The sequence below is a fragment of the Chelonia mydas genome, chromosome 3 (assembly GCF_015237465.2).
Source record: "Chelonia mydas isolate rCheMyd1 chromosome 3, rCheMyd1.pri.v2, whole genome shotgun sequence".
Classification (NCBI taxonomy): Eukaryota; Metazoa; Chordata; order Testudines; family Cheloniidae; genus Chelonia; species Chelonia mydas.
The window spans coordinates 48,515,404-48,803,761 of NC_057851.1; the positions used below are offsets into that span (position 1 = coordinate 48,515,404).

The window sequence follows — 288,358 nt, forward strand, 5'->3', positions numbered from 1 at the left end:
CCTTCCTCTATGCTATGAATATGCATGAAATGCACTTCCCAAACTGTCTTCTAATTCAAATCCCTCCAGATCTACCTCTTCTGCAACTTCAACAAGAAAGTACAGGCTCAGGCAAAGCTGGTTATAGCGGAGATGTTTTTATTTCATTATTTTTTTAAAAGCCTTTAGATGCTTCCTAGGTGAGAGGAAGGGGTTTTCACCTCACTATAGATAATCCACCTCCAGGCCTGGAAGTAGGTAGGTTGACAGAAGCATTCCTAGGCCATGTCTGTACTGGGGGTTAGGTCAGCGTAGCTACAGCTCTCATGAATGTGAATTTTTCAAGCGCCTGAGCACTGTATCTATGCCAACCTTTTAAATGTAGACTAGACCTCAGATTGTACTTGGAACATGGATTGTAGCTGTCTATTTATGTAGTGCATAATACACCAGAAACCCCATCCTGACTGAGGCCTTAAGTGCTACTCTACACAAATAATACATAAATAATAATGCATTTTAAAAATAGCACAACCCATCTTTTGCCAAAATGCTAAAATCTAGGGGCTGTCTTTTGGTTCTGTGTTTGTACAGCATCTAGCACAATGGGGTCCTGGTCCATGACTGGGGCTCCCCAGCACTATAACAAAAATAATACATAATAATAGTTCCAACAGTAGATGTTTGTGTGGATTAACCCCTTCCTAGTTTGGAAATTAGGGATTTTCAGAGGAATAGCCAGTGACCCTTACCTATTGTATAAGCTGCTATAATACCATAAGGGTGCTGCAACATACTAAGGAAGAAAGTAACTTGATCCCTAAAGCCCTGATCAGTCTAATGTGCAGTGAAAACAGTAAACAAAAGCCTGTACTGTTAGAGGAAAAACAGCATAGGTTAAAGCAGGTAAAGGGCCTGTTTAATCCTTCCCAGGACTCTACCCTGAATTCCTCAGACTTTTACCCAAGATATAGAGTGTCTGTGTCTACTCCAATCTTTCCCCCCCTAAAATTTCCTACTGTTACTACCACCAATAGAGTGGCAACAGTGGGAGAGCGCTTCATGTGAACGCTGGCCTTTTAATCAGCACATTGTCTAACCCTGCTCTGAACAGGTCTAAATGACACAGTTGTTAAAGTGCCATGGGCCACCAAAGCCTCTGTACTAATGCCCTCACTGGTAGTGCGTCACAGGTTATAATACAACATAGGGAAACCCTGGCAAAACAAGTTGTTGAATAATGCAGTGGAAAATACTGAGTTTTAAACACAAATCTGAGCAGTCTGGTTTCTTAGTCCAAAATGAAGCCTCATATATGCTGGGAACTAATCTATGCAGGTCACTTCATATTACGGATGAGGGAGGGCTGAACTAGTTTAATCTGGAACAGTATGAGAAGCAACCATGAAGCTAAAATAGGCAATTTTGTATAAAGGTGGGGTTGGCACACATAAAGGTATGTTGAGGTGTTTTCCCTGCTTGGGGGTATTTAGCTAGGGATTGTGCTACACATTCCTCTATCAGTAACATGATTTAATGATGCCAAAGTTGGTCGATTAAAAGATATGAATTTACCCACGTTGTCTCTCTAAAAGTATTTCCCACAATATCACTAGAGAGATGGCAGCTTTTCAGTGCTCCACGAAGCCATCTCTCTGTATAGTTCATTAGTTCATTAGCAGTTTGGGGGTTCCTTCGGGAGTAACGGGGCTAGAGAAATGCAGGATGTTCACTTCACACCTGCCGATCCGTGGTTCTTTACCTACGTTATCAGCACAGGCTTATTCAAAAAATCAGGACTCTGGCACCCAGTGGGCTGCGCAGGGACTGTAACTACCCCCTTTGTTGTCTAAAAGGCACCAAAGTAAAACGAACTTTCTGTCCCCCAGCCCCCGGCCACCCCCCTGCTCAGTGTCGCCCTCCCGGCCCTTCCACTGACCCCTGGCTGAGCTGCCTCCGCACCCAGTCAGCCCCAATTCACCCTCCGCCACGCGTGCATGAGACGGGCTGGGGCAGGGCTGGGGATATTTTTGGACGGGCGCCAAAAGACCACCACTGACGAGTGTGAGTGAAGCGCAGCCCCCCATCGTGGGCGGGTCAGGCCAGTAGAGGCTTCACCGCACTTTCCCCTGGATCAGGCGGGGCTGGCCAGTCGGAGGGAGACACAAGGCACTGCAGTGACCACTTCTCCTCTGACCCTGCTGCGAGGGCAAATCCTGGTCTCCCTGCTCCCGCCCCTCGGAAGCCCCCACCCTCGCAACCCGGCCAGCGCCGGTTCATTCACTAACCGGTTCTCACCGGCTGCCTCCGCCTCTCGACACCCTCCCGCCCCTCCACTTTAGGCCCCGCCCCTCCCCCCAAGCGACAGCTCTGATTGGTGGGGCGCGACGCCCGTTACGGAGCAGTGTGTGTGTGTGTCACGAAACGCCTGTGCGGGAGGAAGGCGGCGCTGGCGGGTCCCCTCCCTCCTGTGCCGCTTCGTCCGCGTTGGCACCGCGCTCTGCAGAGCTGCCCGCTTGCTGCCGCCGTCGCAGCAGCTGTATGGTCCAGCGCCGCTCCGCCGCCGCACCCCCTCCGCCAGCTCCCCGGCCTCCAGCGCCTCCAGCTCCTCCTGGTTCTGCTCTTCCTGCCCCCGGCGGTGGCGCCCGCACCCCGGCTGTATGATCAGGCTACAGTCTTCAATGAGTAACCATATTCCTGTGAGTACCGGCCCCGCCACCCCTGCCCCGGCCGGTCTTGCCTCCCGCCGCCCCGTGTGCCCGGCTCTCGCCTCCGGGGCCGCCCGCGCTTCGCCTCCTCCCGGCTCCTCCATGTTGGCTCTTTGTTCTGGCGACTCCTTGAGTCCCTTCCGCGCCGGGCGGCGGCTCCTCCCCGGCGGGGAGCCGCGGACGGGGCCGGGCCGGCAGCAGAGGACGGGGACGGCGGAGTTCTGGGTCTTCGCCCGCGCTCTCTTCCTGGGCAAGGCGGCGGCTCGACACAAAGCCGCTTTGTGAGCGTGGCTGCAGCCGGCCCCATCCGCCTCCCCTCGGTGCGTGTCTCGCCGCTGCTCTCCCTCCGTGCCCCCAACGGCCGAGCCCAACGCCCCGCAGCCCCGGGAGGCGGCCGGTCCCCGGTGGCAAAATGGCTTCGTGTCAGGAGCCTGCCTGAAGCGCGATTCAAGACCGGGATCGACCTAGCTCGTCCCCGGGACGCCTCGTGCGGCCCGGCTGGGCAGGAGCCTCAGCCTCCCAGCGAGTGCGCTTCGCCCGCCGGGGGCGAGAGCCGCCCCGCTGCCCGTCCCGTGATGGCCGGGCAGCCCCGGTGGAGGCGCGGGCTAACACCCAGCGGGGGCCGGCACCACGGCGGGGTGAATGGCCGGGGTTTCACACTGACCCGGCCTGGGAAAGCGCCGAGACAAGCCGAGGCTTGTCCGAGGGCGGTGCGTGGGCGTCCGCCGGCCGGGCGGTGTCGCAGGGAGCCGAGGGCTGGAAAGTGACTCACTACGCGCGGGAGGGGGAGCCCCGCTGGAAAGTCACGATTGAGCCGTGACGCGGGCCACTCGTGGCTGTATGCAACTTACTGCCAGGCCCCCGGATAGCCCCGCTCAGACCCGACGAGTAACTTCCTTTGTTCGAGACATACCTGCGTCAGGCTGGGAAACCAAAGCCACTGGCACCTCGTGTAACTCTCTTTTGTCCGAGAAATATGAGGCCTGTTTCTCTGTTGAAGTGTCTAGCTAGTTTACTTCTGACCAGATTTTTGGAACCCCTTTGTTGTTTGTATTCTTTTGCTTTTGAGAGGGGACGTCAATCCAGATACCTATATTAATACGTTTTAAAACAAGGCTATTTTCATAAATGTATTGTCAACTTCCAGTAGCTTTTTTGCAGACTCAAAAATACCTGACTTGCTTAATGTTGGTTAGACATCTACTGTGAATATATCTGGTAACTTGACAGAGACTGTCTGTTGTAGTTGTATCTGGTATCAAGAGATCTCAAGGTTGGTTGGTTGTCTTGTGGGTCAATCACAAGACTGTGTCAGGAGCTTTGTCTGTCTTTACTGTGACTGTGTCCATTAATCTTTCTGCTTCCATTTCCTTATCAGTAATACCCTTGTAAAGTAGCGAATATTAAAATATTATCCAGTATTAATTAAGATTTCTGATGAGAGACTAAGTATCCTCACTAGTAAAGAGGCTAAGTGTGTGAAGGGGGAGAGAGGGAGTGCTTGGAAGAGGGCAAAGCTAAGCAACTAGCAGATGGTAATCTTTGAAAGTCAGAGCAGTGACATTTTGTGCACACTGCACTCGTCAATTGATAGCGAACCAGCTGTATATTTATTTATTACAAACAATAGAGGTAGTCAAATATCAGACTTGTGACATATTAGGATTCTAACTTTTTTTTTTTTTTTAAATGTTTTTACCTCTCCGGGCTCCAGAGGGAGCCTTCAAGTGTTATGTCTACTTGAATCTGCACATTGTCAGAAACAATGACTCAGCAGTCTTAATTTCACCTATTTCATCTACTAATCTCATTGGGCTGTCAACTTAGAAGCCCAAAGATGACATTTAAGTGTCCAACATTAAATATTCCATTCCTGATTCCTTTAGCAAATGGAATGGCAAAAGGGTTGGGAGGGAAGGAAATTTAGAGAGAAGGATGTAAAAGATGAAGACACCAAGGGCAGAAATAGCAGCAATCCAGAGGAGAGCATATTTTTCTCAGTGAGTGATCCTGAATGTGTCAGTAAAATACTAAATAGATAAGTTTAGTTGTACAACAAAAGCTCCCTTCTCTTTGGTCTCTGTGCTATCTCATTCTGACGTCAATAGGAGATCTGCTGTGGATGGGGGCGTGTAGGGAGTACTGAATTAATATTTTGACCCACAGACCACAACTAAACAAAATCCGTTCTTCTCTTCAAAGTGAGCCCCAGCTACAGGCTCTTCGCTAAAAGTGCACTGCTTTGAATATCTGGAAATTTGTTTTTTCTGGTTATTACCGAGTTCTAAATTAGTGTGGCATATTATCCTGTTATATCAGCAATACAAATTTTAGTTAAGGTTTAGTTAATTACACATTACATATGCAACCCAGGTTGCTAAGGGGCTATGTTTATAAATTCTCTTCAGGGGTGTGTGTGTGTGTGTGTTCAAATGTACAGATCTATTAATTTAACAGTAATGAAATAATACAGTACTTGATAGGCAAAAATTCTGTTTTTTTAATCTTGAGGAACAGAATCTTGCTATTACAAAAATTTACAGTTCATGAATCTACAAATATATATATCACCATGTCTTTGTAATATGTTTCTATTTCAAAAGGATGGAAGATGCTTAATTAAGATAACAGGATGCTAGTGGCTTGCTGTTTAACTACTACTAATATGCCTAGATGATTCTGTACAAGACCAAAAAACAGTCCTTGCCCTGAATAATTTTACAATGGGAGACGCGGAGAGGAAGCATTGGACAACTAAGAAGAAGGAGTAATTTAGAACTAGGGCTTGACTACATGGGGGCTTTCAGGAAAGTTAATCTAAATTAACTGAAGGTGTGAATTTAAAGTGGATTAGTTAAATCATATTTAAAATCAGTGTAGACACTTATTCCGAATTAACATGACCTTAATTTGCTTTGGAAATGAATTAAGTGAAATCGAATTAAGTCTGCTTTAATTCTGAATAAGAGCATTCTCACAAGAGTTAAATGGGGTTTATTTAATCCACTTTAAATTCACATCTTCAGTTAATTTGGACTAACTTCCATGAGTGTGTCTGAGTAGACACATGTCTTGTAGGCGTTGGGGAATGAATGACTGTTAGCATATATGGGGTTTTTTTTTTTTTTTGGGGGGGGGGGGGGGGGGGAGATTGCATGTTAATAAATTAAGCTTCCTTTACCTGTGAAGTAGGAAGATACTGTACATATAATGGAACAGAGGACATGTGAGGTTACATGACTTGTCTTGGTCAGTCATATAGGAAGTCTGGCAATCTCCCAGCTCAGTCCTATGCTTTAACCGCAAGAACATCATTCCTCCTTGAAGTATTTCCAGTATATAGTGTGTTGTGTTCCAGACACTGGGAACCTTCTGCCTGAAGTGATATATGGACAAGTTTTCTTCCAAGGAATCGGTCGATTTTGTGACTGAAAAGCATGGACAGTATCTGTACATCAGTATGGATTACACTCTTTGGTTACATGCACGAGAAGATTGAAATCTTTTGAACAGCAGTGTCTGGGAATGGTCATGCAGGTTGCAGGCTTAGTCCCCTATGCCTCTTCCTAAGGGCATGGTGGCCATAACCGTTCTTCAGTTCCCTCTTACTGTCTATGTCAGCATGAACGCATAACCAGCCTTGTTCACCTGGAAGTGATTTGTCTGGCTAGCAAATTAGAACTAAATTAGCTTCCTGTTCCTTGTTACAGTTGCAGAAAACATTCACTAAAGGGTACTCTTGTCTACCCTTCCTTCAGGATGACACTGATTAGACATGACATCTCCAGTTTAAAGGTACTTCAGGCTAGGGGGGACTTGCATGCAAATCCAACATTTAGGGTCTACTGGTATTCATAAAATCACTGTTTAGCTGCTTCCTAACCCTGTAGGTGCATACATTTCCACTGCTAAAGTTCCCTAGGTGTCTAAATTTCTGCTGGTGGGCAGGTGCACTGCCACTTAACTCATGCCTGAACTCTGGCAGGATTTACAAACTAGGCATTCACTTGCTTATCTTGTCTGTGGGGCATGATCCAGTAAGCATGCTCAGAGTCAGCATAAAAGTATGTCTACTGTATTGAGTACCCCCAGAATTCAGCCAGTGGAAGTGGTGATTTGCCCTTTTACGTAGTAGCTCAGTGGTTAGAGCATTCACCCAGCACCTGAGAGACCTGAGTTCAGTTTCTCCCTGCCTGTCTGAAGCAGGGATTTGAACCCAGGTCTCTCATCTCCCAGGTGAGTGCCTAACTGTTGGTATATGTGGTATTCTGGAGTGGGTTTTGGAGCCCCTCCTGTGGAAACCGTATAAAATACTTAAGCATTTACTGAAGTGGGGGCTGGAACCTGGGTCTCCCAGGTGACTGCTAACTAGCGCTGTCAAGCTATTAAAAAAAATAGAATACATTTATTTAAATAGTTGTGGTGGTTTTCTACATTTTTAAGTAGATTGATTTCTATTACAATGCAGAATACAAAGTGTTCAGTACTCACTTTATATTTATTTTTTATTACAAATATCTGCTCTGTAAAAAAACAAGAGATAGTATTTTTCAATTCACCTAATAGAAGTACTGTAGTACAATTTATCATAAAAGTTAAACTTACAAATGTAGAATTATGTACAAAAAAACCCTGCATTCAAAAATAAAACAATGTAAAACTTTAGAGCCTACAAGTCCAATCAGTCCTACTTCTTGTTAAGCCAATCGCTCAGACAGACAATTTTGCATACCTTTGCAGAAGATCATGCTGCCCGCTTCTTGTTTACAATGTCACCTGAAAGTGAGAACAGGCATTTGCATGGCACTGTTGTAGCTGGCATTGCAAGATATTTATGTGCCAAATGCGCCAGCTGGGCCAGCTACAACAGTGCCATGTGAATGCCTGTTCTCACTTTCAGGTGACATTGAAAATTAGGAGGAGGGCAGCATTATCTCTTGCAAATGTAAACAAACTTGTTTGAGCAATTGGCTGAACAAGAAGTAGGACTAATTGGACTTGTAGGCTCTAAAATTGTACATTTTTATTACATAACTGCATTTAAAAAAAAAAACCCTATATTTGTAAGCTGCACTTTCATGATGGAGATTGCACTGCAGTAGTTGTATGAGGTGAACTCAAAATTACTGTTTCTTTTGTTTATCATTTTTACAGTGCAAATATTTATAATAAAAAATAATATAAATTGAGCACTGTATACTTTGTGTTCTGTGTTGTAATTGCAATCAATATATTTGAAAATTTAGAAGAACATCCAAAAGTTTAATAAATTTCCATTGGTATTCTATTGTTTAACAGTGCGATTAATTGCAATTAATTTTTTAATCGCAATTAATGTGAATTAATCGTGTGAGTTAACTGCCATTAATTGACAGTCCTACTGTTAACCACTGGGCTATAGTCATTCTTTCTGGTCCAGCAGTTATTTAAGTATTTCTTACAAAGTGGACCAACTTCAACAAAAGGGACTGAGACTCTCACCCAGATTACCCTACATCCCAGTATTTAGGAGGTGGGAGCCCTGTATTCAAGTTCCTGTTCTACATCAGCCAGAGTGGGGATTTGATCCTGGGTCTTCTATATCCTGGGTGAGTGCACTAACCGCTGGGATAGAGGGCAAGTATAAGGACTGACTTGATTCAGGCACCTAGCTCCAGGAGAAGGTTCATGGCTGTGAATCCTGAGTGGTAAGGAGGTGGAGGTTGGGTCACACCCTTCTTTGCATTTCCTGCTGGCTAGTTTTGATGGCTCCCTTCTTAGCATGCAGGCTTCTGTGAACCTTTTAAGGTGCCTAACTTTCCCCAGGTATTCTGTTGGGTGCTTGGGTGCCTAGCTTAGGGTTGTGAGTTCCATTAAGCGGTAGGGTACCTAAAAGTTTAGCATTACAGTGCATAATTCCCTCTTCTGAATCTAGCCCTTCTCTCAAAAGGACTTTTGACTCTCAACACTTATGCCCTGGAACTACAAACATTCCAGCCCATGCTAAAAATTCAGTACGACAGAGCTTGAAAACACATTTGCAATGTATTACATGAACAAGTAGGGAGGAACTCGTTCATCAACCCTGTGTCAAGAACCATCAAGCTATGGACATGGTGTCAGCAATGTGGGATAATCCTCATAGTTCTCTACCTCCCCAGGTCAGCAACAGTCTCAGACTTCCTTAAGCAGGTAGTCAATCACCAATCATGAATGGTCACCATAGAAGTCCATCCACAGATCTGACATTCCACCATGGTGGGGGGCGCATCCTGTGATAGGCCTGTTGGCCACCAAGGGCAATGCTAAATGCTTAATCTTTTGTTCCAAGGGAAGCATGAGCCTGGATTTGTTATAAGATGCCTTCCTTATATCATGGTCTTGTGTGTTTTCCGTCTGATTCCTCTAATTCCCAGAGCGATATGCAGGATCAGAAGGGACAAAGTCACATTTAATCATGATAGCCCTTTAACAGTTCTCCAGAGGGGTCAGTTAAGCCTCTCGTCTGACTTCAGGATTGTTTAGACATAATATCAAAGTACCAAGGTCAGATGCTTCATCCATACCTGAAGTCAGTGCATCTGTCACCTTGGATGTTGGCTAGTTGAGTACTGCTGATAGAGACTGCTTCCTACAAGTGAAAGAGATCCTTCTACAAACTATAAGACTTCCACAAGGAAAATTTATTCCTTGAAATGGAAGATAGTCAGTTTGGGCAGCCAAGCATGATCTTGACATATTGGAGGCTTCTATACTAAAGATCCTTGAGTATATCCTGCATTTCAATCAGTTCCATCAAAGTATACCTTGCAGTAATCTCTGCATGTCATTCATGTGTTCACTCATTATCTATCTTTCACCATCTACTCTATCCAGATTTCTGATGTGATTATTATATGCTTACCTGCCAGTCGAGAATCCCCCACCCCCTGCATGAGATCTTAATGTTGTCCTTACAAACTTCATGAATCCCTCTTTCAGATAACTCAGTGCAATCTATACACCACCTTCCTCAGGACTTAGTAACCATCACATCAGCTACGAGGGCTTGAAAACTCCCATGTTCTTTTGGCTTCCTCCATCCCTCACCAAGTATACACAATTTCACAGAGACAAAGTCATGTTAAATTTCGGATAAAGTTTCATCCCAAAAGTGGTTTTGGAAATTCATTTGCACCAGTCCATTAGTTTACCTGTATTCTTCCCTAAACGTCATTCTGTTCCAGGAGAGGCGAAACTTAACACTTCAGATATTTATGGGGCTTTTGTATACTACCTTGACAGGAGAGAACCTTTCAGATGATGGTCTTGTCTCTTCATCACCATCTTTTTTCTTTAAAAGATCAAGCCATCTTCTCCCAGAAGATGTCAGAATGGATGAGGCAGTGCATATCTATCTGCTCCCAAATGCCTGTTGAACCTTTGCTTCCAGATTCACAGCAGAAACTACGTCCTCTGTCTGTTTTTTAGGAGTATTGTCATATCTAAAATGTGTAAAGCAGCTACATGTAGTGACCCCTGACTTTTGTCAAGGATTGTGTCCTTGACTTAGCAGCAGTACTTAATGTTTAGTTCAGAAGGGCAGTGCTACAATCACTGTTTTAGTTATTAACTATCAACGCGACTCAGTCCCACCTTTCAGATGGATGCTGTTTCAATCAGTCCTCTTCATCTGAGATACTGGTTTTAATAAGGGAATTGAGGGGCTCTGCCCTCTATGCCTTGGGGAAGAGAGGTACCAACTTCGTTATGCAGGCTGCTATTGCAGCCCCAGCAGACACTGCTGTTCACAAGATTCTAATCTTGTGGAGCCTACCTGAGGTTCGTATGTACACAATTTCTATACTATGAGTTACTGTTGCATTAAGATAGAATGGTTACTCTTTTTCTGTAGAGTACTGATTAGCAATGTATATATGAACAGTATAAAACTGCCTGGACATTAAAAGCAGTGCATGTTATGCATTTTCCTCATGCGCTTTGAGCTGTGCCTAGTGTATCCAGTCATAAAATGGTACAAAATATATTGGCACATTAGTCATTCATATGATTACTAGTTTACATATCTGGTAATGGGAACCATTACCATTTTATATATTACCCAAATTTAAATCAAACAGACAATTAGAATACAAATTAGGTCTTTTCAGCATCTAAGAACATTCCATTTCTAATTCAGTAATAGAGGATTCAAGAAAAAGAAATGGCATTGTCAAGATTGGAGCACTAGAGATGAGCTATTTGGTGGTCTAGCTGAAGAATACAGAGATTAACTTGTTCCATACATCCAAGGGTTAAGTAACCAAATCAAGTAAATTGGTGGAAACCTGTGTGAGGTGTTACAGATAATTAACCACTTCATTGCTGTTTAATGTACCAGATATATAAGCCAGCTCTTCAGATGCACTTTGTACGCTAACCTGATACAACTGCTGTTGCCAAATGTAGAGCTTGTGAAATTGAGCCAAATAGGCTTAATGTGGTAGGAGCTTACTTTGGGTTACAAACTGGCTGCTATCAACTGCAAAAACAGAAGGTGACTTAAAGCTTGTGTAAAGCTAGTCAATGACCTGACTCTAGTCATAGAAAATCTCAGGGTTCAAAACCAGCTGTAGATCCTGTGTGATTAGTAGTAAGTGTTAGGACTAGGAAATATTTAAGGTAGAGGATAGGGGTTGATAATATGAATGTTTCCCAAATGACTAATACAAATCAAGTGGTTCCAAAATGCTTTCGGTGTCCACTTTAGAAGTCAAATGTAACCCATCTAAAGCTAAAATAGGCTGGCAAAATAATTTAATGGTAATACAGTGCCATTTAAAGGAATTAGTTTCCATATTGAGCTCCTCTGGCTAGCAGCGATGAGAAGAGATTGCATTCGCATTAACATGAGCTTCACTCCTTCCTTTAACATAGTTGGCTTCTCCCACTGTAGCCAGGAGAGCAGCCTGTCTGGCTCCAGTTCTCAGAAGAGCAGCAGTAGAAGCCATGCTAGTATTAAATAGCTATGTTTAAGGACTTTCCATTTTGGGGGGTGGGAGTACTGGGTGCTTTCTGTTCGCCCACTAGCAACATATGGTATAGATTTGACCCAGCATTAACTAGCCTGATATCACTCACTCAGTGTTTATCTGAAAACTCATGTATGGCATTGGTGTGTATAATCACTGAAGACAAGGCTCAGTTTAAACCATAGAGCGTGTCTATTCTGTCAAGTTTTCAAATCTGTTGACAGTAGACAATATTACTTATGCCATCAATTTCCGCAATACACAAGCTTTCATTAAATCGTGAGTTCCTGGCTATTGTGGTTGAGGAGATTATATTCAGCTGTATCTCAGAAGGTTAACTAATGCTTTGTAGTCCTGCTGAATCTGCAGATGGCTTTAGGACCTCTATTGCTATAAGTTTTGCTAGCCAGAAATTATATTGCTGAAACACTCCTATTGTGTGTCACTTTTGATATTCAGTATCCAGTTTACAACAGTAAAACTCGTAATCATGTCAGTTTTCATGCTGCTTATGTTTGGGAAGGCCATGAGGGTAGTGGTCTTACAGCAAGATAGCTAATGCATTAGTTACCTTGCTCTCTGTGTGAGTGGATGGGGCGGAGTTTGTTTTGTTTTTTTTAAGGAGCCATCTTTTTGGCAATGAAGAACACAGAGACCATCACGTCATCAAGGAGACTTTGGATAGGGTGAAGAAACAAAGCCCCTATGTTCCACTGAATAGGGTGGAACTTTATTCACGTTGTTTATTCTTAATAGTCTGGTTGATACGTAGCTTGAAGGATCCAGGGTTAGACTTTGATTGAAATCCCTGGATCCTCCCCATGCCCAGTAATTTGGAGATGGCTGGATTTCTTCCTGAGGCATTGTCTCTGGATGTTGTTGGTGGAAACCGCACTTTTGTATCCACCTCTAGATAATATAGTCGTCTGGTAGTAGGTGGCTGGCTCTGCACACCATTATTTTTTGAGCTAAACAACTTTCTTGCCTCCCCCTCTGTTCTTCCTTTCTCCTTTTTCTCTTTTATGTATCGGTAGAACAGAGAACTGCAAAGCATTACGTTCATTGTTAATGTTGTAGTTTGGGCACAAAGCGGATCCCTGCAATGAGACTCCACAGTAAACTAAGTATGAAATAACTGAAGTTTTTAAAATGACATTTCTACATCTTTCAATATCCCTGCTTGAGTATGAATGCTCATTTGCTTCAAAGCAGCATTCATGGTATCCTTACACCCCTTTTTGCTGCCCAACCATGCAATATATTCCATGAGGTATCTTCACTTGGAAGCATAAAGCAAGTGTAGCGGCTAGGAATAATACTACTTTAGTAGACCTGTTGTTCATTGTTATAATTAGTAACACCAGTGGGTTTTGTTTAATGATTTGGTGGTGAAGAAAGTTTTGGTGGTTAGACTAATAAAACTGGCTAACGCAGGCATAAGTTCAGCAGGTACCCACAAAACTGATAGTGTACATCCATTGTAATAGGTGAACTTCTCGCTTCAGTTTTAGACCTCTCTTCAGTGGACTCCCAATATGGCTGACTTCCATCTTTAATGTTGAAATGCATCTGTTCGTCTTGCAACATTACTCTTCATTAGACAACTTTAATCCTCCTATCTTTTAAAATGCTATATTTTTTCTGGAAACATTAATTGGTCAGATGTCTTAAATATGGAAGCGCATGTGGAAGTTTTGAATTTATGTAATAGGCACTGTTTCACAGTGGCTCTGCTGAATGGGAATTAGCGATGCTTGCACTCAAAGCACATATGTTATGGTAGCAAGTCTTCTGGTTTTGCCTTATCCTTTCAAAGGGTGTGAATTCCATTTAGGGGGTTGGGCGTTCTGTGTAAACTGGAAAGTATATACAGCAGATACTGGAAGTATTGTGCATGAGATAAAGTTAATATGACTTCAAAGATGCACTAATCTCCAATGAATATAATTTCAGTGTCTGCTTTCTGATATTCTTGTCTTGATTTGAAAGCTTATCTTCAGATTGTTCTGGGTGCTCTTAAATGTAGACTTTTTATAGAAATACAACTGTTGAATAAAAGTTTGGTTAGAACTCTCTCATTTATGCAACTTTTAAAATGTTGGTATATTAACTAATTTAGAAATACCGTTTTTGTCCTGCCATGAGTTCAGGGGACTGGAGTAAATGATCTTTCCTTCCAGTTGTATGATTCGATACCTGATCTTTGCAAATATAATTCTGAAGTCCAAATATTACTCATTTGTATTACTGTGATATCTAGGTTTTTTTTTTTTTTTTTTTTAAATAAAAGGTAATTTCTTTGAGGACAGCTTTAGCTGTATGAGATTGTAAGATATATTCCAAGTGAGACTACTTTTTTGTATAGATATTAAAGTGTCTTCAAGTAACTTGTACTTTAAAACAGTGACAGAAGTAACTTCTTGTTTTTGTTTGTTTCCTTCCCCTCTTTACAGCAGTTCTGTGGTGTTCTTGGTCACACATTTATGGAGTTTCTGAAGGGCAGTGGAGACTACTGCCAGGCACAGCACGACCTCTATGCAGACAAGTGAACTGTAGAAATTCATTACTACTCCACCAAGAAGCCCCCGTAAGAGCAATTAACCAGGATAAGAAGTGTTCAATTGAAATTGGCAGAGCATTTGACAAAGGAGTTCAGACCTGGATGGGGTAAACCTCAGCGCACTGCCTTCTTGCCTCAGTATTACTGGATTGAAGAATTGCTGCTTCTTGTTAGGAGGTTCATTTCATTTTCCATTGCTCCCAATTTCATACTTGCCAGCACTGAAAGTTTTCAAGTGGAGTATATTGAAGTAGACTTCAGTTTCACTACATCATTTCTGTATTAGAATTTTTTTAATCCTTTCACAATCTTGTTGCATGTTTTTTAACTAAATTAATATGGCACGAATGAACCGCCCAGCTCCTGTGGAAATCACCTACAAGAACATGAGATTTCTTATCACACACAATCCAACCAATGCAACCTTAAACAAATTTATAGAGGTAAGGTCTGTTGGACGGAATGCTTATTTACAATACATGTAATGCTTAGACTAGTTCATATTTAATAGTAATCTATTTTAACCAATCAAACTCAACTCTTGATTACTGTTCATTTTGCTTCAAGACTTAATTAATATAGACCAGTTTTCAACCTGGGGTATGCAGACTACGTCTACAAAATTTTGGGGGGTCCTCCAATGAAAAAAGGTTGAAAAACCACTGATATAGAAACTTTTCAAGGAATGAGGCATGCTTTACAGAGTTCCAAATTTATAAATATGGAGATCATTCCTCATCCATTTTTTAAGTGAAACATAGTGATGCTATCACCAACAAACAGTTGCAGAACAGGCAGGAAGCAGAGAATGTGTGATCTAACTGAAGCAATGCAGAACCCTGATGGTGTCTTAGTTATCTTCTCCTTACATGAAAAAGTTGTTAATGAGTGGTCAGTAAGGGCATTAGCTTTGTCTCATTTTAAGCAACATAGTTCTTCACTGCCACTGATTCAATAATGACATTAAAGGAGAAGTGCCACATACCAAGTTACTTCAGAAGCTGTGCTAGTATATGAGTTTTCCAGTGGAAGTCTGGCCCTCCATAAGTAACAGTGCAGCTAAGGACAATATGGTTGCAAGGTGTACTGTATATGCACTTTCTTGACAATTAATGGTGTCTTCCTTCCAAAGGGTCAAAGTCACATGGTTTCAGTTCACTTCAGAGTGTGGTAGGTGTTTGTCTCCACTTTACATTTGTGGGAAAGAGGAAGCAGTTTGTCTTGCTGATCATGCAAGAAACTTTTGGCAGACATATGTAACAGAGATTGGATTCCCATTTCTGTGCTTTAATCGCTAGATAAGATCCTAAGTATATAAGAGGAACAATCTTAACAGGCAAGCAACATCATTCATATCTACTATGAAGCTAAAGCTCTCTTACTAATTTGCTCATTATCTTAGTTTTCATCATGGAATACTTGTTCAGGATTATTCATGAGTCCATTACTTTTGTAGTACAGCAGTGTTCAGAAGTCCCAGTCATAGTAGGCACTATACGAACAAAGGAATAGCAATTTTTTTTTTAAAGTACTTGAACTTGTCTATCTCCACAACTATCTAAAATCCTGTTTCTGGGAGACCAGTAGGCTCATAAAGGGATTCATACTCTCCACTGTTATCAAGAAACATGGATAGGTTCCTGTAGATCACTGTTCCATGTCTGAAGATGCAGCTAGTTATAGCCCATTAACTTAATCTCCCCCTACCACCAGCAGCACCACCACCACCACCTCTTTTGAGTTTCTGTAACCAACGTGGATATTGCTTCTCTTCCTTACACCTAGGCAATTTAGCAGTTTCTCAGAGAGAGGGGAGAATTCATGTTGAAGCTAGTTAGATGAAGACTATTTTCCTATTTGCAGTTGTAGTTTTTGCTACCCAGGGAGTGGTTTATAGAACAGAGTCAGCTGAAGATGTATTACAGTGAAACTTAACAAAGAAAAAGCTATCATAAAGCAATACAAGATAAAGCTTCCATAACAACCAGTTATAAACAGAAGCCTGCTTTAGTTAAAGACAACTAAAATGCTGAAGGCTGAAAGGCTAACTTCAGCTTCCTGAGTAATAAAAACCCAGAGATGCAGGTGCTTGCGTTTGATTAAAACATTAAGGTGGGGAACCCTAAACTTATTTCAAAATAATAACAACAATTCTCATTCAGTGGCATCATATAGATTTATTTTTGCATCTGTTTTTAGCTTAGCTTTTTTAATATGCCATAAAAAATAAATATGACTAGAGTAATTTAACTCTTCACCTTCTGACAGTCTGGAAGCAGTCACTGTTGATTTATTACTGACTTGATATTCAGTGAAAACTAACTTTACACTGAATGCTTCTGGCAGTAGGTAAGCAGCATTCCTGTAGTGGCCAGCTGGAAGTAACAATTAATGTCATTGTTCATTCTCTTATGCTAAAATAATCGGTTCTGCAGTAATATGCTCACTTTACAGACTGAATACTGAGTCACAAAAATTAAGTGATTTGCCCAAAGGGTCACAGGAAAAAGCATATCAGTGTGTCCCGTAGTGTCTTAAAACTAACTATGGAAATGCCAGTTGAGATTTTAAGTATGTGTTGCTTAAAATTTCAATTAATCTGGTTTAGACTGTAAACTCTTCACAGGAGGGGATATTTTTTAATCTGACCAGTGTCTAGCATAATAGGGTCCTAATCCTGTTTGGAGCCTCTTGTTATTACTGTAATACACAATACATTGTTTAGAACTCTCAGTGTTACTCTCAGAGCCAATTTAAGAAACTCTCAAACTTTGTATCTTGAGAATTTTTTTTGAGGATCAGCATCTGATGCTGATTTACAATGAAGTAAACAAAATAACAAGAGCTACACTTTAAACATTGTTTACCAAATGGAAGACAATTGGTGGGTGGGGTGGAGGGGAATCGTATTGAAACTTACGAAAGATGTTCATACTATTAAAGTACAAAAAATACTTGTCTTTGCCTTGCTGAGAGAGTCACGTCAGCTGTTTATAAAACAAGGTAATTTTTTCCTTCTTAGGAACTTAAGAAGTACGGCGTTACCACGGTAGTAAGAGTATGTGAAGCCACGTATGACACTGCACCAGTGGAAAAAGAAGGCATTCAGGTTTTGGTGAGTGGCTTAAAAAGACTCACCTTTAAGGCTTTATCAGACCTGTAACATTCACAAGCTGTTAATGTCTACTGCACGTTCATGAATGACCTAAACTCTTTTTAATTTTAAGATTTCTCCTGGATCTTCCTTACTTTAACTTTTTTGGCAGGGGGGAAAAGGAGAGCCTAGCACTTAATTTAAGAGTTGAAAGGTGAGACTTATCACTTCAAAGCCCAAATCATCCTGCAAGCATGCTTCCTGAGTAGCTGGACTTGGTAGGTGGAGATGGCACTTAATAAACAGAACAATATAACGTGCCTATGCTAAGGAATTTATAATCTGCAGGCTATGCTAGGGAAACTCTGGAATAATTATCCACTTGGTAACACTATTTCAGTTAAGTTGGTGAGAGCAATGTTAAGCACTTAGGGTGGGCAGATAACCAGTGTGCACTGCAGTATAGTGCTCTATCCCTTCCCAAAAGTTGGCTTTTAAACACAGGAAATTCAGGGCTTGTTTAGCTTTTTTTTTTTTTTTTTTTTTTTTTTTTTTTGCATTAAAAGCTTATTAATAGGACTGTCATACTTTATTTAGGGGCTAAATTTGGTCTCATGTCTTTGGGGCAAAGGTAAATGGAAGTAGAGGGTTCCCTAATGTTGGAACTGATATGGGTCTGCTATGAAAACAGGAGAGGGCAGAATTTGGGGAGGCACACACAGCCAAAATTTCCCACAATTGCTCACACTGGTTCAGCTGTTTAGCAGTTCAGTGGTGGGAAGTGCTAATGTAAATAGGCACTGGCCTCAGTGCCTAGTACAGGACTGTTAAGACCTGTCGGCATGGTTAGATGATAGTGTTGAACTTTGGTGACTTCCTGAAGTCTTTTCTACACTAATCCTTCCACTGTTGTGTGGGTTCTTAATGTGGTGACATGAACAGATGTTGGGGACAAAGTGGTCCAGACCTTCCATATGGCTAAATGGGAGATGAGTTCTGTTGGATATTAGTTACAAAGGTGGCAAGGGTCTATCTCTATGTAAAAAGTTAAAAGCCACTGCACCATTGTTGCCACTGCAGGAACTGAACTGACTGTAGCAATGATGCAAATTTGAGACCAGAAAGATTAGTACAGATGTCTGCTCCAGGAGTGCAAAGGTGCCAGCAGGCAGCCTAATCTTCATATTGAGAATTCCCCTAGTGTGGAGCAGTCCTTGGATTTCTAGGCAGTGGAAACACTGAATATTTGGCCACACATCCCTCTTACCCTCTGTTCAGAATGCTACAATACTCTGCCTATTCTCAGCTGGTGAGTGGGGGGCTGTTACCGGCTGGTGTAGTTCAGAGCAACCCCACATGTTGCTCTAAATTGCTTCAGTGTGAGTTTTGGGCACAGTAGAGAATGGCTCAGTACAGTGATGGGCCATATGAAGCATTGCTGTGCAAACAATAGTACTGTAGACTTCAAAATAGGGTGTGTCTTATTACATAGGTATGCATATTGAAAAGTCTGTTTTTCTTTATATTGCTTAGGCTAGCAGCACAGTTTTATCCCTCTTTGCATCTGATTTTGTACACTCTTGAAATTGTACAAATCTCAAAAATTGGAGAGCGGGGTAGCTAGTCAGCTACTTTAATTTTGAAAAGTGAATATACACTTTAGTTATTAAAAGCAGATAGTTCAGAAAACTTTAAATACGTATCCACTGAAGCTAGGTTGCTGTTGCTATTGTATTGCCAACTTGTCAAGAATTGACCCTGGGGTATTTGCCACTAAAATGAGATTTCCCAAAAGGAGGGGGATATGGTGTACCTCACAAGAGAATGAAAATAATGTATTTAACGTGCATGAAACTTTTTTATTGTATTCCAGTAACCAACATAGGTAAACATAGAATGAAGCTACTTGGGTTTTGATAGAGAGATGTCAGTCTTTAATTGAATGAACTACCTCTGAATACAAATCATACCTTTCAGCTATAATTCATTATCTGATGACAGGAACTTTAGTCTAAGGGGTTAAGTTGAGGGATGGATTATCAATTGAGGAAGTCGCTTTACTTTCTCATAGTGGTTAATGTTCCCAGCTATAGTAGAATCTGATTCTTTATGTGGAAGAAATTTGCCTTTCATTCTAGGATTGGCCCTTTGATGATGGTGCTCCACCATCCAACCAGATTGTTGATGATTGGCTAAACCTCCTGAAAGTTAAATTCCGTGAAGAACCTGGTTGTTGTATTGCTGTACACTGTGTTGCTGGTCTTGGGAGGTAAGTGAAACTCTAAAATAATCAGAACCCTTTGGAACAGAGATAGTGAAGGCTTTTTCAATTTTTAGGCATAAATGTTTCTTTGTAGAAATATAAGAAGTTTCTTTCTAGAAATATAAGAAGTGCCCGGCAGTCAAGCCTCAGAGTTTACCTGGAATTTATAGGCTGGGAGATGGAGATTAGTTCTCATGTTTACACAAACCCTTATTCTGGATTAAGGTAGGGTGTGAATTTTAAAGCAGAATAGCTATTCTAGAATAACACCATGGTAGGCAAGCCCTAAACCTAGTAGATAATGTGAAAATACCTGTGCTGTCATTCCTTTTCACAACTGTTTCTTGCTACTTAAAGGAATAAAACAGCAGTGTGCTCTAACTTTAACCTTGTTAATCAACTTTTTTTTAATATATATATATAAAAACTTGCTACTAGAGCTGGTCAAATAGCAGAAAATTTTAAAATTGTATTTAGTCTATTTGCTGAATAGTACTTGACCAGCGTATAGAACTGGTCAAGTAGTACAGAAAAGCTTGTTGAATAATTTATTCAGAAAATACCAGTGAAAATTGTTGAATATATTTGTTGAATATATTCGTAGTATTATTTGACTTGTTCAACTAGCTACATCCCTTTCTCTTCTTGTCATTTCCTTTCTGGCTCTTTAATCCTTAAAATATCTTGAGTTGTTCTCAGTGTCACACCTTTTTCTGTTACCTTTTTCCATTCCTCCTGTTTGGAAATATTGCCAGACTCCTAGTAGCTAGAGGACTTATAACTATAGCCACAGATGGATGTGGGATAGTGAGAAGGAAGAAGGAGGATCCTGGGAACTACAGGCCAGTCAGCCTCACTTCAGTCCCTGGAAAAATCATGGAGCAGGTCCTCAAGGAATCAATTCTGAAGCACTTAGAGGAGAGGAAAGTGATCAGGAACAGTCAGCATGGATTCACCAAGGGCAAGTCATGCCTGACTAATCTAATTGCCTTCTATGACGAGATAACTGGCTCTGTGGATGAGGGGAAAGAAGTGGACGTGTTCCTTGACAGTGTCAAAAACTTTGATAAAATCTCCCGCAGTATTCTTGCCATCAAGTTAAAGAAGTATGGGCTGGATGAATGGACTATAAGGTGGATAGAAAGCTGGCTCGATTGTTGGGCTCAACGGGTAGTGATCAATGGCTCCATGTCTAGTTGGCAGCCGGTATCAAGCGGAGTACCCCAAGGATCGGTCCTCGGGCCGGTTTTGTTCAATGTCTTCATAAATGATCTGGAGGATGGTGTGGATTGCACCCTCAGCAAGTTTGCAGGTGACACTAAACTGGGAGGAGAGGTAGATACACTGGAGGGTAGGGATAGGATAGAGAGGGCCCTAGACAAATTGGAGGATTGGGCCAAAAGAAATCTGATGAGGTTCAACAAGGACAAGTGCAGAGTCCTGCACTTAGGAGTGAAGAATCCCATGCACTGCTACAGACTGGGGACCAAATGGCTCGGCAGCAGTTCTGCAGAAAAAGACCTAGGGGTTACAGTGGACGAGAAGCTGGATATGAGTCAACAGTGTGCCCTTGTTGCCAAGAAGGCCAATGGCATTTTGGGATGTATATGTAGGGGCATTGCCAGCAAATGGAAGGACGTGATCATTCCCCTCTATTCGACATTAGTGAGGCCTCATCTGGAGTCCTGTGTCCAGTTTTGGGCCCCACACTACAAGAAGGATGTGGAAAAATTGGAAAGCGTCCAGCGGAGGGCAACAAAAATGATTAGGGGACTGGAACATATGACTTATGAGGAGAGGCTGAGGGAACTGGGATTGTTTAGTCTGCAGAAGAGAAGAATAAGGGGGGATTTGATAGATGCTTTCAACTACCTGAAAGGGGGTTCCAAAGAGGATGGATCTAGACTGTTCTCAGTGGTAGCTGATGACAGAATAAGGAGTAATGGTCTCAAGTTGCAGTGGGGGAGGTTTAGGTAGGATATTAGGAAAAACTTTTTCACTAGGAGGGTGGTGAAACACTGGAATGCGTTACCTAGGGAGGTGGTGGAATCTCCTTCCTTAGAAGTTTTTAAGGTCAGGCTTGAGAAAGCCCTGGCTGGGATGATTTAGTTGGGGATTGGTCCTGCTTTGAGCAGGGGGTTGTACTAGATGACTTCCTGAGGTCCCTTCCAACCCTGATATTCTGTGATTCTAAGGAGGGTGGTGGCACTGTTCAGAGATAACATTTGGTGAGAATCAAGCACCTGCCTACTGGTAGCTGGGAAAGAGTGTAAGTGAGATTTTTTTTTGAGAGAGAGCTCAGTCCCTAGATCCTTTTTGGGGGACTCCATCTTATTTCTACTAGTCATAGGCTATCATATGAATTATTAAATTTCAAGACTTTCTTCTCTGGCCTGCTGGAAGGGATACCTTTTTTTCCCCTTCCTTTCGCACCCCAGAGCTTCCTGGTCGTGTGTGTCTACTACTCAAGTTTTCTGACTGCTGTGAGGGGGTGTCTCTGGTGCTCTGCTCCCTCCTGTGTAGGCCTCTGGGTTTTAAGTCTTTTCAGGTGACTAGCTCCAATGTATGTTTGCTGCTTCTAGCTTCCCAAACAATAGCAGAGTGAAATGGACCTAATTCTTGTCAGTTTCAGTTACTGCCTAATCTTATTGAATAACACTGAAAAATAAGACTAGTCAGTTTTTCTTTCTGCTGCCCAGGATAGTATCCAGCATCAGCAGGCATTGGAGCTGTCTGCAGTGTGGAGAATTATATTACTCTTTGAAGACTTATTTCAGTTGTAAGTTAGACGTTCTTTTTTAATTGAGCTCATATTCTGCAGAAGTTGACAGCAGTTGCTCATAAAGCTTTGACATGGAAGTGGACTTTCAAGCCTTGACAGCAATACCAAATATTAATTGCTTGACTTCACTACTTAAGATTCAAATTCTTGGATATGAAAGTGACTTCTCAGCCATAATTACATCTTCCAATATAAATGTGTATTTTTGAGTGTTTAACTCTCAAAACATTTCACTTTGAACTGAAATATTTCATACTTATCAATCTGAAGAACACTTTGGCAAGTCGGGAAAAATTGTCTCTTGTTTAAATATAGTCAGGCATAAATAATTTGACTTTCACCAATTAAGACTTTTCAGGTATTCTCTGTAATCCACCTTGCAGTTGCTTTTAAAAATTTGCTTTAGAGCATAGATTTCATTGAGAAGAATTGCTTCTAACTAAATTTGAAGTTTTGTTTCTAAATAGCTGTGATCGTTACAACTGTTAAACAAAACTGAGTTGGGAAATGGGTTGAAAGTGTCAGTTAGTCAGTGAAGACTCACATGAGGAAAACACGGTCTCCAAAGAGATTTCTTGCAAAAATTGCAGTCTGAAAATGAACATCTAAAGAATGTAGCCACTTTACTCATGCCATAGTCCTTCATCTCCTGAAATGTCACTTTTGGTCAATCTCATTAACATATTGCTTCTCCTAATTTCCTAGAGTTGTTTCAAAAACAATTTGTATACTGTGTCAGAATCAAGAAGATATAAATGACTTAAATCCATATAGAAGAGCCATTTTATATGCTTTGAAAAGAATCTGCTGAGGTTTAAAATTTGACTCTTTTGCCATGTACATTCTAAAGATTTCTCTTGTTCTTCCAGAGCTCCAGTATTGGTTGCCCTTGCACTTATTGAATGTGGAATGAAGTATGAAGATGCAGTGCAGTTTATAAGGCAGTACGTATTAAACTTGCGTCTGTTTATTCTTTTTAAGGCTAAAGTAGATAGTGAGGGGAGACTCATCTATCAAACATAACCACTATACACAAGGGCATTGTGTAGGAATCTGGATAATAAAGATAATATGTTGCTATGAAACTTGTTCTTCAGATTTAAACATACAGTAAATTTATTTCCTAAGTAATATTGAAAAACCAGTTAAAGGTTTTAAGTCTGAGACATTAAACCACCGGCCCATAGGCCAGATCACACCCACTTGATGTATTTACATGAGCCATATGAAATGTTAATGTGCGCTTCAGGCTCTGTTTTTAAACTTTTTAGCTTTCATAATTGAAAGATAAGTTTCCAAACAGAACACCATTAATACATCCTTTTCGTTAGTCATATCTGCAGAGTGGTAGGTATGCAAGAGAATTAATACACTTGGAACTCAGCTTGAATCTGTAGTACTGATAGCTGGAAACAATTCCTCTTGAATTGTAAATCTCATTTTCATAACCGTGTTCAAGAGTAAATATGGATACATGATTTCACTTACCAATTATCTGATCTTAACTACACTTGAGAGATGCCGCAGTTCAGACTAGTTTTGAATTGGTTTTGCTTAACACTCTGACAGCTTAATGTTTGTAAGTTTGATTTGAGTCTGTCTTGTGTCCATTTTCCCAACTCCCTGGTTTGTACTCACCAGCCTGATGGCATTTCCTAAAACAAAACAGAATACTACTGGTATACCACCACCACCTCAAGCAACAAGCTGTATAGGTCAGCCTTAAACCATGCTATGAAGGTTGACAAAGTTGGGTTCTAATATGACCATATGTTCAAAATTCTTAAAAAGGCCACATTTGTGGCAACTTTTTTTGTAGGGTTGCATAAACGGAGTGTGCTCTTATCACTGCCACCAGCTTCTGATTCAAATGCAATACATTTTTTCCAAAGTAGAGGATTTTTTCCAATAACTTAGTGTTTTGAATGAATTTATCAATGAGGTACTAAGCAAGTGTAGTTAACGTTCTTTTAGCACAAAAGAACAGCTTTTTCATGTGGTTGTAGGCACTGCCACTTTCCTCCTGAGGGTTTCCCGAGATCCAGGAGAATGCTCAGTGTGCAGAAGCCTTGCCTTAGAGTACATCTGCTGAAGCACCAAATTCTGAATGCCATCTGAAAAGGAGATTACAGTATGATTAAATAAGATAAAAGAAAAAAAAAACTACAGTGACTGTAACTTGGTGCTACATCTTTTTTTAAAAAAAAAAAATCCCTTGCTCTGGTTACCATGCCATTAACTATTGTTTGCCCTCAACGATCTTAAAGAATGGGGGTTTTTTTCATGATTTTTTTCCCATGAACGTTGTTATTTCAGGAACTATATTTTATTTCAGAAAGTGATCTTTTGTTTCTAAAGATGATTTTCTAATAACTATCTCTGTTTAGGAAGCGACGCGGAGCCTTTAATAGCAAGCAACTTCTGTATTTGGAGAAATATCGTCCCAAAATGCGCCTGCGTTTTAAAGACTCCAATGGTCACCGAAACAACTGTTGTATTCAGTAAAGCCAGGATGCCTTTGGAGCTGCTGCTTTGGAGCTAGAGGATGGAAACTAGAATTAGGCAAACTACCTGCAGAAAGACATGTAGGGCTGATAAATAGGCTAAATGAAGCTTCCTTAGGAGTCTTTATAGGTTAAAAATATGGCAGAAATGCAACTTGTCTGTGTAAGTTAATATCCACCTGTTTGGAGAACTAGTAAATGTTTTGCTGTATGCTGTCTTTGAAACGTCTCCTTGGTCATAATTTGTATCAACTGAATTATCTTTGAATCATGTAGTTGATTCTTATTCATCTATTTCCCAGTAATAAAATCTGTCACAGTATGAAGTGTAGAGAGTTTAGGTGCCAAAAACCCAGCACAATATCTATATTTTTTCTGTAAATTACAGTGTAGTTCTTGTGATGCATGAACTACAACTATCTGGACCTTACATTTGTCCTTTTTCCTATGATCATTTCAATATTGAGGATAGGGCCTATATGGTAATCTGTCTACTCTCACTGTATGTTTGTCTCCCGCAATCGCACTAGAATATCAGGATTTGCACAATCTTTGATTTTTACTAAGACTTACAGTGACTTTTTTGGTGTCTTTCGGTAACCCTTTCCTTCCATTATCTAAACCTCTGCATTTTACAAATACATCAATTCTCTCTTTACTCATGTAGAAAATAATTCTTTACATTGTACAGAAGCACACAGTCTTTAATGTCTCCTGACAAAAAGCCTTACATTTAAATTAATCTTGGCACTTCATGTGCAACTTAACAGAGGGCCTGAAAAGGATGGGAGGGGCTATTTAATATTTCTAGTAAAATGTTGCCTTTGTCTTGTGCAGGAAGTATAGAATATGCCCTTTACTTTAGTAAATATTTTTTTAAAATGTAGAAATGCTTAGTTATTGTAGCTAAAACAATTCTTAATCATAAAATTTCTGAAGATCTTATAATTTCTTTTACTGTACCTGTTGAAAGTTGTTTACCAACTATTGCTTTGTTGTGTGATTATTTTTGTTTTGGGTTTTTTTTCCCCTTGAGTTTCTGCTATCAACTGGGAAGACCTGTAATATTTTGTATGCCTTTTGAGCTGCGTAACTTAATATTTGGATACTTGATAATTTGTTTTATTATGTAATTGATAAAGTGGTGTGTACTAATGTTAGTTCAACCATATATTTATACTGTCTTGGGAACGTGTGGTTATAGTTCTGTGGGAAAAATAATTTTGCCAGTGTTCACCAGCTTGTAAAATCTAGTGCGAGAGCTTAAACATCTAAATAAATACTGAAATGCACGTAGTGAGTCTGGTGAAATATTTATAGAGGCTTTTAAGACTTTACTGTGTACTCAATCAGAAATCCTAAATATGGATTTAGGAGCTTAACTTTAGGCACCCATTTGTTATCTTGGCCCAAGTGTTCTCACTTCTGTAAGAAGGTAAAAAAAAAAAAAAAAATGTATACCACACATTTGTACAAAATAGCTGCCACTGACACTCAATTAAAATACTTGCCATTAGGAAGCAATCAAGTTTGAAGTAGCATCCTTAATATTAAATTAGAGCTCATGTCGCGAAGATGACTGCACATGTAAAGAAACACTACACGGCTGTATATAAAAACACTTACACCTTTTTCCAGTCTCAGGGGAACTATCAAAGAATTGTAAAGGAATAATCTGAAACAATTCTACATTATCAAGGTTGACAGTGTGCCCCAAATAGAATGTACCCCCAAAATATTTGAGAACTGAAACCTGCTTAAATGTAGGTTTCCAAATGAGTGTGGTGATGTAGATAGCATCCTGATGAGAAGCTGGAGGCTCTTACCAGTAACACATTTTGGGCACCTGAGTTAGTCTCTGACAATAGCCTTGGGTGTATATCCCCATTTCTCCCTGTTGTTGGCTTTTTTTAAAAAAAAAATTAAGGGCATAATTTATTTTTGCTTGCATTATTTCTGCTGCACAATTAAAGCACTGATCAAACTTGGTATGTATTCTGCATTTTAAGAAAAGGAAGAAAATCAGAACATATAGCTGTACATAAAAATGGGTGTCTCAGCAATTTCTTACTTATTCTTGCCACGCTACAGAGACCTCTGAAAGATTTTATTGAGGAAGGGGTTAGTCCCTATATAACCAGAGTAGTTAACACAGAATAACTTTAAGAAAATTTAAAATTAACTGAGTTCTAAAGAATAAGTGATTTTAATTAATGCTTAGTGGTGTATATTTTAATATGGCATTGTCAGGAAAGACGAGATGCTTTCAAGAACAAAGCATTACACAAATATACAGATGAGGCACCTGTGTGTTTTGAAGAGGAATGAGATGATTTGAGCATACGAACACTATTACAGAAAACTAAATTATAAAGTTCAGTAGGAATAGGTCATATAAAGGAGTAGGAAGTATATCTTAAAACTCTGACCCTCCCCACCCCCTCACCTAGGACAAAAACCACTCAAAATACTATGTAATCTGACTTTTGGGAAATCTGAAAATTGCCAGCTAGTTTTCATACCACTTACCGGTTTCAGGGTTGCGAAATTCTGAGAGGTTTGAGAGAGATTGGTTGGTAACTTTCTTCCTTACCCCTTCTGTTCTCTGCTCCCTCTGAACTGACTATCCTCATTGCCTACTCCAACTTCCTCACCTGTCTCTGATGCTTTGGTGGTGTGGAAAGGCTGCACACCTGCAAAGTTCTGGCTGACATCAACAGGCAAGGCGTGGCCCATTCCTCAGCCCTCTGCCAGGAAGCCCTCAGACCGTGGGACTTCTGTATAGCCCACAATAATTACCTGGAAGTCCACCACTTACTGGGCGTCTAGAACTCTCAGGTGGATCAGCTGAGCCAGGACTTCTCCTCTCAGCACAATTGGTTGCTGCACCCAGAGGTGGTGCACAGGATTTTTCAAACTTGGGGCGCTCCCCAAGTAGACCTCTTCGCAACCCGGCAGAACTACTGGTGTACCCGCTTCTGCTCCAGGGGAGGGTTGGGCATGGGTGCGATCTCCAACGTCGTCTTACTATCCTGGTCGGGCCAACTTTTCTATGCCTTTCCCCCGATTCCACTGATCGGCAAGGTCTTGGAAAAGATAAAGACGGACAGGGCCTGGTCCTCCTGATCGCCCCGACATGGCCCAGGCAACATTGGTACAGGACTCTCACGAGGCTGGCAGTCACCACGCCGTGGCTGTTGCCATCGTGCCCAGACCTGCTCTCCCAGGACCAAGATAGCCTCCTCCACCCCAACCTAGCAGCACTCAACATCACGGCATGGCTGCTCAATGGTTAGGCCGGGAGGAGAGGACTTGCTTGGAAGGGGTTCAGCACGTCCTTCTGGAGAGCAGGAGGCCCTCCGCGCATCAGGCCTACCTGGCAAAATGGTCTCTGTTCTTCCGGTTGGCCACTGATCGGGGCGTCTTGCCTGTGGCTGCTCCAATCCAGCTTATACTAGACTACCTCCTTCATCTTAGAGCCCAGGGCCTAGCACCCTCATCTGTCAAGGTGCACTTGGCAGCTCTATGGGCCTTCCACCTGCCAGTGCAGGGTCACATGATATTCTCTCATGTCCTGACTGGCTGATTCCTTAAAGGTTTGGATCGCCTCTTCCCATAAGTTAGGCCCCCAGTCCCGTAGTGGGACCTGAACTTGGTGCTGGCCAGGTTAACTGGCCCTCCATTTGAACCGCTAGCTACATGCTCCTGGTCACACCTCTTGTGGAAGGTGGCCTTCCTGGTGGCGATCACGTCCACTAGACAAGTCTCGGAGCCCCAGGCCCTGACCGCTGAATCCCCATACACAGTGTTCCATAAGGGTAAGGTCCAGTTCTGACCACATCCTTCATTCCTCCCATCTACCATATGGGCCAGGACATTTTCCTGCCGGTGCTCTGTCCCAAATTCCATGTGTCCAGCGAGGAGCACCGCCTCCCCATGCTGGATTTGAGACAGGCTCTGGCCTTTTACCTGGAATGTACAAAACCGTTCAGGAAGTCTTCGCAACTGTTCATCACCTCAGCCGAACACATGAGAGGCCGGCCAATCTCCACTCAGCGGCTCTCCAACTGGATCACCTTGTGTATCCGTACTTGTTACGACCTGGCGGGAGTTCCCCCTGCCACCGATTGTGAGGGCACACTCAACTAGGGCGCAAGCCTCGTCAGCTGCCTTTCTGGCCCATGTCCCTATTCAGGACATCTGTAGGGCTGCCACATGGTCATCAGTTCTCACATTCATCTCGCATTATGCGACCGTCTCCCAAACCAGGGATGACGCCGGGTTCGGCAGGGCTGTGCTCCTTCCCGAGTGTCTGTGAATTCCTACCCACCTCCCACGGATACAGTTTGGAATTACCTATTGTGGACTGCACATGAGCAATCACTCAAAGAAGACAAGACAGTTAGCTTTTCCGTTACTGGTGTTCTTCGAGATGTGTTGCTCATGTCCATTCCACATCCCACCCTCCTTCCACACTGTCCGAGTTGTCTGTAAAGAAAGAACTGAGGGTGGGGGGAGCGCGCGGTGCCCCTTATACTGTGCCATGGCAGCCCCACTCCAGGGGTCGCTAGGGGCGCTCCGCTACCGGTACTGCTAAGGGAAAAACTTCTGGCACCAATGCACACGGTGAGCATGCACACCTATTGTGGAATGGACATGAGCAACGTGAGCATCTCGGAGAACACCAGTTATGGAAAAGGTAACTGTCTTTTTCTGCAAGTGAAGCAGATTTATAAGAGGGGGTTGTGCTGCTGTTAATGATAAAGGCTGTTAATGATAAAGTGGCATGTAGAGTACATATTGCATGACCCCTAGCATAGATACAAAAAGCAGTGTAGCTGGTGAGGCATTATGTAGGAAAGTAGGGTACAGGCATGCCAGAATGTTAGATTGTATACCCTACATAGCTCTTTTATGTGCCCAAGTAGTGCCTCCCATGTCTACATTGTTATTTTTAGCAGTCTAGTGCCTGCTGCAAGAGCCTTTCCCCACCATAGGCCTCTGGTAGCAGGGAAAGCCTCTGGCAGCTCCCTGGTGCTGCCAGAGCCCTTCTTTCCCCACACGAGAGCCTTTCACAGCCACGCGTAGCTACACGTTGCAGTGTAGATGCAACCTGCTTTTCACTGTGGTTATGTAGCTGTGAGTACCATACGCTCTGCTGCCAATGTAGACAGAGCTGTAGATGCAAATTTCCTTAATATGTAGACCAGGTCAGAATAAGGAACATATCCCTGCAGATATGGAGCATGCTCTGCTTTTTCCGTTTCAGAAGAAAGACAGATTGAAAACAACATTCATGACCTGAAGGAAGAGAGAAGAGAGAGGGAGAAGGAAAAATTCCAAATGTAGGATACTTGCACTTTAGCCTATACTCCTCCGTAGAAATGAATAAATGCGAAGAGAGCATTGTTTCTCTTGCCTTCTCAGTAAAAATTATACCTTAGAAGGGAGATCTTTAATTCAAACAGATCCATGCAATAAAAGTAGACTAAACCCTATGTCATAATAGGTAAGTGTCCAAAAGACTTTTGATTTTTACTTAAGTGAAATAAACATAATGAAAGTATGAACCCTTCCTGGCTGCTGTTTCCTCCCTCTAGTGCTGTGCAGAAGTCCTGAATCGCTAACAGCGAGCCTACAAGCATGCACGTCACAATCCTGCCTGCCACTGCTCAGTAACTTTTTGCAGGGTAACCTTAACACCCTGCCCCACCCAATCCCAAATTTCACCAAACTTCTGCCCTGTGATGTCCAGCTCTCTCAGGGAACACTCACAGAAGTTGTTTGCTCCTTTAAAGGGTCAGTAAACAGCAGCTCATTAATTTAACTGGGTTTTGATAAATACTTTTATTTCAGTCAAAGCACTCAATTGGTTTATAGTAGAAGAAACAAGTTTAGTAAATGAAAGGTCATAGGCTTAAGTGATACCAAGTATAAAAATAGACATGGTAGACATGGTTACATGCAACAAAAATAACACGCTTCTAAGACAAATTTAATTTCAGCAAATTACAATCTTTGCCTCACTATATTCAGTTCCCAGAGACCTCAACTTCCTTGGTTGAAAGATCCAACATGCTGTGATTTCCGGAGCACTGGCCCCTTTAACCCCTCAAGTGATGGATGCTAAAATAGCTTTTTCTTCTTTTATCTTCCAAAAGTTCATTGACTTTGCTTCAAGAGGCAAGAAGCCTGCCTGTGGGCTCAGTTTGCTGTGTCACAAGGGAGCTGTGCTGTTCATTTTTGCAGTCTGCCCCGACCCTGTCTTGACAGTTAACTAGCCCCACTAGCTAGTTGGATGGCTTAGTTTACCTTTTATGTAAATATACCTTCATTGTCTCTGTTTGATGACCAGGCTGGTGAGATAAGCTAATATACCTTCCTTTATGTAAGGCAGACTGTTCTTATGAACTGCTTGCCAAACACTTTTTAAGAACATAATTCTAGCATATATTTATAACTCTTTGTACATATCCCATACAAACATCACATGGGGATATTAATGATCAGTGAGTTGTTAGTTTTCCAGTGATATATTGCGTGCCACCGTTTGGGTCTATATAATGAAAACAGAATGGGAGGTGTAATGAGTATGTCCGGCCTCACAAATTGCTGACAGAATAGTGAGCTATCATTGGGCCTCTCTGTCACACTCTTCCACTTCCTGGGCTGAACCAGCTTGCTGTGAGACTCCAGCAGCATAACTGTGGGCAGTTTATGCCACTGTTCCACCTCCCCCCAACACACACACACATACTTTTTCTAGGCCCACTTCACCACCAAAGGCCTACAGCTTGCATTCCATAAGCAATAAACATGTCTATAGCATTTTAAGTGCCATTCTCCTAATTCCAAGTCCTTAGATGCCAAGAGTACTTTGAAAGCAGCATACTCTCCCCTTTGAGTTGTGGAGTAAAGGGCAGTGTTTCTGCCAACATAGGAAGGATAGGACACAGGTATAATAAATACAAAGAGAATTCTATATTTCTTATGCCTGGCCATGATTTAGCAGCTCCCTGCCTTTTCAGCTTACAGAATGAGGAGCACAGCCAGTGCTGAACAGTGTTACTGTAAGTCCTGCCTCTGATAGAGCAGTTATGGAATAGATTGCAGAACACATATATGCATATATATTTCTAAGCAGTGATTGACCAGTTTTAGTGGGCTGCCGCTGTGCCACCCGAGAACCACACTCAGCTTTGGTAATTATCAAGGGTTGGGAGTGTTTTACTAACCTGTTGTGGACGTGTGTATAAGTGCTTGAGACTAAGTAAAGTTTAGCTTTAAGTGAAAGCACTCTTGTGTTGTCCTGTTCGTACCAGCCATCTATCAGTCGGAGGGCCATGTCTCCCCTGATTTATTTCCTGACAGCACCTCGCACAGAGTAAAAGTTACCAAGAGCTTTGGGTTGAAAGAACCCCGGGTAACAGAGGATTGGTGGAGAGAAAGGAGATGGATGGTACAAACAGTTTGTAGTTTGTCCACTGCAATAGGAGGTAAAAGATGGCAGGGTGGGGTCGCTCCCTACAAATTCCCGTGTCACAGTTTGCAAGTTAATTTACAGATACATTCCGTTACTGGTACTCAGAACTCAGGCTGATTGCCTGCTTGAGTGGAGAAATTATGTCCAGAGACAACTCCAGGACACAGCCCCAAAGATCAGAGCTGCCAGACCTTAACACTCTGCCAATGACACCATGCAGAAAATGGAGTCCCCCAGATGGACCTGATTCTGACTGGCCATCAGGAAAAGTCCATCTGTCTTATTGGGAGTGGTGAACACTGTATGTGTGTGCATTCTGTTATGGTGATTGTTAAGAAATGGAGGTTATGTAGTATATTACTGTGTAAGGCTCTTTCACTGGTAAAAGACCCCATAAACCCGCAAAAGATTAAGCCCTGAGTCCACAGGGAATGGGTACTTGCCCGGAGCCCATGGAGGAGTAGAGACCAGAGCCCACGGAGGGGTAAAGTTAGCTTTTTGCCTGGAGCCCTAGGAACTGGGTAAAGATGGGTGCCCTTGAATGTGTGAGTAACAGAGAGAATTTTGTGCTGGTAACAAATTCAATGAAGACACTGCAGGCAGCCTAAGGGCTTTTGGACTGAACTGATAGAGTCTAACACAGTAAACAATAGCAAAGTACCTGTGCCTTCTGGCGGAATGACCACCCCAGAGCAACAAGAGAGAAAGGGAACAAAGAAAAGGGACCAGGAGGGGTGGAGGCTAGTTGAGGAGCCCACCCTCCTTGCTAAATGGTTAGTGGGACAAAGCTTGTGCCCATGGGAGGGGGTGGTTCAGGGAGGAAAGCAGGATCAGGATCAGGACCAGACAAGCAGGCAGGTAACAGATACAGAGTGAGAAATTAACTGTGCAGAGGCTGAAGGGAATTAAGCAGTTGAACCTTGTACAAATGTTAACAGAAAAAGTGTTATAGAAAAAGAATTCTTAGTTTCTTTGCAGCCATTCTGAAGGAAAAATGGGCCCTTTTCCAAAGGAATGTTTGTAAATAAGCCAGGCAAAAAGACAATCTGCTTTGAATCATTTGACTGAACAATTTAGTCAATTTGCCAAAAGAACATAAAGGGGTTTCTACTGGAACTTACCTGACCCCAGATATATACCAATGTAATCTATGTACAGCTGTGTAAAAATTAAAGCAGTGTAAGGGATGTGAAGCAGAAGAGTATGCTTGTATCTGTGTGTGTGTATAGATATATTGTGTAAGTGTGTGGAGTGTTTGGGACCAAGGCCAGTGCTTCTGGCTTGTGAAACTCTGTTTTGTGGGTTTAAGATAAATTGGTTTTTGGTTTGGTTTGCTTTTAAATAGCACCACTAAAAAGCCATCTGAATCTTTCTTTCAAAGTTGCAAAACTGAGAAACACTTTTTTGCCAGACAAAGGTGACTAGTGTTGTTTGGCTTTGGTATTTAGCATTTAACCCTTAAGGTACCTCAATGCTTTATACAGTTCAATATTTTTTTTAAAGACCAAAGCCCTGGCTGCAACAGGGCTGTCAAACCCAGGAGAATGGGGAGAAATTCTGGATCCTTTTTTTGGGGTAACAAAATAGCAGATAAGAGCTGTAGTATAAGAAGTTAAAAAAGACACTGCTCCTCTGGAGCAACAGCAGGGGTGAGATGTACACAAAAAAGAAGCAACATTAGAAACACTGAGCCTTAAGGTGGCTCTGAGTAATCAGACTGTCATTTTGATAAAGGTACATGAAAACTCTGTGTGAGCAAAAAAGAAACTGTTACACCTTATGTAAAAATTGATATGGCTAATATAATGTTATAGAAGTTAAACTATGAAAGGAATGTGCATTTTTCCCAGGACATGTGCAGTGTATATTGTAGAAGGGGTAAAAGAAATGCAAACAAAACATGCTACTTAACTAAAATCCTATTAAGGCTCTAAAGGGAGCCACAGTAGGTTGTGTTTTCTTTTTCAGATCACTGTGTATTTTGGAAGCAGAAGTTGAAAGTGAAAAGAAATCAAAACTCAGGTGGAAGTTGATTGTGTCCCCTTTTAAGAGAGGGTCTCTGAGCTGCTGATGGCTTTGGATCCAAAAGCAAGCCAGAAAGAGTCTGTGAAAATGCAAATTACCTTACTGATAGAGGAAGGTGGAAAAAGAAGTCAAACCTAAAAATAAGAGAGGGATAGGTTAACCCTAAGTAGGAAAAATATTCTTTTTGTGTGTGTGTGCAGTGCTGAAATATGAAGTTTTAAATAGATTTGATGTTAATATTAAAGTCTTTAAACCATGATTTGAGAACTTCAATAGATCAGACATAGGTTAGGGGTTTGTTACAGGAGTGGGTGGGTGTGATTCTGTGGCCTGCGTTGTGCAAGAGTTCAGACTAGATGATCATAATGGTCCCTTAAAGTCTATGATTCAGTCAGCAAGGATATTTGTGAAAGAAATGGATATTTTAAGCAATAATCTGTCACCCCAAAAGGGGAAGAAACATGTTCTTTTTGTCTTTCAGAGAATCAGGAAAAGCTGGTACCAGCTAAAGAGCAATCCAGAATACCATGGATCTACTGTCGCGACAAAGATTGTGTTTTGTGTTTTAAGTTTTGTGTTGTGTTGTTTGTCTTGTTGCTAGCATTGTTGTGTATTGTGTTACAAAAAGGGAAATACTACATTACGCAGAAAAGGATTAACAAGCATTTTAACTGTATTTCAGAAATGCCAGTCTGTTAACAGGGAAACATCCTTAGGTGGTAAAGGCACATTTAAAAGCAAAATATGCATGAGACACAAGGTGTATCTGTTGCTGGGAATAAAATGATGGACATAAAAAGTTTTTAAAGCACAAAGTGAAATTACCAAGGGAAAAAAGGGTATGTAAAAACATTGGTTACTAAAAGAATAAGACTTGCCAATTATTATTTCTTAAAAAGAAAAGGAGTACTTGTGGCACCTTAGAGACTAACCAATTTATTTGAGCATAAGCTTGCGTGAGCTACAGTTCAGCTCACGAAAGCTTATGCTCAAATAAATTGGTTAGTCTCTAAGGTGCCACAAGTACTCCTTTTCTTTTTGCGAATACAGACTAACACAGCTGTTACTCTGAAACCTGTTATTATTTCTTAGTCAGCTTCCAGCATGCGAGCCCAGGTGAATGCACCTGGGTGTTGTATGACATTGGATATAAGGAAAGAAAGGCCCAGTGATGTTATAGCTGCCCTAATACTATCTCAATGTGAACTACTGAAGGCTATTGGATTTTGCCTGGCAGCCAGGAGGGGTGGGTAACCTAAAGAAAAGGCTCCCAAGAAATGTATTGAACTGCTTTGGGTGGAACTGGATTAGAAGCTGGTATGCTGGATGCTACTAACATAGAGGTATTGGCAGACAAATGAAGTTATGTTATAAATGTTTCTGTCATATTATAGCAATTAGGGTTGTGATTTCAAATTTCATGTATCCAAATTTAAATATCGTCAGTTAAAAGTGTCTTATACTTTGTATTCTATTGTAAAACCTGTGCCCCTTGGAATGGATTTAACTGCTTTACAAACATTGCTTATACACCCTGATTTACAGAACCAGTTACATACTGCAAAACAGGAAGGGCACAGAGTCATGGTTACTGTGCATCATAATGCCAATGAAATTAAATGAGTATTTGCAAGAATTGGCCAGGACCTGCCACACCACTGGTGGGAAGTGTTATTGGGATGGTTCCCCACTGGCACAGGCATCCTGAATTTGGCCCTACACCCCATCATAGTAATCTTAGGGTGCCAAATAGTAGTGGTTTTTGTTACCAGCCTGATGACATGCTGGATATGGCGCAAAATTTGGCAATTGCAAGTCCCCCGACAGATGAGTCAGAGGTTACTGCCACCGGCACTCGTACCCCCGGGTAAGGAACATATCAAGCTTGTCGCCCCTCCCTCAACTGGGAAAGGAGGCTAAGGCGATCGCTTGTCAATTGCTATGCTAGTGTGCCAAGTATGGGATGCCAAGAAGAAGATAATTTGCTCGGTCTTGGCTGAGAGCCTTGAGCTTTTGTTGGATCTCAACTCAGGTGCATCCAGAAATGGTGTGACAGCGATCATGTAAGGGCCTTCTTGTGTGAAAGGTGACCTTTAAGGAGGGGAAACTGTACAGGGAGACTTTGGCAAACCAGTAAAGTGCCTGAAACCACTATGGCTTATTGCTAAAAGCAGCCAAGTCAGCAGGCTGTAAATTGGCCATTCAACAGTCTCAGTATAACCAAGGCGGGGGGCGGGGGGTGTTGGGTGCCACAGAAGGGGCAGCTTGACCCCGCGTCCTTCCTGATAAGAATTGTGTTGAAGTTGCTGATACATGCGTTTTAGAAGAGCAGGATATGCCCCAGGAATGTCTATTGGGGCCTCAAGGCTGCAAACTCTGGAAAAACCCACTCCTGGTTAATCGATAATCAGAAGGAACCTCTTGCTTGATCATTGAAACTGCTTACTTAACAAGTCTGCTTTAAGAGACCTGTCATTTTATTACTAATGTATAAATAAGGGGGAAAAGTTTGAGCTGGTGGGACTCTTCAGAACTGAACTCTCCCTCTGGATGCATCTTGTGTTCCCCACCGGCAGATGGGCTGCTGCTGTGCCACCCGAGAACCACACTCAGCTTTGGTAATTATCAAGGGTTGGGGGTGTTTTACTAACCTGTTGCGGACGTGTGTATAAGTGCTTGAGACTAATTAAAGTTTAGCTTTAAGTGAAAGCACTCTTGTGTTGTCCTGTTTGTGCCAGCCATCTATCGGTTGGAGGGCCGTGTCTCCCCATATTTATTTCCTGACACCACCTCGCACAGAGTAAAAGTTACCAAGAGCTTTGGGTTGAAAGAACCCCGGGTAACAGTAGTACTTCCAAGGAGACTCATTCATTTTCCCTCACCAGGAAGATTTAGTGGCCATTGTGTAACATCTCAAGAGGATACCTGGAAAGTGGACAAAAATTGTGAGGGTCTGATAAATGAAAATAGTTTAGGAATCCAAGTTCTGATTTTCCATGAGCCTTTTAAGAACTTTAGAATACAAGTTTACTGCATATGGTGTCTACTGCATGGTACCTCTTTGTTTGCAGGAGTGTCTAATAGCAGGGATGGACTAGATCAGTGGTTCCCAAACTTGTTCCGCAGCTTGTGCAGGGAAAGCCCCTGCCAGGCCGGTTTGTTTCCCTGCCGCGTCCACAGGTTCAGCCGATCGCAGCTCCCAGTGGCCACTGTTCACTGCTCCAGGCCAATGGGAGCTACTGGAAGTGGCGGCCAGTATGTCCCTTGGCCCCCACCGCTTCCAGCAGCTCCTACTGGCCTGGAGCAGCGAACCGCTGGGAGCCGCAATCGGCCAAACCTGCGGACGCGGCAGGTAAACAAACCGGCCCAGCCTGGCAGGGGCTTTCCCTGCACAAACAGCAGAACAAGTTTGGGAACCACTGGACTAGATGAATTACTTACACAGTCCTGTTCCTTCTAGCCTAATTGGTCTATTATTTTAGTTTAGCCAGCTGAATAGGCAAACTGAAAAATTCATTTCAAGACAAATTGTGAATAAAACACTGACTAATAAAGATACCCACGGAGCACCATCAAACTAGAATGCGAAGCTAGCAAAGACAGAGTGGTCAGGCTTGCCTGGCTGAAAAACTAAGATGGCGGCCAGGTGAACCTATATCGACAAGAATGACAAACCCTGTTGTTTTGACTCTAGCAAGTAGTCCAAGATAAAGGGAATTGAACACTACGTCAGAGGGATATGGCTCTGCGACCACCAGCTCGAGAATCTCTTCCACTTGGCTAAGTAAGTAGCCCTGGTCAGTGGTTTTCTACTACCAAGAAGAACCTCTCTAACAGGATCTGAGCATGTGAGCTCTAGCATATTCAACCATGCAGTTTCGAAGCTGTGAGGTGGAGAGACTCGAGACTGGGGTACTGGAGCCAGCCCTGATGATGAGCAAATGAGGTCTGGAACTAACGGTAGGGTGAGTGGGGTATCCACCGATAACTTCAGCAGCATGGTGTACCAGTTCTGTCGTGGTCAGGCTGGTGTCACCAGGATCACTGAGGCCCATCCCTCCAGATCTTGAGGAGGACCTTGTGAATGAGCAGAACAGGAGGAAACACATAGAAGAGGTGGTCCTTCCATGGAAGAAGAAATGCATCTGCCAGCAAGCCTGGGCTGTGATTCAGGAAACAGCAGAATTTAAGGCACTTCCTGTTGCCCTTTATGGCAAACAAGTAGATCTGGGGAACTCCCAACCGTTGGAAGATATTGTTTATCACATCTGGGCGAATGAACAACTCGTGATTGTGAAAACACCTGCTGAGATGGTCCGCTAGCTCTTTCTGATATCCGGGTAGGTAGGAGACCTCCAGGAATATTGAGTGTGCTATGCAGAAATCCCAGAGCTTGAGGGCTTACTGACATAGGGGAGAAGAGCATGCTTCACCCTGTCTGTTGATATAAAATATCACTGTTGTGTTGTCCGTCAGGACTGATACGCATCTGCCCTCCAGATGAGGGCAGAAGGTCTGACATGCCAGACGAACTGCTCTCAGCTCCCTGATGTTGATGTGAAGCAACAGCTCTGCTGGAGACCAAAGGCCCTGAGTTCTGAGCTCTCTGAGGTGCGCTCCCTACCTCATTGCTGACGCATCGGTGACCAGACACAATGAGGGGCACGGCTTGAAGAATGTGACCCCCTACACATCAAGCCACCACTGAAGCAACTTGAGAACCCATGGTGGAAGTGTGATTACATTGTCTAGGTCGTCTCTGCTCAGTCGGTACACAGACACTAGCCAGGCCTGGAGAGGTCTGAGTCTGAGCCTCGCATGTTGCATCATGAACAGGAGTTTTAAGCAATTCCTTGCCGTGGTTATGGGGTACCATCTGAGGTCTTGTATGATGTAGTGCATAGCCTGGAAGAGGGACTGAGGTAGGAATGTTCTGGCTTGCCTTGAGTCTAACACTGCCCCTATGAACTCTATTCTCTGAATGGGGATGAGCGTTGACTTTTGTGTGTTTAACAGGAGACCCAGTCTGTCAAATGTGGATCTTATCAAGCTGACCTGTTGATCCACTTGTGTCCTGGAATGGCCCTTTACTAACCAGTCGTCGAGGTATGGCAATACCTGAACTTGCCTCTTCCGCAGGAAGGGGGCCATGACTGACATGCATTTGGTGAATACCCAAGATGCCGATGATGGGCCAAATGGAAGTACTGTGAATTGGTAGTGAGTGCCCCCCCACTACAAATTTTAGGAAGCGCCTGTGAGGCGGGATTATGGAAATACGGGTCCTTCAAGTCGAGGGCAGCATACCAATCTCCTGGATCCAGGGATGGGATAACGGTGGCCAAAGAGAGTATCTGAAACTTTAGCTTCTTCATGAACCTGTTGAGGTTGTGCAGGTCCAAGATGGGTCCGAGGCCCCCCTTTGCTTTCAGTATTAGGAAATACTGGGAGTAGAACCCCTTGCCCCCTGAGCTCCAGCAGAACCTCCTCCACAGCTCCTACTAATAGGAGGGTTCGTACCTACTGCACAAGGATCCAATCCTTGGGTTGGTATGTTGCCCCCAGGCACATCTTCAAAAGGCCTGCCTGGGGCCTGGTGGTTGTCTCAATGATCCAGACTCCTGGTGGTTCAGGGGTTGAGGCTGGTGACACCGGTTCTGGTTTCTGCCCCATCTGCAGTTGTGATCCTGTGGAAGCTGACCTTGATACAGCCAGGGCATAGGCTGAGGCCTAAAGTGTCTACGTTGGGTGGTGGGCGTGTGATCTCAGAGTGGCTCGAGAGTCTTTTAAGCTATGCAGATTTGAGTCCGTTTTCTCTGAGAACAGAGTGGCTCCGTCGAAAGGGAGATCTTGTATCATTTGTTGGACCTCCCCAGGGAGGCTCAAGGCCTGCAGCCAGGAGCAACATCGCATCACGTTGCCGAGTCTGCTGAATCCAGTGTGACCTGCAGCGATGTCCTGGCCATAGCCTTGCCCTCATCCACAAAGGCTGAGAATTTGGACTTGGAGTCCGCCAGGACAAGGTCCGAAAATTTGGACATCGTGTCCCATGATTTAAAATTGTAGTGGCTAAGGATCAACGCAAAGCTGGAGCCCTCTGGTGGAGTATATCTTCCTTCTGAAGAGATCCAACACCTTAGCTCAAGGAGTAGGCCCCTGCTGTCCATGCCTTTCCCACTCATTGTCCGCTGCCACCACCACCGAGTCCAGTGGAGTGTGTGTAAAAATGTACTCATAACCCTTGGAGGGCATGAAATATTTTCTCTTGACTCCCTTCGCTGTGGGGATCTCAGAGAGGCTGGAGTTTGCCACCAGGTCTTAGTGTTCTCCTGAATAGTCTTAATCAGGGGAAGTGCCACCCTGGTGGGGTTCACCGGGGCTAAAATGTCCACCACTGGGTCTGACACCTTGGTGAGCTCCTCCATCTGGATGCCCAGATTCTGTGTCACCCATGTCAGGAGTTCCAGGTAGCCTCTGCTGTCCAGTGGGGGAGGCCCCGAGAGGTTCCTGCCACTGCCTCATTGGGTAAAGATGATGATGATGCCAGGGAGGGTTCCTCCTGACCTTCCGACAAGTCAAAGTATCCCGGGTTGCCTGTAGTCGCACCCAACTTGGTGCCAGCCACCCTCTGTGGCACTGGCCATGGATGCCATTGCCGATGCCAGACACTGTGTCAGTACCAGACGTGGCACTGGTGGCGGTGTCAGATGCGGTAGCCAAGGCAGATGCACTGCAGAAAAGGACCTAGGGGTTACAGATGAGATGCTGGATATGAGTCAACAGTGTGCAATTGTTGCCAAGAAGGCCAATTGCATTTTGGGCTGTATAAGATGGGGCATTGCAGCAAATTGAGGGACATGATCATTTCCCTCTATTCGACATTAGTGAGACCTCATCTAGAGTACTGTGTCCAGTTTTGGGCTCCACGCTACAAGAAGGATGTGGAAAAACTGGAAAGCGTCCAGCGGAGGGCAACAAAAATAATTAGGGGACTGGAACACATGACTTATGAGGAGAGGCTGAGGGAACTGGGGATGTTTAGTCTACGGAAGAGAAGAATGAGGGGGGATTTGATAGCTGCTTTCAACTACCTGAAAGGGGGTTCCAAAGAGGATGGATCTAGACTGTTCTCAGTGGTGGCAGATGAAAGAACACGGAGTAATGGTCTCAAGTTGCAGTGGGGGAGGTTTGGGTTGGATATTAGGAAAAACTTTTTCACTAGAAGGGTGGTGAAACACTGGAATGCGTTACCTAGGAAGGTGGTGGAATCTCCTTCCTTAGAAGTTTTTAAGGTCAGGCTTGAGAAAGCCCTGGCTGGGATGATTTAGTTGGGGATTGGTCCTGCTTTGAGCAGGGGGTTGTACTAGATGACCTCCTGAGGTCCCTTCCAACCCTGATATTCTATGATTCTATGATTCTAAGGAGGGTCCCTAGTCCTGGACGCAGCCCTTCCCTTGGATGCGACCAAGAGGGAGCGCCCGGACACAGACTCCTGGGACTGCTGGTACACCCAAGGGGTCCAGAAGGGCCATTTGCACCAGCACCTGCCATTGCGTTGGCCATGGCACCATACCAAACTGACATTCTGAGCTTGCCGCTGACCCCAGTGCTGGCTCCTTCGCAACACATAGGAGTCCACCTCAGAATCGGACTCCAAGAAGTCCACACATGGTGGTCAAGGCGGTGCCATGCCCGATGGTGCTGGGGATTGGTGCCGGGGAGATGGAGAGTGATGCCGCGTCATAGCTGGTTTCCCCTTGGACTGGACCAGTGGTCTCTGCGGCGCCTCAGGCTTCGGGGCCAGTGCCGTCTCACGCTGGTCGGGACAGTGCAGACCAGTCCGGGCTATGAGATCGCTGGCCACCTTCTCTGGTGTGGAGGGAAGGTCTAAGTTCTCCACTTGGCCCTCCTCCAGTTGCGCTAGACTCGACAGGTCCCACTGTGAGCCCGGGGCTGACTGCTGTACAGGTGGGGAAGAGTGCCTCGGCATAGGTCACATTTCCTTAGGTGGCTCACGCTCTGGTGCTTGAGAATGGGAGCACCCCCGTCTGTCTTCCTGTGCTTTTTGCATGGCACAGACAACTGAGAACGGTGCTGCAATTCCGCCCGTGAAGCAGTCTTCGGTGCCAAGGAGTGCCAGTGCTGAGGGTCTCTGAACCCAGAATCCTTCTTTGGCGCCACATTCCAGATTGAAGCCAGTGCACTGTGCACAGATGCCGAGGAGCCCGGTGCCGCATCCATGGGGCTCAATTCTGACTGTGGCCGAAGAGCTGCTTCCATCAGCAGCAGCTTCAACCTGTGGTCCCTTTCCTTTTTGGTGCAGTGGTGGAATCCTCTACAAATTTTGCACCTGTCCGCTTGGTGGGACTCAGCCAGACACTTCAGACAAGCCGTGTGTGGGTCGCCCTTTGAGATCAGCTTCCAGCAGACCCCACACGATTTAAACCCTGGGACCGAGGCATGCCCTGGCCCCAGGAGAGGGAAGGGAAATTGAGGAGAAAACCTCTGGTAACAAGGGTTCAAACTACTCTAATACTAAAAAACTATTCTTAACTATTTACAGGAGATAAAGAAGGAACTGGAGAGGCGGCGACTCCAGGGGGCTCCACAGCCGAGCTCATGGGTACATGGAAAAACCTTCCAGTGACTGTGCACACATTGTGCACACACCTAATTGGAATGGACATGAGCAAGCACTCGAAGAAGAACTGCTGATTTGGGGGGAAGGTCTTCAGATACTTGCTATCTCAGCAGCAGCAAGCTGGCAAGCTGAAGGGATCTCTAATCTTATGTGTACCTCAAAAATTACCCATTGCTGACATGAGCATCAGCAATGGGTGCAACTGAACTGCTGATTAACACAATTTAACTACAAATGATGTGCAGCACTATTTCAGAAACTGGTTAAAACTTGCTCAGACATAACTTGTCAGCAGTTGATATTTCCTAAACTCTAGTCTACACTATAGAGATTTTCTCAAAAATTCAAGTTGGTTTTAAAACCTGCTTGGAGCACTACTGTAGTGGTACCATTTTTATAGCCAATTTAGTTAAACCTACTGAAAGCAGATGTAATGTAACCAGCTATAAAAACAGTTCTTTTTTTTGCCAGAGCTAAGTCTACACTAGTGCTCCAATTGTTTTTTTTAAATTTTGGTGGAAATATTCCCAGAGTAGACAAGGCTTTTAGATAGCTGCTAGGGTAACTCCAGGCAGTGAACACAGCAAGCAGAAACCTGCATCAGTTAACATGAGCTTTAGAGAGACAAGGTGGATGAGGTAATATCTTTTATTGGACCAACTTGTGTTAGAAAAAGAGACAAGCTTTTGATCACATAGAGCTCTTCTACAGATCTGGGCTTCTGTGTAACTCAAAAGCTTATCTCTTTCACCAACACAGGTTGGTCAAATAAAAGATATTACGTCACGCAACTTGTCTCTCTGATGTCCTGGGACCAAAACATCTACAACACTGCATTAACACTGACTTGGCAGTCATACAAAGTCTCTGGGTTATGCAAGGTGCGGCACTATTCCTAGACATACAGATTACCACAGTATCAAGGAATGCTTTCCTCCATCTTCAACTAGCCAGAAACTGCACCCTTTTCCTCTTGGATGAGGATCTAAGCCACCATGATCCATGCTTCCATCTCCTACAGATTAAAGTATCATACCTCACTGTATCTGGGACTGAATGCAACCGCTTTAAGGCTATGGCTACGCTGCAACTTAAGTTGACATAAGTTATGTTGCTCAGGGGTGTGAATTAGCCAGCCGTGAATGACATAACATGCCGATTTAAATGCAGGTGTGGACAGTGTTATTGCCGACATGCCTATCGTTGCTTGCAGGGCTGGAGTAATTAAGCTGATGGGAGCGTTTACAGCGATGCAGCTGCATCAATGCACATATAGACATGCCCTTAGGTTATTAGATGCTGGGGGCACAGCACTTTCAGCAGCTTGACCCCAGCTTTGGAGATCTATGCTAGAAAAGACTAGACTGAACTTGACTGAATTTGAACTGAAATGTAAGACACATCTTTTCAAAAAAGCCTTTCCCCAACCAGAACAACCATTGAAAAACAAACAAGCCTCTGAACTGTTAAGCACGTTCCTGGGGAATGGAAAGAGTAAATTTTTCTTTTCTTTTGTTGCCTTTATCCTTCATAATTTTGTTCAACTTTTAGATAAAAAGGTGATAATAGGAGTTAGGCATCTAAATGCCTTTGAAAATCTGGGCCTTAGTGTTTTTCACCATCAAGGAATTGCTTTCAGTGTCACAGAGCTGACAATGGAGATGAAATAGACACTAGACAGAGGGAGTTAGACCAGATAAAGAGCGACTTCCTGGTTTTATGTAGCAACTAGGGCTGTCAATCGATTAAAAAAATTAATCGTGATTAGTCGCACTGTTAAACAATAATAGCATACCATTTACTTAAATATTTTGGATGTTTTCTACATTTTCAAATATATTGATTTCAATTACAAAACAGAATACAAAGTGTATTTTTTATTACAAATATTTGTGCTGTAAAAACAAGGAAATACTATTTTTCAGTTCACCTCATACAAGTACTATAATGCAATCTCTTTATCATGAAAGTTGAACTTACAAATGTAGAAGTACGTACAAAAATAACTGCATTTAAAAATAAAACAAGTCTACTCAGTCCTACTTCTTGTTCAGCCAGTCACTCAGACAAACGAGTTTGTTTACATTTACAGGAGATAATGCTGCCTGCTTCTTGTTTACAATGTCACCTGAAAGTGAGAACAGGCATTCACATGTAATTATTATAGTCGGCGTTGCAAGATATTTACGTGCCAGATGTGCTAAAGATTCATATGTCCCTTCATGCTTCAACCACCATTCCAGAGGACATGCGTCCATGCTGATGACAGGTTCTGCCCAATAACAATCCAAAGCAGTGCAGATCAATGCATGTTCACTTTCAACATCTGAGTCAGATGCCACCGGTAGAAGATTGATTTTCTTTTTTGGTGGTTCAGATTTTGTAGTTTCCGCATCGGAGTGTTGCTCTTTTAAGACTTCTGAAAGCATGCTCCACACCTCCTCTCTCTCAGATTTTGGAAGGCACTTCAGATTCTTAAACCTAGGGTCAAGTGCTCTAGATATCTATAGAAATCTCACATTGGTACTGTCAAGGTTCCCTCCCCACTCTAAACTCTAGGGTACAGATGTGGGGACCCGCATGAAAGACCCCCTAAGCTTATTTCTATAGCTTAGGTTAAAAACTTCCCCAAGGCACAAATCCTTCCTTGTATTTGGATGGGTACTGCTGCCACCACCAAGTGAGTTAGACAAAGATTCAGGAAAAGGACCACTTGTAGTTCCTGTTCCCTAAAATATCCCCCCAAGCCCCCTCACCCCCTTTCCTGGATAGGCTTAAAAATAATATACCAACCAAATAGGTAAACCAGATTCTTAAAAAACAGAACTTTATGATAAAGAAAAAAAAAGTAAAAGAAGTACCTCTGTAAAATCAGGATGGAAGGTAACTTTACAGGGTAATCAGATTCAAAACACAAAGGATTCCCCTTTAGGCAAAACTTTAAAGTTACAAAAAACAGGGATAAACCTCCCTCTAAGCATAGGGAAAATTCACGAGCTAAAAACAAAAGATAATCTAATGCACCTTGCCTTATTTACTTACTCTTTTTGCAATATTGAGACTCATTTTAGGATGATTTTAGGAGAAGTTTTCTGACCTGATGCTTCTCTGCTTCCCCAGAGAACCCACAACACAGAGCACAAACAAAGCCTTCCCTGGCCCCAGATTTGAAAGTATCTTCTTTCCCCATTGGTGCTTTTGATCAGGTGCCAACCAGGTTATTTGAGCTTCTTAACCCCTTACAGATAAGGAGGAATTCTAGGCTACCCTTAGCTGTATGTTTATGACAGGTACCTTCTTTGCATTTTGTCAAATCTGCAGTGAAAGTGTTCTTAAAACAATGTTCTGGTCATCATCTGAGACTGCTGTAACGTGAAATACATGGCAGAATGCTGGTAAAACAGAGCAGAAGACATACTATTCTCCCCCAAGGAGTTCAGTCAAAATTTAATTAACGCATTATTTTTTTAACGCACATCATCAGCATGGAAGCATGTCCTTTGGAATGGTGGCCGAAGCATGAAGGAGCATAAGAATGTTTAGCATATCCGGTATGTAAATACTTTGCAATGTTGGCTACAAAAGTGCCATGCAAATCCCTGTTCTCAATTTCAGGTGACATTGTAAATGAGAAGAGGGCAGCATTATCTCCTGTAAATGTAAACAAACTTGTTTATCTTAGCGATTGGCTGAATAAGAATTAGGACTGAGTGGACTTTGTAGGCTCTAAAGTTTTACATTATTTTGTTTTTGAGTGCAGTTATGTAACAGAAAAAAATCGACATTTGTAAGTTGCACTTTCATGATAAAGAGATTGCATTACAGTACTTGTATGAAGTGAATTGAAAAATACTATTTCTTTTGTTTATCATTTTTACAGTGCAAATATTTGTAATAAAAATAATAATATAAAGTGAGCAGTATACACTTTGTATTCTGTGTTGTAATTGAAATCAACATGTTTGAAAGTGTAGAAAAGCATCCAAAAATATTTATAAATTTCAATTGGTATTGTTTAACAATGTGATTAAAACTGTGATTAGTCGCAATTAATTTTTTAATCGTGATTAATTTTTTTGAGTTAATCACGAGTTAACTGTGATTAATCGACAGCTCTGCAAGCAACATAACATGCGATCACAGTAAGCTTGCAATTTTCTTCATTTTTAATCTTCATTTTCATTTGAAACTTTTGGTGTTAGAAGTTTGTAGAATTATGAGATTTTTATACAACAATGCCTGTTTCAGAAAATCAGAAATACAGAAATCAGCCAGGTTCCCACTGTAGAGATTGATGTTGAGTGTGTGTAATGTGGGAGAAAGTAAGAGTGAGAAATTAAAGGGGGTGGGGGGAGAGAGCGTGTAAGAGAATACAAATCATCATATAGATGGGGCTGGTAGGATCACCTATTATTAAAGATGCCCAATACTTCCCACTATTATAAGGTCTGAGGCCTTTTTCTGCAGCCATATTAGGAGAGCAACAGCCATGAGCCAAGAAGCAGAAAGTCACATCTTCACTTTCCTTCTAATTATATAAAAACAATGTAATATCGAGCTGTTAAGAAGGTGCCCCTCCTAATAGTACCCACCATCACCAGATAAAAAATCAGATCTTAAGATGTTTAAAGAAAACTTTTTTTGACAGCATTCCATCTGGCAAGTAACGACTTATCAACAGTTGTGGGTGTGAAATCTCTATTTCTTTATTGTTTTACCTTTATGGTCCCTACTTCTCTATTGTTTTTCTGTATGGTTTCTGTCTGATTCTTTGATTGTTTCTGTCTGTTGCATAATTAATTTTACAATATTTAAATCAACTAAGGTGATTGGGTAAAGAATTATTTTTGCAGTATGTTAGGATTGGTCAAAGAATTATTTTGTAATTTCTTAGTAAAATGATTGATCAAGGTATAGCTAGGCAGGACTCAAGTTTCACTATATAAACTAAGGTCAAGAAGGAGACCAGCTGGGAAGGAAAAAGAAAGGGAAAGGAAAAAGAAGAAGAAGAAGGAAAGACCTGAAGGAAGAAGAACTCACCCGCCCAAGACACAGCCTAAAATCAGAGCTGCTTTAAGAATCCTCTGCACAACCGCGATGTGCAGCAACCAGAACCCAGATGAGAACAACCTTGCCTGGACAACAGGGAAAGTCTGCTTACGTGATCAGGATTAATGAGCATAGCATTGTATTTTGCTTGGTAATTGTTAATAAATAGAGGATAATGATATTACTGTATAAAGCTCTTTCACTGGTAAAAAGATCCTGCAAACCTGCAGAAGAGTACGCCCTGAGCCCTAGGAACTGGGTAAGGGTGAGTACTTAAATTAATCAGATTATGCCCTGAGCCCGAGGAACTGGGTAAGGGTAGGTGCCTTTCTTCCGGAGTCCTAGGAACTAGGAAAGGGTGTGGGTGCCTAAATCAACCGGGTTACCGCTTGAGCCCTAGGAACTTGGTAATGGGGGGTGCCCTGGAGTGTGCAGGTAACTATAAAACCCACTATTCAGTTGCTTATCATGGCTTGGGCTAGATTTTTCCACTCCAGGTGTCTGCCTTACGCTGAATTTTTGTGTGTGGAAAGCTTTACCCAAAACAGTTCAGCCATTTCTGAAAATGAGGCAAGGAAAAAAAGTATTGTTTTGCTCATATTAAAAAATTCTTGAGACTTTTTTTTAATTTTTGAGATAGTCTAGCTCCCCTGTGCTTTGGAGCAGAGACTTGAAATTTGCCAAGAGAGTGTCTTAGTTTCAGCGATGTGTCTGTGAAAATTCACCCAATTTTGCCCAGGTAACAAGCCTTTGAAAAATCACAGTTTACACATGCTCAATGGAGATTTCCTAGAGTTCAGCCACTTAAAATATCTGAAGATTCCATCCTCACTGGGTATGCCAAGCAGGGTAACTGGAATCGGTGGGGGGATGAGGGGGAAGGAGCCATGGTCCTCCCACTTTTGAAAGTGAACAGGCCTGGAGCATTCACTTTTTGCCACAGGCTTGGCCCCCTGCCCCTCTTTCTCCCAAAGCTCCACCCGTGCACCCTCCACCTGCCTAGGATGGGGGAGTCCGAGACAGCCCCCAGCCTGTGTCCCCAACCCCCTGGTCCCTGCCCAGGGCAGATGGAGGGTCTGTGGCTCCCCACAGCTGCCCGGACGGCTCTTAGCCACAGCCGGGTCATGGGTTTTTGACTCCTGAGCCCCCACCCCTAGTCCAGGCCAGAAGCTGGAACTGGGTCAGGGTAAGAGGCGTGTGGGCAGTTGTGAGGACCCGGGGAGCCTCCACCTGCCATGGGCAGAGGGCCCAGGGGCAGGGACATGGGCTGGGGGCTGTTCTTGGGTCCCCCAGCCCAGGTAGATGGAGTGGCTCTGGCTTCTAGCGTAGCCAGGGGGCAGGGCCTCGGGGGCAAAAGGAGGGGCAAGGGAGGGCCACAGAGGGGACAGAACCTTGGTCCCCCCCCTTTTAGGATGAATCTGTCGCCCATGATGTCAAGTCAGTGCTAACTTAGGCACGTCTCTGTTTGCCGTATTGACTGCCTGGAGTTAGTCTAACAGCTACATAAAAGCCTTGTCTACACAGTGGCCTTGTCTACCCTGGGAAAGTCCTTCTGAGCCAGTGTAGCCTTGGGCTGGAGCATTCACAATCTCTCACAGCTCCTAATGCTGACTAGATTGTTCATACTCTAGTCCAGGGCTACTGGGGCTCAGAAGGACTTTTCCTGTAATGGCTGCCATGGTGAGGCTGGGCACCAGAACACAGAGCAATAAAGTGTGCTCCTGTGCTTAAAGGGGCTGGAACTAGATGTGCTGGGGGTGTTGCCTCACCCCTGGCTTGAAGTAGTTTCCATCATATACAGGGTTTACAGTTTCAGTGGCTCTCAGAACTCCACTATACAATTTGTTCCAGCATTCCTGCCTTTGCCTCTCCCCTCCCTCGCTGGTGGCCAGGCAGTGTGGAGGAGGAATCAAAGTGATTTGAATAGAGGGGAACAAGACCTGAACTGGGACAAAAAGAAAAGAGTAGATTGGGACAAGCACCCTTGTATGACTGGCACTGGGAGCTGTGAGGGAAGACTGGGATTGGCTGAGCAATGAATCTGGGAGTGGGAACCTAGGACAGGAAGAGGGGCTGTGACTGGCTGGACAAGGCTTGGGACCTGGCTGTCGTGGGGAAGGAGAGCCTGGGACTGGTTGGGAAAGAGGACTGGGAAGGCTGGAACTGGTTGGGCAAGAAGACTAGGACTGGGAGTCAGTGGGAAGACTGGGAGTTGGATTGTGGGGGAAAGACACTGTAGTGAGACAAGGAGCTAGGCTGGGGAAGGGGGAAGACTGGGAAGCAGTAGGGATGAGCGGGGGATATGGAGACAGATCTGACTAGGAGCTGGGGTGTGAGGGGACAACAGAGAGACCATCTGGGCAAAGAGACTAATGACAAGGGGCCATGGAAGAGAGGTAATGGGGGGGGGGTGACTGGAGGTTGGGGTGGGGAGGGGAGAGACAGATCAAATGAGCACAGGGGAGCTGGCTGTGGAAGGAGTCAATGTGGGTAGGGAACTGGGACTTGAAGGGAGAGCCCAGACTGGTAGACAAGGGCTGGTTGGGCAAGAAGACTGGGACTGGTATGAGAAGCTTGAGGAGTGCACTCTGGGACTGGTCAGGAGAGGAGAATGGAAATGGAACATGGAGCCAGTTGTGGGTAAGAGACAGGACTAGGAGAAGGACAGGTTGGAGGGGCCATGCTTGCAGGGATCAGGTAGAAATGATCTGTGACTGCTAGAGAACATCCCCTCCAGAACCAGGAATGGAACCCAAGCTTCCTGAGGGTTTGTCTACAATGGCCCACTAAATCAGTACTGCTGCAATTGATGCAGCAGCATCAATTTAGGGGGTCTGGTAAAGACCCGATAAGTCAATGGGAGAGCGCTCTCCTGTCAACTTTAGTACTCCACCTCCCCAAGAGGCAAAAGCTAAGTTGGCAGGAGAGCGTCTCCCGCTGACATACCACAGGGTTGATATCGTGTTAGGTCGATGTAAGCTACGTTGATCAGGATGTGTGTGATTTTTTTCACACCCCTGAGTGATGTAACTTACATCGACTTAAGCAGCAGTGTAGACCAGACCTGAGTTTCACCATTCCTCTGCTGTCAGGAACTATCTGTGAAACCCATGGGAGAAATATGTGTGTCATCCCCCTCTAATGCTGGTCCACACAGATGATGATTAAGACTACGTTTTAGTCACGGGTATTTTTAGTATCCATGACTAAAACTTGTGGGGGTGCTTCCCAAGGCCCCCACAGGTGCTGGAAGAGGGTGGATGGTGGTGCGTGGCCCGGGATCCCTGCTGGTGCTGGAGTGGGGGTGGCAGCAGCAGCACACAGCCTAGGACCCCTGCTGGTGTTGGCAGGGGAGGCAGCGGCAAGTAGCCCAGGACCCCGGCTGGTGCGGGGGGGCAGGGCAGAGGGGCTGGCAGGCTCCCTACCTGCCTCTGTGCCTCCCCATCCCTGCACCAGAATTTGGGTGTGGGAGGTGAGGGGATGAGGTGGGATCTGGGTGGCATTTAGCTGGCTGGGGTGCTCTCCGGAAGTGACAACATCGCTCTTGTCCAGCTCTGTCCAAGATGGAGGCATGGTCAAGCAGCTCTGCACTCTGCCTCCGCCTTTAGGTACCACCCCCGCGAAGGTTCCCGGCCAATGGGAGCTGCGAAGCCAGCGCTCTGGGCGGAGGCAGCTTGCAGAGCTGCCTGGCCACGCCTCTGCCTAGCAGCTGAGCAAGGGGGATGTCTCCACTTCTGGGGAGCCACCCAGAGCCCGACTCACCCCATCCTATGCCCCAACCCCCTCCCTCACCTGCTGCTGGGGGTGCAGTGGCCCAAGACTGCCCCTGAGCCAGGTGCACCGGCCACTGCAGAAGTCACAGAAAGTCACAGAATCTGTGACTTCCATGACCTCCGTGACAAACTCACAGCCTTAATGATGACAAGCTACATTTACTCTGTGACAGGTTTCAGAGTGGTAGCCGTGTTAGTCTGTATCAGCAAAAACAACGAGGAATCCTTGTGGCACCTTTGAGACTAACAAATTTATTTGGGCATAAGCTTTCATGGGCTAGAACCCACTTCATCAGATGCATGGAGTGGAAAATACAAGCGCAGGTAAAGTCTGTTTTTGAAGTGTTTTTGTTGAAGAATTGCCACTTTTAGGTCTGTTATTGAGTGACCAGGGAGATTGAAGTGTTCTCCTACTGGTTTTCGAATGTTATAATTCCTGATGTCAGATTTGTGTCCATTTATTCTTTTGCATAGAGACTGTCCGGTTTGGCCAACGTGAAACTGCAGAACTGGAATTAAATTGCAAACTGGACACCATCAAATTAGGCCTGAATAAAGACTGAGCGTGGTTGGGTCATTACAAAACCTAAACCTAATTTCCCCCATACTAATTTCTCCCTACTGTTACTCACACCTTCTTGTCAACTGTTTGAAATGGGCCACTCTGATTACCACTATAAAAGTTATTTTTCCTCTCTTGGTATCCTGCTGTTAATTGAATTGTTAGATGCAATTTGGATGAAACCTCATCGAAGTTGGTGGGCATGACAGCTGCCCTTCATTCAGGATAAATGTCAGAAGCAGTTGAGCTGATTCTTGGAGTAAGATAGGTTAAACAGTAGAAACCACCACCCAAGCCACAGGCCACATGCAAGGCTGGTCAAACACAGAGCTATGTGGTTTTGATGAAGGGTTTGCGTGTGAGCAGAAACAGCCAAGAAACAGAGAAGGCAGAGAGCCAAGGAGACTTCCCCCAGAGTCATTTCTCTGACTCAGCTAGGTTTATGGGGGAAGGATAGTACCCAGAGAGTGGAAGCCCTGCAGAAATTCAGAGAATGGATTATTCTTTAGACTTCACATCTCAGAACTTGTAACAATGCAGCAACAGACAAGACTCAGACCAGACAAACTAAGAGCAAATCCTTCTCTGGCTCACTACAAAAGCAATTTCCCCTCTCTTGGTATTGACACCCCCTCATCAATTATTGGGAGTGGACCACATCCACCCTGATTGAACTGGCCCTGTCAACACTTGTTTGCCACTTGTAAGGTAACTCCCTTCTCTTTATGTGTCAGTATATTTATGCCTGCATCTGTCATTTTCATTCCATGCATCTGAAGAAGTGGTTTTTTTACCCATGAAAGCTTATGCCCAAATAAAACTGTTAGTCTTTAAGGTGCCACCGGACTCCTCATTGTTTTTGTGGATACAGACTAACACGGCTACCCCTCTGATACTTGACTTCTTTGCAGATGAGTTTCTGGTGGCTTAAATGATTCACAAACCAGCTTTTCTGTAGTTTAAAAGGCAGAATCTTCTGGGCTACTAGCTAAGATTGCAGACTTACTTACACATGCTATCTACTTGGGGAATAACTTGTCTCTGGAGAAGATTAATATGGGAAGAAGAATGCATGCTACAACAAAAGTGTAAATATCCTGCTGAAACTACACGTGCAATGCAGATGTTAAGCGTTGCCAACTCTTGCAACTTAGATCACAAGTCTTATGATACTTGGTGTTTTTTCGGTTTAAATATCCAGGTCCTAGTCTGATGTGATCATGTGAGAATTTCAGCTTTAATTTACTTATAAAGCACACTTTTAGCTCATAGGGTGGCAGAGAAAAGCTTGGGGAATATGAATCCTCAAAACTCCACCACCAGAAGAACGAGAACCCCAAAATTACTTCAAAAAATGTCATGATTTTGATCACTTGGATTTGAAAACATTGTTTGGTGAATACACAGAGTGTAAAAGTCTGTATTGACAGGATTACACTTTGGCAGGTAATTTTAAATGCCAAATCGTTATTTATAAAAGAGCTTTCCAGATGAATCTTAAACTGTTTAAAATCTCTTGTATTAAATATGAATCTGTTTATCAAGTCACTGTGTGGTGCTTCTTTTTTTTTGACAGTGTCTGGCAGCTGAATAATACCTAAATTTATGCTTTAAAGAGGCCCTCAGTTTGACTGCATAATGATGTCTGGGCTCTTGTAAAACATGGGGCCCTGCCTACATAAGAGAAACTTGCACAAGTGTAATTATCTCAGCGTCAGTCCCTGATGGCATTGTATAACCTGGCCCAGTACCACTCCATACATATACCAGTCTGCTGTGAGGAGATTCAACCACTAATCACCTTATAAGCCATCTGGCTAGGTAGAGGCCAGTCAGTAACTTGCTCTGGGTCGATAGGGCACACTCACTGGCTCAGCCCTTCTGTGGGATGCTATTGCAGTAGGAAAAAGAAAAGGAGTACTTGTGGCACCTTAGAGACTAACCAATTTATTTGAGCATAAGCTTTCGTGAGCTACAGCTCACTTCATTGGATGCATACTCTGAAATATTGCCCTAGGAAGAAATCTGTGCCACTGAGATCTCCTGTGCCTCCCAGCTGCTTGCATGCACTGTGCAGAACTCCACCTAGGCTGTTCTGGGTTGCTAGTTTAACCCCTTTGGGGCTAACATGGCAGGAGAGCAGAAGACAGAAGCTTAGCGAAGGAGTTTCTTAACCACAGCTACTTTCATGTTAAAACACTCAAACGTTTAAAGTTCTTTGCAACCAAAAGGCTGAAGCGACACCCCCCTCCGGCCCCCAGACGGAGTTTGCAGCTGTTGTGATTGATCCGTGTGTCCAGGCTGGCAAGGGTCGCCAGGCCCTGGGCAGAGCTACCCCCTCCCCCAGTTATTAAACAGGGTCTCAGTGCAGCGGGCTCAGGGCCTCCCCAGAAGTATGTGTCCCCCCTCCCCCGTGGGCCTCTGCGCGGAAAGCCCGCGGCTCCATGGGGAGAGCCTGGAGCTGAGTCCTTCAGCGCCAACGGCCCGCCAATGCCCCCGCTGACAGTCGCAAGCGGCCGAGCACCTTGCCCGGCAGGACTGCCCGGCTCCCGCACCAGGATCCGGCTACGTTGTGCGGCGGGAGCCGGAGGGTAACGCGTGAAGCTACACGCCGCCCGGCCGGGGCTGCAGCGAAGTAGGCGCCGAGACAGGGCAAGTCAGCACCTCCGCCCTCGCGCGCCGTGCGAAGCAGCCCCGCGGTGCCCGAGGCGTTGCCTTCGGCGCTCTGCCCTTAAGGCTGTTACGCATGCGCCCCATGCCCTGCCTCCAGTAAACACAGCGGTCACGTGAGCTGGGCTGCGCGGCTCCGCTCGCCTCACGCACGCGGCGGGGGGCGCGTACACGGGCACGCGGCGGTCGGCAGCGAGCGCCAGGCCGAGCGGGCGGGACCACCTGAGGCAAGGGGCAACGCGGGGGGTGGGCAGCTGAGCGCACCCCCCCAACAAGGAGCGAGCCGCGCGCGCGCGCTGCCGCCGCCTCCTCCTCCTCCTCCTCCTCCTGCGCGGCCGCCGCCGCCGCCGTCCTCCTCCCGGACCTTGGCCGCGGGGCAGCGCTGGGCGGCGGAGTAAGGGTGAGTTGCCGCCCCCGGGCACAGCGGCGAAGGGCCGGTTGTGCGGCCGCGTCGGGCCTTCTCCACGTTCACCCTCCGGGCCGGCTGGACCCGAAGCAGCGGCGGGAAGGCGGCGCGGCCTGGCGCAGGGGCCTCTGCGGTGGCTGCCGTGGGCCTCCCTCCGCTCCGGCGAGGCCGCCACCACGGTGGCTCTGGCCGGGGGGGAGCCCGGGGCCGCCGAGCTAGAGTCGCCCCTGCCCCTTTCTCGGGGTCGGCCCCGGGATATGCTGGCCGCCCCCACAGCAAGCAGGAGCCGGCGCACCCGGCCCTGGCTACCCTCGGCCTTCTCCTGCCTTGTGGCTCTCCTACCTTCTCCCCACCCCCACCCCGGGCCTTCTCCTGCCCTGTGGTCCTCCCCCCTGTCCCGGGCCTGCTGCCTTTCCCCCTCCGGGCCTTCCCTTGCCCTGGGCCTGCTACCTTTCCCACTCCCCCGCCACTGACTGCTCTCACCCTTGTCCCCTGGGGCCTACTGCACACACTTCCCCCGGGGCCTGTTGCTGATCTGGGCCTCCTATCCTTCCCTCACTCCTCCTTGCCCCGCCTCCTACTCTCCTCCCCATTCCTCCCCCCCCCCCCCACTACTGACCTGGGCCTACTTTACACTCCTCCGTCCCCCCTCCCTGGGGGCAAGCTAGTGACTTGGGCCTGCTGGACCCAGGCCTATATCCCTTGCTGTACCTCCCCCTCCCAATACAAACACACTCACACACTTCACCAGCACCCATTACTGTACTTCCCCAGTACACACCATGTTGCCAATCTGGGCCCTGCTACACTGTTCCCCAGGACCAGTTACTGTACCTCCCACTCCTCCATACACACACCACCCATACCGATCTGAGTCCCTTCTCTAGCACCTGCTCCTACACCCATTGCTGATCCAAATCCTGCTGCAGTTATCGTTTGCCGCACACGTTCTTACTCCCCTCAATCCCAGATGAGTGATGATTGGACCTTCTGCAGCTCCTCTCACTCCCCTGCTCAACCATTCCATGTTATTCCCTCCCCCCATCCCTCCACAAACAACCTCCAGTGACTCAGACCCTGCTATTTGCCCCCTGACCTCCACTGATTTATTTCTCCCCACCATACTCCTAAACCTGGCATCAGAACATACAAAAATCTCTGCATTAAGCATCTTTCTACAGTATTTCTTGTGGGGGTTACAAGTAAAAGAGATGAGGGAAAATAACCCACCTTTCCTGAGGAACGGAGTTTGTCAAAATGTAATACACATGCATTATGGTAGCTATTCCCAAATTAGCATGAGTACCATGCGTCTCTTCCTCACTGTCTGCAGTCTGAAAGATGCTGCGGACCATGGAGTGGGAGATTTGGATATGGAGGTGCTCTGTTTATGGGTAACTCTCATGAAGTGTTCTGAAGAATGAAGCTGGAGCGGGTCAGCACATAATGCAATATTTATACAGAATAGAGTATTCAAAATTTAATTCTTGTACCTGCTTTCATGTATTTTATAAATAGATTATTTGATTTCTGGAGACTATAAGATTTGCTCTGTCTTTTGGTGGCTTTTAAAAATTAGTACAAATTCACCAAAACTAATAAAAATGTTTTTGGTGCAAATAGACTATAAGGAGGGTAAACAAATGTATAACTCCTTTCAATTAAAATAGTAGATTTGCACTTGAATTGGTTTAATAGATGTATTAAACATACTAATACAATTATATTACGTGGTTAAGCATTTTATGTATAGGATCAGTTTAAAATGTTAGATTTTATATTTCTTGGAATAATTATTAAACTGTCCAATAAATGGATGAGGATGTTATGTTTTACATTTACCCATAATAGTATTCCCACAGCCATTTATGTCATCTCTCCGACATCCTTTTCTTGAGAAGCTGTAACTCTGTTTTCTGTACAAATGACTTTAGATACGTTCTAAATCTGGAGTCAAAACCCGCTCTATTTCTTAACAATCATTACCATTTAGATTGGAAAAAAAACTGGATGACTTCACCTATATGAGCTGTACTGTATTGCCCAGTCAGTTAACTTCTAGAGGTAATGAGTAGTTCCAAGGTTAACCGGTGTAACCATATCAGTTCGTGTAGGATATTGGGTAGGTTTAACACAGCACAGTCACTCGCTGGACTGTAACTTGTTGAATTATTGAATTATTCAGTTATCTTAATTGAAAACTTCTGTTTCGAGATCTTTAGTTATAGCCTAGATCTATTATATCCATTACATTCCCTTCATTTCCTAATATTTTAATTCAAATTGGCGTTGGCTTTAGCACATAGACTGAAAGTGACTTAGAATGTAAATAAAGGGTAAACTGTGGAACAGTCCAGTTTGGTGCCACATGGAATTATTTTAGCCCTGTTTTTAGTTTAAGTATGTGATGATATGGAAACTAATAAAAATATTCAGTTTACAAACTATACTTAATCAAGGTGTGTCACTCACCAGTAAGGAAAGAAATATGTGCTGGAGACACAAAACATGTATTAACTTGAGTTTGTGCATCTGGGAGAATTGATCTTATGTATATGGGAAAGTTTTGGAAAGCAATAAGGTCTTAAAACATTGTGTTACAATGCAGAGCAGTTTGGATATGAGCCTACATTGTGATCTGACCACAAAACTAATAAAACAAAAAATTGGATAGCATGTAAAAGAGGTGTGGGATAATACCCCTGTTTAAATTGCATGAGCGAAACATCATCATCATGCAGGGGGACTTAGGAGCTTTTGAAAATCCCAGTAGGCTGCATCTTCAGGTGTTTAAATATTTTAAAAATCTGGCCGTAAGTATAGTTCATAGCAACTCTTTATCAGAATAGTGCGAAGTTGAAAGGAATTTCTGGGGCTGGATGGATTGACCTATTAGCACTAAAAAAAATGTACAGTTTGACATGTTATGACTAATACTTAGCATTTACAGCATGTACACTTTTTAAATGCTTTATAACAAGTTTTTGACAATTTGATGGGTGTAAAAACCAAGAAGAGAGAATAACTATTTAGTATGGTCAAGGCGTATGAGTATTATGATAAAAAAATATAGAAAACTTTAGAATGGATGTAGTTGTACCTCTTCTTGCTGCAAAAAAGGGGAAAGAGGCATATTTTATTGAGTAGGGAATGGGTGGTAGCAGGGGCTAATCTGTTCAGGGTGGAAAATTGCTGGTAGGATCTTGTAAATGGCTGTGAAAGATTTCACTTTTGTGAGTACAGTCTTTCTCCTTTCTGTTTTCCTCTCCAGATCCTTGCCATTTGTAAAAACATTATATCTCCCTTCTGAGACCTTTACCTAGTTCTGGTTTATTAACATAATTATCTTGGATCATGATTACTGGATCTTTTTGTTAGAGAAATACCCTAAAATACCTTTTTGACTGGTTAGGTGCTTCCTTTGAAGTACTGAGCAAGCTAGTGCTAAGGGGCCTGCTGTCCATCAGCAATGAAAGACTGAATGTTCAAGGTGGTCATATAAATAATTCTACCTACTTTAATTAGGCTTAATTGACTTAATTATAGAGTCATAGAATTTAAGGTCAGAAGGGACACACATCACCTAGTCTGATCTCCTGTATATCACAAGCCACCAACGCCACCCAGCTCCGCATACTAAACCCAGCACCCAACAACCAAAATTAAAGCAAAGTATAGCAGCCCAGAGAATACTAGACTATTCTGTGCTACAGGGAGAACAGTCAGGATCAAGGTGCACCAAGGCCCCTGTAATGGCATGGCGATGAGTAAGTGAGAGATACCAGGTAATCCTGGCAAGTGACCTGCACAAGCAGGCAAAACCCGTCCAAGATCACAGCCAATGTAACCTGGGGGGTTTTCCTGGGGGGAAATTCCTTCCTGACCCAACATATGGTGAACAGTTAGACCCTGAGCAGGTGAGCAAGAACCAGCCAGCAAGTACTTGATAGAGAATGCTTGGTGCCCACCTTAGATCACTGGCCCACCCCATCCAGTGCCCCAACTCCAGCTGTGACCACTTCTGATGCTTCAGAGGAAGGAGACAAAACAGACAAAATCAGAATACGCTGTGGGGGGATAGATGGGGTGTTGGAAGGAATCCCTTCATGACCCCTGCAGGTGGATGGCTGAAGCATGAGCATTTTAGGAACATAAAACTGGGACATAGACTGGAAGTGAGCCCCTGGGGCTGCTGAGTGCTGCCCCCTCCCATTACAAGCAACTGTGTCATACAATAGAACTCATAAATTTGTCCAGTTCTTTCTTAAAACTAATCAAATTGTTTGCTCCCAAAATGTCTATTGGGAAGCTGTGTCAGGTTGTTGACATTTCAACAGGTCTCTCATTAGCAAATGCTTCTGGTAGACTAATTTATAAAAAAAACTTTAAGGTAGGGGGAAGAAAGATAAGAGCAGGTTAGGAGAGTCAGAAAACAATCTGATGAAGAGTAAATTCCAGTAATACTTGATGCTAAAATAAGGATAATTTCCCAAAGCTGAAAACAATTGAGTCAAATCAGCATGGAATTTAATTAGAAAAAAGCATGAATGGTAATTGGGAATCATTTAAGAACACCTCACTAGATGCCCAGGAAGCCACAATTGAGGAAGAAGGTGCACGGGTTACAAAACTGATCTGGTTTAGAGGGAAAGTGAAGGCAGCTATAAAATAATAATATATAACAAATGGAAGAAAGGAGAAATTGATGATGATGAATATAAATCAGGTGTTAGGAGTTGTAGAAAACTGATAAGTGCAGCAAAGGGACACAAGGAGAAATCTATGGTCAGCAGAATTAAGGACAATAAGGAGTTTTCAAAATATATTGGAACACAAAGAATGCTAACAATGATATTGGTCCAGTACTAGATGGAAATGGTAAAATTATAATGATGCAGAAAAGGCAGAAGTGTTCAATAAATATTTCAGTTCTGTATTTGGGGGGAAGGAACAGAAGACGTAGTCTTATCATATGGTGATACTCTTTCCATTCCATGGTATCTCTGAAGGATGCTAAACAGAAGTTACTGAAGTTAGACATTTTAAAATCAGCAGGTCAAGATAATTTGCATCTAATAGTTTTAAAAGAGCTTGCTGAGGTGCGTGTTGGACCATTAATGTTGATTTTCAATAAGTCTTGGAGCACTGAGTTCCAGGAGACTGGAAGAAAGCTAATGTGCCGATTTTGTAATGGGATGACTAAAGTAGTTATAGGCCTATGAGCCTGACACCAATCCCCGGCAAGATAATGGAGTGGCTGATACAGGACTCACCTAAGAAAGAATTAAAGGAAGATAATGTAATGAATGGAAATCAACATGGGTTTATTTGAAATAGATCCTGTCAAACTACTTGATATCTTTTTATTTTGAGATTGCAGGTTTGGTTGATAAAAGTAATAATTTTGATGTAATTTACTTAGACTTCAGTAAGGTGTTTTACTTGGTACTGCATGACATTTTGGTTAAAAATTGTGAAACAATATGAAATTAACGCGGCATGCATTAAAGGGTTTAAAACTGGCTGGCTAACTGATAGGTATCTAACTGTAAATGGGGAATTGTCACGGAGTGGGTGTGTTTCCAGTGGGGTCCTGCAGGGATTGGCTTTTGGACCTGTACTGTTTAACATCTTTATCAATAACCTGGAAGAAAACACAAAATAGTTACTGATAAAGTTTTCAGATGACACATAACTGTGGGGTGTGGTAAATAATGAAGAGGACGGGTCACTAATTCAGAGTGATCTGGATTGCTTGGTAACATGGGCACAAGCAAACAGTATGTGTTTTTAATATGGCCAAATGTAAATGTATACATATGTAGGCAATACTTACAGGATGCGGAAGCATCTATTCTGGGAAGCAGTAGAAAAAATTTTGGTGGTGTTAGACAGTCAGCTGAACATGAGCCCCGCACTATGACGCTATGGCCAGAAGAGCTAATGTGATCCTGGGATGAATAAACGGGAATCTTGAGTAAGAAAGGAGAGGTCATTTTACCTCTGTATTTGACACTGGTGTAACTGCTGGTTGGGATAGTGTGTCCGGTTATGGTGCCCATAATTCAAGAAGCATGTTGATAAATTGGAGAGGGTTCAGTGAAGACCCATGAGACCAATTAAAGGGTTAAAAAACATGCCTTACACTGATACAGGGAACTCAGTATATTTAGCTTACCAAAGAGAAGGTTAAGGAGTGACATGATTATAGTCTAGAAGTACATACACAGGGAACAAATATTTAATAATGGGCTCTTCAGTCTAGCAGAGAAAGGAATTAACACAATCCAGCGGCTAGAAGTAGAAACTAGACAAATTCAGACTGGCATACGTTCTTAGTGGTGAGAACAATTAACTGTTGGAACAATTTACCGAGGGTCATGGTATGCTCAAGGAATTATTTTGGGGAAGTTCTATGGTCTTTATTATACAGGACTTCAGACTAGATGATCACAGTTGTCCATTCTGGCCTTGGGATCTATGAATGAAAGTAAGGGACTGAGTGCTGGGCAAGCATACAGTGCGGCCAATGTGCCTTAGACCTGACCTACAACTATACTAGTATTGATGGTACTCTTTTGAGTAGAGACTACTATTAGGCACGTCTTTTTTATGGCTTTGTGATTGGAATAAAATTGAAGAACAGCTGGAAAGAGACCAAATTCAGCCATGTTTCCACCAAGCTTTGTATCTTTTTTTTTTTAAAGACACTGCCAGGATAAATTTTATAACCTTAAAACTATTATCCTGTAGTTATGTAGGAACTCAGATGCTCAGCAGAAATTGGTGGTCATACCAGATGTTTTTTCCTCTGTGACGTGTATTAGTTGCTCTTGATTATTGGACTTGAGGCAGAGTGGTCCAGTGGATAAGGCACATTGGCCTTGGTGTCATGAGACCTGAGTGCTATTATCCGTTCTGCCACTAACATGATGTGTGACCTCAAGCAAGTCACTTCACATCTCTATACCTCTGTTCCCCTTTGGACATTTGTTTCTCTTGTTTGTTTAGATTGTAAACAGTGTGGGGCATAGACCAGAGGTGGGCAAACTACGGCCTGCGGGCCACATCTGGCCCGCAGGACCATCCTGCCCGGCCCCTGAGCTCCTGGCCGGGGAGGCTAGTCCCTGGCCCCTCCCCTGCTATTTCCCCTCTCCTGCAGCCACGCCGCCAGCACTCTGGCCCGCTGCTCCTACTGGGGAGCGCAGCTGGCTCCGGCTGGGTGGCGGGGCTGCGAGCTCCTGCTGCTCTGAACAGCATGGTAAGGGAGTGGGGAGCGGGGGGGTTAGGTAAGGGGGCAGGGGGTCCTAGGGAGCAGTCAGGGAGCAGGGGTCGGTTGGATGGGGTGGAGGTTCTGGAGGGGTGGTCAGGGGATGGGGAACAGGGCGGGTTGGTAGTGGAGTCCCGGGGGGCTTGTCAGGGGGCGGGGGTGTGGGTAGGATACAGGGAGTGGGGGTGTGTGGATAGGGGTTGGGGGGCAGTCGGGATAGGGAGCAGGGGGGGTTGCATAAGGGGGTGGGATCCTGGGTGGCAGTTAGGGGTGGGAGGTCCCGGGAGGGGGCAGTTAGGGGATGAGGAGCAGAGGGCGGTTGGATAGGGGGTGGGAGTCCTGGGGGGGCTGTCAGGGGCGGGGGTGTGGATAGGGGTCAGGGCAGTCAGGGGACAGGGAGAAGGGGGGTTGGGTTAGGGGGTGGAGTCCCGGGGGGCAGGTAGGGGTGGGGGTCCCAGGAGGGGGCGGTCAGGGGACAAGGAGTGGGGGGGTTGGATGGGTTGGCAGTTCTGAGGGGGGCAGTCAAGGGTGGGAAGTGGGAGGGGGCGGATGGGGGTGGGGGTCAGGCTGTTCCTCCCCAACCAGGCCCTCAGTACGGTTTCACAACCCCGATGTGGCCCTTGGGCCGAAAAGTTTGCCCGCCCCGGCATAGATGCTTGCTGTGTATCAGTACAGTGCCTGGTACAATTGGGCTTTCTCTCAGTTTGGGCCTCTAAGCACTACTGTAATACAAATAATAGCTTCTGGCATTAAAATACAACCCACAATAACTTGAATCAGAGGAGTGTCAAACCCATATTATATTTCTGTTTGCTTTGATTATAAAAGGACAGGTCGTTTTAAAACTTATTTATTTCTACTGTGTCTTTCTTCTCTGAAGTGAAATTCCTTGGTGGATGTGATTTAACCAAGGTCTCCCAGGTTGTCATCAATCTGTGGTGGCTCTGGGCATTTAAAATTCTGGGGAGGAGAAAGGGGAAAGGTAAACTAAATTTAATATGATGAATGCTCCTTTCACTTGGGTTATTTAAGGTACGGTATTCAGCATAAGATTAAAAAGGATTTTTCTGTTTGAATGTAGTTAATTTCATACCAGCTACGATGGAGCTTTCCTCTTTTGCCTCCCAGTCTGACATTTTATCATAGTAGGGCTATATGCCATTTGATAACATTTTCTGGCCTTTATTGTGGAATCTGCATATAGGGTCCAACTCATTTCCCATGATTGTGTACAGACGTTTTTTTAAAACTTTGGTCATTGACCAGTCTCAAAGCCAACAAAGTCCTTGTTGAAGAGGCTGCATTGTTTAGTGTATGAGACTTAGGCCCTGGTCCCGCAAATGACTACATGTGGGCACAGGGGTCTACCCCATCCAGGGATTGGGCCTTAGTACAATCATATACTCTACACAAAATATGCACACTTGTTCCAGGGGACCTCATTAACACTATTCAGAAAAATATGTAAAAAGAATGGAACTAATTATACTTTATCCTTAATACATTAGACTTCCACAGCAGCAGAAGACTTAATTGATTAGCTCAGCTAATACCATTGTCAACATTTAGCATTCTAATTAGCAGTTAGGTAAGGAACATCTTATCTTAAAACTCTGTAAATTTTGCTTTTTCCTTCAGTTTAGGTTCTGCCAGATTCCATTATTCATAGCCTCAGTTAAATTTATATTAAATTTACATTTAAAAAAGTGAACTTGATTCTCTGTCTTCATCTGAGACCACTTGACTTAAAAGTTTGATTGTGTGAGACTTGGCTAATTTAAATTTAGGAATATAAAATGAGTGTTGTGAACTAATATGTGCAGAGCAGTATCAGGTTAAAATAAAGATTTTAAGAAAGGTAAATTATAGTTAACATCAACTATAGTTGATGTTAGTTATAGTTAATTATAACAGAAAAATATGAAACCTGATTTACATAATAAGCTAACAGTAAGTGGAAGTAGACTCTTCAAAAAAAAAAAAAAGAAAAGCTGACACTTAAAGAAAAAGGCAACTAAAGAATACATTTAAGTGTATCCAAAGAAAATCCAGAATATGTAAATGGAAAGTACAATTAAAGACTAATAGTTGTAATTTGAGGTGGACTGTTCTAATCTGTAACGTTCCTTACACACAAGCACATTTAAGAAGAGTGTTTGTGGACACCACCTTCCTCTGATATTATACTTTTTTCCCCTCCTGCAAGGCTGGTTTGAAGGAGGAGACATTTGATATCTGAATTCCTTTCTCTTGGAAATCATAATCATCGTAGACCACTTTTAATATAATTCTGGATGGATATCGTGCAATATGAATCTCTGCCACACTGAATAATACCATAACAATATTTTAGTCAAGAACTCTTTGGGATGCAAAGACATCAATTATGCTTATTTAGTGGCAGAAAAAAATGAATTTTAAAAGCTGGAAAATGGGAAAGGACAGGCTAAAGCAATGAGACAGCGAGAATCTAAACAGATTTTAAGTTAGCTGAAACTGTGGAACACTGACAAGTTCCTACAATAAATATTTGTGATGTGGACTTAGAAATACATTTTTTCCTAACAATAACCTAGAAATTAAAGTTGAAAATTAAAAAAAAACAAAAAAACCCACCAGTGATGTTAAAAACAGCCATTAACCCCTAGGGGCAGAAAATTGCCTTGTTTAGAACAGACGTGAAGAACAAGCTCCTAATTTTGCTAATGCATGGAATATAATCTCATTGGAAGGATGTTAAAAGTAAAACAAAAAACTTACTCAAAGTTCATATTCCTTAGGTGCTGTGTGAAAGGTAACTTATACAGCTGATGTTTCTATATAATATTTGTACAGTATGGAATATAGATTCTGAAGGACACTGACAATGATAGATATACAGATATGACATTTGAATCCACATGCCATAACAGCAGAAACATTTTTCTGAATTTCATACAGTGCTGTATAAATTATTGCAGAAAAGTTCAAAACTTCTATTACTGGAACAAATGACAGTGGGTCAGAGTTGAATCATATTTTCATGCCTGTTTTTTTTTTTTCAAGGGTATGACCTATAATCTTAATTGTTGATCTTGCTTTTGAGGATATAGGCTTTTAAATGTTAAGAGTATTCTGTCTGTATGTTTTTGTTATAAACAGGATCTGTGGCTGAAGAACTTGATGTAGAATTGTTCTCCAAAGTAGAAGCTTTTGTTTATAAAAATTAAGAATAGCCTGGTGTTTGTGACCAGTTAGTGTCATTGGCTGTAAACATGGCTTGTGTCCACACACATAATTAGTTGTTGTGGCAGCTAATCACGTTTAAATCCTTTTAAGAGGCCTAGACTGGCGCACGGTCCTTTAGCATTATCTACACCAAGTCTTTTTTTTTTTTTTTTAAATCCCACGATTGAATTTGTAGTCTGTTCAACTACATTAGTGTTGGCAGCATTGTTAAAAAGAGATGGCTAACTGGACGCCCTACCCTAGACAATGTGCCATTTAAAACTACTCCAAGTACAGTATGTTAACAGTGGCCTGACTGTATTAGTAGTTACCATGTTGTGAACAACCATGTCACTTGACTGGTGCCAACAGCCATGGGGAAACGTAGGGTATGTCAACACTACGAAATTAGGTCAAATTTATAGAAGTCGGTTTTTTAGAAATCATTTATATATAGTCGATTGTGTGCGTCCCCACACAAAATGCTCTAAGTACATTAAGTGCATTAACTCGGCGGAGTGCTTCCACAGTCCCGAGGCGAGCGTCGACTTCCGGAGCACTGCACTATGCGTAGCTTTCCCACAGTTCCCGCAGTCTTTGCCGCCCACTGGAATTCTGGGTTGAGATCCCAATGCCTAATGGGGCAAAAACATTGTCGTGGGTGGTTCTGGGTACGCCATCAGGCCCTCCCTCCCACGCTCCCTCCATGAAAGCAATGGCAGACAATCGTTTTTCGCCTTTTTTTCTGAGTTACCTGTGCAGACGCGATACCAAGACAAAGATGGAGCCCACTCAGCTCATTGTCACCGTACGTCTCCTGGGTGCTGGCAGATGCAGTACTGCATTGCTACACAGCAGCAGCCCATCGCCTTGTGGCAGCAGACGGTGCAATAGGCCTGATAACCATCGTCATCATGTCCGAGGTGCTCTTGGCCACCTTGGTAAGGTTGATCAGGAGCGCCTGGGCAGACATGGGCACAGGGACTAAAATAGGAGTGACTCGACCAGGTCATTCTCTTTAGTCCTGCCGGCAGTCCTATTGCTCCGTCTTCTGGCGAGCAGGCAGGAGATGAGGATGGCTAATAGTCGTATTGCACCATCTTTTGCCGACCAGGCAGGAGATGAGGATGGCTAGCAGTCCTACTGTACCGTCTGCTGCCAGCCAAAGATGTAAAAGATAGATGGAGTGGATCAAAACAAGGAATACACCAGATTTGTTTTGTATTCATTCCCCCCCCCCCCCCCCCCCCCCCGGTGAAATCAATGGCCGACAATCGTTTCGGTGAAGTCTGTCAGGGGCACCTTCAAAATTTTAATGGAGATTCAGTCCTGCCTGAAATACCGGGGGGAGGGATAGCTCAGTGGGTTGAGCATTGGCCTGCTAAACCCAGGGTTTTGAGTTCAATCCTTGAGGGGGCCATTCTGTGTGACAGTTGTTTTTGTTTTTCCTTGATGTAAAGCCACCCCCTTTGTTGATTTTAATTCCCTGTAAGCCAACCCTGTAAGCCATGTTGCCAGTCGCCCCTCCCTCCGTCAGAGCAACAACAGACAATCGTTCCGCGCCTTTTTTCTGTGCAGATGCCATACCACGGCAATCATGGAGCCCGCTCAGATCACTTCAGCAGTTAGGAGCATATTAAACACCACGCGCATTGTCCAGCAGTATATGCAGCACCAGAACCTGGCAAACCAAAACCAGGCGAGTAGGCGACGTCAGCACGGTGACGAGAGTGATGAGGACATGGACACAGACTTCTCTCAAAGCACAAGCCCTGGCATTGCGGACATCATGGTGCTAATGGGGCAGGTTCATGCGGTGGAACGGTGATTCTGGGCCCGGGAAACAAGCACAGACTGGTGGGACTGCATAGTGTTGCAGGTCTGGGACGATTCCCAGTGGCTGCGAAACTTTCGCATGCGTAAGGGCACTTTATGGAACCTTGTGACTTGCTTTCCCCTGCCCTGAGGCGCAAGAATACCAAGATGAGAGCAGCCCTCACAGTTGAGAAGCGAGTGGCAATAGCCCTGTGGAAGCTTGCAACGCCAGACAGCTACCAGTCAGTCGGGAATCAGTTTGGAGTGGGCAAATCTACTGTGGGGGCTGCTGTGATGCAAGTTGCCAACACAATCAAAGATCTGCTGATATCAAGGGTAGTGACCCTGGGAAATGTGCAGGTCATAGTGGATGGCTTTGCTGCAATGGGATTCCCTAATTGTGGTGGGGCCATAGACGGAACCCATATCCCTATCTTGGCACCGGAGCACCAAGCCGGCGAGTACATAAACCGCAAGGGGTACTTTTCAATATTGGTGCAAGCACTGGTGGATCGCAAGGGACGTTTCACCAACATCAACGTGGTACATGACGCTCGCATCTTCAGGAACTCTGGTCTGTTTCAAAAGCTGCAGGAAGGGACTTTCTTCCCAGACCAGAAAATAACCTTTGGGGATGTTGAAATGCCTATAGTTACCCTTGGGGACCCAGCCTATCCCTTAATGCCAGGGCTCATGAAGCCATACACAGGCAGCCTGGACAGTAGTCAGGAGCTGTTCAACTATAGGCTGAGCAAGTGCAGAATGGTGGTAGAATGTGCATTTGGACATTTAAAAGCGCGCTGGCGCAGTTTACTGACTTGGTTAGACCTCCGCAAAACCAATATTCCCATTGTTATTACTGCTTGCTGCGTGCTCCACAATATCTGAAAGAGTAAGGGGGAGACGTTTATGGTGGGGTGGGAGGTTGAGGCAAATCGCCTGGCCGCTGGTTACGCACAGCCAGACAACAGGATGGTTAGAAGAGCACAGGAGGGCACAGTACGCATCAGAGAAGTTTTGAAAACCAGTTTCATGACTTGCCAGGCTATGGTGTGAAAATTCTGTTTGTTTCTCCTTGATGAAACGCGTCCCCCGCCCCCCTTGGTTCACTCTACTTCCCTGTAAGCTAACCACCCTTCCCTCCTCCCTTCGATCACTGCTTGCAGAGGCAATAAAGTCATGGTTGTTTCACATTCATCCATTCTTTATTTATTCATCACACAAATAGGGGGATAACTGCTAAGGTAGCCCGGGGGGAAGGGGGGGGGGGGTGGAGGAGGGAAGGACAAGGCCACAGAGCACTTTAAAAGTTTACAACTTTAAAACTTATTGAATGTCAGCCTTCTGTTGCTTGGGCAATCCTCTGGGGTGGAGTGGCTGGGTGGCTGGAGTCCCCCCACCGCGTTCTTGGGTGTCTGGGTGAGGAGGCTATGGAACTTGGGGAGGAGGACGGTTGGTTACACAGGGGTGTAGTGGCGGTCTGTGCTCCTGCTGCCTTTCTTGCAGCTCAACCATACGCTAGAGCATATTAGTTTGATCCTCCAGCAGCCTCAGCATCGAATCCTGCCTCCTCTCATCACACTGCCGCCACCTATCAGCTTAAGCCCTCAACCTCTCCTCCCGGTCATTTTGTGCTTTCCTGTACTCTGACATTGTCTGCCTCCACGCATTTGTCTGTGCTTTGTCAGTGTGGGAGGACACCATGAGCTCAGAGAAAATTTCATCACGGGTGCTTTTTTTTCACCTTCTAATCTTCGCTAGCCTTTGGGAAGGAGAAGATCCTGTGATCCTTGAAACACGTGCAGCCGGTGGAGAAAAAAAAAGGGACAGTGGTATTTAAAAAGACACATTTTATAGAACAACGAGTACACTCTTTCATGGTAAACCTTGTTGTTAACATTACATACACAGCACATGTGGTTTCGTTACAAGGTCGCATTTTGCCTCCCCCCACCACGTGCCTAACAGCGAGGAACATTTCTGTTCAGCCACAAGCAAACAGCCCAGCAGGAACGGGCACCTCTGAGTGTCCCCTGAAGAAAAGCACCCTATTTCAACCAGGTGACCATGAATGATATCACTCTCCTGAGGATAACACAGAGAGTTAAAGAACGGATGTTGTTTGAACGCCAGCAAACATACACTGCAATGCTTTGTTCTGCAATGATTCTCGACTACGTGCTACTGGCCTGCCGTGGTAAAGTGTCCTACCATGGTGGACGGAATAAGGCTGCCCTCCCCAGAAACCTTTTGCAAAGACTTTGGGAGTACATCCAGGAGAGCTTTATGGAGATGTCCCTGGAGGATTTCCGCTCCATCCCCGGGCACGTTAACAGACTTTTCCAGTAGCTGTACTGGCCGCGAATGCCAGGGAAAATTAACCATTAAACACGCTTGCTTTTAAAGCATGTATACTATTTAAAAAGGTACACTCACCAGAGGTCCCTTCTCTGCCTGGTGGGTCCGGGAGGCAGCCTTGGGTGGGTTTGGGGGGTACTGGGTCCAGGTTCAGAAACAGTTCCTGGCTGTCAGGAAAACCGGTTTCTCCGCTTGCTTGCTGTGAGCTATCTACAACCTCATCATCGTCATCTTCCTCGTCCCCAAAACCTGCTTCCGTGTTGCCTCCATCTCCATTAAAGGAGTCAAACAACACGGTTGGGGTAGTGGTGGCTGAACCCCCTAAAATGGCATGCAGCTCATCATAGAAGCGGCATGCTTTGGGCTCTGACCCGCAGCGGCCGTTCGCCTCTCTGGTTTTCTGGTAGGCTTGCCTCAGCTCCTTAAGTTTCACGTGGCACTGCTTCGGGTCCCTGTTATGGCCTCTGTCCTTCGTGCCCTGGGAGATTTTGACAAATGTTTTGGCATTTCGAAAACCGGAACGGAGTTCTGATAGCACGGATTCCTCTTCCTACACAGCGATCAGATCCCGTACCTCCAGTTCGGTCCATGCTGGAGCTCTTTTGCGATTCTGGGATTCCATCATTGTCACTCTGCTGATGAGCTCTGCACTCACCTGTAGCTTGCCACACTGGCCAAACAGGAAATGAAATTCAAAAGTTCGCGGGCCTTTTCCTGTCCACCTGGCCAGTGCATCTGAGTTGAGAGCGCTGTCCAGAGCGGTCACAATGGAGCACTCTGGGATAGCTCCCAGAGGCCAATACAGTCTGGTTGCATCCACAGTACCCCAAATTCAACCAGGCAAGGCCGATTTCAGTGCTAATCCCCTTGTTGGGGGTGGACTAAAGAAATCGATTTTAAGAGCCCTTTAAGTCGAAAAAAAGGGCTTCGTCGTGTGGACGGGTGCAGGGTTAAATCGATTTAACGCTGCTAAATTCGACCTAAACTAGTGTAGACCAGGGCTTAGAAAACTACCTTAGTGTGGAAAAGGCATAGAGGAAGGATTTCAGTGTTGTAAGTGAATTCTAAACCCTTAACACTTTTGAGCACCTTGTATCCGCACGCACACAACTGTTTGTAATAATACATGCGCATTTCTGTTGCAGTTACACCTTCAGGGCAGATTTCACAACCATTGTGTCCTGTATCTGTTGCTCTGTATCTTTTCAGTTCTAATACTATATGAAAAGGGCTGGTATTACAGGAGCAGCATATTCATTAGTCTTCCAAGCAGAGTTCCACGATGTTATACTCCCAATTATTTTCTTATTTTGAGCTGTTGGAGCTTTTTTAGTTTTATGCATACAATATTTGTTTTATAAGGTGCTGTGTGGATACAATCATAAGGCTTTTTCTTATTTTAAAAGTACTTTAATAGAATGGCTATGCTGTGTAAAGTGATAAAATATAGACTCTCTTTTCTAGACTGCAAAAGGCTTATTTAAACAGCTCACATTTTAAAAACATTTTAGTACAGCGTCTCTCCAGTTGTTTTGCTACTTCCTCAGATGCCTGTTTTGAGGCCTCTGCTGGGGAATTGGAACAGCAATAGGGAATGCTAAAAGTGGACATATTGCAGCATTGTTTAATACTAGCCAGGATGGTTAGTGCAGACACACCACTTTAACAAATCACTGTTGTGTAATTTTCTAAATAGACAAGACTTCTATATCAGGTTATAATACAGATTTTTTTTTTTTAATTGTAGGGCTGGTATTGCCTAATTCTTTCTGGGTACCTGGTTTGGCTGGTTTTTCTTATTCCCAGCTCTCTGGTCAGTAGTACATCCAGAGTGCTTTGTGTTTGTGCCTCTTTGTGTGCAGGTTCTCTGGGTTCTCCTTCCTCTGCTGAGGCACTATGAGATAACTGCCCAGATTTTCCCAGATTGCAAAGAAAAAAGCAGGGATTGTGGTAGGTATGGACTCAGCGTAGATTGACACAGTCATATTATGGGGAAAAAGCAGGTTTTTTGGACACATTCCACGTTGTATGTGTGTCAGATTAAAGTATTATGAACTTGTTACAAAAACATGGTTGAATTTGTTGTGGCGTTGATCCTTAACTGTGAATATTGCTAAGTACTGCAGTGTTGATCGTTCTAAAAGAAATGTTCAATGTGCTTAACTATTGCTGTAAGCAGGAGTAAGTACTGGGTTGAGCAGCTGCTTCCTGTCAAGGGTTGCTGGAATGGAGGGCTGGGAAAGAGCTAAGGCTCCAGATCCACACAGTCTTGTTCCCCTACCTTCATTAAAAAAAGTAATCTCTGATCCTGGCTATGAGGTGAAGAGAGGACAAGAGAGGATATGCATCTTCTTCCCTTTTCCAAAAGCCTCAACTACTTTCTAGCTGCCAAAACTTAGTCTCCGAAAACCTTATTGTGTGCCAACATGCCAACTTTCCGCTACCCAGCTATTGTTCATAGCAGCTTTCACTGTATCCCCGTCTACTTCTACAATGCAGTTATCTGTCTTTGGTCCAAAAACATGGAGCATACTGACAATATGAGGACAATATAAAAGTAAAATTATATTAACTGTTCATTTAAAATATTTAGTTAAATATTTACTCCACTTTTTTATTAATTACTAAATCTGCAACAGAATTTCCAGTTTGTCATACAGAAGTATTACAGAAACCAGGACAAGTCTTGTCACATAATATAGGTGCAGCTTATTAGTAGAGTACACTGGGGCTTGCTTATACAACATAGCAACTTAAAGTTAATAACAAATAGTGAAATCAATGACACAATTCTCATTTGACTTAAGTGGGGCCAGAATTTCAGCCGAAGAGCTTTTGTTTGTAGTATACTGTTGAATATAATAGGTGAAATATCTGAAGTAAGCTTTTTTTATATCTTAAAAATATGGCTATGTGTACACTTCCATGGTAGCTTTTTGCATGGACTAGAATGTAGTTCTTCTCCCTCCAGTTTTGAGCCCAATCTTGTTAGCTGCTGATTTCCCTCTAATCTGTTATTTTCAGTGGGAATTGAGGATAATCAGATCTTTAGTTTTCAAGGTGAAGAGATGTTTCTTCAAGACAGTTGGCCCAGATTTGGTTGGTCTTGATTTTTTCCCTTATTTGATTGAGGTCCAGCTAGACTTTCTTAAAGAGAATGTTTCAATTCACTGTATGTGCATATAAATGCCAGTACTGTACTTCAGTGCTGATAGCCTACAATAACAATCTAGTCTGTATGTGCTGATGGAGGGGAAGAAAAAAGATAAATAAATTTTTAGGTTTCCAAGGAGTCCATTCTAAGCAATAAACAGAAATTTGTTACAATTCTAAAGTATCTTAAGCATTCTTTAGAAAACACAACCACCAAAACAGCTTGTTGGTTTTTTAGGTTATTCACAATTTGTAGCTTATTTTCTTATGGTATTTTTCTTATCTTTCTATAGGGCTGAAAGACACACAGGAGTCTTCATGGATATAGTTGATACATTTAACCATTTAATTCCTACTGAACACTTAGATGATGCCCTATTTCTAGGATCCAACCTGGAGAATGAAGTCTGTGAGGATTTTAGTACAAGTCAGAATCTCTTAGAGGATTCGCTGAAGAACATGCTCAGCGATAAGGATCCTATGCTAGGATCTGCAAGTGCCCAGTTCTGTTTGCCTGTTTTGGATAGCAATGATCCCAATTTCCAGATGCCTTGTTCAACAGGTAAATCTTACAATTTTTTAAGACTACAATTTAAAATACTTAGTGCCATCCCTTTTTGCTAATGTAGAAAATGATGAGTTGGGGTTTTTCCCCTTCTATTTTATGATTTAGGCCCCAGGCATTAAAACACAGGCTGTTCTTTATTTCATATGAAGGCATCTGTAATACTTATCTAGGAAGACTTGTATTTTTTGGGGGGGATGTCCAGTCTGGATCAGGGTTTTCTTAGGCTTGTCTTCAGTATGTGTAATTTTTTCCCCGACCAAAGTACTGATTAAGCTTTACATAAGTACTATACCTAACCAGCAAAAGTAGCCAGCTGCCTTCAGAATTGCAACAATGCAGAGTTAGCAGTAGGAGTGGTTGAATGATGCAAACTGTTCCTGAGAGCTCTGAGATACTTTGATATTTCTAGGCTTTCTAGTACTCAGGTGATACCGGATCCCAAGGCATTCTGATTTGGTTGGTTTCAAACCAAACCATTGCCATCGCTAACAGTGTTCTTCGTAATAGAATATATTTAAATTTGAAACAGTTCATAGCAATGTTTAAGAGAGGAATACCATTGTTTAATGGTTATTGAAAGGTGTATTACAACGTTTTTGAAAGTTGTTAAAAGCCACTGGGCGAGTTTTTAATCTAATTTGCATTGATAGAATATTTACATTGAGTTCATTGTAAATCTGGCACACTAGTCATGCATCCTTATGATTAAAAGTTCAAAGATTTCATGGTTGATTGGTGTAGTACAAATACTCTCGAGATGGATAACATTACTGAAATTTCAGTGTTTCAGCAGTGTTTCAGCTATAGATATGATTTCTTTATATCAGCATTTTCAGATGTTCAAGTACTTTAATCAGTTTTTTCCAACCCTCCCCCCCCCCAAAAAAAAAAAAAAAAAAACAAAACAAACAAACCCCAAAACATAAAACCATTTCCTCATCACAGTGAGGAAGAAAATTATGTTACTGCAGGACCTAGAATAGACTCTCATCTTAACTTAATTTTCTGTTTTATAGCTCCAGCTAACAGATCAAGGGAAGTAACAACAAGGGCATTTCTAGAAATGAACTGTGAAGCAAAAACTAAATATTTTGACCTTTACTGCGTCTTCATGATGATTAAAGACAGCCTTAGATAATATCTTCCCTCACATCCTTCTTTTTTCTCCAATCCTCCACAGTCCCTCAACCTACAAAGCTAGCGCCCCCCCCCCCCCCAAAAAAAAAAAAAAAAAAAAACACCTCGCTGTTTTTCACATTAGACATATGAAATCCTCACTATCCTCCCTTTTTGCTCATGGACTTTGACAAAATTTGGATTATGTGAATAGTGACAATGCACAAGTCTGTTATCTGAGTTACTGTTCCATTTCCTCCAGATATTGCTGCGGATGCTGAATCTTGTCCTAAGATATGTCAATATTGCACATCTTCTTGGGTACACATGTTCTACATATAAATATGCATAATCATGTGTATATAAGTGTATACACTGTTTATACCTATCTTGTAAAGACTTGAAGAAACAGAAATGAAACATAGTCATAGAAAGATTAGAAATATGGCCAGACTTCATCAGAACTTCAGTATTCAAAATTCATTTCAGGATGGAGGGATGGGGGCTTCAATTCTTCTAATCAAAGTAGTAGTCCCCTCCTCTCTTCTGCCGCCGCGCCCCCCCCCGCCCCCACGCACAAAGTTTTCTTATGTTCATGTTTCCATGTACTCCATAGCAAAGCGGAACCTAAATTCTGCAGTAACATTCCTGGATTCTGTGGCACTGTAGTGGAAATTCTGTGACAGCTGTTTTTAGATTTATAAGTGGAGTTTTTAACGAATGAAATATGAAAATGAATACTACAATAAGGACAGAAGATCTTATTTATATTAAAATCAATTTATTTTGTGCTGTTCCTACACTTGTACTTCTCAGTATTTCAAATATTTGTGTTTTAACAACTTGTAGAAATTGTCAGGACAAAGCTGGAGGATTTGGCAGCTGCATGGAGAGGAGTTGGGGCTTTTGGCACAGTAGTTGGATGTTTTTGCTAAAATGATCAGCTATGGTAATTAACAATACTGATATTTAAACTGTCATATTTAAGTTTCAAGCTTACCATCCCACTGAAAAAAAGACTCAATTCACCCTTTTGACAGCTATTGTTTCAGGCTGTGGGCAGACTTGAATTGCATTGGTTTATACTCCGTTCACATTTTCATGGTTTTCTTTCAAACCCAAAGGCTAGAAACATACTGTTTAAAAAAGAATAAATTAAACCTTAAATTTTGGGGTGCAGTTCTGTCATGCGGTGAGGAGTCAATGGGATAATGATATGCATCTGGTCTTGCTTTTTCTTCATCGGTCTCAAGGAAGGCTTACCATATTCTAAAGGTGATCTTGCACCAGCAGTTTCTATGTGTTGCAGTTGGGAACAACCATTATCATTTCCAAGCATTGTTTTTCTACCAGTCCCCATTCAATGAGTGTTCATGTAGCTGATGGCAGATTTGGTAGTCTGTGTGAGAGGCTATGCAGCTGTACTGTAACCTGGACTAGCTATTGGAGAAAGTAAAGTCAGGCAAGTTGACAGGTCTCAATGTGCTCTACACTATCAATCTCCTGGGGAACACTTTGAGTGCATAGTGGACCATCAGAAGAGTTCCCTTATCACATCTCAGAAACACTTGCATCTGGGAGTTCTATTCAAAATTAACATGGTCTCGTAATAGTGCCTGAGGAGAAATTAAAACAAAATTTAGGCCTTTTATTGAACAATTCCTCACACCCCTTTAGGTATTGGCACACCAGTGTCTTCTGCTGCTCATTGTGATGGTGGTTTGTGTAGAACAATCTCTATGCTCCACTTCTGCCTCTTTGAGAACTTTCTGATCAGGCTTTGAAACTACCAGATACAGGATATTGGATCATATGTTGAGAATTCCTCTGAACTTTCAGAGGTACATTAGAAATGATTACCTCATCATCTCTTCAAGAGAAAACTTATTATAGATATTCCAGCAATTTCTAACATTATTGAGAGATTCCAGTCTGAACTCCCATCCCATAGCTCAGTCTCCTTTGTAGTCATTCAAATGGCGAGTGACCAGCGCACAATGGCTTATCTCAACCATCAAGACAGGAAAAAAGTGAAAGCCAGAACAGAGGGTAGAAAGATTTTCTACATTTGGGTCTGCGCCATATTGCCATATACACCTGCTGTAAGACCAACAGTCTTGCTGATTGGCTCAGCTACTATAAACTGGATGAGGGAAAATGAGAGCTAACCAAGCAAGTTTTTTGAGCGGATTGTATTGAGATGGTTCCTTCCATGTGTATGCCACTTCATAACTCAGTCTAACAGAAAGATAATTAAATTCTCCTTTTCGTATTGACAACCATAGGCATGAAGAAGACATCCTATTATTCTTTTGATTGCGTCTCCATTAATATTACCAACTTTTCTCTTTACATCCAGTATAGCCAGAAACATCAGCGCTAACTTCAGTAATCCTGATCCAACTTTACTAAGCCAGTGCCCGTCCCCATATCAGTATGTCTACCATGGATACTTCCAGTCTCTCAGGACCTCATTCACCAGGGCTCCTTGACTCACCCACATCTTAAGTGTCTAATGCTTACTTCGTGGAACCTGAATGGTCATGCTTCTTAAAACATAGTTACTCTTGAGCTGGTTGATTCCCTCCTGAAATTCAGAAAAACCTCCTCCCAAGCAAGATTTTAGGAACATGTGGAGGACCTGGTATTTATGGTACATGAAGAGGAAGACGAGAGAGAGACTACAAAAGATATTCAAGACTTCTTCTTAGATGATTTTTTTCATAAGGTCACTACTTGGAAAGTGAAAGAGTCTGTACTGAGTGCAGTACATCCAGCCCCTTCTCATTCTATCCAGCTGATTCATTCTCAATTCTAAAAGGAGGATCACTTCAAAGACTATTGAGTATAATGGAAACATAATCGAGTATTGTGGGCCCTTACTAAATCTTGTTTTGAACCACTGGATGAAATGTATTTATGGTTTCTGACTAAAGTTTGCCTTTCTTATAAGCAACACATTGGCTAGATATTTTAGCGCTATTTGGCTGTTGCCATTAAAAGCAACCTTACTTTCATGTCCCACCCCAATACGGTGGTTCTGAGACTAGTTTGGTTCTTTAGAGAAATTGAGTCCGCCAGTTAACCAATCAGTTTTCTTTCCCTAAATTTTCTCATGTCTTGGCAAAACAAAAATGCTTTACGTGTTGTCTGAAATTTGGTTTGCAACAAGTAAATGATTGAGGAAATGTCTGCTGTATTGATTTTGATTTATATTACGTCTGAGACATAGAGGATTTTGATGCTTTGCTGCACGCGTTTCTATCTCTAGTTGACCATTGACCTATTTTCCAACTTTAATTGAACCTTCCTTTGAAGGTTTAGATGCTCATTTTTTTTTTTTTTTTGGAGTACAACTTGGTGGGTGGAGAAACATGAAATATAGAAATTTCAGGGCAGTTCCTTTGATGTGTGTATCATACATTCATGAAGCACTACAACATTGACATTCTTCATTTGATGTTGCCTTGGCATATAATCTTTTGTTCTTCCTGTGGTTCTCTCATTTGAAGGCCTTCTGTTTTAAGAATAAAATATACAGTAATACATTCAGTTTCTTTGTACCATTTGGCTTAATAGCTCTACTTCTGACATTTTTAACTTTTTTACTTGAAATTGTTGGAGGATGTTCTTTATTGTTTGCTACTTCCAAACTTGACAGAACAGCAGATTACCATGACTGACAATTGTGAAGTCAGTTTCCATATTGTAGAACTGCCTTTTCTAAATGGGAATTCAGTGCTCCATCAAGTCCCATACTGGATTATTACTTTGGCTACTTCTGAATGTCTGGCTGTACAGTGATGATAATTTGATCCTTCTCTTCAGATTTTCTGGTCTGAGAGAGTAAGGAGATGGCAAATCTTTCATTTAATACTTTTTTGGGGTGAAGGAGAGGAACAGGTGTCCAACCCAATGTTTTGAGATCTAAATGGTTTGTTTCTTTTTTTAGTTTTTTTTTCTTCCTCAGTTTTGGCAATATTGACTGGGGGATATTGTTAGACACACTCAATGAACAGTGCTACAGGGTATCGACAGGCAGATCCTCTTTGATCTAAACGAATATACTTTAAAACAGTGGAGGATAAATTAATAAAATATATGGAATTTGGATTGTTGGTGTAAATTATATAAGTAGTGACTTAATTTGAAGATCTGTGGAAAACTGATTTTTTTTCTGTCAATTAATAATCTTAATTCAGATGCATCTTGGTATTGCAGGAGAACATTCTAAGAAATGGAACACTAGTATGGGAAGATCCACTTTCATTTGCATAACTTCAAGTTAATGAAAGCTTTATTCACTTGAATATGAATGGTTCCCTGCTTTACACATCTTTCATCTAAGGCTTGCACATGGTACAATAGTAGCTGCTTTCCCTATTAGATCCCCCACCTTCTATGTTGATGGCCTATTGCATCAAATCACAGTATACAACATGGTAGAAATGTTAATGTGCAGCTGCTTGTGCAGCATTTATAGCATATGTTGAAGTCAAACTTGGAGCCACTTAGGTATGTTTTTGCTCCTGCTGTTACCATGAGTTAACAGAGATGGAGGCAGCAGACAAGAACAGTATAAAGCAGCAATAATGGTGTTTTGTTCCTAATAATCAGCCAACTCCCCCCCCCCCCCCCCCCATCCCCCCAAAAACAAAAAAATCAAACTGAGATAAGAAAAAGTCAAATGTGCTATGGAGAGCTGCAGCCTTAGGAAAACTGGCTTGGAACTACAGTTTGGACTTGCCTTGTCTCATGTGTCAAAAGGTAAACCATCTCCATTTAGTCAAGGGTATGTCTTCACTCTTGGTGGGCAGTGATCGATCCAGCGGGGATCGATTTATCGCGTCTAGTCTAGACACAATAAATCAACCCCCGAGCGCTCTCCTGTCGACTCCTGTACTCCAGCGCTGCGAGAGGCACAGGCAGAGTCGACGGGGGAGCGGCAGCAGTAGACTCACCGTGGTGAAGACATCACGGTAAGTTGATCAAAGTACGTTGAGTTCAGCTACATTATTCACGTAGCTGAAGTTGCATAACTTAGATCCATCTCCCCCACGCCCCCCCAGTGTAGGCCAGGGCTAAGTAATTTTTTGTATATAATGGACAATGGAGGAGAGAATTATTTTACTGAAAATATAAACCAGTGAAGATATGTACATTTTATAGTTGAATTCAGAGTTTTGAATGTAATTCCGTCCCCCAGGATACTGTGGAAGTCTTGATTTTTGAAATATTCCATTAATTAATAATAGCTGTAATTTTTTACTTTTGTAGAAATTGATTTTTTTTAAAAGTTGTCAGTAAAAATAAATAGCAACATCTGTATGATGCAAATAACCACTAATATGAGACATTAATACACTACTGATGTAATTTTAAAAATTCTTAAAATCCTTTGGATTACTGAGATTTAAAACATTAAATTTATTGCCAGTATTACATCTTTCTGTATGTTCTATTTTACATCTTACTCAGATTTTTTCCCCTTGTCTTTCCTTTTTGTTCAAATTACCCATCCCTGTATAACCCACTTGTCTTTCAGACACGGGGAAAAAACTTTTTTTTTTAGTGTTATATTCTCTTCAGTGATTTTCATTTTCTTCCTTTTGCTTGCTTATTTTCTGTTGTTAATCTCTCCATCTTTAGTTCTTCTCTTGCCTTGCTTAGTATGAGTTTGTGTCTGTACTGTAGCCTTTTGTTTCTTTGTATATTTCCAAAGTTTATTTCTGTTACTTGTTGCTATCTTTGCCCTTTTCTCAGGTCTGTCTTTCCTTCCTTCCTTCCTTCCTTCCAATATGCATTTCTACTCTTCCACTTTTTCTCATCACTTTCCCAGCAGGAGTCTATGTTGAATGCTCCTCATCAAGTCTCAGACAGTTAAAATAGTTGTATTGCAGCTCAAGTGGCTTTTGAAATTAACAAGGTTCTATGGTGCTGATTCCCCTATAAGATGGAAATTGCAGCACAGAGTCTGTTAAGAGGTTTTAGTTCTTATGCTACAATTGGGGATCTCTACTATCTCTCAGCAGCAGCTGAAAATTTCCCCTTGCCTGTATTCAGAGTAGCAGCCGTGTTAGTCTGTATCCGCAAAAAGAAAAGGAGTACTTGTGGCACCTTAGAGACTAACAAATTTATTTGAGCATAAGCTTTTGTGACCTACAGCTCACTTCATCAGATGCATGTAGTAATAAGAAGGGCATTAAGTCTGTGAAAATGATGCATCCTGAGCACAAGTATCAGGAAACCTGGGATCTTAATGCAAGCTCTGAGAAGCACTCCAAAAGTATGTTTCAGAAGTTATTTGACTAAGCAGTTCTCATTCATCGTCTCATCTGGGGAAGGAAATGTAATTCCACGTGGGGGTGAGAGAGAATACTTTACATATAAGATTAATATGAAAGTGATTGGGTACATTATTATAAACCAAGTGCAGAAGTATTTGAATAACATTCATTAAAATGAGCAGGATGTGACTACCATTATCAGTCTTGTGGCATATATAAGCATATAAAAAAGCTTGACTGAACAGAGTCAAAATATTGTTGGGTCTGTGAATTTATAGTTGAAAGCTGACACTGATTTGCAAAAAGACATGTCTTCCAGCAGTCTTAGGCATACAATGCAATGTCAAAAGATTGTCAAAATACAAACTGAATAAAAGCCGATAGAAGTAAATTACTGTTGGTTCTAGTAACTATTAATGCTAGCTTCCTGCTTGATTATCCATTGTCCAGAATTAAGTTCCAATAGCAAATTCAAGTGTAAATCTTCTCAAGAGTCACATTTATTCTTTGCACTGTACCAGGGTTAATCTGTGTAATCAGGCTGTATAAAAACTGTCAGATATTTAGCTAAAACATTAATTTTTCTCCCTTCATGGTCGAAAAGTCGAGGGTGGGGAACTTCCTGCAGTTAAAGCTTGTTTATTGGCCATTGTTTGGTTAGCTGTATCAGTATCTTGCAGTTTATCCCTTTTACATTTGGAGTATCTTAAGAGAATACTCAACACTGAACAACTTTTGCAGACTTCATTAACAGTGTTTTTCTTGAGAATATTGCAAAAACATAGAGTTGAAAAAAGACAGTTGATACTTTCTGATGGGACAGTCTAAAAATTTTAATGGTTGTTTAAGTCCCTGTAACAACTGCTTTCTCTGATTTTTCAAGACAAATATATTGTGTTACGTCACAGTTTCAAATAACCATTTTTAACCATTTATCAGAAATTTTTTAAGATCCTATTTGTCATATAAATTAGTTTGCCTTGAAATACTTCTCTATAGCTTTCTACTGTTCAGGCAGTTGTATCAGTTGTCTGGAGTCTGTGCTGTATTTGTCAAACCCTACTACTTGTTCTGCAAAATCACTTGGATTGATCTCACAGATTTCGCATCCCACAGGGACCAGGATTCATTAATCACACATAGGATCTTGGGATAGGAGAGGCTACCATTGCAGAACCATACTTAGAGAAAGTGAGGAGAGTGGCTGGTACAGTGGCTTGACTGCCTCTTAGGAAACCTATATTCAGGAGCAACCTCTGGGATCCTTCTCAGGTTAGTGGAGGCTAGGAATGTGACAGACTATGTTCTCAGTCTCTGGCTGGAAGACTAGTGCATGCTGTGCTCAGTGCTCTTCCTAGTGGCATTAGCGACTCTCAGATGCAGATACATGTGATTGGGAATTTAAAATTTAAAAACTGTCACCCTAGAACAACAATGTGGCTTAAACTTTCTGCATTTTTGGATCAGCTCTTTCTACTGTTCTCCTTTCTTTCACTTAGGTGGGAATGGACAGCAAGGGACAGCTGATTCTGTAAGGGTTGGGTACCTTCCCATTTTTAAAAAAAAAAATAAATAAAATAAAATGAGTCCTCTGAAAGTGGCATGACTCTTTGACAAGGACCTCCTCAGAAATTATAAGCTTTGGGTTATAGCTTTTTCTACACTGAAACTGCCTCATATGAGAATTTTCTATCTCGCGTCCTCATTTTTCATTTTTGTTCGTTCTCACATGCCCGCCCCCCCCCCCCTTTTTTTTTTTTTTAAATCTGGCCTTCCCCCTTTTCTGGCCCCCACCCTTCCCAACCTCTTATAACTAGATACTTTTAAGTTTTAGGCTCTTTTTTGTTTTTATTTTTTTCAGTTATTGGTCTTGATGATATTATGGATGAAGAAGGAGTTAAAGAAAGTGGTAACGATACCATTGATGAAGATGACGTAATTTTACCCAACAGGAATTTAAGGGACCAATTGGATGACACTTCAGTCAAGTCACCAAGAAAATCACCACGTTTAATGGCACAAGGTGATCATTCAAATAATGCAAGGATTTGCATATCTGGGGACATTTGGAGGTTTTACAACTTTTTTTCTCTATTTTAAACTTTAGGTCAATGTTGTTAATCACTTGGTTATATGAAGTATAATATAAATATTTTGAAATTATTTTTCATCAGAGCAGTTTAACATCATTAATGTTATAAATATGTAATGATTTTGGAAAAATGGACCTATTGCTAAAGGTTCCAAATAACTCCGTTTTGGGGCATAATTTTAGTGAAGGAAGTGATGGTGCCATTAATCTGACTCACATAAAGAGATCAGAAAGATGTAACCTATGGCCTAGGTAAAGAGGTAAGATAGTAATTAGTGGAGCCACTTTATATACTCAAACAGCAATGAAGTAAACCACTGACTTCAAAATTGGAATTTTTTAGGCATTCTGACCAATATCATACTCTGTGTGTGTGTATAGTGCAGTATTCTGTTAAAACTTAGAATTTTTGGAAGTACATTATTTCATGTAAGTATTATCTGTGGGAGGGTGATGGAGATAAGAAAATACATCAGAGTTGAAGCACTATAGATTGAACTGCATTTTAAAACTACTTATAAGATTTGGAAATGCCTGATTTATAATATACACAAAGTAATTTTCACAATATTCTTTAAATATAAAAATTTGATTTGAAATTTAATAAGTTCTTATTTTCAATGTTTTGGCTGTTTGCTTTTGTAGATTTTAAGTAAGGTTGATAATAGTTTGATCTTGTATAAAAGTCATTCATCCAAAGATCTCAACATGCTTTACAGATGATTAATTTCTACAGTATAAGAGTTCATATCAAATATGAACTTTAATGGATGTCAGGTGATTACTTTAAGAATCCCAGAATTATATGTAAGCTTAACTACTGTGTTTTTGTTTTAGTGAAGAGGTGCCAAAACTTTATTTGTATGATACTTACTTCATACAGAAGTTAAAAGGACAATTAAATACTCTTCCTATTTCAGTGATAGTATGACCTTTCTGATTTAAGAAATTTTGGTTTCTCGCTTGCTATCCAGAATTTACGTGGCCATTTACATTTGTCCAAACAGTGTCAATGTCAAATTGAAATATCAATCTTTTGTATTCGTTTTAAATTTTAATAATGTTTCTTGAACTCAATAAAAAATTAATGATCTAACATTTTGTAAGTTAAATCTTGTTGATTCGTAAATTTATTTTCACTGTAGTCTAATCTTATGTTTGCCAGGAAAAGAATGAAATATACCTAAGAGATTCTCTTTTCTCTTTAATAGAACCAGTACGAAGTTTGCGGCAAAGTACTATAGCCAAGCGTTCAAACATTGCACCTCTTGCTAATACCAAGAAAGCAGCTGTAAAATCTGGATGTGCCCAAAAGGGAGGACCAAAACCGCAAGACAAGGGTCAACCTAAACAGGAAGAAGTTAGTACACCAGTGAAACTAGAACATCTTAAAGAGGTTAGGCGTAGTAGTAGACTATCTGGTCAGACAGAGGAAACAGAAGAAGCATCATCACCTTCTCCAAGTAGTTCAAAACAGTCTGCTTGTCATGAAAAGAATGATGAAGTAAAATCTGAAACTTTCAAGCAAGGAAAATTGGATGAAACGTTCAGTGAATTAAGAGGAGGTTCTCTTTTAACAAACACTTGTTCTTCTACTGAAGAAGCAGAAAGCAAAACAGAGACTGTTATGAAAAGTGGGCTGGGTTTTATAACCTCTGCAAATAATGAAGCTAATAAAGTAAATATTGATATATTTAAAAATAAAGTGGATGAAACTATGGTTGGTGAAATAGGTTCTGATGCATCTTCGGAAGAAAAGATTGAGTACAAAATCAAGGAAACAGAGGAGAAACCTAAAGAAAATGACCAAAGCAAGATAAGTGGAATGACTACCATTTCATCTGTTACAACAGTTTGTATGAATTCTAATGACATCCATGAGACCCCTTCAGTTCTATCCAGATCTGTAGAAGAGAAGACAAAATGTAGGTTAGATCCACCGACTGCTGTGGAATCTGCTGGTAAAAATGTTATGTCATTAAAAGACTGTAAAACAGAGCCTTTAGATGACTCTAAAGAGGCGGATAAAAATGTTAATCCTAGCAAACACTTGGACAGTACAGAATTTCATAAAACAGCCTTGAAAAGTACTATTTCTGCTGAAGCAGGAAGTAATATTTTAGAAAGCAGTATTATTCATGATTCTCCAAGCCAAAATGTACAGCAGCAGGACAGCTATATTAAAATGGAAGGCTGTGAGGCAGCAAAGCTTCAGGATGATAATAGCATTTCAACAAAAAGTCCCAAAACTGTGAAGTCCAAACACATTAAATCTATGATACAGATTAAACAAAATTTGACTGCAGGTGCAGGACGAAAATTACTCACAACTAAACAGCAAATAAGCCATTCAAAAAAAAGAGTTGGTGTTAGTGTTTCAAGTTTTCACAGTGCATCTTCAATAAGTCTGAAAAGGAGTGCAGATGAGCAAGAGAGGTGGCAACATTTTCACAAAACAGTTAAAGTTAGAAAAAAACAAACTGATAAGGATGTGAAAGCACAGAGCTTTGATATGGGGGTCACAGTGAAGAAGCAGACCCATACGTTGGTGAAAAAAGTATCACGTGTCCAAACACCTATGCAGGTGCAAAAGACATCAGTTCAGAATGTGAGTGACAAGTCTCTTAATCACCAGGGTTGTTCAAAAGAAATCCACCATCCTGTCTCAGCGTCTGTGCATTCACCATCTGGTCATTTGCTGCATCAAAATCAGAAACAAACACAGAAACATCAACTTGCAATTGCACTTAAAACAAATAGTTATGTAAAAGAAGAGAGAGAGACAAAAGATCCCACAGGATTAGAACATTTGAAGGAGGATGAAAAAGAAAAACTTAAATTGAAAAAGATTGAGAAGAATCTTCAACCTCGCCAGAGAAGAAGCAGTAAAAGCCTTTCACTTGATGAACCTCCATTGTTCATTCCAGATAACATTTCTACTGTAAAACGTGAAGGCTCAGAACATACCTCTCCAAGTGAAAGCAAATATGTATGGGTTCCCACCAAGCAGTGCGGTTTTTGCAGAAAGCCGCATGGCAACAGGTGTGTGTGGTTTGGGATGCACAGTGTTTTTGTTGGTTTCAAAAGATAAAAGTGCTCTTTTTACATTCAGGTTTCTGTTACTGTTCATGTAGTTCATCTTTGTCACATCAAAAAAAAGCAGGCACAACCTTTCTAATGGAAATCTGTATCAGTCATACTATGAATTTCCTACCTGTGTACCGCCGCACCCTTTCACTCCAACTTTTAAAACAAGCTAAATAGCACAGTAAAGGCTGTCTTGGTCAAAAGGAAATATTACTAGAAGAAATCCTTTTTTATTTTATGAATGCTCTTCTTTAGCAGGATATGTAATTCTGCTGAACTATGTTAGATAGGACAGAGACATCTTAAAACTCACCATCTTGGAAAACATCAAACTAAGGCTTAAGTGTTTCAGATTGATTTGTAATAGTTATTTTGCCTGAAAACTGGTAAAAGTGAATGTTACACTGCAAGTTAAAAGGGTTGCGGTCAACCTAAAAGTCAAATAATAGTTTTAAAGTGTTTTATTGTTATAATTAACTCTGTTTACTATGCCTAAAAGATTAGGGAGAATATTTTTTCTCCTTTTAGTTTATTTGTGTATTAGTCGATATCATTTTCTGTGAGTCTTTCATACAATAGTGAGAGAGGAAAACATTTAAAAAAACGACAAAGCCACAATTTTTTTTATGGGACTTGCATGCATGCATGAAATTATATTTAGCTCACTTCAAAAAAAATGGATGACATCTAATGCTGAGTGTCGTCCTTTCACTGAATAAAATGTTAGTTTTCAGCATGTTGTGGATGGAGTGAAACAAGGCATTATGTTCTAATGAGGCAGAAGTATTAGCTCAGTAATATGAGTCCTTTTGTCTCACTTTTTACATTTTTGCCACAATTATATTTGTGAAGAATTGTTTCTGACTTTAAAAGTAGTTTTGCCTATCTACCTTTTGAACTAGATGGAGCATGAAATGCTTTCACTACCAGTCAGATGAGTGTCTAATTAGTCCTTATCTGTTCACTTTATAGAAATTCCTATTATTCTACGAATACTGTAGAACTCCATTTTTCTGATTGAAACAAGTAACATGTAATTTTGTTGATTAAAATTTATATCATATTTAGGCATTCGAAGATCCATAATATATATAGATTCAGCATTTGCATCCAAGAAGTGTCCTTTATGTTCCAGAATTTCATGATTACTTGTCACAATATTCATGAAGTAATGTGTATTTTAATATTTACAGTGCAGCTAGAGTAATCCTGTAAATTAGTAATTCATGTGAAGAAGATACAGCATATAGAAAACTAAATAATACTGTAAGAATTTTAAGATTATTTTGGAATACTTGATTGAAAGGATACTGTCACACATTAATGTATTTTTTTTAAAAAAAACATGTTCCAATTAATGTTGTAGACTAAACATTTTTGTTTGAATAATCTGGACTCCTTTTTGCCATTTATGCTTTTTGTGTTTATCTTTATCATTTCACTCAGCTTGGACAACGAATATAGATTTTATTCAGTTTCACTTTTGCTTTATTATCAGGTTCTTATTCACTAGCACATGGTGCAAGTGTTTGGATTGCAAAAAATTCAGTGGAATGTTTAAACTTAATCAGATTGCTTTAAATACATAAATTGAAATGTTTCTGTAAAACATTTTTAATGCAAAATGTAAATTTTTGGCCTAAATTATTTTGACAGCTTCCCTTCAATTGATGCTGAATTGAAACATTTCTATGTTTCTTGTCTTTTTCGTGGATGTTTAAATTTTTTCTTCCTATTCTGAATGTCTAGTTAGTAAGAGACCTTCAAAACACTTAGTTTTAAAATTAAGATGGTGAAATTCAGTTGTGGCTAGAGAATCTGATCACTAATGGGGAGTGTGGGGGCTGGCAGTTAAAGTGGAATGAATTTGTTGCATTTCTACTTTTACTCAGATCTTTCAGTTTAAAATCAAAGTTAACAATGTTTAAAACTTAACTAGGAATAGGATGTCGTGGGGAATTGCAATGGGATAGGAAACATTTAATCTCTTTAGACAGTATGTTTATATACTGTGTGTTTGTACATTGTGTAGTGCAATGGGGAGCCATTTTTATTTGGAGGTCTCTAGGTGCTACATCATACAAATAATATATTCTCTAGTTCAGTCACCAACCAGATTGGCAGCACGCAGGAGTTGTCACCATCTGATAGTTATTCAGTGTCATGAGTTTTGTGGTGTCAGTCCATTTCTTTTGGGCAGATTTCTGTATCTCTGAACTACTACTACAGTTGGCAGAAATTGACACATTCAACAGTATTAGCAGAAAGGTCCAGGATCAAATGGGCTTTGAATTGCACCACTCTCTCCATCTCAAAGATGGTATATACAGAACAGATTGATGCACATTGGTGAATAGAAGGAAGCTTCCATTGTTGTTGCCCATGTTTGGTGGTTTTTACACACACACACATGCGCGCGCGCTATAAGTCTCTCAGTTGTTTTTACAAACTGAAAAACAAAACAGTTAGAGCATTTACGTTTTTGTTTTTTGAATTACTTTTTACTTCATTTTGGACTTGTATGTTTAACATATATCCTTAAAGTTTTCATCTCTAAAACTAGGCTGAGCATAGAATAGAAGAGGAAGAAAAACTCCTCTATAATATCTTCCCAAGCAGGGACAGTGTGTTACATTATTTGTGCTTGTTACTGCAGCAATAATTAAACCTGTTTTTAAAAGGGACAGCAGCTTAAAAACTGTACCTCTCTGAAATGTTTTTACTGAATATTGTTAAAAGTATAACACACACAAGTACTAAAACTGAGAGAGCTCCAAAAAAATTGTTTACTTTGCATTTAACGACATTTGTTTATTCAGTTTCTCCATTTCCCCTGTATAAAGCAGCTAGGTTAACCAGTTTTCCCTCTTGGTTGTGTGACTCATCGCACAGGAAAAGGGAGAAATGAAAAAACACTTCGAGTTGGGAACTTAACTCATTTTTTTAAACTGACTAGATTTTAAGTTCATGGTGTTGCTTTTTACAATTATCTAAACATTGTTAGATATTGCGTGTCAATGCTATGTTGTAGATGGTATGAAAAACAAGAAATGGAACTGAAGTGGAGTCCCAAATGAGGGAAATGTGTGCCAAGAGCTTTCTAATTTATGACTAGCAAATTTGGTTTCATGTTAATGAAATACAACTTGAATTAAGGTTGGAAAAAAAATTCATTTTAACATACTGTGCAAACTCAAATTGCCCCCCCCCTTACAATAAATGCAAAACCAAGGTTTCAGTATATAATCAGTTAAGTCAAAAAATGCCAGATGTTGAGGTTTCTCCATCAGTGTTAACTTGGGAATCTCTTTCATGTACAAGGATCACATTTTGAGGTATTGTAATAAGGGCTCTCACAATCATATGCTAAGCTGGATATGTCTGGTCAAATACAGTAGATCCTCAGAGTTACGGATACCTCAGGAATGGAGGCTGTTTGGAACTCTGAAATGACAGTAACTTTGAACAAAACGTTATGGTTCTTTCAAAAGTTTATAACTGAACATTGGCTTAATACAGCTTTGCAACTTCACTATGCAGAAGGAAAATGCTGCTTTTAACCAACTTAAACAAGCACAGAAACAGTTTCCTTACCTTGTGAAAACTATTTTTAAACTTTCCCTTTATTTTTTTAGTAATTTTCATTTAACACTGTACTGTATTTGCTTTTTTTGGTCTCTGCTGCCTCTTGATTGCATACTTCCGATTCCAAATGACGTGTGGTTGACCGGTTAGTTTGTAACTCTGGTGTTTGTAACTCTGAGGTTCTACTGTAACAGTAATAAACTAGTTAACATTGTTCATCTTCACGGTCAGTACCATATTGAGATTATTGGACAGTTCATCTTTTAGGAACAGATGCTGTCATTCTGCTACCACGTGCAAAGCTAAAATACATGTACTTTGCACAGGGGAACCTAAAAGTGGTTGATTGGAATGTAGAGCAGGAGTCCTTTCCCTCAGTGCGAATAAGCTTTATAGACATGAAAACTGTAGCAGGATCAGTAATAGCAACTGGAGCCCATGTGTTTCTCCTGCTGGGAGTTGTGCCTGTTGACTTTTTTTATTAGCAGATCTTCTGGCTAATTACTGGCACCAGAACCTCTCGGCATAGTTTCTATACATGGTGTCTCTTCCTCTTACCTCACCACCCTCAGTGGAACCAAGGTATAGCAGCATGCTTTGGATCTACTTTATCTATGAAGTGTGGAAGGGGGACAACTTTTGGCATTAGTACTATTGTTTCATTTTGTCTGCTGACTGTATTTTATTGATTCTGTTCAAAGTGATATCTTTGCAGTGTAACAGCTAGAATTTTTTTATAAATAAAAGCCGAAGTTTTTCAGGAACTGAAATGCTGGTTATGGTGTTCTGCCATGTAGTTGCCCGTTTCCACCACATATTTCCGATTTGTTTTCCTTGCTCAGTGTAAACTGTGAGGTTGGATTTCTTTTAATAATACATATCATAATATGTATATGGGGTACACCATGTGTCTGAGTTAGTTAATGAGAAACCATAACTTTGTGGATTTCCTAACTTGTTTGATTTTTGCAACAATAATCCTATATTAGTGGTAAGGTGTTCCCTCCCAGTTAATAACATATCTTTATGTATGATTGCAGCATTTATATGCGAGGAATTCTTCCTTCCACTTTATGTAAATGCTGTTGTTGAAATGGAGTAGGTTTCTGGATTTTGATCAAGTGAATATACTTTTATGGCATTGGCAGAATAGGAGGAATAATAAAGGGAGAATAGTTCCAAGTTTATTTTTTTCTGAAGGTAGTTTGTATGTCTTGCAATTGATATAAGAAACAAAGTTTTGTTTTTCTTCTTTACGTAGAGCCAGATAAATCCTGGAATCTGCACACACAAGGAATCCTGTATTCATCCCTGTGCTTGCAGAAAACATAAGACCCTACACAGCACTATTTCCTACCCTCCCCCTCATTCCCCCTTCAATTATATTGTTTCCAGTGTCCCTGGCTTTTACATCAGTGCCTAAGATCTACAGGCTTTGGGGCTTGAACTCCCTGCCTTTTTTACAGGCCGGCAAATCCTAACCATATATTACAAATCTGTGGGAAGCTTCACAAGGGAAACATTGCAAACTTTCCTCTCTTCTGGCCCCCTTGAATTTTTCCTTAATGGATCAGGGCTCACCAAATGCCTAGTTAATAAATTAAATTACCTACTGTGTGTTGTTTTTATATAAGGAAAACCTTGATTGGAAGAACTGTTATCATCATTGTAATGAAATTGCAACATCAGTGCTAGTTTTTAAAAATAATATATCTCTCAATTCTTAATTTTTTTTCTAATGACTTTCATTTCCTCTGGTTTGATTGTTATATATTTACTTTTTTTAATCTCTGTTAATGCACTTGGTATCTGATGTTGCAGCGTGTGTTTGGGCAGATTGCTGTGCCCATGCAGAGCCCTATGGAAGTAAGTGGGGTTATGTGCAGCAGTCTATCTGTGTGTAACAAATTGCAGGATCAGGGCTTTAGTTGGATTTTCCTCCCCTTCACTTCAAACTTAAAATAAGTACACATCTTAAGGTTGCACAGGAAGGCAATTTGAAAATGCAGACATTAAGGTTTAGCAAACAACCTCATCTCTGACTTCTTGTGTGTAAATAGTCTATATATGTGGTCTCATAATAGTCCTCTAATAGATTTTTTCGAAAACAGTACAGAAAGCTAGTTTTCTGTCTAGTTTACTTGTGAAGTTGGAAAAATATTTAGGCTTTTAAATTTTTCCTTATGAAGTTACACAGTTTTCATTTAAAACAATTACATCCATTACTGTGTGGAAATAATATTTAAACTATATTGATACTTTGAGGTTAGGGGATATGAGACACATAATCCATCCATACATAATAAAGAAATAGAACAGGTGGCCAAACTGCGGCTTGTGAGCTTCATGCTCTTTTACAGTTAGTGTGGCTTGCAGAGCCCCTCTCATCCCCCCATTCTCTGCCTACCATACTTTGGGAGGTGGGGGGGTGGGGGAGCTCAGGGCTTCTGCCTTATGTCAAGATGTTGAGGATAGGGGTTTCTGCGAGAGACAACTGATGCCTGCTGAGAGTGGGGAGGGGGGCACAATTAGAAGGTTCAGCCCCTGCCAACCCCAACGTCTTGAGTCATGCCTCCCTTACTCTGTGTCCTCTCCCTGCAGCTCCCAGGTGTTAGCTCCCTGTGGAGAGGCAGCAGCAAACAGCTGGGAGTTGCAGGGAGGGGCTGCTTCTTTAGCTCCATGGGGAGAGGCAGCCTCAAAAGCAGCAGCTCTCCCTGCAGATCCCAGCTGTTTGCTTCTGTGTCTCCCCATGGCCACAGCTCCAGGCTTGATGAGCCCGGCAGCATCATGTGACCAAGCGGGGCCAGCAAACCCTTTCAAAAACCGGGCGGGGGCACGGGACCCCATGTGCTCCCCCCACGTGTCTCCTCTGGCAGCGGGGTGTGTGTGTGTGTGTGTCAGGGCTTCAGCCCCAAGGGGCATAGCTGCCAGGGCTCAGACCTGAAGTCCCCAGGCCCAGTAGCTGCAGTCCTTTTCTCGAACTTCTGAAGATTGTTGTATGCAGCTCAAAGGGTCGGTAAGTTTAGCCATCCCTGAAATAGAATATTTATACACATAATGCAGCACTATAAGGGCTTTTCTCTGAGAGATCATTATGGCAGTAGATCAGAAATTAAGTTCTATGTCCCTGTAGGCAAGGAGGGAGATTAAGACCCTGCAAACACTTTTTAAAATTAAGCATATGTATAAGTTTTCAGAATTGGTGCCTAAATAGTTAAATTAATGAGTGTGGTGACCAGAACTTAAAACAAGCATATGACACAAGATATGATCTATGTTTGTTAATTGAGCTTGAGTATACAAATATTACTCATGTACAGCTATGACTGGAAAATTTATTTAAGTACTATATGATAGTATAATTTAAAAATAGCGTTGTAATCCATAATCACAAGGCGGCAGAGTTCTGTACTGTACACACTGAAGATTCTGACACTATAATTTTATTTCCTACTGATCTAAACTAGCACATACATTATATGTGCCCATACAAAAAACTAAAGGGACACTATTAAAGTTGGTATCGATAGGCCTACAAAATAAAGGAACATCAATTTGAAAATCAAATTTGTCTGAAATATTTTTTTTGCTGTTTTAGTTACATGGAACACCTAAGGCCCTGATCTTGCCATCGTAGTTCTGCTTGCAGGATTGGTGTCTAAAATTAGTATAATTGAAAAGTTAGAGAATATATTTTTTTCAGTTTCATTACTTTGTGCATTTGACTTCACTTTGTTTAGTTAGGTTCATCATTTTGTGGATGGTCCTGTCTCACACACTATACTTTTTTGTGTTTTGCTCTTGACCCTGCCCTTTCTTCCTTGCTGAAAAGCTCCTGGTAATATTAGACATTCGAAAGGAAAATTTTCTCTGATTTTTCTTTCTTAAAAAAAATAAATAAATAAAAATAAAGGTTGTTCTATTGAAACTGGGTGCAAAAAATAAATAAATAAATTGACATTGCTCTTTTGCCTTGCTATGAGTGCCATCTAGATTAAATCGGATGATACATTTTTAAAAGCCAGGTTGTTCTTGTTGCTACAAAATCCCTCCCATAGCTAGACTGGCAATAAACAAACCAATGCAGGCACACAGATGCTTTGATAACATGAGAACACATACTAATTTATTTACTGGGGGTCTCCTCGAAAGTAAACTGTCACACTTAGTTTGAATCAGAGCCCACTGAAGTCAGTAGTCTTTCCATTGACTATAGTTGCGTGTTAGAGTGGAACATGCAGACTCCTCTAAAGCTCCTGTGAATCGGATCTCTGAATGTGTGTGTGCATCAAGGTGATGGTTGACTAAGAGTGCAGTCATTCACGCTTAGTTAATTCTTCACCTAGCTAGATCTCTGTTAATTCAGGAAAAGGTAATTTAAAAATTGGTTTCCATCCTGTGTGTCCTGCTGAGCTGTGGAATGTGATATAGATATAACACAACTGAGCCAGTAGTAGACAAATTGTTTCATAAAATAAATATCCAGAAGGTGAACGAATCTTTATAATGACACTATTTTTTTTAAAATAGGACTGTTAAAATATTTCTTGAATTATGTACAAATGGAAAATAGTTATTAAAGTATGGAGTGCTTTTAAAATGTTTTTAGATTATCTAATTACACTTTACTGCTGTTTTTATTTTCCTTTTTTCTTTCCAACTAAACCCCCAATTCTGCAAACATGCATGTGCTTAATTTTATACACCTGAGTAGTACCTTGACTTGTGTAAATTTTTGAGATTGAGGCCTTGTTCCCATTCATAGAAAGTGTGCTGGAATGAAACATGGTTGCAAGATGGCAGTAGTGATATGTTGTCCATGATCTGTTGCTATATACTGCAAATACAAAATGCTAAGCAAATGACTTCCAGTGATGTACTTATTACATTTATTAACTATATCAAATGATGCTGAACACTGACCATTATTGATCTTCATTTTGACTGATTTATAGAACCCTTTCTGTTTTGTGTGTGTGTGTGTTTTGTTAATGAGTACAGTTTTCAAAGCAAATAATTTATGAATAAACTGACTTCTGGCTGATGTATTTTTAAACTCTTATTCCTCAATAATTGTCAGCCATTCAGCAATCTGCTTTTGCTTGAACACATTCCATTTGTTATAACTAGTGTTAGAAAAAATACAGCCTGGACATTTTTATCTTTGAAATGAATCATGAAGCATGGGCTTTCCTTCCTCTAAATGAATGTATATGCCAAGAGATTTGAAAAGATGTGCTAATCCTAAAGGAGATAATAGAAGGTTTTCATTACTCTCAATCTTTTCTTTGTATAATCCAATTCCTTTCTAATATCAGATACTTCAAGTGACTATCTCTTCATCTTGGTATATGGAGACAGGCAGGCATTCCTCTCTAAGGGGAATAAGACATAACTCTTTTTTATACTCAAAGGTTCTATTGAATTAAAGGAGGTCCCTTCCAGGGACATTAATATTTCTATATACCATCAACTATTTTGTGATGATTCTTATATATTACAGAACTTTTCAATTAAAATACAAGAAAGCAGTTCCGACCGTTTGGGATGGGATGATTTAGTTGGTGTTGGTCCTGCTTTGAGCAAGGGGTTGGACTAGATGACCTCCTGAGGTCTCTTCCAACCTTAATCTTCTATGATTCTTCTATGATTTACTCAATGTGTTGGTGTGAATTAATATTTTAAAACATATTTCTTTCTCTTTCAGCTTTACATCTTCCAATCCAGCCTTACAACATGGGTAAAGTCCTCACACTTCAAACTATGAAGCAGTCTACAGTCAGAATTTTTGGTGTTAATAGTCCAGGATATCAGAACATCTTCAATCACAAGTCTGTGACAGCTGTGCAAGAAGAAATCCTTGATCCTTCAAGCCAGGCCTCAACCCTCCTTGACTCCTTTATTAATCTTTGTGCATTACCTAGCTTCACCATTATCCAACCATAACTCCTATTACCTAAACTAATTTTGTTGGTGCAGATGAACACCCATAATGTGGATAAAGATTAGAAAAGGTCCCATGGAAAATCAAATTATTCCAATTCTAGTGGTCAAATAAGAACCTTTATTCCCTTTCTCTCAACCCTTGTGACCATGTGGGAAATAGCTAGATCATCTACCTGCCAGGGTTGAAATTTCTAGTGAATTTTTTTCTGGATTTGCAAATAAATACATTGAAAAATTAATTTAAAATGAGTAGCAAATTTAAGACTTTTCTACTCTAGGAAAATAAGGACCTGCAGTTTACCAGTGGTGCAGATTCACTGGTAGAAAGAGTGGAAATTATAGTGTGGGTAGAACACAAATATATTTATTACAATTCCATCTCCTCTGAGTAGGATTAGACAAAACAGTTGTAAATGTAAATTCCTGAGTTACAGCCCCATAATTGCTACTAATAGTGGAGAGTTATGAGGTACCAGATTTCCTATTCAGGATACAACCTTATAGCCTTAATTTGTTTATAGGATGCTTTTTTGTGCAATCTTAAATGCAATAAAAGTTGGGTCTTCTCATAAAGTTCCAAAAAAAGCTAATTAAGGATAACTGTGTCACCAGACAGTCATTTCTTTTGATAGTTCACTTCACTCCAGACTAGAGTGAGGTCATCTTTGCTATAACACAAGTATACAACATTCATCCTGATTTGAGAATGCTATAGGTCCTATCTCTGAAGAGAGAGAGTCTTATTTTGTCTGCACTGATCTGTAACCAATAGAAAATGTACCATTGACAGCATATATTTCTCCAATAAGCCACACATATCTGGGGCTTTGAGCAACAGTCAGTTTCTTCCTTGAAAACTACCTAGGCCCTCAGATGTACTTCATAGTTTGAAATTATCCAGATTAGATATAAAAACAACGAGGAGTCTGGTGGCACCTTAAAGACTAACAGATTTATTTGGGCATAAGCTTTCATGGGTAAAAAACCCACTTCATAAGTGGGATTTTTTCCCATGAAGGCTTATGCCCAAATAAATCTGTTAGTCTTTAAGGTGCCACTAGACTACTCGTTTTTGTGGGTACAGACTAACACAGCTACGCCTCTGATACCAGATTAGCTATAGTTAGAGAAATTAAAGATTCACTTGAAACGTCAAACTTGCCTTATTTTCAATATTATTAAAGAATGGTCTAGGTTTTTGTAGTGTAGATTTCAGACAGGCCAAATTAAAGTTACAACCCTCGTTTTACAGAATAAGCTCTTTCAGGTTAACAAAGCTTCCAGTATTCAAGGTTCTGAAAAATAAGACGACATTCTTAATCACCTAGCTCTTAGACTATTTAGAACACACCTGTCCACCATTCTACTTTTGAAAATAGGTAGCCTGTTAGAACCTCAGAGGACCAGGTCCTGAGTGTCTTAACTCCAGAGTTGAGGTTGCTCAGTACCACTTTGTTTGGGACCTCGGTATTCCTCCTGGGAAATGAAGAGTGCTGACCACATATCAGTCCAAATACTATTCAGATATCAGTCTATGGAGATCCTTTCTCCACTCTTGATCATCTTAATCTGTTCTCTTCGTCTAGAAAGTAATTAAAATGTTTGGTTATTTTCTTAGTGTATCAAAAAACTTAATGGCCATTAGTTGCAGAAAAATTCTCAAAGATAACGGCTATAGTTTCCTTGTTCCTTTAAAAAAACTGAAGTTGTCTGGTCTTGGATTGAACATACCTGCATTTCCATATCAAATTAAAAGATGAGAGTTAAATAGTATCTAAATTTAATTCCACTTCAATGGCCAATCACTGCTGCTAGAAATTACATTCCTTGTTTCCTTCAAATTTTAACCAAAATGAATTAATAGTGCCTTGGTACACCAACAATGGATATAAACATCTTTATTTAAACATGAGGAAAATTTGAAAAAATTGGCTGTTTGCTTTAAAAACTTTTTTCAACTACAGTGGAAACAGTACATTGTTTTCTTATACGTTGGGGGGAGGGGAAGAGTTTTTATATCCATTTTTGGTGTCCCAGTATTTTCTTACATTGAGGCAGACGTCTGTTGTCTAAATGGAACATATTCCTGTGGATCATTGAATTGTAAAACAGAAATTCATACTATATATACTCCCATCAGGTGTGTGCCCCATGACTGACAGTAAAGAACAATAATTTTCAGGATTTTAACTTCCCTTCAGTCTCTCTCTGATTTTGAGTATGTTCATGAATATTTTGGTGGTGGTTGTGATGAGGCTGTGAAAAGTGATTAACTCCAAACCTAACCAACTTTCTTCTGAATTTTCCATTGTGCCAGAATGTAGATCTGAAAATACTCCTATCATACTCCTAGAAAGCTTTCAGGAACTTGTAGCTTTTATGATTGGAACTGAACACATCTATGAGTGCTACTTGCTAGCATGTTTTAGGCAAAATATGTGGTCATGAAATAAGTATACACAAACAATGAAAAGATTGAAAAGATTGCTTTTCTGATTCACAAACCAGATAACTGGATTGTTTCCAACAGGAAAACAGTCATTATGTCAAGTAAAGATGGAATCTCAGAGAAATTAGCTAGCTGGAAGTGATTTTTTCCCCGAAAACTTCTGGACCGAATTCTGTTAAACCACTGTATAACTCCATTGACTTTACTGCTGATTAATACTGGTATAAGAGTGATCAGAACCAAGACAGCCTATTGACTAGCTTCCTACTTTTGGGTCTCAAGTTTCTAGTATTAGACTAATAGGCTTTCAGGTTTTTTGGTCTTTTGAGGTTCCTGTAGTTTCTTACACAGACCAACTGCCAGTGTCTCAGAGCCATCTGGAATGTTTACCTTCAGTTTCTAGGGAATGAGAACCAAAGAATATCCAAACCTCTAAGCATAATTTATGATAGAACTATATTCTTGCAAAATAGGTGAGTCATCAAGTAGCTTCAGCATCACAACTGAGAGAGTAGGCAGGTAGGTGAATAGGAATCTGGTTCCTTGGAATCTTTTGACAAAAGGGAGTTACTAGAACTCACTCTTGGGTCTTTCTGGTAAGATCAGATTAGGGTTTGCAAATCATTATATTTAACTTGCTTCTAAAGCACTTGCCATAAAACTATTTGAGCTGATGGTCAGCTTTGCACTGTGTTACTTTAAATTTAGTGTTGTCTTCTATTTAATTAGTAAGAATTCCCTGATCAAGGTGCTCAGCATTAAAGAACCTATCTACACTTATAAGGATATTCTTGTGACCAGTATGGGTTTATTTGATTCAAAATTTAACTCCATTTTTGTTTTCCAGACTCTTAAAAACAAAATGGAAAAAAGCTCAGAAGGGAAAGATGGCATCAGACATGAGAGCTCTGAAATTTCACGTCAGTTGAATAATGGTCTTTAGAGTTAGCCTGTCTCAATTTTAAGGCAAGGGGTTATTTGATATGTATATATATATATTAAAAAAAAAAAAAAGGACCGTTAACAGGAATAGTATTTCAAGAGGGATACATTCATGTATCAAGTCTCTGCAGTTTAGGGAGAGATTGTTTTCTACATTCTTCAAAAGTAATTTGACTAGAGCATTGCACCTGATGGGCAGAGAATGGAGGACTTCACAATATACCAAAATACTTGCAAAATCATAACCTTGTTAGATACCCAGGGTCTTTGCAGACATTAGAAAATGGATGTTGTTAACTTTAGTTAGTTAAAGTTATCTCTGCACACAAAATACAAAAGCAGATCTATGAGAAGACCAAATGAGATGACATGTCAATTTTTAGTCTACATTTCAGGGGTTGAAAAGTTTTCTCAAATGTCCACTGACTTGGGTGAATAAATGTACAAAGTTTTGCAATGTAGTGGAAAAACAGCATGTCCATGAAAATGATGGCCAAACCAGCCATGGTTTGAAGAATACGAGCCTGTGCCCCACAAAACTTACAGAGGAATAAAGCAAAATATAACAATTCACTGAAATCAGTCATACTCGCTATTGGTTTATTCTGTCAGATTTTTAATGGCTTGAGGTTTAAGTAGTGGGTTTAGTTGAGTTTTGTTCATTGTCAAAATTTTTGAACATTTTCTTTATGCTTTGGCAGCTTATGCTAGTTCCATATTTGGGATGTTGCCTATTGCCAGGTTGGATTCCTTGATGCCAGTGCAGAGAGTAAACTTCTTCTTGTCGGAGCATATTATCTTTTTAAGTCTTATGTTCATCAGTCTTGAGAGCCACCTTTTACTTTCCTATGACTTTTTCTCTAAACTGTATTCCTAAGGAGGACTTCTTTGTCTGTGTGGGGTTACGGGTGGGAATTCACGTTGAGGTTGTGATCTCCTGGACTATTATGCCACACTTTCTCAGTTTCACATGGGCATATATAACCATGTCGTAAGGCTGGAATAATGGATGTAAAGCTTAAAAAGAAAATAATTTATCAGGTGAGAACAAATTGCTCTATTTTGATAAATTATTTAACAAGTCGACTATAGTTGATGTGAAGTTCTACCTCCCTCTGTGCATTGATTGATGCTATTTTATTTTATTTTCAGGTTTATGGTAGGCTGTGGTAGGTGTGATGATTGGTTTCATGGTGACTGTGTTGGGTTGAGTCTTTCTCAAGCACAACGAATGGGAGAAGAAGATAAAGAATATGTGTGTGTGAAATGTTGTGCTGAAGAAGACAAAAAAACAGAATCTTGTGATCAAAATATACTGGACACCCAACTTGAAGCATATAGAGAAGATAGAACAATGGAATGTGAAAAACCTGGAATGTCAAAGCAAACTCCCACTGGTAATCCCAGTGTAACAAATGAGAAAGCTAAACAGACAGATGATACAATGAAGCACAAAGTCAAAATTTTTAGACGGGTAAGTCTTATTTAAGATGGTTAAAGTTCCTTAAAAAATATTCTTGACTATTTGAAATATTATAGTACTTATTTCTTTCAATTAAAATAATTCCCCCCAGGTTTATAACTCTTCATAAAACTTCAGTCTAGGCTAAAACTTGTCATGTAATGTTTTGCCATAGGTGTACTGTTCCAATTAGTTCCTTTAAATTGGTGTGGCTATTTTGAAAAGAGTACTATTGCAAATCTGCTGTTACCTTGTTTTTTTTTGGTATGTGTGCACACATGTAAAAATATGATTTTGCAAACCCTCCCCCGTCTTAATGGGTATTACAGGGTAATGGTTATCTTGCATGGCAGCTTCTGGAGATGAGGAAGAGCCAGCTTGCTTCCCTAAAGCAAGCTGGCTCATTAATAGAGATGAAGAGGCAGTATAGTTCTGCAGGAGGGAAAATTCCTGGAGCTGTACTCCCTCCCACAGAGGTTCAGAGCTCTGCCAGGGAATACATGTGCAAGATTTGGTGGTGGAGGGTGGTATTTCTAAAAAAAATTTCAGTTCATAATAATAAAGATCTTATTTAAATCTCCCTTCCGTTCAATTGCCAACTCCATCTGTCTAAGTACATTTAAAGCCTGTGCACCAAGGCTTTAAACACTTGATCAGAATACTTCATGATCTTTCCTTATACTTTTTGGTTTTTGTGTCTGATGTTCATGGAAATGTCTTCTAAACCAACTTCCCAGTTAACTTTTTTCTGGAGCTAATTAGGTTTAGTCACCTCTCTCAATGCAGTCATTCTTATATAGATAGCTAGAGCTCATGGATTTCATTGCCCTTTGATATAATACTCAATTAAAACGGATGTATTTTTTTTTTTTACCCAAAGATACTATTACCGTCTCCTTGCAAGTCCTGTTTGTTAAACTAGGTCAGATTCCTTACTAGGAATTTGTCTAATACCAGGTGACATTGTTTAACTGATCACCCCAGAGCTAGTCCCATACTGCTTAGGAGGATCAGTGATGGGTTTGTATGTCATGTTGTATTACTCTGGAGAATTGGGTTAGTGGTTCAGCAAGTATGTAGCCCAGTTTGTTATATTATACAATGCATAAATCTTTTAAATGTCAGTGTGACTGTGAGACCAAATGAAAGCAACACTTTAGTTTTGATTGCTTGAGCAGTTCAGGGTTTTTTCAGCATTGTGGTTTAAATCATTAATAGCAGAAGGGAAAAAAGATTTAAATGACTAATTGTCTGTTCTGCCCCTGCCCGCCACTCCGTTCTTAATTATTTATTTTCTGGATCTCATTTTGACCAATCAAAACCTAATTTTTAAAGCAATGAAATGGCCTAGTTTAATTAAGGTTATTCATGTTCTTTATTTTTAGGATATGATTAAAATTATGAATGCGATAGTTAACATTTTAGTTAAAAAAAACCCAACCCTAACTTATATTCATTGTAATCTGTATTTAGAATTCATCTGAAGATCACCAAAACCAGCATGTAAGATTAACTAAATGGAAATAAAACTGCCTCAACTTTTAATGCATGTCTCATGAATCCTTCTGTGATGCCCATTCTGAAAATATACGTTATATATTCCACAAATTACACTGATTTGGTTACACAAGGTGAGTGAGGTGATATCTTTTATATTTCCTCACCCGCCTTGTCTCTCATATTCTAGGATCAAAATGGCTGCAACACTACAAATAGCAACTGATTTGGTTTGGTCAGTTTTAAAGATTAGAAACCTTAGTTCTTTAAACAGAAGATTACAAATTCAAATTCAAGTTTTTAACTAGTCTGAATTAAAATGTTTTTAAAATGCTTTTTCCAAGTATATTTGATTTTTTTTATTCACCTTTTCTTTTCATAATGTAGCTATTGAGAAAGTTTTGTATGTTCTTTATATACCCATCTTCATTTTGTCTACAGTTCACTTGGTGGATTTAAAAAACAACAAACTTTATTCAACAAAATAATAATAATTAATAATAAACCTCTTTGAGCCCTTCTCCAGGATCTTCAATGGGAATTAGGCCTTTTAACATCCCCCTGCATTCATACTAACTGAATTGAAGTCAGTGGGAGTCTTTAAATTGAGATTTAGAGATTACTTTTGTTTTTCCTTTTGAGTAATATTTATTTCCTTTCTAACTAGATCTTGTTTGCTGTGCACATTTGCCAGGTTTATTGCATATGAGTTACTTTGGTGACAGGTGTAATCTATCTGCACATATGATATACTTTAAAAATTTTAAACAGTTAACTGAGAAAATACAGCTGCTTTCAACAAGGAACTTACTGCATGTTCTCTGGAACGCAGCTTTGGTAATACAGCACAAGACCAAAGGACCTAATTTTTGAAGTAACGGTTAAATGCTGCTTCGTGGTAAATTGTGACATCTTTTTCAATAGCTTTTTAAGGAGCATGTCTTTATATCATCTCAGTTTGGGACTTTTATTATACAACATTTTTATTTTTAAAATCTACTTTGGGAAAGATTTGTAGTGGTTTAGTTCATTTTCACATTTGTTACCAGACTAATATGTTAAAGTATTTGTTTCAGGAATCAGGTGATGCGAGGAATTTGTCAGAATGCAGAGATTCTGATATTAAAAAAGGCCAAGTTCCTATTCGGAAAATGGGACAAACAGTTACACTTCCTCGTCGATGCTCTGAAGAGAAAAGTGAAAAAATAAATAAAGATTCTCTTAGTGTTTCTTGCTCAAGTGAAAAGACTGCAAAATCAGGTAATAAGACTCCAAAAGCAACTATAGTTCATGTGTGAATACAGCAAGACATGAAAGTTCTACGTATAGCAGCGCTTCTTAAATTTGGGGGCATGGAATACTTGCTTGTAGTCTGCAGAAAGCAGGCTGCTCACATGGTGCTGAATCTTTCGTTTTTTGCTTCTTTTAATGTTCTTTACCAGTTGAAAATGCATGAAAAACTTTCCTAATGTTACTCTTCCATTTAAGCAGCTTCTATAATTGCTGCACGAGTATTATATGATTGTGAATGGAAGGAGAGGTGGTCTGTGCTAACAAGAATGGGAGAGAAATGCTCACAATCTACAAAGTTTGGTCTACACTGAAAAATATTAAGAATCGCTGCTCTAGAAAAATATGAAATACTATGTGTATGACTTTACATGTGATGGTTGTTGTAGGATATAATATTTATTTTGAATTTCTTTATTCTTCTGCATTGAAAATATCACCAGGCTCCCTTGCTCCAAATTTCATTGGAAAAAGTGGGGAGGAGGAGGAGTGTTCTTATCCAAACTTCCCATATTTAAATTACAACTTATGTGCTGAATAGCACCAGTAAAGTTTAAAAATTCTTCCTTCCTAATCCCTGAGAAATCCTTATAATTCTTGGTTTGCTAAAAATGTCAGCTTGCAGGATTCTTCGACATCCTTGATACCATGAATTGCAGGGATAAGAATGAGACTTTGTAGGTGTGATATCACTGATACATTCTGGAATACTTCCAGTGAATCAGGAAGTAGCAAGAGGATTTTAAAGTAAAGAAAGGAAAAAAATATTAAATTGTTAAATTATATTTCTAAGCTGAATTCCTCTAACATAGGAATTATTGGTGAGGTCATTTAGCACATAAATGGTTAAACAGACCTTTTTAGGTTGGCAGTTAGGCCCAGATTTTTAAAAGGTATTTTGGTGTTGCTGTGCTCAGCATTGCAGTGCCTAAGCCTCGTTTTCAGGAGGTATTTAGACACTTAGAAGCTTAAATCCCATTAGCAGTGATTTAGGCACTTAAGAGCCCTTTTGAAAAATGAGACTTAGGCTCCTAAATCAGTTGGTTTTGCAATGCTGAGCACAGCAATGCCTAAATACCTTTATAAAGCTGATCCTTAATCTTTAACTGGCCATTAATTCAGGTTTTTTTTTTCCTCCTGGATTATACAAGCTTGTAGCATTGTCTGTTCTTAAAATGGCTTGACACTTTCCATTATAGGACCGGGTTTTCAGTTCCATATTTCTCCCAAACTTCATGCAGAAATTTTCCATGGTGCCTGCCTCAGTCTGAATTTTTTAACTTTCAGCAAAAATAGTTCAGTCATATTTTGGTAAAGGAGATTAGAGGTTTTAAAAAAAGTGTGTGTGTGTGTGTGAGAAATCTTTTGACTGTTTTGCTGAAAAGCTCTAGTGCCTTCATGCTTTGGAGCTGGGACTTGAAATTTGGTAGGCAAGTTGCCATTGTGTCATGGATGTGTCAGTTTTGAAAAAATATAAAAATAAGTCTGTGATTTTCCCAGGGGTCAGGTAGCAAGTCAGGGGAGCTGAGGACACAACCACGGAGTACTCCTAATGGTTAGATCTGGGGTTGTCTCCATAATTAGCTAAAAAGGACATACTAAATATCTTATGAATATGACTCATTAATATATGTAAAATGTTTTGAAATCCTAGAAAGTGCTGCTAAAAAAAAGTATTGTAACTGTTACAAAAACACATGCAACTAGTTCTTCAGTTCTGAATTGTTGATCACTTATCTGAAAAATGAAACTGAAAACAAATAGTTTTTATTCTTTTTCTCATAAATTCTTACATAAATTCTTCTCATAAAAGACTGCCAATTTAATTTATTGCTGCTTTTTGAAATTTCATATGCTTAGAAACATAAATAACCTACGAGTTGTATAATTAAAAGGATTACAACTGAAATTTTTTCCACCATGTTGGAGGTGCAATTTAATTGAAAAATGATGTAATTTGTGACAGTAGGTTTAAAGACGCTTAGTATAAGAAAGTGTTTATAATCTTCCGTGCTTCTGTCATACAGGTTTAATAGTGGGAAGAAATTTAGGGCTAATGGGCTTAGAAATGTCAATTTCAATGGGAAAGTTTAGTTTAGATTAAAATTAAATTTTATGCACAGATAAGTGCTTTCCACTATGTTAATTTTCAGTTTACTTCACTGAACAATTAAATGTGCGTTTTTAGACAGATTCATAGAGCTGAACATCTGAATAAAGTCAAACCAATAAAAGCTGGCCTATTTTCTTTTCGGTTGGCCACATGTGGAAGAAAAAATCCATAAAACAACGGACTACAGAAGCCTGGGAATATTTTTGTTTAATCAAAAGTGACAGTAACTGGGAGCTGTTGTTCTAGAAGTCTTTAGAAAATTTTCTTGGGATTCTGATAATGTACATGGTTTCTTAAAATAATTAAATTTTAAGGACATTTTTCTTCAGTACACTTTATATATGTAAGGAATGAACATGTGTGTGTTCTATATAAAAATTAATACAATTTGTTTTTCTAGATAGTAAAGTTGATACTTTAAAATAAATAGTTTCTCGTTATTGCACACTATTCTCCTTTGAACATAAGGCAAAGGCATGTCTGATGTGGATTCACTGCTGTAAATTAATATACTTAATAACATCAGTTCTTTTTTGATCATCTTTCAAAAATACTGATAGGCATTTCAACGGTAACAATACAGAAATTGCATTATTAGAACAGACCTGCAGTAGTTGATTTAACAAATACCCAAAACACAACAGGGAACTAACTGTATTTTCTGCTCTTATTTAGTAATGTCATTAAGTCTTTGAAGGGGTGAGAAGGTTTAAAACTCTTTACAAAGACATTCTTTCTCCAAACATTTGTTGGGTGTTGGTGTTAAATAGAAGCCAACAGCTGCCCCCAGAGTTTTAAGACAGTCTGAATAAAGATCTTTCCATTAATTTGCTGGTTATCCCTAATGTTCTCGGATAGATAAGATCTGAATTTCCTGTGTTTTAAAAATAAGTAGAAACACCCCTTATCCGTCAATATTTATTTTTTGTAAAGAAACCTTTTAAGCTTTATCCATACAATTTAAAATATGGATCACAAATATATTGTCCACTCTTTTTAGGTCACCTTTATGTAGGTTTTTTTTTTTTGTTTACTGTTCAGGCCCTTGTTTGTTGGTTTTTTTATGTAAAAAAATAGATTTAAGCGACTGTAAAATTATCTTTAAGATTTTAATTTTTAGCATATTTTGATTTAGGTGTTTACGAGAAACAAGAATTCAAGAAAAAGAAAACTGAGAAAGTGGGAGCAACTGGTAATATACCTCCACCAGCTGTGCCAGCTTCCAAACCTTCTGCTGATCAGATAAGACAAAGTGTCAGACAGTCTCTTAAAGAAATTTTGATGAAAAGGTATAGGTACGTTACCAAATGAATTGTCTGTTTTCGTATATACTTATTTATTTTAAAAAATTCTATACTCTTTTTTCAGACTTACAGATTCCAGTTTGAAGATTCCTGAGGAAAGAGCAGCAAAAGTTGCCACAAGGATTGAAAAAGAACTGTTTTCTTTTTTTCGGGACACAGATTCTAAATATAAGAACAAATACAGAAGTTTGATGTTCAATCTAAAGGATCCCAAAAATAATGTATGTGTTCTTCATCTATAGTTCTTTCACAGAAAGAAATCCTTTAGCTGATTAAGTGTTTCGTATCCTGGTCTCCACCTTCTTTTCCTATCTCTTATTCTATAGAAGTCATCTCCTTCCGTTTTTCTCCATATTCTTTCCTCCTTTCCCTATTCAGTTAAGACTTTTGAGTCTCCAGTGTCCACATTTCTTCATGACTCCTTGCCCATGCTGCCATATTCCTTCCATTGTCCAACCCTTGTAGCCTGTTTCTCTCCTTTCACTGTCTGTCTTTCAGCCACTGCTTTCCACATAACTGCATTTCACACATGTCCACTTTCAGTTCTGTCCAGCAGCCTATCCTTCCATTTCACCTTTATTCCATTTATTTCAGAATTATCAATCCCCTAATCAGTCTCCACACCACTACAATAATAACATTTTTGTGTGAAGACATTCCATTAGGCTGCATCATCTCCTTTCCCTCCCACCCACCCAGTACTGGCCATCATTCTTTTTGTCCTCAAGGTCAGGATTTTTAACAAGAAAATTGTGCTGGTTCATGGAACTCTATCCATTGCTCTGTTCTTGACCATTTTCTGTTTCACCATTCTCGTATGTCCTACATAACTACGTGTCCTTGTCTTGGTACATAGATTACTATATAAGTCCAATGCAGGTTACTTGAAAGATGCAAACTTGAGCTCACTGTTCGCTGGGTAATACACAAAGTTCTACAGATCCTCCTTCTGGAGTACAAAGAACTAGTTTTTCTTATCTGTTTTACATGGCTACCCAAGTGGATCACACCCATTTAATTTAAATGATTTAAATTGGAATAAAAACTGTGTACAGACTAGCCTCTATAGTTCTTCCTCCAACCCTTTTTCTGCTGAGTACTGTATGGAATTTGCTACATTCTTTTTAAAGATCTGAAAAAATATCTTTTATGAAATCACTGATGCATTAGGTCTAAGCTAATTTTCCTTTTGAACATCATCTTATGTGTTTCCGTAATTGTAAATATGAAATGTTTAAAGAAAAAAAGTTTAACCAATTTCTGGCTTTGTTGTGGGGAAAACAATTAATGGCCTACAGAATTGTTTCCCTCTACAAAACCCATTAATGTTTTCCACAGTAATACCTCTTAAAGTCTGAAATAGCTGTAAAGTAATATGTATTCCCAGGAATAATGGGTTATAGATGAGAATGTATGGTGCTGGCATTAAGTATAGAATATATTTCCAAAGGTTATTCTGCGACTCTAGTTGTTTTAATTTGCTGCTTATTGATTTGTTGTTAGAAATCAACTTTTTTTTTTTTTACAGCACTAGTTAATGTTTATCCTTCTTCCAGATATTATTTAAGAGAGTACTGAAAGGAGAGGTTACCCCTGATCATCTCATAAGAATGAGCCCAGAAGAGCTGGCTTCTAAAGAGCTAGCTGCTTGGAGACAAAGAGAAAACAGACACGTAAGATTTGTCAACTACAGTTGTAGAGTGAGATGTGTAGAATGAGATCTTTCAACTTTATTTGGTTTTCAAGTTACCTGTACATTTTCAGAAATTCAAAATACTTATTGAAAAAAGTCCGATTGGATAGGACTTGACTTGGCTGAGGAGAGGAAGGAAGGGCAGAGACTGTACTCCCATCCGCTAAGCCCAGAGAAGTGAATGTAGTAACTATTACATTCAAAGGTGTATTTGAAAAGAAGAGTGAAGAGCTGGATTATGGGATCATTTGAGTCATTTTGTGGTGAGAAGGGTTTAAAGTAGGTGAACCAACTATTTGATACTGATTGGCAGTCCAAGAAGCCCACAGTCCCACCTAGTGAGAGTTGCAGACAGTTGCTGCTTTGAAAGGGAAGATGAGTTGCTGAGCAGGGTTCACTGAACTGTAGTGTCAGTGAAGTAAGGGGGTAGCTTCTGCATCCAAACCAGGAGTCGTATATTTTCCCCTTCCTGGTACAGATGCTTCTACTCCTCTGCTTCTGCTCTGTCTTAAGATTGATGTCTTCCTCTTCACCACTGTTCCCTCTAAGCATGTGCATGCGTGCACAGATCCTAAACCCCACATACATAACGAAACACTGCTCGCACAAAGATTTGCACAGAAGAAATTTTTTGCGCACACGGCCTGTCAAAAATTAGAGGGAACATTGCTCCTCACCCTCATACAGTAGCAAGATTCTGGAGTCACCCTCACAGTTATACAGATTTCCTCAAGAGGAGAGACACTTTTCATATCTGACAATCCTAGCCTAGCAGCTTGGGTGTCTATTATTGATATCTGACACACATCTGATATCAGAGCAGTACCCTGCACCGACAAAAATGTAAGTAGAGGCTAAAAATCTGACTTCTCAGTTTTGAGAGAATGATCTAAAGTGAAATAATTTCTTCAAATTATAGGGAGTTTGATAGTTTAGTGTGAAAAGCATTGGTAATCTCAAAATAGACATCCACATTTAAGCCTCTTGCAGCTACATTACTCTGGCCATAGGTTGAAAGTGAGATTACAGATGGTCATATTTTACTGGGAAGAAACCTAAGTTCCCTCTAAGGCGGTGCGGCTGCCTATTTAACGCCACGCAGGTGCTCAGGGCTGCGGTGGGGAGCGATGCCCCTCCCTCGGGCCGCCTGCCCAACCTCATGGCCCAGCATTCTACTTCTCTTGTGCTGCAACCCAGTGGCTGCAGCGCTGCTCCTCTCCAGGCCCTCCCCACCCTGCTCCTTTCCGCCCCCTCCCCTGCTCCTCTCAGCCAGCTGCTTGGAAGGGGGGGAAGGTGAGGAATGGAGCCCACAGCTGCTGTCTCTCCTCTGGGCCGCTGGTGAGGGCTCACCGAGGGAGCACAAAGCAGCAGACTGTCACTGGCGGCCTGGATTGCGGATGGACCTGTCACGGCCTGGGAAGTGGCGCCCCTCCCCTGGCCCCAGCCCAGCCCCCCATGGACCTGCTGTGGATGGGGAAGAGGTGCCCCTCCCCCAGTCCCAGTCCAATCCCCCCAGACCTCCATATTGGTGCACATAACAAAATTAATTCTGCACATGTGTGGGAAAAATTAGAGGGAACACTGCAAGACACTTTTTTTTTTTTTAATTTCCTAATTGAGTTTGAGGCTCTGTTTGTGTGGATACTACCTTGAAAATCTAATTGGATAAACAAAATTGTCTGCCATTGTTGGAATTACTCTTTATGCAAGGTTTTACCACTACCCAAATGTAACCATAAATTCCTTTATTAAATCCAAGACCAAATGATATTTATACGGTTGCTGTAAAAGTCACTAAATGTCTGAATAATAAACAATTTACTGCATCCAAACAGTAACAAAACATAAACATTTGATCAAGTTACTAACCAAGACTAAACCCAGGAGTGCTTAGACCTATGTTGGACAGCTCCAACTTAATCAGGCAGGTATTAGCAATGAACCTTCTAAGAGTTCATCCTTTTTTATCCTTAAACAAATGATGTCATATTCTGTTGCTGACTTAAGTAAAAATCAGATTTTGGCCAATTTGCAGTCAGGATTAGTTCAACATGCACAATCTTATTAACTATCTTTAATAATTGGGGCCTCTACTTCCTTCTATCTTATCAGTTATCTTTCTGGTCCAGTTTTTCCAAATAAGCCATTTTTTTCCCCAGGCCTTCCTACGAGTTCTAACAAACTTGAACTATAAAACAACTGGGTCTAAATAAACTGTTACCACTCAAAGAGATCTTGGAGTCATTGTGGATAGTTCTCTGAAAATATGATCTAAGTGAAGTAATTTTCACTCAATGTGCAGTGGCTGTCAAAAAACAAAACAAAACCTAACAGAATGTTGGGAATTATTAAGAAAGGGATACATAAAGAAGACAGAAAATATCATATTGTCTCTATATAAATCCGTGGTGTGCTCACATCTTGAATACAGTACGCAGATGTGTTTGCCCCATCTAAAAAAAGATATATTGGAATTAGAAAAGGTTCAGAAAAGGGCAACAAAAATGATTTAGGGTTATGGAACAGCTTCCATATGAGGAGAGATTAATAAGACTGGGACTTTTCACCTTGGAAAAGAGATGACTGAGGGGGTGGATATGATAGAGGCATACAAAATCATGACTGGTGTGGAAAAAGTAAATAAGGAAGTGTTGTTATTTACTCCTTCTCATAACACAAGAAATAGGGGTCCCAAAATGAAATTAATAGGCAGCAGGTTTAAAACAAAAAAAAGTATTTCTTCATACGACGCACTGTCAACCTGTGGAACTCTTTGCCAGAGGATATTGTGAAGGCCAAGACTATAACAGCGTTTTAAAAAAAAAAAAAAAAAAAAAACTAGCTAAGTTCATGGAGGATAGGTCCATCAATGGCTATTAGCCAGGATCGCCAGGGACGGTGTCCCTAGCCTCCGTTTGCCAGAAGCTGGGAATGGGCAGCAGGAGACAGATCACTTGATGATTACCTGTTCTGTTCATTCTCTCTGAAGCATCTGCCATTGCCTTCGGTTGGAAGACAGGATACTGGGCTAGATGGACCCAATATGGCCATTCTAAAGTTCTTATGAGCTACAGAACTATGTATTTTTTTTTCTTTTTAATTTAATATAAGTCTTTATATCGTACAGCTAAAACTACAATTTAGTCATAGAGGTTGGGGGGCTCCTGGGCGGTAAGGAAATTCCCGGGTGGCAGCGGTGGCACTCCCAAGCTTGCGGGCAGCAGTGGCACCCCCAAGCTCCCTGCTGCAGCAGGTCCCCGGAGCTGCAGGTGATGGGGGTACCCTGCAATTTCCAGCCCCCACAGGCAGCAGGGGACCCCTGGAGCTGCATGTGGCAGGTTTACCTTGCAGCCCTCAGCTGCTGCAGGGGGCTCCTAGCCCCTGCACAGCTGCCCCCCTTCAGACAGTGTAGGGATCCGCAGATCCCTAGTTTGTCCAGGATATTTTTAGTAAAAGTCAGGGGCAGGTCATGGGCAAAAAAGAAAAATTCACGGAAGTCGTGACGTGTCCCTGACTTTTACTAAAAATATCCTGGACAAAATCTTAGCCTTACCTACAGCTCCTGACAAATCTGAAGCAGTTGGAGTAACTTAGACTGCTGAGTTCAGTATCGCTACATTATTTTACACCAGCTGAAGATGTGGGTCCCCAGAGTATTTGTTGTAAAGTTGTAAAACAGTTTTGCATGTATGTGAATCCAGATAAACTTGGCCCTCATGAGTTAAATCACTAGTTGGATAATTTGTACTGTTGCTTGCATTCTAGGCACTTGTGATATGGAATGCATCTTCTTGTAATTGTGGTAACTCCTCCTGATTCTCTGGCTGGTTGGTCATGAAACTCTGATGCCTATAGTCAGTCTTTCATGACAGGGTTCACAGCTGGCAGTGGATTTATCATGAATAGTCTGTGGAGAATGCTGAGAATTTAATCTTAATACAGAGAGCAAATGTTGTGTTGAATAGGCAGTTTTGAGAGCACAAGATTTTTGTAACTGATATATGCCACCTGAGTGAACCCGTAGTAAGGTTGGCAGGTACATAAGTTAAACAGTGTAAATTGACTTGTACCCTTAGGTTAGTAGCGGTCTCAGATATAATCAAACTTTGATCACCTGACATCTCAATTTTTAAAATCTCTCTTCTTCACAGTAAACTGAATGATACTCAGGTTCCTGTGTTTGATTGTGACTGCAAAACCCATCCCCTGCTGTAGAATTGTGCACCAGAATCTAAGATTTCATTTTAAAAAAATGTTTCTGGTCTATATGATTGTGAAGAAAATGTTCCAGCTCAGAATTGGTGTAGGCCAATTAAGTGCTGTTTGGCTGAGTTTGCAGCCACAATGAAACCTTGGAGAAGTGTGAGAAGCCCTTGTTCTGCACAATGGGATGCTTACTCTGAAACTCAATGATGATTTAAATTTCAAGATTAAATATTTCAGTTTTTATTGTTTGTATTGTAGTAGTGCCTTGGAGTCCCAGTCATGGGCCGAGACCCAATTGTGCAAGGCACTGTACAAACAAAAAAAGTTCTCCGCCCCAAAGAATTAATGTACTTATCTAAAACTACTTCCTGTGCCTCTCCAATAACCAGGGATACTGTACTGATATAATTTTCTGAGGCTGCCACAGAATTTCTGATCTGCTACACTGGAGGCCTTGCTGGAAAATTTAGACTTAACTTGTTCTGCCATACACCAGAGAAACTAGGGGCTTTTGTTATAGTAGCAAATTACCTGTGCTAACAAGCTGACAGGTGTTTTTGTAATTAGGAGTGGTACTGCCTCTATAAGGGTTGGTAAAGAAATAAGTAGATATAGTGAGAAAATGGAAATTTTTATTACTTCTAGAAGTCCCGGCCCCATTGTGCTAGGTACTGTGCAGATGTAACTGGAAACACCTTAATTGTAAAGCCCTCATGTGTAAAGCTTTTCAGTCTTGCCATTATAGTTGCATTAAAAGTCTCATGCACTGGGCAAAAGAATTATCTTAGAGCAAATATAATGATTCATTCTCTTTAAAAATAGAGCTTATTGAGTTCTTTGACTCAGTAGGAAGGGCAAGGCAAGTTATCCTATTCTTGAAATATGTTCCTGGTGGAGCAATAGTAGTTGTCTACCATATGGAATGTGTTTCAGAACATGCTGATGGTTCTGTCCCTTTTGACTCTGTGATGGAACCTGTTGCAAAATTCATCAAGTGATCTTTAACAGAATTGTTTGGCAGATAGATATTTGTTCTGTAGATAATATATGAAATCCGTTAACCAGATTGGGACTATGTGATTAAGAATGAAACAATAGAAAAATGCTACATCTCTTAGTTTGTCCTCTGTCTATTTATATAGATAAACACACACATATACTCTGTGGAAAGGGGTAGCAAAATTTTCTTTAGCTATTGAAAACTTAAAATAGCATGTCCTGAAATGTGTGGAGAGGGACTTGCTTGTAATTTATTTTGATACATGGATATATGATAAGCAGTCATTGGCACGGCAGGTGAAGATTTGACACGCTGTAGTGGGTATGTATTTCATGAAACTACTTGCCTTTCACAAAAGGGCCTTCCTTAAAATTACCTGTGAGCTGGAATTTTTTGTCCTATTTCAGTATTTCATATTCCAAGCATTCACTTCCATATCACTTCTAATGTAGTGTAAATATATATATTATTACTGTTTTCTAGACAATTGAAATGATTGAGAAAGAGCAGAGGGAAGTCGAAAGGCGACCAATAACAAAAATTACTCATAAAGGAGAAATAGAAATTGAGAGTGATGCTCCAATAAAAGAACAAGAAGTAGCTATGGAAATTCAGGTAAATAAGTGGGACTTTATTTTAATTCTAAGGGAAGGCTGATTTTGTTTTTAAAAAAAAAAAGGGAAAAAAAAGCAATATTTAATTATCGTGCATAAATAATACAAATGGTTTATATATCATTTTATTTTAAAAGTATAATAAAAATAAATAACTAAATTAAATATTGTTCTTTATACACAGAGGGTTTTAGTAGTGGTTTAACTCCTAAATTTTAAGGGCTTTTTGTTGTGTTCTTTATCTTGTGATCTCTGGCAACAGTCAGGTTTTAAATTGTACCTTAATTTATTACTGTGGCGAAATCATGAAGTTTGATATCCTCGCTTTTCTTAAAGCTTTTGAAATGCTTGTGGTATGTGTGCACGTGTGTGGTGGTTTTTTTAAAAATAATAATAAACTGTAACCAAAGCAAACGTCTCACTTGAGAAGAAGAAAGTGTTGAAAGTTTCCAAGTGGTTGACTCTGAGGTAATTGAAATAATATTACAATTAAGAATTTCTGATGGAGCATAAATGTTGTTGTTGTCTTCTATTAACGGAAATTGATTGCTTGACCTTTTATAGGAACCTACTATGGTAAAGCTGGTAGAAAAGACAGAAGAGATTGAAAAAGATAAAGAAGTAGATGAATCTTCATTTCCAGACACAACAAGTCAACACAAAAATCATCTCTTTGATCTTAACTGTAAAATCTGCATAGGTAATTATAGTAAAAGCATATTAAAATTAACGCTTACCACATAAGTAATGCTTTCCAAGCATAGATCTTAAAAGTAAAAAAAAAAAAAAAAAGGATAAACCTCATTATCCCCCCAATTTGCAGATAAGGAAGGAGCATCCTCTTACTTTTCTAGTAAACTTTAAAGAGACAGAGCTGTTAATGCTGCTTTTGTGTCTGTGCTGCTCCTATGCTGTTCATGGAGCACTGGTGTTAGCTACACCAGCATAGTTTGCTGATTCAGCAGACCTTGATGTTGCTCATAAAGAAAGATCACAGGCTTGGCTTGGCAACGAAGGCTTGGCCAGGTTTATTGTCAGCAAAACACACTATTAGCACCCTGTCCAGCAGGTCACAGGGACACTTAACACGTGTGCCCTTGGCAAGGTAACGTCACAGTCAACCTAGTGTTGTCTGCTACACTGGTACAAAGCTGCTCCTCCTCATATGATTTCTCCTTTTCTACATTGATGCAAACAAATTATCTATTACATTCCATATGTTACTAGTGACCATCCTTGTATTTGTACACTATAGTTTGAACAAAACATCCGCATCAATTATCCTGTCATTCCCTCCTTATTTTATGAGGAGTCTGTGTGTTCCTTTACCATCCTTGCAGGTCAGGAATGTGCTTACTTGGTTAGCTGGTATTCTGTCAAGTCCTGCACTAGTTCACCTCCTGACTTCGGTTAGTCATGGTGCAGCAAGGCCTACAGACAGTATGAAAGTTGATAGGGCGGCATGGTCAATGAAGGAGCTCCCACAGGAACTGTGCCTGTCTCATTGCTGCTCTAGCTTTTCTTTAGCTCATCCAGCTTTGATAGTGTTTGGTATCTATTCCATATTTTCAGATAAAGACCAATTCTTCATTAGTAGAAAATAATTTTTTTAATTCACTTTCTCAAGGTCGAATGGCACCACCTACTGATGACCTTTCTGCAAAAAATGTGAAAGTGTCTGTAGGAGTTGCACGTAAACAATCAGACAATGAAGCAGAAAACATAGCAGATGCACTTTCTGCAACGTCAAATATTTTAGCCTCAGAATTATTAGAAGATGATAAACAAGAATTGTCAAAGCCAGCATTCTCATCTATCCCAAGGTAACAATAAACTTCTTGTGATATCCATATTAAAAAAAACCTTATGATTGTTCTGTCAAGCTAAGATTAATGTAAGTAATATGATAAGTAAAAACATGAAATATGATGAATTATAAATAGAGAATGCTGTGTGACTAGTGGGGCGCACTCACCTCTCACAAGCACCCCTTAGTCAAGTGTGTGGGGGCCTTTACTTTCTCTCCCTGTGGCCCTCCTTGGGCTTAGGTCTTTAATTAGTCCTGTAGTCAATGATCTCAGCTCTGGTATTGAGCCATACTGCGGGGCTTCCCCTGGGAGGCAATGTCCTCACCCTATCTGGGCGGTTCAGGCCCCAGCTCTTCAGCTGGGCCACTAAAGAGTTTCCAGTTTCCCTTTTGGGGTGCCTCAAAATCCAGGCCACTTCCCCCAGTGGCTAGTGGGAGTGGGGGAGGTCCAAGATCAGGCACCCTGTAGATAGCAGCCATCTGCTATGTCCCTTTAAGCTGTGCCACTGCTCTAATTCCCCGGGCCACTTCCCTGCAGCCCCGCACCTTCTGCATCGTTACTTCAGGGCTTTGTCCTGATGGAGTCTCAGCCACCAGCCCAGAGCTCTTTCTTGTTCTCCCTGGCTTCTGCCAGCACTGTCCTGTCCAAGGTCCTGTAGCTCCCTCAAGCAGCCACACACTATTCATGCCCATCCAGCTCCAGCAGGGAACTGAACTCACTCTGGCCCTGCAGCTCTTCTTATATGAGCCTGCTGGACCCTGATTGGCTGCTCCCTGCAGCCCCTTTCTGATTTTCCGTGTCTCACATAGCCACTCTAGGCAGCTTGGAGGACCCTGTCCACTGCCCTTCTCTGGGGTGGGGTGTGGCAGGGCCAGGAGGCCTCTAGCAGGGGGCCTCAGAGGGTCTGGTATACCCCGTCACAGTGATCAAACTGTTTAACTGCTTTTTTAAGTAACTGGCTTTTTGTACCTCTTCTAGTGTAAAGTGGCATTACTTTGACAGACCAATTGCAGTTATAAAATATTTCAAAATAATAGGAAAAATGCAATTTTCCAAAAGTGGTATTTGTTTCTTTAAGAATTTTCAATTAAATCTCCCCCTCCAGCCGTCAAAGAATCTAAACTTCAGTTTGCCATATTCTTTATCTTTATTCATTAAATTGATCCACCATACATTTTCTGATAATGGATGCGAAACGTGCCTATAAATGACATGGCAAAGTGTAAAGATGAAGCTCTTTGTTAAAGATTGCATTGGTTTTGATATATAAAGCTAAATATTGCTGGTTTCTACTTTTGATGTATAAAGCTAAATACGGGAATTCTAGCTGTCCTGGAGACAGTTCCTCCCCTCTCCTGCCCCCCCCGCCCCCTATCATGTCTGTCTCTCTCTCTCTCCTGACAGTAGTGATCAGCTGGGGACTCTCTTGTTGAAAGTCCCTAATTGAGAGGATCTGGGGGTGCCCATTGACCCTAGGATTCATATAAACCTCTCCTAATCAAATAAAGCCTAAGTGTGTTGATATTTTTGAGTGCATTCATTCAGGGCCTAATTTTCAGAAATGCTGACTCTCTGAAGCTCTAGTTGATGTTAAGGGGTTTTGAGGACGCTCAGCACCTTTGACAAGCAGGCCCTCAGGATTTTGTTTGATTGAGATTAGTTTGTGGGATTTGAGATTCTATTGTTTACAGATTTCTTCATCGTTAGCATTGTCTGATTAGTTTACTTTAACTTTATGTGGCTGTTTATAATTCATGCATTTGTGCATAGTTGAGGTTGTACATTTTTTGTTAGGCATGGACTATCTGTAAAACATGATATGCTCTTTCGTATAAATAAAACATTGCATAGATTGCAGTGATTACAAACCTTAACTCCATCCTTACATTTTCTCATTGGAAAATAATGCATTGTACAGTTCACCAGTGCAGGGATGCCTAAAAGACATGTATGTTGATGTTGCTGAGGTTGGAATTAAGATTGTGTTCTAGTGCAGTGGTGTGAATTGTGTTACTGTACGTGTTGGGCATGCATATAATTTAATGGGGGTGGAGTTGGTCAGCAAAAGTGATGAAAGTGATGTGTAGGTAGGAGAACTACAAGAGGACAGAGTCATGGAAGCTAAGGAAGGACAAGATTTCAAGAAAAAGAATATGGTCAGCTGCATCAAAAGTGGCTGACCAGGTCAAGGAGAATGAGGATGGAGTACTGGTTCTGAAATTTGGATATGAAGAGGTCATTAATAGACTTTGGTGAGAGTGGAAATCAAAGTATAGAGGATCTGGGATGAAATTGGAGGAGGAGAACTTCAGACCATGATTGTAATTAGCACATTCAGTGAACTTAGAGATAGAAGGGAGAGGGTACAGTAGTTAGGCAAATGAGGTCAAGGGTGGGCTTTTTTTAAGATGGGAGAGACTGAAGCAGGTTAGTCTTGTGAGGGGAAGGAGCCAGAGGAGAGTGACCGTTTAAGGAGAATAGAAGGGATGAGAGAGGTGGTGAGAGAGATCAGGAGATGGGTTGGTCATTGGGGCAAGTGGAGTGGTTAGAGGAGGAGAGCAAGGAAACTTGCAGCTAAGGAGTTGATGGGTTATAAATGTGGAATTTGAAGTCACTGGGGATCAGTGTAGGAAATTGTGTGGAGAGAAGGCGAGAGCCAGGAGTTGAAATCAGAATGGAAGGCTGAACAGGAGGATTTGGGCTGATACGAGTTGACAGCAACATGGAGGAGGAGAGGAGAGGAGTCAATGCTCTTCAAAAGATGAGGCCATGAGAAGTGACAGGAGGGGGTGGCGTTGGAAGTGACAGGCCTGGGAGAGGAGAAGCTAAATGCCCCCACCACCGTCAGATTCAGGGAGGAGAATGTGAGACGATAGGCTTCTGTGAGAGAGGGCAGCTGCAAAGGTAGAGTCAGATGAAGGGATCAAGGTCTCTTTGAGCCAGAAGTGGAAGGGAGCAATATATTAATAGATGGTTTTGATTGTGGATGGCTCTGATCTTTTTAAAGATGGAGCGGGCGCCCCAGAGAAAGTGAGAGAGGGAGAGTGGGGAACAAAGGGGATGTGTGTGAGGTTAGGAATGGTGACATGAGAGGGGTGGGGCTGGTTGTGGGATGCGGAGGTGGTGGGAATAAAGAGAGGCTGGAAGTTGAGCAAATGTCACCAGAAATAAAGAGGAGGGTGTGGATGTGGGATCTTTGTGTGTGTTGGGGTGGAGATTGGGATGGAGAAGGAGAAGAGCAAGTAGAGCCGATGAAAACTGTAGAGGGGAGAGGATACCAGGATGGGGACATGGAGTCAGTGGAGAGAAGGGAGGGGAGGACAGATGTTGTGATGCAGAAGAGGGGTGTGGTGTTAACAATAGGGAGTGGCAGATGGACAAGGTTTAAAAAAATAAGTTTGAAAAACCTGTGAAGGTACGCTTGTAGCTCTCTCTGCAAAATATCTTTTCAATCTGGAGAAATTGAGTAGCCTTAGAAGAGAGACTGGCAAAATAATGTACTATGTTACTTGACAGCCCTTCATGTAATTTTTAGAAACTGTGCTGGAAGCTCAGATATCTGGCTGTCTGCCCCTTTCCCTTATGATCAACTACACAAGTCCCTCAACAAAATAACTAACCGAAAATGCAATACCCCGCAATATACTTAATGACCCTTCTAACCCTATGATTCTAATGATGCTCCAGAACTTACTTCAATATAGTTACTTTTAGTGAGGTGGATTTCAAGTGTTGCACAAATTTTCCTGATCACATATATTTATAAGTCTAATCATTATTTTTTTTTTAACCCCTGTTTTCTTTAGATCAGAGACGCCTGGTACTGTTGAAAGTGAAACTCTATTTCTGGCTCGACTGAACTTCATCTGGAAAGGTTTTATCAATATGCCTTCTGTAGCAAAGTTTGTTATCAAGGCCTACCCAGTCTCTGGCTCTTTTGAGTATTTAACTGAGGTACTGTATGTTTGTTCAAATATTTATATTTACCATGAAGAATGAAAATTTAATCTATTTATTCATGTGCTTTGTCACTTATTTGGGATCAAATAAAGAGATCACAGTTGTACTGAGCTGAAAAGTGAAGTATGATCATTATGTTAAATACTGTACTAGCAGGTTGACTTAGATTAGTATTTATTTATTTAACAGTAAGTATACTTAAGCTTGCCTCAAAGGATCCCATGGTTTACCAAGATGTAAGCTTTTTTTGGAGTGTTTCAGGGCACTCCTCTCCTATTTTGTGTTTCTTGAAATACGTTTCCAAATACAGGGGTAGTCATAAAACCAACCAAAGCAAGTGAACCCAAATAATCAGAGGATTGAGGAATCAACTAGACATGTTTGCTAACCATACATTTGTTTTTCCTTAAATTTTAAACTTATGTGAACTGTCTATTAAAATGATTGCCATACGAATCTCAGCAATAACACTTCCGGGGCTGCTCTTGAGAAGATTAAACTATCCTTACCTTGCATTGTTGCCCTTTCTTCTTCTCCATAACGTTCATCACTCTCTCTGTAGAGTGCAGGAGAGAGGCAAGACAAAACTGCAAAAAGAAAAGGAGTACTTGTGACACCTTAGAGACTAACAAATTTATTTGAGCATAAGCTTTCGTGAGCTACAGCTCACTTCATCGGATGCATGCAGTGGAAAATACAGTGGGGAGATTTTATATACACAGAGAATATGAAACAATGGGTGTTACCATACACACTGTAATGAGAGTGATCAGATAAGATGAGCTATTACCAGCAGGAGAGGAAAAAAAAAAACCTTTTGTAGTGATGATCAAGGTGGGCCATTTCCAGCAGCTGACAAGACCGTCTGAGGAAGAGTTTCGAGGGGGCGGGAATAAACATGGGGAAATAGTTTTACTTTGTGTAAGGACACATCCACTCCCAGTCTTTATTCAAGCCTAAATTAATGGTGTCCAGTTTGCAAATTAATTCCAATTCAGTGGTCTCTCGTTGGAGTCTGTTTTTGAAGTTTTTTTGTTGAAGAATTGCCACTTTTAGGTCTCTAATTGAGTGACCAGAGAGATTGAAGTGTTCTCTGACTGGTTTTTGAATGTTATAATTCTTGACATCTGATTTGTGTCCATTTATTCTTTTAAGTAGAGACTGTCCAGTTTGGCCAATGTACATGGCAGAGGGGCATTGCTGGCACATGATGGCATATATCACATTGGTAGATGTGCAGGTGAATGAGCCTCTGATAGTGTGGCTGATGTGATTAGGCCCTTTGATGGTGTCCCCTGAATAGATATGTGGACACAGTTGGCAACAGGCTTTGTTGCAAGGATAGGTTCCTGGGTTAGTGTTTTTGTTGTGTGGTGTGTGGTTGCTGGTGAGTATTTGCTTCAGGTTGGGGGTTGGAGCAAATGCGGTTGTATCTTAGAGCTTGGCTGTAGATAGTGGATCGTGTGGTGTGGTCTGGAAGAAAGCTGGAGGCATGTAGGTAAGTATAGCGGTCAGTAGGTTTCCGGTGTAAGGTGGTGGTTATGTGACCATCACTTATTAGCGCTGTAGTGTCCAGGAAGTGGATCTCTTGTGTGGACTGGTCCAGGCTGAGGTTGATCATCCCACCAATGGACACAAATCAGACGTCAAGAATTATAACATTCAAAAACCGGTCGGAGAACACTTCAATCTCTCTGGTCACTCGATTAGAGACCTAAAAGTGGCAATTCTTCAACAAAAAAACGTCAAAAACAGACTCCAACGAGAGACCACTGAATTGGAATTAATTTGCAAACTGGACACCATTAATTTAGGCTTGAATAAAGACTGTGTCCTTACACAAAGTAAAACTATTTCCCCATGTTTATTCCTGCCCCCCCGAAACTCTTCCTCAGACGTTCTTGTCAACTGCTGGAAATGGCCCACCTTGATCATCACTACAAAAGGTTTTTTTTTTTTTTTCCTCTCCTGCTGGTAATAGCTCACCTTACCTGATCACTCTCGTTAGTGTGTATGGTAACACCCATTGTTTCATGTTCTCTGTGTATATAAAATTTCCCCACTGTATTTTCCAGTGCATGCATCGGATGAAGTGAGCTGTAGCTATTTGTACTGTGGTATTTGTTTTTATAATGTTAATCATGATATGCTGCATGTGTATATATTTCACTGTAAAATTGATAACAGCTTTACAAGGTCAACAATATTTTTGGTATGAATGTGGTAAAACAGATTTTCTTCACTGCTGGTTGCCTTCCCCACCACAGTGCTGAACTTTTGTATATAAGATTATAAAAAGCTTACATTCTATGTAAAAACTGTGTGTGATTATATAATTAAGACTGTAGCACCAGCACATAGTACTGCTGCACATGCACTTAGTAGTAGCATGAAGAGTAAGCATGCAACTTTAACCTTAGCATTTCCTGACTTGAGTGCTTATTTTTGCAATCTTAATGTATGGGTTTTTGTCACTTTTTGCATTGGTGATAAATAGTGACATACATTAGATCTGCAACTATAATAAAACATTAATTACAGAATCCAATCTCCAGATGATGTAACTAACATCAATCCATGGTACAAGGTAGTCACTTGTCACTATAAACACAGATAAAAGTGTTATTTATCTAATAAGTAGGGCTGTCAAGGGATTACAAAAACTGTAGAATTATGTACAAAAACTGCATTCAAAAACTAAAACAATGTAAAATTTTAGAGCCTGCAAGTTCACTCAGTCCTACTTCTTGTTCAGCTAATCGCTCAGACAAACAAGGTTGTTTACATTTTTAGGAGATAATGCTGCCTGCTTCTTGTTTACAATGTCACCTGAAACTGAGAACAGGCGTTCTCATGGCACTGTTGTAGCCAGCGTCGCAAGATATTTACTGCCAGATGTGCTGAAGATTCATATGTCTCTTCATGCTTCAACCACCATTTCAGGGAACAGGCGTCCATGCTGATGACAGGCTCTGCTCAATAACAATCCAAAGCAGTGCGGACCGACGCATGTTCATTTTCATTGTCTGAGTCAGATGCCACCAGCAGAAGGTTGATTTTCTTTTTTGGTGGTTCAGGTTCTGTAGTTTCTGCATCGGAGTGTTGCTCTTGAGACTTCTGAAAGCATGCTCCACGCTTCGTCCCTCTCATATTTTGAAAGGCACTTCAGATTCTTAAACCTTGAGTCGAGTGCTGTAGCTATCTTTAGAAATCTCACATTGGTACCTTCTTTGTGTTTTGTCAAATCTGTAGTGAAATTGTTCTTAGAATGAACAACATGTTCTGGGTCATCATTTGAGACTGCTTATAACATGCAATATATGGCAGAATGCGGGTAAAACAGCAGGGGACATACAATTCTCCCCCCAGGAGTTCAGTTACAAATTTAATGAATGCATTATTTTTTTAACGAGCGTCATCAGCATGGAAGCATGTCCTTTGGAATGGTGGCCAAAGCATGAAGGGGCATACAAATGTTTAGCATATCTGGCATGTAAATACTTTGCAATGCTGGCTACAAAAGTGCCATGCAAATGCCTGTTCTCACTTTTCTGGTGACATTGTAAATAAGAAGAGGACAGCATTATCACCTGTAAATGTAAACAAGCTTGTTTGTCTTAGCAATTGGCTGAACAAGAAGTAGTACTGAGCGGACTTGTAGGCTTTGAAGTTTTACATTGTTTTGTTTTTGAGTGCAGTTACGTAACAAAAAAAAATTCCATCTGTAAGTTGCACTTTTATGACAGAGATTGCACTACAGTACTTGTATGAGGTGAATTGAAAAATATTTTCTTTTGTTTCATTTTTACAGTGCAAATATTTATGATCAAAAATAATATACACTTTGATTTGAATTACAACACAATACAATATATATGAAAATGTAGAAAAACATCCAAAATATTTAATAAATTTTAATTGGTAGTCTATTATTTAACAGTGTGATTAAAACTGTAATTAATTTTTTCGAGTTAATCGCATGAGTTAACTGCAGTTAATCCACAGCCTTGTTGAAAATCTTTTATTTATACCTGTTAGTGATGTATAATTACAGGTGTAGAAGTGTGCAAGAGGTACTGTGCATTCTGTTACACATTATTGGTTTTATATTGAAAAACCCAACTCCATAGTTTAATCCAAACTAGTTTGTTTCCCTGAAGTGGCATAACTTCTGATGATAAACTAAATCATATGTAATATAAGCGTTGAGGAATTAAGTTCCTTTATTATTTTGAAATCTATTTCAGTAGCTACAGTGGGTTCAAATTGTATATCTGCTTTTTTGACAGGACTTGCCAGATAGTATCCAAGTAGGTGGCAGGATATCACCTCACACTGTTTGGGACTATGTAGAAAAAATAAAAGCTTCAGGGACCAAGGTAAGGAAGAAACTTATACTTTAAATTAGAAGACTTTAACTGTCTGTCTGCTGCCAATATTGTGTATATATGTTTTCAGACAGTTCTCTTTTGAAAATAGTATGACTTACGTATCAGTTTTTGCTGTGTACATAAGGCTGCTATCCTCTCATTGCCCAAATCCCTCTTGAAGACCCATTTCTACTGTGATGCTTAAATGTAAATAATCCAATTTGAGGGTAGTTGATATTTTTGTTGGGACCTGGGTTTTGGAGTTGATAGCATATTTTATCCCTCCTTCCTACTGTTCGTTTGTGGCTTGTCACTCCTCTCTTCCCCTCTCTCCAGTTTTCACCCAGCTGAAGTCAATACAGACATTAATCAGGCAGTTCTGATTTGCCCTTGTCTGTGAGAAGAGACAAGTAGTTCCTCCCTCTCCTTCCCCTTCACCATACCTGGTGTTAGGGTTCTTGCCTTTCCACTGTAGCAACTAATGATATATCTTAAACACCAAAAGCGGTGCAGAATACAGATTCCTTAGGAGTGTTGGTAGAATAAAATTTGAAATGTTCCAAATTTGGCATGCCTTCTGAAAAAGCTGGTATACAAGAATCTGCAGGCAGAGAAAATATTTTAATTTTTTGTCATGTATAGTCATTTTTTTTTTTTTCTGGAAGCTTCTCATTCTGTTTTCTCTTAATGCTTCAGAGAGACTTTCTTCTGCTGTCTCCTACTCTTCTGTCTCTCTATTTTGTCATCTCCTCCTTTTTCTAGTCAGTTATTTCCCCTTTTCTGTGGATTGTATACTTACTTGAAGACCAATCTCTATTAAAATTTACTTTAAAAAACACAATTTGTAAATACTTCGCACTACCTTTTTTCCTTTTTTAAACAGGAAATTTGTGTAGTTCGCTTCACCCCGGTAACTGAAGAGGATCAGATTTCCTATGCTTTGCTGTTTGCATACTTCAGCAGCAGGAAGCGTTATGGTGTAGCTGCCAATAACATGAAGCAAGTGAAGGATTTGTATCTTATCCCTTTAGGTGCCTCAGACAAAATTCCACATCATCTTGTACCTTTTGATGGACCTGGTAAGTACAATACACAGCTTGGAAATTTACATATAGTGGCACCTCGCCTATGAGTGAAATACAAAATGTACCTGAAAATTAAAGTTTAACGTTTAACATCAGTGTTTTTGAGCAAACTGAGTATTGCACATCCTATTCAAATAAGACATTATTGATTGTCCTGGTGTTATGAGACTCTTCTGTAACAGATTGGAAACCAGTTTCCATCCCAAACAATTATTTGGATTTATGTGTTTTAAATATTTAATCCAAAAAAGTCTTCTGATTAATGTTTAACCCACACTGCCATGTGGCAGGGGATAGAGGGAAAGGTGAGAGAAAGTCTGATATTTAGTACAGCTCAGTGAATAGAGTGGTGCAGGTGACTTCTGAAAGAGGTTTATTCACATTCACTCTGAGCCCCATGTTTGTGTTACATTTTAATATATAATTTTTAGAGCACCCAAAATGTACTTGGTATGTAACGTACTAATGACAAGACAGTCATTGCCCTCAAAACCTTACGAACTAAAAAGATAAGGGAAGATTAAAAATAGATTGGATAGAGAAGGGTTTTACAAATGCAAGATCTTGAAATTACTTAGTTTTTTCACACGCTCTCTTTGGTTCTTAAAATTTTAATTTTATTCACAAATATTTGGGAGTGACTTTTTTCTCTTTCTGGTTGATATGTGAGGCAGAAATACAGAGGAGTGAGGAAAGTGGGAGTTGGTGGCGTTTCAGAGAGTACCCGAGACAGGACGATGAGAATTAGAGGAAGTTAAACCTGAATGGTAGGAAAGGTCAAAGGGATTGAATGCGTAGATGAGAGAGAGAGAGAGAGAAAGGATGAAGACAAGGAACTGGAGGCCAGAAGCAGTATGCATAGTGTACGTTGTGACCTGCACACAAAAGTTGCTCCAGAATAACTAAACATAGTTTTTAATTACTTAAATAAACTGGTGGAAACCTCTGTATGGACAATCTTAAATCAGTTTACTCCAGGCCTATATAGGTTTAGATTAAATTAGCGTGGTTGTGGAGTTTTACGCCAATTTAACTAAGGGCTTTGTCTCCACAAGAACATCCAGGAAAAGTAATCTAAATTAACTTTGGATGTGAATTAGGCTAAACCTAATTAAGACCGCTTAAATTCTGAATGAGTGTGTTAACAGGTTTAATGTGATTTAAGTAATCTTCTTCAAATTAACATATTTTGCCAATTTAGATTTATTTTCGTGGATATTGTCATGTATATAAACCCTAAAATTGAGTCAAAAACCCTTTTTAGTTAAACCAGGGCTAGTTTCTTGTTTAGACAAAGGCTTTAGGTGAGGGAAGTGCAGCTTGAAGTGAACCCCATAATGTGTAGGCATTGTGAAGTCATGTCTCTGGTTCCTTGGTCCTGCTGGAGGCCAGCAGTAGTGAGAGTCTGGGGCAGCTTTTATAGATACTGAGGGTTCTGGATTGTGGGGAAAAAAACTCACCTATATGTGCACTTTTGGTGCCTTCGTCCACTGCAGTGGTGTCTGTTGAAAGCCTTGTTGAAAGTCCCTGGGTAAGGATAAAATGGGTAAAAACCAAGGGTGATGTCAGGGTAGAAGAAGAGGTGGATGAGGCTTTTTAAAAACAAACAAACAAAAAACCCTAACAAAATCATCCAAATTACAGGAGTTGGTGGTGATGCGGGACTTCAGCTATCCAGACATCTTTTGGGAAAATAACACAGCACGGCACAGATTATCCAATAAATTCTTGGAATATATTGGAGATATTTTTATATTTCAGAAGGCGGAGAAAGCTACTAGGGGAGAGGCTGTTCTAGATTTGATTTTGACAAATAGGGAGGAACTGGGTTGACAATTTGAAAGTGGAAGGCATCTTGGATGAAAGTGATCATGAAATGGTAGAATTCATGATCCTAAGGAATGGTAGGAGGGAAAACAGCACAATAAAGACAATGGATTTCAAGAAAGCAGCCTTCAGCAAACTCAGGAAGTTGGTAGGTAAGATCTCATGGGAAGGAGGTCTAAGGGGAAAAACAGTTCAAGAGAGTTGACAGTTGTTCAAAGAGACATTTATTAAGGGCACAAGAGCAAACTATCCCATTGCGTACGAAAGATAGGAAGTATGGCAAGAGACCACTGTGGCTTAACCAGGAGATCTTCAATGATCTGAAGCTCAATAAGAGTCCTACAAAAAGTGGAAACTAGGCTAAATTACAACGGATGAATATAAACAAAACAACACAAGCATGTAGGGACAAAATTAGAGAGGCCAAGGCACAAAATGAGATTAAATTAGCTAGAGACGTAAAGGGTAACATGAAAACATTAGAAGCAAGAGGAAGACCAAGGACAGGGTAGGCTCATTATTCAATGTGGGGGGGAAAACAATAACAGAAAATGTGGAAATGGCAGAAGTGCTAAATGACTTTTTTGTTTGTTTTCACCAAAAAGGCTAGTAGCGATTGGACATCTAATATAGTGAACGCCAGTGAAAATAAGATAGGATCTAAGGCTAAAATAGGGGAAGAACAAGTTAAAAATTACTTAGATAAGTGTCTTCAAGTTGGCAGGGCCTGATGAAATACATCTTAGACTACTCAAGTTGCTGACTGAGGAGATATGAGCCATTAGTGATTATCTTTGAAAATGTGATAGATTCCAGAGGACTGTAAAAGGGAAAATATAGTGCCAATCTATAAAAAGAGAAATAAGGACAACCCGGGAAATTACAGACTATTCAGCTTAACTTCAATACCCGGAAAGGTAATGGAGCAAATAATTAAGCATTGTGCAAACACCTAGAAGATAATAAGGTCATGGGTAACAATCAGCATGGATTTATCAAGAACAAATCGTGTCATACCGACCTAGTAGCTTTCTTTGCTAGGGTAACAAGCCTTGTGGATGGGGGAAAGCGATAGATGTGGTCTATCTTGACTTTAGTAAGGCTTTTGATACAGTCTCGCATGCCCTTCTCGTAAACAAACTAGGGAAATACAACCTAGATGGAACTACTACAAGGTGGGTGCATAGCTGGTTGGAAAACTGTTCCTAGAGAATAATCATCAGTGGTTCACAGTCCAGCTGGAAGGGCATATTGAGTGGGGTCCTGCAGAAATCAGTCCTGGGTTCAGTTCTGTTTAATAGCTTCATCAACTATTTAGATAACGGCAGAGAGAGTATGCGTATAAAGTTTGGGGATGATACCAAGCTAGGAGAGGTTGCAAGTGCTTTGAGGGATAGGATTCAAATTCAAAATGGTCTGGAGAAATGGTCTGAAGTAAATAGGATGAAATTTAGTAAGGACAAATGCAAAGTACTGCACCTAGAAAGGAACAATCAGGTGTGCACACACAAAATGGGAAATGACTGCCTAGGAAGGAGTACTGCAGAAAGTGATCCTGGGGTCATAGTGGATCACAAGCTAATTGAGAGTCAACAGTGTAACACTGTTGCAAAAAAAAGCAAACATAATTCTGGGGAGTATTAGCAGGAGTGTTGTAAGCATGATGTGATAAGTAATTCTTCTGCTCTGCTCTGTGCTGATAAGGCCTCACCGGGAGTATTGTGTCCAGTTCTGGGCACCACATTTTAGGAAAGATATGAACACATTGGAGAAAGTCCAGAGGAGAGCAACAAAAATGATTAAAGATCTAGAAAACATGACCTATGAGGAAAGATTGAAAAAAGTGGGTTTGTTTAGTCTGGAGAAGAGAAGACTGAGTGGGGATATAAATTTTCAAGTACATAAAAGGTTTTTACAAGGAGGAGGGAGAATTTTTTTTTTTTTTTGTTTAACCTCTGAGGATAGGACAAGAAGCAATGGGCTTAAATTGCAGCAAGGGAGGTTTAGGTCGGACATTAGGAAGAACTTGCTAACTATCAAGGTAGTTAAGCACGGGAATAAATTGCCTAGGGAAGTTATGGAATCACAGTCATTGGAGATTTTTAAGAGCAGGTTAGACAAACACCTGTCAGGGATGGTCTAGATCAGTGCTTCTCAAGCTATCTGATGTGGGGGACCAGCAATTTTTTTTTCCAATGTGCACACAGACTGGCAGCCGATGGCTTGCAGACTGGTACTTAGTCCTGCTGTGAGTGCAGGGCACTGAACTAAAAGACCTCTCGAGGTCCATTATAGTCCTACGATTCTCTGTTCCCTTCTGGGGCATTTGGGGAAATGATAGTTGGGTGTAGAATGTTCAGTAGAACAGTGGGCACGCTTCCCTTTAAGGTCTGTTGGTTTCATTTCTTTATTCTGGAAGTTAATATTGTGAATCCCTGCACATACAAAAATCAGAATAAACCTCAATTGAATCATTATTATTTAAGTGAAACTTGAGAAATTCTATGCTAAAAAAAATCACAGTTAGCACTTGTATACATGAATATTAGTTACAGAATGACAAGCTGTATGCTTAGATTTTGCATTCCAAGTCAGGCATTTGAAATTTTTACTTATTTACACAGTAGCAAGGTTTAGCCAACCTAAAAATACATACTGTACTTATATTCTTTATGGTAAGACTTTTTAGTGTAGATCGGTATTTTTAGGTTGAACAACCTTGACATTTGCCCTGTGAAAAATTATGTATTTGTCATGCTATTTTTACATTCAGGTTTTTTCTTAATGAAAACACTGATGCTCCAACCATACCTGCTTTTGCTTGGCCATCTTGATTATGCTGAAGCTCTGGAAAGGGGCGTTTGTGCCACCAAAGGATTACCTCTACTTTAAGTTGGGGGAAAACCCAAGTAACTAGTTAGGTGGCTTTTATATCCCCTTTCTGCTGTAGTGGTGCTGGGTATCTAGCCCAAGATATTTGAGTGTTGTTCATTTTCATTTTAAAAGCATTTCCCTGGGCTAAATTCATTTAAATATGAGGGCAGGAGATTGCCCTTGTTTGTGTTTTGATTGTGGATGGCCATTACCTATATTTAAGCCAGTCCTTCTGGATATCAAGATTACTTATGCTCATTTTAGGATATTTTAAAATGTCCTAAAGTAAACGCTTTGCTACATTTTAATATGGTGCATTGTTCTGCAGAGTTCATGGTAAGCTTGCTTTCTCATTGCCCATATGTTTGACTCAGATCGCTAAAAGGAGACCCCCATTTTTAAGGGAACCTAAGTTTTCCCAAACACACTATCTGATGGGCAGAATTTTCCTCCTATGAGGCAATGGCATGAAAATGAGGTGCACTGCTTGAGCAGCTGTCTGATTGCCTTATGCCTTTGAAACACACAGTACCTTTAGATGCTGGAGAGAGCATGCTGAGAAGCAGTCCTTGCTACGTCTTTGAAGAAGTGTAACTAATTTTTCACACAGAACAGTTCTCTTGGGTGAGGGGAGCTGATGGGGGCCCAAAGAATATTATAGACATACGATAGGTTATTCTTTTATTAAAATGATTGTCTCCAGATAAATGTATTTCATTTATTAATTGCTTTTATGATTTTATGCAGGGATTGAAATACATCGACCAAATCTGTTGTTGGGTTTGATAATTCGCCAAAAAATGAAGAGACAGATTAGTGCTAGCACTAGCCTTGTGGATGAAATTTCTGAAAGTGCCCCGAGTAACTTGCCACCAGAAAAAAAAAGCAAACCGAGCAAACCTGATGTCTCTAGTACTGAAGTAGTAGTAGAAGAGGAGGAGGAAGAAAATGATTTTTTTAATTCCTTCACAACTGTGTTACATAAGCAGAGGAATAAGCCTCAACAATCTAATACAGAAGAAATACCAGCAGTTATTGAACCTGTAGTAGAAAGCATCAAACATGAGCCACCAAAGCCACTGAGATTTCTTCCTGGAGTTCTCGTTGGATGGGAAAATCAGTCTTCTACTCTTGAGCTAGCAAATAAACCACTGCCTGTAGATGATATTCTTCAAAGTCTTTTGGGTACTACAGGACAGATATATGAGCACCATCAGTCAGTGGTGGACCAGTGTGCTAGTCAAGAAATACCTTTATTTGCTGAACAAACAAGCTTAAAAGAAGAAAAAATTAATGTTGCTGAAGTAACTGCTGATGAAGCTATAGAAACTAAGACTAGACTAGATGATTCACAAGAATCCACTGATGTTACAGTAACAGTGGATATGCCAGTTGCAGGGACCTCATGTTCTTCAGGAACTGTAGGAACTCTGATAAGTCTAAGTCTTAAGGGAAAACCACCAGATGTTTCTACAGAAGCATTTTTAGCAAACTTATCTGTTCAATCACAGAGCAAGGAAACTGAGGAGTGTAAAGAAAATGATCCAAAGTGGCAGCTGTATGACACAGAGAATGTTTTGCAAGAAAGCAAAAGGACCACAGATTCTATCTTCTCTTCTTCCTCATCAAATGCAGGTAAAGGAAGTGGTGATAACAATGTTAACATAGGTTCTGCTGAAGGTATGACTTCTAATACTTCCAAATCTCCACAGTTTATTAATCTTAAAAGGGATCCAAGACAAGCAGCTGGACGAAGCCAACAGATTAATGCTTCAGACAATAAGGAGGGGGACACTAACAGAAATGAAGAAAGACAAAATATACAATCAGACATCTCTGGAAGTGAGCAAATGGAGATGGAGAATAAACAGTCAGGAGAAAAGAGCTTAAACGTGTATCAGAGTGGTGGTCAGACATCTGAGATGCAGTGTACCTCAGCTCCAACTAAAACAGATAATGTGTGTGCTTCACAAATGGAAGAAACAAAACACTTGCAGGAAGATACACCAATGAAAAATATTGAAACAGTGCACTCATTTAGAAGAGGACCAGCAACAACCTCATCTCATTTTGAAAAAGAAAATTCTTCTCATTCTGAATTCACTTCCAAAGTCCCCAGCCCAGTTATGAGTGGAAATTTCTCACCAGTTAGACCTCAGCAGCACAATTTTCAGCATCTTAAATCTAATCTACCTGGATTTCAGTTTCAAACACTTTCACCTCCTAACTTCCCCCCACAGAACAGCCCCATGTTTGGATTTCCTCCTCATCTACCACCTCCACTTCTTCCTCCTCCAGGTTTTGGTTTCGCTCAAAATCCTATGATGCCCTGGCCACCTGTTGTTCATTTGTCAGGTCAGCCACCGCATTATGTTGGACCCATTGTTCAAGGGCCATCGCTGGCTCATAAACAATCAAGATTTCCAGGGCCAGAAAACTTTTATCAGAGTAAAGACAGTAAGAGACCAGAAAGACGCCATAGTGACCCTTGGGGCAGACAAGAACAACATTTAGAGAGAGGGTTCAGTAGGGGAAAAAGCGATCAGCATAGACAAAGGTTTTATAGTGAATCCCATCACCAAAAGAAAGACAGACATGAAAAAGAGTGGAACAGTGAAAAATACTGGGAACAGGATTCTGAAAGGAATAGACGGAAAGACCGAAACCAGGAAAAAGAGAGAGAGAAAAAAAGCAGAGAGGAAGGACATAGAGACAAAGAGAGGTTACGACTTTCACACAGTGATAGGGGATCTGATGGAAAATCCTCTAGGGAGAGTAGAAATCCAGAAAAAAAGATAGATAAACCTAAAAGTGAAGAACAGTCTCATGAAAAGGATAAAGAGAGGGAGAAAAGTAGGGAGAGACATAGAGAACGAGAAAGTGAAAAGAACAGAGACAGACATCACAAAGACAGGGACCACAATGACAGAGCTAAAAGCAAAAGGTAAAAAGAGCAGGCAATCTTTCAAAATCCTATTTAAATAACTGTTAGTTGTGTCCTAAAGTTTTGTAAAAATGCCTGCTAGGATTGTGCCATCTTTTTTTATTCATTGTTGGTGTTTTGCAAAAACAAGTCTGTGTTTTGGTACAAAGCTGTGTACCAATACTCATCTTCTTTTACATTATACCAACTAACCCTAGAAATAGGAATTTAATATTTTTCAGAATTTTACATTGCTGTATATTCAAAATTTTAAAGATTTCTTTTATTAATATGCAATAAAGGCTTAGAAATTTCTTAGTTGATGAAGTTGGCTTTAGTCAAGTATGCATTATAGTTGCTGCCTTTGGTAATTTGTGCTCTCTTCTGTTTTAAGATGCTCCAGTAAATTTTAAAAATGAATTTCACATAATAGCCTTGTTTTTAAATTGCACTGTTTTTGAGGACTGTAGCAGAGTCTTAGTATCCCTCATACATTACAACACAAAATACAACATATGTTGAGTGGTGTGAAGTTTTTTTATTGATTCAATAATACAATAAAAGAATTCAGCAGTATTTCCAGTAGTTATCAAGTATTTCCCAAGCATCCGAAGCAGTTTGTGACCAGAAATTAGAAGGCTGAGCTGTCCAAATGTTATTGCTTTAAACTGCACTTGTTTTAATAAGAAAAAAATTTAAACTATATTCTTTAAACTATGATTTACTAGTCAGTTAATTTTCCCATAATTTTTCATGCTTCAAAAACTTGAATACCTAAGCTTGTACATTATCTTGTGTTTTGCTATCCTTTTTACTGTAAAATGTAAATATTTTAAGGGATATTTTGATTCTAAAAATGATAAAACTTTCTCACATACTTTGTGTGTTTGATTTCATAGGTATGAAGCAGTAGACTAAACCAGTATAACAAACAAGATGTAGAATGACTCTTGTAGCTTTGCTTTACACTTCATGACTAGTGATTTTTTTTGGGAGGGGGAGAATCATGTCAGGGCTTTTAATAAACAGAGCAGTTCAGATTTTATGGTGACTGGCATCCACGGACACTTTTTTTAAAACCAAAATATTACTGTCTCTTATACTTTCTAAAAAAAAAAAAAAAAAAAAATACAGTATGTTGCTCATTTTGTTGAATCTGCTTTTGAAAAACAAATACTCTACCATTACATTATTCTGTCCATCACACTATTTTGCAGTATTTGGTCTAATTATTTTTACTTAAGAATATTGTGTATAAAGAAATTTGAATACATTGCCTTACCTATGAACACAGCTTTTTGCACTTTGATGTAGAATAAGCCCCTTCTTTCCAATAACAGATATGTGATTAAAAGACCATAATAATTAACTTTTTAAATTGGTCATATATTTAAAAGTAGCTTCCTATTTGCAGACATTGCACATAGCTTTACAACCAAATTAAATAAGGTTAAAATTAAAAATGTTTTATACCAAATAAAGGTGGTAGTAGCTTTTATTGTATTATTCCTAGGCCAATAGCTCTGAAGATTCACTAAAATAATTTCTCAACTAAATTAGGAACTGAAAGCCATATTTAAAACCTTAATTTAAAAATCATACATGGCCTATGGTCTACAGGACTCAAACCATTCTGTTCAAAATTGGTTTAATAATTGAAGTGGTGGTTGGGCTATTAATTCCATGGGTGGTAATAAATTGCAAGCATTGTAATGTTGCTTAGCATTTCAGCAAATTGGGTTCTCTCGGCCAAGAAATCTAAGTTTAAATATCCCTTTCCTTTGGAGGTCTATATGCATAATACCATTCCTTTTTATTCATTTTTGAAGTAGGTAATGTTTTGTGCGTGTTAGATTTATATTCTAATTTAAAGTGGTGACTTTGCTTATGGGGTTAAGATTTAAATAATTTCAGTATCTGTCCTAGACGTCTGTTGTATTGGCTTTCTTTTAATCTGCCCATTAGTAGTCTCCTTCCCAATCTGCTGGTACTAACAAGCCACCTCAGATTCTGTTTGTATCATAAAAATAACTCAGTACCAGTGAAACTGAACTGCTGCCCTTAAAAAATTAGCATGCCTGATTATGTTAAGGTGGTTTGCTTGAAAAGGTAATTTGTGGACATGATAGCTTGGCTCACGCTGCATTACATTTTCAAAAACTTGCTGAGTGGATGTAGCGTAACAGTGGTGTCCAATGTGTCACTCTCAATTGTGGCTTTCAAAGATGCCTGTGTTAACATAGGTTCATTTTCAGTTGATGGCGACTGGGAAATCTGTTTCCAGACTCCTGCCCTTCAGTTACTAAACTGAAGTGTTTGAATAAGTCTGATCACTATAGAGCAATAGTATAGGGTGCTGCCTCCCCAGTTTGTCTCTCATATTCTCCCCTGTAGCCATGGGAGTAGCTTGGAGTGCTGTGAGAAGCTGCTAACTGTCCCCCTGCTGCATCACATTGTGGGAGAAGGGGAGAGAGTAACTGGTTACTCCATTATGTGGCTAGCTGCTAGGCTGTGGGAGACTTGGGGGAAGAGAGCAGGATAGATGGCTCCCTTCCCCTCCCACCAAGAGGTAGCCTGGGAAAGGGGGAAGAGGAAAAGCTGAGAACCAATAACCTCCCTAATATACCTGTTACACTTCCCTGCTTCTTGGCCCCAGTTATTCTAGTAGGCTTCTTTAACTTGCTAAATGGCAACAGTCCATTAGGGGGGTAGCTGGAAAGCAATATTCTTCAGCTACTCTTCTCTCTATTACTGATATGTCTACTGGGAAGAGGGAGGTATAGGAACTTCTGTGCTCATTGAGGACAACCTCACACTGGACAAATCCCCAGCAAAGGACTTGTGGGCAGTTTCCGCTCCCTTTGCATTGCCTGAGCAGCATAAAGAAGTGGAACAAGCAAGTGTCTGTCCCACAGTATTGACTGTTGACCCTTAATATTTAAGAAATAGTTTGATGAATAGGTGAGACATTGCTGCTTTATATGTATCCTGAAATGGGCCTGGAAATTTGACATGTTACTGGGTACTTCAAATAGATTTAAATTATTTATATTGTCGTCTTAGCAGACATCCAGCCTTTTACTTATGATTCTTGCTGAGTGGCTGGTTTTGTATCTTGAAATAAATCCATGTAATTTCTCTTCTCTGCAGTTGAGTACACTGTATGTGTATATATGTATGTGTATATATAGTTAATTCCTAGTATGAGAAGAGAGCTTGAGCTGTAATAAAAGGGAAGAAGGTAGAAATCACCACTTTTGTTTTGATGTAAACATTTTATTTATACAGTAAATTAATAGCAATCGATTGAAATTAAAAATTTAAATGGCATTGGAGGCCATATCATAACTGAGCACATTAATATAACACAAATATCTGTTTTATTTCTTATTGATTAAAGTACTGATCATTAAAGTAATAACTAGGCATTTGCAAAATGAATTAAGCTTGTTTACTTTGCATAAAAGGGCTTTATGGTTGAGGTTTTAAGCTGACACGAGGATTGAACTTCAGTGGGAGATCTGTGGCTATATCCCCTAGACATCTTGGAAAATCTCAACCTCCACTGAAGGAAAATTCCAGTGTTTTCCTATGAAACACTATGTGCGTGAAGTTATTCCACAAAGACTGACTTTTTCATGCTTTACAGGCCATTTGTAAGAAAAACTAAGACTCGGAGAAACTTTTTGGTATTAAAATAAATGGGAAAAGTACTGGATTTTGGATGACAGTAGACGACAGATTTGTGTGTGTGCAAATAAAACTTAGGCAAATGTAGTTAATTTTTTGTATACTATTGCCAGTTGATTTTCAGGAATTCCAGGTAAAACTAGGCAACCTGTACTCTCTCACTCTCCCTGAGAACTGGTTTCTGATGTCGGCCTTTCTATTTCTGTACTAATATAGTATTCTTGAGAATGCTGGGCTAAAGAAGCTGGAAAGGAGGCCATAATTTAAACATTTCTCGGGGCTTTTATTCTTGTAAACTATCACGTTCAGAGTACAAAACTCTCAGGCAAAATAAATCTATAAAATCAAAGTTTCCTGTTTTCAAAACAGTATCTAGAAATGAGATTAGTAGCATGAGTAAATTTGACCATTTTTCATCTGTGCTATTCACCCAACCATATAAAAAGTTAGGTAGTTTATAGTAGCAAGCAAGTAGTTACAGCATGTGCGTAATACTACTAAGCATGTTACTAAAAAGGAGTCTCGTTCTAATACTACTAGCCAATAGACAGAGTGGAGCATAAGCCTACTCATCTGTTCATGTGGGTTTTTTCAGTTAATCCCATCTCCATCATAAACATTGTAGCCTTCTGCCTTAATTAATTGGATTGTTTTAGAATCTTGAAAGAGTACAACATCTTTAATTTTACCAACTAGCTGCTGAGTAAAAAGCCCTGAAGTCACTATGTTTACTTTTCTGCCAAGTTCAAACCCACCAAAATAGCAAATGCCTCCATAGTTTAGAGCAATGTATTTTCTTTGTGGATCAATATCTTCAAAGAGAACCAGATATTCATCAAGGTACACTTTAATAGAAGTCTGGTTTTGAGCTATGGTGATAAAATGCCATCTCTTGCAACAAAGGGAATGTTTACTGTGGATTAAAGGGACAGAGATTCTTTCTCCAAGATTAACCACAACTTTCAAGGTCCCATTAGTAAGACCAACTGCAAGGAAATCATTGTCTTCATCTTCAGCTTTTCCCATCCATAAAATTAAGCCTTCACTCTGACTGGTAGTAAAATTTAGAGAGACACTGGTAAATCTGAGGTCTCTCTTTCCATAATGAGGATCCATGTATTTGATGTATGAATTACCTGCAAATTGTGCAGTAGAAAATGAGATTTCATTGTCACAGTATCTACCTGACCATCCTAGTGTACATGCACAACTGTATGAAAATAAAATGGGATCAGGAATACAAAGAGCCTGGTGCAGACACATATTATGTGAACAGTAAACTGGTTGTTCACATATTTTCCCTGTCCAGGGTTGTGGACAAAAGCAAGAAAAGCCTGAGTTTTGAACTTGACATTTACCATTATTTTTGCACACTGTATAACCGCAAACAGTTCCATCACAGTCACCTACATTGGAACCATCTTTAGGGTCTGCTTCAGTGAGTTTTAGTTCTCTGTGGTTTATAATAATTTCTCGTATACACCCACTGAAACCTATGGGTTCATTCTCTATTGCCATTGAATTGACAAGATTTAAGGATGACACTCCTCCGACATAGAAATCTGTGTTTATGTCGAGGGCAGTCATTCCGGCACTGGCTTTCTGCGTAATGTTGATGCCATCCAGATCCAGGTAACCTTCATTATCTACTCTTCCAGCTTTAAGGAAATGCCATGTACTTCCATTTGTACACACGTTTTGAAGAGACTGTAAGATGACTATCTTGTCACCAAGGCTGTAGCGTAGCTGTACAAATCCATTTACTAAGGATATACATAGGAAGTCACCTGTGGAAATAGAAAAGGAGTACTTGTGGCACCTTAGAGACTAACCAGTTTATTTGAGCATAAGCTTTCGTGAGCTGCAGCTCACTTCATCGGATGCATACTGTGGAAAGTGTAGAAGATCTTTTTATACACACAAAGCATGAAAAAATACCTCCCCCCACCCCACTCTCCTGCTGGTAATAGCTTATCTAAAGTGATCACTCTCCTTACAATGTGTATGATAATCAAGGTGGGCCATTTCCAGCACAAATCCAGGGTTTAACAAGAACGTCTGAGGAGGGGGCAGGAGGGGGGGGTAGGAAAAAACAAGGGGAAATAGCTTACCTTGCATAATGACTTAGCCTAAGTTAGGCTTGAATAGAGACTGGGAGTGGGTCATATAGTTAAGGTGTCCTGACACTTCATTTTAATACCCTCTTTTCAGTTGCTTGTAACTTTACCAGACTCAAACCATTCAAGCTGAAATTTTCCATGTTGGGTGTGTGTCTCAGTATTTTTTTAAAAATATGTATTTCAGCTATTTCTCAGAACGAGATTAGGGAAAATGTATTTTTTTGCCTGTGTTAAAGTCTTACAACTGGTTGAGAAGCTCTGTTGCTGCTACACTTTGGAGCAGGGGCTTGAAATTTGGCAAGGTGGAAGGGTGGATTGGAAAGAGATTGCCCTCATATCTACTATATGTGTTGTGCAGTCCCTGTGAAAAACTGTCCAAATGTGGCCAAGTTCTAAGTCCCAGAAAAATTTCAATTTAAAAGTGCTCAGTAGAGGCTTGCTAGAATTTAGCAGCTAAATTCCCTGAAGATTCTGACTTCACTGGCTGAACATGCCTTATTCCTTCCTGTCTGCAACCAGATAGTGCATGGGCCATCCCCAGCACACCTGAGCATGCCTCGTCCAAGGACTTCCCTTACAACTCCTTCTCCCTGGGACTGCTGTGGCACCAGGCACAGGGACTGAGTAGGGAGACATTCTCTCCTGTGCTCTCCAGGTTTCTGCTACATCCAGGCAGCATGGAGGAGGAGGAAAAGGAACAGCCTGAGTTGAAAGCAGAGGGGTGAATAACAGGTATGGAGGAGGGTGAACAGATGGAGAACAGCAGGAGCCAGGACTGGGAGGACAGGGGCAGAAGACAGGAGTGGGGCATAGGAGCTAAAGTGAGGAGCTGGGGATTATGCGGGGGGTGGGGGGTGTGAGGGGAGAACATGGGCAGGAATTGAGGTGGGGGACGAGAAGAAATAACAGCACTGTTTTTATAAGTCTGCAGCAAATGAGGCAGAGTTTCATTGCCTCAGTCATGGAATAGTTCATATAGCTGGGAACGTGCAGGACGTGTCCTACAAGTTCAGTTTGAGAGAGAGGTGAATTACTTTACCTACCATGTACAAAAATAGAATGATCTGTTTAAATCTAATGGTTCTTTGTATGTTGTTTGATACCAGTCTCACCAAATCTTTCCCATGAACACACTTTATTTTAAATCAAATGTGAGAATATGGCTTTATAGTTTATTTTTATTTACTGGACCTGTTACCTTGTACAACTTGTACCATGCAAATACCCTCTCATCTTTGGGTTGAACTAAGTGGAATACACATTTTGAAAAGCCGTACATCAAAATTGCACAATAATATAGGAAACAAAAGTACAAAACCAGGATGTGCATCTATTTTACACCTGCTGTTTCCACGGTAAGCCTGGCATAATATATTGATATGACAAAACATCAGTTTTTCATGCTTTTGCATGTTAGTGTTTCAATGAAGATAACTTTGCTTCTGCAGCTCAGCATGTATAACAATTCTGGCTGTCTGGGCTACACCCCTCTATAAATTTCTCCCCTCAAAATCCTCTACTGAAGCTGCAGTTACCCCTTTATTCCTCCTTTGAGAAAGTGATTAGGGATGAATGGAGCAAGTCGGACAATGGTAAGCACTTTAACAGGAGTGTCCTCAGGCTCTGTGACATTGAAGAACCAAACGGCTTTATTGCTGAGCTATCGAAGGATACCCCGTGGGTAGAAAGATGGAGGCCACCCTCAAAAAAGGGCTTCAAAGCCTCCTCAGCCACCTTGCAAGCATCCCTGGCTGCGATCTGGGTATGGGAATGAGTGTTCCTTCAGATGAAAGTTCTCTAGGTTCCATTCCATCTTCTTCATTGTACAGAAGTGCATGGGGGGATATTAGAGCCATTTGCAATCTCAGAAGGCTCAACAAGTGGATGAAGAAAATGAAGTTTTGGAAGGAGACCCTGGTATCTAAGATGTCTTCTCTGTCCTGGAGTTACTTCATTACTTCAGTGGATTTAGCAGATGCATATCTCCTTATCCCTATCAGACTGTGCCACCGCAGACTTCTGAGGTTCACGTACAGCCAAATACCTTATTAGTACCCAACACTCCCATTTGGCCTGTCTTTGACCCCCAGGGTATTTACTAAAATGCTGGTGGCGATAATACTCATGGTACCCTGTAGTAACTAAAGAATGCACGTTACCCTGTCTATTGATCTGTGGGGAAAGTGCTTAAGTACTGGAGATTTTCTGGCCTGTATTTGCTGGCCTTCAAAATTTTTAATTACTTGTATTATAAAAAAAAGTACAGGTAGAAGTTGATCTACTTGTTGTTCAAGTTGCAGTGGGGGAGGTTTAGGTTGGATATTGGGAAAAACTTTCTCACTAAGAGGGTGGTGAAACACTGGAATGCGTTAACTAGGGAGGTGGTGGAATCTCCTTCCTTAAAAGTTTTTAAGGTCAGGCTTGACAAAGCCCTGGCTGGGATGAGTTAGTTGCGGATTGGTCCTGCTTTGAGCAGGGGGTTGGACTAGATGACCTCCTGAAGTCCTTTCCAACCCTGATATTTTATGATTCTATGAACACTTAACGGTTGCTACTCTAACACAATCTTTAAAATTAGCTTTCCTAAATCTTTTAAAACTGCAAAGGCTCTAGCAAAAATTCAGCTGTGACTTAATTTTTCTTTAAACTTTAAACAATAGCATAAATAATGGGTGTGGGTGGTAGCTGAGATTGTCAAATTGAACTACACTGAACTAGAGGCAAGCATATTTAGGCGAATATAAAATTTATATTTGACCTGCCACCAGTTTTCATTTGGCCATTTGTTCTTTTACTGGGATTCAAGTATTTGGGGGATGGTGTAGGGACTGAAAAAAGTGAAGCAAAGAGTGCATTCCGAGAGCTAAAAGTGTTTCCTCTCCCTACCCTCATTCATGGGTCTTAAGCCTGATAAGACTACTTCTAAGGGTGTCTCTGTTGCAAGCTGGGTTGTGATTCCCAGCACAAGGAGACATACTTGCATGTAATGGGGACAGGCTAGCTGTCCCCAGTATGTGACTAGGGTCTCAATGGCCATGTACTTGAGGCGGCTAGCTTGTTCCTCATCTTGCACTTCCACAGCTGCATTCTATTTTTAGCTTGTTAACTTGAGAGCTAGCACAAGTATGACTGTGCAAGGTGGGAATCACCTCACCCAACTCAAAGCGTACATACCCTAAGGCTACAAAGGTAGGACTGTCTCCACGTGCCCACTCAATCTTTGCCCTCTGCTGACCGCTTATCTGTAATGTACATTCAAAGAAAATCAGAATAACAAAACTTTATTTCATGCTATCATGGGGCAATGACATTTATCCCTTAGACTGGATTCAAACGAGTGGCCTACAAGAGACAAACTGTACACTGGTATTTTTAACTATTGAATGAACAGCCCACCCAGAGCAATGATAAGTTTTAGCGTAGGCTGTTGTGAAAATATAAGTCCATCAGGGAGGCAGTGGACACTTATGGAAGGACTTTATTTATAGTTTTAGTGCACCCTAGTGAAGCGTAATAGTGTGTTCTGGGTGTATACAAAAGCACATAGAGCTAATGCTCAGTTTCTAAAAATCCTTAAAATAAAGTAAGAATATCCCACGGTCTGATTGTGAATAGTCCCGTGCCACATGGAGACCTTCCCCCAGAAGGATCTGTGCAGGGGCGGGAAGGCTGGACCAATGGTGCAGTAAAGAAGGATATCTTCCTATCAGCTTTCCCCTACCATGACAGTTCAGCTCCTCATGCTGTATTAAATATCTACTGCCAGGTGTGGCGGAATGGGGAGGGACAGTGGGGGCTAGCATCCCTGCACTGAAAATATTGTGTGGGCTGATCTATATTTTTGCCCCCCTAGTTGTTCCACTATACATGCTGGGACCCAATGTTATCTGTATGGGGAGACAGAAGCAAGAGCATTATCCAGAGGGGCTGAAGTGGCGTCACAGGGCTGGCCTTGGTTTACAGAGCAAGTAGGAACCAGGGTGATTTGGGTAGGGCTGGGACCAGCTACCCCTGCAGCTGGTGAGAGAGAAACAAACTGCCAGGCCCCCTACCTTCCAGTTTCAAGCTGGCACTTACTCTCCTCCAGCTGAGTCTCAGTAACAGCCTCTGCAGAGCACCCACCCTGCTGTTCCTCTAGTTCCTCCCCATTACAAGTGAGCTTCGATCAACTATGGCTGCAGCCCAGCATCTCCTGCACTTCTCCACATGAGCTGTCCTCTTCTCTCTGCTTTTTCTGGAAGCAGTTCACCATTGCAGCATGGAGTCAGTACTTGACCACGCCCTCTCATGGAGTCTGCCAGAACATCTGGCTTTGTGGTGCAGGTCAGTGGCAGTTTGCTTTGCTTCCAACAGCTTTCTTGCCCACCTTGATTTTGTAAAAGCCTTTCAGAGAGCAGCAAGCTCTACCCTCCTTTTCCCCTGAGTTGGCAGCATGTTGGTTTCAACGATCTGGATCTGCTGCTGCAATGCCTCCCCTGGGGGACTCTTCTGTTCCCTCTCAGGTATAGCACAGCAGACCTGCAAATGCTAGACTAAATCACAGTTGTGCTCTACCTATGAGGCAGCTTTTGCAGGCTCAAAAAAGGATGAACTATCTGCTGTCATGAGGCATGGGGTTCAAGGTCAGACCAGCATCTCAGGGCATCCCTTCTCCCATGTAGCCACTGCAGAAAGGTGTGCTCTGAGAGCCTCAGGGAGAAGGTCTGGGGGGATGCTATTCAACCAAATTCCTGGGGGGTAAGTTCTGCAGCAACCCAAATCAGCAAGGAAAAGCCTCTTAAAGTCCCCTTTGCTTCCCACCACTCTTACATAGTTTCTTAGCACCCTGGGGAAAGAAACAGGACTCCTGCCAACCTCTCCTTCTTCCCAAGATGAGATAGGGATTCTTATGAAAAGATGCCCACACAAAATGTAGGCTTTAGATCCAGAGGAGGAGGCCGCAGAAGGAAATATAGCCAAGGAGATTAAGGCTCTTGGTATAAAGGCGAAAAGAGACCCTGCTCTGGCCACAGCCATACAGGAACTTTTTGAAAAAGGGGAAAAAAAGCCCACAACTCTTGGAAACAAACAAAGGGAAAGAACATATTCAAAGGCTGAGCAATACTTGTCCATGTATTCAGACTCCACCTTCTTTAGTGAGGGAGGACAGCTTTCTGATTTAGGCTCAGAATATGGCCAGAAAAAAAAAAAAAACAACAGGAAAGGATTCTCTCTACCGCACCCCATTTCCACTTAGCTCCCCTCAAAATTTGTTTCTGGGTGCAGGAAAATAGCGTCCACTGTTTAGCTCTAGCCTGACAATGAGGTTTTAGATGAGAAGGCAAAGGGCAAAGTCTCATCAGCTAAATCTCAGCCCAAACCAGAAATACTCCTTCACTCTTCCTTTGAAGATGTAATCAGAGATTAGAGGAAATGCCTTATAAGTAGACATGCAATCAAATTTTAAAAGATGCAAGCACCAACCCCTGCCCCCCCCTCAAATTACAGAGATACCAAAGGTAGATGCTGTGGTGGCATCACTAGAAAAGAATATGATATTTTCATTAGGAAGGGATTTTTTTCCCCCTTCACAAGGACACAACAGACAGGAAGGTGGAAGACTCAGGAGGGATTTTAAGTCTTATTCAGCAGCTTTAGTTGTCTGGGCCAGTACCTGCTTTACCAGTACCATGATGTCCTGGCTGGCTGACATTAAGGACCTAGACAACAGAGACCATCTTGATTACAGGTCCATCCTTAAGAAAATATCCCTGGCACAGGTGAAAGCAATGCCTCTAGGAGCTCAGTATGACAACAAAAGCCTGTGTCTGCAGCCCAGTCTGAAGCAGATTAGTAACAACCCCTGTACAACTGTGCCAATGAGACAGCCTATGTGTCACTAGCATCTCTACATTAGTTGTGAAGTCAGAGGTATTTTATTTTCAAGAACAGTCCATCGTAGTGAGAGAGGAGAATAGAAAAGAGACGCTTTTCAATTATTTTTGCGTTGTGCTTTGTACAACCAATTCATTTATTAAATCTTACATAACTAGGTAAAAAGAAAAGGCATTATATAAAGTGCTTTGTAAACTAATCTGCAAAAGAAAGCCCTTTCACATCTGTTGGCTGCTAAGAATACGTCTGAGTCTTTCATTAGTCTAATTCTGTCTGGATTTGATGGGATTACGTGAAGGCATATGTAAAGAGCTTGCAAGATTAGCTTTTTTGAAACCCTTCAAAACTTCAGTGCAACGAGAATGAGTGGTATGAAAATTGTAAAGCAATTAAATTACTCCATAGACAGCAACTTTTGTTAAGGGGAAGGGGAAGGGGAAGTATTTTGGGGGAAAAACATTTGAAATGAAATTTGTATGGCTCAGGATGATGGTTTTAAGAAATGTTCTCTCCAGAACAGACTAAACATTCTCACTAATAGCAATAGAAACAGGGCATGTTCATGCTAACCAGTTGCAGCCTAACTGAAAAAGGCTGTAGAATCTCTTTGTGCACTCCCTTTGATCCCACCAAAGGGGTGGTTAATTTCTGTCTGTACCAGCTGCTATCATGATCTTTGACTTTTTTGATTTCTTTTGAGCTAGATAAATTGTGGGTTTTTTTTTCTTTTATTCTATTTTTCTGAGATATCTTTTGCCACATGAAATTGTTTGGTTTGAATGGGAGGAAATTATTCATGTACAATCCCAGACTGCTTTTTTAATTATAAACTTACCAAAGATGCCTAACAAAGGATTCTTAGCGAAAAATATATTTGTGTTTCACATTGTGCCATCTTTTTTCTTTGAAACCTACACTGGGTTCATAATTTGAACAGGTGGTGCTGTTATTGTCTGATGCCCAGATCAATCTCACCTGGCAGTAGCCCATTAAGACATCTGTGTAGGGAATGAGAAGGTGGTAACATTTGTGCGTGTGGCTGAGCATGTTTATTGACCATTTTAAAATCATTTAGGGTTTGAACAAAGGAATCTAAAAATATGACCAACTATTTATTTATTTTCCAGTACATAAATCCCTATTTCTGCATAACTTGGTGTTTGACATCCAGCTGGAAAGTTTCACCAGTGCTTTAATGTTAATAATAGCTTATGCAGTGATACGAAATGTTTCTGTCTAAAATCATGAAAGACACTAGAGGAATGTACTATAAAGTTAAGATATATAAATAAAGTAATTTTCCATATACAATTAAAATACTAGATTTGAAAATTTATATACATGGCTTGGAAAATAAGTTTTTATGCCATACTGTTTTAAAAATGTGATTGTAACTTATCAGGGTTTTAAAATATTTTATACATAGTAAAACAGTTATACTTGGCTACTTCTAATTGTATCATTCTGTCTGTCTAGCAAGTACAGGACTCACATGTTTTACTGAGGTAAATATTTTTCTAGCAACAGCAAACTTGTCAGCATTGATCCATCTTTAGGTATAATAAATACTTAAACTCTCCATGAACTTCATGAGCTCTCTGTATTCCATTTACTTTCTCTGAGCTTCAGTTCAGCTAATTTCTGCATTTCCTTATTTTTGGTCTCTTAAAAATATGGGCCAAATCTTCAGTTGATGTAAATTGGCATAACTTCATTGTAGCCTATGGAGCTATGCAAGCGTACAACAGCTGGAAGGCTGCTCCAATGTCTATATTTAAATCCTTCAATGTATATTTGTTGGACCATCTCCATTAGGTAGCTCCCCCATACTTGTACTTTTATGACAAAAAAAAAGTACATGCTTGCTTTGGATCCACCCAAACTTTGTTATATTATGCCACTTTTTAAGAGCTTGCTTGAAAAGTTCAAAAGCCACAGCCACTCAAATGGACGCTGACCACTAATATGAAGACTGAACATTTGTACTGTTTAGATTTATGGGTTTTTTTTCTTTTTAAAGGAAGAACCCTCATGCATGATACAGACCCAGTGCTTGTGGACAGAGCCCTGAAAGTCCTTACCTGATCGAGGGCTAAGGTGCTGGGCAGTATAAAAAAGGATACCATCTGCAGAAAGAGGCTGAAATTGTAGCTGGATGTGAGTCTTGTGTCGGATATGAAAGGAAGCAAATGACATCCACGATGATTCATTACTTCTGAAAGATGCATCACTGATGGATAAGGCTGGAAAATACAGGAAGGAAAAATATCTTTAATAAAAAGGTTGGGTTTTTTTTAGTGGAAGGGAATCTGTCATGGTAGAACTGATTCTCTGTAGCCTTTTTACATCATTCATAAGTGCAATACTTTCAATTAGTCTCCTTCCACAAGACTAAACATAACCTGAGCACAGATTTGAAATCAATAGCGAGAGGATCTGTAGCGGGGTAGTCACCCACTCTGGGCCTGACAGGGTTACAGCCAGCCCTGGGAGAGCGCTGGGGCTGCAAGCCAAAGGCTAGGCTGATGTGGAAGACAGCCACAGCTGGGGCCAGGCCCCAGTCAGGCCACAGCTGGCCTTATAAAAGGCTGTGAGCCAGGTACTCAGGCAGTCTCTCTCTCTCTCTCTCGCTGTGAAGAGAGACTGGCCTGGCTGCCTGGGAGCTCACCAGGGTACCTAGAGTGTAGGGCTGGGGAAAGGCCAGAGGAGCTGGGGCACTCCAGGCTGGAAAACCCCCAGCCTTCAGGCCTTGCTGAAGGCCTAAAGCAGGTACTGGGCTTGCAAAGGGGCAGCCCAAGGTTAGGCAAAGGCAGCAGGTCCAAACCCTCCTTGTCGATGATGAGTGGTACAGACTGCAGTCTGCCCCAGTGTGCAGGGGCTAGATGAGGACTGGCAGTAGCCGCTGAGGCAAGGTGGGGGTTCCCTGGGGCGGGGGAGACCCAGAGACTGCAAGGGGACTGCAGAGGGCAGAACCCAGAGGGAAGGGGCACTGGGGTCCGAGAGGGACACAGGAGGCCTGAAGCAAGTGGGACACCGGCCTGCAGAGGGTACTCCGGAGAGCTAATTCCCAGGATGACCAGCAGGAGGTGCCGCACCAGTGAGTCAGCGCGTTGCTACAGGATCCCATGCCATTTTATTTTTTTGTACATTATTTTCAATAAGATGTCTAAGTCCGTGGTCCTCATGGTGAAATTAATACATAATGGGAACTCCGTAGAATTCAGCTTCAGTGAAATGTAGGTATAATCTAAAAATCTTTTAAAAGTTACGTATCAAGCTATTTTTTCTAGGAGTACAAATAAGCAATGCCTTCTTCCATGTGCAGAAGCAAACTTTAATACAGGAATTTTTCTGATGATTAAAAAGTACTTTTGGATAATTACACTGAACCATTCTGTAGCTCCAATTCTAAATTATACTGGCATGGAGGCCTCTCCAACAGTAAGACAGAAGATCTGATGTAGACGTATGGACTGTACACAGGTCTGTTACTCTGATTTGTTATTGTCCTTAGTAGTCCTCTTCCCTATGCCCACAGTAAACATGGCTGGATCAACTGCTTTCACCCAGTTCTGTTTATGCTGCTCTAAACTGTTTCAGCTTTTCTTCCAGCGAAAAGATAGCCATTATAAAAAACATTTGAGACATAATTAGGGTAATCACTGGACAAATCAGTATAATAACTTGAGTATCTCTGCTGTACAGATAGTAATAATGATACCTTGCCTTGGCCTTTCGCTTCATACTTAGTTTTTTATTGGTTGTAGCTCTTACCTTTGAGGAAATGCCCTCAATTTATCATTTAAATATTCACATCTTTGTAATGATACAGAATAAATGTCAGGTTCTGATCCCAGTTACGCCAGAGTTATTTTGGATTTACATTGGTATAACTGTGATCAAAATCTGACCATCTCGGTTTAATACATATAAACCTATTAAACAAATGAAAACCCCCCAACACACAGATAACATGGTGGTGGACCTAGAATAAAAATCTAGATAGACTATATGGTTAGGAATATTTTTATGTCACAAATGTTAAAGTTTCTGGCCACTATACTAGAAAGATGACACATCAATGATGAAGACGTGCTCCCAAGAGTAGCAATTATTAGTTAATAATTAGCACTAATAAAAGCTGCCAACCAGATTTAATGTAGTATATGTCATTAAAATACACCATGAAAATGGAGTACAAAAGGTAGCATAAAAGGCTATTAAAAAAATCTCCCTGTTCTGGACTTTCCAGTCCTTGGTTTTACAATATGTAATAAATAGTAATTTCCATTATCCGTTCTGTAAACAATAATCATGCTGGTTTTTGTTTAACAGTCACTCTTGTTTCTAAATATATGTTCTTTGCTTTCCCCAGGGTTTCAAAACTATTCTTCTGCTAGAAAAAATATTCACAGTCTGAATTATATGGAGAAGGACTCTGTTGTAAGAGTCAACCCAACGTTTAAATATGTTGCTTTTCAAAAGGAGACATTGGGTAAAGAGTACACAGATCAACTGTGTCTGGCTGTCAGCATGAGGGATCCAGTTTCACTTTGAGTTTAGTTCGGTCCGTTCTCCCTAGGACGTCAGCAAGGACTGTGGATGTAAACGGCTCAACTCCAGGCGGTGGAGTGTTTCACTGCTATTTAGTATCCTCTTTTGGACAATGGAGCTGCACTGAGGGGCTCTGGAAGCCGGGCACAGACAGACTATATCGAACAAAAATTGCTATGATACAGGTCCTTTGAGGAGAGAGTGTATAAGGGTGGAAAAGCAGTGATTTCAAAGGACCACACAAAGAACACAGAAGAGCCATGATTTTCTATTTTGCAAAAAAGGAATAGAATATCTCATTTTTACATACCTTATGCTGACACTTCTGAGATAAGCATTTATTTCTATTAGTGTAAAATAAATTCTTTCTAATACAGCTAATACCCAGTCTCAGAAAATAAGCCGTTCATGTCATCACAATGCAATAGGACTGACTAGCTGAACTACTGGAGTGCTTTGGGCCAACCTAAATGCTTGTACATTATCTTGTAAAATCATAGAATATCCGGGTTGGAAGGGACCTCAGAAGGTCATCTAGTCATCTGCTCAAAGCAGGACCAATCCCCAACTGAATCATCCCAGCCAGGGCTTTGTCAAGCCTGACCTTAAAAACCTCAAAAGAAGAAGATTCACCACCTCCCTAGGTAACCCATTCCAGTGCTTCACCACCCTCCTAATGAAAAAGTTTTTCCTAATATCCAACCTAAACCTCCCCCACTGCATCTTGAGACCATTACTCCTCGTTCTGTCATTTGGTACCACTGAGAACAGTCTAGATCCATCCTCTTTGAAACCCCCTTTCAGGTAGTTGAAAGCAGCTATCAAATCCCCCCTCACTCTTCTCTTCCACAGACTAAACAATCCCAGTTCCTTCAGCCTCTCCTCGTAAGTCATGTGTTCCAGTCCCCTAATCATTTTTGTTGCCCTCTTCTGGACTCTTTCCAATTTTTCCACATCCTTCTTGTAGTGTGGGGCCCAAGACTGGACACAGTACTCCAGATGAGGCCTCACCAATGTCAAATAGAGGGGAACAATCACATTCCTCGATCTGCTGGCAATGCCCCATCTTATACAGCCCAAAATGCCGTTAGCCTTCTTGGCAACAAGGGCACACTGTTGACTCATATCCAGCTTCTCGTCCACTGTAACCCCTAGGTCCTCTTCTGCAGAACTGCTGCCGAGCCATTTGATCCCTAATGAGCTACTGCATGCAGGAAAATTATGTGATTTGACAGATACATGGAAATATGAACCCATATTGCTGAGATCACATGGCTTTAAGTACATTTGAGAACAGAGATGGTCAGGATAGAGCTTGATACAATTTTTCAGACAACTCATTTACAAACTGCCAGCACACCAAAAAATCAGTTATTTGCACAGCTCTAGTTTAGAATAACATTTCAGCTTTATAATAACAGTATATTATAAAACTCTTAAATCAAAAAATAAGACAATGTAGGTTCTTAAATTTGCTCTTAGGACAGGTATATGCAAAAGTATCATCATGTCAATGCAGAACTGATTGACTGCTGTGTGCTTAGCAATGTACTTCACCTATTTTGTTTCTTGGCTTTGATGTTTGACTGGTGGGACTTAGCGGCAGCAGGATGATTTTTGTACTCGGCGTACACATTTGAGAGAGACTCTAAACCAAAACAGCTAAGAAAAATGGACTTCTGTTAGTCCTTTCAGAAGCCAAGTTTGCAGGAATAGTACTGTATCACTATATTGTTATAATTAGGCCACCAAACCTCCCATTATGCAGTTTAATTGCATTTAAAACAAGCACAGTAGATATTTAAACAAACTGTCCTGTTCCATACCAGACTATGTCTGCAGTTACCAGTAGATACCTACTTTCGGAGCTATCTAATGAAGCCAGCACATCGCTAAATGTTATAAAGACAATTAAACTCTAAATCCCTTGAGACCAATCAGAGTTCTGGGAGCACGTTGTCGCTGCAACTACTACTGCTGAAGCACATTCTTCTTTCCCTGTAGTACTCATTATTATCTGTTAGGTTCCCCGTACTGTGCCCTTTTGGCCAATCCTGCCGTGCTCAGAAGTCCTGTCCTGTCCATTGCTATCGCCAGTGAGGCAGTTCTCTGGGCAATTCTTGCAGCCCAATTCCCAGCAGGTGTAAACAGGGGGTGCTTAAGCACATTCCCAGCACACTGTCTGTGCAGTTTCATTGCAATAGCTTCCTCTGACAGCTCTTTGCCACAGACCTATTAGCAGACCTCTTTCACTGGAATCTTCTCCTGACTCTTGCAACTTTGAAGCAAGAAGTGTTGGAAGTGATATAATCATAAAAGATGGTCACACTGTGGAATGTTGTGTGAAATAAGATGAATAATTGGTAATGAGTTAGGCCTCATGCTCCAAAGACGTGAACTGGAAAAAGACAGTTACCTTTTCCTGTATCTGGTGTCCTTCGAGATGCATTTCTTATGTCCATGCAACTTAGATGTGTGTGCTTGCTACATGCCCTGGTGCCGGAAGTTTTTTCCCTCATCAGTATCCGTAGAGGACCGGCTCTGGCGCCCCCTACAGTGGCATGTGTATGCTGCAGTATTTCAGGTGCTGCCGGCTCCCCCACACCCTCAGTTCCTTGTTGCCAGAAATTCTGACAGTGGGGAAGGAGGTGTGTGGTGGAATGGACAAGCGCAACACATCTTGAACACCAGTAACAGAAAAAGGTAATTTGTCTTTTTCTTAGAGTGCTTACCCGTGTCCATTCAACGTAGCTGACTCTCAAGCAATACCCCTTGAAGGTGGGTAGGAGTTCACAGATGTGTAGATTGCAACACAGCTCTGCCGAACCCAGTGTCGTCTCTGGCCTGCTGAGTGATGGCACAGTGGGCCATGAACGCGTGCACCGAGGACCACATCATGGCTCGACAGGTGTACTGGATTGGGAAGTGAGCCAGGAAGGCCACCGAAGATGCCTGTGCTCTGGTCAAGTGGGCTCTGATGATCAGTGGTGGAAGGACTCCCGCCAACTCATAGCAGGTGTGAATGCAAGAGGTGATTCAGTTAGAAATCCTCTGGGTGGGCACCGGGATGCCCTTCATTCTATCAGCTGTAGAGTTGAAAAGCTGAGTCAACTTATGGAAAGGCTTTGTCCGATCTAGGTAGACAGCCAGGGCCCTTCTTACATCCAAAGCGTGAAGGTGCCTCTCTTCACCAGTCTCATGGTACTTGGCAAGAAGACGGTAAGGAAGTTGTCCTGGCTCATGTGGAAAGTAGACACCACCTTGGGAAGGAAGGCCGGGTGGAGCCAGAGCTGGACCTTGTCCTTATGGAAGACCGTGTATGGCAGTTCTGAGGTCAGGGATCGCAGCTCGGAGACTCACCTCACCGACGTCACCATCACCAGGAAAGCTACCTTCCATGATAGGTGAGATAGGGAGCACGAGGCCAAACGCTCAAAGGGAGGGCTCGTGAGCCTGACAGAACCAAGTTGAGATCCCACTGTGGACCAAACTTGTGGAAAAAGTCTCTCAGTACCTCTGAGGAACCTGACCATCATGTCATGGGAGAACAGTCGACCTCTGGATTGGTGGATGAAAGGAGGAAATTGCCGCCAGATTTACCTTGATAGAGGAGTGTGCCAGGCCCTGGTTCCTCAAATGAAGCAGGTAGTCTAAGATTGACTGCACCAAAGAATGTGAAAGGGAGATGCCCCGTTTGGCCATCCAGTGGGAGAACCTCATCCACTTTGCCAGGTAAGTCTGTCTCGTCGAGGGCTTTCTACTCTTGAGGAGGACCTTCTGGACCCCTTCCGAACAGGCCAGTTTCTCAGGGTTCAGCCATGCAACATCAACGCCATAAGGTGGAGGGATGAGAGATTTGGGTGCAAGAGTCGACCACGATCCTGTGACAGCAGGTCTGGTCAATTTGGCAGGGGCCATGGAGGGCTTGCTGCCAGGCTCGATAGTGTCCCAGACTAGTGCTGGTGAGGCCACACATGGGAGTGATCATGATAACCCACACCTTCTCTCTCTTGATTTTCACTAGGACCTTGCTGATGAGTGGAATCGGAGGGAATGCGTATATCAGGCTTCCTGCCCACGGAAGGCATTGGAAAGGGAGCCCTTGCCCAGACCCCATCTGGAACAAAACCTATGGCACCTCTTGTTCTGCCTGGTGGTGAACAAATCCCCTTGGGGAGTTCCCCACCTCTGGAAGATCGTGCCGGCTACCTCTGGTGGAGCGCTCACTCGTGGTGAGAGGAGAAGTCCCTACTTAGGTGATCTGCTAGCGTGTTCTTGGGACTGGAAGGTGACACTCTTCTAGATGGATTCTGTGGTCGATGCAGAAGTTGCAGAGAGGGCGCGCCTCTTGGCAGAGGGCCGAGGATCACACTTCCCCCTTGTCCGTTGATGTAGAACATTGAAGCTATGTTTTCCATCAAGACTCTGACCACTCTGCCCGACAGGTGAGGAAGGAAGGCTGCTCATGCTCTGTGCACCGCCCTGAGCTCTTTGACATTTATGTGTAATGTCGTTTCCTCTGGGGAGCACATACCCTGGGTCTGGAGAGTGCCGAGGCGTGCCCCACAGCCAAGGTCCAAGGCGTCTGAAACCAACTTGACTGAGTGAGGAGTGCTGACAAAGGGAACTCCTTCCAGGACTCTCCCGGGGTCGGTCCACCATCGCAGTGAGGTAAGTACCGTCGCGGGGATGGTAACAACCTTTTCCAGGTGATCCCTTGACTGGGAGTAGACCGTCGCCAGCCATTGCTGCAGGGGTTGCACCTGGAGCCTGGTGTGGCATACCATGTATGTGCACACTGCCATGTGACCTAGGAGGTGCAGGCAAACCTTGGCCATGGTCAGGGGAAACACGAAGGCTTCCGCGATGAGGTCCGTCAGTGCCATGAATCTCTCCAGCGGCAGGAATTCCCTGGTGCAGGTCCAATCGAGCACTGCTCCAATGAACCGGAATGAACATGGATTTTTTGTTTACCAACAGGCTGCGGTGACAGCAAGTGGCTAACAGCATTGCAACATCCCTTTGGACCGGGGACCTGGAGCTGCCTTTGACTAGCCAGTTGTTGAGGTACGGGTAGATCTGGACACCCTGATGTCTGAGGGAAGCAGCCACCCCTGACATGCACTTGGTAAATACCTGCAGTGCTGTCACTAGGCCAATTGGGAGGACCACAAACTGATAGTGGTTGGGACCTACCATAAACTGGAGGAAGTGTCTGTGTCCCTCGAAGATGGCGATGTGAAAGTACGCATCCTTCATATTGAGGTTGGTGTACCAGTCTCCTGGATCCAGGGAGGGGATGATGGAGGCCAGGGAGACCATGAGAAACTTCAGCTTCGCTAGGAAGTGGTTCAAGTTTTGCAGGTCCAGGATAGGTTGCAGACCGCGCTTGGCTTTTGGGATTAAAAAGTAATGGGAATAGAACCCCTTGTTCCTGTACTCTAAATTACTTTTGGCAGTAAGATTTTGTGAGAAAGTGTATCAGATCTCTAATGAGTTTTAGATCTTGGCAAGTTTCATTCTTAATAAACCAGTGCTGTTTGTTGTGTTTCTTGATTTTTTTTTTTCACTCAGCATTTTTTTCCATTTTGCTAGGGATAGAAGGCAGACATACAGGATACCAGTAGTCATTCAGTAGCAGTAAACAGCATATCTGAAAGCTTGATTTCCACCAGAGTCATGATTTTTTAAATAGGATGAGCCCCAATTGGGAGAACACCTCCAGAGACATTATTAATGCTTGCTGGGAAGTAAAAGAAATAATACATTTAGTGCCATGGAAAAATCATAAAGGCTCTGGTTTTGCCATGATTGCAACCATTATTGTTCCAGGTATCACTGAAGAGAAGTGCTACTTGATCAATCTTTATATAGGTGGCTATGGTCTATGTTTTACTGAAATCCCCATGCTGTTTTTCTGTGGGTCTGTATTAAATGAACCTCTATTACTCAGTGCTGAGCTGTTAGCAATTAATAGTTATGGACCAAATTCTCAGATCTTTACTAAGGCCTGGTCTACACTACACAGTTAGATTGCTGTAAAGCAGCTTACACTCACCTAATTATATCAGTGTACATACTACAGCCTTGCCCTAGGGTTGCCAGGTGTCCGGTTTTCGACTGGAATGCCCAGTCGAAAAGGGACCCTGGCAGCTTCGGTCAGCACCGCTGGCCGGGCCATTAAAATTCCACTCAGCGGTGCTGCAGGGCTAAGGCAGGCTAGTCCCTATCTGTCCTGGCACTGCCCTGCACCCTGGAAGTGGTCAGCAGGTCTGGCTCCTAGGCGGGGGGACCCCGGGGCTCTGTGCACTGACCCCGCCCCAACGGCTCCACACTCTGATTGGCCAGGAAGCACGGCCAATGGGAGCTGAGGGACCGGTTCCTGCAGGCGAGAACAGCACACAGAGCCTCCTGGCCCCTCTGTCCAGGAGCTGGACCTGTTGGCCACTTCTGGTGCACAGCATGATGCCAGGACAGGCAGGGAGCCTGTTGCACCACTGACTGGAAGCTGCCTGAGGTAAGCCCACACCCCAACCCTGAGCCCCAACCCCCTGCCCCCGCCCTGAGCCCCCTCCTGTACCCCAAACCCCACATCCCTGTCCCCAGCCCCCCCAGAGCCCATACCCCCCCTCCCGCACTCCAACATCCTGCCTCAACCCACAGTCCCCTCCTGCACACCAAATCCCTCAGCCCCACCTCCAGTCTGTAGTCTTCTCCTGCACCCCAAACCCCTCATCCCCAGCCCCATCCCAGAGCCCTCACCCCAACCCAGAGCCCCCTCCCGCACTCTGAACGCCTCATTTCTGGCCCCACACTGGAGCCCTAACCCCCGGTTAGAGCCCTCACCCCCTCCTGCACCCCAACACCCTGCCCCAGCCCAGTGAAAGTGAGTGAGGCTGGAAGAGAGCGAGCCACCGAGGGAGGGGGAATGAAATGAGCAGGGGCGGGGCCGCAGGGAAGGGCTGGGGCCACAGGGAAGGGGCTGGGCTAAGACGTTCAGTTTTGTGCGATTAGAAAGTTGGCAACCCTACCTTGCCCCACTGATGTAAGTGCCCAGCTACACCAACATTGTAACGCCACCTCCACAAGAGGTGTAGGGCTTATGTTGGTGTAGTTAGGGCGACAGAGTGTCTATGTAGACGCCAGAGCCGGCTCTAGGTGTTTTGCTGCCCCCAAGCAAAAGATTTGCCGCTCCGAGAGCACAACTCCCCAAGCAAAAAAAAGGGCGGCGGGAATGCCGCCCCTGGAATTGTGCCGCCCCAAGCACGTGCTTGCTTTGCTGGTGCCTAGAGCCGGTCCTGGTAGACACTGCCTTACCTACATCAGCTGTTGGCTCGATGCTAGAGCCATGAAATTGACAACAAAGCTGGGCAGCTGCAGTTCAGTTGCCCCTGGCTCCCCACTCTTATCTGGGCTGAGGCCTACCCTGCTTCCTTGGTTAGAGAGCTGAGAAGCCCGGGCAGCTGCTCCTGGTGGGGAACAGGGAGGTGAGAAGCCCAGGCAGCTGCCCCCTGCTCCTGGCGGGGGAACAGGGACCTCCATGAGGCCAGTCACCTCCATGAGATAAGTCATTTAATAGATTTTAATCCTAACTTAAGGTATATGGGTCAGCTGGGATAAATATGGTGCAGGGATATGTAAATTACACCTTCTGGCTCAGGGTCATTGATCCTGATGGGTCAGGTGATGGAATAATACTACCACCATCCTTCTGTGTGCATGTTAGCTGGTGACAGCTTTAATTCTCCTTGATGAGATCATTGAGAGAGGTGCTAGATCAACATGACTACATTTCTGCCGGTGCAGCTCCTCACCAATGGTCACCTAGGTATGAACGAGGTAATAACTGTTTTGCCTTTCACAAGCCTCCTGTTCACCACCAAGGAGTTAATGTATGGTATTAAACCACAACATGAATTTAGCCCAGCGACAGCACTTTATTCTACTTGGCACTATAAATTATACAGAGATTTTTTTTTTTTTTTTTTTTACAAGTGCGTGATTTTTCCACGTGTCCCCTCTGTGAATACTAAATGTACTGGGCTGGTGATGATAAATCTGAAAGTTTAGATGCTTTTTCTTTGTAGACAAAACTTAAAAGTGTGTTTTATCCTTAGAGAGAATGATTGCCATAGCAACCATGCAGAGGTATTTTTTGGCATGTTATCACCAGGTTTCAAAAATCTCCAGTGAATCACAGAGCTTGATTGGACCAGTGTCGCATGAATTACTAAGAGAAACAATACTTACTATGTCTCAAAATAGCAAGTAAATAAGTGCCTGCAGTTATATTTTTTTAAAAAAAATGATTGAAATGCATTGGAACAGCAATACAGTACTGCATTCCTCCAAGTCCAAAATAGTCTGCAGATTCAGCGCTTAGGAACAACTGTGCTATCAGATAAGCCCCCGCCCCCCATTTATATATATATATATATATATATATATATATATATATATATAGCACAGTATATGTCTAAAAAAAAGCATTTGTTAAACTAAAAATCATGGGCCATCTTCATCATAATCACACTAGGGATTAGTTTGGCCTAATATAATAATACAAGTAAGAAAATTTGGTGTGTGTTCTTTTAAATAATGCCTTTATTTTAATAAATCTAAGGATTTTAAAAGTCAAATTTTAATTTCACCAGTTAGTCTGTTCTCTCTTTTGAGTCACTCAACTTGGACAATAAAAACAGACTAGCTAGTTGACCTTTGGTTCCTAGCCATCTTTATCTTCAGGTTTTCATGCATTTTCTGTACAGCACAATTCTGTAATGTTTGGTTGCAACTGTAGGAGAATGATGAGCTAGCTTAGAACTGCATGTGAGCTGACAAACATGGCCAGTCCACCTTGTGATTACTGTCTATTTCATTTGTTTATCAGGGAATCCTTTTACTGGTTGGGGGAGTATTTGAGCATGTTAAGTCAGGTGTGCAGCAATGCAAAATACAGGTTGGCTGTCTTTTCCTCATGAGCAACACAGACAATCAGTGTTTGTAGCTGTGGAGAGTTAAGGGACTGTTACATAGATAAACAGTCTACTTGTTAGCTGAACTACTTTGATTTCCAAAATAGCATTATCCTTCCATAATGCTTCCTTGAAACCAAAGAAAACTATTTTAATTGAATTTGCAAAAGCACTTGATCAAGCCCTTTAAACACCTGTTATGGTAAATAGTAATCTTCCCATGTGCCCATTTATATTGTACAGTACATGAAAAAAATTAATATCATGTGTATGTTTATATGTGGATACGATCACCATGGCATCTGAGCATACTGACCATAACATACAGTCCAGTAATTTCCCTGTAAGGATAGCAAATTGCTGAACAAATCTGGATTAAAGTTTATATATGTTTTGTGATCTCTCTCTTTTTTTTTTTTAAAGCCATATACAATGGTTCTCCAATACTGCCATCTACAGCATCTTTTCACATATTACACCATTGTCACCCAAACAAAGTATCCGGCACAACAACCAGGTAACCTGCTAATATGTTACGAGAGTGCAGCTCCTCCGACTCTTTTAAGAATCTCCTAAACTGTGTCTAGATTATAGACTGTTTGGCTGTGTACCCAGAGGAATTCCAATGGATCAAGACCAATCCTATAGTTCAGCACTCCTATAGCTTTGTCAGAGAAGCATCATTGTGTCTTCACGCTGTTCCCACTCCTGGTTACTTTGGGCCAAGTAGCCTAAGTGGGTTAAATAACACTACTCATATGAGGAAGATGAACCAAATGTGCTCCATGCTAACCGAGAACAGGAGAGAGAAGAGGAATAAAAAGTGAAGAAGGAAAGGCTGTGTGTATAGGGCTTAGTATTGTTTAGGCTCAGGGTTCTAAAATGTGCACATTGGCTATGGAAGTTTTCTGTGTCTATATAGTTGAACTTCAGAGAGTCTTTCAGTGACCATGAAAGAAGGTAATGTTATGCTGTTTTATAAATAATGATGCGTGATAGAGCCACACATTCTTGACACAGACATTTTTAGATTATTTCTTTTTGCAGAGAAAGAGGCATCTTTGGGCCTGATCCTGCCCACTCTTCCTCACATGGGGAGTCATATGTGGGACTACTACTCACATAAGGAAGAGCTGACAAGATGGGTTCTTAGAGTTTGTCAGTCTAATTGCAAAGTGAATTAATTGGCAGAGAATAAACTGGAGGTGGGTGTTTCAAAAGTCTTAAGAACGACCATTCTGGGTCAGACCAATGGTCCATCTAGCTCAGTATCCTGTCTTCTCACAGTGGCCGGTGCCAGATGTTTCAGAGGGAATGAACAGAACAGGGCAATTTATCGGGTCATCTCTTCCCTGTTGTCCAGTCCCAGTGTCTAGCAGTTAGAGGTTTAGGGACACACAGGCATAGGGTTGTGTCCCAGACCACCTTGGCTAATAGCCACTGATGAATCTATCCTCCATTAATTTAGCTAATACTTTAAGGAATCCAATTGTAATTTTGGATTTCACAGCATCCCCTGGCAACAAGTTCCAAAGGTTGGCACTGTGTTGTGTGAAGAAGTACTTCCTTATGTTTTTTTAAAGCCTGCTATTAATTTCACTAGGTGACCACTTGTTCTTGTGTTATATGAAGGGGTAAATAACACTGTCTTACTCACTTTCTCCATATCAGTCATGATTGTATAGACTCGACCCTATCCCCCTGCCACTTGTCTTTTCTCAGCTGAACAATCCCACTCTTTTTAATCTCTTCTCCCACAGAAGCTGTTCCATACTCCTAATCATTGTTGTTGCCCTTCTCTGTACTTTTTCCAATTCTAATATATATATTTTGAGATCGGACAACCCGAACTGCACACAGTATTCAAACTGTGGGCATAGCATGGATTTATGTAGTGGCATTATGAGCTTTTTTGTCTTATCATCTCTCCCTTGCCTAAAGGTTCCTAACGTTGTTCGCTTTTTTGATATTGAGCAGATGTTTTCATAGAACTACCCACAATAATTCCAAGATCTCTTTCTTGAGTGGTGACAGCTAATTTAGACCCCATCATTTTGCATGGATAGTTGGGATTGTTTTCCAATGTGTATTTCTTTACATTTATCAGCATTGAATTTCGTGTGCCATTTTCTTGCCCAGTCTCCAAGTTTTATGAGATCCCTTTGTAACTCTTTGCAGTCTGCTTTGGATTTAACAATCTTAAGTAATTGTGCATCATCAGCAAACTTTCCCACCTCACTATTTACCCCTTTTCCAGATTGTTATGAATATATTGAACAGCACTGGTACCAGTAGATATCCTGGGAGGACCCCACTATTTACCTCTCTCCACTGTGAAAACTGAGCATTTATTCCTACCCTTTGTTTTCTTTCTTTTAACCAGTTACTGATCCATGAGAGGACCTTTCCTCTTATCCCATGGCTGCTTAAGAGCCATTGGTGAGGGAATTTCAGGAAAGTCCAGGTACATTGTATCTACTGGTTCACTCTAGTCTATGTGTTTGTTGACCCCCCCTCCAAGAATCTTGATATATTGGTGAGTCATGATTTCTGTTTACAAAAGCCATGTTGATTCTTCCTCAGCATATTGTGTTCATCTGTGTGTCTGATAATTCTGTTCTTCACTATAGTTTCAACCAGTTTTCCTGCTACTGAAGTTAGTCTTACTGGCCTGTAATTGCCAGGATTGAGTCTGGAGCCTTTTTTAAAAAAAATCATCATCACATTTGCAATATGGTACAGGCTGATTTAAGTGACAGGTTATATACCACAGTTAGTAGTTCTGCAATTTCATATTTCCATTCCTGCAAAACTCTTGGGTGAATACCATCGGATTCTGGTGTCTTATTACTGTTTCATTTATCAGTATGTTCCAAAACCACCTTTACTGACACCTCTATCTGGTACAGTTCCTCATATTTGACCCCTAAAATGAATTGCTTAGGTGTGGGAATCTCCCTCATCCTTTGCAGGGAAAACTCATGAAAACTCATTTAGCTTCTCAACAATGGCCTTGTCTTTCTTGAGTGCTCCTTTAGCACCTCAGTTGTCCACCAGCAGGCCTCCTGCTTTTGATGTACTTACAAAAACTAACAGCATTTTTTTTCTCTTTTTCTAGTTGCTCTTCAAATTCTTTTTTGCCCTGCCTAATTATACTTTACACTTGACTTGCCAGAGTTTATTTTCCTCAGTAGGATTTGACTTTTATTTTTTAAAGGATGTCTTTTTGTCCCTAACCACCTCTTTTACTGTTACAATGGAGGTTTATTGGTCCTCTTACAGGTTTTTTTTATTATTATTAGGGCTTGAGCCTCTATTATGGTGTTTTTAAAAAGTTTCCATGTAGCTTGCAGGCATTTCACTTTTGTGACTTTTCCTTTCAATTTCCATTTAACTAGCTTCTTCATTTTTGTATAATTCCCCTTTTTGAAGGTAAATGCTAATATGGTGGGTTTCTTTGGTTTTCCACCCGCTACAAGGATGTTAAATTTAATTACATTATGGTCATTATTACCAAGAAGTTCAGCTATATTCACCTCTTCACCCACATCATGTGCACCACTTAGAACTAAATCAAGAATTGCCTCTCCCCTTCCAGCTTCCAGGACTAGCTGCTCCAAGAAGCAGTCATTAATTGTGTCTAGAAGTTTTATCTCTGCATTCTGTCCTGAGATGATGTGTTCCCAGTCAATATGAGAATAGTTGAAATGCCCCATTATTACTGGGCTTTCTATTTTTCTAGCCTTGCTAATCTCTTTGAGCATCTCACGATCACCATCCTGGACAGGTGGTCAGTGGTATATTCCGACTGCTATACTCTTATTATTCAAACATGAAATTTCTATCCGTAGAGATTCTATAGCATAGTTTGGTTCATTTAAAGATTTTTACTATGTTTGACTCTATGCTTGCTTTTACATATAGTGCCACTCCCATACCCACTACCTACTCTGTCATTCCTATCTATTTTGTACCCTGATATTATTGATTATCATCATTGCACCAAATTTCTGTGATGCTTACTATATCAATATCCTCATTTAAATACCAGGCACTCAAGTCCACCACCCATCCTAGTATTTAGACTTACTGCATTTGTATATATGCATCTATAAAATTTGTTACTATTTAGATTTTGCCTTCATGTGATGTAACTGAACGGGACTCTTTCATTTTACTGTTTCTTTTCAGTTCCTACCTGTATTTTATCAACTTCTATCCTCTCCTCTTTACTAGGATATAGCATATTCTCTTTAATCAATGTATCTGTCCGAACCATGCGCCCCTCCGTCCTTAGTTTAAAAAACTCCTCTATGACCTTTTAAAATTTACGTATCAGCAATCTGGTTCCATTTTGGTTTAGGTAGAGCCCATCCTTCACACAGTTATGCAGCAGACTCCATTACGTTTCAGCTGAAGTACTGGGAATTGGAGTATTTTGTTTGTTTTGAATGCAATGGTATTGAAGTGACCAGCCTGAGTTTCTTATTATTCTGGGTTACAGTTTAAAGTTATTTTTCTCAAATTCTATATAGTTTAGTGCCGGCCATTTCCTTTATTTGCTAAGTTGTAGTTAAATGATAAAACCAAGACTTTATTAACATAAAATTCCCTTTTGGTGTTCTGTAAAACATCATTACTTTTATGAAGTTTGCTCAATTTCTTTTTTCACATTCTTAGTCCTCGAGGGTTTTGGTAACTGAGAACTGGTACAGTGCCAGCCCGTGACAATATTAGGTTGAATGCTTTTGCACTCCAGCAGCTGGGCTCAATTTCTTGTATTACTATTATAGCTGTGATCTTTAAAGCCATTGGATCAGAATGATCTGTTGACACTTGAGTCACCGTATCTAGTAAGTCCTAATGGTGATGTTAACATTAAGAAAAGATTCTAATGTTGCATGATTTGGTCCTTCCTATTTCATTATAGCAGCTCTGGTTTCTAAGCACCAAATAAATCATACTCCTTTAAATCACTTTATCATTGGATATGTAGGGCTTGATCCTGGTAAGTGCTGAGCACTCTCAGCTCCTATTAGCATTATTAAAAACTAAGGGTGTTACCATCACTGAGGACAATCTCAGTTTGTTCAAGCTTGTGAAAAGGGGGCTTGACTTAGTTTTTCCTCTTTTAAAAATATGTTTTAATTTGCTCCTTTACGCATTCTTCTAAGGGCTTTGCTCAGTATTTACACACAGTACTTATTCAGGCAATGAAGTCAGTGAGAGTTTGCCTATCTGAGTAATAAGAGCATTTTCCATGATCCTGCTTTCCCTGAGTTTATACAACTTCTGATTTAATTGTACAATAGTAAATCAGCTATGTCCTTACAACCTCAAGTTTTATCATTCTATTGTGCTGTGTCAGGTCCAAATTCCATTTGGGAAATTGTTTCACTCTTGGTAGTATTGCTGACTCATCTGTTGTACATGTAAATGTTCTGCAAAGCATTTTGAGAAGTTATGTGTTGATTTTAACACATTTTGCTCAGTTGCCTTATGCACACAATACATGGGTAACTATAGACATTTGATTCTTTCCACATCAAAACACGTATTAGTGCTTGTTAGATATGATATCTGTGTGTTTAATGACTTCAGTCAGGCTCAGTTAAACTATCTTTCACATTTGCGGTGCAAACTGTTTTCACAGATCGGGTAAAGCGCCCGCTGCAGCACACCTGCCAGCCTACTGTGAAAGATCTGAACCCTGAATCCCACCTCATCTTATCTTAACTGGGGCTATGTAGAGCTTAGGCACTGGCTTTGCCCCTCTCGGCATGCACTGTAGGTACAGACCTCGTGTCTGTTACTCCTCTTGGCAATGGGGACTCCCAAAGTCCAATTGCTTAGGCCTTGAAACCAGTGCTGTCTCCCCCTAGCCTCACCAGCAACTCTTTCATGTTGCCCAGAATCCCACCAAAGGTTCACTGTTTACCTCTCATGGGGTACATCATAAAAAGAGTCAACAGACATACAGATAGACTTTGCACAGGATTCTAAAACACCATTACTCTTTACTTGTTATCATGACAAATACACTGATCCATACAAAGTAATAAAGATACCAGTACACAACTCCCTCAGTTCCCACACTGGAGAATTTTCTGGGCACAGGCCAGAGTTCTCTAAGGAGTTCTGGATATTATCTCTCCCCTCTGCCCTCTGGCACATGACCTATCTCCATAACATCCAATCTCTGGTCTTTGCTCCCTCTGTTACCTTTTGTCTTATAACCACCAGCCTACTTTTACTTGAGACATACTGACCTGCCTTAGCAGGTGACCACAGACCCCTGCCTGATGATTTCATTGACAGGTGCCCTCTACTCTGGTAAACCAGTTCTCCTGGGTAAGGGCCTCTCTTCTGTCTCAAGGTCTTTCTTTCTGAATGGAGGACCATCAACATTTAATGACCCTTTATTGTTAGCTCTGGGCTACTACCGACTGGAGTTTCAGTCCAACGTGGAGATAGGAGGCTAACAGAGAAGGCCAACAAACCTCACATTCATAATGACGTTTGCAGCTTGATGAAGAAACAGAGTTCATAAACTCAAAATTCATAAATTGTACTTGGATGGATTGCCCAAATTATCAAAACTCTGTCACCATAAGCATAATTCTTTATGAGCCCATGCTTGTCCAGTAAGCTATCCTTGCTGACTTTGCCTGCCTTGCTCTCCTATGACCCATGTCACTGCCCTGTGTTTACTGGCCCTTGTTCACTGGCAATGTCCTGCTTGTTTTTATTGTTCTTCTGTACTGTTTTTTTGTTTTTTTTTTTGTATGCCTAATATATTTCCATTGCTCTTTTCCCTCATTCCCTCTTTCTTTCCTTTGGTGTTCATTAGTCTCCATCACTTTATCTCCCGTTGTTCTCTCTTTTTCCCCTCACCCAACACACACCATCATTCCAGGGAAGAGATATTCAATCTTGGTAAACAGCTGGTTTTTAGCAGTTTGCCATCCATTAAAAGTGAAAACTCTACTTTAAAAAATATCATAATTCACTACTCTGCCAGAGTAAGGTGAAATGCAGGTCAAAGGGTTTTGGCCAAGTATAGTAATTCCAGTTCAAACCAAAGCCGAAGAAAACCTTACTGTATAACAGATGCTTTCCTGTGTGCTTTCCAATTACAGGTTTAGGATTTATTAAGAGAATAACAAACTACGAGGAGCACAGTTTCTCTTGGGTGTTTTCTATGGCTCGGATGTGAGTACCTGCAGTACTGTACACTGAAAAACCTGTTTGAAGTCCTGGTACATTGGACTTATTACAGGCTAAATTATCTGCGTTGTGTGAAGCATATTTCCTATATTGTCTGCTGTCCTGAATCCAGATGGCATCATAATTATAAACCCCCAATGAGAAAGAAATTCAAAGCTTAGGAGCTAATACTAAGACCCCTGAAAGGCTGCAGCAGCAGAGTCAGTGCTTCAAGCAGTGTTCCTAGAGGGAATGAGGGATTTAGCGGTGACTTTTCAGAAAGTGGTTTCCCATTTGTGAGCAGAGTTTGAGCCTGCAAATTTGCACCTGAGTTGTGCAATTCAGTTTTGGACCCAAATCAGACTTCCAGATGGGAAGTGCAACTCACGTAGCGAGTGGTGTAGTCAGTTCTGTGCCCAGTTTGCTCTGTGGATTCAGCCAGGGAGGCCCGGCCCTCAGCAAGTACTGTAAAGAACAAACAAACAAAACCCTTCAAACGAGTCCTAAAGAGGGGCCTGAGGAAAAACAAGGCTGAAGACTTTTTTTTTTTTAAAGGGGGAGAAGGCAGCAGACAGATTCAAAGCCTTTCAATGAAAGGGACAATGAAATAGACATCTCCTCTGAGATTGGCAACTAATAACAGAATGTGCTCAAAAGGTTTGCCTATTTTAACATTACTCTAATCCTGAGGCCTAATCCAATGTCCATTGAAGTCCACAGGAATGTTTCCATCAATGTCAATGGGAAACATAGACTCAAACCCCAAGCGCACAGCACTCCTGGGGCTCTGAATGGGAATAAAGCCAGGTAGACCACATTGCTGCTTTCACAATGCCTAATGTTCACTCATTTTCTGACAAACTTACAAAGGGTGTGTGAATTTGGCCCAATAATTTTAAGGAACTGGAAAAATGAGGGAATTGAAAATAAGTGTCAGCACAGAGTCAGCAACCACTGGGTTAGAACCAATGGTTTTAAGAGGTTTTTTTTTAAACACAGGGCTGGGATGCCACTTAGTTTCATTTATGAAAGAAATGCTCTGACTTTGTGCATCACACTTTCCATCTAAGTGGCTAAGTGTTATCTCCACTTTACAGGTAGAGAAACTGAGTCACAGAGAGATGCTGTGACTTGTCCAAGGTCCCAGAGACAACTGACTCCATGTCCAGTCCCCTATCTACTGGACCTTTTTAAAGGTGGTTTAAAAGTAGGCTGGAGTCTGAAGTCTTTAGGAAGTGTGGCCCCTGCATTTGTGCTTGTTTGTTTGACCATTTACACTTACTGATTTTTATTTTTTATTTTATTTTTTTTACAAAGAACCAAAAGCAAAGAAAGGACAGTTTCTTCCCAAGATGAATTTTCTATAAAGGGTTTATTAGGCGCATGAGGGTGTTTTGTGATCATGCCATTTCACCTACTGTTTCATACATTCAGCTACTTGGGAAGCACTGGAACGCCACGTTTCTGAGTACTTCACAGTCCAGGAAGGGAATAACCCCGCAGGCACAGGAGTCCATTGGAGCTCTGCTATTGACTAGCCTGGGTCCAGATCAGCCAGAGGGGTAGTGAAACCAAAAAATCCAATTTCTATTTCTATTCCCCTCCTTCAGTCATTTTATTTGCTCTCTAAATGAACCATGCAAATAAAAATCAACCTTTGGAGAAAAAAACCCACAAATGGATAACAAGGAAAAGACCTACTAGCTTTGTCATACCTTGTTCACAGAAGGCGCCAGTGGTTCCTAGTGGGCAGTGGCATGCATATCCATCAGGCAGTGGCACACAGGTAGCACCTTTTCCACAGAGATGTGGTGGGTTGTGCTCAGGATCGCAAACTGAAACTGTCTCTGTGCAAAATGCTCCTTTCCATCCAGTGGGGCAGTCACAGCTACAGTGCATAAAAGAGGGGAAACAATGCAACATTATTACCTGAACAAATCAATGTTTCAGTAGCATTTGGAGTCAACATTTTCAGACTCTGATGCCTAAAGTTAGGCACCTAAATCGGAGGTTTTCAGTGGCGTTAAGTAGCCAAGTCTCTCAGTGGATTGTATTTTTAGGCAGCTTAATTTTAAACTATTAGCCCAAATTTACATCATATTTGTTTTAGTCTAACAGCCTGGGATCACTGTTTGTATTTAATGGGACATTTGAATTTTTTATTATTGGTACTGTGGTATTAGCATCCAGAAATGCCAGTCAGTCTTGGGTCTCCTTTTTGCTAGGTGCTATACAAAACACAGAAGAAGGCAAGGTCCCTACCCCAAAAAACTTACAATCTAAATTAAGACGTGGCACAATAAGTAAGTGTGATAAAGAATAAGGGGGAAAGGGAAAATAATGAAGTGGGCACAAGGGAAAAGTAGTAAGATCAGGCTCTGTGGCTGCCTCTCAGCTCACCAGTTAGTTCGCTGATTTCTTCTCCTAGGCACAGCAGAAGTGGGATCTGCTGAAGGAGATTTGCAGGGGAGAGAGGCCTGTGTCACAAGTTGCATATAGTTGCTAGCTGCAGTCATTAATGCCATCATCAAACTGAGGGAACCCAAGAAAAAGTAAGTGGCTGCTGGCCTTTCCCATCTCTGGGTTTAATTAGAGCCAGGGGAATCACTCAGCTCAAACAAGAAAAACAAACCATCCTGCTGGTTGTCCATATTAAAGTCAGTTTTAGTGTTGTACAGTTGATACAGAGATTTAAAAATGGACCTTCTCCTTGAAAGCAGAATTCTTTTTAATAGTTTGAATGCATAAATCAATTTGCATTTTATCATCCAGTGGCAGTTTTATGACATGTTGTTATAACCATAGTGCTCCCAGGATATTAGAGAGACAAGATGGGTGAGGTAATATCTTTTACTGGTCCAAAATTCTGTTGGTGAAAGAGACAAACATGAGCTACACAGACAGTGTTTAATTTGTGCCGGGGCTTGCCAGAGCTGAGTCCTGGCACCTCTAGGCTTGGCAGTTCCTAGCCCCAGCACTTCCGGGCTCCTGGCCAGCAGCCTCCATTCTCTGACGGCAGCACCTCCGCCGGCAGCAGCACAGAAGTAAGGGTGGCAATACCATATCATGCCACCCTTATTTCTGCACTGCTGCTGGCAACTGCGCTGCCTTCAGAACCGAGTCCCTGGCAAGCAGCTGCCCAACTTGAGCCCAGGCACCGCTTTCATTTCAAATTAAGCATTGTACACAGAGCTCTTCTTTAGGTCCCACTTTGTCTCAGATTTATGACATGTCAGTGTTTCTCTAAATGAACGCCTTTTAGTGGTTGCCTGTAAAATTCAAGGCCAAGAATAGAACATAGATTCTGACTGGTCCTTTTCCCAGACATTTGTTCAGACTTGCTGAGCTACATTGTCTCCTTCAATCAGCTCACAGTTTCCAGGCAAAGGACATCCAGGAATCTTTGAAACAGTGGCAAGAGCTATATCCTTATCTCAGGCATGATCTGTAACTATTTTTCATTTCCTAGACACTTTGCGAACATGGCACACAGTACTGCTATTATTGTTTCTTTAAACCTGCAGGGCAAAGGACAACAGGTAAGCAAACCACTACCTGCAACCTCTTCACAGTGATAAATGGCTACTTAAAATCAAAGGGAAAAGAGGACAAGACCTCACAGTAACAAAAGCACCTCAATTCATCAGAGTTTAGCATTAGAGTATTTTCTCTCTCATCCTTAACCATTATGCTTTGATGCATAGAAACCATTGAGGCAGGAAAGTAATTTAGTTTCCTAAGTGGCAGATAGAAATGTCTGTTTCTTGTGCTTTGATGGACTAAGGACCTGGAAGCTGTGGCTGCACTTGCTGGGACTCATAGGAGGGATTTTTTTCTCTCCCCCCCCGCCCCTCCCTTCACATCATATTTCTTTTTAACACTTGTATATCAGGACATTTTCTTGCAACCTAAAAGTGAAATACTAGATCTACTGATTTAAATGGGATTAAACCTACTTGCATGAGGGTTGAATTTGATCAGCTTCCTTCTTCCATACATGTCAAGTGCCATGAACACACACCACTCTGTGTCAATAATAATATGACAGATGTGCCTCAGTTTAGCAATTTGATTGTAGATTTGAACCCAGACTTTCCCAAAGTTCAGAGTTGTGTGGATTTTGGGTTCTGGTTCAGGCTCATACTAGAGAGAGGTCCAAGTCACAAAGTTGGGATCTGGAACCAGCTTCAAAATTGGCCACACTTTAGGGAGGCAAGTGGAGAGATTTGGGATCAGTCTGTCTCTCCTGATTAGTAATGAGCAGACCTTCAAAGAGTCAGAATTCAGCTTCAGTGCAGAGAAACAGCTACAATTTCTGATGCTTAACTACATTATGTGAATCATTGCTGGTGTCCTATCTCCCCAGACAACAGGCACCACCAATTCCTCTCACTACCTAGCTCCTCTCCATCCTGCAGACCTGGGGTTTCATCTATGTCCTGTTCTTGTTTGTTTTTGTTTTCTGGGGTAGGGAGGGAGAAATGCAGTGGCTTGCTACTTCATCACTGCCTGGATTTCTCAGGCCATTCCTTCCTCATTTCTGTTTCTTTAAGAGTTAGCCAGATGGTTGCGGGCTAGTGGACTCCTCCAATCCTGCTTCTTTAGATTTTGGGGGGAAGGGCAACTTTGTGTGCCCATTTCCCACAACTCTATCATTTTGTGGTGGCATATTCTGGAGTGCAGAAAGTCTCCCTATTTGTAGATTCTTCTCCATACAATTGAAACTTTGAAAATATGCTTCAGGGCACATTGGGTAATTTTGAAATCTCCTGTTTTGCAGGGGGCCTTCATTCTAAGAGAGGTGCTGCACAAGGCAGATGTGGGGGAGCAGGCCGACCAGAAGGAGAAAGGAGCTCTCAAACACACAACCCCCAAAGGTATGAAACAAAAAGATCACTTTGGACTGACGGATCCTGGAAGTCTCAGATACAGGTTCAAGTTTTGTAATGTTTGCACTTTGGTTCATTCAGGGTGTCATGCTTTTCTGAACCAGTTCACCCAGCCCTGCCACTTACATACCTTACAACACTCTTAGCACACAGTATAAATATCCTCATACAGTGACTTCAGAGGTTTAAGGGACCATACCAGCTACCAAATTCAGCCCTGAGGTAAGAAGCACAAGTCCTGTTTGAGTCAAGGAGAGCTGGGCCTCTGTATGTCACTGCCAAATTGGGACCCATAACTAAAGTATAATGTATCTAATCTATTCAATATCTTCCAAAATGTCTCTTTATTAATTTCATACCAAGTCTGTATCTTACATCATAGAAGCTTGTGCAATTGTGCTGCATTTCCTGGCTCCTACATGGCAGTAACCTATAAGGTGTAATATTGTGCCTTGTGCCTTATGGCTTTTTCTGTTCTTAGAACAGCTGCTTCCATTAAACACATCTTTCTGCATTAAACACACAGCATCCTTGAAAGTGTGTCTTGTTAGATAGGAACGGGAATCAAAGAAAACAAGTCATAGTTAATCACAGACAAACAAATACCCCAGGGATCCTCTCATATTTACTCAAACTCTAACAGGTAAAATGATTTAACCGGTTTAATCACTAAGAGTCATGAGATCAGTGCTTTCCTAAGTAAGAATGATTCATATATTATTGTACATTAATTCAATTTGGTTGCAGATTTCTTCTCTTTAAGATAAGAAGCTCTTAAATATTAATCGTACTTTTGTGAAAGGAATTTAGAAATATCTCAAGAAGTATGTATAATTTATTAGAAAGCAGCGCTGTACATTACTTCTTGAATAGTAGGCATACATCATCTGTGTAAGGCCAGGACACAAACTATGCAATTTGCAGTAATTAGGGATGGGAAGATTTTATAAAACCCGAGAACCTCCTTTATGAACCTCTTGTATGCTTTTTGGAATTTGGAAACAGTCTACGGAAAAGACAGACTACACAGCGTCACATCAGCAAAAATTTTGGCCATTTTGTGATAATTTTATGCTCTACCTAAACTGAGTAAGCATATTACAATCTGACCCATAGAAAGGTATTCTGGGAAATAAAAAGTTATAATCTGCAAAAAGTCAAAACTGAACTGACATAATCAGCACCTCCCCCTATTTTCAGAGAAAGACTTAAGTAAATCTCTCAGCTTTTTCTCTATCAGATCCTTCCACATTTATTCCTATTCACCGTGCATCTTCATGATGTAGGTTCACCTTATTAATACACACACACACACACTTTGTAAATATAACAACAGTTATTGTTGATAAATAGATAGTAAATATATCTATAAACATATCATAAATATATATCATATACATATATTTTGAAAATATATCAACAATAGTGTGCAGGAACCTAAGAGATTTGAAAAATCCATACTCTGGATTTACAAATTTAATGTTTAATTTTTTCAGACTGTGATCTCTGATGTGCACTTGAATGTTTTGCTGCCAAGTGTGAAGCAGCTGGGATGAGAATCAGCACCTCCAAATCAGAGGTCATGGTCTTCTCCCAGAAGAAAGTGGACTGTTCTCTCCAGGTGAGGGGGGAGCAGCTGCCTTTAGTGGAAGAGTTCAAGTATCTAGGGGTCTTGTTCCCGAATGATGGTAAGCGGAAGATCGACTGGCGGATTGGTGTGGCTGCGGCAGTGATGCAGGTGCTGTACCAATCCATGGCAGTGAAGCGGGAGCTGAGTTCTTGGACAAAGCTCTTGATTTACAGGTTGATCTATGTCCCCATCCTCACCTATGGTCATGAACTTTGGGTAATGACCGAAAGGATGAGATCACGAGTACGAGCAGTGGAAATGAGGTTTATCCACAGCGTGGCTGGACTTACTCTTCGAGACAGGGTGAGCAGCTCAGCTTTCAGGAGAGCCTTGACGTAGAGCTGCTATTCCTCCAGATTGATAGGAACCAGTCAGGATGGTTCAGACACCTGATAAGGATGACCCTTGGGAGGCTTCCTTTGGAACTCTATCAGATATGTCCCACTGGGAGGAGGCCTGGAGGCTGACCCAGGATGTGCTGGAGGGATTATATCTCCTAGCTGGCCTAGGAGAGCTGAGGAATCCCCCAAGAGGAGCTGGAACCTGTTGCAGGAATGCTGAACTAGAACACTGTGGGAAGATAGTCAACCAAAGATGGAGCATGGAGAGAGAAATGCGTTCTGAAGGAAAACATCACTATTTGTAAACAAAGAACATTCTGAAGGGCTGCAGAACTGACACTTAAAGAGAAAATAAAGGCTTCTGAAATCTCTACCTCAGCAAAGTATGTGACTTCTTTTTCTTTTCATTGTGTAAGTAAAAAAGCAGATTGATATTACTCAAATGACACACTTGGAGTAAGATACGATACAAAAAAGTGAAGCAGTTATAATGCCGGAAACAGATGCCCCATTGCCATCTAGGTTACTGATCTTCACTGATTAGAAGAAATGCTAAGTGGTGAAACAGACTCGCCTCAACCAGTGTAGGGGTATACCAACCTTGTACTGCTCTCAGTCTACATGCACAATGGTTATTCAAATGAATGGGCATTGCATAAGGGGAGTAAAGGCAACCAATGGTCCTTAATCTGGAGACCTATTAAATATACTGAATAAAAGTGAGACCTCCTACCAGATCTAATCATAATAATTACACTGAGGGATTCTATTTCACTTTTCTACCTATAAACATATAGGCCCCACTCCTGGAATCAGATCAAAAAGGGCTCTTTCTAATGATCAAAATGCAAATCCCTCATTTTACGAGTATCCCTGATGGGGCATAGAGTCTCTTGTCCTGGGCAAAGACATACTTTATTCCCTATTTCAGCAAGAATCATGCAAGGCATCATAGACTACGATGCAAATATATGATCTTCTAGTGTATACAACTTTGGCCCACAAATAGAACACTGACATGTATTAATGCCCCTTAAAAAAAAAGTCATATTTTTCAAATAGTGGGTCTTTATTTACTTAAAACACATGCGGCTGCCCTACTGCCTGGAATGTAAAGTTTAACTGAAAGATCACAGAAAATGCTGTACATTTCTGCTGCTACTTAAATCTGAAGCACCATCCCCATAGCAACTGAATCTCCAATTTAACTGCACTGCACATTCTTCCCAGGTGGAGGTGTGGGCAAAGTGCAGAAATAGCTCAAACCAGCAACAACAAAATCTCCAGAGGGAAATCATTTTCAGGAGATGCAAAATATTTGAACACAAACCAAATTTTCCAAAGGACACCCTATTCAGAGGGCCACAGATGATTTTAAAAGAGAAAGAAGCACCCACAGAGCCTGTGTAAGCTGGTACTGTCGGATATTGTACACCGACAAGAATCACACAAGAGCTATACAGCTGCCACGTTGTCAAGGTGCTGCACTTTCTGGGGCCAACGGGGATTCAGGGAGTGTAATTGTTTAGGAAACGATTGAAGTAACATTAAAAAGACACACACATGTGTACTGAGTATGTCTAAACAAACAGAAAGGCCTGTTGATATAGCTCAAGGCTTGTGTTAAGATCACACTTGGTAAACAAGAAAAGGGTGGAGTCTGAAATCACTGAACCAGAATTGGTGTGCTGGAAACTAGTCTAATTGGTGGCAAAAATAATTGGGGGTGAGGGGTGAACTATTCTACCCATCACTCCTTTTTTGGTCTTTAAAGAACATGACTTTGGGGAGAAAAATTGGCTACGGGAGTGAGCTTCACCATCATGGCTGCCATCCCCCTCACACCATCTTTTGGGTCCCCAGACCTTCTTCATCCCAATCCTGAAAGATGTCTTGAGCAGACTGGGCCAGAGAGAGGGCGCCAGAGGCCCTCACCACGTCACCAGTGTTGGTTGGATCCCAACCACCACCTGTCTCATATCCCCATCCACACAGTATATCCTTTTCTTCTCTTTTTTCCTCTCTCCTATCCCTCTCATAGACTCAAAGGCCAGAATGGACCATCATGATAATTTAGTCTGACCTCCTGCTCTCTCGCCTTCTATTTAATAAGAGTCTGGGTTGGTTGGCCAAGACTGTATATTTTGCTACACTGATTTAAGCCAGTGACCGGAAAGAGGCAGGTAAAAGCAATGCCCTGAACAGCCTGAGGCTGGTATGAGTTTGCCAGGTCTGAGAGTGGTTGTGCCTGGGTTTTTCCAGGAGTGAGACTGCAAATGGAAGTCAACACCAGAATCAGAAGCTACATTTTTTTCTTTTCTTTTCTTTCTTTGTGGTCTTGTTTTGTCTTCCAAGAAATGGGGTCGGACTGTAACAACACCAGCAGCAACAACATCTCAAGCCCATCTCAACTAAATTCTTTTTTCCCCAAAAGGAGAGTAGTTACCACCCTTAATACCACGTAAGTGATGTCAAACAAGGGATGTTTGTTTGTTCCCCTTTGAAGACTTTCCTTTTAAAGGGAAGTTAAGATTAAAACCTTACTTAATACTTTGATATGGACATAGCAGCAACATGAGCACAGACACATGCATGGAATTAAGCAGCAAGCCGCAACTTTTATTAAATTTTAACACAGGGGAGGGGTGCTACTCACCCATCACCCATACTCGCCTATACCAGGCATTTAATTGGTTCCAGTGCAGGGGTTACAAAGCAGGACCATAAACAACTAAATCATCCCAGCCAAGGCTTTGTCAAGCCGGGCCTTAAAAACCTCTAAGGATGGAGATTCCTCCACCTTCCTAGGTAACCCATTCCAGTGCTTCACCACCTTACTAGTGAAATAGTGTTTCCTAATATCCAACCTAGACCTCCCCCACTGCAACTTGAGACCATTGCTTCTTGTTCTGTCATCTGCCACCACTGAGAACAGCCGAGCTCCAGCCTCTTTGGAACCCCCCTTCAGGTAATTGAAGGCTGCTGTCAAATCCCCCCTCACTCTTCTTTTCTGCAGACTAAATAACCCCAGTTCCCTCAGCCTCTCCTCATTAGTCATGTGGCCCCAGGTCCCTAATCATTTTCGTTGCCCTCTGCTGGACTCTCTCCAATTTGTTCACATCCCTTCGGTAGTGGGGGGACCAAAACTGGACGCAGTACTCCAGGTGTGGCCTCACCAGTGCTGAATACAGGGGAATAATCACTTCCCTCGATCTGCTGGTAATGCTCCTACTAATACAGCCTAATACGCCATTTACCTTCTTGGCACACTGCTGACTCATATCCAGCTTCTCATCTACTCTAATCCCCAGGTCCTTTTCTGCAGAACTGCTGCTTAGCCAATCGGTCCCCAGCCTGTAGAGGTGCATGGGATTCTTCCTTCCTAAGTGCAGAACTCTGCACTTGTCCTTGTTGAACCTCATCAGATTTCTTTTGGCTCAATCCTCCAATTTGTCTAGGTCACTCTGGACAATATCCCTACCCTCCAGCATATCTACCTCTCCCCACAGCTTAGTGTCATCTGCGAACTTGCTGAGGGTGCAATTAATCCCATCATCCAGCTCGTTAACAAAGACATGAACAAAACTGGCCCCAGGACCGACCCCTGGGGTACTCCGCTTGATACCGGCTGCCAACTAGACATGGAGCCGTTGATCACTACCCGTTGAGCCCGACAATCTAGCCAGCTTTCTATCCACCTTATAGTCCTTTCATCCAATCCATACTTCATTAACTTGCTGGCAGGAATATTGTGGGAGATCGTACCAAAAGCTTTGCTAAAGTCAAGATATATCACATCCACCGCTTTCCCTATATCCACAGAGTCAGTTATTGCATCATAGAAGGCAATCAGGTTTGTCAGGCATGACTTGCCCTTGATGAATCCATATTGACTGTTCCTGATCACCTTCCTCTCCTCCAAGTGCTTCAAATCAAAACCCCTCCACCCCAGCCAGCCAATGGGTGCCAGAGCCTCCCAGAGGTAGGAGCTCTCTATTGTCCCTTGGCAAGTGTCTCCTTCCCATACTGCTGGGACCTCCAGCCCCATCAAGTTTCCTCGCCCATTGATGTGGGTGGATGGTATTTACACTTCAAGTGCTTTAACTGGTTTTCCTGCTTTTTCTGTATATTTAATAGAATGATTTTTAATAGTGTGTTTGTCATGGTACTAAGCAGGCTGAGGTCTCTGTCTACCAAACCCCCAACCTTGTTTAAAACTGTTTTTTGTTGGACAGTGACTGGGTGATGTTAATACTTTTGAATCTTTGGGCACATTTATTCCATCTGAATTAATACAACAGACTGGTGCTCTTTAGTAGGGACCATGATAAGTGAAAATCAATGTAACACTAGCACAAGCCATAACCTAAGCTGGAATTTCAAAAATATTAAAAGGTACATGAAATCCCCATAGTATCAAACCCTCCAATATAGCTACACCTCCCACCATCACCTTGGCTTTCTGTCCTCTCTCCAAATGTTCCCCAACTGCTGCCTCCCTCCACTCACATGCACACTTGACAGAGGCTCTCTGTTCCTCAGGAATGTTGGAGAGCGGTGTGACTCAGAACAGAGCCACAAGAGCTGCTGAGCAGAGAGATTGCAGGTGGGCAGCTTGGAGGAGGCTGCCAGCGTTTCTGGCTTTAGCCCACTTTTTTGGCCACTTGTGTCTTTCTGGCTGGCAACTGACCTCTTTTCACATATGCTTCTGCAAATGAAAATGAAGCTTTGAAATGGCTTTCTGAGGCTTTGCTCTTCAGAAAGAGCGAAACGTAGATGGTGATGAGGATTTTGTGGCTCTGGAGGGATCGGGCAAGATCCTGCACTTGTGCCAGTAGGGATGTGACACTTACTATAGGAATGTACTATGGTTGAGCAACTAGAACCAAATCACAAATAGACTGCTGCTCTGCAGGATTTTTAGGGATAAAACACCAGCACAAAATCAGCACAGGTTTTGTCACATGTGCAATCCTTTTCTCTCGAACCATACTGTTTGATTTCTGGAGCTGTATGGCTACATTTTACATACACGATGTGCATACACAGAGTTTATTGTGTAAAATGTATGTATCCTTTTTCCTGTGTCATGTTGTCTTAAGTGATTTAAATCAGTACATCTTTGTAGAAAATTATATTAGGTATCTAATAAATGAACAAAGCATCCATTTGGAAGTAAAAATTAATCATCTTCTCCCAGTAAATGCCTTTAAAACCAAGTTTCCTCATGGAGCAAAATTTTTACAGTTGAGTTATAAACTATTGCAAAACCAAGGTTCATTATAATGAAAGTGCTGACCTACAGCGGCAATAATGAAATCTAAAAAGTGGCCTGTGTCCACACAAAACAGCTCACCCCAGGCATTTTATAACATTTAATCACACTGGTTGGTTGCAACATCTGGAACAAGAGGTCTTTAATTTCCATTCAACAGGAGTTTCTTCCCAGAGTGGATAGGAAACCACAAATCATTGTACAGATAGACTCAGTTAATCTATCATAGTACTTATATAGCCCCCTATCAATACAGTATCTGAGTTCCTCACAATCGTTAATATTTTTATCCTCATAATATCCCTATGAGGTGGGGAAGCACTATTATCCCAATTTTACAGGCTCAGAGAAACAAGTGTCTTGCCTAAGGTCATGTAGGAAGTCTATGATGCATCAGGAAATAGAACCTCCATCTCCAAGATGCCATCCTCCATTACCTCTTTCAAATTTTCCTAAAATCTCACTTCTACCATCTTGCCTATGAGACCTGAGGTGAAAGAAAAGGAAAAAGTAAATCCCAATCCCATAATTAGTTGACAAAACCATCATGGCATTCATGTATATTGTTGATAGCCCAGCTGTTGCCCACATTCTCCATTCCATTTTTTGAGGTTTGTTTTTTTTGGCTGTTTATTAGCTTCACCTCTTATATGTTTGTAACAGTTTAAGGAACATGTCTGTGTTCAATTATGAATTCCTCTTTATTATAGGGCAATTATGATTGTAACCTTCAGTGTGGATTAAAATGTCTATTTTTAATAGAAACAGGCTATATTTGGGGAACTGAAACAGGGCCATCAAAGAATCATCAACACTGAATAACTCTACCCTGTACAGCCATAGCCATTGACTTTTAATGACTTTCTGTCAGCAATCCTATATGGGGTTGCAGCCTTGAAAATTCCAGCAGAAGGAAAGTCACAAACTACTTTAAAAGTGACATGCTTGCTGAGCAAAAAGAGCCATTTAATCACCAGAACCAGAAGACTCAGCAGGAGGAGTGGAGGCAGGAGGATGTGACGTCCCTTAAGAACTTGGACCAAATGTAGAGACTCACAAAAAGGGGTGAGACCATACTAAGGGGGATTGTGTTCAGGAGTTTGTTGTTTTGCCTGGATCTGTAACTCTTGTGATATCTATGAGTAAAGTGTGTGTTTAAGATGTTCCTTTGTGAAACCTATGTTTCTTACTTTAACTGCCATGAGTCCTCAAAGAGTTAAACTGTAATCCAGAGTGCCCACAAAGGTGGACTATGGGAGAACATGCACGGGTCTCATGGTCAAGGGCAGGTGGACTGTGGGGGTCTCATATCCCAAGTAGGGGTGCCAGACTGGGAGTTTGTATCTGGGAGCGTGCCCTAGAGGCCAAGAACTTTTGGACACTGCTTGGATCCAGGTGATGTGAAAGCATGGTGGAGGGTCCAATGGTTGGGTCTAGTTATAACAGCCTGGTGACCCTCTGGAAGTGGAACTCAGCCAGGGCTGTAACAGGCATATTACATTTAGAGTGCCTCTTCTTTGGGATAGCAATACATCTTTACTTGTTTTTACATGTTTGGTTATGTCAACTAATAACTAACTGTAGCTGGAATTTTCAAAATCACTGAGGGTGAGCCTAATTCTGTTTCACTGAAAGTGAATGATAAAACTCCCAATAACATTAACCAGAGCAGAGTTAGACAATGCTGACCACTTTTGAGAGTCCCATGCAACAAAAACAATATTTATTATTTTAATACTTCAGTATTAAAAATGTTGACATGCTCTGTGTACCTTAACCAGGCCCTAAACCAACCAGTCCTCCAACATATATTTTTTTCTTTATAAGTAACGTGAATTTCCATTTTTATTTTCAAGGCTAAATAAAGATGTTCACTCTATGAACATTCAGATATAGCACTTCCATGTTTTAATACACTGAAATAATACTCACTAAACGGTAGAGCCACTTTCCATGCACATTCCACCATTTCTGCATTTTATTAAACTGCATGGGGAATCTTCACATTGTCCTACACTGCGACCTGCATTGGGATGGCCTTCTGGAATACCTGGTGATTTAAATCGGTGATCCTTTCCAGTCCGAACTTCTATGTCAAAAATACACCCTGGAAAAAGAAAAGAAAAGGAAAGGGAATAAGCCTCAAAATACAAACAGAAAGTCAAAACAAAAGAAGTAGGAGTATGGTTGTGTTTGCTATGCAGGAGGTTGGGTGGCCCCAGCTGTAGGGTATTCTGGATTGTGTTTCTCTCAGTCTCCCCTGTTGAAGCTGTTCCACTATGTATAACAATTAAAAGGTCAGTAAGCCAGACAGAGTGACTTTATAGCCCAATGACTGGTGCACTCTCCTGAGATGTGGGAAAGTTATGTTCAAGTTCCAGCTCCAAATCAAGAGATTTGAAATGGGGTCTCGTGTCCCAGGTTTGTGTACTGGCTACTGGATATTTTGAGACATATTCTCACCCATGCCAGCTGTCTTTTGTGTGAGTTAGGTGTGCTCTGAGCAGGGCTATCTGATTGGGCCTCATGGGTGAGCTATGAGGAGAATGCCTAATTTTAGAATCCCCCCCAGGGTTTAGGTATGAGGAAGGTCTCTGAGAAGCTTAATTATGGAGTGGTGTCAGGACTTGAGCAGCTTTGTGCATGTCCAACAGCAGAAATGTAGGCACCTATAGGATTGGGCAGCAGCAGAGCAGTGATCTTGAGAAAGTCAGTGGTACTTTAATAAGAACGTAAGAATGCCCATACTGGGTCAGACCAAAGGTCCAGTCTTCCAAAAGTGGCCAATGCCAGGTGCTTCAGAGGGCATGAACAGAACAGGCAATCATTGACTGATCCATCCCAAGTTATCCACTCCCAGCTTCTGGCAATCAGAAGCTAAGGACATTCAGAGCATGGGCTTGCATCCCTGACCAACTTGGCTAATAGCCACTGATGGACCTATCGTCCAAGAACTTATCTAGTTCTTTATAAATTTGGCCTTCACAACATCCCCTGGCAGAGAATTCCAAAGGCTGACTGTGCATTGTAGGAAGAGGTACTTCCTTTTATTTGTTTGAAACCTGTTGTCTGTGAATTTCATTGGGTGACCACTGGTTCTTGTCTTATGTGAGGGAGAAAATAACATGTCCCTATTCACTTTCTCCACACCATTCACAACTTTATAGACCTCTATCATATCACACCTTAGTCATCTCTTTTCCAATATGAAAAATCCCAGTCTTTTAAATCTGTCCTCCTACAGAAGCTGTTCCATATCCCTAATAATTTTTGTTGCCTTTCTCTGTACCTTTCCCATTCTAATATATCTTTATTGAGATGGGGTGACCAGAACTGCATGCAGTATTCAAAGTGAGGGCCTACCATGGATTTATATAGTGGCATGATGAGCTTTTCTGTCTTATTATCTACCCCTTTCCTAATGGTTCCTAACATTCTGTTAGCTTTTTTGACTGCAACTGCACATTGAGCAACTGTTTTAGAGAACTATCCACAATGACTCCAAGCTCCCCTTCTTGAGTGGTAATAGCTAATTTAGACCCCATAATTTTGTATGTATAGTTGAGATTGTGTTTTCTAATGTGCATTACTTTGCATTTATCAACACTGAATTATATCTGCCATTTTGTTGCCCAGTCACCCAGTTTTGGCAGATCCCTTCATAACTCTTCTGTCTGCTTTGAATTTAACTATCTTGAGTAATTTTGTATCATCTGCAAATTTTGCCACTTCACTGTTTACCCTTAGATCAGTTATGAACCTGTGGAACAGTACAGGTTTCAGTATAGATCCCAGGGGGACATCACTATTTACTTCTCTCCATTCTGAAAAATGACCATTTATTCCTACCCTTTGTTTTCTGTCTTTTAATCATTTACTGATCCATGAGAGGACCTTTCCGCTTGATGTTGGATGTAGGCACCTAAGGAGACAGTTAGGTGCCTAAGTACCTTTGTGGATCTAGCTCTAAGCATCTAAGGCATGGTATTTAGGCACCTAACTACCATTGATTTCAGTGGGACTTGATCCCAGATCACAAATGTAGTTAGGTGCCTAAGTCATTTTCAAAAATGGGAATTAGCCATTTAGGCCTTGTGGTGATGATCAGAGCAACTCGTACGTATGTTTAGAAATCTGGGCCTGGGGCACTTTTGAAAATTTTACCCCTGAGCTACTCTCAAACATTCATTGGTTTAAATTACAGGTCCAATTTTAAACTGCTCTGGTTAATCGGTGTAACTTTGTGCAGGGACATACCTTTTTCAACAGGTTTGTAGCAGTTAAATTTAAGAGATACTGAATACCCACAGCACTTATTGAAATGGGAAAGGCAGGTATTCAGCACTGCAGGGATTAGGCACTACCTTAATTTTGCATGATTTGTTGAAATCATAGAGGAAGAAGACTTGCAAGTGATAGAGATGATGTATGTCAAGGGGTTTACCCAATGCCAGTATTTGTGCACTTTCAACAGTTACAGAGAACATACTAAATATTCCCACTGTCTGTCTCAGTCTGGGTATTTATCATCAACATTCTATTTATCGTATGCACCCATTCAGGCCTCCTATCCTTGCTGGGACTAAAATAGAATGTAATTTCTCTATTCTTAAAATGTATGGATGTAATTCTGATCTGGTTGCATTTATGTACCCATTCATCACTAGGACATTTGACTTTCAAATCCTTTTTACTATTTGTGGTCTTGGATTTCTTCCTTGGGCCAGATTATTTATCTACTAAGAATTGGTAGAGCAGAGGGACCTTTTCATGCTCCAGTGACGTAGGCAATTGCTGGCATTTAGTAGGTTAAAGACCTATTTTGGATATTAGGAAACATTATTTCACTAGGAGAATGGTGAAGCACTGGAATGGGTTACCTAGGGAGGTGGTGGAATCTCCATCCTGAGAGGTTTTTAAGGCCCAGCTTGACAAAGTCTTGGCTGGGATGATTTAGTTGGTGTTGGTCCTGCTTTGAGAGGGGGATTGGACTAGATGACCTCCTGAGGTCTCTTCCAACCCTAATATTCTATGATTCTATGAAAGACAGGCTACTGTAAGTTCTGCAGTTAGTTTTCTCCCTTATACAGGTGCCAGATTCCCAGATATCTACAGAAGAGTGGCATAAGCATATTATAGCAGGATTTTATTACAAGAAGGATATTATTACAAGAAGGATGTGGAAAAATTGGAAAGAGTCCAGCAGAGAGCAACAAAAATGATTAGGGGGCTGGAACACATGACTTATGAGGAGAGGCTGAGGGAACTGGGGATGTTTAGTCTACAGAAGAGAAGAATGAGGGGGGATTTGATAGCTGCTTTCAACTACCTGAAAGGGGATTCCAAAGAGGATGGATCTAGACTATACTCAGTAGTACCAGATGACAGAACAAGGAGTAATGGTCTCAAGTTGCAGTGGGGGAGGTTTAGGTTGGATATTAGGAAAAACTTTTTCATTAGGAGGGTGGTGAAGCACTGAAATGGGTTACTTAGGGAGGTGGTGGAATCTCCTTCCTTTAAGGTTTTTAAGGTCAGGCTTGACAAAGCCCTGGCTGGGATGATTTAGTTGGGGATTGGTCTTGCTTTGAGCAGGGGGTTGGACTAGATGACCTCCTGAGGTGCCTTCCAACGCTGATATTCTATGATTCTATGCTATGTTAAATATTAATGAATTACACATTGTGTAGAATTTTAACACCTAGTTCTTCACATTGTTGAGTAGTCGGGCGATGAGGGGGCCTATATAAATAAGTGTGCAGAATAGGGAGCATGTATCACCTTAGACATTTTTAAGACATTGTGCCACACTGCAAAAGCTGTGTGAATTGTGGTTATTTCTCAGGTCATAGGTGCTGGAAAGTACTGGGGGTGCTGTTGCACCCCTTAGCTTGATTCCATTATATGCAGGGTTTACAGTTTGGTTCAATGGCTGTCAGCACCCCCATTGTACAAATTGTTCCAGCACCCCATCTCAGGTTCCAAATATTAGTTAGCACAGACAGCAAACCTTTTGGTTCATAGAGTACAGGCTTTTTACTCACATATTTTCTCCCTTTACATATATTTATCTTCACTGTTTTTCCCTACTCTCTTTTGTGTCCTCCTCTTTTCTATACCACTGTCTTTCTTTCATTCACACACCACGCCAGTCTGCTCTCTTCTCCAATTCCCACCCACATCCAGACTTCTTCCTGCTCTATTGGGCCCATGTCATGTCTCTTTCCCCTCCAACTCTAGGTCTTCTGTCCTTTCCCACATGCTATAGGCCCCTCCTCATTCTGCTGGCCACTTGTCTGAGGAAGAGGGAAACCAGTGGGCAGGAGCTGAGAGCAGCACTAATCCATCTTCCCTGCACACTGCTGCAGCAGAGATGGAGGAAATGCAGCAAAATCAAGGGCCGGGCAGGATGGTCCCGCGGGCTGGATGTGGCCCGCAGGCTGTAGTTTGCCCACCTCTGGTTTATTGTCTTCTGCTAGACAATATGTTTTAAACCAGGGGTCTCAAACCCAAATGACCACGAGGGCCACATGAGGACTAGTGCATTGGCCCGAGGGCCGAATCCCTGACACTTCCACCCCTCACTGCCCCTGGCCCTGCCCCCACTCCACCCATTCCATGAGGCCCTGCCCCTGCCCCACCCCCATTCCAACCCCTTCCCCGAAGTCCCAACCCCAACTCTGCCCTCTCCCTGCCCCCAGGGTGCGGCAGGGGCTAAGGGCAAGGAGTTGAGGTGCAGGAGGTGTGCAGGGTGCGGCAGGGGGCTCAGGACAGGGAGTTGGGGTGTGGGGTGCAGGAGGGGCGTGGGGTGGGGCAGGGGGTTCAGGGCAGGGGGTTGGGGTGCAGGAGGGGTGCGGGGTGTTGCAGGGGGCTCAGGGAAGGGGGTTGAGGTGTGGGGTGCGGGAGGGGTTCGGGGTGCGGGCTCCGGCCTGGCGCCGCTTACCTAGTGTGGCTCCGTGGTGGCAGTGGCGCGCACCAGGGCCAGGGCAGGCTCCCTGCCTGCCTGCCCTGGCCCTGGCTGCGGCCCCGGCCCAGCTCTGCTCCGGGAAGCAGCCGGAACCATGTCTCTCCGGCCCAGGGTAGAAGGGGTAGAGAGCTCCGTGCGCTGCTCTTGCCACTCCTCCAGGTACCTCCCCCCAAGCTCCCATTGGCCGCGGTTCCCCATTCCCAGCCAATGGGAGCTGTGGGAGCGGGGTGGTGCCTGGATGTGAAAGCAATGCACTGAGCCCTCTTCTCCACCCTTGGCCTCAGGGACTTGCTGCTGGCTGCTTCAGGGAGTGGCACAGGGCTCGCAGCGCCCCGGGGGTAATCCCGTGGGCCGGATTCGGCCCGCGGGCTGTACTTTGCCCACCCCTAGCCTGGGGGCAGGCACGGGGAGCTTGGCAGGCTGCAGGAAATAGCTCTGCGGGCCACGTGTTTGAGACCCCCTGCTTTAAACTAACCTACAGAGAAGTCCTGATGAGTCAGTTCCTTTCTTAACATTCCTTTTACCATGGGTTGAGCTGGATCCTCCTGTTAGGACCTGATAGTCCTGTCTCCAGGTAGACATCTCCAAACTCCTCTTAGAGCTCACACACCAGTTCATAGTATCATTATCAGCTACCACTTGATATGTCACTTGATTGGATTCTTGGGGATGGTACCAGAAAAGGCAAGTGCGACAGTGGAGTTTTGGTGAAAATATCAGCCACTCTGATCTTGCTTTTCCCACTGTCATTCCAATGGGCCGAGAAATTCACAGCTGGGCCCTAAGGATTAGGGTGAGGAAATTGAGTGAGGCTGGGTGATTGCTGCTGAGGTGATCCAGCTGGATTACCTACCTACCCACCCAAGTCCCAGTGATCCAATCAGCCAGACTGCATACACACACAGCACCTTCAGCAAAGCTGGCCATTCTGATGACCAAACAAACAAACTGTGGCCAGAATGTTCAAACTTGGGTGCCTATGTTGGATCATATTAAAGAATTCTGTATTAAAATCACAAATGAGTTTGATTCCCCATAGTTTAAATTCCAGGGTATTACTAATTAAGAGGTCTCTTGGTTTTTGGTACTGTTTCTCTCCCTCTCTGTGTGAAACTTGCAAGCTGCTAATTGTGTTAGTACATTCTAAGACAGAGTCTGTTCTCAAAGCAATTCTTTGTAACAACAACTACTCACACAGAGAGAGACTCAAAGCAATACTCTGTAACAACAGAAACAGCACCCAGAGACTCCCCGCACTTTTGTTGTAGTCACCTCGCTTTGTTAACAATTGTGATTAAAATAGAGATAGAGGATGTATGTGGATGGATGCTTGGTGTGGATAATAACTGAATGATTAGGGAGCCTAAGAATCCAGTGTCCATCGGCTGAAGAAGGCGTCAAGTGGAAATAACCTGAGGACCCCCGGAGAGCAGACTGGAATCCACCCAACAGCCTCAAGGATGGGAGAACCAAAGAACAAGATAACATCTGGCAGCACGGAGCCATCAGGAATGTGCCATCTGCTGATTGATTCAGCAACAGCGTGTTGAAGCAATTCCCATAGACTGGCATAGGAATAAATTCCTATAAAAATGGACTCTAGAAAGTGAGAACTTTGGGGTCTGATTCTGCAAACCAACTTCCAGGAGCATCAGATGTGCATCTGACAAGGCCCTGCTCCCTCCTCATGTCCAGGCCACCTGGCCAGTGGCTTGGCATGAGCAACTCGAAGGCTGGTAACTATGATAACAACCTTGCAGAACCTGTGTGTGTGTGTATGAATGAATGTGTGAATAAATATTAAATTGAATGGAATGTTATAGCTATAACTAACTGCTTACTATGATTCTTTCTGTATTCACAATAAATGTGGTATTTTGCCTTTTCCCCTTTAATAAGATCCTGCTGGTTTTTATTTTATTGGTATAACACCTACAGCCGGACATATAAATAAATGACCTGATCTGAAAACATGCTGAGCATTCTCAACCCCCATTGAAATCACTGGCGTTGCAGATGTTTAGCATTTCTGAAAATCAGACTTCTTTCATTTAGGTACCGAACTTTACACCCCAAAGTAAAACCTTTTCCTTTAATTTTGGGATAATGCTGCCTCTTTAAAGATTATAACAAAAAATTGTGTCTAGTAGAAAGTATTGGTATTGAATACCATTGAATATAACCTTTGCTTAGCTTTTTGTGGAAAGATGAACTAATGATTTTTTTAAAAATATATATTTTTGTAAAAAGTGCCTTCCCCTGTTTTCTTAGACAAGATTTTTTTTGTCAGTTTTGTTTATACTTCCACCTAACATAATTTTAGAATGTACGTTAAGTAATTTAACCATAACCTAGTCTGATGACTATTTGCAATACTTTCAATCCTGTTACTATTTGTGCAACACACATTCAGCCAAGCCTAACTAATGTTTCTGCTGTTTGTCAGCAACAGATAAAGCATGTTCTGTTCCCTCAGATACTGCTAGAATACCAACTAAACCCCTCCCTGAGATGTGTGTAAACAGTAAACACTGAAGGAAAGCACAGCGAGTTCTGAAGACCTGGTAAGATCATCATGGAAAATAAGGTGGCATTGGTGGTGACGGATGGTTTAACTGTATAGTACCTGCAAAGCATCTAGTTTAGAAACAGCTTCCTGAATAAATGTAAATAAAGCTGTTACTAAGTGCCAGGGAGTCTCTTGCTTGGCCTCATAAGTTCAACTGAGTTCTCATTTACATTTTTAAAAAAATCTGTGAATGCTGATGAGGGACTAACAGTAACGATTTTAGCCTGAAACAGTGGAGGTAGGTGTTGTACAAACTCCCCGAGGGTGCTAATAAATGCACCCTCAGTTCTGACATGCATTCCCCTTGCTCTCCCAGTTCTGGGCCTCTTTTGAGCAGAGAACTGAGCTGAATTGTGGGGAGGTTTGCTGACAAGTTTGGACAGGACAAGATAAGGGCTAAAATGAAAACACATAATCCACTTCCACTCAGTTCAATTTGATCCCAGAGGTCAGATGCTGAAGTAAATCAATTGAAATAATCTTACATCAGAAGCTGGCCCGTTCTTTCACAAGGAAAGGTAGCATATAGCCTAGTGGCCACATACTCCTTTTCTATTCACTTATTTTATTTTTTCCCCAGTCTCTTCTTAGCCTCTGAATTTTCACCCCCTACTTCTGACCTTTGAGTTTAATATGTAAGCCCAGCCTTCGCACAGGGTAGAAAGCTCAGAGAGCACAAGGAGTCTTCCTGCTCCCTTTTGCCTCACACAAGGGATCAAGAAAATTGCAATGACTGTGCTCCAGAGGAGACATGTTATACCCCGAAAGGGTACTCCCCAAGCTCTTTTGGGATTAGTGTAACTGCAAAACATCCCAAACGTGGGCCTGGGCCTTAATTGTGCAACCTGCTCCCTTAATCCTTAGCTCATCTCTTCATTTGGTTTGTCACTTTCTGTCTTTTTTAAAAAAGATGCAGCTTTTGTTTGTTTGCGGCATTATTTTCTTCTTAGTCTACCTCATTTTTTGGCCTCTTTTATCTGTCTCTTTAGTCCTTTCCTTTTATCACTTCTGGGGTTGGTTGCTTTTAATGAGCAAATAGCAAAGAAAAAGTCTTCAAAACATGATTTTGTGACATTCTTAGAATTAAAGTAGATTTTTTTAACCTTTTCCCAATACACTTATTATACAAATGTTCTGTCAGAAAACTGTCACTTTTGTTTCAGCAACTGGTGAGCTCAAACAGCCTTTATCCTAATTGGAACTAAACTGACTGAAAAATACATATATTCTCAGGCAAGGGCACCCAAAACTGCCATCAGCAAAGCTGGGAAGTGTAGCCTGCATTGAGATATGCAGCTATGGCCTGCATGAATGAAGGACCACATCCCACAGTGTTTTGTGCTGTGCAGTGCTGCTTAGTTCTTTGTTGGTAATGTAATATGTGTTCTAGCATGACCAGTTGGATGGCCTCTACCCTAGCCTGTTGATCTCAGCAATACAAACATCCAGGCTGCCCAGGCATACCAGTACGCAGGAAGCAAATGTCTCACTGGGAGCAGCCACTGGTAAAAAAACTCACTCAAGTGCCACTTTGTTATCATTACTGAGCACTGTTGGAATGCTCAGTGCTATAAAAACATAGGGAAAAATATAATCCCCTGCCCCGAGGAGTTTACAGTCTACACCAACCTATTTGAAGTGTAAGCTTCAGTCACTCTGCTGTGATTGATTGATTGATTGGCGATCCCTCGTTAGACGAGGATCTCTACCATAGGAACCTGGGTGACAGTGACCATGAGATGGTCGAGTTCAGGATCCTGACATAAGGAAGAAGGGAGAGCAGCAGAATACAGACCCTAGACTTCAGAAAAGCAGACTTTGACTCCCTCAGGGAACTGATGGGCTGGATCCTCCTGGGAGAATAACATGAGGGGGAAAGGAATCCAGGAAAGCTGGCTGTATTTTAAAGAATCCTTATTGAGTTTACAGGAACAAACCATCCCGATGTGTAGAAAGAATAGTAAATATGGTAGGCGACCAGCTTGGCTTAACAGTGAAATCCTTGCTGATCTTAAACACAAAAAAGAAGCTTACAAGAAGTGGAAGCTTAGACAAATGACCAGGGAGGAGTATAAAAATATTGCTCAGGCATGCAGGAGTGAAATCAGGAAGGCCAAATCACACCTGGAGTTGCAGCTAGCAAGAGATGTTAAGAGTAACAAGAAGGGTTTCTTCAGGTATGTTAGCAACAAGAAGAAGGTCAGGGAAAGTGTGGGCCCCTTACTGAATGGGGGAGGCAACATAGTGACAGAGGATGTGGAAAAAAGCTAATGTACTCAATGCTTTTTTTGCCTCTCTGTTCACGAACAAGGCCAGACCACGGCACTGGACAGCACAGTGTGGGGAAGAGACCACCAGCCCTCTGTGGAGAAAGAAGTGGTTTGGGACTATTTAGGAAAGCTGGAAGAGCACAAGTCCATGGGGCTGGATGCGCTGCATCCGAGGGTACTAAAGGAGTTGGCGGATGTGATTGCAGAGCCATTAGCCATTATCTTTGAAAACTCATGGTGATCAGGGGGGGTCCTGGACAACTGGAAAAAGGCTAATGTAGTGCCCATCTTTAAAAAAGGGAAGGAGGAGGATCTGGGGAAATACAGGCCAGTCAGCCTCAGCTCAGTCACTGGAAAAATCATGGAGCAGGTCCTCAAGGATTCAATTCTGAAGCACTTAGAGGAGAGGAAAGTGATCAGGAACAGTCAGCATGGATTCACCAAGGGCAAGTCATGCCTGACTAATCTAATTGCCTTCTATGACGAGATAACTGGCTATGTGGATGAGGTGAAAGCAGTGGACGTGTTATTCCTTGACTTTAGCAAAGCTTTTGATATGGTCTCCCTCAGTATTCTTGCCAGCAAGTTAAAGAAGTATGGGCTGGATGAATGGACTATAAGGTGGATAGAAAGCTGGCTAGATTGTTGGGCTCAACAGGTAGTGATCAATGGCTCCATATCTAGTTGGCAGCCGGTATCAAGCGGAGTGCCCCAAGGGTCAATCCTGGGGCCGGTTTTGTTCAATATCTTCATTAATGATCTGGAGGATGGCGTGGACTGTACCCTCAGCAAGTTTGCAGATGACACTAAACTGGGATTTGTGGCACTTTAGAGACTAATGAATTTATTTGAGCCTAAGCTTTTGTGAGCTACAGCTCACTTCATCGGATGCATCTGATGAAGTGAGCTGTAGCTCACGAAAGCTTAGGCTCAAATAAATTCATTAGTCTCTAAGGTGCCACAAGTCCTCCTTTTCTTTTTACTAAACTGGGAGGAGAGGTAGATATGCTGGAGGGTAGGGATAGGATACAGGGGGACCTAGACAAATTGGAGGATTGGGCCAAAAGAAATCTGATGAGGTTCAACAAGAACAAATGCAGAGTCCTGCACTTAGGACGGAAGAATCCCAAGCACCACTACAGACTAGAGACCAAATGGCTAGACAGCAGTTCTGCAGAAAAGGACCTAGGGGTTAGTGGACAAGAAGCTGGATATGCGTCAACAGTGTGCCCTTGTTGCCAAGAAGGCTAATGGCATTTGGGGCTGTATAATGGCATTTAGGGGAAGGATAATGGCATTTAGGGGCACTGCCAGCAGATGGAGGGACATGATTGTTCCCCTCTATTCGACACTGGTGAGGCCTCATCTGGAGTACTGTGTCCAGTTTGGGCCCCACACTACAAGGATGTGGAAAAATTGGAAAGCGTCCAGCGGAGGGCAACGAAAATGATTAGGGGACTGGAACACATGACTTATGAGGAGAGGCTGGGGGAACTGGGATGTTTAGTCTGCAGAAGAGAAGAATGAGAGGGGATTTGGATAGCTGCTTTCAACTACCTGAAAGGGGGTTCCAAAAAGGATGGATCTAGACTGTTCTTAGTGGTACCAGATGACAGAACAAGGAGTAATGGTCTCAAGTTGCAGTGGGGGAGGTTTAGGTTGGATATAAGGAAAAACTTTTTCACTAGGACGGTTGTGAAGTACTGGAATGGGTTACCTAGGGAGGTGGTGGAATCTCCTTCCTTTGAGGTTTTTAAGGTCAGGCTTGACAAAGCCCTGGCTGGGATGATTTAGTTGGTGTTGATCCTGCTTTGAGCAGGGGGTTGGACTAGATTAGTGGCGATCACCCTTCCCGCAGCCCCCATTGGCCTGGAGCGGCAAACCGTAGCCAGTGGGAGCCGCGATCGGCCAAACCTGCAGACGCGGCAGGTAAACAAACCAGTCTGGCCCGGCAGGGGCTTTCCCTGAACAAGAGGCAGACCGACTTTGAGAACCACTGGACTAGATGACCTCCTGAGGTCCCTTCCAACCCTGATATTCTATGATTCTATGAAAGTAAATACACAGGGAGCACGAATGGAATGCCTGCTCGGACATTGCATGGGTCTTTCCACCAATCCAGGGAGAGCTTTACTGTGGAGGGAAGTGACAGCAGTTTGGTTAGTCTGTCCCTGTTCAGGTATAGACAGAAGTGAGCCACATCTAAAGACACATCATGAACATCTGTGCATTTGTGGTACTGAAGGTGCATGCTGCCATATAACCTAGCAGCTGCATACAGTTCCTGGCCAATGTTTAAGGGCTGGCCTGGCCTGTCTTCATGACATTCGTAAGGGTGGTGAATCTGTGTAGCAGGAGGAACACTCTCACTTGTACTGCATTGAGGTCGGCACTGATAAACTCCAGTCACCATACTGGGGACAGTGTCAATTTCTGTAAGTTGAGCATGGTTGTCTGGGTGGCTCGTATGGCATTCTGAAATGAGGGAGCCCTGAGGACACAGTCATCTAGGTAGAGGTAGATCACAATGCCCAATGTTCGCAGTTGGAGAATACCTGGAGAGGCTGAATTCAGGGAGCACCCTGTACTGATAACGGTCCTGTCCAAAGGTAAACTGTAGGAATCTCCTGTGCAACAGCCAAATCAAGATGTTGAAATTGGTTTTTGGCCCTCAGCTTAGAAGATGCCTATCTCCTTGCTCTAGAGCTGGAATAATGACTACTAGCATGACCATCTTGAATTTCTGTGCCTTCAAGTATTTGTTTAATGCCCTTAGATTTACAATGGGCCACCAACCTCCCTTCACGTTGGGGGATCAGGAAATAACAAGAGTAAACCCCCTTTCCCCTGAGTTGCACTGGGACTGGTTCTATGGGAACCTAGTCATAACATCTGACCTATTTTCTGGCAAAGTAGGTTCTTGTGAGAAGGATCCCTGAAGAGGGATGGGGAAGAAGGGTGGGAATGGGGGAGACATGTGAATTGAATGGTGTAATCCTTTGAAATAATCTTCAAGACCCATCAGTTGGAGGTGATCGTCTCCCAGCTGCTGTGAAAGAGGGCCAGGTATGAATGGTGTATAGATGGCAGCTGATGTTGCAAGGTATAGTTGTTCGGGCCCTCGAACAACCTATCAAATGTGCTTAGGAGAGGCAGTCTGAGAGGTTGGATTGGGGTGCTGACTTCTTCTGCTTCTGAACCCTGGGCCTCTTACCTTGTGGCTTGTAATAGTGCCGAGATGGTGTGTATTGAAGAGGTCATGACCTATGCTGTGGTTGAGAGATATATCTTCTCTTCTGTTCATCAGAGTAGATTCCCAGGGAGCGTAATGTGGCCTGGGAATCCTTCAAGGTATGGAGAGAAAAGAGTGTTGTTTGAGATGATCTTCTACCACCATCTGCAGCAATTTGGGCAATCCGGAAAGGTGTAGCCTCATTACCACTTCCGAGCAAGCTAGAGTATCAGCTGTGTCTGGTGCCATCTGTAGTGCTGTTCTGGCTACTAACTGATCCTCTTTGACAATGGCCTGAAACTGCTTCTTTTGTGTCTCCAGTAAATGTTCCAGAAATACATTGAGTTTCCCATATTTAATAAAATCATATCTGGCCATGACAGCTTGATAGTTTGCGACTCTAAACTGCAATGTCACCAACAAATACACCTTCCTCCCAAAGAGATCTAGCCTTTTCCAATCCCAATCATATAGGGTTAATTAGGTGTGATGTTACTTGCCTTGTGCATTAACCACATCCACTACGATGGAGTTGGGTTGTGGATGTTGAAACAGGAAGTCTGCCTCTTTGGGAGGGACGTAGTATTTTTTGTTGTCTCTCTTGCAGGTTGGTGTGATGGAGGTTGTTGTCTGTCAGATGACTTTGACAGGATCTAGAATCGCCTCATTAATTGGGAATGCAATTCTGGAGGAGGGAGAATCTGCACTCATCCGCCACCCTCTTAGTAAGGGCTTGGATGTTCTTGAAATCATCAGGAAGTAATGGACAGGGACACTACAGCCTCATCTGGTGAAGATGAGGAGAAGTTTGCTGGAGGGGTAGCTTCCCCTTTGAGTCTTTCCTCCTGTTCCTCAAAAGTTTTTTCCTACTCTCATTCAGGGGCTATGGACAGTGACGCTATAGGAGACCACCTGACAGATTCTCTCAGAGAGACACTAGATCTGGACATTGCCCAAGGATCCCAATATGCCCACTGGGGGGAAATGGAATGGGTGGTGGGTGCCCAAGTGGACCCATATCACGATCATGGGTTGGCTCAATGGAATTGAGGAGGGTCCTTGTATTGTGACATCCTCCTGGTCACTGTCAGACTCATCAGTGGTGCTGACTGGGGGTATTGATAGTACATGGCCTAGTGCTGAGGGCAATTCCGGGCGCTGGGAGGTGATCAGTAAAAGTGCCCCAGTACTGAGTAATGGGGATTGAGGTTCTTTCCCAACTGTCAGGTCTCTGGGGTACTGAAACTCTTGCGGTACTCTTGGCTCACTTGGTATTGCAGAGGAGCATCCATGGTACGTTGTTGGTACCGATGGTTGTGAAGTTGCAGAGCATTCCCTAGATGGGAGCTTTGTCACACTCAATACCAAAGATTTTCTTGGTGCCATTCCTTTAGAGGTGCTACGCTATTTGTCTTTGTCCTTAGGGGCAATACCACTGCCTCAGAGCCTGAGACCTTGGTGTCTCTACGTGGTGTGGCAGAGCATATAGCGGAGGCACCCTTATGCTTCTGGATACCACATGTGGGAGCCACCAGTGGCGCTGTTACCAAGGTGGCTGATTGCACTCTCTGGCTGGCCAACGGCTCAGTTGGGGGGCTTGAAGCCCTTTTTCTCAAGCCTTTATGGGGGGAATCTGCTGGTCTTTTCTGCAACTCTACCCCCTGTGAAGTTGAAGGCTCCCAGGATGATCTGGGGTTGGCAACGAAGCCCCCTGGAGGCTGAAGTGCCTTCTTCATAAGGAGGAGTTTTAACTTCAGCTCCCGGTTCTTGCGAGACCTTGGCTTTAGCTGGTGGCAGAGGGAGCACTTCTGAGGGATATGGGACTCTCCCAGGCATTGGACTCAGTGAGAGAGTCTGTCCATTGCAGGAATCAACTCCTTGCAGGAGAAGACCTCTTGAAGCTGGGGGAGATGGGCATGACTTGGGGGCTGGGGGCGGGCTATCACCCAGTATCAATGAGAAATGCAGAAGAAAGCTTTTCTTTTGTTTTCTTAAACTGAAAGAACTTAGTCTTTGTCTACACTACATAGTTTTGTCGGCAAAAGGCAGCTTTTGTCGACAAAACAGTGGAGGTGTACACACTACAACGCTCCTCCCACTGACAAAAGTCTCCTGCTTTGCCAACAAATAAAACCACTTTGACGAGAGGCGTAGAGCTTTTTGCATCAAAGTTAGATTGATAAACCGTCAGTGTAGACACTGTGTTCATTACGTTGCCATAACTGGCCTCTAGGGGGTAACCCACAATACCCACTGTGACCACTCTGCTCAGTGTTTTGAACTCCACTGCCCTGCATCCAGCTATACAGGCATGCACCCCTCCCCTTTCAAAGCCCTAGGAAGTTTTTGAAATTTCCCAGTGTGGAGAGCTCACATAACTATTGCCCAGCTGAGCATGGCAGTTTCTGGCCTGGTCTAGAGGGGAAGGGGTGGATCTCCTTGCTCTTTGGGGAGAGGAGAACTCGGAGGCAATCACGGAATCATGGGTGGTGGGTGAACGCACCATTGTGGGAGAGTAGGCCCCATCCCCTCCCCCTCTGCCCGAGGCCAGACCCCTCCCCTTTTACCCCCTTCCCCAGCTGGAGCCCAGAGCATACAACCTTCCCTCCCCCCCAACCCCCGCACAGCTGCTGGCCTCCCCACGTGCCCCCCAGCCCCAGAGCCCTGGGGAGAGGGGCTCCGTCCTTCCACTCTGCTGGATACGGATTTCTGAACCGCAGGGCTCTCCCGGGAACCGCAGCAGCAAAAGCAGCAGAACGTGGGGCCCCCCTCCGCAGCCCCAGCCCTTCAATGCAGTTGCGGCTCCTCTTTCCTTTCTGGGGTCTGTACAGCTCTGCCGGAGGACTGGGCTGGGGGCCGCCTGATGGCCTCAGGTTCTGCTCCTTTCGCTGCTGCGGTTCCCAGAGTAAATCCAACAGACTCACTCTGGACTGGAACTATTATAACAGCAACATTTGGCACAGTGAGGCAAAGATGACCATGAAAGAAAAAGAAAGCACAGAAAATTGAGAAGACCAGGAAAAGAAAAGGTCACAGTGTAGAGAAAAGGAACAGCAAGACATAAGGTTGGACCTCTGTTTAAAGAGTGTTTGTTTGCATAGCTGGGCCTGGGAAAATAGAGTAGAAAATACAGTAAAGTAGCCCAAACTGGAAGAAAACAGTAAATCGGTTAGATAGGAAGATGGGTGGGGGAGCTAATATTTAAGTTTTAGCAATAATTATGAACAGTCTATTTGATCTTTTCTATTATGAATTTATATTTTGACACCATATGTGTAAGTGTAGTATACTAACACTCAGAGCATGGGTCAGAACCTTTTTTAAAAAAATAAATAGTAAGAAATAACAATAAATAAATAAATACAACAATTGCAAAGCACAATTAATAATTGGTGAACTTCAACAGATTTCTGCTCTATAGGAAAAAATACCATAGATTTGGCCACCTGATTATAGTTTCTAGCAGGCAACTGTCCACATCACCATACCCATTACCCAGCTGGCACCATTCCGACTAGTGAGAGCAGCCAGAGAAGCTAAAATCTGGATGGGAGAAGAGTCTGAACTACTTCTCATACTGAAAGGTAGTCCCTTCCTGATCACGGCTGAAGTACAAGGGCAGATAATAATGTGAGGAAGAACGAATGGCACAGACTCTAGGAAAGGCTGTTTTCATGGTGTTTCCAGCCTGACCTGAAACAGCATGTACCGAAAATCTCATAATAAAGCCTCTTCTTGCGAGACTTGTCAGCATTTTTTTTAAAAGAAGAGTGGGTTAGAATAGCTTTAGAGAAGCATCTTGGGCTCGTAACTACCTGGGAATTGAACCTTCACATTTTTGGGGGAACTTTGCTTACACTAATCAAAATCAAAACAAAATAATAAATGACACATAATGCTTTCCACTTTTACAGCATTTTTCATCTCAGGGTCTCAGAATACTATACAAACATTAAAGGAACAACATTAACAAATTACATCCTCCCCTAAAGAAGAGCTTGGTTTAAGCTTGAAAGCTTGTTTCACACACTGAAGTCCAATAAAAGATATTACTTCACCCACATTGTCTCGCTAACCCCCCTAAGAGGCAGGGAAGAGTTGTGCTCTCCATTTTTAGGAGGGGAGAAACTAACAAAGAAGTTAAACGATTTCCCCAAATCACTGATATCTGGGAATAGAATTTAACTCTCCTGTGTCTTAATCTCATGCTTTAAACCCATAGAGGTATCCTTCCTATATGTGTTCCCATTCACTAAAACAAATGTAACAGCTAACCATGACAAACATAGCAATGTATACTAGCAACAGTGGGAACATTTTACAAGCACCCTGCTTCTTATTAATCAAAATGAAATATGAAAAAAATTATATAAACCCTAGCCTAAACTATTAAAATGAAGAAACTATTTTTTTTTTCGAAAAAAGACAAACTATTTTTACATAATTGTTTTATAGGCATTAAAAATATTATGATGCAAATAGTATTAGGAAGTTTTCTTTAAAATGGTCCTTACCTTGAAAGCCATTCTCAAATTTGGATCCATTTGGTAAGAGTTCAGGAGTGTATTCAATGTAACCGCCGACATAAAATTGACTGAAGACATTGAGCCCAACCAACCTTCCTGGGGATGTGACGGATTTATTCTTATGATCGTCCACCTTTCAATGAAAACATTTACACTACTTATAACAAAGGAAATGGTTCCTAATGGGCATGTTTCAGCAAGAGATTTCCCTTTGCTTCCCAATTATCTTAATAAAGAAACATATGAATAAAATAATTTTTAAAACTTTTCTTTTCCTGTAGCTATTTAACAGTTTCTTTTGATGACACATTTACAGGTATGGTAAAGATCACATAGTCCTTCAGGGAAAACCACTTTCAGTTCGATAGCTGTCTCTCAAAAAAAGGTACGATCCCTTACCTTCAGCCAGCCTGCTCGGAGAGATCTGCCAAGATGGATCACATGAATACTGAGTGTCAGATCGAGTGGCTGACTAATGAGAGTGGCCGTGCCAGAGCCCAGGTTGTAGCTGTATACAACACTGCCATTACGCAGGCCTAGCACCAGGAAATCATCTCCATTGAGACCTGCAAAGACAAGAACAGCACGGCTATATTATGCAAAGATTTTCTGAATCCTGAAGGGGGAATTTGGAATCCCTGTGATTTCTGGCTATGAAGCAGGGTTGTAATCAGTGTGCTGCAACACCAGAAATCCTTCACAACTAAAATCTTGCTTAGGAAACACAAAAAAGGCAGATGAGCTTGGCTATGATGCTCATGAATGAAGAAGCTTAAGTTACGCATATCTCATGACTGTATTATCATGACAATCATTATAATAAATACACATAGTTGTTAAATGCAGACAAAGGAACACAAAACATTTTTCTCCCAAATTAATTGAAAATATATCGTGCGAGGAAGATGTATCCAGAAAAATTGAACTTTTATTTTATTTTTTTTAAAATCATCTAATCAACTGTTAATGCTTTTTCCAGTAGTGTTTTGGCACCTTATAGCAGAAATAGCAAAGTTTCTTAAACCTCTTTAAAGCCTTTTAAAAGGAAACATTTTCCACCTTGAGGGTGGTCTGGTAAAGCCTACAAACCCTGCTAAATCTGACAGATTTAACAGTCACTGTTGCTGGTTCACTAAACCTGCAACAAAGAGTGAATTCCCCAGTTTCCTTAAACTCTAAATCAGAGATCGGCAATCTCTGGCACACGGCCCATCAGGGAACTCCAAGGCAGGCCAGGACAGTTTGTTTACCTGCAGCATCTGCAGGTTCGGCCGATCACAGCTCAGACTGGCCGCGGTTTGACAGTCCAGGCCAATGGGGGCTGCGGGAAGCGGGGTGGGCTGAGGGTTGTGCTGGCTGCCACTTCCCGCAGCCGCCATTGGCCTGGAATGGCTAACCGTGGCCAGTGGAAGCTGTGATCAGCCGAACCTGCGGATGCTGCAGGTAAACAAATTGTCCCAGCCCACCAACAGATTTCCCTGATGAGCTGTGTGCCAAAGGTTTCCGATCCCTGCTCTAAATCGTATTTGAACAAGAAGTATGAAACTTAAAGGTCTGTCTGCAGGGAGCAACAGCCCCCTGACTTGACTCAGGTGCTACTGCAGGTCTCTTAGGTGCACTTTCCCTTACAAATGAAAACAAACTAAATGCTCTACCTCTGTCTCTGATGCATTTGTTATGCGTTTTTTATATAAAGTCATAAATGCAGACAAAGTAAAATTTTGAAGGAGAAAGTAGTTAAGGACATTGAAATCAATGGTAAATGGGACAAAATACAACATGGTTTTACAAAAGGTAGATCGTGCCAAACCAACCCGATCTCCTTCTTTGAGAAAGTAACAGATTTTTTTAGACAAAGGAAACGCAGTGGATCTAATTTACCTCAATTTCAGTAAGGCATTTGATATGGTTCCACATGGAGAATTATTAGTTAAATTGGAAAAGGTGGGGATCAATATGAAAATTGAAAGGTGGATAAGGAATTGGTTAACAGGGAGACTACAACGGGTCCTACTGAAAGGTGAACTGTCAGGCTGGAGGGAGGTTACCAGTGTAGTTCCTCAGGGATCAGTTTTGGGACCAGTCTTATTTAATCTTTTTATTACTGACCTCAGCACAAAAAGTGGGAGTGTGCTAATAAAGTTTGCGGATGATACAAAGCTGGGAGATATTGCCAATTTAGAGAGAGACTGGGATATCATACAGGAAGATTTGGATGACCTTGTAAACTGGAGTAATAGGATAAAATTTAATAGTGAGAAGTGTAAGGGTATGCATTTCGGGATTAATTACAAGAATTTTAGTTATAAGCTGGGGACGCATCAGTTAGAAGTAACAGAGGAGGAGAAGGACCTTGGAGTATTGGTTGATCATAGGATGACTATGAGCAGCCAATGTGATATGGCTGTGAAAAAAGCTAATGCGGTCTTGGGATGCATCAGGCGAGGTATTTCCAGTAGAGATAAGGAGGTTTTAGTACCGTTATACAAGGCACTGGTGAGACCTTACCTGGAATATGTGTGCAGTTCTGGTCGCCCATGTTTAAGAAGGATGAATTCAAACTGGAATAGGTACAGAGAAGGGCTACTAGGACGATCTGAGGAATGGAAAACCTGTCTTATGAAAGGAGACTCAAGGAGCTTGGCTTGTTTAGCCTAACTGAAAGAAGGTTGAGGGGAGATATGATTGCTCTGTATAAATATATCTGAGGGATAAATACCAGAGAGGGAGAGGAATTAGTCAAGCTCAGTACCAATGTGGACACAAGAACAAATGGATATAAACTGGTCAATGAAAGTTTAGACTTGAAATTAGATGAAGGTTTCTAACCATCAGAGGAGTGAAGTTTTAGAATAGCCTTCCAAGGGAAGCAGTGGGGGCAAAAGACCTATCTGGCTTTAAGATTAGACTCGATAAGTTTATGGAGGAGATGGTATGATGGGATAACATGATTTTGGCAATTAATTGATCTTTAAATATTCATGGTAATGAATGGCCTAATGGCCTGTGATGGGATGTTAGATGGGGTAGGATGTGAGTTACTACAGAAAATTCTTTCCTGGGTATCTGGCTGGTGAATCTTGCCCATATGCTCAGGGTTTAGCTGATCGCCATATTTGGGGTCGGGAAGGAATTTTCCACCAGGGCAGATTGGAAGAGGCCCTGGAGGTTTTTCGCTTTCCTCTGTAGCATGGGGCACGGGTCACTTGCTGGAGGATTCTCTGCTCCTTGAAGTCTTTAAACCACGATTTGAGGACTTCGATAGCTCAGACATAGGTGAGAGGTTTTTTGCAGGAGTGGGTGGGTGAGATTCTGTGGCCTGCATTGTGCAGGAGGTCAGACTAGATGATCATAATGGTCCCTTCTGACCTTAATATCTATGAATCTAAGTATATGCTTAACATATAACTCACATAACACAAGTAGGTCTCAATAACGGCCCCAAATCTTCAGCCTAAGTAATTGGACTGTGTACTAGAGAACTGTGAGGAGGCAGGAGTGCGGCCTCCAAGGATCACAGTAGAATACATAACCAACTTGTCTCTTTCCAGCACATCCCCCCCGTACATAAACTTGCAGAAATAAACCCCTGGGGTATCCAGACAGTACAGAGGAAGGATGATCTTGTAGTTAAGGTGCTGGATTGATTCTCAGGAGGAATTGATCACAGAACTAAGAGTTAATGGTACAGCTTAGGTACAGAAGATCATGATTTGATGACATTTATAATGTGCAAACAGAATAAAGTCCAGACCAGTAACATATATAACTTGGTTCTTTAATAGAGGCAGTTTCACAAAGGAATTATGAGCCAAATCAGATGAGAGGAGAATTTAATTAAAAAAATGTGAAGGATAGTTGGAATAATTTAAGAACAGACTACTATTGCCCAAAATGTCACAATCCCACAACTGAGGAAAAAAATACAACTTGGTTTAGAGGGGAAGTGGAGGCAACTGTAAAATATAAATTAAAAGGAAAGATGGTAGTAACGACTAAAAATCAGAAATTAAGAATTGTAAAAAATGATAAAAAAAAGCCAGGGGACACAGAGTGAAATCTAAGGGAAGCAGAGTCAAGGACAATAAGAAAGAGCTTTAAAAATATAATAGGAATAAAGAAATACTGACAATGGCATTGGTCGAGTGCTAGACGGAAATGGCTAGATCAATAATAATATAGAAAGGCTAGATCAATAATAATATAGAAAGGCAGATGGGTTCAATAAATATTTCTGTTCTATACTTGAGGAAAAACAGATGAAGCAATCTCATCAAATGGTGATGATAACACTCTTTCCAGCCCACTTGTAGCTTTGGAGGATGTTAAACAGAAGCTAATAAAGTTCTCGATTTTAAAATCAGCAGGCCAAGATAACTTTGCATCCAAGAGTTTTAAAAGAGCTGGCCGAGAAGCCTGCTGGACCATTAATGCTGATTTTTCAAAAAGGGATGTTCCAGAAGACTGGAAGAAAGCTAATGTTGTGCCAATTGTTTACAAGGGTAAACAGGATGACCCAAGTAAGTATAGGCCTGAAAGTCTGACATCAATGCATGGCAAGATAATGAAGTGGCTGATAAAGGACTTAATTAATAATGAATTAAAGAAGGGTAAAATAGTTAATGCTAATAAATATGGGTTTATGGAAAATAGATCATGTCAGGCTAACTTGATAATTTTTTTTTATGAGATTAGAAGTCAATAAAGGTAATAGTATTGATGTAATATACCAAGACTCCTGTAAGGAGTTTGACTTGGTGCTGCGTGACATTTTGATTAAAAAGCTAGAATGACACAAAATTAACATGGCACATATTAAATGGATTAAAAACTGGCTAACTGATTGGTCTCAAAATGTAACTGTAAATGGGAAATTGTCATTGACCAGGCCTGTTTGCAGTGTGTTCCCGCAGCAATCGGTTCTTGGCCCTATGCTATTTAACATCTTTATCAATGACCTGAAAGAAAACATAAAATCATCATTCATAGTTTTCAGATGACAAAAAAGTTAGGGAAGTGGTAAATAATGAAGTGGACAGGTCACTGATTCAGAGTGATCTACATTGCTTGGTAAACTGGGAGCAAGCAAGCAAACAACATGCATTTTAATATGGCTAAATATAAAGATTTGGGGATTGTGCTGGATAATCAGCTGAATATGAGCTCCCAGTGTGATGCCATCACTAGAAGAGTTAATACAATCCTGGGATGCATAAACAGGGGAATCTCGAGTAGGAGTAGGGAGGTTATTTTATCTCTGTATTTGGCAAGGGTGCTGCTGAAATACCATGTCCAGTTCTGGTGCCCACAATCCAAAAAGGATGTTGATCATTTGGGTTCAGAAAAGAGCCACGAGAATGATTAAGGATTAGAAAACATGCCTTTAGTGATAGACTCAAGGAACTCAAACATTTAGTTTAACAAAGAGAAGATTAAGGGGTGACTTGATTACAGTACCCACACAGGGAACAAATATTTAATAATGGGGTCCTCAGTCTAGCAGAGGAAGGTATAACATTATCCGATGGCTGGAAGTTGAAGCTAGACAAATTCAGACTGGAAATAAGGCATACATTTTTAATGATCAGAGTTATTAACCCTTGGAACAATTTGCCAAGGATCATGGATGATTCTCCATCACTGACCATTTTTAATTCAAGATTGGATGTTTTTTCTAAATGATACGCTCTAGGAATTATTTGGGGGAAATTCTATGGCCTGTTTTATACAGGAGATCAGAGATTATCAGAATGGTCCCTTCTGGTCTTAGAATCTAGGAATCGCTGGTATCTTGTAGTCTGTAAACTTGCAGAATGTACTAATAATTAACCAGAAAACAGTGCTCTGCACTTCTTTTTGTGTGCAATGCTATCTGGACTCTTCAGCAGTGGAAGAAGAGGTTATTTTTTAAGTTTTGGGGGCTCAACCTTTGTTGAAAGATAGTTATATTTAGATTCAGTGTAACTCAAATAGTTTTGGTTCACATTGTATTGCAATGATTACATTAATGAGACATAACAGGCAAGTGTGTGTTCGGAACGTCACTAAAGATTTACCAGTGCATTTTTACTCCATAATAAATATGTTTTATAGGAACTTCTAAAAATGGTGAAGATATTTTTTTCTGGCAGGGCGAATTCATGAGAGGAAAGATGTCCTGCAGCTCAGGCACTGGCTGAGGATTCAGCGGAGGTGGGTTCATCCAAACTTCCTGTGTGATTTGTAAAAGTCACACGCTCTGTTCTCCATCTGTAAAATGGGGATAGTTCTTCCTTTCTCCCACCCTTCATCTCTGGTGGGAGGCTGGAGGAACAGAAGGAAAGTAGAACTGCGGAAAATTACATTGCTCATTGGAGAATGTTATTTCATTTGGGTAGCAGATTATAATTTATTTTCATACTTTTTTTATATAATACCTATTCAAACTGGTAGTAAAAAAGTTTAATGTTGACAGTAACTTCAAACCAATTTAACCAGATTGCCCCTGGGACTATGTACATCTCACAAATAACTCAGAATGTGGCTTAATAATAGCATTTGTCATGATTTCTGATTATGTGATGCACATAATTACTGCTTAATTGCACTTATTATGAAGAATCAGACACTATCTCATAATAGATATGACTGGTACAATTGTGAAATAAGATCCTAAGCTGGTGTTGACACTGAAACCCTACTGATGCCAATTGACCCAAATTTTTTATTCTTAATTGAAGAGGTATAATTAAGCCCAGTCTTTCACATAGCTCTCTAAAGCTAGAGTCAAACTACAAAAGATCACATGAGTTACTGATGAAATGCATCCTAGAATACGTAAGGAGCTGACTGAAGAGATATCTAAGCCATTATCAATTATCTTTGAACAGTCATGGAAGACGGGTGACATTCCAGAAGACTGGAAAAGGGCAAATATAGTTCCCATCTATAAAAAGAGGACAACCCAGGGAATTACAGACCAGTCAGCTTAACTTCTGTACCTGGAAAGATAATGGAGCAAATAATTGAGCAATCAATTTGCAAACACCTAGAAAATAATAAGGTGGCAAATAACAGTCAAAACGGATTTGTCAAGAACAAATCATGTCAAATGAACCTGATACTTTCTTTGGCAGGGTAACAAGTTTTATGGATGGGGGGAAGCAGCAGATGTTGTATACCTTGACTTTAGTAAGGCTTTTGATACTGTCTCGCAGGACCTTCTCATAAACAAACTAGGGAAATACAACCTAGATGAAGCTACTATAACATAACTTGTTGGAAAATCGTTCCCAGAGAGTAGTTATCAGTGGTTCACAGTCATGCTGGAAGGGCATAATGAGTGGTATCCTGCAGGGATCGATTCTGGGTCAGGTTCTGTTCAATACCTTCATCAATGATTTAGATAATGGCATAGACAGTACACTTATAAAGTCTGCAGATGATACCAAGCTGGGAGGGGTTGCAAGTGCTTTGGAGGATAGGATTAAAATTCAAAATGGTCTGGACAAATTGGAGAAATGGTCTGAAGTAAATAGGATCGGATTCAATAAGGACAAATGCAAAGTACTCCACTTAGGAAGGAACAATCAATTGCAGACATACAAAATGGGAAATGGCCACCTAGGAACGAGTACTGCAGAAAGGGATCTGGGGGTCATAGTGGATCACAAGCTAAATATGAGTCAACAGTGTAACACTGTTACAAAAAAAGTAAATATCATTCCGGGATATATTAGCAGCAGTATTGTAAGCAAGACATGAGAAGTAATTCTCCCACTCTACTCCACACTGATTAGGCCTCAACTGGTGTATTGTGTCCAGTTCTGGGCACCACATTTCAGGAAAGATGTAGACAAATTGGAGAAAGTCCAGCGAAGAGCAACAAAAATGATTAAAGGTCTAGAAAACATGACCTATGAGAGAAGACTGAAAAAAATGGGTTTGTTTAGTCTGGAGAAGAGCAGACTGAGTAGGGACATAACAGTTTTCAAGTACATAAAAGGTTGTTACAAGGAGGAGGAAGAAAAATTGTTCTTCTTAACCTCTGAGGATAGGACAAGAAGCAATGGGCTTAAATTGCAGCAAATTTAGGCTGGACATTAGGAAAAACTTCCTAACTGTCAGAGTGGTTAAGCACTGGAATAAATTGCCTAGGGAGGGTCTGGAATCTTCATCATTGGGGATTTTTAAGAGCAGGTTGGAGAAACACCTGTCAGGGATGGTCTAGATAATACTTAGTTCCACCTTGAGTGCAGGGGACTGGACTAGATGACCTCTCAAGGTCCATTCCAGTTCTATGATTCTATGATTCTACTTTATACAGACATAAGTGACATGTTCTTAGCCCTGGTCTACACTAGGACTTTAGGTCGAATTTAGCAGCGTTAAATCGATGTAAACCCGTACCTGTCCACACGATGAAGCCATTTATTTCGACTTAAAGGGCTCTTAAAATCGATTTCCTTACTCCACCCCTGACAAGTGGATTAGCGCTTAAATCAGCCTTGCCGGGTCGAATTTGGGGTACTGTGGACACAATTCGACGGTATTGGCCTCCGGGAGCTATCCCAGAGTGCTCCATTTTGACCGCTCTGGACAGCACTCTCAACTCAGATGCACTGGCCAGGTAGACAGGAAAAGAACCGCGAACTTTTGAATCTCATTTCGTGTTTGGCCAGCGTGGCAAGCTGCAGGTGACCATGCAGAGCTCATCAGCAGAGGTGACCATGATGGAGTCTCAGAATCGCAAAAGAGCTCCAGCATGGACTGAACGGGAGGTATGGGATCTGATCGCTGTATGGGGAGAGGAATCCGTGCTATCAGAACTCCGTTCCAGTTTTCGAAATGCCAAAACCTTTGTCAAAATCTCCCAGGGCATGAAGGACAGAGGCCATAACAGGGACCCGAAGCAGTGCCGCATGAAACTGAAGGAGCTGAGGCAAGCCTACCAGAAAACCAGAGAGGCGAACGGCCGCTCCGGGTCAGAGCCCCAAACATGCCGCTTCTATGATGAGCTGCATGCCATTTTAGGGGGTTCAGCCACCACTACCCCAGCCGTGTTGTTTGACTCCTTCAATGGAGATGGAGGCAATACGGAAGCAGGTTTTGGGGATGAAGAAGATGATGATGATGAGGAGGTTGTAGATAGCTCACAGCAAGCAAGCGGAGAAACCGGTTTTCCCGACAGCCAGGAACTGTTTCTCACCCTGGACCTGGAGCCAGTACCCCCCGAACCCACCCAAGGCTGCCTCCTGGACCCAGCAGGCGGAGAAGGGACCTCCGGTGAGTGTACCTTTTAAAATACTATACATGGTGTAAAAGCAAGCATGTGAAAGGATTACTTTGCCCTGGCATTCGCGGCTCTCCTGGATATACTCTCAAAGCCTTTGCAAAAGGTTTCTGGGGAGGGCAGACTTATTGCGTCCTTCATGGTAGGACACTTTACCACTCCAGGCCAGTAACACGTACTCGGGAATTATTGTACAACAAAGCATTGCAGTGTATGTTTGCTGGCGTTCAAGCAACATCTGTTCTTTATCTCTCTGTGTTATCCTCAGGAGAGTGAGATATAATCCATGGTCACCTGGTTGAAATAGGGTGCTTTTCTTCAGGGGACACTCAGAGGAGCCCATTCCTGCTGGGCTGTTTGCCTGCGGCTGAACAGAAATGTTCCCCGCTGTTAGCCACAGGGAGGGGGGAGGGTTGAGGGGGTAGCCACGCGGTGGGGGGAGGCAAAATGCGACCTTGTAACGAAAGCACATGTGCTATGTATGTAATGTTAACAGCAAGGTTTACCCTGAAAGAGTGTAGCCAGTGTTTTATAAAATGTGTCTTTTTAAATACCACTGTCCCTTTTTTTTTCTCCACCAGCTGCATGTGTTTCAATGATCACAGGATCTTCTCCTTCCCAGAGGCTAGTGAAGATTAGAAAGAAAAAAAAACGCACTCGAGATGAAATGTTCTCCGAGCTGATGCTGTCCTCCCACACTGACAGAGCACAGACGAATGCGTGGAGGCAAATAATGTCAGACTGCAGGAAAGCACAAAATGACCGGGAGGAGAGGTGGCGGGCTGAAGAGAGTAAGTGGCGGGCTGAAGAGAGGGCTGAAGCTCGAATGTGGCGGCAGCGTGATGAGAGGAGGCAGGATTCAATGCTGAGGCTGCTGGAGGACCAAACCAGTATGCTCCAGTGTATGGTTGAGCTGCAGCAAAGGCAGCTGGAGAACAGACTGCCACTACAGCCCCTGTGTAACCAACCGCCCTCCTCCCCAAGTTCCATAGCCTCCACACCCAGACGCCCAAGAACGCGGTGGGGGGGCCTCCGGCCAACCAGCCACTCCACCACAGAGGATTGCCCAAAAAAAAGAAGGCTGTCATTCAATAAATTTTAAAGTTGTAAACTTTTAAAGTGCTGTGTGGCATTTTCCTTCCCTCCTCCACCACCCCTCCTGGGCTACCTTGGTAGTCATCCCCCTGTTTGTGTGATGAATGAATGAAGAATGCATGAATGTGAAGCAACAATGACTTTATTGCCTCTGCAAGCGGTGATCGAAGGGAGGAGGGGAGGGTGGTTAGCTTACAGGGAAGTAGAGTGAACCAAGGGGCGGGGGGTTTCATCAAGGAGAAACAAACAGAACTTTCACACCGTAGCCTGGCCAGTCATGAAACTGGTTTTCAAAGCCTCTCTGATGCGTACCGCGCCCTCCTGTGCTCTTCTAACCGCCCTGGTGTCTGCTTGCGCGTAACCAGCAGCCAGGCGATTTGCCTCAACCTCCCACCCCGCCATAAACGTCTCCCCCTTACTCTCACAGATATTGTGGAGCACACAGCAAGCAGTAATAACAGTGGGAATATTGGTTTCGCTGAGGTCTAAGCGAGTCAGTAAACTGCGCCAGCGCGCCTTTAAACGTCCAAATGCACATTCTACCACCATTCTGCACTTGCTCAGCCTGTAGTTGAACAGCTCCTGACTACTGTCCAGGCTGCCTGTGTATGGCTTCATGAGCCATGGCATTAAGGGGTAGGCTGGGTCCCCAAGGATACATATAGGCATTTCAACATCCCCAACAGTTATTTTCTGGTCTGGGAATAAAGTCCCTTCTTGCAGCTTTTGAAACAGACCAGAGTTCCTGAAGATGCGAGCGTCATGTATCTTTCCCGGCCATCCCACGTTGATGTTGGTGAAACGTCCCTTGTGATCCACCAGAGCTTGCAGCACTATTGAAAAGTACCCCTTGCGGTTTATGTACTCGCCGGCTTGGTGCTCCGGTGCCAAGATAGGGATATGGGTTCCGTCTATGGCCCACCACAGTTAGGGAATCCCATTGCAGCAAAGCCATCCACTATGACCTGCACATTTCCCAGGGTCACTACCCTTGATATCAGCAGATCTTTGATTGCGTGGGCTACTTGCATCACAGCAGCCCCAACAGTAGATTTGCCCACTCCAAATTGATTCCCAACTGACCGGTAGCTGTCTGGTGTTGCAAGCTTCCACAGGGCTATCGCCACTCGCTTCTCAACTGTGAGGGCTGCTCTCATCTTGGTATTCATGCGCTTCAGGGCAGGGGAAAGCAAGTCACAGAGTTCCATGAAAGTGCCCTTACGCATGCGAAAGTTTCGCAGCCACTGGGAATCGTCCCAGACCTGCAACACTATGCGGTCCCACCAGTCTGTGCTTGTTTCCCGAGCCCAGAATCGGCGTTCCACAGCATGAACCTGCCCCATTAGCACCATGATGCATGCATTGGCAGGGCCCATGCTTTCAGAGAAATCTGTGTCCATGTCCTGATCACTCACGTGACCGCGCTGACGTCGCCTCCTCGCCCGGTAGCGCTTTGCCAGGTTCCGGTGCCGCATATACTGCTGGATAATGCGTGTGGTGTTTAATGTGCTCCTAATTGCCAAAGTGAGCTGAGCGGACTCCATGCTTGCCTTGGTATGGCGTCCGCACAGAAAAAAGGCGCGGAATGATTGTCTGCCGTTGCTCTGATGGAGGGAGGGGCGACTGACGACACGGCTTACAGGGTTGGCTTCAGGGAGCTAAAATCCACAAAGGGGGTGGCTTTAAATCAAGGAGTAGTTCAGGCAGGAGTTCATGGAGGGTTCCAATAAGAAATGGTGCACCTAAGTTACTGTTCTTATTGGAACAAGGAGGTTAGCCTGGCCTCTGATTGATACATGGCTAGATTTAGCTCGCTGCACCTTCTCTGTGAGTGACTGCAGTGTGACCTAGAGGAATGAGTCCCCTAGACAGGGGAAGAGGCAAATGAGTACAAAACAAATCTGGTCTATTTCTTGTTTTGATCCACTCCATCTATCTTTTACATCTTTGGCTGGCAGCAGACGGTGCAGAAGGACTACATGCTATCCACATCTCATGGCTGCTCGGCAGAAGATGGTACAGTACGACTGCTAGCCATCCTCATCTCTTGCCTGCCTGGCAGAAGATGGTGCAATATGACTGCTAGCCATCCTCATCTCTTGCCTGCCTGGCAGAAGATGGTACAATACGATTGCTAGCCATCGTCATCTCTTGCCTGCCCGGCAGAAGACGGTACAATATGACTGCTAGCAATCCGTATTGCCTGCCTGATCACCATAAGACGGTTCAATAGGACTGACTGCAGGACTAAAGAGAATGACCTGGTCAAGTCACCAAAAATTTAGTCCCTGCGCCCATGTCTGCCCAGGCGCTCCCAGCCGACGTGGCCAGGAGCACCTCGGACACGACGAGGACGGGTAACAGTCATACTGCACCGTCTGCTGCCAGAAGGCAATGGGTTGCTGCTACTGTGTAGCAATGCCGTACCGCGTCTTCCAGCACCCAGGAGACATACGGTGACGGTTAACTGAGCGGGCTCCATGCTTGCGGTGGTATGGCGTCCGCACAGGTAACTCAGGAAAAAAGGCGCGAAACGATTGTCTGCCCTTGCCTTCACGGAGGGAGGGAGGGAACGGGGGCCGGACAATATGTACCCAGAACCACCCGCGACAATGTTTTAGCCCAATCAGAGTGCTCCATTGTGACTGCTCTGGACAGCACTCTCAACTCAGATGCACGATTGTTTGCCGTTGCTCTGACGCAGGGAGGGGCGACTGAGGACACGGCTTACAGGGTTGACTTCACGGAGGGTTCCAATAAGAAATGGTGCACCTAAGTTATTATTCTTATTGGAACAAGGAGGTTAGCGTGGCCTCTGATTGATACATGGCTAGATTTAGCTCGCTGCACCTTCTCTGTGAGTGACTGCAGTGTGACCTAGAGGAATGAGTCCCCTAGACAGGGGAAGAGGCAAATGAGTACAAAACAAATCCGGTTTATTTCTTGTTTTGATCCACTCCATCTATCTTTTACATCTTTGGCTGGCAGCAGACGGTGCAGAAGGACTGCATGCCATCCACATCTCATGGCTGCTCGGCAGAAGACGGTACAATAGGACTGCTAAGCAATCCATATTGCCTGCCTGCTCACCATAAGACGGTTCAATAGGACTGACTGCCGGACTTAAGCGAATGACCTGGTCAAGTCACTAAAAATTTAGTCCCTGCGCCCATGTCTGCCCAGGCGCTCCTGATCGACCTCACACAGGCGACCAGGAGCACCTCGGACATGACGAGGACGGCTACCAGTCGTACTGTACCGTCTGCTGCCAGAAGGCAATGGGTTGCTGCTACTGTGTAGCAATGCCATACCGTGTCTTCCAGCACCCAGAAGACATATGGTGACGGCTACCTGAGCGGGCTCCATGCTTGCGGTGGTATGGCGTCCGCACAGGTAACTCAGGAAAAAAGGCGCGAAACGATTGTCTGCCCTTGCTTTCACGGAGGGAGGGAGGGAGGGAAGGGGGGACTGACGATATGTACCCAGAACCACCCGCGACAATGTTTCAGCCCCATCAGGCATTGGGATCTCAACCCAGAATTCCAATGGGCAGCGGAGACTGCGGGAACTGTGGGATAGCTACCCACAGTGCAACGCTCCGGAAGTCGACTCTAGCCTTGGTACTGTGGAAGCACTCCGCCGAGTTAATGCACTTAATGCACTTCTGTGGGGACACACACACTCGAATATATAAAACCGATTTCTAAAAAAACGACTTCTATAAATTCGACCTTATTCCGTAGTGTAGACATACCCTTACTACAAGTCTCTTAAATGATCTAGTAGCAAAGTACTTAAAGGACAAATTAACATTGAGGTCAGATATTCACTCACACCACATTGCTCTAGTCAAACACTATTTCTTTTTTTGCAATAATTTGTAATAAATGCTCTTTTAAGGCTCCTGGTCTTTTGAGCCACATTGTGTAATTACAGAAATCAGGGTGACCAACCTACAAATGGCATTTAAAGCCTTCTCTTTCTTCAGTGGAAGTGCATGGGAAAACTCACATGAACTTCAGTGGAAGAACAGTGTACTCATAAAACTGAAAATGGATGCTGTAAAAAATGGCAGGTTGACATTCAGCAGATTTGCTCCTCCTGTGTTTCCAGCCATACTGCTCATTTAATGTATTAAAAGGAAAAGCTATAATAGTGTCATTAACCTTAGCCCTGAGAACCAACTCAGCATGTGGAGGGCAAAATGGTTTATTTTATGATTCACTATCTTTGACAGACTTGTTAATGATCATCTTTTTAACCTCATTGCCTTCATTTATATCTGGGAATCCCCACTGAAAGCAATAGGGTTCCAAAACTGTCACTGAGGGAAACATTTATTATCATTAGTTACTTTAGAACTGTAGCTGAGGCCTGGCCTGACGTGAGTAATTTACACATGGAGGGAGGCCTCATCTTTTGGAAGACAGAATTAGGGAAGTAAATGAATCATCAGGTTGAAAACAGAATGTTTGTGCTAAACAAATATGTCAGCAGGCTAAGAAGACAGAATGTCTGAGACAACTAATGTAAAAGGGAGAACACCAAGGGAACTATTTACTAGATAACAAGAGACAAAATAAGTTAAGAATGTAGAGATGAGGTAAAGAAGCAGTTGAACCATGGACAGTACGTGGACCACACATGTTGCACAGGGATTGGTTCCTGCAAAGTAACCAAGCCAATCAAAAAATGTGTGATGTAATATAGTAAATGCAATAAGGTATGTAATGGATGTAAAAGGAGAGGGTTTCTGGGAAACTTTGAAGCTGTGATGTACCATGCATCCATTCCTCCTGCATTTGAGTTTGATCAACTGAGCGTAGCACTGCTGTATGCCAAATAAAGATAACTGAGTAATGAAGGCCAGAGTCAAACTGAGTTCTTGGGAAGCCGAGTTGAAAGTGGTCTCAGAGGGAATCACAACAAGCAACCACAATGCATTTGAGCTCAGATCCTCAAACGTATTTAGGCACCTAACTCACATTGATATTAAAGGGAGTTAGGCACCTATAGGCTTCCTAATCAAGATGCTTTCTGTCCAAGCCAACCTCAAAGTTTTATTATCCTACTGGTTCAGAGACATAATTCTTTTATCCAGTTAAGCTAACTGTGTCATTATGGCATTTCATATTGCAGGGATTGGCAACCTTTGGCACTCGGCCCGCCAGGTTAAGCCCCCTGACGGGCCGGTCTGGTTTGTTTACCTGCTGCATCTACAGGTTCGACCAATTGCAGCTCCCACTGGCTGCAGTTCACCGCTCCAGGACAATTGGGGCTGCAGGAAGTGGTGGCCAGCACATCCCTTGGCCCGCGCTGCTTCCTGCAGCCTCCATTGGCCTGGAGCAGCAAACCGTGGCCAGTGGGAGCTGTGATCGGCCGAACCTGTGGACGCAGCAGGTAAACAAACCAGCCTGGCCTGCCAGGGGGCTTACCCTGGTGGGCCGCATGCCAAAGGTTGCCGATCCCTGTCATATTGAATGCTACTAATCTCAATCAACAATGTGACATCTCTCTGAGTACATTAGATCTTTTTAGAAATTTCTCTCATGAACATCACCAGAAATGTGCTTTACTAGCCTGTATTTTTACGGTAGAGTTATGTCTAGCTCTAGTTTTAGCCATCCTGACAAAGGAAATGATGGATGATTTTCTTTGTTATAAGAAAATGCAGCATGGGACACAATTGCTGTTTGTGAAATGACACTATGCGATAGAATGGCTGATGGCAAAGATAATGTTTATCATATGTCTGCATAGGCCCATCTGATTTTACTGGCTGTTGTAGCACTGCCTTTATATCTTTCTTTCCCCTCCTCAAATGAAACTAAAGCAACATACATTTCCAGATACGATTCCAGGAAACCAAGCCATTTTAATTCACCTTTACGTCTGTTAGTTACTGAACAAATGTTTGTTTAAACAATATGGGTCTTATTTTACTCTTAATCCAGTTTTATGCTGGTATAATGTCACTGACTCCTTTGCAGTTACTTCTCATTTACACTGATATAAGAAAAAGGAAATCAGGCCCAAATGTTTTCACATTTAATGTTTTTAGAGTTTGTAAATGTAATTATTAGTACAGCAGATCAGAACATTGCTGGCTGCCAGACTGTTATTCAGTAGAGTACATACTGGTATTTGCACACAAGATGGATTACCAGGAAGTTGAATTTTCTGTTGCTCCGTCTAAGTGTAACACCGCCAGACCCTAGTGGTCGGTGGGTGGGATCGAACCTGGGGTCTCTAGAGCTTATTGCATGAGCCTCTACTGCATGAGTCAAAAGCCAACTGGCTGTTAGCTAAGGCTGTAGAACAGACTCATTTGATCTCTTTCTCTAAGTGGTCTTGATATCACCAGATGGGACAGAACACCACACCAGGAGGTGTGTGGGTTACATACTTCCCCTAGCTGAGGAAGTGTGTCCCGAGCTTCAGAGACTGCCCAGTTGAAATCCTGGACGAGCCCCGACTTGTAACACTGACAGACCCCAGTCGACTGTGGGCAGGATAGAACCTGGGATCTCTGGAGCTTACTGCATGAGCTAAAAGCTAACTGACTGTTTGCTAAGGCTGTAGCACAGACTCATTTTACCCTTCTCTCTAACTGGTCTTGGTGCTACTAGATGGGACAGACCACCACACCCAGAAGGTGTGTGGGTTACATGGGCACTGGCCACATATTAGCCCTTTAGTATACTTGTTAATTCAACTTATCTGGCTGGAACAGTCATATTCTTTCATTCTCTGAACATTTCTTAGGCTTTCACTTTTAAACACGCACTATGTTTTAGATTTTCTATATGTTAAGACTCTCATTACTTCATTTAAAAATTACTTTGAGAGCAAATGTTTGGCCTGAGTATATGCAAATAATCTCACGCTTGAGTTGCAAATATCACATTTTGGCACAACTCTAACTTCATTAGATGTACGTGCCTTTATACCAAGAGCTTTCCATTTTATGAGACTAATTTCTTTCTCAGGCAAATGAATAATGTAGTTTTCTCCTTCCAGACTTTAGTCATTGCACCTAGCTAATTGTGTTTACTTCCATCACCCCAAGCCTGCAAACACAGGCGTAACTCAAGTTAGTAGAATTAAATAGTAAGTAAGTGCTTATAGAACTGGGCCCTAACACTGTACTGTGTTGCAGACAGTTTGAGGATAAAATTTTTATTCCACTGCAGCTACATTTCTAGATTGCAGGTTAGGCAGGGAACATGAATTCAACCTGAGCTGATCTAAAATATTAAAGATTTTCTTGTGGTTTCAGCCAGCAAGAAGCACTGAAAAGTAGTAAGGAGAATTCATTATTCTGATTTAAAGACAATCTTAAAAGAAAGTTGTGCCCATTTGCCCCACACCGCCATCTAAAAATGTACATGGCAAAAGGCATACACTATTTTAATTTTGATTTAATAAGGCAATTACTATATGTTAAATAAGAATCAACTAATTATTTAAAGATATTTAAGGATTACTGGCAAGATAAGATAAATATATCTATGATATTGTAATCAATATGTATGCTATCCATAACCTGCTATTTAACCCACAGCTGCTTTATGAAAAAGCTGGAGGGGTCCTGTTCTGTTTGCTACAGATAGTTGAACAGGTCCCTTCCAGATGTCCCAATTTTATAGGGACAGTCCCAATTTTTTGGTCTTTTTCTTCTATAGGCTCCTATTGCTCCCTACCCCCGTCCCGATTTTTCACATTTGCTGTCTGGTCACCCTACTTCCAAACCTGTCATCTATGACCTGATGGATCTAATTAAGTACAGTAACACAACACTCCCCCTCCCCCAAGATTCATGGGAATTATATGGATAGTAATGCCTTTTTGCAGCTGATGACTTTATAATGAAAATGGCATCTCTATGTATTTCATTTGGTTTTACTTCTATACAAAATAAAAAGCACATAACCTGAGATGCAGCTGCTTCTGAAGCATGTTTTACAAAAAGTAACAAATACATCAGCCTATCCTAAACCAAGGGATTACCAACAAAATGATTAAAGCTTAACTTTGTCTGTGCTCACCAAAAGCTCCTCTCCTCACCCCTCTCCCCAAAAGCCTGGGATGATAAATGGGCTTTGTGGTCTGCCTTGAAGGTCAGCACATTTGGTCTATTTTGGACCAAGGGTGGAGTGAATTCCAAAGGTAAAGGCTCCTCAGGGAGCACAACCTGCCCATAGTCCGCCCCCCTCGCCCCCCATCCAGGACTCCCGCACAAGCGCCTCCACTGATTACAACAGCAGCAGAATCACACTGGGATGGGGAGAAAGGTGATCTCTCAAATAAGAAAGTCCCAAGCTCTGTACATTCTGTGAAAGCAAAGAACTGATAAAAAATACTGTAATTATCCACAAATGACACACTTTTTTGTTTCAGGATATATTGTACTTCACTTCTGGGAAACCTGAACACAGACAATTATCTAGGACACTGTACTGTATAAACATGGAAGACATCTCGTTTTTTGCTTGTTTCAAGAACCCCACCACACCTCCATTCAGAATAATGTCCTGAATAAAACTAGTGCCTTGTTGTTAGCAAGAGGGTTTCAACACTGGCATCCGATGTTAAATTACATTTTATAATGGTAATGAAAGGCCATTAAAGGGAAAAAAAAACCCCATACAAGGTCTGTGAAGGAGTATGAAGGGTTAATGGGCTCAATGTGATATTAAATTAAATGAGATGTTAGGACACTCTGGATGACTTTTCTGAAAGAATTGCAAAATTACTGGAAGAAGGGGAAGGGAATGGGAATTTTAGAAAAACATTGATAGTGTCTGAAAAAACGTCAGCATCAAGATTAATTCAAATTGGCCTGAGTATGAAAATTCATGTGAATTGAAAGCTGGCTCAAGGACTGTACACTAAGGATAATAATAAAAGAACTGAGAAGCAGGAGTCTGATCAGGAAATGCAGAGATCATGGATAGATTCACTCTTTATTTAATTTATTTTTAATGAAGAAGGGAGAGTGAAATTCACTGGGTAAGTACAAGGGAATGTTAACCAGGGGTCATCAGATGAACTGAATATTTAGGAAATATTCTGACAGGAAGATCTTTTAGGCTGTGGAATTGTCTCCCCAAGAAAAATGGAAGTTCTATTGCTTCGGATATTTAAAACCTTATTTGTCAAAACCATAGTACAGCTCCTCTCAGAAAGAAGTGAATTCCTCTCAGGAAGAGGTACTGGTTTTTGAGGATGAGTGTGGGCAGTTTGCCTAGTCCCTCCACCCAGTCAGTTTCAAAAGAAGATATTTAAAGCCTTACTAGAACACTATGCCCAGATCTCCATGGGCTCCCTTTATTTTCCAGTTTTGCATTTGCTCTGGTGCCCTCTGGTGCTGAAACATGAAAGTGCACCTATCTGTTTAAGTTTTTTCCCTCTAACAGTATTGATTATACCAACGTTTGCAAAATAATAAGGTCCCAGTTTTGCCTTTTTGGTCAGTTGTATAGTTAGCTTAGAATGTTAATATTCTGGTTAATAAAAAAATGAAACCATGGAACTTCACTTTAGAAGTCTCTTTTTAGATCAAGGCAGCCAAATATGTCTGCGACAATAATGACTATTACCCATATTTGTGCATATGGCTCACATCATGTACCATATAGTGTACGTGGGCATTTTAAAAACTATGTGACTGAAAAAGGGCTTACTATTCAACATGAAGGGACTGAGTAAATCCCTCTGTATAGGTATACTTTTAAAGGAATGTTGTCAAGATTAAATTCATATTACCCCCCCCCCCCCCCTTTTTATTAATAGTATCTTAGGTGATTAAATCAGGAAAATTTCTGAAATCTCATTTTCTTTTAATCATTTATGCATTTGTTTATTGTTTTCATTTCCCCCTTACTGAACAATGAAATGGAACAAGTGACTCTTAAACCAGGTTTACACTTGGATCACTTTACTGGTATACTATACTGGTATAGTATATTGGAAAAGCACACCTAGTGTGGATGCAGTTTATATTGGGGCAAAACTGAGCTTTTTCCAGTATAATTGTGTCTACACTATGGGCTTTTGCTGGTACAGCTCTATGCCAGCAAGAGCTTATAGTGTAGACCTGGACTGAAATCAGTGGATTTAAATCTGAAGACATATTGCCAAGAAAAGACCGCACATAAAACCCAAAGCACAAAAGTTAGGCCCAGCTCCAATTTCAGAAATGAGTGCCTCACCATACAGGAGGAATAAATACTGTATTTCCTTTAACCTATTAACTCTAAACTCGTCTAATCTGGCTGTGTCTACATTAATGTTCTCTGGGAATTTTCTTACCTTTTTACCACCACTGTGGCAGGTCCCCAGCTGGTAGTGAAATGGCACCAAGGCACCATCCATTTTGTTGTCTAACCCCGTTCAGAACCTAGATGTCACAGTGGCAAAAATGCTCATGCCTTGCTACTCTAACATTTTCATCACTTTGCTCTTATTAGAGGAGCTGCATTAGTGGTAATAGAACTGTAGGAGAATTCCCAAATAAGGCTAGTGTAGACAAAGCCATAAAGCTCCGAAAGCATGGCTGTTGTTCACAGAATTCCAGCAGTTTCTCTGACTAGCACTGATATACATTTTTGTTTATTATAATGGAGTTACCAAATCACACTAGTACCATTCTAATTGCAATGTGGATAGGGCCCAATGTTTTATGGAGAGTAGGTTTTAAAATTACACTACTTCAGTGTATAATCCTCTGGTGCAGAGGTGGCCAACCTGTGGCTCCGGAGCCACATGTGGCTCTTCAGAAGTTAATATGTGGCTCCTTGTATAGGCACCGACTCCAGGGCTGGAGCTACAGGTGCCAACTTTCCAATGTGCCAGGGGGTTCTCACTGCTCAACCCTTGGCTCTGCCACAGGCGCTTCCCCAACTCCATCCCTTCCTGCCCCCTCCCCTGAGCCTGCCCTGACCTCACTCCTTCCCCCCGCCTCCCAAGAGCCTCCTGCATGCCACGAAACAGCTGATTGGGAGGTGCGGGGAGGAAAGGGGAGGCGCTGATCGGCGGGGCTGCCAGTGGGTGGGAAGTTCTGGGAGCGGGCTGGGGAGCTGATGGGGGGCTGCTGACGTGTTATTGTGGCTCTTTGGCAATGTACATTGGTAAATTCTGGCTCCTTCTCAGGCTCAAGTTGGCCACACCTGTTCTGGTGGGTGCATATTACAAGGCTCCTGCTGCAGCAATCCACAGAGGATATGACTTGTTGCAGCCACCCCTTTCCAGCCAAGGTTCTTTCACTCAAACTGTAACAGCTCGTGTGTTTAGTTCAATCCCAAACATGGCTATCATGCATGGATCGATTTCCCAATGAAGAAAACAGGAATTGAAGTAGCTTTTCAGGGTGCGTTTACCCAAAATAAATAGTAAACTGTCATGAAATTTACTAGTTGAAGCAGGAATTGCTTTGCTACTATTAATCACCACTAATGGCTTTAGGTTTTCTTTATGAAATAACCATATAATTTGTTTTTAGTGGATTGATGTTTGTTTACAAAAGAATAACTCATTAAAGAGATTATTTTCCTCCAAAATACTATAAAAAATCTATTCATACTTCCCTCTTATTTGGTTCATAAGATTTGGAATTCTCCTTAACATAAATAATAATATTAAAGTAACTTTTTTCCTTTTTGCAAATTTACCTAGGAATATTCTGTAAAGAAACAAGTAACTTACCCTGGCCTTTCTGTCCCGTGAAAAATATCAGATTATCTTGTACTGCTGAGTTGTGGTTTGCCAGTTGAAATTTCAGGCGGAATTCATAGGAGAAGCTGATATTTGGAATTGCAGAAAAGGCTAGGAATGAGGTATAGCCAAATACATCTGTGCCACTGAAACTGGGCTGGCTAATATTAATAGCTGCATAAAAACAAAGAAATTAAGTGTTACAGCAAATCTGGCAAAAGATTTTTTAAAAGAATGTGTAGAAATCCATTTTAGTACTTGAACACTAATAAATACTAATAATCATTTACTCTGTTGTGCTGTACATCAGATTTATACACACACACACACACACCACCTTTCACCTGAATTCTTCTAACAACATTACCATTAAGTCTTTATAAATGGGGCTATTTTACAACTGAATTATCAGCAGTTGGTGCCATCTGCTGGTCCTGGGAAAGTATTACTTGTATCTAGGAATAAGTGACACCATTTACTTCTTAATGCTGAGAGACAAAAGAAAGGCTACAAAGGAAATTCTTCCATTAAGCAATACTCTCTCCTACACATATATGAATGAAACACACAGAAATGTATTAGAGGGCTATGATTTAATAAAAAAAAAGTAACACGAGAATAAGTTTGCAGTAAATTCAACTGAATCCAAAAGGAAACAGTTCAAGGGATTACTTTGTTCTGTTGTTTGCAGACTGAGCTGTTGAATCATCCAAACTATTTGACATACAGAGCAATGTTCCCTCTAATTTTTCCCACCCATGTGTGGACTGAATTTTGTTATGTGCTCCAATATGGAGGTGATGTATGGTGGGGGTGGGGCCAACGGGGTTTCAGAATGTGGGAGAGGGCTTAGGGATGGGGCAGAGGGTTTGGGTGTAGAGGTGTGAGGGCTCTGGCGGGGCGTGTGGTGTCTGGGTTGGGGCCAGGGATGAGGGGTTTGGGGTCTAAGCTGCCCCAGGGCTGAGGCAGGGAGAGAGGACTTCCCCCAGCTCTCTCTCCAGATAGCAGCTCCAGGGCTGGGGCAAAAGTGTCTCTCCCTGCCGGAGCAGCTCCGGGGCTGGGGCCAGGGCTGGGGGATAGGCGCTTCTCCCAGCTGGAGCCCCGGGCACAGGGAGAGGCATCTGGCCCCACCACAACCAAAGGGCCATGGGGGAGGGGCTTCTGGCCTCACCGCAGTCCCTGGTCTGGGGGTGGGGGGATGGGGAGAAGTGTCTCGCCCCACTGCATACCCAGGGCTAGGGGAGTCCTCTCTCCCCGCCGCAGCCCCGGGGCTGGGTGGGAGAGGGGTCTGGCTCCACCGCAGCCCCAGGGCTGCGTGGGGGAGAGACATCTTGCCCTGCCGCATCCCCAGGGCTAGGGGAGTCGCCACAGCCCAGCACGTCCCAAGCTCCCCCATCACCACCCCCACCTCATCCCACTGCCCCCACCTCCCCACTATTCCCGACCTCACCCCACTGCCATCTTCCAGGTCCACTTGTGGCCATGCCCCTGAATGCAGTGTGCACTCCTACGCGGCTCTGCTAATTAAGTGTGTGGCCCTTGGTGGCCTCCTGCACAGACGTGCAGGTGCACACCTTACAGGGAATGTAGGTACGGAGGCAACAAATATACCAAAAATTCTGCCATTTACAAGAGTGAGTAAATCATTTGTCTTTGGGTATTGATTTTTTATGTTTTAAAAAAAATCAGATTTGGTTTGACACAACGCTGTCTCCCCCCCCCCCGCCCAAATCAATGGTTTACTGATTTCTTCCCAAGAGTATGGCAAGGGAAACATGATTTAAAAAACAACAACAACAACAACCCTCCATCATGCATGTGACTTTCTGCAGGTAAGAATTAGGACAAGATTGTGATTTCCTGTATATGAAAGGGAGTTTCAGAATTGATTTATATTGCATTTCTCGGGAAATATGTATTAATAACCTTTCCACCCCTACTTTGTTATTTAGGGACAAACATGAGAAATAAAGTCTGGGCATTATTCATTTATTTGTGTTGCATGCCAGGCAACACAGCGTGTTGAAAGCACTCTGTATGCCTCTCACTGCACTGCATAGACTGCTCTCACTGCACAAGGCAAATATATATGTGTGTCCAGATACAATACTGAGGGACATTTTAGATATGTGTATTATACAGAGCTGGCCAAAATCTTTTGACAAAATTGTGAAATATTCTAAATTGTTTTTGGTAAATGAAATATGATTAAAATCAGTTCTGTATCGTATAATGATAACACATAGAGTTAACTGTTTATTTTATAGGATTTAATGTCATAATGATGGGTTCCCTTGGGGTGCCACCTGGAACTGGGGTACCACTGAGCCTGCCTGACCCACCAGCCTGGGCTCCCTCTCACACCATGCTGCTGTGACAAGTTGCTAAGTTCTGCAAGCTTGCTCTTTCACCAGCATACACACAGGTAGGGACATACCCAGCTGCAGCGTCACACAGGTGCTGAGATCAGCTCTGCATGGGAAGGCTCAGCTATGGAACTGCCCAGTTACTCAAGTGCACACTCCCCTTGGAAGGGCAAATCCAAAATTATACCATTTTACACTGCACAGAGAACTGTACAGTGTAAGCTCATGAAATTCGCCGCCTCCCTCAATGTGGAGGAAGATATACAATAGTTTTCTGCCCCAAGCATGATTTCCACACTCCGGTTTTAGACAAAACAAAAACAAGTTTATTAACTACAAAAGATAGATTTTAACTGATTATAAGGGATAGCAAACAGATCAAAGCAGACTACCTTAATAAATAAACAAAACTGCAAACTGAGCTTAACACCCTAGCTAGGTAGAATATGAATTAGCAAATTCTCATCCTGAGTGATAAACAGGCTGGCAGATTCTTACGGTATAATCTGCCTTGGCTTTCCCAGGTTTTCATCCCCAGGCTAGAAATCCCTCTAGTCTAGGACTATCAATTCCTATAGTTCAGTCTTTTTTCCTCAGATGTTTCCAGGTGTGTTGTTGTAGGGGGGAGTGAAGTACCATCATGATGTCATTTTACATTTTCTTCCCACTTGCTGGAAAGCTCTTTTGCTGTGACCTGGGTCAAACAGTTCCCATTGTGTCATGCTATCTGTGAAAGGTTTCTATTGTACACAGTTCCTGGGGTAATCCTTGTGCTTGTGTGCATTTCCTCAATGAGCCATTAACACTGTTTGGCCTTTTTACTTTTGTACCGGAAAGGCTGCTTGTGGGTGTTTTCAACCTCACAACATGTTTCAGTAACACACACATAGCCAAACTCCATAACTTCACATACGACAATAGGGAGGGAGGTGGTGGAATCTCCTTCCATAGAAGTTTTTAAGGTCAGGCTTGACAAAGCCCTGGCTGGGATGATTTAGTAGGGATCGGTCCTGCTTTGAGCAGGGGGTTGGACTAGATGACCTCCTGAGGTCCCTTCCAACCCTGATATTCTATGATAGCACATACAATCCAATGAGATATTAATGTCTAGCAGATCAAGACTTTTAGAATGATACCTCACAAGGCATACTTTGTACAAAACATATCCTAATTACATGACAGTGGTGAATATTGGGGTGCAGGGTGTCACACTCAGCCTTTTCTAGTGTTGCTTTAAAATTTTATATTTGGGAAGTGCTCTGGGGAAAGAGGTTTGAGAGATTTAGAAGACCAAACTGAGGGTGGAACTTCTTAACAATGCTTAAACAAATAGATGTCACAGATGGGCTAAACAGCTGCAACAAAAGTACAAAGCACCTCTAAATATAGATGGGGACATTCTGATACTGCAGGTAAGTCACATATTTTGATATCTGCTGAACATTTGAACTTGATGAACACTGTCAAGTAGTTTTAAAATCATTTGTAGAGGCATCACTCCAGAATCTTAGTGACATTAGTGTGAGAAACCCTTCAGAAATACCTTAGACAGAAGTGACATGTTTTGGAACAGAATTGTGCAAGGAAAGAAAAGCATACTGAACAATGTACTTCTGAGACTGTCAACATATTCCCCTAACTTGACAGTTGCTGTAGGCAGGACAGCTGTTTTGAGGACACCTGAAAGAACTGATTGTTCCCATGATCTTTACTTTGGGTATTTGGGTTTGTTTACATTGGCACTTCGTTGGCAAAACTTTTGTCATTCAGGGGTGTTAAAAACACCCCCCTGCCAATGACAAATGACCAGGGAGGAGTATAAAAATATTGCTCAGGCATGCAGGAGTGAAATCAGGAAGGCCAAATCACAATTGGAGTTGCAACTAGCAAGGCATGTTAAGAGTAACAAGAAGGGTTTTTACAGGTATACTAGCAACAAGAAGAAGGTCAGGGAAAGTGTGGGCCCCTTACTGAATGGGGGAGGCAACATAGTGACAGAGGATGTGAAAAAAGCTGAATTACTCAATGCTTTTTTTGCCTCAGTCTTCACAGAAAAGGTCAGCTCCCAGACTACTGGGCAGCACAAAATGGGGAGGAGGTGAGCAGCCCTCAGTGGTGAAATAACAGGTTAATGACTATTTAGAAAAGTTGGATATCCACAAGTCCATGGGACCAGATGCAATGCATCCGAGGGTGCTGAGGGAGTTGGCTGATGTGATTGCAGAGCCATTGGCCATTATCTTTGAAAACTCGTGGTGACTGGGGGAGGTCCCAGATGATTGGAAAAAGGCAAACATGGTGCCCATTTTTAAAAAAAGGGAAGAAGGAGAATCTGGGGAACTACAGATCGGTCAACCTCACTTCAGTCCCTGGAAAAATAATGGAGCAGGTCCTCAAGGAATCCACTTTGAAGCACTTGGAGGAGAGGAAGGTGATAAGGAACAGACAATATGGATTCACCAGGGGCAAGTCATGCCTGACCAACCTGATTGCCTTCTATGATGAGATAACTGGCTCTGTGGATATGGGGAAAGTGGTGCACATGATATAATTTGACTTTAGCAAAGCTTTTGATACAGTTTCCCACAATATTCTTGCCAGCAAGTTAAAAAAGGATGGATTGGATGAATGGACTATAAGGTGGATAGAAAGCTGGCTAAATCATCAGACTCAACCAGTAGTGATCAACAGCTCAGTGTCTAGTTGGCAGCTATTATCAAGCAGAATGCCCCAGGGGTCTGTCCTGGGGCCTGTTTTGTTCAACATCTTCATTAATGATCTGGATGATGGGATGGATTGCACCCTGGGCAAGTTCGCAGATGACACTAAGCTGGGGGGAGAGGTAGATACACTGGAGGGTAAGGATAGAATCATAGAATCATAGAATATCAGGGTTGGAAGGGGCCTCAGGAGGTCATCTAGTCCAACCCCATGCTCAAAGCAGGACCGATCCCCAATTAAATCATCCCAGCCAGGGCTTTGTCAAGCCTGACCTTAAAATCTTCTAAGGAAGGAGATTCCACCACCTCTCTAGGTAACCATTCCAGTAGTTCACCACCCTCGTAGTGAAAAAGTTTTTCCTAATATCCAACCTAAATCTCCCCCACTGCAACTTGAGACCATTACTCCTTGTTCTGTCATCTGCTACCACTGAGAACAGTCTAGAGCCATCCTCTTTGGAACCCCTTTTCAGGTAGTTGAAAGCAGCTATCAAATCCCCCCTCATTCTTCTCTTCCGTAGACTAAACATCCCCAGTTCCCTCATAAGTCATGTGTTCCAGTCCCCTAATCATTTTTGTTGCCCTCTGCTGGACTCTTTCCAATTTTTCCACATCCTTCTTGTAGTGTGGGGCCCAAAACTGGACACAGTACTCCAGATGAGGCCTCACCAGTGTCGAATAGAGGGGAACGATCACGTCCCTCCATCTGCTGGCAATGCCCCTACTTATACATCCCAAAATGCCATTGGCCTTCTTGGCAACAACGGGACACTGTTGACTCATATCCAGCTTCTCGTCCACTGTAACCCCTAGGTCCTTTTCTGCAGAACTGCTGCCGAGCCATTTGGTCCCGAATCTGTAGCGGTGCATGGGATTCTTCCGTCCTAGGTGCAGGACTCTGCACTTCTCCTTGTAGAACCTCATCAGATTTCTTTTGGCCCAATCCTCCAATTTGTGTAAGTCCCTCTGTATCCTATCCCTACCCTCCAGCGTATCTACCTCTCCTCCCAGTTTAGTGTCATCTGCAAACTTGCTGAAGGTGCAATCCATACCATCCTCCAGATCATTTCTGAAGATACTGAACAAAACCGGCCCCAGGACCGACCCTTGGGGCACTCCACCTGATACCGGCTGCCATCTAGACATGGAGCCATTGATCCCTACCCTTTGAGCCCGACAATCTAGCCAGCTTTCTATCCACCTTATAGTCCATTCATCCAGCCCATACTTCTTTAACTTGCTGGCAAAGTTAGGGTCCAAAGTGACCTCGAAAAGTTGGAGGATTGGGCCAAAAGAAATCTGATGAGTTTCAACAAGGACAAGTACAGAGTCCTGCACTTAGGACGGAAGAATCCCATGCACTGCTATAAGCTGGGTTCTGACTGGCTAAGCGGCAGTTCTGCAGAAAAGGACGTGGGGATTACAGTGTACAAGAAGCTGGATATGAGTCAACAGTGTGCCCTTATTGCCAAGAAGGCTAATGGCATATTGGGCTGCATTAGCAGAAGCATTGCCAGTGGATCTAGGGAAGTGATTATTTCCCTCTATTCGGCACTGGTGAGGCCACATCTGGAGTATTGTGCCCAGTTTTGGGCCCCCCACTACAGAAAGGATGTTGACAAATTGGAGAGAGTCCAGAGGAGGACAACAAAAATGATTAGGGGGCTGGGGCACATGCCTTATTAGGAGAGGCTGAGGCAACTGGGCTTATTTAGTCTGTAGAAAAGAAGAATGAGGGGGGATTTGATAGCAGCCTTCAACTACCTGAAGGGGGTTCCAAAGAGGCTGGAGCTCAGCTGTTCTCAGTGGTGGCAGATGACAGAACAAGAAGCAATGGTCTCAAGTTGTAGTGGGGGAGGTCTAGGTTGGATATTAGGAAAAACTTTTTCAGGAGGGTGGTGAAGCACCGGAATGGGATACCTAGGGAGGTGGTGGAATCTCCATCCTTAGAGGTTTTTAAGGCTCAGCTTGACAAAACCCTGGCTGGGATGATTTAGTTGGTGTTGGTCCTGCTTTGAGCAGGGGGTTGGATGGACTAGATGACCTCCTGAGGTCTCTTCTAACCCTAATATTCTATGACTCTATGATTCTATCCATCATCATCTGTGACAATGGCATAGAATTAAATCAAGTACCTTGTCACATATGTTTTGGACATTGCCCACACACACACTTTGTTTCACTTTAGTCAAACACATTTTTCCTCAGACAAATTTTTCCTTTGACTTTTTTTATTTTTTGTGGGAAACTTTTGAAATGAAACAAAACAATATTTTAATTGTTTTAATTCAAAATGAAGTAAACTGTTTCATTTAATTCAGTTTGTAAAACCTGAAACATTTCAGATTCCCCCCTGGCCCTTTTCATGGCCATGGAATGCAATAGAATGGAGGATGTGTAGGTTTTATCCCCACTTTTTTCTACTCTGTAATTTTTCAAAACTTCCTCAACTTTTGAAAATTTTTGAAAATTGAAACAAAAATTTAAATGTGAAAAACATGAAAATGTTCATTTTGTTTCATTTGAAAATTTCTCATCATTTTAAAAAAATAACTGAACACACTATTTTCCCATGACAATTTTCACCTTTGATAAAACATCATTTTTTAGAGGAAATAATATTGACCAGATCTAATATATAACTTTAAGCACATGCATAAGTGCTTTACTGAACAGGGCTAGACTACTGAATCAGGGCCTTGCTGCATATTTATACCAGTGTGACTCCAGTATAGTGCATTGCGTGGTACATTCCACACTGTATCCACTGTAGGCTTCCTGTCCCACTATAGAGCTTACTCAGGCAAGACAGGGAGCTTTTAGCTGACAAGTGGAGGCAGGAGATACTTTTGCTTCTACTCTTAGGTTTCTTGCCCTTTGTCTCCCAGGAGGAGAGAGAGGGGTCTGTAAAGCTGGAGAGGGACAGGGACCAACAATAGATTGTATATAGAGAAGGGGTGAGGAGGAAGCAGGACCTACACCTCATTCACACAATGGGACGGAGTAGAAGGGGGAAGGGAGCTGAGCTGACTTTGAGCTGCTGGACTACTATCCTCTCTGCTTAGCTCCTGTGAATAATGTCAGCCAGCACAGCTTCTTCCTATTCACCCTTCCTCTATCTAAAATCTACTGTTGGCTCCTGGACAGCTCTCTGTCTCCCGTTGCAGGCTTTTTGGAGGGGAAGGCGAGAGAAAAGCAGGGTGCCCAAAGCTGCAGGAAGGTTGGGAATACCTGGGCTCCAGGAAAGCCTTACAGCACCCAGCAGCCACCACCTTCTGTCCCCATTCAGCAGGAAGAGAGACAGGCAAGCACTAACTAAGGGAGGAAAGGAAGATGGTATCTGATGTTAATTGAGAGAGGGTCGTTGGGACAGTGAAAAATAAGCACCCTGTTTTAACTGACAGGATTATTATCTCTCCAAACCTGGATAAGGACCCCTGCAACCCATGCACTGGGGACCGAAATGACCAAAGTGTGAAGCACCTGTGTTTTTTCATAATCACACTAGAAACAATAGATGTATTGGCTTTTAGTACATATTATTATAAGATGCATATAGAATTAAGTTTTTTTTCACTATATAATGTATATAAATCATTTTTTCAGTTGGTAACACTCCTTCACATTAATCTATTACGGATTACAAAACAGATTTGATTCTTATAAACCATTATAATCTGTCATTTATAGCATGGTGCACAACAACATACAGGTGTTCCACTTTTAGGTAATTTCACATATTACAATGACTTGTGTCTCACACTGCCAATTTTCTGGTTGAGAGGTCTGAGTAACTCTATTGATGTCATTCCTAACTTTTATTTGCCTTTCCTCAATATAGCATTAATTATGTGTTCTCTTTTCTCTGTGTTGTTTCCAAAGATCTGCTTGGCTTTGGAAATGATACCACTTATATAGTGGTCTGGGTTCAGCAAATGAAGATGACAGTTAAAACTTTCAAAAGTGCCTAAGCAATTTAAGAGCCTAAGATTTATTTATGAGACTACCTATGCATTGTAATAGTAAGCCGACAGTTATGTATGGCAAGGCAAATATGAAACAAAATTTAAAGATGTACTTTTTGAATTTTTAAAAGAATAGGCTGGGACCACAATCAGTGGAATAATCATCTAAAATAATTTCACCCATCCACGCTTAAGTTCTTTCCATCACCACAAGATTTAGACAAGATTTCAGTGGAGTTATACTTACCTACTTCAGGCTGAATTTGACTGATTGACTTTATCATTTGTCTCTTTCACATGCCTGTTACAGAATATTCATCACTCCCAAACTACCATGGGCAAATTCAGTTCTCATTTATACTAATGTAACATCACTGACTTTCATGGCATATTCCTTATTTACACTAGTATAAGAGAGCTCAGAATCTGGCCCTCTGTCTTTAACTGTAGCTCAATACATTGCTTAGGCCAGGTTCTCATCTCATACTCGGAAGCAAAATGGAGGCATTAAAAAAAGGATTTTGTAAGTAATGGAAAGGAGAAATAAGAAAAGAGGAAACTGCCTCTCTGTATCTTCCTTTGGAGACCCTCTCCCTACCTGAAAAATAGTCTGTTCTTGGACCTTTATGCTAACCACTTCCTTAATAATATACCTGTTAAGATATACCTGCTTGCATTGTGTTCTGTTTACATTTTATGGAGTAGGTAGGACATTAGGAATGGACTGACAGCAAATGACCTGGAAAAATATCTCTAAATAGAAAGTACAACAAACCTGATAATCATCCAAGCAGCTCTCTCAACACTGGCCTGAAGCCTTACAATATGCAGCTTTCTACCCAAGGAAATTCCCCTTGTGCATCTACTGTCAACAAGGTGCTACATTTAGACTGTAGACCAGCACTACTCTGAAGGTGACATTGTGTAACAAACACAGCTAAATATGAGCAACTCGCTTGCAGACAGATTTTCATTCCACAAAGCTTTTGTAACTTGGAGCCTGTATTCCCATTTCAGCATTTTAAAGTTGGTTGAATACATTGGGGGGAAATATATTTCACATGAAAAATGTACTGAGCCTTCAGAATGGCAAATATTACCAGAAAATGTAGTTTAAAATATGTATCATTGTGAGTAATATATGCATAGGTGACAGTCCACTGGGAGGGATGACTCCTTTATTCCTTTTGTGTTGTAACATGTATAATAACACAATTAGGGATCCCATAAAATAGTCTCACTTTCATGTCTTTATATTGTAAAGAAGAAATATCAAACACTGAGACTTGATCTAAAACATTGTAATACATACATCTGGTCATCTCTGCAGGAATTATTCTTGCTTTTGATTACATGAGAATACCCTACCCTTCTTTGCATCTGATGAAGTGAGCTGTAGCTCACGAAAGCTTATGCTCAAATAAATTTGTTAGTCTCTAGGGTGCCTTTTCTTTTTGCGGATACAGACTAACACGGCTGCTACTCTGAAACCTACCCTTCCTGTTAGCTCTGACTCAGTGCTTCCTGGTATTCCTCCCCACTCTGCTCCTTACAATGGTATACACGTTGTGACTAACACTTTGGATCCAGTATCATATTCTTGCCTAATATGCAATTTTTAAAAATACATGTAGGAACTATATGTGTATACTTCCATTCTGGGGCTTCAATAACTAAACAGACCACTTTTGTCTCACTTTCGGGGTTTCTGAGTTCACCAGAATCTTGTAATAGAATCACAACTTTACATTTCCCTCTTGCCTCTCCCTGGCAGCCAGACAGAGAGCAGGACGGAGCCACTTCTGCCTGAGAGCCTGGCTGGGAGACAGCAGCAGCCTGCTCCCTGCCCAGGCTCGGCTGCCAGTGACAGGGTCTGAGCACGCCAGCGGGAGAAGCGGGGGCTCAGTCCCTCCTCTGTTTACGATACATAATAGTTTAATCTTCTATGGGCTGTAACACTTTGGTCTAATTCCAATGAGAGGGCGCTGGCTGGTGTTGGTGGCTTGTGATATACAGGAGATCAGACCAAATGATCTAGTGGTCCCTTCTGGCCTTAACCTCTATTACTCTATACTGAGGCCTTTGACAATTTAAGACCATTAAAAATCCGTGGGCTTGCTTTCATGTAATCCCTAGTTATCTGGCCAAATGCATATTTGAGTAATTGTATTCTGTTTATGTAAGTTTCTCTCTATTTTTAAATGGGATAAAGTATTCTTTACTTTCTGTTCCAAGCTATGGTGTAGTGTTGACATGAACTGTTAAACGGCTGTTGTTTTCTATCCTGGAGGTAGCTGCACTTTTGTTTAAGACAGCGACTACTTGTAATTCACAAAACTGTTGACATAGGTTATAATTCTGCTGTTAATTAGAAGGGTGAAACTGCCATTAAATTCTTAGAAGTTGAACTAATCTAGTGGAGGGTAAAATAGACCAAGCTGGTCGTTCTAATTATAACATACTTAGTACAGGGAGAACACTTGTTGGGCTATACTACCAAGAATCCTTAGCAGGCGGCTGTTGGGTTTGTGTCTTTTAAGAGACTAGAAAATAAAGCATGGTGAATTGCTACAACAGAATTCAGGATTTCTGTCTTCTCTTACCACCATCCCACCCCCAAATGTACACAATATCACAGATGCCAAATTTTGTGACACTCAGTGTGTGACATTTTAGGCAAATTGTTTCTTGAAATATTTAATATCATAATTTGAACTCCCTGCAATAGCTCTATACTTTCCTCAGGTTTAGAACTCTGCACCAATGATGTAATCAAAATATGTATTTATTTATCTTGTGAGATGCATTTACTGTTTAATGATCATTTTTACTGGATTAGATAATGAGTCTTATCCTGCTGTCACTGTAACCTGCAACTCTGATTGATATCATAGAGTTTTGACATGGCTAAGAATTACAGTATTGGGCCCTCTGTGACTCAGTCCAGGCTCAGTTCACTTCTATCCCTCAATAATAATTTTTTTAATCACTTGGATTGATAATAGCAGCCATAAAACCCTACAATTTAAATGATCAATTGAAGGCTTGTGTATTCCTTAAATATGATTGTAGCAGCCTGAGGCCCTTAAGGTGACTTCTCCCATCTGGCCCTTTTAAATTGCCCTGAGTTCCCCTCATGCTAGCACCAATGTCTTTCAAAACCAAACAGAATGCAAAACAAAGCCTTCTTAACAAAAGTCTTTTCCTCCCAGGCATTTCTGCTGGGGTGCAGTCTTCCCGCCTTCCTCCTCTACTTGGATCACACCACCAGTCATTTTTCCCCAGGATGGGAGAGATCAGCAGGGAAGCAATACTTTCACTGCTAATGTCTCTCCCACTATGAGGGAAGAGGCACATTATATGCTGCCCTCTTTTCCAGAATTTATCATGGTTGGTTTTGCTGAGGAAGAGGGGAGCCTTGTCCCGCCCTGCACTACAGGGATCCTTGTACTAGTCCTTTAAAGAAACTGTTGGCCGGGTTTTACTTTCTCCCAGAACTGGCTGCTGCCAGTTTCTATGCCCTTGTCTGCTCCTCCAGAATTCCAGGAATAAGGGTAGCCTGGCCTCCCAAAGTTCCCTCTCTGGCCTTAAAGGGGCAGTATATCCCTTTACAATAATGTTTGGGATCCACTGCAATATGCTAAACAGCTTTTCTTTGTAGACAATAGATAATGCTTCTTTAATGCCTAAGTCCTAAGTACAAATAGCATCTGTGTGGTCAGTGAATTGCAGGAGAAGATATTGATATAAATTTGTATGATTTAAAAAGGCAAAGATAAAGAGGAGAAACATCATCTTTATATGAATCAAGTCAACCTACTTGATTAACATTACTAATTCCCATCTGTCCTCCTGCTCCTGTCCATTGACTCATGTCAAAACACCTTGCTAAATTTTATACCATCCTTACCATCATTGCAGAGGATTCCAGCTTTTCCATAAGGACAGAGGCAAACAGCATCTTGGCTGGATTTTGGAAAACAAGTAGCACCGTTCCCACATGGATTCTCGTCACAAGTTGCGAACTGGCAAAGTTTTCCAGAGTAGAGTCCAGGGCATTCACAGAACCAGTTTTCTGTATCACTGATAGATTTAAATAAAAAACCTATAAATATCAAAATATTCTTAAAAGAAAAAGCATTTTCTTCAATTTCATAAAAATCCAAGGAATTTCAGCTTTATTATTGAAACACTTTTTCCTCTTTGCTCATGCTTCAAATGTAAGCATTTTTTCAGTTTAGGTAACTTACACTGGAAATGGATAACTGCTTTATAGGTTACTTGACTTAAAAGGCTCTACTTTCAACTACCCATGCTATATTTTTAATGTATTTCTCCTTTCATTTCACAGTATGTGACTTTTTTCAGAGCTTCTCGTTCAGTATTTGTGGTCCTGCTTTCGGAAATAAAGCTTAAAATAACTGTTAAAGAAAAAACTGCTGTTCCCTAATGTCTTAAAAGGAGAGAGAACAAGAGAGAGAAATGTAAACCCACACAGAACATCTGGATATATACTTAAGTATTTGAAATAGCACTTGAGAATACAGTAGGACCTGAAAGAAGATAGAAATTTAAATTGAACCAGAATATTGAAAAGTAACATGTCTTCCTGCATACTTCCTATGTTGTCATTTATGGAGACATTACATGAATTCAAAAGGATAAGAGAAAAATTAAGTTTTAACCAATCTTATTTTCTTTTGAATGGGGTGAGGAAAACAAATATTAGGCAGTTGTGTTAGGCCATTCATATACATTATTTTTTAAGACACATACATACCATGGTGGTGAGTGTGGTATAAACACCTAAATAGACAGAGACTTGCATGTGGCTAAAATGCTATATTAATGACTGAAATGCATGCCGTGCATCTCAGGTTATTGTGTGTTATTAGGATCACTGTCATTAAAAGCTCCTGATTTATGATAGAAATTAGGTTGACAACAAGACGGATTGTTCTGTATGGTTGGTACAGATTCTCAACATCACGAACTTGCAAACACATCTGTTCTGCACTTGATAAGGTCATACATGCCTACGGTCTGATTGCAAAAGACGTGATGTGAGCCATGTCAAACCACAGCCATTACATTTTTCCTGATAATAACATAATCCTTAGAAAGTTTAGTGATAAAAAGTCAAAGGAATGTGACTTTACAAAATATGTTCACTGCTTACAAAATGAAGATAAGACAGACAAATTAGAGGAAATAATCTAGAGCTGAGAGAACTCCAGCATTTATTAACTGAAGACAATAAATAACTCTGCTGACAGTCTTTGTTTCTAACAGTTCATTAGTGTATTTCAAAACTGACCACCCAGGTTCCAGGAGAGGGAGAATCTCAGCTGGAAAGTCTACCAGAATGAATCCTCCTGAATAGTGCCTCCCGACACCTTTAAAAAAGAAAATTGCTGTCAGCTGCAGTAATAAATTTCTGTGTATAGTCTATTCTATTTATAGAGCTGCTGCAGAGACTGGGAGAGGAATGTAAAGGAAATACTGAATTGCTTTGGTTTGTGCAGCACTGAGGAGCCTGCTTTCAACAGTTTTAATATGTTATTATGGAGTTCAGCTAATTAAAAAAGCCATAATCCTACTGTGAAATCTTCCTGGAAACTTTCAACTGAACTCGAAGATCTTCTTCTCTCTAATTAATTATCAAATATACTTATATATGTGAGTGGGAGAGTAAGGAACATCATTGGTGCTGGACAATATACAGTGAGCTTAATCTTTTTCTCTTTATAAAACCAAAGCCTTTACATTGGTGATACGCGTCATGTTCTAATTATACATTAACATTGCACATTTCTGTGTACAGTTATTTGTTGCATTTTGTGAAAGTTTGAAAATTACAATTTTGAGAAAAACAATTACTAGTATTCAGCATACATATCAAGAGGAGCAAATACATAACACAATTTTATACATATTAACCTGCCAGAGCACCATCCCCAAAAATAAAGCAAAGCAAATGATTTTTAAAATATCCCCAGAAATATAATGAATGGAAGGTATAGAGCAGGAACATATAATAACTAACCACAGAGGGAAAAATCACAACTAATTAATAAGCATTACTCAGTCAGAATACTGAAATGCAAAGTCACAGATGTCTTATTTTTGTCCTTTCCTACAGCAATCTGTGCCTGTGTCTGGTAAAAAAGAGTCAAGGACTTCCATGTTCCAGTGACAACAGAGATTAATTTAATGGAAGAAATATATAAATACTCCAAAGACACGGGGCCTCTCTCTTTTCTTCCATGTGGGGTTCTGTACTGCTTTGCAAGCTGCTGTAATTAAGATCTGTGCAAAATGGGTTCAAAGTGCTATCAAATCAGAATAGTAACATTTTCCACCCACACTGTACAATTGTGATTGACTTCAGGGTACAAATCATTGGATATTCATGTCCAGAAACTGAAAAGAGTGGACAAAAAGAAGTCCGACGTAGGGGGGACAGAAAATGCCTCAGCATCTTTATGAGGATATAAACTTAAAGAAAAATTTAAAGTGTCTTGCTGAAATAACTTTGTCCAATCGATGACCCATCAATAGAAATTCAAACTGTGGATAGCCCCTAACACAAAGAGGACCCTGATCTCCAATTGAGGACTCTAGGAGCTACAGAAATACAAATAATAGAGACCACCATATGAGTTAAGAGGAGTCACGGGGAAGGGAAAGAAAATTCTGTGGACTGGGGTGGAAGAGGGAGGCATCGTAATATTCTGCCTCCAGTCCTGTAGCGTGTGAGGAAACAGGCGAGGCTGGGAAGTACAAACGCATGGAGGGCAGCTTGGAGAGAGGGGCTGCCCTCCATGCGTTTGTACTTCCCAGCCTCACAGAGTATTAACTGGTAAATTTTTGCTGATCATTTCCCACCTTTACTCTGGAATGCCTCTAACACTGGACTCTATCAGTACTTGGATAGGAAAAAAATCCAGAATACTTAGATGGTGCAGGAAGTGGTACTGATGGTGCAGTAGATGGAATTCTTCCCCCTGAATAAGTAGCAAACCAATTCCCCAGTTCAATGCTAGAGGAGCAGTGTGGTATTGAGGTGACACCTTTAAGATGAGGTAAAGCTCTGGATGTGATCACATGTAGTCATTAAATATCCCATTGCCCTTTTTCTTAGACTAGAAAGGATGGATTATGACCAATTTCTAACACAGGTACAGTTGTTATCTACTGCAGATTCCATTGAATAAGTTATGTTACCAGATTTGCCCATTACTTCGGGGTACACTCATTTATTAGGTTTACTCTTGGGCGGGGGTGTAATTCTATCTACGTACTGCTTGTGTCACTTGTGTTCTCATATGGAGCTCTACTTCTCCCTGCTGCAAGTTCCCTCCCAATGGAGCTATCCTGGAGGACCTAGGTTCCCCAGGGCTGGGCTCTTCAAGCCCCAGAATGAGATGAACGAACATACACACAAACATGTACACACACACATATTAACAGAGCACATCTAAGAGGACCGGGTTAATAAGCACTCCCAAGCTGACCCCTTATATGTCCCAGGACTCAGTAGGCTGGATTGAGTAGCACCTCCAAGCTGTCACCCTTGTATGTCCCAGGTTCAGTACATACGTACCTAACCCCACTTTCACATTACAATTGTTCTGGTAGTAATCCACTTGATGAGCAAACCCCACAGGACTTTTGGGTGCTGCAGGGATCTTTAGCTTAGGTACAAGGATGTTGCTGCAGAGCAAACGGGGAAGCCAAAAAACACCCATGAGGGAGAGAAAGAGAGAGAAGCAACCAGCTTAACCATGAAAGTTATTTATTGCCAGGTAATGACCATACAAGGGGAGCCAAACAAACAAAACAGTGATCATATTAAATCTAGCTTAAATTTGATTATAAAAGTCAGGTTTAGAAAACTATAACTGATCACACAAGTCAGGGTCAGAAGGCTATACCTAGAGTGAGTGAGAGAAAGAGAGAGAGACAGACAGAGAGATGGGTTCTCACCACTCCATGAAGCTTGAATGGATCGGGGTTCCCAGGTGGTGGTGGTAGCTGAGGGTCTGGAGTGCTGGAGACAGGCAGAGCCCCCAGCATGATCAGTCAGGAGAAGATGAAGTCCCAATGGAACTGATGCAGATTTTGGATCATTACTTGAGCATGGGTAGGGGTTTTTGTAGGGAAAGAGCAATGGTTCAAGGGAGAACACTAGATTTGGTTATGGGTAAACTGATGGCTCAAGGGAGTATACCAGAGTTGTTTTGTTCCGGCTAGACAATAGGAGCTGATCGTTCCTGGCTATGGGCGGTGTTCCTTGGAGGGAGCTCACAATGCAATTAGGCAGCTTCTGTAATTTGGATACCAATAAAGGATTTATTACTAGAATTGGTCTGATACCTACTGAGCTAGTGTCTGCAGGCATGGTTTCATTAACATCTGGAGCAGAGATCCCCCATCATGAAGTGCTTTTTTGCTTTTCTGGTCCCATAGTTCAGTGCGGTTCTTGCTTTGGAATACTTGTTCTCCATTCTGTATGCTAATGGAGATGCCTCCCTGTCCCATCTTCAATGCAAATGAGGGTAGGGGGAGTTTCCTTAATCCTGTTACCCTTGTCTGGAGGGGTTTAGGTGTGTCTCCTTTTCATTGCTTTTCGTAAGTCTTTCATCTGATCAGCTTTTGTTCAAGCAGAGGCTAGGGGTGTGTGTGGGGGAAGGTCTTTCATGAGTCAGACAGCCTGGGTACTGCACCCTGGTTCCCCAAGAACACAGAGCTGACAGGTAACAGTTATTCCTCTTTCCTTCCTGTCATAATTGTTGTTGTGTTGTTGTGAAGTTTTACACAGACACTATTTCCACACTACCTAGTGATTTATCCTTAGTAGGTGAAGTGATTTGTTTCTTCATCTCTTACTACTGTTCAGACAATATCCCTCCTATCCCACACCACTTTTGAATCTCTTTCTAATTTCCCATTGTCCATTGTAAACCTCTCAGTGCCTTAGTTTCTCCATCTGTGCGGATATTGCTACCCACCAAACTTTCAAATTGCTCTTTGAACCTTGATGAAAGGCACTGTATAAAATTGTATTATTTGCATATCAGGCAATCCTGATACCTGATACTCAGTCCTGGTTTTCCTCTTCATGTATGTGAGAAGGTACATTAGTAAGGTGGCTAGTATGTGAGCATGATTAAAAGGTGGAGCATTAAACACACCTTAGCTATGATAAAATTAAGGTACATGAAAAATTTAGAGCCTGCAATGTGCTAGTGGGTTCCAAATTGCGCAACCCAAGTGCTTTTAGTACCATCACCACATTGCAGCTCATTGTGCATGTCAAACATGTTAACTGTGGCATGAAGAATGTAGAAGTTTGAGGGAAGAAATTTCCTGCAAAAATTTTCTGAGAATAAATTGTAGATTTACATCACTCACAGACTGCCGAAAGTTCTTCTTCTTCTTTCTTTTAAATATTAAGGGCTTAAAGTAGCTTCAGTCTTTATCAATTAAAACTTTTAATTTGTAATTACTTTTTTACACTTGGAAAGGTTAAATCTCTTCCTGGAAAGGACTGACTTGATGTAAAGATGGATTGGGTTCTTCCTTTGAAAACCTCACTCAATAGCCAACCCCCACTGCAATGCACTGTAGCGGGAAGCAACCTTATCTTATTAATGTCTTTAGAGATGTCAAAGGATAGTTTATAAAAAAGACATGTCTCCCTAGTTCACAGCAGGGTTTTTTCCAGTATATAATGTACCTGCCAATCTTATCTTGGACTATACAATTCCAAAAAAATCTAGTCAGGCTTCCTGCTGCTTTAATGCTTTCAACCATCTTTGCCTCAGCAGCGGTATCAGTTCTAGAATCAGAATGTTTTTTGTTGGATTTACTGTTTTGAGCCTTTTTTCCTATCAGGATTTATTATTTTGAGAGCTCCGGTGATTTAGTTTAAATTTCCTTTCCTTTCACTGGAAGCAGTTTCTAAATTGCTTCTCTCTCTTAAGCCAATGCTATGTCATCTATAAGCTAAACAGTTTTTGAAAATTGTACTCCTGAAAACACTTTCAAAACGGGTTTAATCCATTCACGCTACTACACCGTGAACACGGTCTCTACTCTAAACTCTGTTTCAATCAGGCACATGTCCATAGTTCTGTTATTTGTTTCTAGGATAGATTAAAAACTGCATTCTGCCAACTGTGCAACCCACTTTTAAACCACATTAGCAAGGTTCTTTAACTCAGTTTAGACATGCTAGTGTGGAAAGGCTTGAATCACAAGGTGAGAAAGCGATCCAAGTCCCTTGTGTCTCTTTTCCAATTTACAAGAAAGAACCAGAGCACCTTGCAAGAGAAATGCTTACTTTTTAAAAGCTTTTCACAAGGTCCCTCACCAAAGGCTCTAATGCAGAGTAGGCAGTCATGGGATAAGAGGGAAAGTCCTCTCATGAATCAGTAACTGGTTAAAAGGTAGGAAACAAAGGGTAAGAATAAATGGTTAGTTTTCACAATGGAGAGAGGTAAATTGTATGGTTCCCCAAGGGTCTGTACAGAGATCTGTGCTGTTCAACATATTCATAAATAATCTGGGAGCAGGGTTAAACAGTGAGGAGGCAATGTTTGCAGATGATACTAAACTGCTCAAGATAGTTAGGTCCAAAGCAGATAGTGAAGAATTACAAAGGGATCTCGCAGAACTGGGTGACTGGGCAAGAAAATGGTAGATGAAATTCAACGTTGATAAATGCAAAGTAATGCACATTGGAAAATTCAATCTATACATACAAAATTTTGGGGTCTAAATTAGCTGTTACCACTCAAGAAAGAGATTGTGGAGTTATTGTGGATAGTTCTCTGAAAACATCTGCTCAGTGTGCAGCGGCAATAAAAAAAAAATTAACAAAACATTAGGCAGCATTAGGAAACAGATAACAAGACACAAAATATCATAGTGCCAGTACATAAATCCATTGTGCACCCACACCTTGAATACTGCATGCAGTTCTGGTACTCTATTAGAACTGGAAAAAGTATAGAGAAGAGCAAGAAAAATGATTAGGGGTATGTAACAGCTTCCGTATGAGGAGAGATTAAAAAGACTGGGACTGTTCAACTAGGAGAAGAGATGACTGAAGGGAGATATGGTAGAGGTCTATAATTTCATGAATAGTGTGGAGAAAGTGAATAGGGAAGTGTTATGAATGAGGTAGTCAGCTCTGCCACTCCATTACAAAGACTAAGTATGTGTGTGTAATATCCCTTTCTTTTACCCTGTGTCTGTCTTGTCTATTTAGATTGTAAATTCTTTGGGGGCAGGTGCTGTCTACTGCTCTGTCTGTAAAGTGTCTAACACAATGTATAGCCATTTGAACACAAAAGATGCTATGAGAATGCTACGTACTAGCATTATTAATGATACTACAGGAAATCAGAAGTAAGCAATTATTGTTCTGCTTTTTTTAAAGTACATAATCTTTATTGATAACATGGGTTTGTCAGTCTTGTAGGTTGATCTTTTACTTCGATTGCTGCCTCAGTTCTGCATTTCACACATTTCTGAATGATGGCTGTATATTATGAAAGGTTTAGTGACCTAAAAAGTGTGAAATCAAACGCTACAAAACTGAGCGTTGACATTTTTCAAATATGCGAGAACTGCACCAGTGAGAGTTGTAGAGAATTAGCATAGTTGGAAGACACACTACACTGAACTAGCTGAGAATGTAACAGGGAAAAAATGGTGCGTTATGTTCGCACCTTTATAACTGGTACAAAAGATTGTTTGCTTACCATTTTCCCAAACAGAATAGACTTAAAATATCTGATGTGATTAGACTCCATTAAATCAGACATTATGGAGATCACCTAGACCAGGTAAAATGGTCTGACTCATTTACTTGTAGCTAAGTATAAGTGGCTGCCCTAGAAAAGCAGGTGTACTGAAGTATCATTTCTCATTTTAAGGGCAGACAAGTGATTGGATGACTAACAGAAGCTGACCCAAGTTTCCAGGGTTTTTTAAGGGAAAGAAGTAATTTTTCTTCCCAATGAGATAAAAATGCTGATTAATTTCTTTAAGTATGGTACAATATATAATGGTGCAATATCAATAAAATTAGACTGGCTCCATACATAATGACATCATATCAACTGAAAGGGGACTGAAAATGAAGAAACAGGCCTGGTAGCTGTGTGATTAAAATGAAAAGGCCTTGAATAAATGCTTGGGATATTATCTTTTTTAATACAATGGTTTGCTTTCAGTGACACAGGTGTGCAGAGTAGTTCTGTAGAGACACAAAGTAGATATATATGAGGTAGGAGTAGGAAAAAAATGTTTAGTAATATGCTGTAGGCTTTTAATTTGTAGCAAGAATGTTTCTTCTGTGATGTAAACCTGCTGGTTGTAACTAAACTTTTCTATTTTCTGAAGATTTTTTTTTCATTGCTGTCTTCCAGTATTTTGTTATGTACCAATTTGAAGTTTAACCATGTAAAACAGGTGGATGGATAATGAGTGACAGCGATCTGATACTACTCCACTGAATTAATTCTAGTGTTGGCATATTGTAAAGAACTGGCTGGTAGTGTGTATTGTGACGGGGCAAGGCCAGATGGCTACAGAAAACTAGTGGGAGATAGATATATTAGCTCCAGGCTAAACAAATCCCTGGTACCAGGATAAGTGAAATGGCAGCTGCTCCAGGTCAATTAAGACACCTGGGGCCAATTAAGAACTTTCCAGAAGGCAGGGAGAACACTAGGTTGATTGGAACACCTGAAGCCAATCAGGGGCTGGCTGAAACTAGTTAAAAGCCTCCCAGTTAGTCAGGTGGGTGTGGATGTCAGGAGTTGTGGGAGGAAGTTGTGCTGTTGGAGAGACTGAGCAGTACACACCATATCAGGCACAAGGAAGGAGGCCCTGTGGTAAGGGTGAAGTGGAGCTTGAGGAAGTGGGGGACTGCTATGGGGAAGTAGCCCAGGGATTTGTATGTGTCATGTTTCTAAAAGGTCAGCTACCACAGCTGATACTATTAGGGTCCCTGGGCTGGAGCCTGGAGTAGAGGGTGGGCCTGGGCTCCCCCTTTACCCCCCGATTAATCACTGAGACTGGGAGACAACAGAGACTGTGCAAGGGAGGATAGCTTCTCCTCACCTCCCTTGTTGGCTTATGATGAAAATGGCTCAGTAGACTGTGACCCTTGTCTCTAGAGAGAGAAGGATTACATGGAGGGTCACAGTGAACCTCTGAGGCTAGTGAAATCCGCCAGGAAATGCGGGACCCACGGAGACAAAGACAGAGCTTTGTCACAGTATGCATATCACTATGCACTTCTGGATGGAATTACAGCTGCTCATCTGTGTCTGAGGGCCCTATACTGCTAACAGAACAGAGGTTATCGTTAATGTGTTAGTAGTAGGGGCCTGTGCTTTCAGAGAAGGAAAATCTAGGTTCTAGCCATGCTTTCACCATAAAGTAGCCACAAAATGTGCAGCACAGCAAGTGCCAAATATTGCTCCCAGTAAGTACTGTTCCAGGAGAAGGAACTTCATTCAAAGTGGCTTCAAGTACCATTGTGGAGGTAGAAAGAATAGAAAGGTTAGAAAGGATAGTTAAATATCCAAACTATTTGTAGACAGGCAATGGTTTAATAATATATGGAGGTTCTTGAACTTCTCCAGACTCACTGGCCCATCACTAATTAGGATGATGGGCCAGATCCTTAGTTAAGGTAAGTTAGTATATCTGTATCAAAATTAATGTAGCTATGCCAATATGTACCAGCTACAGATCTAGACCAATATGAATAATCAGATGTAATTATGAATTGAAAAAAATATGTGCTGCAACTACCCTCAAAAGGTAGTAAGACCACTGACTAAGCAGCTTACATTTTAACTATTGAGAGGCAAAGTTGTGAGTAATTATTGCTCAAACAAACAGTAGGCGTGGGCAGGTTTGAAAAGGTCAGCTATGAGGATGGTAAAAATGACTTTTGTTGAATACATTATGGTGGAACTGTTGTGTCACCAAAGTTGAAGTTGAATTCTGTCTGTGATTAAAGTAGGGGAGTTCATTCTCAGTTTTATATAAAAAACACTGTAACTTCTCCAAATTTTCTGAGGAGCATCAAAAAAATTGATTAATTAGTTTCTAAGTTCTAATCAACAAAAAATTGGACCCAGAAAAAGTTTTCACTCTGAATCTCATGATTTTTGGGGTCTCTACAACTGTAGAAAATAAGCAATGTGTACATAGTGAGGGTTGGTTGGCTCTCTGGGGTTATGTAATTTTGTGTTTTAAATTAATCAGAATGATAATGTCATATGTCATAACTGAATTTTATATGCCATTGCCAGCCAATGGAGAACATTTGCTACATTTCCTACTTCCATTCTCTGTTTTGGCATGCAAAGTCTTTTTAAATGGTTTAGGAAAGGACTATAAAACTAACTTTTGACACATTCTCCATACTATTTCCAAACATCCTCAGCTGGGGCCTGGGAGTTAATGTGGTGCATGGGGAATGGATTAGACTAGTGAAGGAGAATTTGTATTCTGTTTGTGAACTGTTCAGCCAGTTCAAGAGCAAAGTTCAACAGTTTCACAGAGGTCCTGGTCTGGTACAAATAAGCAGCAGCTGTGTTAAAGATCCTGGTTGTTATAAAACTGTTAGCTGGTTCAGAATCTCCAGCATAGTAGCTGTTGACTCGCTGAAGATTACAATTTCGGTGGAACTGTCCAGCCTGCTCCTCAATCAGCTGGTTTCGTGAAGCTCACAATCTATAACACAATAGCCGTTGCTTTAATGAAGAACAGGATCTTCATGAACCCATTCAGCCATGCCAGAAGTTCCTGAGACATCTAGATTCTGTTCTTTTGAAAAAAGAGTCAATGCTTTGCTGAAGACCCTATCTGAAAAACCTGGGAAAATAATACACAAATATGTTGTGTTTTGTGACAGGTAGTGTTGCTCTGCACATAAAATACCACCCCCAACCCTGTGTGTGTGTGTAGTTGTCACCGAACTGTGCAGAAGAGACAGTAGAGGGGGCAATCTGGTTTATTTGTGGTGGAGGTGAGAAGACGGAATTTAGGGAAGGGTGAAATTGGAAGGCTGGCATCCATACTGAGAAAGAGTGAAGGTTTTGATGTGTTCTCTGTATTGTATATTGTGATAGTGCTAGGAATGAGGTGTGTTTCTGGGTGGAGTAGAGGGTATGTATTGTTGGTAGCCATAACTTAAAATGTAAGTACATTAAAAGTTTGAGTGATATCTTGGCTCTGTTGAGGTCAATGGCAAAACTCCCGTTGACTTCAATGAGGCTTGTATTTCACTAATTACATACAGTGCAACCTTAAGTGTGACACACAACTCAGTGTTCTGTATATTACTAAAACCTGTATAAGCAACTATGCCTTCCATAAAGCTTTCAAAACAACAAAGATAGGAAAAGGTGGTTGTTGACTAGTGTTTATTACCCAATTTGCCACCAGAAGTATGGAGAATATGCTCTGATAAATTCATCATTATAATTAATTAGTTTCACTCATTACATGCCGAACAGGCTCCTTCATCCTTTAAAACTGGTATTTTCTGCTCTTGCAATTTGCCCTGTCTGCTTACAATGCCTTTTCTTTTTAAGCTGCCAAAAGGTCAGTTGCTGAATTGTTTTAAATGTAGCATTACACATAGTCTTTTCATTTGTCACACAGTAATGAAATTCAAGTCATGAAGATCTTTTTGAGGGAAGTGGACACTTGGCACTGGCTTTTGCTTGTTTCTTTGTTGATTCAATTGAGCATAAAGAAAAATCTTGGCCTGGATTTTACCTGCAGTATGATGGTAAAGAAAAAATATGGAGTCCATTTCAATATTTTTCTGTTGCTGTTGAAAGGAGTCTGACTCTGTCTTCCTGGATTTTGAATTATTAAAATCATCTGCGGTAAAAGGTCCTGCAACTAGGTAAGCTACCTTTAACAACAGTACACATAAAGAGCCAAATTCTTCCCTGAGCTATACACAGGCCAGCACACTGGCTTTGTTAACCATGGCAGCTAGGCTGAAGGCATCAGAGCTTTTATCTACTGCTGCTCTTCATTTCTTTTCCTCTGGGCAATTAATGTACAGGGCACTTTCATCCCCTACACTTACAGGAAAGCTATCTCTACAATTCTGAATACACAGTTTCCTTGCTATTACTTCACTGAGGGATAGGTCCTAGCAGATTCCTGGGAGTCTTCAGAGGGCTTCTGGAGGGCCCCATGTCTCTGTTTGGTCTTCCCAGTTCTCCTCCCGTGCACCTTCCATCATAAAACTCCTGCAGAAGTCATGCTGCCTGGGGTTCCTCCTGCTGCTTGCTTCCCTGAACTCCTCCTCATTGAGGAAGTGAATAAGCCTACTCAATAAGCAGTTTATATACCAATATAAGCAACAACATACCAACAACTGGGTTTATATTTAGTCTTGAGTTGACACTGCAGTATGGGGAGAAGGGATGATGCATTTTTATAGTGTATCTACACTAATCTTTTCTGCAAAAGGATTTCATAGCATTGCTACAATGGTTAAACTCCACTGGTGGTAACAATGATGGGATTACCTGTGTAGAAAGGACACGAGGCAGTTGCTGATGTTTTAAGCAAGGTTCCACCTTACATGGCTTAGAGTAGCCCTCCGCAATCCACTTAAAATACTGGCAGACACCGGTGCTTAATTACATTGCTAGCACTGGTGGAGCTGAACCAATGGTGGTACCATAGTGGAAATATTTTTGCAGAATTGCCTAATGCAGACAGTCCTTGCAGATGTCAGTTTTTGCTTTTGTTTAAACAAAGGTCACTTGTGGCTGTCAAGTTAGAAGTTAAAGATTCTAAGACACTTTTCAAAAAGAGTGTTTGGTCTGATAAATTTATTTATCAATCAGTAATTTAAAGAAAGATCTATAATATATGTAGCTGCTACTGAAAAATGTTGTCCATACAATCCCTATACTACTATTATCCAATTCATTTCTGCCTAAACCACTTTGGTATGTCTAGAATGTAAAGATTCCTATATAAAACAAGTTGTGCAAAATTACTTTACTTTACAACTCCAAGTATATGTCATTTTGTATAAATTTGCCTGCTGTGGATCAAACCCTCATGAACCCCTGCCAAACAGCTTTTCTGACTGAACCAGCTGGTTTCCATGCTTTCAGATAAAGAGATTGCAGGTCTGGGTGTAGCACTGGGACTTTGTTCTGTGAAATGGTGCCCAGAAGAATCGGAAAAGGGTAAGGTGGATAGGTCAACAGCTGTATCAGGCTGGAGAGCCAAAACTGATGAGCTCCCGAAGGAGCTATCAATATTACTTGGGCCTTGGCTTGATGTATCTTCTTGAGTACATTGGGAATTAACAGGATGGAGGGAAAAGCATTTAGCAGCCCTCAATTCCACTACATTAGAAATGTATCTGCAAGAGAGCCCAGACTCCTGGGTAGCAGAATATGAGACACTTGTTCACATCAGTGGCTAAAAATCTACTATGGAAACTCCTCAACCCTGGAATATTTCATCTAAATCTAAGTCCTTTATCTCCTTATTGTGGTTAATGGTGCCCCTCCTGTTCAGATGATCCGCTGAACTGTTTTGTGTCCCAGATAGATAAAAGGTTACTATCTTGATTCAATGAAAAATGCACCATTCTCACAACGAACTCCTTCCCGACATAAGGGAGAAGATCTTGCATTGCCTTGTCTGTATAATACATCACTATCATCTTGTCTGACCACAGCATCAAACTTGCAGTTTCTGGCCCAACAACAAAGAAGTAGCACCTGCAGAGGTAGAAACATTTATCTTATTTTGGAAACAAAGCCTCTTCCTATAAGCATCAGGAGCCCTGGACAATATTCTAAGAAAGGGGCTTAAGAGAAAGCAGAAAGTCTACAAGGAATGGAAGATGAGAGGGATCAGCAAGGAAAGCTACCTCTTGGAGATCAGAAAGTGTAAGAATAAAGTCAGAACTGCCAAAAGCCAAGCAGAGTTGGACCTTGCAAAGGCAATAAAAAACAATAGTAAAAGATTCAATAATCATATCAATAAGATGAAAACAAGGAAAGAAGCGGGACCTCTAAGTACTGAGGATAGGGTGGAGATAAGATTATCTAGGCATGGCCCAACACCTAAACAAATACTTTGCCTCAGTTTTTAATGAGATTAATGAAGAGTTTAGGAGTAATGGCAGGGTGGCTAATGACAGTGAGATTATGGAAGTAGAAATTATCACATTCGAGGTGGAAGTCAAACTCAAACAGCTTAATGGGACTATATCGGGTGGCCAGATAATCTGCATCAAAGAATATTAAAGGAACTGGCACATGAAATTGAAAGCCCAATAGTAAGGATTTTTTCATGAATCTGAAAACTCGGGGGTCATACTCTATGACTAGAGAATTGCTAATATAGTTCCTATCTTTAAGAAAGAGGAAAAAACATTATCCAGGAAACTACAGGCCTGTAGTTTGACCTCAACTGCATGCAAAGTCTTTGAACAAATTTTGAAAGAGAAAGCAGTTAAGGACATAGAGGTGAATGGTAATTGGGATAAAATGCAACATGTTTTTACAAAAGGTAGATTGTGCCAGACCAGACTGATCTCCTTTTTTGAGAAGATAACTGATTTTTTAGACAAAGAAAATGTAGTAGATCTAATTTTCCTGGATTCCAGTAAGGCATTTGATACAGTTCCTCATGAGAAATTATTACTTAACCTGGAGAAGATGGGCATTAATATGAGAATTGAAAGATGGATAAGAAACTGGTTAAAGGGGAGACTACAATGGCTCATATTGAAAGGTGAACTGTCATGCTGGAGGGAGGTTTAGTGGAGTTCCTCAGGGATAGATCTTGGGTCCAATCTTCCTTAACGTTTTTATTACTGATCTTGGCATAAAAAGTGAGTGTGTGCTAATAAAATTTGTAGATGGCACAGAGTTTGGAGGTAAAGCCAATACAGAGGAGGACTGGAATATCATACAAGAAGATCTGGATGACCTTGTAAATTGGAGTAATAAAAATGGGATGAAATGTAATAGTTCTAAGTGCAAGGTCATGCATTTAGGAACTAATAACAAGAATTTTTGCTATAAGTTGAAAGAAAAGGAGTACTTGTGGCACCTTAGAGACTAACCAATTTATTTGAGCATAAGCTTTCGGGAGACTTATCAATTGAAAACGATAGAGGAGGAGAAAGACCTGGGTGTATTGGTTGAGCACAGGATGATTATGAGCTATAAATGTGATGTGGCCATGAAAAAGGTTAGTGCAGTCCTAGGATGCATCAGATGAGGTATTTCCAGTAAAGACAGGGAAGTGTTATTACCTTTATACAAGGCACTGGTGAGACTGCATCTGGAATACTGTGTGCAATTTTGGTCTCCTGTGTTTAAGAAAGATTATTTCAAACTGGAACAGGTGCAGAGAAGGGCTACTAAGATGATCAGAGGAATGGAAAACCTACCTTATAAGAGAAGCCGAAAGAAGGCTGACGGGAGATATGATTGCTCTCTACAAATACATCAGAGGGAAAAATACTAGGGAGGGAGATGAGTTATTTAAGTTAAGCACCAATGTGGACACAAGAATAAATGGATATAAACTTGCCATCAAGTTTAGAATTGAAATTAGGCAAAGGGTTATAATCACCACAGTAGTGAAGTTCTGGAACAGTCTTCCAACGGAAGCTATGTGGGGAAAAAATCTAAGTGGCTTCAAAACTGCGCTTGATAAGTTTATGAAAGGTATAGTATGATGGGACTGCCTATGATGGCATGTGGCCCATCGGCAACTGCCAGGAGCAAAAGTACCCAGTGGCTAGAGACAGGACACGAAATAGGGAGTGCTCTGATTATTACAGAGAATTCTTTTGCAGGAATCTGACTGGCTGTGTAACCCACCCACACACCTCCTCTGTCCCATCTAGTGGCACCACTTAGAGAGAGATTATGGAGTCTGCTCTATAGCCTTAGCTAACAGCCATATGGCTATTAGCTCATGCAGTAGCAGCTCATGCATTTAGCTCCAGAGATCCCAGGTTCAATCCTGCCCACCAACGACCAGGGTCTGTCAGTATAACAGTTGGTCTTGCCTACATGCTAAGGATCTAACTGATCACCATATTTGAGGTCAGGGAGAAATTTTTCCCAGGACAGATTGGCAGAGACTCTGAGGGATTTTCACCTTCCTCTAGAGCATGGGGCATGGTCACTTCCAGGTTTAAACTAGTGTAAATGGTGAATTCTTTGTAACTTGAGGTCTTTAAACCATGATCTGAGCAACTGCCTGGTCAGATGGTTGTACTGGTTTTGATGGTTCCTTACCAGGTCCTTGATCTGGATGAAGATGGACTGGAAACTGCAGAGATTCCATTCTAACCAGTAAGGTATGTAATGTCACAAGGTTGAAAAGTGAGGTGCCTGAGACCTCTCAGAAGTATGGTATCTATGACAAAAGGGATTTCTGCTCATGTCCCTTTCAGGAATCAGACTGGGAGAAAGTCTAGAAAAAGGGTTGTCATCATCACAAGATGATGAGAACACAGAAGAGGAAAAAATTCTCCCGGGTGGTGCATATCTCATAGGTATTACAACAAAGCTAAGAAATCTAGATTCTATCATCTGAGAAACAGGCATTTTTTGATTTCTAAGAGCAAGGATTCCAGTTCCAGAGTATTCACCATATCATCAGGAATTGTAAAAGCTGTCTGCATAGCAAAAAGAATCAGTACTCACACAGATGGTACAGAGAGTAAATGGTACCGAAGTGGTTGACTCAGAAGCATGGGTCTTTTTACATGGTACTGAAGAATCAGTGGCTGATGGAACAAAACTGTCAGTACCTATGTATCAGTGCTGATCACAGAGCTGAAGAGTCGTCTTTCACAGCCTCTGATGAGACCCAGTGCCAAATGACCTAGAATCACAGAGTCATAGAATATTAGGGTTGGAAGAGACCTCACAAGGTCATCGAGTCCATCCAACCCCCTACTCAAAGCAGGACCAGCACCAACTAAATCATCCCAGCCAAGGCTTTGTCTAGCTGGGCCTTAAAAACCTCTAAGGAAGGAGATTCCACCACCTCCCTAGGTAACCCATTCCAGTGCTTCACCACCCTCCTAGTGAAATAGTTTTTCCTAATATCCAACCTAGACCTCCCCCATTGCAACTTGAGACCATTACTCCTTGTTCTGTCATCTGCCACCGTTGAGAACAGCCTAGCTCCATCCTCTTTGGAACCCCCCCTTCAGGTAGTTGAAGGCTGCACTCTTCTCTTCTGCAGACTAAAAAAGCCGTTCCCTCAGCCTCTCCTCGTAAGTCGTATGCCCCAGCCCCCTAATCATTTCATTGCCCTCTGCTGGATTCTCTCCAATTTGTCAACATCCCTTCTGTAATCAGAACTGGACGCAATACTCCAGGTGTGGCCTCACCAGTGCCGAATAGAGGGGAATAATCACTTCCCTCAATCTGCTGGCAATGCTACTACTAATACAGCCAAATATGCCATTGGCCTTCTTTGCAACAAGGGCACACTGCTGACTCATACCCAGCTTTTCATCCACTGTAATTCCCAGGTCCTTTTCTGCAGAACTGCTGCTTAGCCAGTTGGTCCCCAGCCTGTAGTGATGCATGGGATTCTTAGAAGAGATGATTGGGAAACATCAGGATGGTGAAACTTAGCTCTACTCTTGGGCAGTACTGGGGATGGTGATTGGTGCTAGGCTGCATCAGAAAATATCTCCTACTTCCTACCCTGGGCAACAGCTGTCTCTGATTGACTGAAGGAAGACAGAAGGGAAGCTCAGCATGTTTCTGAGAAGCATGAGGTCTCTCTGCAAGTGGGCAGATTTAAAGCCCAGAGTCTGAAACTCAGCCATGACTTATACCTCTATACCAGGGGGCCAGTCAGAAAAAATAGTTCTCCTTTTGTTTGGCTGGTTTGGGGTTTTTTTGCTGGTGGACACAAATAAAAGTTATAACAACTAATTGAAAAACAGCAACACTAACTAACTAGAAAAAACTCTATCTAAGATACCACGGGAAAGCAAGGAAACATTGTGTAGCTCAGTCTCACTGCCATGGAGGGTGGGAAGGAAATCAGTGGAGGTTGGGGCTGCACCTTTAGGCCTTCTGGGGGGCCACCACCCAACCCAGGGCATACAATGTGAATGAGCAGCCTCCAGTGGACACTGCTGACTAAAAGCTCATGCACATGGGGTGCACAGACCACAGTGGGAACTGTGTGAACAAATGACTGAAAAAGAATAATATCTGTGTGTCAGGGGTGTTATATAACTAAAAACATAAATGATTTTGAAAACTCTGAACTTCTTGACATGACTTTTCTGTGTATGTATAAAACGGAAAAAAACATTTAAAAAAATAAAATATCAAAGTTGTTCCTATTGTTCAGGGGTTTGAAATAGGACAATTTTTTTTGCAAAATTTCAAAATTTTTCCAATTTGTTTCCCTCCCTTTCCCCTTTTTGTCACTGAGTGCAATAAAATGAATGATATCCAGTATTCTTTTTCCACCCACTTTTTCATGTTTCGTTTGACATTGTAACTTTTCACAACTTCTCCAAAAGTGAATGTTACAGAGTAGCAGTTACAGTTTCATTTTTCCTTTTGCTATTCTGTAATTTTTCTACCTTTAATGAAGTTTTGAAAAATTACAGAGTGTCTAAAGGACAAAAGAAAAAAAGGAAAACATCAAGACATAATTCATTGCACTGCATTCAGGGACAAAAACAAATAAAGGAAAACGGAAAAATTGATCGAAAAGGGAAAATTAAAAGAGAATTTCAAAATTTTTCACTAGAAAAATATTTAAAAAAACCAAAATTTTCATTTTTTTAACAAAAGCCATTTTTGTTCAAAAAATGTTTTGAACAAAAATTTTGACCAGCTCTGAAAAAAAACGACTATTTACATATGACACTGTTCACACTCTACAAACATTACAGTCTGACAAAGATGGTCCACTGGGTGCAACAGACATGAGTAGAGGAACTGATTTAAATTCTCTATTCCTTGTGAGTTGCACTTTTTGAAAGCCTTGAGAATGATGGCAAGTTTTTGCCCTGATCTGGTGGTGGCTGAAAGTCAGCTAGACAACTTGCGTAAATGAGAAGAAACTAAAATTTGGTCTTAATTTGGTCATGGCTGCTAACAGAGTCCATTCCAGATCCAGAGGGTCCAATCAGTAAGGCTATCCCAGATACACCTCCTGCAACAGGGACTAAGCAGGTGAGCACAGAGTTACTATGGCAGCTCTATGATACCCAGGGTTTCCCCCTGTACAAGAGGAGTCCTGAGAGGGCTGGAGCTATCTCGATTTTTATACAGTTTCCTGTCATCAGAGTATTAGAGTGTGGGATCTACTGGGTTTTCCATAGTGAACTGTTGCTGGAGTGGACCTGAGAATTAGGCCCACTATGTTTATTCAAAGTGGCCCCTCTAACAAAGTCCAAAAGGGAGTGTAAAAGATCAGGGCCTACTTAGCTTATAGATCTGTTACTGCACAAAACTGATTTGAGAATGCCAGTAAGAATTAACAGACCCAAAGAAGAGCTCTGTATAGCTTGAAAAAGTGTGTCTCTTTCACCACCAAAGCTGGTCTAATAAAATATATTACCTCACCTACCTTTCTCTATAGTAGGACTAATAAAATAACTTTAACCATTTCATTTTTAAGATATGTATTCAGGGAACCTATTTGATTATTTGCTCTCAGGTGGAAGCCCCCATCTCTCTCTAAAATCACCTGTTGCCTTTTATCTCAATTTTGCACGGAGGGGCATCTGTGCTGGAGAATGGTTTCAAGATGGTGTAAAACACAGAGATGCATATATCAAATTGAGGATATTAAAAAATTAAATCTTGCACATTCAGGCAAATTTCAAAAGAGACTCCACATTCCTTAATATATTTACTAATTTAAAAGGAAGCAGAGCAAAAAAGGAAAAAGATTCATTCCACTTACCTAAATTTTGTAGCACTTTCTTAAAATTGGTGTTTTCCTGGTTATCCTGCATCCTGTTTCCATTAAATAATTGGTTTACACAACAGTTACTATATATTTACTGAGACTCTCTAAAGTCAAATAATAGTAAGGATACTTCTCGGTGTGTTTCTATTCAAGGCAGGTTACCTAAATTCATATCAAACAACTGATGCACAGTCACCATAAGAGGGACACAAAAACATTCTAATTGCATGGGGACAACTGGCCATTTTTAGCATTATACAGGAAGATACTATAATGAAAAATTAAGGTTGGAAATGGCAATAAGAAAACCTGTAGTAAAACAGCATCTGCATGAATTTATGTACCTGTCTATCATGTCAGTCCTTCCAGAAATCAGTTAATGAAGCTGATAAAGCAGATGAAGTGGATACAGATCTAAACTAGACTTCCTGCTGTCTAGTCTCTAAGTGTCAGTAGCAACATATTCAATGTTATAAATGTCCTGGAGATACAGATGTCTCTGCTTTCAAGACTGATATCTCTTATTCCTCAGGAAAAACATCTGCTATTATACTCATTAAAATTGCATTATAAAATAGGAAAGCTGGTAAAAACAAACAAACAAGCCCCCACAAAATAGGATAATTGCCATACACAGGGCAACATTCAACCCTTGTTCCGAATACAAACTTCCTTTTATATAAGACTCATTGCTGTTCAGTTTGTGAAGGGCCTTGGTTCATTCACAAGGAAAGAAAGGAAAGATTCTAGCCTGGGAGTTGGGTGACCCAGGTTCAAACTCCTGCTCCACCACAGACTTCCTGTATGACCTTGGGCAAGTCACTTAAGCTATGTCTCTTCGCTGCAGAACTAACATAGCTTGACTGAGAGTAGCCACACTACAAAATAACAGCTACACAGGGTGATTGTGCTATCAGTTGATGAGTTGTGATAACTTGAGCCTGCTTCCTATACCCCAACAAGCTGACTAACTCGAGTTAAAAGCACTATCACACTTGAATCTTTGTGCATAGATGGGACTTCAGTGAATACTGCAATAGTGCCTCAGTTACCCATCTCCAAAATGGGGAATATAGTTCTTCTCTACCTCAAATGTGTGTGGTGAAGATAAATATATTAAATACAGTGAGGTGCTCAAATACTATAGTGATAGAGGTCATATAACTTCCTCAGACAGATAGACTCATGTAGAGTTAGATTCTGTTACCATTACTCATGTTGAGTCTGCTCATGGATTAAGATACCCTCCCAACATGAGTAATGGAGGGAGCAGAGGCACTGACTCCGTGGGTACTCCGGGGCTGGAGGACCCATGGGGAAAAAATGGTGTGTGCTGATTTTGGAGCACCGGCAGCCCCCCTACCAGATCCCCCCAAACCACCCACCAGCAGGCCCTGCAGACCAGTGCCTCCCTCTCTTTTTCTGTGCCTCCCGCCTGCCACGAACAGCTGTTTCACGGCATGCAGGAGGCTTGGGGTGAGGGAGGAGGTGGAATGGATGGGAAGAGGTGGGATGGGGGTGGAGCGGGGGTGGGAAGAGGCAGAGTGGGGGTGGGGCCTTGGGGAAGGGGTGGAGTGGAGGCGGGGCCTGGGGCAGAGCCAGTGGTCGAGTACACCCCTCCCCTCCGGCACTTTGAAAAGTCAGCGCCTGTGGGAGAGAGAAACAGTCCCTAATATTCCCATTTCGTGTTTAGCAATATTACTCCTTGTTCTCAGTTTCACAGGTTTTGGTCTTTTGGCTAAAAACAAACATTCTTTTTCTTCTTTGTACTGGTTTTCAGCTGGAGAGAAAAGTTGAAAACAGTGGTATGCAATATGCCCAATTTTGTCCTACATTAAGGAAACATTTGGAATTTTAAAGTTACCTGAATCTGAAGTCAACACCACCACCTTAGCCTTGAGAAAGCAAAAACAACAACAACATCGCAACATGAAGCAGTGTGCATTTTGGTATTTAGTTGTCCTAAACAATGATCTGTCTGGAATATTAGTGTCTGTTAGGAGAGGAGGAAGGGGAAACTGATTAAGTCCTTTTAGAATTAAAAAAAGCTATAATATTTTTTTACTTGTATCTAAATTTTTTTTTTTTTAAAAGATGATACTTTGAGACTTTTAACTCTAGGTCACTGCTGAATCCAACCTAGATCAGAAAATGTTATTAGGTATCTATCCAGTGGCTTATGTGAAATGAGTTCAGTATCTAGAAGTGGGGTTTTCACATCACAAAAATCACTAGCGCAATTAGCACTGGACATCTTGGTTGGCAGTTTTATTAGAGAAGCCCAAGAATGAATGAGCAGGTATATTTGATGTGGCAGGAACGGGGAAGGTACCATTGGTGGTACCCTTCTTGAGTGCTAAACAGCTACTTAAAAAGAAAGCCAAGCAGTAGTAAGTCATGTATTTGAATACTGAATACAAATAAGAGTGAAAATACTGTAAACAGAATCACAGACAGCTAGCAAATAAGTTTAAACATTGTGGAAGTGGAAGATATATTTCAGTTCACTAGCTCATACTTATTTAGTATAATCTTGACTTTTGAACTCTAAGGATTGGATTCTGCAAAAAATCTGGCCAGCTTCTATTCTTCTGGGACTTGCAGAAGATAGGCCTGATTCTGTTTTGACATATTCTGGTATAAATGTGGAGTAGTTATGGAGGTCAATGGAGTTACACCATGATAAGCCAACATAAGAAAGAGCAGAATTAGTCCAATGGGTTACTGGACTTTTATAGGTTGTTTTCTAGGTTTCTGAGATGTGGAAGAGAAATGTATGTTTTTCTGAAACACCTTCTTACATCATACTGCCTATTTCTATTCAACAGCTTAAAATCTGGAGCAACTTTCTCATTAAAAAAAATCAGATTTGGAAGAATAACTATATCCTGATTAATATTGAGGACATTCAAAGTAAATGCTTCTGGAATCCATTGACTTAACTAATGATGTCAAACCCCAGAACTGAAATTAAAACATAACTGAAAGAAGCAACACCATAAATTAAAAGCAATGTAGTTGCTTACAAAAAGTGACTAAGTTGCACTTCACCACAGGTCCACTTTTTAATATATATGCAAACCTTGAGGTCTGTTTTCTTATTCCCTGTGTATATGTTTCATTTAAATTAAAACTATAATGAGGCTTACTCATTTGCACCAATATTGGGACAGGTTCTCTTTTCTTAATTATTCAACAATAATTATTGTTTATTTAGTGTCTGTTTTATTGCTGTTTTTTCTATACCTATTTTCCAAACAGATGTAATTAATCCTGAACAACATATTCACAATAATTTATTATTAACTTTACATGTTTCTGATACTTTGGTCCCTGTGCTTTGTATAGGATTTGGCCCTAATAAATGGGCAAAGCACTGGGGAATTGGTGAAATCTTCTCCCAACAAGACTGAGAAGTGGCTGCAGAACAAATCTATTATTCATCTATCTGGGTTCTTCATTGGTGCCCAACGTCAATATTCATGATTTTAATTATTATTAATAAAACATTTATATTATGGTAATACACAAAGTCTCTCATGAGGATTCTGGACCTGTTGTGCTGGATACTATAAAAACATAGAGATAGGCCCTGCACAATACTTACAATCTAATAGCTGAGTCCCATGGTGTCTGATCTGTTCCTGCAGGTGCAAGAAATGATCACAGTATAAATGGACAGCCTCAGGGCTGCAGTAGTCCTGACAGTTGCTGTATTCCCTCTTCTGTAGGACAGAATGGTTGGTGGATCCACCACTATGCTGCTGCCCCACTGCTAAAACATGCCAGTTTACCAGGGGTGCAAACCCCATCTACATGCTCCCCCCAAATCCTGTCCCCGTTGAACAATGAAACATCACTCGTTTTGTGTTCAGCGTCCTCCATGGCCACAGAGCCCCAGGGCAAGATATGTACAACCACTCGGTATGATTTACCAAGTTATTTATAAGGCCGACAGGCTTCCAGAGTTAAACATTTCAATAATATCTATATTTTCACTGTAAGTACAATTCACACATGAGCCATCTTAGAAGGCTAAAGCTTGTACAGCATATAACAAATGTTGTGTGTGTGCAGTTTTTATCAAAGTGCAGCTGGCTACTTAAAGCTTTGCTATCAACAGTAGCATGCTTAAGTTCCAGGCAGCACAGTCAAATGGCTTCATCAATCAGGTCTCAGAATTGCTTTATGACAATTTGTAATGTTTATGATTCTGGCAACTGTCTGTAATGTAAACGCTGTAGCCATAAGGATAAAATAATGCTCTTACACTAATACTATAAATCAAAGCTACCATATAGAGTTTACCATACATATTGCCATGCAGTTCATTTAGAGTTATCTTAATGTACTCCACTGCAATAAGGAACTGTGCATTTACAGTAATATATTGCAATTTTATACAGTTGTATAAAAGCTTTCCTGAAATCATACTGTACAATATTTCTTTGTGGTTTTTAAAATAGCATTGACATAATGTAATCTAGAAAACATGGGCTATTTAATAATCCACAGGGTCTTAACATTTTTCAGAGTAACAGCCGTGTTAGTCTGTATTTGTAAAAAGAAAAGGAGTACTTGTGGCACCTTAGAGACTAACCAGTTTATTTGAGCATGAGCTTTCGTGAGCTACAGCTCACTTCATCGGATGCATAGCATATCGTGGAAACTGCAGAAGACATTATATACACACAGAGACCATGAAACAAAACTTCCTCCCACCCCACTCTCCTGCTGGTAATAGCTTATCTAAAGTGATCATCAAGTAGTAGGGCCATTTCCAGCACAAATCCAGGTTTTCTCACCCTTCCCCCCCCACCCCCCCAAACACATACAAACTTACTCTCCTGCTGGTAATAGCCCATCACTCTTTGAAACCAACACTGCTATACTGTAAATTGCCCAATCTGTTTTTCTTTTTATTATATTATCTTAGCTGTTCTTTTCAATATTGTAATATTTTGCCCTCCCTCACACCAAACACAGTGAAGTGTCATTTTTCTGCATATTTCAGTTGTATTATCTTCCCACCTAATTTATAATAAGGTGCAGTTAAGGAAGAAAGGTCCTGCGTGGCTAGGTTCACAGGAACAAACCCCTCCTCTTTTAAAGGACTGGGAATTTTTGAAATTCAGTGTCCTGTTTTCTCAGTGTGGAGAGCTCATCTAGCAACTGCCCCACTAAGCATAGCTACATGCTCCAAATGCCCCCCGGCATGGACTGCACAGGAGGTGGTGGATCTCCTGGGTCTGTGGGGAGCAGAGGCTGCGCAGGCACAGCTCTGATACAGCAGATGAAATGTGGACATCTACGAGCAGAGCGCTCAGGGCATGTGGGAGAAGGGCTACAAGAGGGACCTGCAGCAGTGCTGTGTGAAAGCCAAAGAGCTCCGACAGGCTTCCCAGAAGACAAGGGAGGCAAGCAGGCGCTCTGGTGTGGTGCCCCAGACATGCTGTTTTTACAAGGAGTACATGCTATCCTCTGTGGGGACCCCACCCCCAAGGTCCCTGTGGATACATCGGACAAGTTGCAGTCACAGGCGACTGCAATCAACCCTGAAGACGAGGTGTTGGATGAGGAAGAGGCAGATGGGGAACAGGTGACTAGAGGATCCATTGTTGCTGCAAGCCAGGAACTCTTTGTAACCCCGGAGGAGTCCAGCCAGTCACAACACTCCAGCACGTGTGAGCGTAATGACGGGGAAGAATCCTCTAGTCTACAGCTGGATGCTTGCAACAGCTGATCCCTTTTCAACTCTGTTACCCTCAGGAGTGAGATATCGGCTAAAATCACTGCTGCCGGTGGGAAACGGTGCCAGTATTCAGTTCAGTTGCCCAAACCACCAACACTGGTGCCTGTGTGCCACCCCAGCTTGCGCCAGCTTGCCCCCCCCCACACACACATATGGGCGATACTCACCATGGCTGGGACAGCCAATGTGGTCAATGAATACCTGGCTGAAGTGAAAATCTACTGCTTTAAACTTGTGTGGAATAAGGGGAGCGATTTAAATGTAGCGAGTTTTCCATACACCTTGACTATGCACTCACAATAGTACCTCTGTGCATTGTATCTTCTGCAGCTGCAAATGTGGCCTTCACCCTCCCTCCAGACCAGCGGAGACACTGAGCCAGATAAGGAGGAAAAGGAAGAGAATGCGGAATGATCTGTTTGTAGAGAACATGCAAGCCTCTGGAGCAGGGGACACTGAGCACAGGGTGTGGAGGATCACTGTCTTGGACAAAATGGAGAGGGAAATTGAATACAGAAAAGAAGCCCGGGAGATGGAGTGTGACTCACAGCAGGAGATGATAGTGCTTATGAAGGAGCAAACAGACATTCTGAGGAGTCTGATTGACCTTCAGGTGCAACACATTCAAGATTCCCTTCCTCTGCTGTCCATCAAAAACTGGATTCCAGCACCACTCTACTTCCTCCCCCTCCCATACATTCCATATGGCATCAGGGGCCAGTGCCCTTTCCCTACCATTCCACCTGGAGGAGAGTACAGACAATCAGAGCTGCACATACACTGATCTGTGACAGACAAGGTCGGTGTATGTGTTTTTAAAAGGAACATGAACATGCTTTCCCCTTCTCATGTTCAGTCCCCTGTATGTGTAAAGTTTATTTCTGTTGTACATAAATTTGTTTATATGTGTTTGCAATAAAAGTCCATTTATGGAAACTTAATTAATCTTTAGTAATTCAAAGCACAGGGGGAAAAAGGGGTGACATCATTCTAGCAATAGGTACATTTGCAAGGTTACATAACTACACACACAGCTCTCACAGCATGGTTCAGACCAGGTTGCTAAAAACACATTGGCAGGCACAATATAATAAAGCAACACACGTTACTGTGGCTCATTATCAAAATGGGCTTTCAAAGCCTCCATGAGCTCCCTGTTGAGGTCTTCTTATAGCCTAGATATATGACTGCTCCAAATCAGCAGCAAGCCGATACACCTCTGACCATGACACTAGCAGAAATTTCTACCCCTTTGCGTCACAGATATTATGAAGCGCACAGCAGGCAGCCATAACCTGGGGATATTTTTTTCACTGAGGTCTAACTGAGTGAGTAAACAGCACCCTCTCAAATGGCCAAAGGAACATTCCACAGTCATTCTGCACCTGCTGAGCCTGTTGGGGTAGGCTGGTCTCCCAGGATCACTATTGGCATTTCAACATCTCCAATGCTGAGTTTGTGGTCCGGAAAGAAAGTCTCTGATTGCAGGTTTCTGAACAGGCCTGTATCCTTAAAGATGCTTGTGTCATGCACCTTCCCTGACCATGCTGCACTGATGTCTGTAAACCATATCTGGTGATCTACCAGTGCTTGCGACACCATAGAAAAGTAACCCTTTCTGTTTATGTACTCTGTGGCAAGGTGGTCTGGTACCAAGATAGGGATATGCTTTCCATTTGTTGCCCCACCGCAGTCTGGGAATCCCATTGTGGCAAAACCATCCAGTATCTCCTGCACATTGCCCAGAATCACCGTCCTTTTTAGCAGAAGGCACTTAATGACCCTACATATTTGGGTCACAGCAATCACCATAGTGGATTTCCCAAATCCAAATTGAATCCTGATTGCTCGGTTGCAGTCTGGGGTTGCGAGCTGCCACAGAACGATTGCCTCTCGGTTCTCTACTGTCCAGGCAGCTCTCATTTTGGTGTTGGTGTGCTGGAGGGCTGGGGTGAGTTCCACACATAGTTCCAGGAAACCGGCGTAGCTCAGCCAAAAGTTCTGCAGCCACTGCTTATCATCCCAAACCCACGTAACTATGCAATCCCACCAGTGAGTGCTTATTTCTCAGGATCAGAACCGGTACTGCACTGTGTTCAGCTGCTCTGCAACTGCCAACAGCAGTCAGGAATTGTTTCTTTCCATGACTTCCAGCAAAGCTACTTGAAAGGAATTGTCATATTCTGTGCAGCTCTAGAAATACTGCCGGATCAGGTGCATTGTGTTCACAATGCTCACCACAATATTGCAGAGCTAATCGGGTTCTATGCTTCTCTAGAGATAGAGGACCTGTGGCTTTGATAGGCTTTTGAAAATAGGCACAAAATACTATGGGATGTAGATAAAATTAGGGAAGGGAGAAAAATGCATCATGGGATGTTCATGCCACCTTCCCAGTCACCCCTGCAAGAATGTTTTGCTCCCAGGAGGCACTGCGAACCCTTGCCAAAAAGGGACAAAAAGGGACCCCACACAACATGGTGATGAGTTGCATAGTGGGATATCTACCCACGATGCACTGTCTCTGCATTAAGAAAAGGAGTACTTGTGGCACCTTAGAGACTAAACAATTTATTTGAGCATAAGCTTTCGTGAGCTACAGCTCACTTCATCGGATGCACTGCTAGTGAGGATGTGCTCCGCTGACAGGAGGAGGATAATGTGGACATGCACAACTGACTTAATTACTGTGATGACTGTATGTCAACTCAGTTTAAGTCAACTTAATTTTGCAGTGTATACATATCCTTAGTCTGGGTATTCTGTTTTTCTTTCAGCTTGAAGATACTGCAGAAACTAGTGGCTTACCATATGTCCCTGTCCTTCCAATTCCTTAGAGTAGATAGTCATCCCTACAAGTGTACACTGCATTTCTGTCACAAGGGCACCCTAAAACAATCCTGTTGCCTAGCTATCACATAGAAAACAATATTCAAAACAATTCTCTACATATTATTTGTTACTCTCTATAAAGGAATTGCTCGTCTAAATTATCCACAAACATTTTGTGATTGTGGTTATATCCAGTAGCTTATACAACACTAGAAAAAGTAAGAAACTGAAACAGATTCTTTTCTTTGAGGTGCCAAACATTAGTGAATATTACTGGAATGTATTAGACTGTTACTGAAATAGAACAATCCAATTTATAGCAACAGTTGTGATAGAGTACACACCCCTCTACATCACTGTTATTATCAAAGTCTCTAAAAATTAAGGTGCAAAGAACATATTGCCAGTTTTTAAATGCAGCATCTCTCACTCAGGTGCTACCATCTCAGTCCTCCAGATAAAAGCAGAGCCATAGACAGCATAGGTTTAGATGGTGATGTGGTCCAAGTACAGTAATTTTGGAACACATGATTTTGTTCATCTCAGTGTAGCATGCTTCTATTAAGAAAGTACAAGAAATCCAATGAGTAGACACTGGCAGTCTGACATTCTCATTAAAGTGCAGATGGATTTGAGATACTGCATTTGAGTATAACTAATTATAACCCTGTTCATTTAAAAAAATGCTTCCTTTATAGGTAAAAGAGATGAACATTAGAACAGCCCAACTGGACAGTGAAGGATGTTATATTTACAGCAACTCCAATTCTAGAGAACACTTCGTTTCCTGGCAGTCGGTTAATACAATTTTGGCAGAATTTACAGACTTACTCTTCCTTATAAGCCAAAAGACAAATGAGGTATATTTACCTATGTTTGCCAGAGTTTGAAACAGTGGCATCCACCTCACTGCAGCTTGAATTTACACACATTCCGCCTTTCTATTTCATTTTAAAGAAATGAAAATATTTGACATTTTAGAGGAAATGTCTGAGAGGGAAAGATTAAAAGAGTGCCAGCAATTCTCTATACTGGTTAAATGACTACTAAGTTTTCAGGGGAGTTAACTGGCTCCAGGGAAGGAAGATAATTTATTTAGGGTTGGAAGTAGTAGGGTCAAACTAAATTGGACAAAGCCCAGGAGAATATACCATAGCTACAGGGGAGGTGTGCTACACAGGGAACAGTCTTGCACTGTCAGGGCAAATGCATTTTATTTTCCTCTCTTTCTCATATGATAAATAATATAAATGCAAAGCTCACCACTTTCATGAATCCATCCCATTTTTCAAAACTGCCAAATTAGCCTTTCATAGTGCTTGCTATGTACAATAAAATGCACTAGGTGGCAGCAAAAAGTAAGCTAACAAAACCATGACATCAGAGTATATAGATGGAGACTTACTCAGGCAGATCTCCAGGACTTCAGCAGGGAAGAGAAGTTTTGTGGAATTAAATATTACCTCTCTTTTATTTAGGTATTTTCTTTTAAAAAATATGCTGCCAAAGCTAGTAGCTCACTGTAGTACTTTTCAGGCAGTCCTTCGCCAAGCTGAAATTTCCACAATAGTGTTTGGTTGGAACTGAATCATCTGCAGTATCAGTTATCTTAATTACTGCACACTAACTGGATCAGTGAGGATAAGTGCAGTAACACCTCATGGTGCTAACATGCATGTCAATAAACTTACTGCATCTGCAAGCGCCTTTGTTGAGTTTTGTGATCCAAAGAAATACAAAGAACTGAAATAAAGAAAAATCTGTTCAATTTATGCAGACCATACACAATATGATTGTTTCCCAAACTACTGTACTGCTGCTACTGATCTCAACATATTTTAGTTCCCATAATTAGGAGGTTAAAAATTCAATGATGTGGAAGTTTCCCAAAGTGGGTTTATGGTTTGCCTAGAATCATTTGACTAATAGTAGGCCTTTTCCATAAAATGGAAGCCATGTAATACTATGTGTATCTCTTAATGTTTTCTAAAATGGCTCCCAGAATCTACTGTAAAGATGAGAGTGATAACTCAAATCTATAAAAACATTTAGAAACTCTTAAAGTAGCTGGTAAGTAATAAGAAATAAGAACTGATGGCATGAATGAAACAAAATTTGTTTAGGTCAAAAATCACACTGAGGAAAGGGATTGTAAAAGACTGAGGTTCTATTGCGGTAGTGTTAAAGATCTGTTATAGACCTTGTCCTCTCCCCCGAGGGTCAGAGATTTGGATATGGATAGAGAGCTCTTTAATATTAATGGGAAAGTAGAATTCTACCAGAAATTGTATCATTATTGGAGACTTTAACTTCCCAGATATAGACTGAAGAACAAGTGTTGCTGATAATGGGGCTCACATATGTCTGGATGTGATAGATGACAGATTTCTTCATCAGACAGTCACTAAAACAACAAGAAGTGACACTATTTCTGATTTGTTTTGGTAAGCTGTGAGGACATTACAGAAGATCTGGTCATAGAAAGTGACCTTGGATAGCTGATTCAGTTTAAATTAAATAGAAGGACAATCAAAAAAAGATCAATAATTAGGGCTTTAGATTTCAAGAAGGCAGACTGAGAAATTAGTGAAGTCAAGTGGAATGAAGAGTTCAGAGACATAAAGGAGGGGGCTTGGAATTTCTTTAAGTCAAAAGTATAAAAACTATCTGGAATTTGCATCCCAAGCAAGGGGAAAAAACTTGTATGGAAGGGCTTCGGGCCTTCCTGGATATATAACCTCCTCAAAAAGTATATTAAGAGTATAAACTGAAAGCTAACAAGAAATGGAAAAAGGGTTAGTCAACAAAAAAGCTATATCTTGTATGTCAGAAGTGGAGGGATATACTGAGAATTGCCAAAAGTCAAGCTGAGTTAGACCTTACAAAGAAAATTAAAACAAGTAGTACAAGGTTCTTTAGCCAGATACATAAAAAAAAGAATAAGAAAAACAAAGCTGCTATGCAGCAAGGATGGGTAGAGATTAAGGAGAATCTAGGTATAGTCCCAAAACTTTGCCTTGGTTTTCAGTAAGGATGATATATAGAACATGGGGACAAAAGCAGGCTGACTAATGTGATTCAGTGTTTAGAAATGGAAATTACCATGTCATCCGAGATTGAAGCAACATATAAAGAGCTGGCCCCATCACAGTAATAGCTGAGCCTATCACAACAGACTGTGAGGTAGGAATATACTATTATCCCCACTTTTAGATGGGGAACTGAGGCACAGAAAACCTGTGTAACTTGCCCAAAGTCACATGAGAAGCCTGTGGTGTAGCAGGGGCTTGAAGAGAGCTAGGCTAATGCTTTAACGCCAGACCATCTTCTACCTCAACCGAAGGGGGGGAACTGGATAATTTCCATTTTAGAATAATGAAAGAACGGGCACATTAATTGCAAGTCCAGTAGAAAGGATTTTTAATAACTGTCAAATGGGGGTAATACTGTATATCTGGAGAATACCAAATGTAGCACCTCTATTTAAGAAAGGGGAAAAAATGTGATTTAGGCAACTACAAATCTATTAGCCTGAGCTCAGTAGTATGCAAGGCTTTAGAACACATTTTGAAGGCAAGAATAATTAAAGGAATGGAGATAAATGGAAAATGGGATAAGATGCAACATGGTTTACTAAAGGTAGATGATGCCATACTAATCTGATATCTTTGTTGGATCAAAATAATGGATTTTTTAGACAAGGGAAATGTGGTGTGTCTACTCTGGACTTCAGTAAAGCTTTTGATGTGGTTTCACATGGGAAATTATTAGTTAAACTTAGAAGATTGGATTAATACAGGAATTGGAAGGTGAGTAAAACATCAGTTAAAGGGGAGAGGACAGTGTGTTTTTCTGAAAGGAGAACTATGGGGCTAGTGGGACATTACTAATGGAGGTCCTCAACCATTGGTCTTAGAACCAATCTTCTTTAATATTTTCACTATTGACCTTGGCACAAAAAGTCAGAGAGTGCTAATGAAATTTGCCAATGACAAAGTTGTCAATACAGAGGATTATTATACAGGAATATTATACAGGAAGAATTGGATGACTTTGAGGACTGGAATAAGAGAAATGGGATGAAATTTAATAGTACAAAGTGCAAGGGACTAAAAAAAAAGAATTTCTGCTATAAACTGGGGTTTTGTCAGTTGAAATGACAGAGGAAGAGAATTACCTTTGTCCCGTAGTCAGTCAGAGGATGACTATGAGCCACTGATATGTTGCAGCAGTGAAAAGGGCAAATGTGATCCAAAGATGTATTAGGTGAGGTATTTCCAATAGATGTATGGAAGTATTGACGCCATTGCACAAGGCATTGGTATTCATTTGGAATATTGTATACAATTCTAGTCATTCATGTTCAATAAAATAAATTCAGACTGGACCAGTGCAGAGAAGAGCTACTAGGATGATAAGAGGAATGGAGACCCTATCTTTCAAGAGGAGATGAAAAGATCTTGCCTTGTTTATAAATAGAACACTTGTATATAAATAGAACACTGGGTGTAAACATCAGGGAGGAAGAAGACCTATTTAAGGTAAAGGATAATGTTGGGATTAGAACATTAGAAGAAGATTTCTAACCAATCAAAGGAATAAGGTTCTGGAACAGCCTTTCAACAGCCATAGGTTTCTGCAAAAAGTTTTAGTTTTAATAAAACAGTATTTTCTGATTCAAAAAATTGTCAAAAAATTCCCTATCAGCTCTAAAGCAACAAAAAATTACTTCCAGCTCTAAAAAGTAAACTTTAGTTACTCCTCACTTTCTTATCCCTTAGCCAGTGCCATAGCCAGCTCGCAGTGCTTACCATTGTTCATTGTTTAGATTTCTCACCCTAAGTGCTGCCTTTCTACACACCTTGCCCCAAAGGAATAGATTCATTTTCAGTCTAGGAGAGGAGGGATGAGGAAAAGCCTAAAAAGGATATTTCTTTGGGATCACAAGGGTCTCTGATTTAGTCTCAGCTACTTTAACATGCATTAACCAGCCTGGTCAGGTAATTGTAAATCTCCATCATGCCAGCATAAATCAGGAGTATTTCCCATGAAATCAGTGGACATGCACAACTGTAGAATGGTTTTGGTGAGCTCAGAAACAGGCCCAAAACCCCAGATATCAAAGGCTAATGACCAATTCAAGGCTGGTCTCACAGATCTTATGTTCTTAAAATTCTCATTGAGTTATATGGGGGTTTTGTGCAAGTAAGAATATCAGGATTAGATCTAAATTTTCTCTCGGTTAGCATCAGATAGGAATCTGCATTAGATTATACATCTTGGTGATTATTATGTCAAAAGACAGTAACATCGGAGAAAGAAGTGTTTCATCCCAAGTTTGTCGGTAATTTGATTTTAAGAAGTGTTTTTACTTATTAAGGGCCAAACTCTGCCATTGGACTAGTATCTGACATTTCCAGTTAAATCAATGGAAGCTAAATTTCCACATCCAAAGGCAGAGTTTGGCTAATAATGTTATATTATTTGATTGTAGTTAGATGCATTTTGTTGTCAAAATAATTCTGCTGTTGGTATTGTAGTTGGTTAAAAAAAATGACCTCCAAAATAGCTGTCAGAGCACTTATACAATATAAAATTTGGCACAGAACTGAATAATCCCTTGGTTTTTCTTGTCCTATTTTAAGCATAAATGGAACTAATGGATTAAAGACAGTTGAACTGACCTTATTAACTAGAGTAAGAGAGGAAAGGCCAGCAGAGAAAAAGCTGTAAGACATTTCTATAGCTTTCTACTAGGCTCTGATACGTGACTGAAGTACACTAGTCCTGCAAGTGTCACTTGATGTCACATATATCCAAATGAACAATTTGTGCTGAACAGAAAATCAGAATGTTAGACAGCTGAAGGAATTGTGTCAATGCAGTAATGAACCATAAGAACAAGAGTTTCATTTTACCCACATTTCCCAAATGTTGTAAAATTACTCCAGGGGACAGAGATTTCTTATTACCTCTTAAACTCCAATAAAACTCCTCAGATGGAATCCAGCTATTTAAATACAAACTAATAAAATAAATTACAATGCATTTTAAAGTTTCTTCTGAAATTCAAACTGGTTTCTTTACCACACATTCCTCATAGAACCTGCCTCCCTTCTTTTAAAGGATTAATATTTATTTTGTCATAAGCTAGAACCACAGAATCATGGTAATGTGGGCCTGGAAGGGACCTAGAGAGATCATCTAATCCAGCCCATTGTGGTGATGTAAATCCAAGCACACCTAGACTACCTCTGACATGTGCACACCTAACTTGTTCTTAAAAATCTCCAATGACAGGGATTCCATAACCTCCCTTGCAAGTCTATTCCAGTGCTTAACTAGCCTTATAGATAGAAAAATTTTCCTAATATCTAACCTAAATCTCCCTTGCTGCAGATTAAGCCAATGACATCTTTTCCTACCTTCACTGGACACAGAGAGCAGCTGATCATCATCTTCCCTATACCAGTCCTTAATGTATTTCAAGACTGTTATCAGGTTCCCCCTCAGTCTTCCTCTCTCAAGACTAAATGTTCCCAGTTTTTTTAATCTTTCCTCACAGGTCAGTTTTTATCTTTTTTTGTTGCTCTCCTCTGGACTCCCACATCTTTTTTTAGGCCGTGTCTACACTACGAAATTAGGTTAATTTTATAGGAGTTGATTTTTAGAAACTGATTTTATACAGTCGATTGCGTATGTCCACACTAAGCGTATTAAGTCGGTGGAGTGCGTCCTCACTACCGTGGCTAGCATCGACTTACAGAGCAGTGCTCTGTAGGTAGCTATCCCACAGTTCCCGCAGTTTCCGCTGCCCATTAGAATTCTGGGTTAAGCTCCGAATGCCTGATGGGGCAAAAACATTGTTGTGGGTGGTTTTGGGTTGGTGTCATCAGGCCCCTCTCCCTCCCTCCCTCCGTGAAAGCAACAGCAAACAATCATTTCATGCCTTTTTTCCTGGGTTACCTGTGCAGATGCCATACCACGGCAAGCATGGAGCCCGCTCAGCTCACTGTCACTGTACGTCTCCTGGGTGCTGCTGACAGACACGCTAATGCATTGCTACACAGCAGCAACTCCTTGCCTTCGCGGCAGATGGTGCAGTAAGACTGATAGCCATCATACGTCTCTTGGGTGCTCCTGGAAGACCTCAGTGAGCTCGATTGGGGCGCCTGGAAATACATGGCTATCCTCCTCTTAGAGCACCGACTGGGAGCCAGAAACTACAGGTCATTCTTTTCTTTAAGTTTTGTCTCATGGATATTCAGTCCTGCCTGGAATATCATGTGAGCTGGAGGCTTCTGCCTCAGGCTGCTCTCCCAGCCAGCAGCACCGCATGGTCACACCTACCCAAGCCTACCCCTTGCTCCCATGGCTCATGAAGCCTGGACAGTAGTAAGGAGCAGTTCAACTATAGGCTGAGCAAGTGCAGAATGGTGGTAGAATGTGCCTTTGGATGTTTAAAAGCTCGCTGGCACTGTTTGCTGACTAGGTCAGACCTCAGTGCAACCAACATTCCCATTGTTATTGCTGCTTGCTGTGTGCTCCATAATATCTGTGAGAGTAAGGAGGAGACATTTATGGTGGGGTGGGAGGTTGAGGCAAATTGCCTGGCGTCCGATTTTGAGCAGCCAGACACCAGGACGATTAGAAGAGCACAGCAAGGTGCGCTACGCATCAGAGAGGCTTTGAAAATCAGTTTCATGACTGGCCAGGCTTCGGTGTGACAGTTGTGTGTGTTTCTCCTTGATGCAAACCTGCCCCCTTTGTTCATTTTAATTCCCTGTAAGCCAACCACTCTTCCCCCTTCAAAATAAAGTAACTATTGTTTTGAAACCATGCATTCTTTCTTTATTAATTAAAAAAAATGAGATAACGGACAAGGTAGCTTGGGTGGGGTGGAGGAGGAGGGAAGGACAAGGCCACATTGCTTATTGTAGCCACACTAAAAATGAAAATGTTTGAATGACAGCCTTCTGTTGCTTGGGCCATCCTCTGGAGTGGAGTGGCTGGGTGCCCGGAGCCTCCCCACCCGCGTTCTTGGGGATCTGGGTAAGGAGACTATGGAGCACAGGGAGGAGGGTAGGTGGTTATACAGTGGATGCAGTGCGGGTCTGTGCTCTTGTTGCCTTTCCTACAACTCCAACAGATGCTTCATCATATCCGTTTGCTCCCCCAACAAACGCTTCATCATGTCCATTTGCTCCCCCATTAGCCTCAGCATCGCGTCCTGCCTCTGCTCTTTGTGCTCACTTAATTCTTTCCTGGCCTCTGTCACTGAATGCCTCCATGGATTAAGCTGTGCCCTATCAGTGCGGGAGGACTGCATGAGCTCGGAAAACATGTCATTGCAAGTGTGTTTTTTTTGCCTTCTAATCTGCGATAACTTCAGGGACGGAGAAGATAGGGGGCACATAGAAACATTCTACGCTCTATGATGCTCTATGCTCTACAGGACTGCATGGTCACCTGTGCTGCTGAGTGTTGCTGAGCTCATCATGCTGACCAAACAGGAAATGAAATTCAAAAGTTCCCGGGGCTTTTCCTGTGTACCTGGGTAGTGCATCAGAGTTCAGAGTGCTGTCCAGAGCACTCTGGGATAGCTCTTGGAGGCAGATACTGTCGATTTGTGTCCGCACTACCCCAAATTCGACACAGCAAGGTCGATTTTAGCACTACTCCTCTCATCGGGGAGAAGTACAGCAGTCGATTTTAAGAGCCCTTTAGGTTGACGGAACGGGGTTGGTTTTGTGGACGCAGTCATTTTTAAATTGACCTAACGCGGCTACATTCGACCTAACCCCGTAGCGTAGACCAGGCCTTAGAGTATGGTGCCTGAAACTAGACTCCAGCCAGAGGCATGCTCCAGCCAGGGACATGCACGGGGGCGGGGGGGGGGAACAGGACAAGCAAGGGCACACTCCCCCCCCAAATAATCATTGGGGCATAGAACTCCTCTGACTCTGGTGCTGTGGCAGGAGAGGGAGGAAAGAGAGGTCCTCCCGGCCTTGGGCCTCGGCGGGGGCATGGAATGTGTCCCTCCAAAAGGGTTCTAATTAAATTCCTTCACACGCCCCTGACTCCAGCTGAAGCCTCCATCAGTACTACGCAGAGTGGGAAAATTACCTCCCATGTCTTCCAAACAACTCTCCTGCTAATAGACCACAGAATATTTGCCGTTTTTGCAACTGCATCACATTGTTGAAAAATACTCAACTTGTGATCTACTCTAACCCCGAGATCCTTTTCTGTAGTAATATTGCCATATCAGTTATTCCCCATTTTATAGTTGCGTATTTGATTTTTCCTTCCTTCATGAAGTATTTTTCACTTGTCTTTATTTAATTTCATCTTGTTGATTTCAGACCAATTCTCTAATTTATCAAGGTGATTTTCAATTCTAATCCTGTCCTCCAAAGTGCTTGCAATCTCTCCGAGTTTGGTGTCATTCACAAATTTTATAAGCATACTCTCCACTCCATAATCCAAGTCACTAATGAAAACATTGAATAGTATCCCACGGGACAGACCCCTGCAAGATTCCATCCCCCCAGTTTGACAGTGAACCATTGATTTGGGCATCTTAATTATATATTTTCATAATGTAACATGTTTGGATTTCTTTTAAGTTCAACTCGGAATTTTCAGGGTTTGTGATGCTTGCTTTTGAGATAATTACAATATCTATTACACTGCCAATATGCTGTCAATTTTAATTCCATTTTAAAAGTTGTTCCCCAGGAACTTCCTTATTTTGTTAAAAATACAAACATCACCCATGGACAACTAATTAAGAATCCCAAAGAGCTGGCTACTATATGGTACTTCCAATCATTTCAAGACATGTAATATCAAGCTTAATTTTTAGGCCCACATTTACCAATGTGCTCTGATTGCTGTACCCTACACTACAGCAGCACAAAGCAGCCAGAAGTGGATTTGGCAGTTTCCACAGGTTTCTGACATCCACATTCCTCTGCACATATGTGCGCATACGCGTGCACACACAGTGTTTTCCCCTTACTCCATCACCTTATATTCCATCACATGTTCATACCCTAGTGTATCCCTTTGTCCCCCAAATTCCTCTTCACAGCATTCTCCTGCCCTTTCCATAGAGTAGACCTGGTAGTTTTGGGAAAAAAAGTTTTAAATATTAATGGTCTTTCTTCACTTTTTGAAACCAAAATATATTTTATATTTTATAAATATTATATATTTTAAAAATATTATATATTTTAAAATTCATACCTGAAAGTTTCTTCTTCAACAGGGGCTGACAAATAATATTCTTCTACAGAGAATTCCATAAACAACTATTGTCTTTCAAAATGCCTGTCATCTCTTTTCGGGAATACTATAATGGGAGTGAAGCTATGCTGCTCTCAGGAAAGATGGTGGTTCCCTGTGCTGTCAGGGGCCACTGTCTGCCTGAGGGCAGGTTGGCCTCAGTTCCATTGAGAACAATAGGAGATGGCAGCTGCTTTGATAGAGGGAAGTTCTTTGTGGAATTTTCTAAAGAAGAATATTATTCTGAGCCTCTGCTGAAAAATAAATTTGTGATTATGAAGATCAGGAAAAAAATTATGATTAATTCTAAAAAAAGATTCAAATGTAGACAGTCAGTGCTCAAGATTTCAGTAAATTTTAATTATATTGGAAAGTTGAAGAGTGTGTTATTTTGCCATTAAGATAATTTAAGACAATATGTTCTGATAGAGGGTGCTAAATTTCTTAAGGGACCTATTTAAAAGCAATTTAATAAATTAATATATTTATTTGTAAATTCTCAGCAAATTCATTCTGTACTCAGAGTAAATGCTGTAATTTGAGGTGGATACCCTGTATTCTTCATATGTAACAATGTGGTTGAATCCCTGCTTTAAGTGCAAAACTCAGCTCTACCTTAACTATGCAACTACAAAAGGCACTTTCATAAGTTAATAGACCAACATGAAAACTATACCCAAGTGATCGCTCTCACTACCACTGAAATGCAGCCACCTCTGAAGATAAAGTCAACAGCTGCTTAATAGAGATTGAACAACCAAGGACAGAAAATGACAAATAATTTTTCCCTGTGAAATGACAAAGGTATATTACAGACAAGCAGATCTGTAATGGCCAGAATTGGAATTAGGTCAGGAGACTACTTAACAGCTGCCATGCAGATAGTCCTTCCTGTAAAAAGCACCACAAATTGTAAATGATCCAAAAGTTGATCAGGACCTTGGTTTAATGGCTCATCTGAAAGAGAGAATCTCAGTGCTCCTTAACACATACCAGGGTATTGGATCAGAACTGACTCAGGGAGAGGAGTGCTATTTGCTGAATCACCAACAATGCTTCCTTCAGCACCTGGGTTTTCCTTGGTGATTTCCTATCCAAGCATTGACCTGGCTTGACTCAGCTTAGCTTGAAAGTTCTGACAGTTTCACTACACAATATAATAGGGCTACAAAGAGTATCTTCCCTCATTTTGTTCCTTGACCTTTTCCTGTGAAAGGCAATTATTTATTTCTTCCCTTGCTTCCCCATTTGGGTCAGGTGTACATTCTGGAAATCTTTCCTGACACAGTAATTTCAAACCTTAGGGTGTACTTGGATTAACCCATTTATCCATGCTGTTTTCAGGTAGTATGCCAAGTCATCTTGTAGGGTTTTGATGCTTCCTCAGAATTCAGATTATATAAATCTGCATGCCAAATTTATTTGGCAAATATATAAAATGAATGGAGAGGCAGCCATTAGGAACAGTTGCATAATAAACTCATAAAGGTCCTTATGGTAGAGCTGAAACTGTTTAGAAAGGCATTAGTAGTATGATGTTTCATACAAACCCATGAAAGAACATTTATGTTTGTAAGAGAGGAAGACCAATTCATGATGAGCTAAAGTGGACGCATGGCTTGGTTTTACCATGTGTATAGATAGGTCAGAGGACCAGTGTCAGACTGTTGGATACATCAGAAGTAATGTGTACTAATATATTATTTAAAGGATTTTAATGAAAACTGAAGCAGGTGAAGTGAACTGTTTCTAATCTGATTTTCACTGCATCGGGCTAAACCTGACTCTATGATAATAAAGCTCATGAAATCAAAAGAAAAATAAATAAGCAGTGATCAGCAAGCTGTAAAGAACTGCAGTCTGCAGGGCCTAAAGTCAAGCACTAACTTTCTGTAACATTTGACAGTTCCCAACATGCCACAATACTCTTAGAGAGCTATTATGTCCTCAGGAGAAATCAGCCATTGATAAAAATTGACATTTCTTTCCCCCGTGGAATAGCAGGAATCATACCTTTAGTTAGAACTGTCATACAGTGTATACATTTTCAGTTATTTTTTCTTCAACTGTAATTCCTCCCCAGATAGTGCCACACAACTAGTGTTGCTCATCACGAATAAACAAGCAGATCACAGGTTAAAGAGTTACCAGTCACAGTGTCGTAGTTAAGGCTGTGTTATTGTTTCCAGGTTCTAACTACTAACTACTAATGAATAGCATGCTGAATATTATGAGGTTTGGTTTAAAAAGCATAAAAATGTTTGGACATTTATCTGAACGAAAAGATCTAAGATTCCTTTCCTTTCTCTCCTTAATAGCCCCCTTCTTCGGGCTCCTGGAAGCCTGTGGCCTACTCTGCCTCCATCTTATCCCTCTTCAAAAAAACCCTAAAGGCTCCAAGCCACCTTCAGTCTTACTATCCTTCATCCACACTTGAAAAACATGCCTGTGGCCTATTGCTCTTCCTCCAATCCTGTACCCCCAAAAGATTCACAATGCTCCACAGTCCTTCCAGTTGGTTCCTAAATATCTTCTCCTTCACATGTTCTTAGCGTAGTATCCTATGGCCCTCTCTCTAGCCCCACAACTGAAATCTACTTTATACAGGGAAATCAGTAAGATATTTATTCCATCAATGCAACAGCCAAGGTCTAGGTGATGCTTACCTCAGGTGGCTCCTGGGAAGCAGCCGGTATCTCCCTGCAGTCCCAGGTGGAGGAGCAGCCAGAGGGCTCCACACGCTGCCCTTGCCCTTGCACAACGCCCTCGCTGCTCCATTGGCCACGGTTCCCAGCCAATGGGAGCTGCAGAGCCAGTGCTCGGGGCTGGGGCAGGGCGTGGAGCCTCCCTGGCCACCCCTGTGCCTAGGGCTGCAGGGACATACCGGCTGCTTCCAGGAGCCATGCGGAACTAGGGCAGGCAGGGAGCCTGCCTTAGCCCTGCCATGCCACCAACTGAACTTTTAATGGTCCGGTCACCGGTGCTGACCGGAGCCGCCAGAGTCCCTTTTCAACTGGGCGTCCCGATTGAAAACCAGATGCCTGGCAACTCTAACTCAATAATGTGAGTCAAAAGTAGAAGTTAAGTCTGGCATTCCAATTTACTACTTCTTTTTGTTGTTTGTGTAACAAGCTTAACTTTTACCTTTCTTAGCTATTTAAACACATTTATTATGTTTGATGATTTATACACATAAGAAGCTGAAATATCTGTAGATAGATTTCCATAATAAATGTGGCAACTCTTTAGCCTAATTCTTGATGCACTTATAACTTCTAATACTATTTAATGACATTTAACTTCATGTTTCCATGTACTTATATGCAGAATTTTTAACAAACAGTTAAGATTTCAGGTTCAGACACTGATTAACTATAATGATGCAGTGTATTTGTGTGCATGTCCCATGGACACTAAATCAGACAAAAGAAAAATTATGTTTTGCTATGCATGTGTATGCATCCCCCTTTATTAAAATTTATTCAATTATTATAGTCAAACTTTGATTATACAAAAAGCTAATAAAAATCCACCAGCACTAAGTGAAATGAAAATTACCTTGGGTATCCAACCCCGCTGCCCCTATTTATCTAAGAGAATGAAATTTATGCTTAGATACTATTGTGAGGTGCATCCTAGAAATACCTTTGATAGATAGATAAGACTCCTTCGATTTATAGAAAATTTGCTTATCTTCCAGGGAAATCACATATAATGTTTTAGAGCTGGATTTTTAAAACACAAAATATTCTTATGAAGGAACAAATAGGCAAAACCACTTCATGATCAGATTTTGAAATTTAAACATTGTGTAGGGGATGGAGGCAGGCAGGGGATGGGTCTACCATGCATGGAGGACCTGTGCTCAGGAGAGTTTTATCATTTCCAACTCTCACTAATTTATCACAAGTCCCATTTAAAAAAAAACTTTTACACAATCTCCCTGTTCCAGCGTTCCATCTTGCAAAATCTCCCTTATTCAAAATAGCCTCCATCTCCCACTACTTTAAATGGGTCTGAAGCCTAGAGGATGGCCACCATTTCCCTACAATCTCTACATGTGGAAGAGAGGCTGCCTCTGGTAAAATGACTGCCTACTCCCATTGTTTTCTACAAGATGTAAACATGCTAATTTCAGGGACAATAGTTGTTCATCTCTGGTATGGACAGGACACTACAAGGACACAAAGGAAAGTGAGGAGAAGAAGAGGGGCAGGAGGAGACTGAGGGTGGTTCAGGAGAACAGGAAATAACCGAGGGGGCGCAAGGTATGTGGGATGACATAAGGGGATTGGGAAGGTATGAGGTAGGAAAAGACTAAGAAAGATGGCTATGGGAGATGCAGGAGGAAGACTGAGGGGAGTATGTGAGTGCAGGAGAGAGATGGAAGGGAGACAGAAGTTTAGGAGGAGGGTAACTAAGGGCTCAGGATATTGTGGGGTGTTGAATCTGAGCGGGATTTGAGCTGCAAGCGGGGAGACGACAGGACTGGAGGGGAATGTGTGGGACAGGTAGTGATAATAAGGCCCAGGGGAATGTGAGAATATTTGGGGTTTGACTCATGGTTTTTGACTGCTTGGGTTTAACAGTATTGCATGTCAGGTGCTATCTCCTTGTGGTCAGGTCTAATGGTTTGAGTGCAGATCTAACCTGGACATGGGGTCAGGAGCAGACCAAGGGCAGTGCAGGAACCAAGGCCAGGGTCAGAACCAAGATCAGAGTCCCTAGACAAGCCAATTCAGTACCATAGCTGGAGTCCAGGTACAGGCCAAAGGTCAAAGACAGGTGGTCAGAATCCAAGGGGTCTGGAGGCAGAGGTAGGGCTGGAGCAGGGCAGTAACAGGGCTGGAGCAAAGTCACAGCAGGGTAAGGGCAAGAGCAAAGCTGGAGCATATTGGAATAGGGCTCAGGCAAGGGCAGGAACTGGGTCAAGAGCAGGCTGGGAGTCTAGAGTCTGTTACACTGTGGTGCGGCAGGAGGATTCCTGGTCCGGTAGGGCTGTTGCACAGACTAACTTGCAACTCTGGTGAGGTTAGGGAAATACCTGAGCCTGGGAGTCATCTGATCCAGACTCTGCTCAGAGATAGGCTGCTGCTGCATGCAGTGCTCTTATTGAGAGTCTGGGGATGGGCAGGTGCAAGCCGGCTTACATCTAAAGGTCCCTCCCCCAGCTTAAGGGGAGGAGATACTGGATTCAGGTCTCAAGTAAATAAGGGGGGCAAAAAATGAAAAAAATGGGATGGGAGTGAAGGTCACAGAGCCAAAAGCAGAGATTCAGAGTGGGACACAGAGCCAAGAACCCTGGACAGTGCTCACTGCTCCTTAAAGACATCCAGGGAGCCAGTGGATGCAGCCTAGTGGAAGTCTGCCCAGAGATGTGACTTCAGAGAGGAGCAGAAATAGGCCTCACAGTCACAGAGCACCTCCCCAACCAGCTTCCTCCCTCTGGTACGGTAGACGGCCACCTTGGCCAGCTCCAGGAGGAGGTTGACGAGGAGGTCTCGCGACTTCGTGTGGCCACGTATGGGGTGTGCGTATACCTGGAGGTGTGGGGAAAAGTGCAGCCAGAACTTGAGGAGAAGGTTCTGGTGGAGCCAGAAAAGGGGATGCATGGCACACTCAGTGTAAATGTGCTCCAGGGTCTCCCTCTCTCTGCAAAGAGACAGGTGTCAGGAGGTGGTGAACCACATCAGATACATGCCCATGCTCATGGCTCCATTAAGGAGCTGCCAACTAATATCCATGGTGGGCCATGAGACCAGGGTGGAATACAGACTGGCCCACCAGGACTCCTCACCTTGCCACTTGGTGTTGGGGTTGGATACGAGGGTGAGGAAGTGAAGGGTGTGGAGCCTGAGCATATAGAACTGTTCCCTACTTGCGGATAGGAAATGGACTGGCTGAAGGTCATGCAAGCATCTCAGGTGGTACAGAGGTGGAGGCTGGGGAGGCTCGTGGGTCAGGGGCCCGATGGCAAGGTCTTCTGATTACCAATGGTATTGGCAACACGGCTCAGTAAGCCAGAGAGGTTCTTTATGGATAATACTTTAATAATAATAATAATAATTATTATTAAGTGCTCACTGTTAGAAGAATAACTCTTTTTGTTATTCTGTTATTGTCACATGACATCTGGCACACTCGTAATTTTCAGAATGAAAAAAAGATATATCACAATGAAGTGTAAGATGGGGAAAAAAACAGTATTTACCCTCTACAGCCTCTTTGCTATTTCCCCAGTCTCAATCTATTAATTGTATCTTTTACCCAGAATATGTAGGCCCATCAATTTTTTTAACTCTCGGTTCCAAGTATTGGTCATTGGTAGGGCCCTACCAATTTCCCAGCCATGAAAAATGTGTCATGGACTGTGAAATCAGCCCTTCCCCATGAAATCTGATCTCCCCATGCTACTGAGAGCCTGGAGCTTCTAGCTGCAAGTCTGGCCAGGCTGGGGAGGGACAGGATTTGTCCTTCCCTTGCACAACCACTCTTGGTGGGGAGATCAGACCCACCTGAAGAGGCAGTGTCATCCACACTTCTGCGCTGCCGCAGCCCAGGAGCTGGGCTTCTGGACTTCTTTCCGCGGTTCCCGGTGTGAAGCTTAGGACTTCCTCCCCCAGGGGCTCCTGTCAGGGCTGAGGGTTTCTGCTCCCAGCAGCTGCAGCCCGGGCAGCCCGGGCTCTGGACTTCTGCCAACCCCCCTGTGGCTCCTGCATGGTTCCAGGCATTGATCTTGGGGTGTCCTCTCCCAGCGGTTCCTGCCAGAGCTGGGGGCTTCCGCTGCCTGCTGCTCCAGCTGGGACTCAGGGCAGCCCAGGCCCAGGACTTCTGCCCACCACGCATTTCAGCCAGGGTTTGGGGTGCCCAGACTCAGGGTTTCTACCCCCCTGGGCTCCAGCTGGGGGTCGGTGCTTCAGCCCCTGAAGCTGCAGCCGGGCTCAGTGTGCCCAGGCACGGATCTTCTTCATCCGCAGTTCCTGCCAGGGCTCAGGATGACCTGGTCGAGGCTTCCACCCCTGGGGCTTCTTCCTGGGCTGGGGCACCATTTTTCTCCGAGCCCACAAATTGGCCGGGGGCCTCTGCTTTAATCTGCCACTACCCTGGTCTAGCAGCTAGGCTCCCTAGGCACCTACCCAACTCCACTTCTGGAAACCTCCTCTAGCCAAGCCCTGAAGGCAGCACAAAAGTGAGGGTGGCAATCTTGAGACCCTCCCTGAGAACAACTTTGCAACCCACCCCCAATCCCATTTTGGGTCAGGACCCCCACTGTTACAACACTGTGAAATTTCAGATGTAAACATCTGAAATTGACCGGAATGGACCGTGAATTTGGTAGGACCCTAGTCATTGGGTGTGGGAAGCCAGGATCCTGGTGGCAAAATGTGATAGGGCAGGTGGAGGGTGTTTCCTGAGATCCATGTATGCTCAGTCACCCTGGATGAAATATCTGCTAGCCAGCACGAAGGGCTGAATGAAAACCACCTTGGGGGGAAATCATCCCAATGCTGAACCATTTATGTCTTCAGAGTAGGTCTTACGTATGACTTGAGTTGTGCATAGGCTTTGTATGAATCCCCTGCCAAGGGGTGAATTTTATTTCAGATTTATAAAACCAATAGGGGTGTTGGGAGAAAGCTCAGTCAGTTAGGGAAACACAGTCACTCCATAGCTGCATGCACAAATGTGGCCATTGTGCATGTATCATGGAGAATAGAACACAAACAGGCAATCATCAATTTGCATTCATAATTACCCATTTAAAGACTCACCTCTACTTTCCACACCTTCCTTTTTTTATGAGCAAACGTGCATACTTTGTGTGTGCAGTTTAGGCAGAATTCTCTTCCTTATTGTGTTATGATGTTTAGTTAGGAAATGAAAGCAGTAGCCCCAAATGTCTTACTCAGGCTAACCTCCCATTGCAGTCACTGCTAGAATATTGACAGTGGTAAGGAAAGTACAGATCAACTGGGGATATTAAACAAAAGGATTGGGAGTGCAAGAATAGGGGTGAACAACCCCTTTTTATCTTTATACAAAATTAGGAAATCTGGGCAACACTTGGAATTGTTTACAGTAACTTTTTAAATTTAAAAACAAAACTCAGTAGCAATATTGCAGAAGAGAAATCACACTTTTCTCAGTGGATCTAATACTGAAGTTTGCTTATTCAGGCAAAACACTCATTGAAATTAACAGGATTACACAAGGGTAACTGAAGATGATGAATGTGCTCCGCTGCCTGCAGACTGATGTGTACGTAACACAGTATTGCCTATGAACTTTGTGAAATAAAGCAAATCTCTAAAAGCTTTGTGAGGTAAGACAAAAAGAAGGCTTCCAAGCCCTGCTAGTAGGAGGTGTACAAAGATTTGTCACCATACACATTGTTATACAATACAACTCACTACCCTCCATTGAATGTATTATCCTTTGCATATTCTAACAACAGTTTCCTCTTTTCCCAATAATATATACATTTAGAGATTGCACTATGGAAAAATCGAGCTGAAGAGTGATATCAATGATAATTAAAAATAACATGAACTTAAATAAAGATTAAACACCAGTTAATAAAATTGTCCGGTGGTGCCAGCTCTCATGAATTTATCATAAGTAATGTGATTTGGCCCCTGCTGTAGGCAGTCTCAAAATAATCTGCAGGAGAGAGGAACCAACTCGGTACATTGAACTGTAGCCTCGCGGCCAAGGTTTCAACCTTTGGAGAGTAACTATCATTCATCCATTTCACAGATAATACAGCTGACAGCTTGTACAAAGGCATTTCAAGCAGAGATGAGACTTGAACTCAGGTCTCTACTAGAGCCACACCAAATCTTTTCCATATTGCCACATTATCTTTTAGAGGAACATCTCAGATTAAGTGCTTCTGTAATCCACTCTAACAGTCTCTGTGCCTCACTTTAGCAGCTAGATCACGTACAGAGAGTGAAAGCTCTGCTGCTACTTTAGAAGGTCAGGGTCTTCAGCTCAAGCGGTACAGGAATATGCTTTTCTTACATCCACACATTCCATTCCCCCACCCACCACCCCATGACCTAAACAGGAGAGTTGTAACATTTGCCACACCATACATAACCATAAGAACAAAATGTGCTTCCAGGGCCAAGAATTGACACCAATTATCCTGATTTCCAGCATTCCACCGCTGCCTCACAAATACTTAATCCACTGGCCATGTGTGTGTTGTGTCTCCCTGCATGGGCTGGTTTACACAGAGAACATCATGCTTTCCTTCACACCAGTCACTTCTACTGCTGAAGTGGAAGAGCTCTTGTTGTGGCTCTGACTGTAGACTCTTACTCTGCTGATGACCTATGTGGTGGTGAAAAACTTGTACAAATATCTGTTACAGTTAGTGTAAAGACCCTGGAGTAATTGTTGGAATTATTTTATATTCCAAAACATTGTATTTAAAATCACCAGTTTAACTTTTATATGGATTTAGTTAAATCTGTGTAACGGTGTATGTGGACACTGCTGCAGTTTAAACACTGGTTATATCATTTTTTCTTGCACCTGTAAATTTACTCTTTCTGCATAGTTAATGGGAGCAAAGTGGGGGAGATTTGTGTCCAGCAAGTGGAAAACCCTTTTTCTATAAGCTTGACAATTAGTACATATGGGGCTCTGGATGTCTTGGAAACATATAAAGAACTATAAATCCTTCCCTCTCTATGTGACCAGTCTGAATCCTACTTAGCTCATCAGGGATTAACAGTTGTTAGTGTGACGTCCTCCTCTGGTATTATCTGGACCGGTGATCTGCTAGGTAACTCCAAACCTTGGCTCTGGGAGCCAGCCTTACCCTGCTCTGCTGTGAGACCCCCCCCACCACTCCTGGGCTGGTCACACACAGCCTCTCGCATGTAAGCTGCTCCTTGGATTATGCAACCAAATGACACTAGCCAATATCTCCGCTCCCAGATGCAACTCTAGGAACCTCCGTCTTGCAGTGTCCAGTTATGCCCGCTGGACGCTGCAAGTTTATATGAGTTCGTCAATTTAACAAAGAAATTGATATGTACCAGGCTTGTTATCCCAAGGTTTGAAGCATGTTATCTGACATGCTTCAAACCAAATGCACTGCTTCAGGTAGAATAAACAAACAGATTTATTAACTATAAAGATAGATTTAAGGGATTATAAATCAAAGCATAAGAAGTCAGATTTGGTCAAATGAAATAAAAGCAAAATGCATTCTCAGCTGATCTTAACACTTTAACTGCCCTTACAAACGTAGATGCTTCTCACTACAGGAAGGCTGGTTGCTCTTCAGTCCAGCTCTCCCCTTTGATCAGCGCTTCAGTCGCTTGGTGTGGTGTCTGTAAACGTAGGTGGTAGAGAGAGGAAGAGCATGGCAAAGTCTCTCCCTTTTATCATGTTCTTTCTTCCCTCCTGGCTTTGCTCCACCCCCACTTCAGAGTCAGGTGAGCATTACCTCATTGAAGTCCCAAACTGACCAAAGGAAGGAGGGTGACTCACTCGGGAGTCCAGCAGATCCTTTGTTGTTGCCTAGGCCAGTGTCCTTTGTTCCTGTGAGGCTCGGCTGGGTTTGTCCCATACATGCCCTGATGAGGTGTGAACTGCCTCTCTGCTTTTGGAGAGTTTTTGCCTGTTCTTATTTTAAGTTATTAAGACACATTTTCAGCCTCATAAGTATATACATGAAATTACAACCTATAATATTACAATAACGTTGCTGTAACAACAATTACTATAACATCACTATAACAACAATGCTTAGTGCATCAAGAGCCTTCCAAACACACCTGACATGACAAACTTTGCATTGGATAACTCACAATCATTTTACAAGGATGAACATGGGGGTGCTGGGTGTTCCCCCGAGGTACAGAGTGTCACAGTTAGTCTCTAATTAATTTTTGGTAACCTCTATGTAAGATAAGATTGGTGAATCCCAGTAGAAGGTCCCACATCACAAACTCATGGTCATGCTTTCTCCTAGGTAGCAGGAGACCCCAGTGGAAACTTGAAAAAAAATCGCATAACCGGTGGCCTGCATTCTTGAGGAGTTCCACAATTTGCTTTAATTTTTATTGGAGCATTATCAGAGTCTAAGGGCATGGCTACACGTGCAAATGTAGAGTGCTTTGAGTTAAACCAGCCTTCGTAGAGAGGACTAGGGAAAGCGCTGCAGTCTGTCCACACTGACAGCTGCAAGCGCACTGTTGTGTCCACATTTGCGGCACTTGTAGTGGCATTGGGAGAGGTGCATTGTGGGCAGCTATCCCACAGAGCACCTCTTCCCATTCTGGCGCTGTGGCTTGTGGAAGGAATTGGGGTGGGGATGGGGGTGGGGCATTATGGGTCCTGTCCCAATGCCCCATGATGCATCGGTTCGCATCCCAGCAATCCCTCTGCTTCCGTCCACAATTGGCGCCATATTTTAACATTTTTCATACTGCGCGCTCTGTCTTCCCTTTCAGTCTAAAGGAATGGAGCCCGAACTGCTGAGGAATATGCTGAGGAGTCTCACCAGCACATCACGTTTGGCAGTCAAGTTACTCTTTCAGATCCAAAGTGACAGTGAGGACTCTGATGATGATATAGATGCAAACATACAACACAAGATTGCTTGTGGCATTCACAGACATGCTCACCACCATGGAACGGTGCTTTTGGGCTCGGGAAACAAGCACTGAGTGGTGGGATCACATCATCATGCAAGTCTGGGATGACGAGCAGTGGCTGCAGAACTTTCAGCTGAGAAAAGCCACTTTCATGGGACTGTGCGTGGAGCTCGCTCCCACGCTGCGGCGCAAAGACATGAGATTGAGAGCTGTCCTGATGGTGGAGAAGTGGGTGGCTATTGCAATCTGGAAGCTGGCAACTCCAGACAGCTACCGATTGGTTGTTAACCAGTTTGGAGTGGAGAAGTCGACTGCTGGAATCGTGTTGATATGAGTTTGCAGGGCCATTAATTGCATCCTGCTCAGAAGAACCGTGACTCTGGGTAACCTGCATGACATTGTGGCGGGCTTTGCACAAATGGGTTTCCCTAATTGTGGAGGGGCGACAGATGGGACGCATATTCCAATTCTGGCACCAGCCCACCTAGCCTTTAAGTATGTTAATCAGAAGGGCTATTTCTCTATGGTGCTCCAGGTGCTTGTGGATCACCGTGGGCGTTTCATTGATATTAACGCAGGCTGGCCCGGAAAGGTGCATGACGCATGCATCTTTTGGAACACTGGCCTGTTCAGGAAGCTGCAAGCCGGGACTTTTTTCCCAGACCAGAAGATCACCGTAGGGGAAGTTGAAATGCCCATTGTGATCCTTGGAGACCCCACTTACCCTTTAATGCTGTGGCTCATGAAACCCTACACAGGGAGCCTTGACAGCAGCAAGGAGCGGTTCAACAACAGGCTAAATCAGTGCAGAATGACTGTGGAGTGTGCTTTTGGCTGTTTAAAGGGCCACCGGTGCTCTCTGTATGGGAAGCTGGACCTGGCCGATAACAGCATCCCCGTGGTTATAACCGTGTGCTGTACCCTACATAACATTTGTGACGGGAAGGGTGAAAGATTCACTCAGGCGTGGAACTCGGAGGTTCAACACCTGGAGGCTGAATGTGAACAGCCAGAGAGCAAGGCTATTAGAGGGGCCCAGCGTGGGGCTGCAAGGATTAGGGATGCCTTGAGGGAGCAATTTGAGGCTGAAAGCCACCAGTAATGTCTGGTGACCTGCACGGGAGTGAAGTGCAGTGGTTCCAATGTTAGTAGCAATCTGTGTTTGCTACATATGATACACTGACTTGCAGTGCCTGTTGCTTTCCTTGGCTAAGGTATTTTTACGTTATGCAATAATAAAGAATGTTTTCAAAGCAAAAAAATCCATTTAATGAAAAGAAAATGCATTTACTGAAAAGAAACACAACTGCTTGGGAAACACAAAGGGCAAGGGGATGGGGTGGGGAATGGTACAATCACAGGTTTGCGTATGTCCTGTTATCATACTCAGCCCGGCCGCCACGACTGGCTACCTTCCTCCTGGCTTGAGAACAGCTCCTGCCTGCATGCATCTAAGGATTCTGGTGTGTCTTCCCCTGCCTCAGCACCCTCGCTCCCGCTTTGCTGCTCCTCCTTCTCCTGCCTTGTTGAACTGGGCTCTGAAGTGTCCATGGTGGTACTCGGGGTGGAGGTGGGGTCGGCCCCAAGTATTGCATCCAGCTCTTTGTAGAAATGGCAGGTTGCAGGGGCAGCACCGGAGCAGCTGTCTGCCTCGCGGGCTTTGCAGTAGGCATTCCGCAGCTCCTTCACTTTAATCCTGCACTGCAGTGCGTCCCGGTCATGGCCACTTTCCATCATGTCCCTTGATATCTGCCCAAAGGTATCATAATTTCTATGGCTGGAACGCAGCTGGGACTGGACAGCTTCCTCCCCACAAACACTGATGAGGTCCAGCACCTCGCCATTGCTCCATACTGGGGATCGCCTGGTGCGTGGAGGCATAGTCACCTGGAAGGATTCACTGAGAGCACTCCATGCCTGGCTGAGCAAACAGGAAGGGGATTTTCAAAATTCCCAGAGAATTTAAAGGGCGGGTCTGATGGTTGGTCACCTGAGGGCAGGGCAGAAGAGTTCAAAGTGATGACCAGAGTGGCTAGAACAGGTATTGTGGGACAATTCTGGAGGCCGATCAGAGCGCATTACCAGACCAGGGCATCCACACTGGTGCCACGGTGCTCCAGCGGGGGCGCAGCAAATGTTATTCCACTCGCTGAGGTGGAGTACCAGGAGCGCTCTAGCTGCGGAGTCAGAGCGCTCTATGTGCCTTGCCAGTGCGGACGCGTCATGAGTTAGAGTGCACTGGGCTGCTTTAATGTGCTCTAAATCACAAGTGTAGCCATGCCCTAAGCCTAAATTACATCTAGGGTCAGATTTTCAAAAGAGTTTAACTTCAGCCAGCTCCCATTGTTCTCTGGAGTGCGAGAGTGATAGATCTATGAGTGAGTGAATGCAAGTTTCCCCAAGAATGTGGCAATGAAAACATTATAGCACCCTCATGCCATCATATATTTTGTATACAATACATACATCTTACTGGGTTTGCTTTTTGGACTTCTTTGAATTTGCTCTTTGCTTTTCGCTCTTTAATGTCTACATTGCTTATTGTGTGCCAACTGAAGACAATGACATAAAACTCTGATTACAGTAACAGCAGGTTCAGATACTCTGGCCTTTGTTCAAAGCCGACTGAAGTGAATGGAAAGTCACCTAGTGCCTTTGGATCAGGCCCTGTGAAAGCAATGTAATTTGGACGGGGAATTCTAATGTCATTAAAAAAACATAAGAGAGTTCTTTTCTGTAGGATTTGTGAAATACGAAAGTGTGAGAGATGGTATTGGGACCACATATGTGATGTAAATATAGGTACAGCTGACTGTTGGGATCATGTAACAGAAGTGCTCAAATTGGAATAGATGCAAAATGGAAATGTGAATTTATACAAACAAGAATGTGTTCATTCTACAGAATATATATGCATTTAAATTGCTCAATTTTACTCAAGGGATTTAACCCTGAATCTGCACAAGAAAAATCTGAATCTGCACTTAACCCCCCTCCCCCCACCTTAAGCTACAAACCCTCAAGCTTTGGAGGGAAAAAAAAGAAAAAAGAAGAGATTGTTAAAAATCATTTAACTAGCTTTGAAAAGTTTCAAGCTGCTGGGATTGAGCTCCAAGCCCAGAACAATAAATTCTCTGAATTGGAACAGAGGTTTTTAGAAATAAGTGTTTAAGATTTTAAAGAATATATTTTCCCAGACAAGTCATTCTGTGAGGAGATTTGAACAAACGTGCCTTTTTTTGACAGAGCTCTGAACTAAAAGGTTTTAAAGGCCCTTTGAAGCTTACCACCTCCAAAATTACTCCTTCAAGGCTATGTTTAAAGAGTTGTAGGAGAAAGATACGAAGTTCAAAATTCCCACATCTATTACCAAAATTCATGCCTTTTGGCATTTTGGAAGAAGAAAGGTCACACTTCAATTTTTAAAAATGTTGTAAAATAGAATTAAGGATGTAGAAAAAAAGATCTTTTCTGTTATTAGGACAAAATTCTCTTCTCAGATCCACATAATGATCTCTCAGCTCCAACATTCTGTTGTCCCTACCCAGGTGGAGCTCTCAGTTATGTCAGTGGTCGATGTGCATATATAAGTACCATTAAATATCAGAGTTGAGGTCCCCAATGTGGATCAGAAAGAAAGTTTGGTCTAGCAGAAAATGAGAATCATAGAATATCAGGGTTGGAAGGGACCTCAGGAGGTCATCTAGTCCAACCCCCTGCTCAAAGCAGGACCAATCCCCAACTAAATCATCCGAGCCAGGGCTTTGTCAAGCCTGATCTTAAAAACTTCTAAGGAAGGAGATTCCACCACCTCCCTAGGTAACCCATTCCAGTGTTTCACCACCCTCCTAGTGAAAAAGTTTTTCCTAATATCCAACCGAAACCTCCCCCACTGCAACGTGAGACCATTAGTCCTCGTTCTGTCATCTGGTACCACTGAAAACAGTCTAAATCCATCCTTTTTGGAACCCCCTTTCAGGTAGTTGTAAGCAGCTATCAAATCCCCCCTCATTCTTCTCTTCCGCAGACTAAACAATCCCAGTTCCCTCAGCCACTCCTCATAAGTCATGTGTTCCAGTCCCCTAATCATTTTTGTTGCCCTCTGCTGGATGTTTTCCAATTTTTCCACATCCTTCTTGTAGTGTGGGGCCCAAAACTGGACACAGTACTCCAGATGAGGCCTCACCAATGTCAAATAGAGGGGAACAATCACGTCCCTCGATCTGCTGGCAATGCCCCTATTTATACAGCCCAAAATGCCATTCCCTGTGTCAGGATCCTGAACTCGACCATCTCATGGTCACTGCCTCCCAGGTTCCCATCCACTTTTGCTTCCCCTCCTAATTCTTCCTGGTTTGTGAGCAGCAGATCAAGAAGAGCTTTGCCCCTAGTTGGTTCCTCCAGCACTTGCACCAGGAAATTGTCCCCTACACTTTCCAAAAACTTCCTGGATTGTCTGTGCACCGCTGTATTGCTCTCCCAGCAGATATCAGGGTGATTGAAGTCTCCCATAAGAACCAGGGCCTGCAAGCTAGTAACTTCCGTTAGTTGCCGGAAGAAAGCCAAGTCCACCTCATCCCCCTGGTCCGGTGGGCTATAGTAGACTCCCACCACGACATCAGCCGTGTTGCTCACGCTTCTAAACTTAATCCAGAGACACTTAGGTTTTTCTGCAGTTTCATACCGGAGCTCTGAGCAGTCATACTGCTCTCTTACATACAATGCAACTCCCCCACCTTTTCTGCCCTGCCTGTCCTTCCTGAACAGTTTATATCCATCCATAACAGTACTCCAGTCATGTGAGTTATCCCACCAATTCTCTGTTATTCCAATCACATCATAATTCCTTGACTGTGCCAGGACTTCCAGTTCTGCCTGCTTATTTCCCAGGCTTCTTGCGTTTGTGTACAGGCACTTGAGATAACTTGCTGTTTGTCCTGCTTTCTTAGTATGAGGCAGGATCCCTCCCCTTTTGCGCTCTCCTGCTCATGCTTCCTCTTGGTATCCCACGTCCCCACTACCTCAGGGCTTTGGTCTCCTTCCCCCGGTGAACCTAGTTTAAAGCCCTCCTCACTAGGTTAGCCAGCCTGCTTGCGAAGATGCTCTTCCCTCTCTTCGTTAGGTAGAGCCTGTCTCTGCCTAGCACTCCTTCTTCTTGGAGCACCATCCCAAGGTCAAAGAATCCAAAGCCTTCTCTCCGACACTACCTGC

The 288,358-nt window shown here is 41.9% G+C and overlaps 4 protein-coding genes and 1 long non-coding RNA gene across 12 annotated transcripts; 3 read left to right on the forward strand and 2 right to left on the reverse strand.

Moving 5' to 3' along the window:
* The first annotated feature begins 2,342 nt into the window (after positions 1-2,342).
* On the forward strand, positions 2,343-26,172 carry PTP4A1 (protein tyrosine phosphatase 4A1). Of its 3 annotated transcripts, none has more exons than XM_037894269.2 (6): positions 2,343-2,678; positions 14,131-14,680; positions 17,260-17,352; positions 19,470-19,600; positions 23,246-23,320; positions 24,764-26,172. In XM_037894269.2, the coding sequence occupies exons 2-6, from the start codon at positions 14,576-14,578 to the stop codon at positions 24,879-24,881; spliced, it is 522 nt and encodes a 173-aa protein (XP_037750197.1). In that variant the 5' UTR covers positions 2,343-2,678; positions 14,131-14,575; the 3' UTR covers positions 24,882-26,172. The 3 variants fall into 3 exon arrangements, with proteins under 3 accessions (XP_037750197.1, XP_037750198.1, XP_043398375.1); XM_037894270.2 differs by having other exon boundaries at positions 2,388-2,678; positions 14,134-14,680; XM_043542440.1 differs by lacking the exon at positions 2,343-2,678 and adding an exon at positions 2,816-3,007 and having other exon boundaries at positions 14,134-14,680.
* Positions 26,173-55,206: 29,034 nt separating this feature from the next.
* PHF3 (PHD finger protein 3) lies at positions 55,207-134,267 on the forward strand. Of its 6 annotated transcripts, XM_037894274.2 has the most exons (17): positions 55,219-55,483; positions 73,586-73,854; positions 83,125-83,286; positions 84,567-86,397; positions 100,517-100,838; positions 103,400-103,583; positions 106,862-107,021; positions 107,095-107,251; positions 108,587-108,703; positions 114,413-114,544; positions 115,108-115,243; positions 116,171-116,366; positions 120,158-120,305; positions 124,601-124,690; positions 125,565-125,760; positions 131,215-132,102; positions 132,180-133,076. In XM_037894274.2, exons 2-17 carry the CDS (start codon positions 73,611-73,613, stop codon positions 132,185-132,187), a joined length of 4,971 nt encoding a protein of 1,656 aa, XP_037750202.1. In that variant the 5' UTR covers positions 55,219-55,483; positions 73,586-73,610; the 3' UTR covers positions 132,188-133,076. The 6 variants fall into 6 exon arrangements, with proteins under 6 accessions (XP_037750200.1, XP_037750202.1, XP_037750199.1 ...); XM_037894272.2 differs by having other exon boundaries at positions 55,207-55,483; positions 106,862-107,015; positions 131,215-134,267; XM_037894271.2 differs by having other exon boundaries at positions 131,215-134,267.
* A 2,070-nt stretch (positions 134,268-136,337) lies between these two features.
* LOC122464965 (protein eyes shut homolog) lies at positions 136,338-167,634 on the reverse strand. The gene is made up of 3 exons (XM_043542442.1): positions 167,525-167,634; positions 147,156-147,317; positions 136,338-138,867 (listed from the first exon to the last, which is right to left on the reverse strand). The coding sequence occupies exons 2-3, from the start codon at positions 147,268-147,270 to the stop codon at positions 137,672-137,674; spliced, it is 1,311 nt and encodes a 436-aa protein (XP_043398377.1). The 5' UTR covers positions 147,271-147,317; positions 167,525-167,634; the 3' UTR covers positions 136,338-137,671.
* On the forward strand, positions 148,100-150,109 carry LOC122464969. Its single transcript, XR_006289438.1, has 2 exons — positions 148,100-148,310; positions 149,450-150,109. It is a non-coding gene; the product is annotated as an uncharacterized LOC122464969 (long non-coding RNA).
* Positions 167,635-179,875: 12,241 nt separating the features above from the next.
* On the reverse strand, positions 179,876-233,671 carry LOC119565755 (protein eyes shut homolog). Its single transcript, XM_043541923.1, has 6 exons — positions 233,632-233,671; positions 232,548-232,742; positions 219,578-219,760; positions 197,905-198,071; positions 197,494-197,638; positions 179,876-180,051 (listed from the first exon to the last, which is right to left on the reverse strand). Exons 1-6 carry the CDS (start codon positions 233,669-233,671, stop codon positions 179,876-179,878), a joined length of 906 nt encoding a protein of 301 aa, XP_043397858.1.
* Between the last annotated feature and the right edge of the window lie 54,687 nt (positions 233,672-288,358).

Excerpts from the sequence above, each read along its gene's own strand:
- PTP4A1 (XM_037894269.2), top strand. The coding sequence starts at position 14,576 with ATGGCACGAATGAACCGCCCAGCTCCTGTGGAAATCACCTACAAGAAC. Across the intron at positions 19,601-23,245 it reads TGTGTTGCTGGTCTTGGGAG|AGCTCCAGTATTGGTTGCCC; the intron begins GTAAGTGAAACT and ends TTGTTCTTCCAG. Across the intron at positions 23,321-24,763 it reads GCAGTGCAGTTTATAAGGCA|GAAGCGACGCGGAGCCTTTA; the intron begins GTACGTATTAAA and ends ATCTCTGTTTAG.
- PHF3 (XM_037894271.2), top strand. The coding sequence starts at position 73,611 with ATGGATATAGTTGATACATTTAACCATTTAATTCCTACTGAACACTTA. Across the intron at positions 83,287-84,566 it reads ACCACGTTTAATGGCACAAG|AACCAGTACGAAGTTTGCGG; the intron begins GTGATCATTCAA and ends TCTCTTTAATAG. Across the intron at positions 108,704-114,412 it reads GACAAAGAGAAAACAGACAC|ACAATTGAAATGATTGAGAA; the intron begins GTAAGATTTGTC and ends ACTGTTTTCTAG.
- LOC122464965 (XM_043542442.1), bottom strand. The coding sequence starts at position 147,270 with ATGTCATTTGCTTCCTTTCATATCCGACACAAGACTCACATCCAGCTA. Across the intron at positions 138,868-147,155 it reads GCACCTTAGCCCTCGATCAG|GTGACTTCCTATGTATATCC; the intron begins GTAAGGACTTTC and ends CTATTTCCACAG.
- LOC119565755 (XM_043541923.1), bottom strand. The coding sequence starts at position 233,671 with ATGTATGACCTTATCAAGTGCAGAACAGATGTGTTTGCAA. Across the intron at positions 219,761-232,547 it reads TGGAATCCTCTGCAATGATG|CTATTAATATTAGCCAGCCC; the intron begins GTAAGGATGGTA and ends GTTTTTATGCAG. Across the intron at positions 197,639-197,904 it reads TCCGAGCAGGCTGGCTGAAG|GTGGACGATCATAAGAATAA; the intron begins GTAAGGGATCGT and ends TTTCATTGAAAG.